Consider the following 280,240-nt stretch of genomic DNA (forward strand, 5'->3'; position numbering starts at 1 on the left):
GAATGTGAGGCTGTAAGGGGCCGGAGGTGTGGCGCTGAGCCCCGCAGTGAAACAGGAGCGGGAGCCAGGTGCGGCCCTACAGCCTCTGGGGTTACGGTCACGTCGCCGCGCTTCTGCCGAGCCGTTCCGAGCCGCTCCGTGTCCCGGCCCGGCGGCCCCGCGCTGCCCTCTGGCGGCACGCGCGGAGAGCGGCCCCGCCGCGCCCCTGCCCCGCCCCGCCCTCTGCCCCGCCCCCGGCCCTGCCCCGCCCCGGCCCCGCCCCCGGCCCTGCCCCGCCCCGCCCCCGGCCCCGCCCTCGGCCCCGGCCCCGCCCCTGCCTCGCCCCGGCCCGGCCCCTGCCCCGCCCTCAGTTCGGCCCCTGCCCCGCCCTCGGCCCCGGCCCCGCCCCTGCCTCGCCCCGCCCCCGGCCCGGCCCCTGCCCCGCCCTCAGCTCGGCCCCGGCTCATCCCGGGCCCCGACTCCACGTCGGCCTCAGTCCTGGCCCCGGCCCCGGTGGAAGCCAGCGAGCGGCGGTTTTTGTATTTAAAACTGCGGCAAGAGCCTTCAGCAGTTCCCAGGCCGTGCGCCGCGGGCTCCAGAACGGCAGCAGCTGGCTGTTAGTTTTGGTTTCTGCACAGGGCTGGCAAACAGCAGTAAGTTCACCCTTGGCCCCGCTACCTGCCGTCCCTTTTCCCAGTGACCGCGCCAGGATCTCGCTCACTCTTTAATCGGTGTGCTCCCCACCCCAACGTGACCCCCGCAGCCCCTGCTGTGTCCCAGCCCCCGCGCCCCAGCATGGGCCTCCGTAGCTCAGCTTGAACGTGATTCCTCTGAACAGGCTCCAGATATGCTGAATATCTCTGTGAACGTAAAGTGTTGGGTTTATTTTTTTAAAAATGCTGCTCCTTTATTTTTTATACAAACTAAAACACCAGAGGTCATTGAATCCTATATTAAATACATAAATTAAAAAATAACCATTCATAAAACTTTACATACAATAAGGATTCTCTCCTACACGTTAATACATATAGTACAGGTACATGTCCAGTGTTTATTAAAGGGTCTTTCTGCCAAGTAATTTACAGTTTTGTTCTGGAATAGACACCAAAAAAATCTGGAACAAAAAGTATATATAAAACCACAGAGGTGCTGATGTGAGAGAGGGCAGGGGAAGAGAAAACCTTTTGGATCACCATCAGTTTGTTCTCTGAGCCCTACTCATGTCAGGAGAGCCTGGCCTGGGCAATCCTCATGGGATACCACAGAACTGAAAGCTTTGCATTTCAAGGATACTTCCCACTGAGATAACAGTAAGCGGTTGGAAGATGAACACCTAAAAAAAATTCCCCACTGTCCTCCAGGCGCATCAGTAAGAGAGGATGGATCTGTGAGCCAGGCTGGTAACACTACAAGTACCATTTCCTTACTGCAACCACAATTGCCTAAATTCATCTCACCTAACCAGGCCCTCATCTGAAGTGATTAAATTCAAAAAATAGTCTTCAAAGTCTCATAATTTGGTCATTGAGGGAAAAAAAAGGCAAGTCAAACTGTGGTCAAGCTGATTTGTACTACCTTCTGTGGCAGGATGGATAGCCTGGAGTGCAGCTACTCCTGAACAGCCTTGAATGGATGCATGGGAGGGATCCAGGGCTGTATTCGCTGTCCTCAAAGGCTGCAGTAAATTGATTTTTTTTTTTCTTGTTGGTTTTGGGGAGGGGAGGTTGGCTGCAGTGACTAATCTGAGGGAGGATTCTCAATCCTTTCCTTCAATGAACATCAGGAACAGCAGAAAGCCCAGGATTAACAGTCCAAGGAGAGTGAAGGGTCCAAAAAAAAAAAAAAATCAAAAATTAGCTGTCCATAAGATGTGAAACTAAACCTGGAAGAACGTACCAGCTGTGGCAGCTAAATAATCTTGATTCAGTTTCCCATGCCTAGATTGAAGTAACTTTCGTAAGCTACAGCAATAATTTCTATATACAATAGGGAATTGCTAAGTATATGCATATATATGTATATATATGTACATATACATATAGATACATGTGTGTATATATATATATATATACACACACAGACATGAAACTCATTTTAATCTAGCTGATAGCAGGAAGTTTGTATTAACTCACATCAGCATGTGTGTTTTAGGCATGGCATGTGTTACGCTGCAAGGACAGTAAAGCAGCGGTCGCTCAGCTCCCTGGAGGGAAGAACAATCTTTGAAAAGTTTGCAGACCCAGGTCTGCTGCAGTCAGACTACCAGCCCCCATTCCACCCTGAACCCTTGGGAATGCAATTACCTGCATGCATATGAAGGAGAAGCTGTTCAAAAAAACTCTTCACAAGCTTTAAAAGCTTCTGATGTGTGTAAGATGTTGGTACATGTGATCCCTGCTTTGAAAGTGTAAGTAATGCACAACCTGCACACTGGCCCTTAATTTTCTAATTTCTAGTACAGAAATCCACTTCTGCCAGTTAAAATTAAGGGTCCATCACAGAAGACAGAGCCTTGCCACAGGAATCCAAAGTCTGAACAGGCAGGACTCCATTCCCCAGGAAATGAAACCAGAGGCAATGAGAAGTGTGATGTCAAGCCCATCAGTGAGAAAGGGAAGGTGGGTGCAGCTGGCTGCACTGCTTCCCTCAGCACAGGACCCTCACAGTGACTGCTGCAGGCATTATGCTTCTCAGGGAGTATGTCACCATGATTTTTAGGATTTTCTAAAACCTTCTGAGTTTACATTCTTGTAGAAAACTTTCTCACACAACTTTCTGTAAACAACCTATTGTTTTACATTCCTTTGTGGAGGCAGAGAAGTTTAACGTACTAGTAGTTCGTTGGAGAGGTGGTATGCTCACCTTCCAATCCACTGTCACCTTTAGAAAAGTACAAATGTTAGAGTCAGAAATAAAACTTCCTCTTTATTACCTTTGGAATAGCAGCGACTCACATCGTGTTTCTTTCATGTGGTATAGTAACAGGAAAACTCTCCTGAAAGAGTACTGGGGTTCGTGGACCTGCATTTCTGATAAAGTACTGGGTGCATGGACCTATGACCTCAGGGAGGCAACACAGCTGGGTTCCAGGCTTCGTGATTACAGAGGTAAGTAATGCTTTCAAATGAAAACAATTTTAGTTACTCTTATCAGTGGAAAATCTAAACAGACTAGCAATATTTCTTATTTGCAATAAGGTTGTGTTCATAATGTTTTTCCCCATTTTTGGTCTGTGTATCATTGATCAGGAAGCCAATTAACAAAGTCAGTTAACAAGCTGAACCAAAACATTTTTTCCAAGCTGGGACAAAACAGTTGGAAGCTGATGCTTTGTCAATCATGTCACATGGATAGGGGATTAGCATTCCTCCCTGCCCTGTCCTCCAACATTTCTTCTCTTTCTCAGAAGCTACTCTGTAGGTCCAATTCAGTGATCCTCAGTGGTTACTTAATAGTGAAACCAAGTATAGTCATTATTACCTCAGTGGCAGTCTTTAAAGAATATGAAAAGTATCTGATAATAGACAGACTGTTCTTCATGGTGGGATGGTGAAGAGAGATATGGCTTCAACTCCACTGGAAACCTTCCTTATGCCATTTACCCTCTTCTTCCATTCCTTGGCCAAGGCAGGTGGTGCTGTGTAACAATCTCAAGCATAAAGAATGGTGACCTGTCCTGCCCATCCTCCAGTAACACAGACTGTTTTTTTTTTACTTTCTTTCTTCCACAATGCAGCTGTCATTTGTTCCTGAGGTTAAAAGCAAAGAGGGAGAGCAGGAGTCCCTGCAGCAAGCCACACACTTCAAATTGAGCACTTTGTTGTCAGCATCTCTTGAGTTTCTCCTACTCTGATCTGCTAATTTCTGATCCATTTGTCAGATGACAGGGTGACATTTAAATGATTGCCCTGCACAGCAGGAATAGATTTTTCTATTGTAGCTTTGGTTCCATGCCCAAGACACACTGACTTGATCAGCTGAAAGTGGTTCCTTCCCTTTACGTTCTTCCTAGGTGATGTAGGTTGTCGGTTTATTTTTCTTCCCCTTTTGTAATTTCACATACAGGATTTCATTAGATGCAGCATATATAATAGTTTTAGACAGAAATTTTCAGGTAACAAATTTTGAGTGATGGCTTTAAAATACAAGATGGTTGCAGTCTTGGCTACAGGCTGTTCATTTTTATACTTTTGAAAATAGGTGTAAACAATATTCTCTTCATCGAGGGGTGGAAGCATTTGCCTTTATAAGGACTTATCTGCATGGTCGGGCACTCTGAAAGTTTAAAAAAAAAAAACAACCTCTGTATCAGATAAGGTGTAAGTTTGTTCCTCTACCCACCTATTCCAGATTTGCCAAGATACAATCAATCTATCAGTCAGGAAGCTGAAAAGGCTAGGTCTTACAGCTATCAGTGTGAAACTTGTTTTGTCTGTATGAAAATCACTGTGAAAATTCAGTGTATTTTGATACATTCATCCATTTAAACGCCACAAAGTTCAACCCTGTGGTGCATAAAAGTCCCCATGGGCATGTTCACATAAGTAGTATGCATAAATTTCAATGACTCTTGAACCAAGGCTGCCTACGTTCACCTGTAACAAGAGCAGCAGGCAATACCCTTGAGGTGTCAGAGCAAGCCTGGAATTTTGGCTAATGCAGCACTGAGGCAAACAGAAACTGCTGCTTTCCTGAGAAAGCCTACCCTACCTATGAAAAATAACTTTAGTTCTCAGGTTTGAGACCAGGGAAAAAAGGGCATATTTGGTTTTTGTTATCTCAGCATTTCAAGCCTACGTAGTAAAATTCACTGGGTGCAAAATCCACACAGACCACACTTCTTTATGTGATCACAAACAAGTGAATATATATGTTCACAAGCACAGAGAAAATGCAGGTAGGAAAATCCCATATAAACAGGAATTAGAGAGCTTCTGGTCTGGATACTGTATCTGCTGCACATGGCTTCCTTCATTTGCACATTCTTGTCCTTTGTTATTTGAGCACAGCAGTGAGTCAAGTGTTCACTCTGGGTGAGAAGGAAACCAGAAGGTATCATCTGTGACCACACTGTGGGTTTCTCTCTCCTGGTTAAAAGATCAGTAAAGGATATATAACTGCACCAAGACTTGAACAAAATCAAAGATTTTCACCATCAAGAGGCTCCCTAGGATGAGCTGGGCTTTTTATTTGTTTTGTCAGGGATCTGTATGAAGTCCCTTATGATAAGGCTAGGATAGTTCACTTGCATCCAGTGGAAGTAAACAATTTTACAAAATATACAGGTGAATAGTTGTAAGAAGAAATGTTGATGGCACACTCTCCATGCCATGCTCACCTTTGCTGAATTAAATCACCTGGGTAGGCAGGTGTTTTTTAACACGAATGGGCAACACAAATCAATGTTAGTTATTCTCTCCAATTCCATGTATTCCAGCCTTGGAAAATATGGCTTTGCTAAAATCCCTCTCTATCTTGCCAACACCATTCCCAAATTGCTTGTGTCTGGAGATTTCCCCTCAGGTGTTGAGGGGATAGGATCCCATAGAGGAAAATGCAGGGGTGAAGGCAGGGGATGAGGAGCTTACCATTACCTTGTTTTTGAGGAACTGCTACAAGACTTGATGCTTTGCACCTGTGGAGTGACTGGCCTTGGTAAAACACTCTACAGGTATCATGCGTGCTGTGATGCTGGGCCTGCTGCAGCTGTCTTTACAGTTCAAGGGAGTTCACAGCAGTGCAGATCCTCTGGAAAAGCATTGAGTTTATATATCCCCCAGACACACCTCACCCATAAGACTTTTCCACCTTCATAGTCAATGTCGAGTCTCTAAATCACTGTATCGCCGCCACTGTCATGGCTCTTTCCTCTGTCACTCAGCTCACCATAATCCGTCTTGTTGATCTCTACCTGATGTTCATAAAGCCAAATTTGTAAAAGCAGGATGGGCAAGGCAAAAGAACCCTTCATCTCCTGGGCGATCATATGAGTGCCACAACTGCCTAGCAAGCTTTGTGGGGCTGTAACCCACATTTCAGTTCCTGCTGATGCTTCTCATCTTCTCTATGGGGAACAAGACCCCTGTGTGCTCCAGGGACCAGCCATTATGGAGCAACAGTGACTTCAATGAATGAAACTCATCTTGGCATTGTAGTGAGAGCAGCAATCCTGGGCTCAACGAAGTGATTTCCAAGGGATTTACACCTGCTAAACCTTAGATGTTATGTAAAACAAGACGAAAACCTATTGAAGGACATTGGGCCAGAATGGGGGGTGGAGGGTGGTGAGAGAAGGGGCATGGCAAGGAAAGTGAATTCTTGACACAGTCCCTAAGGGATCCATGTAAATTCCTCTGCAATGACATCAGTCAGTTGTGCAGCTGGGACAGTCATGTCAGCCCTAAAGACAGCACAGAAATGTTTATGTTGTTTTGACTATTAGTCCAGTTCAATGAACACAACACCAAGGTGTGCATCAGCTCCATGAAGAGCATAGCTGAACAGGACCCAGCAGCCCATGGAAGCAGGATGACTCCAAGTGAAAAATAGCAAGCATACTAGAAATTAGGAAAAATATGGAGTTCTGACCTTAAGCATCTCATTAGCTTTTCTAACCAGCCAATACCTGCCCTCAAATTAGGCCAAAAGAATGTGTTATCAGCAAATGGTATTAGGAGACTGGTACTGGTAATACTATGATGTATAAGCTTCTCACCAATTCTGTAGCTGTACTAGAAGAGGCAAATACTCACTAGAGAACCAATGCCATACCCACACTGGTGGGAAATGTAGGTGCAAACTGTATATATAGAAAACTCTGAACCTCTTATTGCCCAAGTTTTTCTCATATGCTGCACAAGGACATTATTTTAGTTGTGATAGGAATGGAAAAAGGACAACAGTACAGGCAAATGGAAAAAATTCATGCAGGCAGGTTCTCACAACTGTCACTACCAGTTCCTGTAATTTTTCAAGGTGCACCTTAAAATCTGTTTTTTTAATTATTTGGAATCTCCCTCTAGGTTGACTGCTTGTTCTAGACTCATGATTCTGTGGTAAGCAAAAGACACGCTTATATTAAGTTATTTACTACTACTGTGTAATGTGAAAATCTTGGCTTCTTAGAGTTATTCTGTCCATAATTTGGTCACTTCAGAAGAATTTCTGACTTTTTTTCTCCATTATGAATAAGTAAGAAACTGTGAAGTCAAACTTTCACCAGTAAAGCCACCTAAAACATCTCACAGCCATACCATGCTGTTCTCAGAAATCCTGCAGTAGCAACACAATTAAGTATGCAGTCATAACTTAATGTGTGTTTCATAATCACTGGATCAAGGCAGTATATTTTAAACAACAGCAACTTGGTAATGATACTGACTCTTGTTCACAAGAGCTGTGATCACTGATCTGCCACATATCTTCTCTATGGGTTGTTTCCCATTCAAGCCAACCTCCATGTACATTGCTGCCTCAGCCCAAGGAGGCATTCCTCTCGAGGTCTGGCTGAACAAGGACACAGTGGATTCCAGCTGATGTGAATAATTCTGAGAGTTGTCTCTGCATCAGCACAAAACTGCAAATGAAAGCTTTGATCTAACTGAAATGAAAGACAAAGTAGGGGCTTTTCCTTAAAGGGAAAAGGAAGACCTACCAAACTGGACCCATGGCACTTTATTATAATCAATACCTTGAATTGTATCTGGAAACAAAGAATGAGCTGGTATAAACTATGGAAGGGCATGGCAGAACATCTTTCACACAAATGTATCTCAGCTTCTCTCAAGTGGAGAGCAGAGGAATTATTCATTGACAGCTGAAGCCAGAGCCAAGAGAGACTGAGAAATGTAATGGTATGGGTCTGTCCCCAAATCAGAAAATTATGATGTCATTACATGTTCTTGAGACTTTAACATTATGTTTTCTATATTATGTTCTACTTTTGTTATCATGGATCAAAAGAAAAATTGTCGTAGCCCAGCATCCTTGCTCTGGAAGTGGCTAGCCACAGAGAAAAATGGGTCCATTAGAGTTCTCTGATTTATTTCCTCATCTTCACACTAACTTTTGAACTCTGAACTTTCAGCTGCTAAGCATACTGTGACAGGCTTCTTTACAACTTCCACCCTTGACTATGAATTTTTGTTTCTTTAAGCTTATCACATGGTAATTGTTTGTATTAGACAGCGAACAATAGCAAGCTGTCTGTCCATCCATTCTATGACAAATTTTTTAGACTTCTCCAATACCTCCTTTTAGCAGTGTCACTTCCTGAGTCAGAAAATCCTTCCATTTCTCTGTCTCCCCTTCCTGTCTTTCAGCAGCTGAACATTCTTCCTTGTCCTTCTTTGTATTTTTCCTGCTGCTGGACACAGAGCTCTAGCTGTTTTAAAATCCTGATCTCCTTCCTGAGTGTTAGTTCAGATTGTGTTTATGGTTGAGGTTATTTTGAGTGTTTTCCATCTGCATCCCTTTGTAAATATCAACATTAAATTTCCCCTGCAATTCCCTTTGCTTTTTGATACTGTGAAATTCCTTGTTAGCTTTTATTTTTACAATTATGAATAGCACAATATCACCAGCAACTCAGCAGTACAACAACCCCCTACTGTGAACTTTTGCAAATTGACAACAACCTGCTGCATTTGCTGACTCCAAACATCCACAAGAACACACAAGGATGTGATCCTCCGCTCTGTGCAAGAAGTGCTAGCTTTGAGGAAATAAATAAAACAGTCTTACCTTTCAAAGAGGCACATTGACATCAAGGCCAAAGAATAAAGGCAAGAGAGAAGAACAAGAACAGAAATAGAAACTGCAGAAGAAAAACAAGACTGTGTAAGAATGAAAGGTAATGGCATTGTATACATCATATTTTTGCACTCTGTAGAACAGTTAGAATATTTATTCATTCAGAAAACACTGTTATTTCCCTTGTTACTTCTCTAAGTACCACACCACCTCCCAGACTTAGAAAACAGATCCAAATAATTTGGTGATAGATTACAATTGGCACCATATTGAAAGCCTGAGGTGTAATTGCCACATCATGATACCCATGACAAGTCATAAAGCTGGATAACAAAAATAGCATGCGTAGTATTTTTAAGTGTGTTAAAAGACAGTGGCTGCAATCCATGCTAGAAATAGCCTGGATATATAAATGCATAAATATAAATATATAAATATATATGTGTACACATGTATGTTTACAGGTACCTAGACACACCCATATCAAACACACACCATTACATGTTTAATAATGTAATGTACTATTTTAAGATTAAAGTCTGTGTCTACTGACACAAACTGAAAAGGACGGACAGTGGACCACCACCAACAGGTGCAGCTGACTGAGCAGAACAGAAAGGTCATATAGTTCAAGAGAACTGGATCACTACTTTCAAAGCAAAGTTAATCAGTATGCTTCGAAGGATAACAGAACCAACCTTTTCCTCTAGATCCTTAATTTGTCTCTTTTGGATGTCAGTTTTATCTTCTAAATCTCGGATCCTCTGGAAATCAGAAAAGAAAGCATATACACTAAAATCTCAGTAAATCTATCCCGCTGAACAAGTAGCTTAATATTCCAAGTGCCAAAAACCTAGAAATCAACAAATCCATTTCTGTGGCAGGGACAATCTTGTGTCATACTGTGACTCCACCCACTCATCCCGCCAAACCACACCTTTACCATGTGTGCAACTGCTCAAAATATGATCCTGCATATATGTAACTGGATCCCTAAATGCTGGAAATTAGTATCAATGTTGATCTGTTTTCACATTATCTATTTATTAATCCTGTATTAAACAGATCAAAAGTGTAAGATCATGGTTATAATCTTTAAAATTCTATCATGATTCATTAATATTTTTCACAATTTGATGTGCTGAAAGAGCATTAATGTGTTATTATTAGATCCAAAATGATAAATGTATACAATACTATGAATGTACTGATTCTGTGGTGAGTGACATACATGTAACTTATAGACAAGGTGTGTATTTTTAGCAGAGCTAGGTACTTTAAGAAAAATTATGTACCATGACAAACTCTTGCCTGCTTGGTAGGAGAGATCCCCCAGAACAGAACTTCTAAGTATACAAAAATGAAGCCTTGAATCTCAGTATCTTTTTTTAAATTAAGTCAGGTCATAAAACAGCTGTCCAGCACATAGCAGAAATCCAAAGAGGCAAAGCAGGAAACACCTGAAGGCCTGAGCACCTGGGAACAGGTGACCTGTGACTGTCTTCCTCAATGTCTGGAGGTGAGATGACTAGCTTATGGCAGCAAATTCAAATTCTATGGAACCACAAAATCACAGAATGAGTCAGTGGGAAGGGACCACAGCAGTTCACCTGGTCCCACCTCCCTGCTCAAGCACATGGCACAGGATTGCATCCAGATGGCCTTGGAATATCTCCAGGTAGGGGAACTATACATCCTCCCTGGGTAATCTGTTCAGTGCTTGGTTACTTGCACAATGAAGAAATTCTTTTTCATGTTCAGGTGGAACCTCTCGTACAAGTTTCTGCCCACAGCCTCCTGTCCTATTACTTGGCTATCTCCTCCTTCCTTTGCCTCTCAGACACTTCCAACCATGCCTGCAACTGAGCTGGCTCAGAGTTGTTCTGACAAGCCAAAAATGCTGTGGCAGTGTCCCTCAGGGCAGTGTCCCTCGGGGCAGCTGTCATGTTTAAAATCAAGAAGCTTCTTATGCAGCAAAGGCCTGACAACAAAAGGTAAGGATGGACCCAGTCTCAAGTGCCCAACTCAGATCAGGCAAGACTGTGAGAACAGAGCCTTCCTGTGAACCAAATCCCCCTAAACACTGGGGATGTGCTTCTTGTCTTACTCCTATAAACGTCTGAATCAGATCTGTTTCATGGTGCAGCTTTCATGTTATTCAATGAGCTGTGACAGTTTGCCATTTTGCTCTGGGACTTCACAGCTTGCAGAGCAGCAAAATCAGTCTTTTAAGGTGAAATGCAGTACCTTATCTCAGCAGTGAAAAGTACAAATGCCCACTTGGAAGGGACAAGCAGTATCTGGAAAAACAGACAGCTCTTCTGTGCCATATGAGCCAGCAACATTTACTGCGTTTCTCTTGTGCCCAGTCCAGTAACTGGGGATTAGCATTTTTGTTACAAAGATAGAACTATGCAGACAGAATTCGGGGTGAAAACTTTAGGCTAGAATTTTAAAACTCAAAATATGCCAAAACAATCTTGCACAAGCTAGTATCACATTTGCTTGCATGCACAGAAAAGACAAAGTATGAGACAATTCAAAAAGCTAGATGCCAGGCTCCCTCATGGCCTGCAGCTTGCCGAGATTTGAGCTCAGATTGTGTTCTTACACAGAAAGGTTGAGTAGATACCACATGTGTGTGGTTTCTTCTTCTCACCTGATGAGCCTGCTGGAGCAGCTCCATCCTCTCCTGAAGAATCTGGCAGTCATATTCTCTGCTTTTCCTCAGCATCTGACGTCTTAGCTTTTCTACTGCTGTCCTCAGCTCTTCCTGCTGTTTTTCAGTGAGTAGTTCCCCAAACTTTATCACTGTTTCTTGCTGCAAAGCATTGTACAAGGTGGCTTCAAGCTCCTGGATCCTCTGGTTGATGCAATACCAAAAGTCAATTAGAGATGATTGGAAACTGGGGGATTGGTGGCAGATTCAGACCCATGCATGAGAGGCAGTCCCTGTGCTTAAATGTGCAAAAAGGTGAAAAACTGAATTCAGAAAATGGTTCTATGTTCTGAAAAAAGGATAGGAACTTTTATTTTTAAAATATTTTAACTTTCACTGAAATCCTTCACTTCTAATCTTTTTTTATGGAGTTAGAGTTGGATGGAATGTTCCTATCTGAAGTGTAAATTATTTCGCCAATCCTAAAATTTCCACCCGTTGCGCTAAAAAACTCCAACTGGACAAGCCAATATTAATAAGCAATATCTGCCTTAAACTGACAATTATTTCAGACTTCAGGCGATGTACCTTTTTATGACATGAAAAGGTGAGATATTGTGTTGAAGCTGTGCAGATTGCATGCTAGTACATCACAAGAATGAGGAAAGAACAAATTTAAAAAAACCCCAATACTAACAAAAAAGCAAAAATCTCTCCTCCTGATTCAACAAAAGTATGTGTGCTATTGCAGAGTTGGCCAGTATGTGCTGCCGTATTTCCTTTGTACATACCATGTACGCTTGGTCAAGAGCTTGCTTTCTGTAGTCTAATTCTTCCTCCAAATAACCTTTTATTTTGCAAAATTGCTCCTACAATGAAGGATCATTTGGACAGAAAATCAAATTAGTTACTCCAAATGCTTTATGAAGTTTTATCAAATAATTTACAGATATCTAATTCAGCAGGATGAGGAGACTGGTTTTTGACTGATACTCAGCAGAGTTATTAGTATCTGACTCAGCTAGAAAAGAAGGAAGAGCAAATAGCTGTAGATTGCTCTTGTAGGTGAATACATCTGATGGACATAGAACTAAATCCATCCTCTCTGTTGGCTTCAGTGGTATTGCTTGACATTTCAGTAGTGAAATTTAGGGTGTTCTGTGTGATTTTTCTAGAGATACTTGCTCTGGCATCAGGAATTACTCTTTTTGTGCCTTCTCTTATTTTGGAAGAGGTGTAAAAGTGGACTGAACTAAACAGGAGCTAACTATACATTCACATTCCTTGGGGACAGTTGCTGTGCTTTATCTTATCAGTCCACCTTTAGCCGAACAGACTTAAGTACAGACATACCACAGGAACAAAACACAAGCCACTACAGCTGTCTAATTCCTGTAGTTATGTTTGTTCATCTTGTAGGCTACTGACATTAACTAGAATAAGAACAGGGTAAGGTACTAGCCTTACTTCGTATGTAATGAAAGCCAACAGTGTTACTATTCAGTTCAACAATTTCTCACATGCTGGTCTTGACTAAAAGGCAGTACAACAGCTGATGTTTAGTCTGTGAATCTTATGAGACAAATAATGCATGCATCTCTGAAAATTATTGAGAAACTTTTGAACCCTCTCTACTTGTTAATAGTCATCCTCGTAGAAAGAATTTTTTAAACTTTTACTATTTCTGTTACTGTTATTCTGCTGTTGCATGTGATCTGGACTAGGAACAATTTTATGGATTCACCAATTATCAGAGAAATGCTGAACAGTTCATTTGTCAACATAAGTGTGACATAATCAGTGTCTCTAAAACATGTAATAAGGAAAGTTTTCTTACCATATCACTTTCCAGTTCCATCATCTTCTGATGCAGAGCAGCTTCAGCTCCCTCAATCTGCTGGATCCACTGGAAAGAAGACAATGACACCTGTAACCTGCTGTGTTTTCTAGCACACAAGCAGTGGCAAGTGGGATATGTACAGCATCTTGTTAGTCTGTTTTTAGCAGCCAATTGCTGCTGGGCTCATCTTGAGGCCATTTGTGACAGAGGCCATGATGTCTGCAGGTAGTACTTGGCAGGGAAGCAAGAAAGAGGATTACCACTGCCGGGTCACTGGAAGATGGAAAAGCACATACCCTTGGATGGACAAGGAACACATTTTATCCCACGGATAAAGGCCTACAATGGGGCTATAGCATCTCAAAAATAGCTTAGTTGGCTTTATGGCAGTTCTGTTTGAAGAAGAGGCATTGTTACGCAGAGTCCTTGGAAGCTGTCCTGTTGGAAAATCTGTGTGCTGCATTTGAGCCTTAGAAAGCAGTTTTAACCAACCCCCACTTTCTTCTTAATTTTTGAAACAAGCAATGTCGACACATACTTTCAGTGAAATTTTGGCATACAGATGCTTTTGGAAGTTTTAGAATCTCAGGACTGTAAATCCTAAACTTTATCTAATTACATAAAGCTTAAATTTCTAATGATTTCTCATTCAGTTTTCAATTGCAAGTTTTGTTTCATGTTTTTTTTTTTTGTATTTGTAGTTTTTTCTACTGCACAGCTCGGGCTACCTCAGTTTGTTATTTTTGCTGCTTCAGCAAGGTGTTTGGGACTGTGCTGGCACAGTTTATTTTATTTGGGCAATACTCCCAGCAGTAGAAAGTTTAACGATACTGATGACAATAACAGGGCAGAAAATGTGTTAGATGAGGCTTTAGATAACACGTGGGAAAAGCTAGCATGCAATTTACCTTTTCTGCCAAGGACAATACCGTGGAAGCCTGAATTATGGCCACTTGTTCTTCATTCCTTAAATTCTGTGAAGAGAAAGACAGGAAAGAGAAAAACTGGCAGCAGTTTCCTTCATGAACAATCCAGCCTACAAACCAGGTCCACAGTTTTCAGAGGATCTCTGTAGTACTGAGTATTCAGTTTCCACTGAAATATTCAGTCTGTTCACATATTAAGAAGACTACTAGTTTTGCCTTTCCACATGATAGGAATTAACTGTATCATTCATTTCATTACACTGTAAGAGAAATGAAAACTAAAATTAGACCCATTTGTTTGTCTTCATGCTAGTTTTACAAAACTGAATTTCCATTAAAGGTATTGTAAAAATAGTGCTGATCTATATCAGCACATGATCCTTTGTTTTTATTTTTTTATAAACTTTTTAAAGACATATCTAATGTTGGCCAGAGATCCAGCATCTCTTTTACATGAGCAGCTATGCCCCCTTAGAAAGCCACAGGGAATCTGATAATTCTTGCCTATCTATGAAACTGTTAGAAAGAATCCTAGACCTAATGAAGAGCGGTTTATTCAGACTGTCAAACTTCTTCATGTGTTTTCCTGAGTGAATAGGGTGCAGTTGGGCCCAGTCCCAAGTATTGGTGGTCTTTGGACATTCTTCCCAGTCTGCTAAACCATATGTAACAGATGCATAATTTAACAAGCAACTTTGGAAACATCTTTGGAAATCTTTGGAGTCCTAACTATACATAACACTTACTGCACTGTACCAAATGCAGCTTGTAAAGACAAAATTATCTCCCATTTCAACTTACCCCATTATCACCTAGGATGTCTAACTGCTTTATAAGGTCTGGGATGCTGACATCCTGCAAAGAGAGAGTAAGGTAAAGCCATGGCATCCACTATAATTTTATCATGGCTGCAATATCCATCTATCCTATGAACCACATGGAAGTCAGCCACTTTGTTTTATCCTCCGGAAATGCATCACACATTGATTTCAGTTGCTTTTGAACCAGGTTTTATCATTATGGAGAGAATTTTGAGTTTAATTGAACTGTGTCTGTCACCACACTCTTACATTAGACCAAGTTTAAATACCTGAAATCTAATGGAGTTATCTGTAACGGATTATATGGGCAGCACCCACCACTCCTCTAGGGAGAAGCACTGCTTTATACAACTGACTTACCTTAACCCCTTCCTTCATGCAGTAGATCTGTAGAGCACTCACACCATCTGAGAATGGGTGAATCTGGAGATTAAATGGTGGGGACCGTCTCTCTCTTTCCTGCAAATTAATTGAAAATATGCTAGAGAATTTATTAGAATGAAAGAGATGCACATAGACAATGCCATAGCTGCTGTTTATATGATGCTTGGCTTGCAAAGCCAAGCTCTTCATTCTACAAGCCAAGGAAAGAAAATGTAGACTGAGTCTGAAAAAGTGAGCCAAGTGGGACAGGATGCTAAATCCAAGGTAACTGTTTAACAGGAGAGATAAATTATAGATAATAATTAGATAAATTATGTCAATTTGAAAACTGGCTGTAGAAAGGCTGTCACCTAGCTAACATTCAAGTGATTTGCTTTATTAAGTGTTGAACAACTCTACATTGTTGTAAATACTCCCTTTAGAAACAGGAGTTTTACTTCAAACTTTTGGGAGACTCAGATTACACATTTTTCTCATCCTGGTACGCTGTACATTCTAACATCTGTGGAAAATCATGTGTTCAAAAAACTGATCAACTTAGCTATTTATAGACCTTTATTGCTTAAAATTCACAAATCTTTGTCCAGTTTTAAAGGATCAGAGATAAGAAAAAAAATTGAAGATGCTATTTCTCATTCCTTTCAGGTATTCAGGCAAGCACAGAAGTAAAGATTAAACTTCACTTTCACACACATTTTTGGTTTATGAACATGTCATTCACTTGATCAGTTCAGCTCCCTGCCATATGAAAACACAGATGTCAGACAAAATTGTGAGACAGCTCTGTGAGTAAGGGGCAAGCCTGACACAGCATTAAGTTATAAGAACCAGAAAAGGCTCTGTGTGGCAAATTTATTTGCCCTTGGACAGCAACTGAAAAGAACAAATAAAAAATAAACCATCTTATACTGGAGAAGAGAGCAGGTGAAGTGTTGGCTGGCTGGTGCTCCAAAGGAGAGTCTGTAACTAGAGGCAGTCTGGGAGGAGGGAGCTTGAGGTCCTGCAGAGGCTTCTGAAGCTCCTGCATCAATGTCCAGTGTCAGCTGAGAGACTGTTTGCACCCACTGCAGGTCATGGGAGAGCTGCTCAATAGGGAATGTGTCCAGTGCCCACAAAAGGAACAGCACTTGCACATGGACAGACAGGCGTCTCCAAGTATTAGAAAAATCATGCCTACAGGTGTGGCAGCTAAGAAGCACACTCATGTTAATCAGCTAAGCTGACCTGTGCACACTGGGCACCTGGCCCAGGCTGAAGTGAACCAGCTGGGTATGGTGCTTACTATTTCCAGGATATTAGAGGTGATATACTTCAGCTCACAATTAAAAATGCTGGGCCTGATTTGTGACTGTCCTATTGCTACAACACTTGTGTAAATCCTTGATTAAAGCTGGTGTCCAGTGCAAGTGCAGTAGTTTAATTTTCTACCAGCTCTGCTGTAAGAAGCACATCCATCACCTCCAGCTCAAGGTTGCGGAACTCCAGCAGCTCATTCTGGTCTCGCGCATCCTGCAGCTCCTGGTGCAGACGGTTGTTTTCTGCTTCCATTTTCTCTATCTAACAGAAACATGTAAAATCATGACCTGTGTGACTGTTGCAAGAACCATGAAGTATTTGGTGAGTAGTAGCTGAGGTAGCATAGGCTGTGCAAAATCTAAACCCTTAAGATGTTTCACAGGATCCAGATAACCCTTCAGAGTGAACATGCAAACCTTTGGAACGTACCTTGTCTAAAAGCTCTTGGTTCCTCTTAATAAAAAGCTGCTTGTCTTCCACCCAGTGTGAGTCCTGTTGAATGAAGCAGTAGTATTATAGAATAATCAAATTCTATGAGGCTGTGCACATTTATTAAAAAAGCCACGATATTCAGGCTTTAACATCCTACAGGAACAAACTGTCTTTTACAGAACAACAACATTTTAAATTTACCAAGGTGTAGCAAGTCTTCTGAACTTTCCAGATCTGCCTCTTTACTGACTGGCAACATTACATCTCGTGGAAGTTTTTACTGAAATTGTGCTTGGTATTTTGTAAGCAGAGCAGGCAAGATACAAAATAGGAAAAAAAAAAACCACACAAGAATTATTTACCTGCCCTTTCTGAGCCAAAGTTTTCTCCAAATCTTCTATTTTGGCTTTATACCTCTGGACCTCAGCTTGAAGTTGCTCCTGAGCCTGTTGAAGTCAAGCACCACATTAAAAAGTAACAAAACACACAATGTGACTGGTAGTAAAAGGAAAACAAAACCAGCAGAGCTTAGGTTCATGCTGTCAGTTCCACTGAGTGAGCAACCATTAGAAAGATTCTGACTTGGTGATGTTTTGTGCCACCCCTGAGATGGCACACAGACGACCAAGGGAACAGAGCAGTGGATCAGCCCCAACTCCCCACCCAAGCCTATTCCACCATGGTTTGCATTGGAGCAGCAAAGCACAAGCTCAGGTATTTGAGGTGCTTTGCCCCAAGGCCCTCATAAGGGGCAATCCCTAAATTACAAAAAAAGTGCTTAGCAGATCAGTGGCAACAGGTAGTGGGAAGAGGCAAATTTAACTGACAAGGGGTTCTTCAAGAGCTGACTCAACTAAATACTAAACAAACTGATATGATCTCACAGCTAACTGTTTTGAGCAAGAATTTGGGCTGGAGACTGCCTGAGGTTCCTTCCAGCCTGAATGATTCTTTAATTTTATTAGAGGAACATTTTTAGCCTTGGAAGGTTTACTGTAGCCTGCATCACATTAAAATTCGAATGTAATTTGCATTTATCTATTAGAAACATTCAGATGTCCCTGAAGTTAGTGCAATGTGTGCCTTTGTGAAAACCCACAGGCCTTCATTTGTCTTTAAAACCCAATCCCCATCACACCTAGACAAATTATGAGAAAACTCTTGTGATTCTGTGTCAGGCTGCAGAGTTGTCTGCTTTGGCATGCCTGCCTGACTGCAGAGTTTTCAGGTTCAGGTGAAGGACAGTTTCCTGTAAACTGCGTGATTGTGTCCATTCTTAGTGGTCACTGTCTTTCAAAATGTACTCAGTAAATGAGTGAACAGATGTTTCTCAGTGTTGTGGATACTGTATGTAGCACCATTCCATTGTATGTCCCTTTGAGGGGTTTCTTGTCCTGACAACAGTGAAATACTCAAACCAATACTGACCCTGGCTTCTCTTTCAGCATCTATGACCCCTCCTGTCTGTTCCTGCAGCAGTGCATACGCTCTCTGCAGGGCCTGGTACTCCTTTGTCAGCTGTCGAAACCGCAGCTCTGACTCTTCTGCTGCTAAACCCTGAAGAATAAGAAGGGACATGTCTAAGCCATGGAGAGCAAAGCACTGTCAAAGCAAAGAATGCAAAAGTGATTTGTTAAGCACAGTAGTTGGTTCACAGGTCTTGACTCAAATAGCATTTTGGATCACAGTGTGTAAGCTTGCTGTGATCTGAAATAAAAAAAAAATGGGGAGATTATACAGCATTTATATCACAGTATCAGCTGAGTTGTCATCTCATTCACTATATTTTGATATGTCTTTAAGCTACAGGAAATGTGATAGGTGTGTTTCCTTGAAAGAGAAGAGGAAAAAAAAACACCTCAAACTGCAGGGTAGTCATTCCTCTAGACTCTACAGATTATATTGTGGAAGAAACTCTCAGCATTTTAGTATATGAGCTACAAAAATTAAGGTCAAACTTAAAAAGTATTTATCACTCAGTATGCACTATAAAAACCTAAGTGTTCTTGAGAGCCCGACCACTTGTTTTCAAAGTCGTCTCTTGAAAACCTGTAACTTGTCTGTGAAAAGAGTCAGAGCTTACCTCATCCAGATCATCATCTGGGGTTGCTGGTGTCCTGTCTGTTCTATATGAGGCCACAGAGGATGTTTCAGAATCCATAGAATCATCATCATACCCAAAAACTGTATCCACCACATGTCTCTATAGAAGGAAAAGCATGATTTCTGAACCTTCATGTAAACTTGTAGCATGTGTTCTAGAGAGCAGCAGAGGGGGAAATTGCTAGTTACTTAAAAGATGAGGTGTGAAAAGTGAACAGTGGGCTACCCCTGCAATTACCATCTTTAAACAAACTCAAAGGAAATCCACTGAAGATCAGGTCTTGTGCTGGTGGAGAATAAGTTTGTTGAATAATTTTTCTGAGGGTCTGTCTCAGTCTAACTGGAAAACATAATGTGAGCAGCAACATGCCAGAGGAAAAGTCTCTGCCCTTACAGGAAGGCAGGAGAATTGTTTGTTAACCATGAAGCTCTTCGGAAGACAGCTATCAACATGCAAAGTGTAATGTAGTGTGCAAAGGTTACACCGTAAGGAGCTGAAAACACATGTAGAATAGGCAGCCCCCTTTCTTCTCTCACAGACACTGCTGATACTTTTAATGTCTGGGTGCTTCTCTTACTGATATTGCTGTTGGACTATATGAGTGAAAGCTATGCTAATCCAAAACTAATGTGAAGGAACTTTTATTGCATCTTTCTAGGACTACAGTAACTGGCACATGTTATAAACAATTGCTCATGCTCCATAGTTTGGTTGTATGCCTGACACGTCGCTATTGCCTATTTCATAGCTGAATAAAATCAAATTCAAACTGTGAGACATGTCCTGTGAAGACACAGATGCTTGACCCTGCAGGCTTGGTTGCAGGGTACAGATTTGAGTATTTAAATACTCAGCTTATGGGTAATTCTGAAGACAAACTGATCAATGAGGAATTAAGATGCACTTCTTCTTAGCAACGTCGTTCACTTTGTTGACAGGTTAAACCTTCTAAACCTGAAGTTTGAATCACACAAAAAACATATACCAAACATATCAATTAGCTTTTGCATATATTAGAATTTTTGCTCATTGTGTTGTCAAGTGAAAACAATTGCCATATTCTCCAATGTTATAGTCTCTAGTTTGGAAATAAAATTTACTGATGGAAATACTATTTGGCTCTTGTTGTCTGCTATACACCACTTCATGACCCACACAGAAACACTGTGATGACACAGCTAAGATTTACTGAAATTTCCAGTGTGTAGACAGTGCTGTGTGACTTTCTCAGAATGTGGCTGATGCACTAAGGGATGTCCTTGGAGGACTGAGTGCAACCAAGTAACCCATATTTCCACTTTTTGGAGATGGGATGTGAATGCTGCAAACTCATGCTTCACATCTAGCTGATTAAGGAGCTATGTGAACTACTCCTGACTACTCAGCTCTAAAATTGTTGTAAATTATACCAGCTTTGGACTTAACCCAATTCAGGGTGATTCAAAGGTTAGTCAAAGGCATGTGGAACTGAGCAGGAATTACAGTATCTCAGGCAGAAATTTCCACCTGAAGAATAGAGATGCACAAGGATTTGGTTTTAGTCCATATGTTCTGTGAAAAACAGATTTTAGGAAAAAAATTGGGAAAGTCTCTGATAATGTAAATACCTCTCAGCATAACAGACCCTGAGACCAATAGTTATAGAAACCAAATGGAAGGACAATTATTACTACTGAGTGGGGTGGGGGGAGTGGGGCTGAGGCAGGGGAGCCGTGGGAAGGACGACAGGTGGGACAGGAGCCCCATTTTGCTGAAAATAAAATAGCTGCACACCCTTAACAGAATTTCAAAGTGGATTTAAAAAGCTCTCCCAAAGTAACTAAGGAATTTATAAACCTGATCACTAAAGCAGATTGTTATAATCCACAAAGCTCTCTTTAATCAGATTGCTAAAGTGTGTTTTTCTACACAGCCTACTTGAACACTGTAAATAAGAAAAAAATTTTCATCTTACCTTGATTGGTTTTGAGCTCCTTTTATGCTTTCTCCGACGAATGAGTTTCTCCCTGTCCTAGAAATTAAGATTAAAATGTTACTCTCTCTTCTCTTCTTTGCAACTGACAGATGGCCAAATATATGGAGGAAATAAATAACAGAAGTTCCAGTGACTCCCTATATATGTTCAAACAGGAATCTGATTCCAGGTAGAAGGAATGATTCATATCCAAATCTGTATGTGCATCAGATGAAAACCACCTGAAAAAAGCCTTTGTGCATTTGCCTTGAGCAACTGTCAAACAACAGGAGCCGATGGGATTGCCCTCTAAAATCACTGGGAGGCCTGGTGCATGGGTTTGGGCACTGTACAAGGGGCTGTCTGCCTTCCCTGATGAGAAGATGGTGTCTCAAAGTCCTTAAATGATGGGCGTGTTGATCTCACCATTCCTAGCAATGATATCTCAGAAGAGACAACAGCCTGTTTTGGAATCTTTCTCCTCAGTATCATAATGCAAAGTTCACTGACAAAGGAATTGTCAGCATTAAATGACAGTAGAACTGGAAACCCACTGTCTAGCTGTACATGCTCTTCCAGCAAAAGATATGGCACTGTGGGTCAGCCTCTTGTTAAAGGAACTTTTTAAGCACGACTTGGTTAAAATGGTAAAACACCTCGGCACAGCCCTGCCTTGTGAACATGCAGGTACCTTCCCAAGCTCCACAGCTCTTAGACTGCATTCCTTTCTGGAGCTCAATTCACAGTGTTTTGGTTTTAGTTGTAGGGCTGATGCTTCACTACAAATTCAGCAAACTGCACACATGCACACCTACATCTAAACATCTGCAGATCTTAAAAGCAGGTACGGTATTAACGCTCAGACCTCTAGTTATAAGAAGAAATACTGTCAGTGTTAAACTGTACACAGCAATCATTCCCCATTTCCTTGTGCTTTGGACATACCCTTGTTAACTCATCAATTATGTTCTGCTGTTCTATAACCTGAAGCTTTAAAAATTCAGTTTCTTGCTCCTCATTAGCCTGATCCAGGTCATTGAGAGATCTTAATTTCTTTAGAGGAGGATGTGATGTTATTTTTTCTCTCTGTGGTAAGAAGAAAAGATAAAAGAGATAAAATAAGATTCAGCAATTAAAAGACTACCTTTCAGTTAAAAACTAAGCATCACCTTTCATTTAAGATATACAGATCTTTAAATATGCTTCATCTACACCACTTTTTTATTCATGTCCATCAGCACTTCTTAACAATAAAATAGCACAGCAAGGCTGAATTCTTCAACCAGAACAACAAAGCTTTATCTAATTTGTTACCATGTGAAAATACAACCTCTACAGCCCTTAAAGGTCACATACCATAGCTCTTCCTTGGCCATGAATCAAGATGCCCCCACATATGGCAAATAGTTAAACATGTCCAGTGGGTAGGCAAATAGTATCTACTCTCACAACCCCATGTCCTTACTGATATTCAGTGTAGGACCATACACAGTAAGGCAATGGACATGCCTTACTCATGTGAAAGTCACACCAGGAGGAAAGGCAAAAACTGTGGTAGCAGATCTATTTTAACTACAGGTCAACATCCTGCCTGCTCCTGAGCATATGTGGGAAAGGAGATGGCTAAAATGTGTGAGAATTGCTTTAGCCACCGACAGCTTGTCAACTTTTTGTGATTTGGGCATCCATAGTGTGAAGAGCAGATGTCAGGGAGCTAACTGAGCACATGTACACTGTGTCCACAGATATGCACCAGTGGTGCTGCCCACTGATGCCTAATGCATGCAGATTCCCAAGTCCTTTTCCCTTGGCTGTGGGAGACTCCAAGGGACTGTGATCTGCACTACCACAGCTGTGGAAGAATAATTCTGACCCATGACACCGGCAATAAGTTTATCTGTCTTTTAGGATTGGGTAAATTGCAGAGTCTTTAAGTGGATTAACCGTGTAACACTAAAGTCTTTTTTTCTGTGGGACAGGAAAGTGAATCTGATCACCTCTGCCCAATCAGCAGGAAAGCTGTTCCCATTGCAGGGCACTTAGCCTGCTCAGGACAGTGGCTAGTACAGGGCAGGGCAAGGTCCATGAACACTTCTAGCAAGGGAAATCATCTCAGCCTGCCAGCCTACATATAGCAACCCAGAACATCCACCTCCTTTTTCATTAATGCCAAAGCCACAGCAGTGCATGTGTAGGAGCATAAGGCCTGGAAGCAGACTGATAATCAAGGCAATCCCATCTGAAGGGTATACAGACATAACTGTTTTGACCCCACTTCATATGGCCCTGACATGGGAAATGTATTGCCCTAACCAAATTTAAACACCACCATTCTCCCTTTCCCCTATCCACATACCATGTGTATGTTTTATGGAAAGATTCTATGTGCTTAGTGCCTTACCAGCAGTTTACTTTGTCATCATCATCTCCAAAAGGAACGTGTACATGATGCAAGAACATCATTCTGGCTGAAAACATCATTCTTAACAGTTTCCTTTTTGAGTTCCAGATAAAAAATAGCTCAGTAGGACATGCCTCAATGATATATCATTTTCCTCTTCCTTTTTTTTTAAATTATTGAAACTCAATATTCTAACTTTGAAAATACAATTAAAGACTGTGATTATGCATTCATGTAAATATATTGCCCATGTATGCATAATACAATGTTATGGTATATAAATCTATAATAATACAGACCGAACTATGGCTGTATCTTAGCAATAGTATTACACATTATATACAATGCATATTCTCTATTCATATACATCATGCACCATGCAGATGTGGCTACCAATGCACAGATCCTCCAGTAATACCAATTCTGCTCTTCAGCACCAACCATTTCTATATTTTCTTTAGTGACTGCTTTGAGTTTATCTTCCATGCGCTGCAAAGACTGCATAAGTTCATCATTTCTCTTCGTGAGGCACTTGTTCTTTTCCAGAAGAGGTTTACATTGTTTCTCAGCTTCTCGGACACGCTTCAACTGGATTGATAATAGCAATTAATAATTGTCATGAGAGATATGTGAATATACTTGTAATTTGCAATCTTGACATCTATTTTGCAATTATGACATAAAGTACACTAATGCTGGCTAAAGTGATATGAAAGGAGTGCATTAAAACTTCTAGCTCAGGAATAAAAAAGCCCATCAAGAGTTAAATTTATCACTCTCATCCTTAAGCAGAGAAGTAGGAATATAAACAGGTTAAATAGCCAGGATCCTGATTCAACATACAGATATAACCACAAAGTAAACAATCAGATAAAGGAAGCAATTCACAGCTGTCAATTCTTCCTAGACTCAGTACTTCACTATTTTCAACCTGATCAAATACTGGACTACACACCTAACAGACATTATTTCATTTACAAGGTAAGTCTCACTGTGCACAAGGTAAGTCACCAAGCACGTGCTGCTTATAAGGAGAGAACAGAAGCATTCACACAGAATCCTACAAGCCTTTCTGCCTCAACCTCTGCTGTGATTTTCTACTCAGATAATTTCAATGAAATTAACTGTTTTATTCTAGGATAAAAAGTCCTCCTCAGCCTCCTGAGTGATGGGCCTGATGGATGGACAAGGTATATTCACTGCCAGCTTTATCCTTGAATTCTCCCTCTCTCTGCCCTTCCCCATTGCTCTCAACCTCCTCTGTCTGCCAGTGCAAAAGCTCACATACCAGCTCATTTCGCTCATCAACAAGCAACGTGTTCCGGTCTTCCAGCTTCCGGATGGTGGCATTCAGCTCTGCTATCCTCTTCTGGTTTCTGCGCAAGTCCTGTGCACAGGCAGCAATGTCATACAGTTACTGATTCTCTTCAAAATACATGCTTGGAAAGAGAATCCTTAAAAACACACACCAGTCAACCTAAGATGTCATCATCAACAAATTACCTTTAGGGACTTTCACAGTACTGAATATGTTAGCAAATATATATATATATTTAGGAAGAAGTATCTGGTTTGGGGATACTTCAACTGAAAATTTTAAACCATTTTAAAAAAATTAAGAGAAAAACAGATGATAAATTTTTATGACAGAGATAAAAAAGCTGAAATATTCTAATTTTTATTGCCTTTTCCTGTAGATTGCTTCTATTTGCTGAATCACTACCTCAGGTGAAAAAGCCAGGTCAACCCTTTCTGTATCAATTACATTTACTTTCTTATTTCTCATTTGTATACATGTAAACATGCTTTTAAATATGCATTGCTTGTGTAAACATATTCCCTGTAGTCACACAATGGGTGATTTGTGTGCTTTGTGAATGACACCCAAGGGCTGTTTGTGGGAAACAAAGAGGAAGAGCTCCTAAGGGTCTCAAAGATTCTCCACGCCCAGCGTTTTCCTTGCCCCTCTCTGCTCATCCTTGTAATTCTATGTGCTTTTGAGGATCTATGTTACCCAGGTAGTGAGGTTCATCAATGATTCTTTCAAAGAGGCACTGATTATTTAGGATATTTATATCTGTGACTAGAACAACTGATGAAAACCAGTAGTACAAAGTTTTGTCCAACTAGCATGCCCTCTAAAGACTCTGTGGACATTAACTTGTCTGTGATGAATGAGTGGCAATGTTTTCCTAGGGCCTGAGAAGGTATGTCAGCAAGAAACACACATCCATGCTACTGTTTTGCAGGGACCAGTAAAACCTGCATACAGGGCTGCTGCAGTGCTCCGAACCATCGCCAGCTCTTCCTGGGATCTCTCTCTTGGGGCTGCTCATGTTGCACTCTGCCTCCTTCACCAAAAAGAGCTGTTCATCCAGAGCTTCCTTTTGCAGCTGCAGCTTCTGCACATAGCCTGTCTGTGTCTCCAGTTCTTTCTCCAATGAAAATATGATCCTGTCTTTAGCCTTGATCTCATCCATCTGAATGAAAGAAACACCAGAACAATATTACTGTGTGAAGACAACAGCATTCCTCCAGTTCGTACTGTATGATTTACTTAAGAGCAGTGATCACCCCTCAAACCTGCTCTACCATACTGTATCAGGCCTGTAAAGCAACACAGTCTGAGCCATACCCATACCTTGGCACAGAAGCACATTCATTGAGTATTTTGGCAACACGAGAATACACCTCTATAATGGAGACTGTAAACTGGAGGTGGAGAAGGGGGTATCATTCTTGACAGTTTAAATTCCCATTTATTTTACTTAATTGTCAATTCTTGAATTCCAGTTTTCAAGCTAAACTTTCTACCCTTACAAGCAGGTCCAGCTCTCCACATGACATTGTGTCCTGGTTCTGGCCAGGACAAGATTAATTTTTGCAATAGCCAGAGGTTATTCTATATCATCTCATGTCATTTTCTGGGGATGGGGAAAGGGATCCTTCTGCATAAGGGTAGCATGGCTGTGGTCAGGTCACAGGTGCCATGCTGAGCATTTTGCATGTAAGCTGCTCTCCTCTCTCATGTGCATATCTCATTGCTGTTTCCAGTCAAGTGGTCTTACTTCAATTCATGATCTCATCTTTACCTTTTCTGCCTCCAATTCTCCTCTCTAGACCACTGAGGAAATGGGGAGTGAACAAGTGTCAGTATGGTTTGGAAAGTCTAAGTGGGAGCAAAATTGGGACGTTTCTAAACCATGACACAGGGAAACAATGCAACCTGCACCTTTTCTGGTGTGGGCTTCTTTTTGTTCATTTTCCACAGTAATTACTGAAGGCTCCACCAAGGCCAACCCAAAAGATATATCCTCTCCTGCCATGGTTTATTGTGTTTAGGATATCATAACACAGGCTGGAGAAACCAAAACACTGCAAGTGCAGATGCAAATGCTCTTTATCTAACCCTTTGCACTTTTCATGCATTAATAAATCAGAGAGCCAAATCCTTATGGATTAGGCCAATCACTCTCTTAATTTAAGCTGTTAATTGCCGTAACAGTGTTACAGCTGACTCACCATGATCTATTTATTCCTGACAAACAACAGTGAGAAATCTGTAATACTTTTTCAAGGTGAGTTGCATTGCAAAGATCTGTTATGCAGAAAAAGCTAAGAGACACAAAAGGCAAACTCAGTGCAGCCTAAGAGAACACATGAACTGTTTTGATTACTGACCAGGCGTCGAATATCCCTTTCACTCTCCCATTTGATCTTGGAAATGGCCTCTTGGTGGGACTGATGCTCACTCCGAAGATCGCCTGCCTTGATCTTGTCAGCCTGGATCATATTGTTAAGGGCCTCATCTACCTGCTTTTTGGCAGACTTCAGTTCAGTAATTTCCTGCAGAAGCTTAAGGCGCTCAGAGTCAAACTGTTTCCTGGCCTCTTCCCGAGCCTCAATAGTCAGCGCTGTCCGTACTTTATCACTGCTCCCATCCCGCAGTGCGCACAGCGCCGACTTCAGGCGCTGGATTTCACTGTCTCGGACTTTCACCATTCTCGTCATCTCCTGCTCGTGCTGCTTGATGAGGTTCTCCCTCACAGCCTGCAGCTCCTTCATTTTCTCCTCATGGAGTTTGGCTTTTAGCTCTGTGATCTGCACAGTCTGCTTGCGTTGCTCCACTTCGCGGATACGCTTCGTTTCTTGAGTCTTTTCTCTTTCAAGTTTAGCAACCTACATTGAGATAAAATGAAAGTCATCTGCTGCCAATGTAACATTAACAAAACAAGCCCACCCAGACACATCCATGTCAAACTGAGAAAAAACCCCACTGAGACCCCAGACAATCCTCCATGCTCCTAAAACAAAATATAGGCCAGCTCCTGAGGTATTCACGTAGATTACACTGTCTTTACTCAAACAAAAACCCTGTCTTCTCCAGGTGTCCTGCCTCACACAATGATGCTACATGTACTTTTAATATTTCCTTGTGAAATAAGACTCCGTATATATGTGTGCATTTGTCTAAAAGCTTTTTAGCCCAGCAGCCAAATTCACCAGAAAATTGGAGGGCTCAGAAAAAGCAAAATTCCTACAACTTTCACATACTGCCCCATTTGAGGGCCAGAGATTTCTCCAACTTGTAGCTCAGTAAAATGGAGTCTTTTCCACAGAAGCCACAGGACATCAGCAAATGTTATAAGTTGGGAAAGAATCAGACCAATTATTTAGGAGAGTTGTGTGGCCTCTGTTGAATTCTGTGGTACTATTTTTTCCACGTGTTTGTCTTATTTAGCAGACACTTTTATTTAAAATCAAACTCTCTCACCTTAGATTTCTCCTGATGCAGCTCAATTTGAATGTCTGTTAGCTTAGTCCTGAGTTCCTCATTGGCAGCCTGTAGGGCAACAATCAGCGCCTCAGGCTTTTCGCCCTTGCTCCGTCCTTTTTTTGACATTTTTTTTATCAGAGAGTCCACGTGTTTATTTCAAATATGGATTGCCATCTTTTTCTGATCCTTTCAGTGTCAGTTAGTTCAGCAACTATTGTGTGACATTCCTTAAGGTCCTAGACTCAGCTGCTTTGGAAGCCCTGTGAGAAATAAGACATACTATTATCTGTCAGCAGACACTGCATCTGGACCACTCACACGCTTACAGAAGACAACAGAGCGCTCCCATCTCCAAAATACTGCAATTTTTGTCTGAAAACCTACACGGCAGACCCCAGCACAATAATGCTTCTGAACACCAGTCTGGCACACCTGTGGGAATTCCATGTTTGCCCTTTTCTGTTCTCAGAAAGAGGTGCTTTGCATTGAAGACAGGTGTTCATTTACCACAAAGATTAGTGCTACCAAGAATACAAGACTGGAAGGGACGGGTGATTTACTCCAATCCTTGCAGTCTGAGGTAACCACCAACCAGACATTTTAGTCTCAAGGACCTACCAACAATAACATTCTCAACCCCTTCCCAACCCCTGATCCTCTTCAAGATCCTGTGCCAAACTCAAAGACTCACTACAGCACTGCTACCATCTGCCACAAGAGGAAAAGGCAAGTGAAGTCCTCAATCGGCATTCCAGGTCTCTGAGGAAGCAGAAAACTAATAACATGCAAGGGCCTGTTCAGGACTAGAAATTGTCCCCATGGAGTGAGAAATGAGTGCCTATGCCTTTTGGAGGATTAAGATCCTAATTTACAAATGAGGCAAGAAATGACAGTATCACACTGTAATCTACCAATTGGGGCTTTAACATCTGGTTATTAACAAATAAAATAAAATTCTGGATAAACATCATCATTATCCCTGTATTCATTTTAATTTTATAGCATTATTATTCCCATTTGTGGCCACTAGCTGAGAGAATGTTTCGAGATCTGGTGTATCAGTTTGGAGATGGGCAAAGCACTGAAACATTAAGACTGCAAAGAATAAGACAGAGAACAGTGTAGTGGTAGTGGTGAAACCTTCCAGCAATAATGATTAGTTCTCCAGTGCTAGATTTCAGGCAAGCTTTCCACTGTTACTGTCAGGTTGCACATTAATTTTTAAGTAAAGAGACCTCCAAATATGAAAGGCTGTTTATATAAAAAGACTTGCACACATCAGTGGAAGGAAGGACAAGAAAAGTACTTAATGTCCCTGTGTCCCATGAGGGAATTTTGAGGCTGTTTCAACAAGTCCAACCAAACGGTCATCTGAAGGCATTTCCTGCAGCACTTTACTCGCCGCTGTTCTTCTTTACAGCACTACAATGACAGCATCAGGACATTTCTACAGCAGCTTAATACTAAAGCTGAATGAGAAAGATCACTTGCAAGCTGTAGGCCACTTTCCCTGTCATGTTCCAGCTGTGGAGAGCTGTTTGTACAACCGAGAGCATCCACAAACCTTGTTTAGGCAGAACAAGCATATGGGATCTGCCATCAGTATCACAAAGCAGGCAAAGTACAGTAACAAATCTCCTGTTATGTATGGTGATACAGTCAATAGGGAAACTCAGATGCATTTCAGAACAAAAGGTTCTGTTTCAGCAATAGTATTTCCTTTCAAAGTCAGACAAGCAATCTCACACACTAAAAATTTCTCAAAATTAAGGCTGTCCCCCCAGTTAGTTATTACATACCATAGGGGTACGAGCAAAACTCGTAGTCTCTGCCCGACAATCTTACAACTTGTTCAAATATCCAATTCACTTACTGTGAACCAAGTACTTTCCAAAACACAGAGAAACTTGTCCCTTTTCTAACACCAGATGCTGCTGTCCATTTCGACTGCACACCATGATTCTGTACCACAGCCATCACAGTCCTTTACTCTTAATGCATCTCCCAGCAGGACTCATTACAGAAGAGTATGCAAATAGCTGTACATTTATAGCAAGTAGAAAGACTGCTAATTATGCAACAGCTGCCCAATATGAGAACCACCAAATGCAAGAGGCATCTGAAATTGCAAAACTCATAGAAAACACTTGTGTGAAATAACTTTACAGGAGAACCACTGCAAAACTGGTTCCAGCCTCATAATAAGAAGTTCCAATCTTATAGAATAGATAGCAAATTGCCTACCCAAATACAGTTTAAAAAAATCATACTTGAAATATGAAGAAATGCCTGTAGCTGAAAACCACTTTACCAGTCTGTACAGTGCTAAAGTGAAAGGGACCTTCGCCATTGACTGGAACAGGAGCAAAAACAGGAGACCAATATGCCTGACATGATACCCAAATCCATAACATGTACTTAGAGATGAGCCTGGGGATTCAGAAAAAAAGAAGGAAAAAGAATTCCATTAACTCTTAGAATCTTAATCAGCCATACTGCCTTTCATCTTGATGAATGAATAAATTAATGTACGCATGTTTCTTCTTGCTTTTAACAATGCCCTATAATTGTACCAGAATGCTGCAGTGATGGGTATTTAGGATGGGCTGAGAATTCATAGCTCTGATCTAAGAACACTTCAGCAGTGTTAAGCAGTATCCAGACTATTCATAATAACACATCTTAATTTTCTTTCCCGAGAAAGATACAGAGAAGCACCATTTTGCCCAATGAACTTTTAAATATGAAATAAGATTTAAAGTAAAGCATAACTGAACAGTTCCCTTTGTTGCATAGGTGCTATCTGCTCTAGGTGTTTGTTGAAGATGGCATGAGCACCCAACTCTTATCTCTGCTGAGTAACCTCTCTGGTTTGGATGCTTGGGCTCTTTTCAGTGTCTCTCCAGCTCTCTTTACCACAGACTTGGAGGTTAAAAGACACATACTGTAATCATAGGTGTGTGGCATACTAGACTGAGAGTCAAATGGAAATAACTTGGACTACAGTAGACAAGACTCTGCAGGACAAGCTGGAGAGAAGAATAGAAAATATTCACTGACAGATGTTGCATGATGAATGTAATTGCACTACAGTTCAAAGTGGTGATTTATTAAGTCCCAGGCACAGCTCTCTAGAACAACTGTGATTAAAAGCATGAGTTACATTATTTTAGCATTACATCATAATTCAGCATGTCAACATCAACCCAAAAACTCAGCTCAGACTTGACAAACAGCTCTTCAGGACAAATCCTAACCACCCTCTGATTTTGACTGCACAAAAATCACTGTATTGTAGTTAGATTTCTAATCAATACCATAATTTTCATGAATATTAAAATACCTGCTGAACTGAGCTCACAATATGCCTTGGATATGAGGCTCTACACAAGGAATATGGGATGAATCCAGTGCTTCTAGACTGCTCATGCTAAAATTACCACTGGCCCTTGCTCTAAAACATGAACCAAAAAAACCCTATCCAAGCTGGTGACTCCATGGAAACAGTAAAAAGGGTACAGAAGCATTATTGTTACCCGCAGCAAAACGAAGCAGATTAAAACAATATCTAGTATTTTGTGGCTAAAATACCATCTGTCTCTTTCTCACAGTTATTTTCCTAGAAGCTGGCATAATACAATGCACACTGAGAACACTAACAGTGCTAAAAAAAATCCTGCCCTATCCCAAAAGCAAGTGGACACTTTTCAGAATCAGTACTTTTCAGCATAAGATGCAAATGGATACTGAGTGAAGGCTCTACTTAAGAATGGCCGGATTGTCAGAACAAGGAAAAGCTCTAACAACCTGCTCAGCTCACTGCAAGTTGGGGGCCTAACAAAACATTTTAGTGGTTTTGTACTTTGTGCATTATTTCATGCACCATCTAGAAGAGAAACACTGCAATTCATGGAGTTTATCGTATCAAGCTCTCCCTTTATTTGATTTTAACAACCCAACAAAACCCTCTTTTATTTAATTGAAATGCATATAAACAAGAAAACAACAGAAAGGGAAAGTTCATGCCCCAGATCCTTCTCCTGAAAACCCTTCCTTTTACTTCCAAGGCTGTATGAATGATCACTCATCTTACAGATACCAGAGGAAGGTATCTTACATTCACTACTAAAAATTATCAGATATTTAAGTAATTTCTCTACTTAAAGTAGTAAGGTTAACTTTGGAAGTTTTTTCTATTTTTAGCTCAGCTCTTGATACAGCCAATAAATGCAGACATTGGTTTCAGAACAGATTAAAACAAAAAAAAAAAAACCAACTGTACTCTGGCCTCCCACATTCACTTTTAACAACACAGATCTCTACAATGAACTGTCTTCTTTTTTTCAATACCTTACTTCCAACTAGATTACTACCTTCTCGCAGTTTCTTATCAACTTGCAGTTCAACATAGCTTCAAAAAACTTATTTTCTTCTCCCACTCTATTGCCATCAATGCCTTAAAAAACCTCATGTACGCATTGCTCTAATTTCACGTGTCCTGTATCCCTCTTGCATTTTCCTTCCATTTTCTGTGAAAAGAATATGGATGTTCCCATTACTGAGGGAAGTTCCACAAAATCAAAGCTAGCAGTTTATCTCTTCACATTAACTTCCTAGAAGAAATGTAAATATATCTTTTAAATTAGTAATTTCTATACATCTTTTAGACTCAAAATACCTCTAAAAATAAAAACAGTACAAAAAATAAAAAACATTACAGTTTTTTTATTTGCGAATTGTTGTGAATCTTACCCTTCTATCATATGAGGAAAGATAGGTTCCTTTGTCATCTCTACAGGCTGTGAACTCTTTAAGAATAGTCTGAAACAACAGAAATCTTTTCCACCAATGTCACATCTCAGCTGAGAAACAAGTACCTGTTATGCTTGGCCTGTGTCTCCCAACAAAACAATCCAAATGAAAACATACCATGCAGCACCACTCGTGCTGACTTAAGTAGCTCTGCTCATAATGGGAAGAACAGAACTTGACAAATAAACAACTAGAATAAAGTGAAGCTCAAATCTAGAATTTATCCTTACAGTTTACTATTTAAAAAGTACCCCTGAAAACTTACAGGATGATATTTAGCTGAACTCTGCTACTTTATAAATGAAAGCAGCAGCTTCCATTTGTATCATGATGACTCCTCCCTAAAAGGTGCTGAGGTGATTTCTCAGCTGGAAAAGGTGTAAGAATGAAACACCACTCACTAGATGCAGCTGAGATGCTGGTTCATACATGATATGACAAAGCACAAAAAGAATTAAGAGGTTTCAATTATAAGGCATTCTGGAGAATGCCCAGTTTTTCATCAAAGCGGAAATCGGAAAAATATTCTGTGGTAATTTTAGAGAGATTTGAATAAGCAATAAGCTATTGTATATCATTTCATATAAATTTCCAAGGACAATGCTTAAATCCTCATTGAGTTCACCTAACATAGGCTACCATGTGGTCACAGACACTCACCACATATGCTAAGAAAACAGCAACATGGAGGTCACATTGCAACCCACAAAAAGCCATGACATAATGCAGAAGGGATCTGCAGGTAGCCTTTCTGGACATGGCTGGGGCAGTCATCCAACCACAGCAAAGGCAGAGATGTTTGTCAGCTCCCCACTGTGCCTCTGAACAAGTACTAGACACAACTATACTTACAGGTCAGATCTTGAAAGCTCTTCCAAACTAATTACGCAATCTTTCCTTAAGTTATAAGCGACCAAAAGTAACCAGTACAATTGTTCTTTCAGGTGTAAATAATCCAATCTTTTTTCACTGCAACAGTCCCCACATACTCTTTGTTCACCTAAGACTTATTGTTACTGATCACAATTTCCTGTCAGAGAGGCAACATGAAAAGGGGATATTATTAAGAGCTATATTAAACAAGGCAGATTCTCAAAAAATTACTGCAGCTCATTTTGTTCATCATCAATGCACAGAGATGGAATAGAGCATCTTACAGAACCTTAAATATTAAGTACAAATAAATAGAGTGAAAAAAACCCCAAGGACTTACCTACAAATAACAGAACATAAAACAAAAATCACATTCATGTTCATGAAAATCTAAGTATATGTAATGTATCAACATCATTATAAGTATTTTTATAACTTTTGTACACCAAGCCTACCCCAAATACATGTCAAACACTATAGTATTGACTCTAACTAATTTCTATCACTTGTAACATTAAGAGTTCTTAGGATTTTGCTTACATCATAGAAATGAAAAATTAAAAGTATTTCTGCACCCACTAAAAAATCAGCTTAGTGAATATTAGCAAACCAGTGCATATACAGGGGGAAAAAAATCCAAAAGCCCCAACTCCACCATTTATTACAACTTTATATGCTCACTCATTACTGGTTACCCTAAACCACCTAGTACCTCAATGCAATTTTCAATAACTGCTTTTTCTTCTTTTCAGTTTTAATTTCCATGTTATTTAGGCCCTTTGTTTACAGTCCATGCAATGTAAGGTTTAACAGGTCTTTCCCTTAAGCACTTTTAGGAATTTCAAAAAATAAACTAATATCTTGAGAAATGGAGTATGGGGTGAAGATATTACCTCCTGGATGGAGATGGAAGGAATGCATAAAATGAAAATGTGAGCCAACATGCATTTTAGCATCAGCTGCCCTCAATTAATTTAAAAAATTCATTATTTTTTATAAAATAATCTGAGATGCCATTATACTTTGCATTATCATTTTTAATATAAAAGAAGATCTGCCATACCATAATAGCTCTTCTATCCTAACAATTTTCTCAAGTACATCAGTCTGCTTTATTATTCACTAGAGTACATTTCATCCAAAGTTAGAAAAGGAACTGTAGTCTATCTGATCTTCATGTACACTCCTTATTTGTAAAACTGTTAACTAAGAAGGTTTCACTGCGCAGCTGTGTACTAAATTGTGTGCTGCACTTGTGTGCCTCTTTCTTGTGAAATGCCACTGTGCGGATGGTCACATAATATCAGTTCACTTTGCTTCTTTTGTGACCATGTGTGGAAACCCAGGGCAGTGGGAATATTTCTCTGTCTGTTCTGGGGTGTCCTGACCCCCAGGGGAGCACTGACTTTGACCCTCAGTAATGGAGAAAACTTCCAAAGCCTCAAGGTGAACTAGAAACCACAAAAGTGTGAAATAGATTGTAGAGATTGTAGATAGTAGTGTAGTATGTCACATGGGTGAGAAATTTAGGTTTCAGGATTTTTAGTATGTTATAGATGGATACAAGATGGAGGGTACAGGGTGTCTCTTCCTTTCTTCTTTCTTCTTCCTCCTTCTTCTTGGGTTTAGGTGGTATCTTGTAATTGGGTAGAAAAATCCACATTGTGGGTCTTTAGGGGTCAGTTATTGGGTTAGAAAGGAAAATAATTTAGGTGTCACTTCTTAATTGGGTAGCTTAGTTTTTGATTCGACTTTAAAGGCTTTGTAACAAGAGATTGTTGGCCGTTTTTGTGCTGTTTTTCCTGCACACAGTCTGGTGCAGACAGTGTGCTGAAGTTTTGATAAGATAATAATAAACAGAAGCTGAAGACCAAAAAAGTCTAATGTGTCTCTGGTTCATGACACAGAACTGCTCCAGGAGGGTCTCCCCTGCCAGGGGAGCCCACAGGGATTTACCCAACTTGGGGACCACAAACTCACAACCATGGCTGACACACACTGTTCAACATTGGGAAATATGATCTTCTAGAGAAAGCGCAGATCCTAAAGTTTACAGGATGAGTGACAGTTTCTCACCAACCCACCAGGGATACAAATGCATGGCAAACAAATCATACAGCATCATCAGTTCTAGCGAGAAGAATTGAAAGCCCATATTCCTGAAAATACTTGCATGTATTATTTTTCCTTTCTAGTTCATTGGATGTTTCAGAGTCCAAACTGCAGACTATGATCCACACTGTTGCGTCATTTCCAAAGAAACTGTGTTTACGCTCATTTGACCTGACAGTGTTCAGTGTGGCCACACCATAGAGCTTTCCAATGGTTCTTCTAGCATGCTGTTGAATTTTCTATTTAGAGGCCTTCCTCCTAGAGCAAAGATTTCCTCATATTTTAAAGGAGAAATTCAAACAGACTTTAAAAGATACAGAAACTAGAAGTACTACCAAAATTACATTTTTCTACCCTCAGAGATTCTGGATTTTGAGAGCTGATTAAGAGAACTGCACAGATGCTTTGCACAGACCTATATAGAGAAGGTAGCAGAGAATCCATCTCTGAAGATGGGAAGACAAATCCGTTATAATCTGATAAAGACCCAACCTTGAAGGGATATAGATTCAGAGAGGAACTTTGAAGATGTTACCTTCTTGGAGGCTATTGATTTCAAAACACATCATGCAAACATGTAATTACAAATTCAAGTAAATAATATTAACATAAATATTTTCAAATTTTGGTTTTTAAAAAAAGCATTTGGTTTTTAGTCTTGTAGTACAAATATTGCATTGCCATGCACAAAGATTAAAGAGATACCTGATTGACACAGAAGATACAACATCACTGGAAAATGTTTCAAAATTAGGGCATCTGGCAAGGGCTATTTTGCTGCCTCACAACTTCACAAAGCAAACGGAAAGCAAAATATTTACCACTATTAAAAATTACCATGACTAAGTAGTGAAAGCATCTTCAGGCTCACACAGTTTGGTTAAAAAGAAGAGGGGAAAATGCCAGAGGTTATAATTAACAAACTACTTGGATTTCAACTGCTCAAGCTACATCTGAGTAACACCAGTCTTACAGCAGTAGAATCCATCTCCACACCTTTGTTACAATTGGAGGACTATTTTTGTAACTTTCTAAACCACAATATCAACTATTTAATGAATTAATAAAAATCAAAATGGAAAAATATTCTGGGCATTGTTCTACGGTTACATTTCACAGCATTTTCCTGACTGAGGAATATGAATATCCTGAGGTCACTTATGCTATGCAGCATCTTTCCAGCTACATTGAGTCTTGAAAGTAAAAAGTCTACCAGAACCCAGCATATATTTACAAATTAAAATAGCCAATGACCTCCTTAAAATACAACCATACACAAACATACATACATAAGCCCCACCTTATGTTCAATTCTTAATGTGCAGGATACCAAAGTTCTTACACAGATTATTTAGCTGAGAATGGCCTCTGAAAGCAGGATTATCAAAAGCCACTGAAAGGCGAAAGGGCCACAGTGCTCAGAAGGGAGGCTGAGTATCACAGAGCTTGAATTTAGGCTTAGAGAGGATACTGGAAATACCTGGCTCAAAATCATCTCCAAGGTGAGCGCCATATTTCTCTACCTTAGGCACTACCAAAACAGTCAGTCAGAGAGCAGGAAGTTGGAAAGGTTGCAGTATGTCACTGACAGTCTACTCCTTTCTGCTAGGAGTTCTACTGACAAGCAGGGAATCCCAGCAGACCATCAAATTGCCACAGTTCTGGGAAACAGACAAAGTAAAAGGGGATTTTGCTTCCTGTGAAGCAAGGGTGGAACTGGCTCCAATCACATATCTTGATTATAATCACAGAGTATCTCAAGTTGGAAGGTACCCATAAAACCACTGAGTCCAACTCCCTGCTTCTCACAGGACCACTTACTACTAAACCACGTGACTAAGAGCATCATTCAGATAGTCTTTGAACTCTGATAGGTTTAGTGCCCTGACCACTTCCGTGGAACGTCTGCTCCAGTACCCAGCCACCCTCTCAATGAAGATTTTCCTACTGTCCAGTCTGAACCTCCCCTGATGCAGTTTCCTTCCATTTCCATGTGTCCTACTGCTGGTCACCAGAGATAGGAGATCATCACTTCTCCATCTGCTGATTCCCTTGAGGAGGCTGTAGCCTGTGATGAGGTCACCCCTCAGCGTTCTCCAAGCTGAACAAAGCAAATGTCATCAGCTGCTCCTCCTAATCCTTGTCCTCAAGACCTTTCCCCATCTTGGTCACCCTGCTCTGGATCCACTCTCAACAGTTTGATGTCCTTGTATCAAAGTGCCCATGGCATCTTTTGATTGACACAGAACTACTGATAAAAGTACTTGTGTCTTGTGCCCTCTTCAACAATGACTGTCACACCACTCACAGATTTCACCAAAATCATACCCATTCCTAGAAAACCTTTTAAAATTACCAGGTGCTCTGTTTGAGCCAGGTTGACTACCATTTACAGCACAGCAGCCCTGGGTTTAAAATTCCTATGCAGAGCAGTAGGCCAGATCAATAGAAACAAAACCTGAATCAGAGCAGAAGCAATAAACTTCACATTATTGCCTGAAAAGGAACAAAATATTCTCCTGATAGGCTACCTTGATGCTTAGACCAAGCATGGTATCTGCACCACAGCAGAATCTGACCCAGCAAATCAGAGATGTTGAGAATGGGAGTCCAACATGTCACTTTACAGTGAGGTACAAAACACCATCAGAATGCAAATGTTTTTTTTTTAAATGTTTTTTAATTTTTTTTTTCCTTACAAGAGGTCAAATTAAATTTTTAAAATATGTAAGTTTCTATGTTCCCAACCTATAAGGTATGAGCAGCATCTTTTAAATATTTGCATTCTCAGCAAAACCCAGAAACAGCCTATGAATGAGTATACATTGTCATAAGATAACTAAAATGTAGGATCCAGATCTGTCCTAAGTGGCCAAAATAAAACTGAAAAATGGCAATCCAGTAATTTAAGCATAAATTGCACACCAGTCCAAGAGGCAGGTTTCCTCCATCAGTGATTGTGAAAAAGGCATGTGATGCATGTACAAAGAGATGCATTCTGCGGGGTCTGTGTTTGCAAGACAGAATTCCTTCTCACACATAGGCACGCCGGCGCTGACAGCCCAGGACACGTACAGGTGCAATCATGAACATTCTGCTAGGCAGGAAGCCTTGTGTACCGCCGTGGGAGCGGTGGAACGGGCAGAGATGCACCGCGAGTGGAAACGAGCGCAGGGAGCACCCGCAGGGCCGCGCTGGCCTCGCTCCGTCGGGCTCCCCCGCGGCGCCGAGGCCCAGCCCGGGCTCCGCCGAACGCCCCAGCCCCGGAGCATCCCATCCCTTCCCTTCCCTCCCTGCAGCAGCAGCCGCGCCCAGCGCCGCGCCCGCTTCGGGTGGACAATGACCGGCGGGCACACAATGGTGCAGGGCCGGCGGCAGCTGAGGCGGCTGCGGGCTGCGCCTGCCACACCTCTCCCGCCATCTCCCATCTCCTCTCCATCAGCGGCGCCGGCTGCCGCTCGCTCTCCCCTCCCGTCCATCACCTCCATCGCTTCCTCCCCGCCTCGGCGCCGCCGCCCCGGCCCCTCGCAGCCGGCCGGGCATTGTTCTACCGCCGCGGGCACCGGACGACCCTCTCGGCCGCCGCCGCCGCTCACCGTGCCGCCAGGGAAAGACGCCGAGCGGCCAGGGATGAGCACGGCGCATCCATCGTCCTGCCGCCGCGGCGGCTCCAGCGCCCGCACCGGCCCCGCCGTCTCCCGCGCGCCGGCGCTGAGGGCGCGCGCCCGCCCCGCCGCCGCCCCGCGGCCGAGGCTGCGCCGCCGGTGCGGGGCTGCGGCAGCCCCGCCCGCCCCGCCGCAGCTGCGCCCCGGCAGCGCCGGCAGCGCCGCGGGGGCGCGGGCCGATCGCCGGAGTGCTCGCGGCGCCCGGAGCGCGCGGCGCCGCCGGGACTCCCTGCCGGCGTGACCGAGCCGGCCTCTGAGGACGAGAGGCCGCAGCCCGCCGACCACGGTCACTCGGGGCCTCCGGCGTCCCCTCAGGCTGGAGCTCGCCCCAGGCCTCACGACTTCCGAGACCTTAGCACTGCTCTCCAGTTGGACAGCACGTCAATGGCCACAATACTTGGGAGTGTGACCTTCGTCACCCTGGGCTCCACGTAGCCAATCCATGTCTTTCCAGCATAGAGACAAGGACACTGTGAGAAAGCAACAGCACCAAATGCTTTGCACAAGCGCAAGTAAATGACACTCTTCACTTATCCACCACCACATTCAACCCCCATGCAGAGAGCCAGTACCAAGTTTATCAAGCACAATTTGCCCCTAGTGACAAAAATTTTATAAATGGTCTCATTGATATCCTCAGGTTTGCATGGAATTAGGACAGCTCTTGCAAAATATATCAAGATCCAGTTTTACTGTCTAAAACCATCTGCAGTAGAAATGATTGTTGAATGGATACTATGGGACATAAACCAAGTAATTTCTAGAGATGCCCAGAACTAAGAACATGGGTTCCCTCTGTTCCCTGGACATACTGCAGATGCATTGTACAGAGAGCCCAGGGCTGTGACCTGCAGGTTTCCTGATGTGTCCTCCTGTATAATTGGTCTCATGAAACACAGGAAGCTATGGCTAAATGGGAAGGGTTTTCAAAATGCCTTGTCCTTGATTTAAAGTCATGCCACAGACATAGTGATGTGGCTGTAAATTTATAGGGGTGAACAAGAACACCAATTCTGAAACAAAGGCATAATTATCTTCTTGCCTCCTTAACAAAATTATCCATTATAGTTCAATTGATTCCATTGCTACAGTACACATGGAAGCTGCACCATAAAGAAGCCCAAGAACTGTAATTTCATTATTTTTTAATTGTGCTATCCCAACTGCTTTTCTACTGAAAGCCAGAACTATCCATCAGACCTACAGTGATAACTCGGACAGCTGTCACCTGTAGCTACTTGGAATTCCCCTGACATTTGCCAATCCTTTAACATACCCATGGGACCTAAGTACCTATTCTGCTGCTTTAGTAAAATGTCTCCTGTGTAGTTCAAGACAAGCAAAAGTCATTATGTAGACAGGTAGGTAACAGTTTCTGATTATTACAGCAGTGATACCACTAAGAGGTCCTCCAAAGAAGTGCAGTAAAGACCAGAGGTAACTTGGCAGAATCAAACTTAAAATGTATTTTAACTCAAGCAGACAAGCTCTTCCCAATGCCTCCCTTAGGAGTAGTCCTGTGTACTGGGATATGTCTGCCCTCTGACTGGAATGACTTGGTGAGAAGCAGAGCAGGTTCTCACATTGCAGCACTTTCACATCAGGCTCCCCTCTCCCTGTTGAGACCCATCTGTCTTCAGCTGTGGACTCTGCTAACTCCTTCCCTTCATGTGAAGGAAACAACAAAAGGAGGAATTTCCCTAGAAAGAAGTAAGTGGTTGCATGTCCCATCTGCAATGTCACATCCAATGCACAAGTTAGAAGTATCAGAATTGTTCATGGTGTTACAGAAGACAGATTGAGAGGGGAGACACGACGTGTGGGAGTATTGTTGGCTGACAAGGATGCAGGAAGGAAAAAGGGAGCAGCAACATCTGTGGATGATGTTTCTCCTTGGTTGCGAAGCTGTAAGATCTGGCGCAGCAGGGCCTTTCCTTCTTCTCTAGTCTGAAATTAATTTGTAGAAAACAGAACAATACAAGTATGAATGGATGGTTTCTGGGTCAAATTCCGTATGTAAGCAGTGTAACTTAGAGTAGCATGTCATTCTGTAAGGCTAGAAGCTATAAAAGCCATTCTCAATTTTTTTTCTTTGGCTCCTCAGAAATATTAAGGTAAGTCACTTTTTTTCATTTTAGTCTTTCCTCCTTTTACTCCTGATTGGTGTGTCTCTTCGATATTTCAGAGAACAAAAACATCAACCACTGAAGCTGTCTAAATATTCTAGCAGGAAGTAGATCGGGAAAACTTTGAATAAGGTGAATTCAGGTTGTAGAGAGCTCCAGGTAGCTTTGTCAAGGATAGGCCAAACACCCTGCACTCATGGTTACGGTCTACCACTAGGCTGAAATTAAAAATCTCAAACTGCCCACTTGCAGATACATAACATCACAGAGTATGGAGTTGCACACAAAACCCAAGTACTGGTATATTCTCTGCACTGTCCACACACAGAAGATGAGGAAAAAAAAGTTTTAGAAGTACTACCACTACACGTGTGGGAGTTTGTGACCATTCAACGACCTCCTCAACACCAAGCTTTTTAGCAGCCTTACAACTGCCATGTGAAGCTTCAAATTCTTTTACTTAGTGAATACCAGTGAGATATAGTTCAATTTCACTATCTACACCACATTCCACTACTTTTATCAACCATACTCAGCATAACTGAGGTATACATGACAACCACCATTCAGGATGTGACCTGTATGGCAGACAGCCCTCATTCCTTCATAAAAGACTCCTTCTACTCTGAGGGGGAGCCAAGATCAAGGTCATAGATCCCTTAAGAACGAAGAACCAAAGACCGTGCAGGTACTCACATCATTGAAGGCACAGCATTTCTGAGCACATGCTGAAGCTTCATCCCAAAGCTTACATTTGAAGTAGTACTGGGCCAGGTAACGAAATGCAGTGCTGACCTCCAGGTGCTCCACTACCTCCTGCCGTGAGTGGGGTAAAAACATCATTTGTAAGTGCCTTCCAAAGTAGTTCTACAGCATGCTTACTTCTTTTATTCCCAAGCTATCATCTTACCCCACAGGAATAGATATCCTGGATGTATTTGATGTAGCATTGAGCTGCCTGTTCAGATTCATTCAGCTGTTCATGCAACCTACAAAAGGAGAAAAGTGGGTCACTGGAACAAGACTGCACTGTTGAAGACATTCTTGGTCTATGAGAACGTACCTGCTCACCCTAACCTGGACGAAAGCCAGGTCCTTTCTTTCAGAATTTGCAGGGCATGCAACATGTATTGCCCCTCATGGAAAGAGATAATCCAGTTTGCATTCATGCTGACAGACACAGAGGCAGTCAGATAGTGACTAGACAGCTAGAAGCAGTGACAACCAAAGCAGGGACCTTTGTATATTCTGTTGCATTTTAAACCTTTTAACAGACCTTTGCCATTCTACTTACTCGCTATTTCCTCCAGTCCTCCTTCTTCCCCTGCTACAACCCAAATTTGTACAGCAGTCTCACTTTTCATTTGCCCTTTTTCCCCTCTTCGCTTTTCCCACTTTATATTACTTTATCCCCAGCAAAAAAAAAATTAGTACTGATGTCACAGTATTCACATTAGACCTCTTCCAATGTCACAGCTGTAAACTAGAAAGGAAAAGTAAATACTACAATTTTGTACATCATCTACCGTCATGGGCTGCTTTTAAGTTGCAATACAAGAAATACAGTTGCTAGTACTGCATGCTCAAAACACTGCAGGATTCAGAAGTCCTTTGCAACCCACATAATGCTACCATTCTCTTTAATTATCCTGATGGAAACAAAGATAAAGCTCGACACCAAAATTTGCAGTCACTACAGCCCTAAAGATAGCAATTCTTACACAGCTCCAAAAGTAATACTAGCTAACAGCAATTCCACTTGTTTACATTCTGTATTTTATCATCAGGCATTAAAGTGTGACTTGCATTTAACACAACTCTGACAGTTCAGTGAGCGTACATACTCACTTGGCGAGTTTCACAAGTGCCATTTTCTCCACATCTCCCACAGCATAAGCTCTCCAATAGCACTGTCAAGGAAGGAAAGTCAGTCAAGCATATGCCACAAAAATTAGTCCAGCTCATGACTCCAGCATGCAAATCAGAAACAAGAAACTACAGGAACTGTCAGCAAAAGAGGCATGTATCTGTATATAACTCCTTATTTATCAACTACTCTAGTTATATTGCAACAGTGCTTCCCAACTGTAACTGCCAATGAGTTTACGTAGCACTAGCTACATAATTTTGCTTAAATTTCACCCAGTGTTCTGGGAGACACCCTAAAGTCTTACAACATCAGTTCTCACCTTCTTAGCTTCCACCAACTGATTGAGTTTCTCATAGCATTCTCCTAGAGCAACCAGCATACGAGAATCATTTGGTCTGTAAAAGAGCAATTCTTCAGGTAGTCTAATGGACTGCCAGCTGATCTCAGGGTGGGGGGAAAATGGGGGGGTGGTCAAGGGAAAAAAGTAATTTACACCTGACAGTCTGTCATCCTTTTGCATAAAGCACCACTCTTACTCCTGACCAGTCATCCTCAACACTTAACTGACAAAGCTTTTGTTAACAGTTAACTAACACAACTAAAAGAATTTGAACAGTGGGACTGTACACATCGCAAAGCATCAATGTTTTTTTTTCCTTCCCCAACTTAGTTCTTGCATGTAAATTCCTTAGCCAGTATCAACCATATCAGAATGAAGACAAATAAACACGGCTCCATTCTCAACTCTACCTGAGCTGGTGGGCCCGTCGGTAGTAGTAGAGACAGTAAAATGGCATTTTGAGGATTTCATAGGTTTGTCCCAAGCCATACCATGCTCTGTAGTCCCTTTTGTTCACTTCTATTGCATGCCTGTCAATGAAAAGAAGATTAACTAGACAGAAAGTCAGGATCAAAACCAAGTCCAGCAAAACACTAAGAAAAAATAGAAAATACTGCTTCAAAAGCAAACAGCATTTTGTTCAGTACATGAGCGTGAGCGGTACCTATAAGCCTGGATAGCTGCAGATGTGTTCTTCATTTCCATATACTCATGTCCCATTAGTGTCCAGGCTCCTAGATAACGAGGATTCAGTTTCAAAGCCCTCTGGAAATAGAGTGCTGCTTTTTCATGCTGGGAACGCAAGCTATAATAATTTCCTGAAGTAAAAGGCATAATATTTAAATAAATTAAAAAAAACCACAACCAACCAAAAAAAAAAAAAAAGCCAATACCAATAGAGAAGTATAAAAAAGGATGTAATGTGTATTATCTACTACCTCCTAATAAAGAATCCGAATAATGACAACCGATTCAAACCTCAAGAGACCTAATTGCACTCTGTTCACCAGTGTTCTGGTCAATCCTTTTCCAGATGTACCAATCAATTTATGATTCCATCACCTTGGAGTGTCATGATCTAACAAATCAATTTCCTGCTCCTGACACACAACTATTTCCACTGGAGTTTGAAGGCTATATACATGGGTCTACTTTATACCCTACTATTACAGCAGCTTTCAGAGAGAAATGAAGGAAAAGGGTACTCTGTCATTTAGTCTGCTCTTCAGGATACCTGAATCCATATTCACCAAGTGGTGATTTTGATTGCCTTGCCGGTTTATCACTTCCAAAAGTGTTTTCAAGATTCTCTCACAAAGCCTACAGACAGCAAAATAAGATGTAAAAATAACATGTAAAAGAATTGGCTCTCACCAATTACACAGCAGGTCTCAACACGGTACTTGTCTATCTCACAGAGATTATGAGCCAAGTAGCTCAACTCAGGCTTCATGCTCTAGTGGAACAAAAAATTGAAGTGATGAGAAAGAGAGTACATTATGCTTTGAAAGAAACTGCAATAAGCAATTGGCAATGCATACAGTGCCTCTCTTCCATGGAATTGGGAAGAGGAAAACCTGTATTCAGAGGGCCAGAGAGCACCAGCTGCTTTGCCAGTGTTTAACATACCTCCAACAAACACCATCACTATGGAGAGGCCACATGAAGAATGCTTACCCTTACATACAGTAAGTTGGAGAAAGTGTCCATGTTTTCTATCCTGTAAGGATCTTGTTTCCTCAGCTCATTAAAAATGGATAAAGCTTTGTCAATATCTGAAGAAAGAACAGCATATGGGACACCAACAACTATAAATGCCAGCTAACAAGTTTGCATTAAGGGGGTCATTCCTACCTAGTGTCACTGACCTCTTATATTGTGGTAGGCAACTGCAATCTGAGAGATGATATAAGTGCTTTTGGAAAATCCTGCATCAATGAGAGACTGATACTTCTGCAGAGCTTCCTCTATCAGCTGCAGTTCTGTATAAATGTGTGCAAGAAAGAACTCTTTCATCCATGTATCTGGCAAGGACAGGAACTTCAGCTAGCAAAATGAGGAGGAAGAGATGACAATCAGAAGTATTCTACAAGCTACATGTGGCAAAGAATCCATTATCTTCCTTCCCATGACTTAGTAGATGGTCCTGAGGTAGGAGGATACCCTGCAGTTGCTTTCTTAAACCCATTTAGTCAATCAGGGAAGAAATTGTCTTCAAATATGACATCACCTGGTTCTTGTTTCAGCCATTAAATTCAGACTGCATTTTCCTCCTATGTTTGAACATCAATATCATAACACTAGTTTCAATGAACTATGTAATAGACTCAAAATTATATAATAAAAAATGCACTTCCCTTTTTCCACAAATTGGTAACACTCTCTTCTGCATCACTTTTTTAAACTTTTTTTTTTTTTAAGTAGTTTTAAATACTTCATCATCCATAATTTACTGAAGAATTCCAGAACTGAACTCAAACTCCATGCAGAAAGAAAAGTAATCCTTTTTGGTTTTATATCTGAAGTTTGTTTCTCTGATACAATTCATCTCCTGTGTGGCTTTGTACATTACTTTTTCAGTTTTGAAAGTAATGATTCTATATATCCTTTCAAGCTATTCCTCAATAACTGAGAAATTAGAACTAGATTAAGAAAAAATAAAAAAGGGACATCTCTTAGATCTTCCTAAGAGGACATGTGACAAGATGATAACCCTGTGACAACTGCTTCCAAAATGCATGGATTGGAAATTTCTTAAACCATTTTGAGGGGGAATGATAAGAAATTAGCCGTGCCTGTATAAAGATTCTCAAGCTACAATATGGCAAGTAACTGAAGATAAAGAGGATTTTACAATATAATTTACAGTCATGGATTGCCTTGCCTGACAGTATCTCGCGGAATGAACCAGTGGGCAACATCAATCTTGTGCAAACAGAAACACTGGGCACTGAATCAGGCTAAACTCTTGAGATTTGTTATCACATCTTGGTATCTCCAAAGTTTTACCATCTCTTTATCCGTAATCAAGTTGCAAAGTTCCAGCCAGGCTCCCCAGTGCAAAGGCAGGACATGAGCAGCTTCAACAAATACATCTATTGCTTCTTTCACCAGGTCCAGTTTCCGCAGCACAACACCATATCTGTAAAAAAAAGTGTCAGGTTGACAAAAATCACGCAATTCTGCATATCCACACAAATATATAAGAAATACATGCAAACACTTACAGATAAAGGCCAAATCCATCCAGTTCCTGTGCTTTGTGTTTCTTGCTGAGTTCAACTCTCAATTCTCGTAGAGCTTCATTTTTCACCTGTCCTTTTTCCAGAGGTCCTACATGAAGAGAAAGTCACACAGCTAACTTTCAATAAGGAGTCTCACCACAGCAATGCCAAGTCCAGGGTACAATCAGAATTATCACAGACATGACATTATGGATTCCCAGCCTGTGTTTATGTTCCCAATTTTAAAGAAAATCGCTTAGTCTCGTCACCCAGTTTAAAATACGACCTAATTGATAAAAATCTGCAACCTGTAAGTAAGCCAATGAAACAAAAGAGAATGAAAGAAATCATGTTATAGTACCTATTATGCAAAAAATTGAGGGGAAAGCCATGGACCCAAGATGAATTACATGAAGAGTCAACAACAAAAGCTTCATTATCTTATCATGCATTTCTTGACACCAGAGACTTACCCAAACTGTCAACTGTCTCATCATCCTTTTTCTTTTCCCCTGACTGTGGAAAAGAAAGAAAATCCAATATTACATTATAATAGTTTATTTCCTATGTTTGCTGCAGCACTTGCAGCAGCATGCAAACTGAGTTTTCACAGACAACACAGTTCTGAAAAGAACAGCCCTATCTTTCTTTACCCCCACACAGAATTTGGACTTCAAGGTGGTCATTAGGAACCACGAAAAAGAATAAGCAAAAAAATAAAATTTGCCAGGGAGGGGTCGGAAGCAGGAGTTCAGTGCTAGGAGGAAACCTTTTTTTCTACCTTACCAGGTATCTGGAGTACATGTACAAGAAGTAAGCTTTCTGGCTCTTGCAGCCCTGTAGAAAGTAGGCAGCCCTGTCATATTCCTTGAGATCAAAGTAAGACTTGGCCAATGTGTAGGCATCCAGATCACGAGCATCCTCCTGGAGGGATACACAGGAGTTTTAAGACCCAAGAAGCTCTGACATACTTTAGGAAAATCATGGTTACAAATACAGCAATAAAATTGCTCCAGAAGGTCAAAAGGTAGTTTGTCCATCTTTATACATGGTCTGAGTACTATCAGAAAAGTTCCTCTGCTCCCTCACACGATCCAATTCCAGAGTTCTCCAATAATCAGTACAGACTATTTAAGAACATTTTAAATAAAGGGGGAGATTTCAGAAACAAATTGTGGCAAGCTGCCAGAAAGCAAGGCTCAGCTGTCCAATTAGTATGAAAAACCATAAATAAGAAAACTGCTTAGGAATTCCACATAAGAGATATATTAATATTAATCTGCTAACATGCAAGAGAACACTTGGTAATTATAACTTGAAATGCATTTATGACATGTTATACTTCTATAATACACGAGGACAGGCACATACCTATGAGTTCTACTGTATTCCTACAGAGGTGGGGATAGAGACACAACTTCTTTCTCTTGTGTTCTAACAAGCACAAGTTTAGTGGCAAAACATAATTTGTATTAAAATGAATTTTGACCTCAGTAAAGAGGAATAAAAATAAAGTAGCACACGTGTGATTTCAAATTTGGCTTACAGACTGCCTCATTTAGGACACAGCAACAGATAATGCTTTCATCTGGGAAAGCACCTTTGGCTCCCTCGCCCCGTTGAACACACTAGGAAAAGGATGTCCCCAGCCTTCTGGCAGGATTGGAGCCCAGTGCAGACTCCCACCCACGGGATTTGGGAGATTGCAAGCAGTATTTTCCTTCACAGTTTACATTAAACAGCCTACCCACATGAGCTGCAGCACCTTCTCCTGGAGCTCACAGCTGCTTTCCCCCAGGCACAGCCCAGGCGTACCTCGGTGAGCACGGGCGGAGGCGGCAGCTCGCTCAGTGGCAGCGGCTCCAGGGCGAAGGCCAGCTCAGCAGCCCTGAGGGAAAGAGAGCATTAGAGTCATTGAATCAGCGAGGAGACCTGCGAGATCATGAAGTGCAATCGGCAGCCCAGCACTACCGCTGTAACCCCTGAACTGCATCACCTAGCGCCAGATGCAGACTCCTCTTAAGAACCTCCAGGGACAGTGACTCCAGCACCTCCCTGGGAAACCTATTGCAGTGCTTGACCAACTGAACAGTTAAAAAACATTTTCCAGTGTCTTACTGAATCTCCCCGATATCAAGGCCATTTCCTCCGGTCCCCTCCCCGCAGGCACAGCAGAAGAGACTGGCTCCCACCTCACTGAAAACTCCTTTCAGGGAGTTGTAAAAAATGATGAGGTACCCGCGAGCCTCCTGTTCTCCAGAATAAACAAACCCAGTTTCGTCCGATCCTCGCTCCCGGCACAGAACACGTCAGCCCGGGTCCGCCGAGCTGGGGCCCGGCCAGCTGTGCGCAGCCCCGCTCACCACTTCCCGCTGTGCTGCAGCCCGCGCTCGCGGCTCCGCTCCGCCACGCTCAGCAGCTGCTTCTTAATCTCCCGCAGGTCCGAGAAGTCACCGCCGCCCGCCGCCATCGCCGCCATTGCCGCCATCGCCCGGCCCGGCCAATCACCGCCCCGTACACTGCACGCCCGCCCGCCGGCCCGGCCAATCACCGCCCCGTACACTGCACGCCCGCCCGCCGGCCCGGCCAATCACCGCCCCGTACACTGCACGCCCGCCCGCCGGCCCGGCCAATCACCGCCCCGTACACTGCACGCCCGCCCGCCGGCCCGGCCAATCACCGCCCCGTACACTGCACGCCCGCCCGCCGGCCCGGCCAATCACCGCCCCGTACACTGCACGCCCGCCCGCCGGCCCGGCCAATCACCGCCCCGTACACTGCACGCCCGCCCGCCGGCCCGGCCAATCACCGCCCCGTACACTGCACGCCCGCCTGCCGGCCCGGCCAATCACCGCCGCCGGCCCGGCCAATCACAGCCCCGTCTGCCCGGCCAATCACAGCCCCGCCCGCCGGCCGGCCAATCACAGCCCCGTCCGCCCGGCCAATCACAGCCCCGCCCGCCCGGCCCGGCCAATCACAGCCCCGTCCGCCCGGCCAATCACAGCCCCGCCCGCCCGGCCCGGCCAATCACAGCCCCGTCCGCCCGGCCAATCACAGCCCCGTCCGCCCGGCCAATCACAGCCCGGTCCGCCCGGCCAATCACAGCCCCGTCCGCCCGGCCAATCACAGCCCCGTCCGCCCGGCCAATCACAGCCCCGTCCGCCCGGCCAATCACAGCCCCGCCCGCCCGACCCGGCCAATCACAGCCCCGCCCGCCCGGCCAATCACAGCCCCGTCCGCCCGGCCAATCACAGCCCCGTCCGCCCGGCCAATCACAGCCCCGCCCGCCCGGCCAATCACAGCTCCGTCCGCCCGGCCAATCACAGCCCCGCCCGCCCGACCCGGCCAATCACAGCCCTGTCCGCCCGGCCAATCACAGCCCCGCCCGCCCGGCCCGGCCAATCACAGCCCCGCCCGCCCGGCCAATCACAGCCCCGTCCGCCCGGCCAATCACAGCCCCGCCCGCCCGGCCCGGCCAATCACAGCCCCGTCCGCCCGGCCAATCACAGCCCCGTCCGCCCGGCCAATCACAGCCCGGTCCGCCCGGCCAATCACAGCCCCGTCCGCCCGGCCAATCACAGCCCCGCCCGCCCGGCCAATCACAGCCCCGTCCGCCCGGCCAATCACAGCCCCGCCCGCCCGGCCAATCACAGCCCCGCCCGCCCGGCCAATCACAGCCCCGTCCGCCCGGCCAATCACAGCTCCGCCCTCCGCCCCGGCCAATCAAAGCCTCGCGCGCTGCGCTCCCCGCCCCTATATGGAGTCGTCTGCTTTGGCGAATGCGAGAGGTCTTGTGACCAATCCCAGGCGCGCGCCGAAGCCGTGCAGTCTGATTGGCCGGCTGTGGGGCCGCGCCGTCTGATTGGCCGGTTGCGGCGGGCGCGCTCTCGCGAGTGCCCGGCCCTGCTCCCACAGCGAGGTTTCTGAATTTCCCGTTCGGTTCTCATCTGGCAGGGGAAATCCCCATCTTGTGCTGCCCTGCCCTCGGGTTCTATCCTTCAAGGGCCGTTGATTGTTTCTTAAGAAGGTATTTCTGTTTGCCTGTGTATTGATAACACCTCCTCGTGTATTATAATTCAAGATTTTTACTCACACACTGCTGCTTTCTGTGCTAAAAGTCATAATTTAAAAACATTGAGTAAGTCTTTGTTTGATTCTACCAGTACAGAAATTGAAGTACTTTTTTTGTGATGGTTGTGCTCTGCAAATTTTTAAGCTTTTCTGGAAAAGTAACAATATACCTGTGTGCTCATTCTAGGGCCAGAATGTCAACTTTAGTTATCACTTTTAAAACAGAGGTGAAGAAAGAATAGTGTAAAATCTCATTTTTTAATGTCATTTACAAGTTACACTTTTTTTTTTTTTCTTCTTCTGATGGTAACGGCAATAAATATTCTGTATTATGGAAGTGTCCTTCCAAATCTCTCTCATTGCAGAAACTACTTGGGCCAGAGGAGCCGGTGTTTGAACTGTCAGCCAGTTTACTGGTGATGAAAAGAGTGTCACTGCTGAGTCACTGTCATTGTACTTGATTTGTTACTATCCTAAGAAAAGATAAAAACTTGTTTGTTATTGTTGTTACTACACACATGGGTCTATCCAACGCCTAACTCATACTTTTTTCTCTCTCTCTCTTTGCCCCATACCAGAACACATGTGAAAAGAGCCTTAGAAGCTTTTTCTGATTATAAATTTTTGTTGTACTTACCATCTCTTTTATGTTCTCCATATGTAGGGATCAGCTGTTAGTGTTCTATGCTCCTAAACCTTGTATTTAGTATTTGTTTGAGCCCATTACTTGGACTCGATGATCTTATGCAATCTAGATGATTCTGTGATTCTCTGCTGGCTTTAATTTAAGGATGTTCAGTTTTTACATGAATACAAAGAGTGATATTTAAAGAAATTTGTATGTGTGTGTGAGATCTATGAAGTAATTTTATTAAGGTCTGTTTATTTTCAGTTTTGGGCCCACTGGGTATTATGTGCTGTTTTCCCAATGGAAACTGTGCCAGTATGTTTGAAGTGAGATTTCAATACAAAATACTGAACCTGCTGCAAAAATGCACAAAGTGCTCCTTCTCTTCTTTCTGAAATCTTGGCAAAATATCCTTTGTGTCACGTTCCCGTGTGTGAGCCCTGGGCAGCTGTGATCCAGCTTTTCATATGGCTGTTCCTCTGGAAGAACAGCGCTTCTGGCAGCCGTGACATACCGAGCTGTTCAGCGAGAACTTCGCTCTCGGTACCGACCCAGATGGGTTCGGGCCCCTGGAGCAGTTCCCAGCTGCCGGACTCGGTTCCAGCTGCTCAGCGGGAGATGGCGCTTTGCGCCCTCGAAGCAGCAAGAGGAGGGTGAGAGGAAAGTTCGCGTTGGCTGAGTTCAAGAATTCAATTGCGTAAGCCTTGCTTCACAATGAGAACTCGTAATTCTTACTGTCATTCCATTCTTTAATAGGTGGGTCTGAAGTGACACCCGAGGCTGGAATTTAGAGCCAGGTGACTAATTAAATCCTCTGTGCGTGAAAACAGATAGTATCTTGGGGAAATACAGATTAACTGAGCAGTACTGACTGGGTGCTCTGGGAAGAGGGGAACTTGTGTCCCATGTTATTCCACAGCTACTTGGATGAAATTCTCTCTAGTCCGTCAGAGAAACATTGACAAAAACAAGGAAGGTCGGTGATGAAAGGATGAGAATTGTGTCCATAATACCAGTGGGTTGTGTAGGTGTTTTAAAAGGAACTTTTTTTCCAAAGTGGAGATCTTCAAATGTACAGCTAATGTTCAATAAAATCCTATGTAAGTGGTCTTTACCAAGTGAAGTTAGTTTCATCTGTTGACAGAGAATATAACTTCTTTATTATGATGCTGTAAAACTGTGCTTTTTAACTTTTTTAAAGATCAACCATCATTACAGTTTCCTGTATAATTTTACACTGAGAAGTCTGATGTTATATCTGATGTTATTTTATGCTATTGGTTGTATTCTCCATTTAGCATAGTTAATGCAACTCCCACTTTTGTTTTTTGTAGTCTGTTGGGACATCATTGATGTTAAAACTTGGAAACCGTGCAACCCTAAAGTATGAGGGAAACCATTTATACTTGGTTTAAATTGAAAGAATAAATTTGCAACAACTGGAGATAGTTTCAAAGGGTAGGAGACCTGAATTTCAAGAAATCTGCCTATGACTCAGTTAATACACCATTGTGATATCAGAGTAAGCTATTGTTTAGTCAGTAATGTTGTTTCCCCCCCCCACCCCCCTTGTTCAGATCTCAGTTGAGAGGTTAATTGAGATGAAGTGACATAAAATGCCTCTGAGAGCTGTGGACTAATGCAGCAAAAGTGTTTATTGTGCCTGAACCACTTCTCCATATCTGAAAAATTCATTGACTCATGCCATGTATTTTCTAGATTTGAGAGATTTGATTTAATTGCAGCTTTTGATGAGCTTGGAAGTAGTAGCAGTAAGGCGTGCACATCTAGCCCATATGCTCTGAGAAAACCAGCATGCACTATTTGCTTAGCATATTGCCCACTAATACCTCTAGATATCACAGTGAGATTGTAAAGAATCATAGAGATACTTAATATGCTGTTATTCAAGAACCTTCATATTGTTGCTAAACTGCAGTTCCCTATTTAATGGAGCATGGACTTGCTCCCTTTTCAGGAGACCAAGAAATTGGTTTTAAGCAGCTATCAAAATTATGGTTAGGCTGAACATGAAGAACTAGGAATTTGTTTGATTGGGTTGTATTTAGTGTGCTGCTCTGCGTCCTTGAAGTCATGGAGGAGAAGGGAGTCTGGAGACAACACAAGGAGTAGTGATCATTTTGCCATGTGTGCAGCTGGAATCTGCAATTGCTGAGCAGCCTAGGCAGAGCTAACATCCTGCAACCTGTGGCTCCACTGGCACTGCTGTCTGGCACAAGTGTGTGGTGTGTGCTGAAAAGGTTTGTCCTACACCTATCATCCTCCCTTCAGTGCTAATGGCTGTGTACCTAGGCACTAAGGAAAAACTAATTTGGTTTCAAACCTATTGCTGTTTTTTCTTGGGGCCACTGAAGTCAAGAGTGAGGCAAGTGAATTTGGGAAGGCAGAACTGCCCCTTTTGTTATTGGTGAAAACTTATGCTGGAATAAATAGAAGTCGTTTATATGCAATGATTTTTATTTTCCTACCCTCCCTCTAGGAGGGAAGTAAATAATGCTGCTGGTAAGAGAAATATAAAAAAGCTGCTGCTAGTTTCTTTATGTGTGAGCTTTGTTACTAAGTCAGAACAGATTTCTAATGTCAGGAAACTTACATATTCTTTCTACAAATCCTTATTTATATTTGATCTGTCCAGGTACTTCCGGTACTCCCCCTCCCCTCCTCCTTTTTTCATTATACTTACTCTCCATTTGAGAAAAGAGGAGGATGTTTTAGGGTGTACAGCAATCCATTGCTATCTTTTAAGGCAGTATCATTTTATACCATTTTGACCTTGCAAAATAACTAAATGCCTGGTACCCACAGCTCCTCCTAATTGTAGGAGGGGACTTACGGTTGCTCAGTGCAACACAAAATCAGAATGCTTGGTCTCATTTCCATTTAGCATGAGTATTACTGAGAGGATATATATTTAATAGGAAAGATATCATCAACTTGATCCTTTCAAATAAAACAGTGTTTCTTTAATGTTCTTTTGAACCTTAACGTTTAATATTTTCTGCATACTGCATCAGTGAAAAAACAATTCTTTAAATACCGGCTATAAAACCAGTGAATCTCCAGAAAATAATCTTCTGACTGTTTTCTGCATACTAATTCCTGTGAGGCAAATGAAGGCACAGTGCAAAGTAGAACTCTAAGTACTGGAGAACAAAAACAAAACCAAGGTGAATAGTTGTCCAAAGGGTGTGACTAGTATCTTCACTAATATTCTAAGGATGTTGGTACTCTGGATAGCTTTGTAGAATTTACCTTGAAAAATAGCTTGTCATGGCAGCTATGGACAGCTTATGAAAGTTGATGGGCATCAACATAACTGCTCAAGAGCAGAAATCCTAAGTACTGTCTGAGCAAGATGCTGAAGTGAAGAGAGCCACCTAGGTTTGGTTTTTATTTGATTTTGGTTTTTGCTTTGGCTGGTTGCTTTTGTTTGTTTGAGGGTTTTTTTAATAGCCAGAGTAAGTAGAAGTTCAGCAGGTGAGTAGATGAAGGAGAGTTTAAGAGATTATGAAACAGAACTCTTGGGTTGTGTGTTGTCGTTTACTCCTACAGGAAAAAACTAGAATGTGATAGGAAGAAACTTGTATAAAACATGGTACTTTAGAAGGCTTTTTGGACTACTACAAAAACATTATTCATTTGTGAAATATTTCTGGTTCATCATCTTTGTGGCCCTTTGTGGGACTCTTTGCAGTAGGTCTGTGTCCCTGTACTGGGAAGACCAAAACTAGACACAGCACTCCAGGTGTGGCTTCAGCAGTGCTGAGTAGAGGGACAGGATCACGTCCCTCGACCTGCTGACAGTGCTCTTCCTAATGCATCCCACTCCATCTGCAGCAAGGGCACACTCCTGGCTTGTCTGCAGCCTGGTGCCTCCAGGATCGAGGTCCTTTCCTGCAAAGCAGTTTCCTGTTGTAACCAGGCATCCCCAAAGGGGTAATAATTAGCATTGACTCCATGATTCTCAGAAGGCTGATCAATCAATAACTATTATACTATACTTATTAAGAAACCCGTCTTAATAAGTATTAAGACAGTCACAATACAGGTGGACCCAATTGGTCCTTGAATCCAAACGCCATCACCATTGGCCAATTAAGAAAACACTCTTTGGTAAACAAATCTCTGTAACACATTCCATGTGTTCACAACAACAGGTGCAGCAAGTGAAGATAAGAATTGTTTATCATTCTTTTCTCTGATCTTCTCACAGCCTTCCTGAGGACAGTGCCTGGAAAAGTTGTTGCTGTCTGTGGCCAGAGAGCTGCTGCTACAGCTTCCTAGCTGGGTGGTCCCCAGCATAAATTGGTACACGTGTTAAGTAAGTCATTTTCTTTCTGCTTCATAGGTCTGTTGTTAGAATTAAGTTTAAAATGGTTTTTAGCTGGTTATTTTCTACTGTTGTGATGATAAAACGAATTTTAATAAACTTTTCAGTATAGTTGTGATGGTTCCTGGAATTTCACCAGTTCTTTTGGAACATAATGATTTACAAACCTTGCTCAAGTGAAGAATTTTTGAGGACATTGTGAGTATCCAAGTAAACTGCTGTGATAGATTACCAGGCTTTTTTAACCTGTGCTAATTAGATTAAAGTTGCTAGCTTGTTACCTGAGTGTATTAAATTGGATGGAAGACAAAGTAATGCACATGTAGACTTCTACCATGTTGATAAGTTGCTGCAAAAGTATTTTCTGTTGTCACTGGATCTGATACAAGTGCAAAATTTATTTCCTTGGTGTATCAGTGTATCATACAAGGCATCCTGAGGAAAATTACATTAAGTATTTCTAAAGTATGTTCTGCACATAATTGACTTTATTTTCTTTATTTGAGGGTGATGCTGTTCTGAAACATAATTTAGTATATCTAAATTGTCTGGTGCTAGCTGCATTATGATGGATTAGAAAGCGTAAAAAACCCAATAGCCACTTCAGTGACAGCTTTCTTCCTATGACTTTGCCATAAGTCAACAGAAATTGAGGTGATAGAAACTTCCAGTTTGACACTGATATGTTCGGTGCTACCTCTAGCCATCAAATTATTTCTTTTCTGTAATTCATGCTTTTAAACTATTTCTGAGAGAGTTTTGTGAATTTTGTCTAGATGCCCAGGTAGACATGTGTATGGATTATGTCTTTTTCCCTCCCTTTTAAGAGCAGGAAATGTAAAATCCCCACAAAGCTCACTAGACTGCATCTCCATAATGGAGATGCAATATAAGGGAATTTTTAGGGATATTTTTGATAAAAGTAGATTACATTTTTATCACCATTAAAAGTTACGATGAATCCCAGTAACCAAAAGCGTATATCAAAATACAACATTACATCAATTCCTGGAAACTGCTTTGGTTCAGGAAAGAAAAATACCACTTGATGTATGTTTGCTCCCAGTGGCATGTGATCTACTGCTTATCCTCATTCTGTGTTGACATGATCCAGAGTAACTTCTATGGCACTTGAGGCCATCTCTTCCAAGGTTGCATAGTGTCATTTGGTCAGATGACTGACATTATTAAGTTAATAGTGATTTACACTACTAGTAGTAGTAGCACTACTACTGCTACTACATCCTCTCTGAAAGATATCCCTTCATCTGCTGAAGGAAGCCAGCTGAACATAAATTCTTCTCTCATCTGTTATCACTAAAGGCAAAGCAGGCTAGCTTACATCACCATGGTTTTTCAGTGGGCTAGAAATGTATAGAAATGTATAACCATTTGAAGGATACTCATGTTTTAAAATTACTCAATATTTGTCAGAAGTCATCTTCTCAGACTGCCGTTGCACTGTTAAGGGAGATGAGTAAGAAGATTCTGTATTCAAAGGCAAAGAGGAGGCTTTTCATGCTCACTGAATCAATGCTTTCTGCCTAACTGAAAACTGAACCTAAATCAGGTGCTTGTGTTGCTGCTTATAAATTGAATTTCTTCTAGTAGTTTCACTTCAAAAAATGTTGGTGTCCTGTCCTCCTTCAACCTCTTGACCGCTCCAAAGAAGCAAGTTACAGGAGGTATGTTGGTACCTAGCTCGTATGACAATTCAGTTCTACACCCATATCAAATCAGTAACTAGCAAAGAAGGGTCCAAAACGACTGAGTCTGAGAGTCTGGAGTTTTCAGTGAGTGACAGGTACAATAAGCAGGGATGATTGGACTGAATCCAGCCAGTTTATAAATGGAGAACACTGGTAGCATGTCACAAGAGTGTAAGCACAACATTCAAGGAATATTTAATTAAACTGGAAGGTAATGGAAGATACGGTGTATAGCCCTTCCATTACAGAAAGTACTAGATTGCTTAGATGATTTATTACTGGGGAGAAATAATGGCTTCATGTTTTTTACAAGACACAGAATGAAAGTGATATGACATTTTGAAGCTATACAGATTGCATTGATATAAACTTAAGAATTTTTGCTAAGCTAAGTACTATCCTTCTGTAGATCTACTTGTTTCTGATCTTGTTAGATAGAATATTTCAGAGGAATGATTTGACTTTCAAATTTTCAATTTGCTCTACGGTGAAAAATTTGTAATGTAGCTGCTGTATGCTGCCTTTAAAGATAAAATTCAACACAATAAAAATAACTTCTAGGTTAGGGGACCAAGATAGTGTTGCTGCAGAATGGGAAGTGGTTTCAATTTTTGTCATGAGACGTGCATGCTGAAACATGTAATGTTGCCATGTCAAATCTCATGCCAGTTACAGGAATTTTCAGTTGAGTATTTTACATTTGCTGATTTCAATTTAGATTTGTATTCTCTGCAGAGGTGATAAATACAGAATAAAAACTGTCCGTCTGGTATGACTGATGGGCTCTTGAATAACGAAGCCTAGCACTGAAATGGCAAAAAGGGCTGAATCTCCTGTTGCCTGTATAGAGGCTGCTGAGTTTTACAGGATGGAGCAGCTGTATGTAAAGATGCTTTTCAGCCACTCTTAAGGTAGCTGTGAAAATAATACTATTAATACATTTCGGAAAACCAGTGAGGTTTTAATAGAAGTAAATGTGCTTCTCCAGCCTGTGGGCTGCCAGTCCCATTTGGGAAGGCATCTACATTAATCTGACATCTTGTTTAGCACTGATAACGCTAGAGAGTCCAATTAAAATATTTCAAGAAGACATCCCCATGCAAGACTACACAAGACTACACTGATTGTCTGCTAATGTGTATTGAATTTTAGCTAAATACAGCTCCGGGTGCTGTGCTGGAAAGCAGGAAAGCTTGCTTTTCAAGCTCTTAATTCCTTTTATATTGATTTGGCTGCTAATGATACAGCCTTCTACTCTAATTAACTGACATCTGCATTAGGCTGAGTAAGAGCCCCCTGCTTGAAGCTGTCCACTTGTTTGTGTTATGAAATGTGTCCTTCTGTTATATTTTGCCCAGATTAGGTCAGTCTTTGCAAAATATACCATCTAAAGGATTGACTTTCCTTTTAAATAACTTGTAAAGCAAGTTTATCTTTCTGCTGTCACCATTTCTGCCTGTTTTTCCAGGGCATGTGCTGCTGGAAGTCTGTCCAGAGCTGGTTCACTGACTGGGTGCTTTTCTAAACCTTCCTTCCCCATGGACTGTTAGCTCCTTTGACTGATTTGAGGCTGCCAAGAAAGGTGTAAATTGAGATAAAGTTGGGCTATGAAGACCGGGGGATAATGGGTCATTTTTTATGGTGTAGGTTATGAAACAACTGAGATGCCCAGGTAAAAACATTGCTAGGTTGGAATAGGCAATCTGCTTATGAAACCATGTTGCCAAAATTACAAACCACCAGCTCCTTCTCAGTTTGGAAAATTTTGGTATCAACATATGAAAAAAAAATAAAATATATTATTTTTTAGATCTTTTAATAAGTTAAAGACACTAGTTTGCAGAAGTTCATCATGAGCAGCTGTTTGGGTTCATTATGTGTGCTGTTGCCACATATGTGTTTACCCATTTTTCTTTAGGAGAAGGTTGAGAGTCTCAGGTAAAATTATGTGAAGTCAGGATTCTCTCACATTTTTACCTTTGTAGAAGCTGCAAACCCAGTGACAGGTGCTGCAGGAAGCTGCTCTCTCTTGCTATGGGGACTGGAGCATCTCTCTTATGACATCTGAGGAAGAAAAATTAAAACAGGGCATTAGACTCAGTCTTGGAAATACCTTACATAGGCAACTGGAATCTGAATTGAAAAGTTCATCCTTGAAAATCTGAATTAAATACAGACTCGGGTAGCTACCTGAGCAATATTATGCTGTCAGGAGTAATAGCAGGACTCCTGATGACATCTGCTAACTGAGATCAGTCAAAAACAAATGAAAAATAGACTAGTAGATCAATCAACTCATCATCTTGTCCATTTCATTACCATTTTACTGTGTCTGATTTACCAGGTGGAAGATGTAACTCAGTGATGCTTGAGAAGTCAGGCCAACCTTGAGCTCTTAGTGTTAGCATTTCAAGCTTGTAGAGGAACTATTATGTCCTGCATAGTGTGAATAAAACACCTCAGATATTATTCCAAATATTTTAGTAAATTGCTTAATGACAAGTCATAGTCTTTCTCTCAGGGTCTTTCTGTGTTCAAAATGTATATAAAACTGACATTTTCACTGTGATTTGTAGTTCTGTATTAGTTCCATTTACATTGTGATTTGTATTTGCATATTAAAAATGAAGTGTTCATTGCACAACAGAGCTTCTATTGTGATACCTCTGCAGCTCCCAGTTGGGAGCAGAATAGCAATTGGTTGTGTAGTGTATTGGTGGAACTGGATTTTTTGCACTAGAATGGATTGAAATTGAGAAAAAAATTATGGCAAATCTCTTAGCTGATTTCTGCTAGAGCTATCATAACATATCATATCACATACTCTGATTTGGAATGATGGGTGTGAAATCCAAAGAGTTTGTGGCTGGAAGAATTAGCTGCTAATTTCACATTTCTACAGAAAGACTGAGCAATTCCTGTTTTGTAGCCCTGAAGACATAATGGAGCCCTGGGGATCACTGACAAAACAAGCTTCTTAGAGCCACTAGCACTTAGCAAAATTGACTTCAGTTAATCAAAAGATTCTTTAGGCGGCGGGGGCAGGGGGAGGAATAAGATGATGGTTTGGAAAGCTGGAGAACAAGTAACTGTATGCAGATGGTTAAAGAAATTCCAGTTTCTTGTGGTGAAGCTCAGTGACCTATAATATCAATATCTAATGGGCAAACTTATATTGAAAATAAAGTCATTTAAGTACTAGACGGGTGGGGGGGAAAAAGGTGAAAAGGAGGAGAGTACAGTGACACTTTGCTCAGCCTGTGTGGACATGGAGGCATTGACCACAACTCTCTGGTTGCATCCGTCCAGCCAATTCCTTATCCACCAATTTGTCCACCCTTCAAACCTCTCTCTTCATTTTGGAGATAAGGATGTCATGTGATTTACTAATCAATTTTGATTCAGCCATATTATCAGTGGAACACTTATCAGTCTTTTTACAGTTATCTCTGTATATAAATAATCTTCTCTCGTGTTCTCAGGCTCACTAGCAATTTTCCTTACAAAGTGCTTCTAGAGGGTCCAGTCCATACCTCTTAGCTCTTCAAGGGTCTCATGGTGTGTATGCTGTGATTCTGGCCATACTGCAAAGCAAAGGCAAAAGTGATTTTCTCTACATCAGGATAAGTGATTTGAGTGTTGCTTAATACATTTTGTCGTGTGATGGGGCGAGGAACAGCTGAATCACATGCCTTACAGGAAAATAGGTGGGACCAATGGGAAGAAAGATGAGCCAAAAATCACACAATTATTTTGTGCTAGCTTAATGTCTGCTTGTTTTGCCCAAAGGTAAATACATAGTTATCAGAGCCATTTATCAGGTACACCATTTTAGTATAAACTTGTTTAAAAAAGGGTAGAGCCCCTTTGTCATCTTAATTAGACAGTAACTCATTGATTCCAAGCAGGCCTTCATTTTCTAATTATTTAGTATGTAATGTCATTAAACATCTTCTAGTGGACAGGATTGCTCTAAAAGCTTTAGTTCCAGAGCTCTAATATTAGGCTTTTGGCATTCATCCCTGTGTGTGAAAAGCAGTCCGTTTGTTTACCAGGAATTTAGATTCCCATTAGTGGCGGAATTAGCAGTCAGCTATTAGTCTGATTCAAGCACTTAACAATTGCTGATCATCTCCTCCTAGCCTGGGGATAATGGAGGTGATCAGCTGTAAATGGAAAGTATGTGTGGCTATTTTCATGGAGGCACTTGGAGAAAGTGCAGCATCCCCTGACCTCTGCTAACCCTGGGGTTTGCAAGAAACCCAAACACCAAGTCACTTCCTGGAGGAGAGCTAATCACCTATCAGAAGAGCTTCCATTAGAGACTAACCAAGCTCAGGCTCAACCGACCCTGCCTCAAATGAAAAAAGGTTCAGCCACAAGGTCCCTGGGGTAGAAGTGATTAGCCTCTGATTGTATTTACCAGGATCTGTTTCAGTGGGGGAAGCAGCTGTAGAATAGCTGCGAGTTGTGATTCCATAGCAGTGCTGAACAATCCTGTGGAGCTCAGCAGTGCTGATTGGCTTTCTCTTTCTCCACTGTTGTCCCCAAAAGCTTTGCCTGGTTCATGGATACCTTAAAGATTATTTTGACAATTCTCCTTTTTATTATGTGTATTTTATTGTATAAAGTTGCCTACCATTTTGGCAAATTGAGTGATATGATTTTTAAGATGTATAGAAAAAGATACTTTCATTCTTTACAGATGCTGAACCTGTAGCCCTTTCCTATCAATTGAAAGCTACCTTTTACTGTCAGCTGATTTTGAGAGGTGTGCTGGAGCTCTGTAGCCTGGAATCACTGTACAAAACCAACCGTGCTTTAGCTTTTCATCATCTGCAATAACATATTGTTCACCCTTCTACAAGGAGAACTGCAGCCAGTTGATTCTTACTAAAACATAGGCATTTCTTGGAAGCAGTGGGAATTATTTGAATGAGGCAAGGGCACTATTTATGGACTTGCAAAATCAAGGTTTATCTCTGGCATCATCTTGCTTATGACCTCGGGCAAGAAATGTGAGTTGCTTCTCCCACTTGTCACAAGAAACCGCTTATCTAAGAGTTGGCTGAGCTCACTGCTGGAGAACTATATGAATGTCCTTTGTAAATGCTACATTAGATCATGTTAAGAGACTTAAGGCTCTATCAGAATTCTAGAAGCCACATCTGAAGTACCTGACAGTGAGTGATATCTGTAAAAGTTGAGATTGCTTTGTAAGCCATTCTAACTCTGTTCTTTACATTTCTGTTCCATAATGCCTCCAGCAGTGGATATAAGGAGTGTAGCTTCTATAAAATGCAAAGGAAGGCAGGAGACTTCTAGAGTTGCAAGATAAATTTTATTAGTTAGACCTCATATTATTTTACTCTTTAAAAAATAATCTACATTACAGTAATTAGAAGTTTTCCTCCTCCTATATGCTTGCTGGATGCTCATTTTTAAGACTGTCTGAATAGAAAAATTTTATTGGATTATTTTTGTGTTTTGTGGATTATCTTTGTTGAGACCACAGGTGCTCACAGGATGTTGTTTTCCACTCTCTGGGAACAGAAGCTGAAGAGGGGTTCTTAATTGCCCTGTAGTATGGTTACTAAGCTGTTCTGAATGGGTTTAGGAAATGTGCCAGTCTTGGAACATTGATGGTGCTAACAGAACTGAATTGATAGTGATACTGGCATGACATTCTAGTAGCAGTTAAGTTGTGCATGCATATATGCTGTGTAGTTGAAAAATTGTGATATTTAGAGATCAGGTGTTAGAAAAGTGAAAATGGGTTTATACTCACACCAGTGTGAATGAAGGTTAGTTAGAAGTGAATTTTGCTTGCAGTTATTGATGAGTAAGCTAAGAGGCAGCTGTGTATATAAAGGCGCATGAAAAAAGGACACAGGACATTTGAAAAAAAACCCCAACAATCTGACATGTTTTGTTTCAATTTCAGTCTAGAGTATGATTTGTCCAAGTGTCAAGCATTTTCCTGTACAATCCAGGATATGACAGGAGACTGCAATTGCAATCAATAACCTTCTTAGTGGGAATGAACAAGAAAATGCTAATCCTTTTTTCCATATCAATTTGTTTTACAGCACTAAATTTGGGAAAGAGAAAAGATCACAGCACAGATGAGTGGGAGATCAATGCAGTACATTGTGTACCAGTGTGTGTGGTACAGATCACTCAGAAATCTACTCCATTATTCTCACAAGTATTCTCTCTGTTGTGTGGAATAGTGAAAATAATAACATTTTCTTCTTCCCTGTCACTCTCCATTAACTTCCAGAGATGGCAGATGCTATTACATTACAGTCAAGAATCTTGACACATTTCTAAGTCCCACCATATGGAGGATGGTCTAATGTACATACTGTGTTAGGGTTACACGGACTCTATTTTTACTAACTAATGGTGGCAAACAGGTGGAAACAGTGCTGTCTCTTGCTCCAAATAGCCATATTTCAGTAGATAATGAGAAATATTAGCATTAGTATTCCTGTTTATTAAGAAAACATATTAATTCCTACTGCATGTAAATAATACATTGCTTCTCTGTGTGAAAGAGGAGATGATGCTGCTGCATGCATGATTTCTTTGCTCTACCTGCCTAGGAAATAAACAGAAGTCTGGAATTGGAAATGGAACTATTACCACTGCAGAAGGATAATTACCTTCATACACAGGACGATATAAGATTCTGTAGTAACGTGTCTGACAGTGACTGGGAACCACAGCATATTACCTAGCTGGTGCTTCCCTGGCAACAGATAAAACACGGGATAAAAAATTACTCAGCTACTCTGCCTCTGTTCAGGATTATAATCTTGTTTAGATGAGTACAGTATTGTTCAGATCTGTTGCCTCTCTCTAAGTATAAGCAATGGGCTTTACATGTGTGCATGGAGCGGCTGTTTTGAGCTGAGTATCTGGCTATTTGAAAATGCTGGCTGGCTGCTGAGGCAACTCTCACACACAATTGATTGTAGACTGTTAACCTATGCTCAGAAATCAATATTCACTTAACACCACATTTTAACAGACAAACACAGTACAAACTAACAGCAGTTACACAGTGCACACATTTACATTGAGAATAAACAGGTTATGAAATGGTGCTTGGCAGAAGAGGAAGATGGGGCAGGTGGCTGGAAGGCAGCAATGGTAACTTCAATATGTGGGCAGGTACAAGGAGATTCTTGTAACAGTATGTCCCAGGGTTTGTGGTCAATGCACCTTCAAAGAGCCAAATGTATTCTCTAAGGGTTACAGAGAAGGTTTGTCCTGAGGCCAGGCAAGGTCATCTTTTGCTAGATAAGCCTAAATCTACCGGAGTTGAGCATCATTCATCTTGAACAACAAAACCCAAGTGTGTTGCTAGCCGTGATAATGGATTATGTGTGTGTTGAAGGAACAAGAGAATGGAGCATAAACTCAAATACAGTGTTCTTGATCTGGACTGGTATTTTTCATATAGTTAAAATAATGGATTTGAAAGGGCAACTGAAAGTAATCCAGAGATGGTGTTTACCATAGACTTCACATGTGTGTTTATTGAGCTTTACTTGCAACCCACCCTGAAGCACAGGCGTCTAGTCTTTGGGATGATACACTCTATACCTTCATAGGCTTGTGAAATAGATACCAACAAAATTCATTAAGTGCAACAAGTACAAGTGCACGGTCCCACACCTGGTTTGGGACAACCCTCAATATCAGTACTGAGTGGGGGAATGAACGGATTGAGAGTAGCCCTGCAGCAAAGGACTTGGATACATGGCTAGAGGGAAAACTAGATATGACTCTGTAAAATGCACTTGCAGCCCAGAAAGCCATCCTGCAGCCTGGGCCACATAAGAAGAAGTATGGCCAGCAGGCTGAGAGGTGATTCTTCTTCCCCTCTACCCCAGCACACCTTCCCACCTGGAATGCAGTGTTCCAACTCTGGGGTGCCCAGTACATGACAAACATGGACCTGTTCAAGCAGGTTCAGACAAGGCCATGAAAATTATGAGAGGGCTAGAACTCCTCTCCTATGAAGAAAGGCTGGTTTGGCCTGGAAAACAGAATGCTCTGGGGAGACCTTGTTGTGCCTCTTCAGTACATCAGAGGGGATGATAAGCACTTTTTCCAGGGTCTCTAGGGACAGGATATGGAACAACATTCTTAAACTGAAAGAGGGTATGTTAGGAAAAAATTCTTTCCTGTGAGGGTGGTGAGGCACTGGCATAGATTGTCCAGAGAAGCTGTGCTTGCCCCATCCCTTCAAGTGTTCAAGGCCAGGTAGAACGGGGTTTGCAACAACCTGGTCTAGTGGGAGGTGGTCCCTGCCCACAGCATGGGGGCTGGAGCTAAATGATTTTTTAAGGTCCCTTCAAACCCAAACCATTCAATGATTGTATGCCTGAGGAGGAAGTTCAGATGTTAGTGTGGTTGGAGACACTGTTAGATAATTCCTACAGTCAAAAACCAAACCCTGCACAAATTCTGAAAGAAATCAGACCTTTGATTTAACCTATTAAGCTGGAACATTAGCCTGTTACTCAGAATGTGTACACAGCAGAAGCAATGGTGAGAACTGTACCTGCAGAGCTCAGTGCAAACTGACAGGGGGAAAGCGGGGTGCACGTATGTGGGAGGTTTCCAGTGATTGCCATTCTGGGTTAAGGTCATTCCTCTTGTCTGAAAGCCTTCTGTTTCCCAAAGGTAAATCTGTATTGGGACATGCCTGGATATGGAATAATATTAATAATATGGGAAGGAAAGATTCCATTTATGCCACATTAATGTGGGCTAAGCAATAGGGGCAGGAACAGAGCCAGAGAAGGCCAGGAAGTAGCAGCTCCAGAAAATACAGAGGAGGCCATGGGCATACTGCTCTGTTTGGAGCTGTCTCGCTGTGTCTTCCCTTCAGCCACCTAGGAAATAAAAAGGAGGGATGAATCCCAGTTAGACATGCTTATGCTCCAACTTCTGGCTGCAGAACCTCTGGTTCTGAGCACTAATGTGAGACTATTGAAATTCCTGTGGCCAGACATACAGCCTCCTATTTCTGCTTGTCTGTGGAAGGACTAACTTAAGGTAAAGTAGTCCAGTGTTCTGCATGCACATGGCATTCCTTGGTTTGATGCCCAAAGTCACATATTTCCAGATCCAAGGCTTTTCAATGACTGTCTCTAGGCTACTTGACTCACTGTTTTGTGAAGGCAACAAACCATTGCATACCTGGGACATAGCTGAAGAGAGAGATGTGCTGGCACTGTCTCCTTGGAAGCTTAGGGAAGATGAATAAAGTAAGTCTTCCTGTCTTTCTAGAGCCATCTGCTTCAGGTGCATTTGAGACCAAATGGTATTTTCTGCAAACAGATGTAAAGTAAGAGTCTTACTGTGCTTTTCTTGTGCACACCTTGGAGTCTAGTGAGTCTAGAGGTCTAGGGAAGCTATTTTAGCAAAGGCACTCACAGGCTGTGTGGCCTTCATTTAGAAAATATGTATTGTCTGTTTTGTGAATGGCCTATCAGTTTGTGGGTTTACTTGTGAGGTTGAGCAGATTGCAAAAACAGTTTTAACTGTACCTGAAGACTTCTGGGCCTCTTTGTGACTTTCCCAACTCTGCATTTTGTAAGGGATGCGTTTGTAGTATCTCGGATGAGATTATTAAATTGTAGATGTGTCTATAGTGCTGTGTGTAAGGCTTTTATATGCTGCAGGAGGCAGGTTTAAATATTAATCATTTATGTAATTATGCTGTTTTCTTTTATGTCCTTTTAAAGCTTTTACAAACATAAAATATTTAAATCTCATTAAGGTATGTTGCTAAAATTCTAGGGAGATAAAAGAAATACAGACTTAACGATTAAACATTTGCATGTAGCATGACTTTTGCAACTGCTATGCTGAATCTGGTAACAGGCTGCATCAGGAGCTACTTATCTTGACTGAGTAAATGAGAGCCAGGGGTGAGTACAGAAACAGAGGACAAGGAGGGGAATCCTGACCCCATAATCCTGGTGCACCGATGTGGTTACTCGGCAACCTATGGATACAGCATGTCTCACGTCCCCTTGGTGATGTTTTTGCAGTGCCCTTCATTTGAATGATGTTTGGAAATAGCTTCAAGGGTGTTCAAGATGAACAGAAATGTTGCCAAAAGATACAGAAACAGTTCTTAGAGCAGATCCAGGCTGGTCCCATAGGTTGCAGAGGAGATCATGGAGACATTGCAGAAGATAGAACTATACACAAGAGCAGTGCAACACAGAATCTTGAAATCACAGGATTTGAACTGCTCTCTGCTGAGCTGTTTCTCTGAGATGTGACTGATGCTTACCAAGGCATTTGTTGCTCTCAAACATGCCGAGTATCTGGTCACACTTCTCCTTCTGGTTGCCGCTGTTCTCACATGTACACCACAAGGAGACCTCCACACTGGAGTTACTGACATAGTTGGGTGTCATGGGTGTGCCTGTCCCAAACCCCAGACAAAAGAAGCATTATGAATCATGTTATACTGAAGGAAATGCTGCCCTGGAGGCAGAAGCCTTCCACTGTGATAAGCGTGTTATCACCCAGGCGAAGTCAGGAGTGCCAGCGAGGTGGCCCAGGCTTGATGAACCTACCTGAAGTCTGCTGAGCTGTGAGAAAGTGTTGGGATTGCTACCCCTGACACAGGCACTCTGAGATGTATTGAGAACTAAAGCTGGTGCAAGCATTAAATTGTGATGTGTACACAGCAGAAGCAATGGTGAGAACTGTACCTGCAGGGCTCAGCGCAAACTGATGGGCGATAAGCAATTTAATGGTGCAAGCATTAAATTGTGGAGGATTTTTATTTTAGGATGTGAAGGACTTGCATGGACTCTGCTGACATATGGCAGCAAAAGGTACTCTTCTTGTGTAACTGGCAACACTGTGTAGCCAGGTGCCTTTTGACAAATAAATACTGCACACCTGTAGTGTGCCACTCAGGCAGTGTTCATTTAGCTCAAAACTAGTAGAGCTATCTGGAAAAATTGAAAGTATAGTCTAGATTTACAGCTTCTGAGGTACTGCTGTTCTTTACATCCTCTTTTGAGGTACTCTGAAAACGTTTTAGTAGGTTGGTAGATAGTAAATAACTAAAACCAAAGATGCCCTTCCTTCTAAAAGCTGGTAATTTTATGTTCTGGCTGGCTCTGAGAACATAGTGTGCACAATACTAACAAGACATCAGGAGTCTAAAAGTCAGGCAGTGATGGAATGCTGTGTTTAATCACTGCTGTAATGGGATGTAACTCCAGCATTAGGAATGACAATTACTTAGTTCACACAAGCCCACAGAGCACTGTAGCTGAGGCACTTGGAGTGCTTTGCACCAGCTGATGATGCAAAGAGGCATCCAGAAATCTCAGGCAATAATGGGGCAAAGTACAGCAAAAAATTCCATGGAAGAGCTCTCTTTGGACTGTGTTTACCTCCGAGGCAAAGGGGAGCACTAGCATCCATTCATAAGGCATATTCACCAATATGCTGAGTGCTACCTCCTGCAGGAGACCAGGATGGTCCTTCACAGCATCAGAGTGCCTGCAAATTTGTGGCCTGAAAGCATCTACCCTGTATGTTCCTGTGGATATTGCTTACCAATCATCCCCATGTAAGCCTGCAGGCATGCAGCATGGTTGTGCAGAAAGCAGCCATCTGGAGACATGTCTACGGGTTGACAATTTTGTTGAAAGTCAGCCAGTCGGGATCTGCAGGAAGGAAAATGAGACCATCAGTGTCGATGTTGTTCTCTTGGATGGCATCCTCTGCTGCCTGACCTACTTGCAGATATGGTCTTCTAAGCAGGAGTCCAGAAGCCAGAGGCAATTTGGTTTGGTGTTATACTGGAAGGAACAATCAGGAACAATAGTTTTGCGGCGCCTTTCTCCACAAAGTTCATCTTGACATGGACAGAACAGGATCGTTTTGGTGAAATCCTCAGGAACTTTCTCAAAGAAATTCCTTAGCCCTCTATGGCACTTGCGCCGGTCACACACATCCTCACTTCCTGCTCCCTTGGTGCAGATGGAGGCATAGTCTGTGCGCAGACGAAAACACTTCTTGCTCAGATTACAGACATGTGTTGCTCTCAGACATGGATTTGTTGCATCTCCTGCTAACTGTGAGCCTATAAAACCAAAGGAAACACAAAAGACATGAAGCAAGTCTCCAGAAGAGATTCTGTATGGAAGCAGGAGTACTCCTTTCTTGATGGTCAGATTCGAAAAAAATCAAAAACAACACAGCAAACCAGTCCTTCTATGTGCCTGCAGTATGACATTGTAATTATACTAGTTACAAAAGAATATTTTTTTATTGGTTCATAGTAGGGTGCTTGTTTCAGAAAATGGGCCATTGTGGGTTATTACTGGTTTCATGGGTCTGGATTTGTGGTTTTATTTACACTTGGTAGGAGTGACAAATTTAGGCAAGTAACCAGAGCAGGCATTCCTCTGATTAAAGGGGCCATTACCCCAAATTGTTCTTAATAATCTTCAACCCATGAAAAGATAAGAGAGGGCAGCATTAGATCATGTAACCACTACAATCCTTACCTGATACCAGAGCTGCCAGTTTATTATAATCTGTCTTCCAGTGTTCTTCATTTGCTGGATTCTCATAGGGAGAGGTTTCCAAATTGAAATAACCTAGGCAAGATACAAGATATTTAATGCAGTGGGAGATGGGAGAAATGCTTTATTACCAGCTTTATTTATTTGTTTGTTTATTCTTAAATGGATATTTTTCTTATTTATGCCTGGTTCTTTCTTCAGGCTGGAGTTCAGAAATGCTCTGTCTCACTCATAGCCAAATGCCAAGAATGGTTCTTCTGAAAATACAAAGCTATTACTATATAAAACCCTAATTACATTTTGTCCAGCTGGAATTTGGTCTATCTAGTCATTTGGATTTTTCAGTTTCAGTAAGTGTGAGGAGCTCAGCAGCACAGGTTGCTGCAGCTCTAGTGGGAGGTCAAGTAGAAGCATCCCACAAAAGAAAGCAGCAGAACACAGGGATGCTGTGGCAATATGTGTCATAATCACATGTGTTTTCAGTGATGGACAGACAGGACCTTTTTGAAGTATTTTTCACAGCACTAAATCTAAGTATCTCAGTGTAGCTTTCTTTGTCTCTTAGGTTTTCTGGTGTGTTTGAAGGGTTGGTCCCATACCAGATCAGTTTTCTCTGCTTATCAAACAGAGTAGTAATGAATTCTCTTTACTAGGAGATATGGTTACAGAGCAATTACTTACAGTGCTGGGAAATGGACTTTCACAGTTGTTTTCACCTAGGGAGTGGGGGTAAGCCTTACTAGTACCTTGTAAATTTATATAACTTCATCTCACCATCTGTCATGCTGGAGTGAACGGTCCAGAAAATGCGTAAGCAGTGCTCCTGTCTCTTCATGCGCCGGTGACACTTGCAGTGCAGCAAAGAGCTGTTCCCAAGGTCAAGCTCTGCATTCAGACATCTGACCCTGCTGTCATGATCCAGTGAAAGGAGGCGAGTCTTGGCCAGGGCACAGTTTTCCAAGGTCCTGTACGTGGCATTGCAGGTGGAGTCAGAGAGGCATAGCTGCTCTGCCATGACACAGTCACTGCTGGGCAGAGCCATGAGGTCTCCTGATCAAGTAGAGAAAAGACTGTTAGGACCCCAGTAAAGATGAATGCCACACAAGCATCTTGTCATTGTTCTTCAGGGATTCTGTCTTCAACAAGGACTCCTTGCAAGAAATAGAACTTGCTGGAATCTTCCATATGGAGTAGTTAAGGAACAAGAGCTGTTTCCATTTAGAAGAAAAAAGGATGAGTATAAATTAAAGAGGGAACTAAAGGTTAAATAAAAGCCTTCATAATAATTTTGTTCAACTTGGCCAGGATCAGGGATTGCTCTGTATTTTAGGGACTAGTAAATCCCTGTGAAACCTTGGGGTTGCTGAGGCCTGCTTTGAAGAAGCTCTTCTATCTAGGCACTGAAAATCACAGTGCAATAAGCACATAGTAACACCATGCTATGTACTGTGAGTCAGTACTGCTGCAATTACTGAAGTATATGCTGGTCATTAAGAGATGTACTGAGAAAAGCATTTATAGGGTATAAAAACAGCTACTTTAATGAGCCTGGAGAATTAAGAATGTGTATTCTTTGCATAATAAAATGAATCCTTAACAAAGGATGCAAGTAGCTTTATGTGGAAGGACTGATATGCACTCAATTAAAGTACATAGAGTCCAGTCCCTAAAATCCCTGCCAAAAATGCAGATGAAGGCTTGGCCTATAAGAACCTCATGAAGTTCAATCAGTCCAATTACAAATGCTGCACCTGGGTCAGGGCAATTCCAGACCCAAGTCCAGACTGGGAGATGAACCAGCAGCCTTCCAGAGGAGGACTTTGGGGTCCTCAGGGGTGAGCTGGTCATGTGCACTTGCGGCCCAAAAAGCAGGTATGTCCCGAGTTGCATCAAAATCAGCATGGCCAGCAGATCGAGAGAGTAGGTTCTGCCCTCGTGAGACACCACCTAGAGTGCTGCATCCAGCCCTCAGGCCCTCAGCACAGGAAGGACGTGAAGCTGTTAGCATAGGTCCAGAGGAGGCCCAAAGATGCTCTGAGGGCTGGAGCATCTCCTGCTATGAGACAGATTGAGAGAGCTGGTGTTATTCAGCCTGGAGAAGGCTCCAGGGAGACCTCCACTGGATCCCCTTTCAGTACTTAAAGGAGTCTTATAAAAAAGGAGGGATACCAAATTTTTATACAGATAGATAGTGATAAGACAAGGGGGAACAGTTTTAAAATAAAAAGGCAAGATTTAGATTAGATGTTAGGAAGAAGTTATTTACTCAAAGGGTGATAAGGGCCTGGCACAGGTTGCTCAGAGCAGCTGTGGCTGTCCCATCCCTGGAACTGTCTAAGGCCAGGTTAGATGAGACTTAGGGCAACCTGGTCTAGTGAAAGATGTCCCTGTCTATGGCAGGGGGTTAGATCAAGATGATCTTTAAGGTCCCTTCTTGCCCAAGTCTTTCAATAATTTTATGATTATGTTGTCATGGGTAGGTGAATTCAGTCTGTAATCTTTCTTCATTTCTGCAGTATATAAATCTATGTTTACAGTACAAGTACAATGAAGTCTTGAAGCAAGACAGTTTCCTAATAAAATTTATATATAGGCTGGTAGCTTTCTTCCCTTCAGGTCAATATTCCTTGGCTGGCTTTTGGAAATGACTGTGCTGAGCCTTACATCTCATCTAACTTTAGTGTTCTTTGGGTACATCATGTTATTCTCTTGTTCAGCAGGTGCAGTAGTACTATTTCAGTCTGCCATCACTATAAATTAGGGGGAAATCTTGGTACAACTCATATTGTCCACTGTACCATCTTCCCCATGGGATTTGTTCTCCCACTTACTTCACTTTTGCTAGCTTCATCAGTTTATTTGCTGCAAGCAGGAGAATGCCAGCCTGCTTCTCAAAGTTTCTACTTTCCCTACAGCTCAGTAATATTATCTAGGTACCTCTGTCTCACTTGTACAAGTTTCTTTGTTCTTCCAGCAACTTACTGTATTTTGTAATTCATCTGGCTCTTACACAGAGACTTGATGACTTTTCAAACTCCCTGAAAAATCTCTCATCAGGAATCTTTTGTATCCAGGACAGTGGGTTCAGGCGAAGTTGCTGTAAACCTCAACTTTAAAACAGTCCACCTCTACAGACATAATTTACTATCTGTGCAATGTTATAAGCCCTGAAGTTTGGCAAGTTGTTTAATTTTTTTATAAATCTTGTCTTAGTAGTCCAGTAACAATGTGAAAGAATGAGAAAGCTAATTCTTTCCTAGATCTGTGGTCTAAGTTGCAGAACATTAGTTAAAGATGTATATGTATGGAAATCCCATCTGTAAAAAAATTAGTTTTAAAAAAAGAGTTAAAAGGTAATAACCAATTAACACATTATGATTATTTATACCTTAGAAAAAAATGGATAAGTAATACAATACACCTTTATTCTCCCTTTTCAATGTCCTGTCATATAGATATGTCTATCTTGTTTGCCCTGGTGCACCACACCATTTAAAGAGACAACAGTTACAGAAGGAAACCCTTCCTTTATTAAACACAGTTACCAAAGAAGCATTGGCATTTGGACATGGCAAATTGTGGGAAATGTTTTGCAATCGTGTGGCTGCCAGTGGCTACTATGGTGTAAGTGCAGCAGCCCATCTTCTAGCAATCAAAAAACTGCAGCTTTTTTTGAGTTCAAAGCACCCCTAAACAGAAACTAGGAATGCTTCAGAGCAGTTTCTAATTTCCTTATTCCTAGTCACATCAACCCTGAAGACTGAACAAGAGATGAACTGTTTAAAGGAATAATTTCAATCCTCAACTCTTGTCATTTGGCAGTAGTAGGAGGCAGAGTAGAACAATCAACTGCATCTCTGCAGGAGTTCCTTGGATTGGTTTTCGCAAACTCAGCCTAGTCTCGGAAAAGTACGGGCCTTAAGCATTCCAGAGGGCAAAATGCATGCGGCGTAGGGATCAAAAACTGCTTTGGGCTTTGGACGAAGCCAGCGAGAGCGCGGTGCAGCTGGGACCAGCTCAGGCGAATCAATCCGTGCCCATCCAGCCGCATTCAGGGATCGGCTCGCGGCATCTCCTCTCACCTTCTCACACGCCTTGCCTCCAGGGCAGACGGTCCCCTCCCCAGAGCGTCCCTCCAGTTTGACCACAACCACACCAGAGGTTCCCCGCTGGGGCCAAAGCAGCAGCCGCCTTTCCCGGTTTGAATCGCGCATTCCTACCCGTGCGGGGCGGCTGGAGCCAGGAGAGCCGCGCAGCTCTCGGGAGCGCCGCGCTCGGGACGCGCTCCGCGCCCGGCCGGCAGCGGGGGAGCAGCGGTCAGCCCCAGCGACCGCGACCCCTGCGCCGCCCCTGCAACCCGCGGCGGGACCGGGGTGCCAGTGCTGCTGCTGTGTGCCCGCCGGGACAGGGACGGGGTCGTGCCGCCCTGCCCAGCCCGCCCCGCGCCCCGGGCGCTGTTACCGGCTCGGGAGAGAAGCAGCCCCAGGAGCAGCGCCGGCCCCATGCTGGCGGTCAGTGGCTCCGAGCGCCGGGGCTGCGGCTCGCATGCTGCGCGCGGCCCCGCCTCGATGCTGCCGAGCCCGGCCCGCCCCGGCGAGGTGCGGGCGGCGAGCACCGCCCCCGGCCCGACCCGCCGCGGGTCCGGGGCCCGCCCGTGGGACCGCGGCAGGCGGAGGGCGCGGGCAGCCGTCGGGCTGGTGTGAGACGGGGCGAGTGACGGGGGTCATCCAGCAACCTCTGTCCCCAGGGCGACCGGGAAGCCGCTGGGTCTGGGGCCGGGCAGTGTAGGGCCGCTTCAAAAGGGGCGTTTGTTTATTGATTCGTAGCGCGCTTCAGGTCCGAGCGCAGAGCTGTGACTGCGCACCCTCGGGGGCGTATTTGGGTGAAGGACAGTAAGTGTCCAACTTAGGAGAGTCTCCTTCACTCTGGAGGGAGTGTTCTTGGAGGATACAGAGGCAGACTGGCTTTTGAGTAGATTCCCCGAGTGATTCTTGGGTCTGTGGATGGGATGACTGAGCTTGTCGCTTCTTCCTTTTGGCTTTGTTGTGAAGGCTGTTATTTCAGTTTCTTACCTGCTGCTGGCTCTGTCTTGATTGAACTGCTTGTCTGCAGCCACACAAAAGATGGCATTTCTGAGAGCCTGTATGGCATTTAGGCAGCTGTGATTATTTTAAACAGACGCTTCCTTTTAATTGGCATCCTAAAATCAAATTAACCAGTGCAAAATAGTAACAGTCCAACACATGCACATCAAACATTAGCATATGAAAATGTGCCAAACGTTTTGTAAGTCAGTTGTTTGCATAAATAGAGAGACCTACCTCATCTGCCTGAAAACCCAATGGATAGGGTAATAACTGTGTGAATACATTAAGTAATCACAATCTAATTCATGATGTCCTCCTCTTCTTGAGGTTTTTAAGAAAGATTAGGTCCTCCTGCTTACTGCAAGGGAACTGCTGTGAGAATTCTTCTGCATGGAATTTACTGTATATCACCATATTAAAGCAAGTAGCAGTTCCAGTGATACACTAGACATTTCATCTCGACATCCATGACTGCCACAACCAGTGAAGAGTGAGTTTTACCAAAGAAGTATTTTGTTTGCTGTAGGTGCTGAGTTACTTAGTTGTACCTTGTTTTGCATAGTATTAATCTTATGAAGATTACAATTACAGCATGCTGGTGCTTCTGCTGCTTTTTTTCAGGATTTGACCACTACAACCCTTCTTGAGTCAAAACCAGAGCACGTTACTGGGAAGTGCAAAAGATGCTGAGTCTTGGCCATTTGTCAGGAGTACTATCAGAGAACTACTGGGGGAGGTAGCACAGAGGAGGGCTGAGCAAACACTTCTCTGCCTGGGCTAATATTTACAGCACCACACTCTGCTCTTTACAGGGCTAGAGACAGACAGCAGACATTCACAGCTAATAGTAACACCTGTACACTACAGAAATATTAACCTAATGCAAACAACCCAGCAGAAGTTGATGTCTATATTTATGGAAAACCAAATAAAAAACTCCTCCATTTCCTAGCATGAGTGCTAGTGCCCTAAACAGCTCTGGCTGCTCATTGCTGAAGAAGGTTCAGGGGTTTGACACCTATAGCAGCTACCAATAGTTTTAGGTGTGTTTCAGTCCCTGGGATACTTGGCCACTTCTGGCTCAGACAGTTTTATTTTTTTGTTCCTATGAGTAAAGAATTCAAAGCTGCCCTTGTATTTTAACCTCAGTGTGGGTCACAGCAGGAAGGTCAGAGACATCTAGGTGTCTGTCTTATTAAGTACAGTCATACAGCCATGGGTAGACAATATCTTTCATGAGAATAATTGTAAGTCATTCTACAGGAAAATGGAACTAAGAAATTTATGATGATAAAAAATTCGGGGTGAGCAATGGACATGCTGTACACCATAGCTTCAGTCTAGAGGGACTTTGAGAAATGAAAGAACTGGGTCAACAGGTGCCTTATGATGTTTAGGAAGGACCGTTGAATTCTGAAACAGGGCACAGTGACCCCATACATCTTTCCTGGCTGAGGACTGAGTGGATGAGAAGCAGTCCTGCTGGAAGGACCTGGAAGTTGCCATGGATACCAGTAAGATGTGATTGTGAATAAAACAACCCACACACCACACTGTATTAGGAAGAACATGGCCAGAAACTGAAAGAAGTTATTAATGTTTACTAAGCAGTGGAGTGGCCACACCTGGACTGCTGTGCGCAGTATCCTGCCCCTGAAGTTCAAGAGGGATGTGGAGAAACAAGAGAGGGTCCAAGGGAGGGCTACTAAGATGGTAGCACATGACCTACAAATTATTATCAAACCTGGGCTTGTTTGAGAGACCATCTACTATCACCCTACAGCTACTTAAAGGTGAGATGCAAAGGTGATAAACCCAAATGGCAGGTGATACAAGAAATTGTGATGGCCATAAATTCCATCTTGGGTTGTTCAGGCTGAATGCTATGAAAGTTTTTATCACTAAGATGTTGTTGCAGTGCTGGAACAGGTTATCTATAAGACTTTGTATTGACTAGTACAAATATGTTGGATCAGAGACTCTCTAAGTACATTTTCATCAACTAGTTAAGGCAATGGTTAGTGTGCACATGCTTGGATGACAGAATCAATTTAAGGCATGAGCAGCTCAGAAGAAAAATTATTTGTAAAAGGAAAGCAAAAATACTTTTTCAAGAGAAGAAAGGAGGAGTACCTTATAACAGCACTGCTCTACTACCTTAAGACTATATTTTTTCAGAGGAAAGAACATAGACAAAATAAGTAGTTTTAATAGTGCATTACACTATATTTTGATTCAAAGACATTTAAGTGATGCACTGTGAGCCCATTTTTCTGGTCCAGCTATATCCATGATGCATATTGTCTCTCCTTGTCTCAAGTGGAGCTTAAGTAGCTTGCAGAACAGTGGATCTGGCAGTGGCAAGACAGACCCAGGCCTTAGGGGTTGTAGCTGTTCAATATAGTTGGAAAAACAATGGAACTGTCTTGGTTTGGGAAGAGTATTTCCCAGTTTAGTTCTCCCACTAAAACTGCGCTGCTTGCTCCCCTGCCTTCCTTCAATTGGAAGAACAAAAGGCAAAGATCACGGGTGGAGATAAGAAACAGGAATGAGATAAGGAACAGTAAAAGCAACAAATATTAATAATGACAGGTATTATTTGCACTGAAAGCCCGACAATACTGACTGACTCTTCCCTACCATGCTTTCTCCCATCAGAAGGAAGCCCTTCTCCTCAGAAGTGAGAGTTCCTTTCTCTGCCCCTAGTAATGATGTGAGGTGGTATCAAATAATACTGGGGTATTGGTCATGCCCCCTCTCACTGATCTGTGCCAAAAGCAGGATAGGAACCAAATCAAATATTTTACTTTCCTGTAGGAAACTTTTACTTTACTGTAGGAAAGTAAAATACCTGTGGAAAGGTACTTAAACAGGTATTAAAACAATCAAGTTAAAGAACATGGATTATATTATTTCCCCTTGTTTCAGCAGCAGTCCTGCAGCTGCTTTCCACAGTGAAATGCACTGGACTTCTATTCATTCAAGCAATGAGACAGAGGACTCAAAGCCACATTAGGCCACAAAGATCAGTGATCCCACTCTGCTGACACCTTCATTGCTTTTCAGTACTGTGGAACACAGAACACGAGCCAGTAGGTTCTTATTTTAATCACTCCTGTAGGTTCTTATTTTAATCACTTCTTTAAAGTTTCTCCTCTTTGTTCGTGAGAGAGCTGGGTACATGGCAAGGCAGCAGCACTGGGCTGTTTACATCTTATCAGCAGCATTATGTGCTTTAGAGACTACCAGGAAAGACTGAGGTACAAGCTGCTCCTACTGAGTCAACAGTATGCCCTGGCAGCCAGGAGGGCCAACCATGTCCTGGGGTGCATCGAGCAAAACATTGCCAGCCAGTCAAGGGAGGTGATTGTCCTGCTTTACTCTGCACTGGTGCAGCCTCATCTTGAGCACTGTGTGCAGTTTTGGACACCACAATGTTAAGAAGACAGAGGACAGAGTAACTGTATGCAGATAGATAAGGTTTTCTTTACTAATTTTGCCCTTGGCAACAGGATTTCTAGGATTTTCAATTTCTTTGTCTGTCCTCAGGAAAATCCTCTCTTGCCTCCTATTCTTTCTGATTTGTTTTGTTTGTTTTGTTTTTGTTTTTTTTTTAACACCCAACAAAGTACTTGCCTGAAGAGCTATTAGCGAGAGTGTTGACAGGTGAGGAGGATACCTCAGGGAGAGGTGTTGACAGGTGAGGAGGAATGCACTCGGAGATTTTCACTGAGGTTTTTTACGTAGACATGAAGGTCAGCCAGCGTAAATGTAAAGGGAGACTCCCTGGGCCATAGGCAATTGTGCTCCAGAAGACGAGGGCTGCTCCAGTACTGTGTTAGAAGGCTTGCCTCTGAGGTTTGGCATGCAAGCCAAATGGGTAAAACGACCCCATTTTTTTTAGTAGCCACATATAGCACAGACATTGGATTAATTCTTGACAAACTGTTGGAAACAAGTAGTAGTCTCTCTGATTGCCACAAACAATTTATATGCATCAGATTATTTTTTAATTACAGACAAGTTAATTAATTCACATTCCTTAGCCTATCCTCTTGTCTCTTTCCACACAGGTGGGTTTTTGACTCTTCCAGGTTCCTGGTATCAGAGCCACTGTTCATGGTTTTGTCACCATTTCAATCAGTTTATTAAATAATCCAAGATATTTAAGGGTTGTCTAACCCAGTGGGCCTTGCAACACATTTTTCTAAGCACTCTATCTTTGCCAAACATTCTTACCTTGCTGTTATTTAACTGCTCGAGTGAGTGTCAGCACAGGCAGGCAGCAGCCAGGACAGCCACAAACCCATGGTTAAACCCCAAAGAGTAATTTATTTCCCTTCCCATGATAAATGGAGGATCCCCACAGCAACCCCCTGGCAGAGGCACACAAGGGGAGACATAGGCACCATTAAACTGGGGTCATGCCAGAGGATCACTGGAGTGCTCACACCTGTTTAGCAAGGGTTATTCCCAGCTTCCTGTTTACAGTCCTCCTCTACACAGTCATCTACTTTTAGCCCATTCATCCCAACACATAGTTGCCAGCTGGTGGTTCCAATTATCACGTTGCTTTTTGCCCACCTAACTCCAACATAGAGCAAGAGGAATGCACACAGATCTGTTAAAACATACAGTGGTGTATCTGAATGGAATGTGGGAGGTATTTAAGAACAAGGCCGTGTGAAAGTAGATCAACTGTATGAACTTCACATCAGGTACCAGGAACGTTTGTGTAATAAATGGCTTTAATTTTTTTCTTCAATAAACTGTACAGAACTTGCTTAGTGATGTCCTTGTGGTGATTTATGTATTGGATTCTCAGGACAAGCGGGTATTGCAGCACTGCTTCACTCCCAGAAGCACGGGACAGGTGTGGGAGACCCAAGAGTAGCAAAACAGAAGCAGAACCGATCTGAATGACTCCCCGTTTTGTCTCATGCACAGAGAGCTTTCCAGGAAGACCTGCAGCTACGCCCAGGATGCACCTCCCAGCTTTTTGTAAGGGCCCTCCTGGTCTGCTCCGGGAGCCGCTGTGGCCCAGGAGCACCGAGAGAGCTCGGCCCGCCCGGGCCCCGCTGCCCGCCCGGGCCCCGCTGCCCGCCCGGGCCCCGCCGCCCGCCCGGGCCCCGGGCCGCCACCGGAAGCGGAAGCGCGCAGCACCTCAGCGGCGGCGGTGTCGCTCGCGTGGGCCCGGCCGCGCCTTTCCGGTTCCGCGGAGCGGCGCGGGCGGCCGGTGACGGGTCCCGGGTCGTCCCGCGGCGCCGAGGGCGGCGCGGCTCCGCGCGGTTCATGGACCGGCACAAAGTGAAGCGGCAGCGTCTGGACCGGATCTGCGAAGGTGAGGGGGGCGGGCGCCTCTCGGCATCCGTGGCAGCGGCATCTGCCCCCGCGGGACCGTTGGGCTGAGCGTCCGCCCGGCCGGTGGCGAGCAGGGCCCCGCCGCCCGCCGAGGTGCTTCCCGCGGCCTTCTGGAACGGGCTGGATGCTAGTGACTGTCGGAGGCTCTGTGGATGTACAAGTTCTGCTCACTTAAGGGGGAAATATTACCTGGGCATGCTGGGATGGAGGGAGGGCCAGTTACTGGGAAGGAGTTGTGAAGCGACTTCGTCAACTCGTTTCAGGAGCCAGGAGTAAGATGGCATGCTACTGAGCAGATCACTTCTCATATATTATTATTGATAATGCATGCTTTATTTTCCTTCATCTATGTGGTGATAGAGGTGGTTGTGCTTTTTTTCCCAGCGTCTTTTCCCTGTGTTTGTTTCGTATTCATGTCTTTTTCTTTGCCTCATCTGTTCCTAAATACTATTAGCAACTTATTGGACTAGCAGATGAGGGTTCCAGAATTCTTGTCTTTCACGTAATCACTCCTGCTGACTTTCTTAATAGGCATACGGCCTCCTATTGTGAATGGCCCAATGCCAGCACGGCCACTGGTTGCACTCCTGGATGGACGAGATTGCACTGTGGAGATGCCCATCTTGAAGGATGTTGCTACAGTGGCATTTTGTGATGCCCAGTCAACTCAGGAAATCCATGAAAAGGTGGGCAAGAAGATGTGCAAGATTCAGAAGTAGAGCTTTACCTCTTAGGTAACTAAACCAGATATTGATTTGGACTGGTTTTTGTTATAGGTGCTGAATGAGGCAGTAGGAGCTCTGATGTATCACACCATTACCCTTTCTCGTCAGGATCTGGAGAAATTCAAAGCCCTCAGGGTCATTGTGCGTATTGGCAGTGGCTATGACAATGTTGACATCAAATCTGCTGCCGAATTAGGTATGATAATGCCGTTAGGTATCTGTTGTGTTCAGAACTGAATGTGAAATGGAACACTGCACATCTTTTTGTGCTTTATGAGCTGAGTGCATTTAAAAACTTCTATGTAAAAAGATTTGGAGCTGCTCAGTATCAGGTATATTTAGGAAGCTGACCAATAGATGGGCAGTAGATAGCTTAAAATAAAGATTTTCAGTTTTCAGATTGCTCTGCTATTGATGTTGGTGTCTTTGTTGTTGTTTGGGATTCAAGAATCTGAATATGGTGTCTAGGTAACTTTTGGTGAGGTGACTTTGGTCTTTTTGTGACCCCTGAGCAAACTGATGTCTGAAAGCTGCCTGCAAATGCTGGTGCAGGATAAACTCATTGTAAATGCTTCATGAGTTTTCTTCTTAATTTTGTATATGCAAATAGGTTCTGATACAAAACTTTATTAGTTATCCCTTTAGAATCCTAGGCATGTGAAAAGTGTCTGGATCAGGTGACAAGAAGATGCTATTTATTAAACAGATGGCAATGAGACTTCTGGACCTTTTAGTCTCCTAGGTGAGATGGATCACTTAAGTATCCTTCCCCTTCTTTTTTAAGTTTTATAAGTGTGAGGGATTCTAAAGTTTCCTTAATGTAATGCAGGTTTTGTTAAGTTTAAATCAAATACAGGTATTAGTATATACAATTGAAATGGGCAAGCATTGCAATTTTCAGATCTGTAAGAACAGGTGAATTTCTAATAAATGAAGAGTGTGTATTGGGCTAGTGCTTGAATTAGGTCAAAAGAGCCTTTTCATTTGGATGATTCAAAGGAATAGTCTCAAGAGTTCCTGTCAAGGTCCTTGGCTTTCATCCAGCCATATTTGTTCTGAATTTGGAACCTAACGTAGTCTTAATGCTTCTTTACTTAAGGTTACCATCCATATCTTTGATTCATTCATATTCAAAGATTTCCCTTTTCCCCCCACTGCATTCATTAATCCAAGGTGAAATGAGTCAATATTCCTTCACCATCAGACTGTTGCTTGCCACTTTTGCCTTGGAGCGACAGTGTGATGACCCTTACATGTGGCCAGATTTGCTTTTTAATGGGCAAGTAAGAGTTATTTTCATGCTTAGCAAGGCCTTTTAGTTCATTCAGAGGTAAGATATTTTTCCTTGTGTGTTCTGAATCTTCAGGCCAAAGGGCTGTTTTATATTTAGGTATAATACTGTATGTTAACACAAATCTGTGTCTGGCTGTGTAACAGAACTCATGTCATCTGATTGCCTGTGTGGCATTATGGCAAAATTGGAAATAGAGAAAAACAGTCAGATATCTGGGATTGTCTGTGGTCATTGCTCTCCTAATTCTCATGGGAAAATATGGTCTGAGTTTAGCCGAATGTCTCCTCTGACTAGGCTTACAAAACAGTGATGCCTTCAACCATTGCCTGGATTTTATTTCTAGTTTTTAGCTAGGTTGGTGGACTTTTGAGGTAGAAGAGTTGCCTTGGTTTGGCAAGTGACTAGGGTTATGTTTGGGAAGAGACCATTTTTCCATCTAATTATTTTTATTTCTTCGCTGGTTTGTCAAATGAAGGATAGCAGGAATTAAATGGTATGTTTCTAGCCTCCCACCTCCTATTTTTTTTCATAGACTTCTCAGGACTTCAACCATATTTTCATAGAGTGTTCCATCTTTCCCTTTTCTGACAGTAATTTATGCTTCAAGGACTTCAACTCTGTTTGCATTACTAATTTACTTGATAGTTGTAGCCATGGGTTTTATGGTCCTTGTGTTTGTGTGTTATTCTAGCGTGGGAGTGTTATCTGTTGTTATTTTTAAGCTTAACTTCAAATGGATTTAGAGAAGCTCCTGGGACTTCTGTCTGCATTTAATGAGTTAGTTACTTATTGTTGCTCCTGGGGAGGTTGATGCTCGCAATGAGTATCTGGACCACGAGGCATGAGGAGTCAGCCATCTGTCTCAATTCTTCTATAATCTGCCTGTTAATTTGTCAGGAGTATCTGTGGAAGGAGTGCATCTTTTTGACTGCAGGTCTTTTAAAACAGTTGATTGTATCGCTTGTATGGCCCAGTTTTCTCATTTCTGTTTGTTTTTCTGGTGAGTGTGTCAATCAAATAGATATTTATAAGGAAGAAATGGTATTTCCCGCGGGATTGAAAAGATGGCTGGTCATATCTGTGTTGTTGTAGAATGAGGTTCTGAAATTAATCCTGTGTTTCTTGAGTTCTGGAGTACTCAATTATCTTTCAGCATTTGTCCTTAAAGAGCTTTATGTTGGTTTAGGATTGTGAAGCTAAAAATCTTATATGACCTCTATGGCTTTCTAGGCATTGCAGTTTGCAACATCCCTTCCTCCTCAGTAGAGGAGACTGCTGACTCAACCCTCTGCCACATCTTGAACCTCTATCGCCGTGTTACTTGGCTACATCAGGCTCTGCGGGAGGGGAATCGAGCCTCAAGCGTTGAACAGATTCGAGAGGTGGCTGGAGGTGCTGTGCGTATCCGTGGGGAGACTTTGGGCATCATTGGACTAGGTAAGTGATGGGAATTGTTAGACTGAAAAGAGAACTGTGAGCGTTTTTGGGAAGCTAAGAGTCACATACTGAGAAAAGTCATAATTCTACAACTGTTCTTTGTGAAACATACTAACTCCTAAGGAATGCTAGTGCCCTATTCTGGATATCTTCAAGAACTGGGTATATGTCAGGGGATTGGGTACTCTTTTTTTTTTATTTCATATGGTTAGAAGAATTGGAACATTTACACAGCTCTTCTCAGTGACTGTTTCCTTCTATGCTAGGTTCTGTATCAGTAGCAAAGCTGTCTGGAAGGTGGCTACCAATTCCTTCCCCAAGTTCTTGTAGTCAGATTATTATCTCTGTCTCAGAGTCTAGATTTGGTTTGAAAACAGAGCTGCTTCTTGACTACACTCTGGCTATTGCATGAGGAAGAACTAGAATTAGTTACATAGGAGAAACACTGAAAAGCCTCCTCTGGATCCCTATGGCAATCCTAGGAGTTTCCAGGGCTGCAGTACCTTGGGCCCTGGTAGTAAACTTGTAGGTAGGCTCCCAGTCTACCCCATTATCTTGTCTTTAAAGTTTGTTTTGCCTTTCCTTGATGATTGTGGGTTTTCTTTTGTGAAGGCCGAGTTGGACAGGCAGTGGCTCTGCGAGCCAAGTCCTTTGGCTTCAACGTGATTTTCTATGATCCCTATCTGCCGGATGGAGTGGAGCGATCCTTGGGTTTACAACGAGTAGGAACCCTGCAGGATCTACTAATGCACAGCGATTGCATCACATTGCACTGCAGCCTGAATGAACATAACCATCACCTCATCAATGACTTCACTATTAAACAGGTGCAGCAGGAGCTTGATTTCCCCCACAGAGCACTGTGGAAATGAATGCAAACCAAAACTGCTGCTTTCACAGAGGCTGAGAGCGTGTGAATCCTGCTGCCTCTGTTGTGTGCCTCCTGCTGCCTTTGGAGGCTGGGAGCGTGTGGATCCGGGTGCCTGTGCTTTGTGCTGTATAGAATTTTATGTTAAGAGAAGAATAGGATTGGCTCTTCTTGCAAAGTAGTTTCCTTTATAAAGAATATTTTAGGTGATTTTATAATTTTAAATTATCTTTAAAATAATTTATTGCGCTGGTTAGATATAGATGTGGTGTGGCTGGGACTGTGTGCATTGTTTTACACAGCACTGCCAAAGCCTCTCTGCCCAAGCCCACTGCAAAGCCAGTCTCAGACTAAACAGTCTATGAATACTTTCCAGTGCTATTATGAGAGACATTTGGACATTGTAGTCCAGTTTCATGTAGCTGGATACTTGAGCCATGGTTCCTGTCCTCATATTTTTTTTTAATATAGTAGGTTGAATATGGAGTGCAGAACTTGAGAGTCCCACTTTTGCCCTTGTTGTCTTGTGGTTTTGTTTGTTGATTTTTAAAGCAAATTTCTCAAGCATTGCTTGCAGGCATTTCCCCTGTGGTAAGCTTTGCAGTGAAAGCCCTCCTAGTTCCTCCAGACCTCATCTAGTCACTGCAGATTCCTGCTCATTTCCAGTAGACTTCCCAAGATTCACTTAGCTTCCATGAAAAGTCTCATTCTCAATGCATGTACTATTTTTCTTCTTCCAGATGCGTCAGGGCTGCTTCTTGGTGAACACAGCCCGGGGAGGGCTGGTAGATGAGAAAGCCTTAGCACAAGCCTTGAAAGAGGGGAGAATCAGAGGAACAGCATTGGATGTGCATGAGTCTGAGCCTTTCAGGTAATGTACCTGCATGCCTGCTGCTGTCTGGTGGTTCACCTACCCTGGATGGTTCTTTTGGCAGTTTGGTGGGTTTGGGTTTTTTTGTGGTTTTTGTTGTTGTTATTTGGGTTGCAGTGATGTCCAAGAGGACAGATGGTGTTATTACTTCTGGAAAAAAACCTTCTTCTTCCCCCCCAGTTTTGCTCAGGGGCCATTAAAAGATGCACCCAATGTTATCTGCACCCCTCACACTGCCTGGTACAGTGAACAGGCTTCCATCGAATCCAGAGAAGATGCAGCTAAAGAGATCCGCAGAGCTATTACAGGTAATGAAGAAGATTTGCAGCTGCTGCTGAATTAGTGTTTTTTTGTTAGTTCACTGCAAGGATTATGCTGATTATTCTGAAAGACTCATTAAGTGGTTTCTGGCCCTGGAGTGTAAGTTGATAATTGTATCTTTGCCTTCTGAGAATTCTTGTACCTAATGCCAGAGTGGCTCTTTGCCTGGGAAAGCCTTTTTACCTGCATCTTCCAAATCCTTTGCAATAATTCTGTTGACAGTTTTACTGTATGTTTTTTTTCATTGAGTGGTACATGTTGTCTCTTGAAAAAGTTGAGGCTTGGCAGCTGCAGTTTGTGGCAATAATTTTCACATGAACATAGAAGTGGGAGGAAAAGATCAGTTTCTTGCCATCCCCAGACACCAGATGATTAGAGGAGAGTCTCCCATACCCAGTGTTATCTTGTGGAAGTGGATGAAAAGATTTTGCACTTTTCCTTTCTACTTTCCTTTGTGAATGCTGCAGGGAACAAGTCTCTCCTACCTGTTTTCTGGTTTGTTTTTTTTTTTTTTTGTTGTTGGTTTTTTTTTTTTTGTTGTTGTTTGTTTGGTTTTTTTTTTGTTTGGTTTTTTTTTTTGTGTTTTTTTTTTGGTCATTCTTGGTGCCCTTGCAGGTCATATACCTGACGCTTTGAGAAACTGTGTTAATAAGGAGTACTTGCTGTTAGCAGCTCAGTGGTCCAATATTGATCCTGCAACTGTCCACCCAGAACTCAATGGAGCTTCAGCTTACAGGTGAGATACACAGGTTATCCAAGCATATCTTCCTGCTGAAGTAAGAAAGGGATTTGAGAACTGCTTGTACCTGCAAACAGGTATGTCTCTGTTCTTATATACTCTATAGTACTTTCCCAAAACTTAACAGCAGCACTTCTAAAGTTGTACAGGTATTTAACATGTACTTGGTCATATTAAATTCCAGCTGCATACTGGTCAATATTTCCAAATCCTTGGAAGACATTCCCAAGAGATACTTTAATATAAGAAAGCCTGCTGAATGTCCCAAAGAAGGTCTGCAGCTCTACATTAGAAGTTGTGCATAGCATTAGGGATATATAAAAACAAAGCACAGTTCTTACATGTAGCCAGATACAGACTATTACTGAGTCACTGTCCCATGGATTTGTTCAGTAGTCTAAATAGAGTGTATTTGAGTTTATCTGTTACAAACCTGCAAAGTGAATGTGGACAGGTTACTTCCCTTCTGTTTGTCTCCCGTCTGCAAAGTAGGAAATATATTTTCCTTCCTTCTATGAGAGATATAGAGGAGTTGAGATGTATTTATGGAGAGAAAGGGAAGCATAGGGAAGCAGAATGGAAGTGATGGAAGAATAGTTCATTAACAATTCATGACTGTCACGCTCTTATGTTTTGTCCTGCTTCTAGCTGTTTTATTAGTTCAGCTTCTTACTTTTTCTGCCTTGGAGCCCAGTGAAGGATAACTGCAGCTTACAACTTTGCTGCTGATGGGGAGGGAATTCCTAACCCTCCAGGTACCTTCATAGAGTGCCTCACCATCTTTTCAGCTGCAGCTAAACTTTGTATCTGTTTTCAAATGCTTAGTACGTGACCTCAGACTGTCTGGGTCTGTCTGCAAACAGGTGCCATTTGGCATTAGGATACCACTGCTACTCTTCAGCTCTGGAGACTTTTCCTGTATTCTATCTCAGAGTGTTTCTGTTAGAAAGAGGGATTTGTTCTTAGCATGTCTGAGGGCATGGCTCCTTTTCCTTTGAATAAGTCTGTTGGATAAGCTTGTAATTGCTATGTTTTTGTTGGTTTTAGGTTTCCTCCAGGAGTAGTGGGAGTAGCCAACCCTGGGCTAACAGAACCACCAGTAGTGGAAGGGATTGTAGCTCATGGGATCCCTCCTGTTTCTCACTCTGCACCACGTACTCCTTCCCCAGGAGAGACAAGCAAACTGGATGCAGACAGAGAGATTCCTACTGACCAATAGCAGTGTGTTTCTCTCCTCTCCTTTGGCAGCAGAAAAAAGTAGGAGGGCATCTCCTCCTAGGACCTTCTTTAATACCCTACAGACACTGTTTCCTGTTCACATGGGACAGGAGAATGCATTTCATTGCCGACAGACTTTAGCTCTTGCCTTTATTTTGTAACCTTTTAGTTATAATTTCTTAATGAAACTTTCTCCTTCTCTGGGGCATGGCAGCAGTGACCTTGCCTCCTCTTGGCTTAATGTATCAGTTCTCCCATGTATCTGCTTCAGTTTTCTGTGACAGGGAACTGTCTTTGTGTGCTTGAAAATGGAAGTGAAGTCATCTGATCAGGGATGGTCCTTGGTGTTCCAAACTTAAGTGCATACTTTTCAGTTATGACTTGTAGCTGAACCTCTTTTAAGTGTAGCTATGGGGAATATTAGAACAAATATTAGGGAATTTGAGAAGTTGTGACTATTGTCTTCATTACACCCTTGATAGAAGGCAGCCAGGTTAAGCTCTGTATGTTACTTTGCTTGTTTTAATTAACGTTTCCTGTGAGAACAGGCATAGCACAGGCACTGTTAATTCTTGACCATACAAAGTTTTCTCTATGCAGTTCTAGGCCTGAAGTTAAAAGTCACACTGTCAAAGCCAGTCTCTTAAATAGTTTGGAAGTGATTAAAATGTCATCAAATGTATTTTGGTGGCAACCATGCTTGTGAGGCTTCAGAATTTTTCACCCTGGAGTCTGTAACTTGGAGAAGGTAAGAAAATGCTGAAATAGGAAAAGCATGCACTGAGAGACAGCAAGTAGCAATAAAGTGCAGCTGCAGTTGGTGGTTCCTCATACACAAGTACCTCGTAGTCTATGGCAGTGTTTATCCAGAAGGGATCCATCAAACTAGAATTCTAAGCTTTAAGATACAGATTATTTTTTTTCTTTTTGCATAATTGCATCAGCTAGAAATAATGTCCCACTTGTCTATGCTGGTGGAGAAGGCAGCTTTTAATAGTCAGGAAAAAGTTTATCAACCAGAAGGTGGCTAAGCACTGGAATAGATTCCCCCCAGGGAGGCTGGCACAGCACCAAGCCTATCTGAGTTTAAGAAGTGTTTGGACAATGCTTGTGGGTACATGGTGGGATTCTTGGGGTGTCCTGTGCAAGGCCAGGAGTTGGACTCCATGATCCTGATGGGTCCCTTCCAACTAGCACATTCTATGATTTTGTGATATATTGCATCTCTATAGCAGGGCAGGGCAGCAGGGCAATGCAAGACAGCAGTTTTACATGAATAAGCTTTGTGATACTAAAAAGAGAATTAATACTTGCTGTTTTTCACCTGAAGCCAAGGCAGGATTGTTGCTGGCAAGTCTTCTCCATTTCACAAATGATTGAATATGAATTGCTTCTTTGAGGGGTGTGGAGTCTTCAGCAAAGAGGGTCCACAGGAGAAGACTTTTATTTCACATCTTTAATTTCATCTTGTTACACTTCAGTTATAGCCTTTCCATGCACAAGATGTAACAATATCTGATTGATTTGTTCATGTTGTTTGGATATATTAAAGTAGGTGCTATATGGGAGGCATACCCTATGTGTGGGTTTCTCTGCCTCCCTTGATTATTCTCTGTTGTGTGTCTGTTACTGGAAGCTGAACAGATGGGAATAGACTGGAAAAATAACTTGAAGTATGGACAAAATCTTCTGTTTAGGTTGTTTAGTTTAGGAAGGTAAGGAAAGCTTTCAGAATAACTAAGTTCTCAGATTTTTTTTTTTCTGGTTTAAATTTTTTTTCCAATACTGCCTTTTCTATAGTAGCTTACTACTAATACAGTGATTCATTCCTTTCTCCTCCCCTTCTCCACTCCCCCCAGCAATTCAAGAAAGTAAAATAGTCAAGAAGTAAACTTCAGGTGTTTTCTTGAAAATTTTACACTTTAGTTGTTTAGTATTAGTGAGATAATACTAGTTTTCTAGTGCTGTGTGTCTTTTTTTGATAAGGGATTTGTTTCAGTGAAGATTCTTGGCTTCTATGTTTTTGTGGATGATTCTGATTCTACTTCATATACCTCCATGGCTGCTCAGGTCTAGCAGATCTGACAGACTGGTGGTAGGCATGAGTTACAGGAGAACTTTTTCTGAACAAAAGCCTGGAGGTCAGAAGCCCGTTGATTGATGGTGTACCTAAAATAACCATCAGCACTTTCCTGAATTCTCTAATCTCTAGGAAATTCAGATTTCACAAGCTGCTGACTCAGAGAGATCCTCTGACAAGCAGGTGTAGAAAAATTTTCAGAGAGCTCATCTTCTATTACCACATTAGGGAAGCAATCTGTCAATAACTATTCTTTATTTGCTGCTGAAAATTCCTGCCCTGCTTAGGGGTTCAGGTCTGAGATTTTGTGATAAGGGGCTTCTAATTACAAGCTTTGAGGATCAGAGTGCATTGACTTTGTCTTTTCTAGAGCACAATGCAAGATAGAGTTATTTTTTTAGAAGAGGGAATTTATTTTTTTTTTCTTCATTACTGCAAGTATCTCTATAGACAGTCAAATAACCGAGCAGAGGAAGAGTAGAAAAATTTCATTTGGGGGAAACATGAGTTTCTCAGTTCATATTTTTGGTGGCTAGATAGACTAGTGACTAGTAAGCATAGGAATTAAATGATTGATGATGTAAGAAATATTTCCAGTTATGGGTACCAAGGAGTTGAAGCTGACAGCATTGATAGTGTCTCTGTTCTATCCAACACAGTGCACACTTGTTATTGGATATGACAGTAATTTTCCTCTTGATTAAAGCCACAGCAGAAAATGTTGAGGTAAAAATTAACAAACCCTCATCTGGTCCTCAAAGAAGGACTCCCTTTGCATTTATAGGATTACTCTGCTTGTGTGCTGTTTGTACCTCTGCTGACAGCCTGAACCTATTATCACCAGACAAAGGCTGTTTTGAATGGATAGCTCAAAGAAAAATTTACCGGTACTAAAGCATCCCGAGGTCTTCTTTCCCTGAGTGCCAAGTGCTTTGTTAGCGCTCTTTGTTGTGTGATACACTGAACTTACAGCTCCCCCTCCCAAGCTTAGTGCAGTATACAGAAGTGGAGTGACTTTTTTTTAATGCCTTTCTTCAGAACTAGTGCAGAGCTTTAATCCCAAAGAACAGAAGTCTCCCAGGGTGAGGCAGAAGTTCCCTAGCTGCACTAATCTGCTTACAGGAGGTGCTCACACTATCCCAAGGTACATTCTGTTTGTCAGGGTCACTGCTGCTGACCAGCTTTTTTTATAGAGGACTCAGAGTTTCAGAAATATATTTTTGTAGACAATGATTAAACTGTGAAAGATTGAAATAAAGCATGTAAACAAAAATTTACAGCACTGTCTTCTGTACAAATGTTTTCCTGACTTCAGTTCTCTCCTGGCTCATTATAAAATGTTTGATTACTTCTTGGATTTATTTTAATAAAGTTCTCCAAAGAACATGGCTGCTGTTTGTGGAAGGGGTAGCCTTAGATACAGTATTGAAAGAGAGGGTTGAAAACCGGTACAGGTCAGTGTCCACATCTCAAGTAATTTAAATTCCACAAAACCAGTCCCTGGATCAGCCACTCTGGCAAATTACTTTCTTTGTATGCTGTAGTACTGACCATCAGTCAAAGCTGTGCAGGTGGCAGTCTGGAGAAGAAGCCATGTTCAGTGCTTAAGGGACACCTTTGGATGTAGAGTGGTGGTTACTTACCTGATTTCTCACAAGCTGAAATTGTGATGTCTGTTTTGCAGCAATTTAAGTATGTAGTTTAACAGCAGTAGCTGTCTTTACCTTTTCACAGTAAAATAGTATTTGAAATTAACATACAGCATATGAAACTAATTTTTCTAACTTGTAATAGAGGTTGGTTAGCATAGAAAAGTTGTTAGGTATTTTTTAAATTGAATTTAATTCATGCTTTATGACCTATGCTGTCTGGGTCAATTATTAATGACACTTAGGAAACCCCTAATATTGGTGAATTTCATCATTGTTGGCCCACCTGGTGCTGTATGCCATTGGAATGGCATTGGGTTTCTCCCAGCACCATGCCTGGGAGATGGGAAATGCTGGTCTGCTTTATCATGGCAATGGGAGTCTGAGCTGGTGGAACAGGAAGGGGCATAGGAGCACTTGGAATCTTTCACATGGTGGTACTATTTCTGATGCACAGCTGATGATCTTACGGTTTCAGTAAAGAAACTTAAGACATGAGGACAAAGACTGGTCTTCAAATAATGTAGTTCTGATCTTGGATTTACCATGGCACTCACTTAGATGCAAGACATGATGACTCTGCTACCATTCAGTAATGTTTCATGTAGGTATACTGTACTTAAAAAAAAACAGGGTTAGGGGAGTTAGTAAACCTAGTGGTGTGTAGCAAATTGAAACTCAGAGATGCTGTACAGCACAAGAAAACCGAGTGCTGGTGCCATGATACTTCGAAGTTTTGTGTACCAGTTGTTCAACTGGCATTGGGCCTTGCCCATGTTCCAGTCAGTACATTACATCCCTTCAACTAGAAAGTAAAAAAGAGGAAATGTCACCCGCTTAAAACAACTGTGCACAATTATTTGAATAAATGGAAGTGAAAGCAAGCAACTTGCCTTTGCTGTTGCTAATTCAGTGTCAAATGGGACTCTGCTAGAGTAAAGAAACAATACATGCAAAAGAACAACACAACAGTATCCTTGTGCTGGTATGGAGTATAGCATCCGCTCCTCATTCCAATTTCTAGTGCTGCTAGTGTGCCTTTGCTGCACAAGCAGAAACAGATACAAAGTCACACAATTTTTTTAAACTAGAGGATGCTTAAGTATTTTGTGGTTCATGTTGAAAAGGGGCAAGTTTAGGACATTGTGCTGTGCTACATGATAAGTGTTCAGATGTATTAACTAAGCATGACAGCTAAATTCATTCACTTACTGATTTTGTGTCTTAATTACTTCCTAAATGCACCTGCTTTCCAAAATCCGCCTCACTAGAAAGTGAAGTACCCCGCTCTATGAGGCGCTACCGGTCCTCTGGGGCCGGCAGCAGTTCCTCATGCTGTCTGTGGGATCCAGCCTGAGACGAAGGCACTGGTTCCTCTGTGCGTTTACCTCAGAATTTAGGTTAAAACTCCTTCATTTCTGCGATAATTCCAGGTTTTGGACTTGGCGGTCGCGAGCGATTCTGCCTAGGCAAGGCCCGTGCCCGGCGACCGACCCTCCTGCTCCGCGCTGGGCCCTCCCTCCCGCCGGCCCCTCAGAGCGCCAGGTCCCGGCCGTGCCCGGCGACCGACTCTCCTGCTCCGTCCCTCCCGCCGGCCCCTCAGAGCGCCGGGTCCCGCCCGGTCTCGCCGACCGACGCTCCAGCTCCGCCGCCGGACCGTCCCTCTCGCCGGCCCCTCAGACCGCCCGGTCCCGCCCGTCCCGCGCGGGGCCTTGTGGGGCGGGCCGAGCGCGCGGTGCACGCCGGGACGGCGGCGGGCGGTGCTCGGGCCCAGCGCGGGGCAGGAGCCTCTCGGTCCCTCGGGCGGCAGCTGCGGCCGGTGCGCTTGGGCGACGGCGGCGCCTCTGCCCGGCGGAGATGGCGGACGCGGCGGCCTCTCCCGTGGGAAAGCGGCTTTTGCTGCTGCTGGCGGCGGGGCTGGGCGAAGGCGAGACGGCGGGGTCGGAGCCGGGGCCTGCGCTGCCCGCACGGGCCTGGCGGAGCGGCACCGTGAGGGCCATGAGCGGAGCGGTGCCCCAGGACCTGGCGGTGAGGCCCGGGGCGGGAGGGGGGCGCATAGTACCGTGCACGAGGCCGCGGGTCGGCCGGGCTAGACTGAGGGCTGGCGGGGTGCCGCGGCCGAGCTGTGCCGGCCGCCCGAGCCCTCCTGCAGCGCCGGGCCCGCCGGACGCGCTCCGGGGCTGGAAGTGGCGGGTCCGGCCTGCGACGAGCGCAACGGCGGAGCGACCGGGCAGGTATGTGAAGGGTCCGGTGCCGCCCGTGCGGTGGTTTGAAGTAACATACGTGTGAAACAGATACGTCTGGGACATTTCTGGTGCTGATGGATATTTATGTATATAACCTCAAAGCGTTGTTTTGGGGGTTTTTGGGTTGTGTTGTTTTTCCGTCGGGAAGATGTTAAATATTCTCGATCAGCGCCAATTATATATGAAAATATATATTGAGGGCTGAGTTTTGAGTGAGGCTCATTCATTTGATTTTGTCTCAGATTTTGTTTCTAGTTGTAGTAATTTGGGCTTCATGTAATGTATTTAAGCACTCTTCAGCATTTGTCTGGTTTATTTCTAGTATAGCTCAGTGAAACGCATAGGTGGAGATCTTAAAAAGAGCTCTTGAAATGCATTGTTGGAGTGTCTCTTTGCATATATCAGTCCTGCAGGCACTTGTTTAAGTGCTGGCTTGCTTTGGAGGGCTGTGTCTGATTTAGTGTCCCATGGCAGTAGAAATAAGGTTCTGTGTTTGTGAAGAGTTTTAGTTCTCTTTATGATCAGTTTTTTAAAAATTAGTAGTTACCAGAAGTTCTTTGGGCTTGTTTGCAGAGTTCCAAATTTGAGCTGTTTCCTTGACATCCATCCTTTACTGATACTGCTTTCTTGTCTTTGTTCTAGAACTACACCTATGGTTGTCAGCAGAAAGCAGTGTGCTAGGTTTGGCTTTGCAAACCTGGTGGGCCTGGCAGCCTGTGTCTGCAGTTGAGAGCTGTGGTTGTGTACTCTAGCTGCTGCTTAACTTGTTCGAGGAGAAGGAGAGAAAAATCCATGCAGAAAGGGTTTCTTCAAAAGCGAAATGTGTCAAGTGTTTGAGACTGTCTGAATTGTGAAAGTGTGTCAGGGCTAAGATCCAGCTGAAGACCAGCTCTTGTAGCAGACTGCATTGGACATGTGTGCCATCAGTACTCTTGCATTTTCATTCATTACCTTCATTCAGCACTGCAGTTCTCTCCCCAGCTCCTTGCATCAGTACCCTTCCACTTAATACTGTTTCAGGGGTGTAGCTGTCTCTAAACAGTGTATTCTCAAAAATCTATGCAAGAACTGGAAAAGTGAACTGTGTAAAATAGTTGAGGCAAGTATAAAACTTAAAAGCATGGATTTTATTGTTGAGTTGTTTTTTTTTTTCTGGTGGAGTAAAGCCTCTGAAAGATTTTTGGGGTTTTTTTCCCCTGTAAAATTTTGGTTACAGAGAGTAGCTCTTAGACATTCTTACTTTGATACAATGTGGAGTAACCTAATTGTGGTTAGTCCACAAAAGATATATATAAAGGTCAGTTGTAATTGTTTTCCCATCTTCAGAGCATCTAGAAGAAATCCTGAGGAAAAATTATGCTTCTATTAGAAAACAGCTTTGCCTCTACTAAATGGAAACAGGTATTATCCTCTTTCTCAAGAAAGACTGTTTACTAGAACAGGATCATTGAAGACCTGTTGAGCTTTTTTCTGTTCCTAATATTGTAAAAGTACATGGTGCATGCTAGTGGCAAAATAACTCAATGTGTCATATGAAGGACAGTACTGCCTTTCTTATGTGAGATGGAAGTATGAGACATGACTGTTTTAATGGATAGGCAAGCTCTACAATACCATGAAAGTTAGGAGGCCTGGAACACAAAGTGTTTTGAGTAGGGACTACTGGCAAAGTAGCACAAATATAATGTTAAGAAAGCTATAGGCCCACTGAAAACTGAAAGATGTTCAATCTAGTTTCCACTATATTGCTGAAAATTGTTGAATTGGTGGAAGGATATCTTGGAAGGTCTGACACTGTTTCTCGGCAGGGCAGCTTAAGCAGTAATGGAGTTCAAGAATTCATCAAGAGAATTACTTCATATTCTTCCCTTGGGTTTTGAGCTTTTGATTCTGGGGGGAGGAGTGGGGTAGAGGAGTAAGTGGTCTCTAATACTTCTTTTAATACAGTGTATTGGTAAAGCAGAGAGTTATTTGTCTCTGGTTAGTGCCTTGTCTTTTCCCAGTGATCTTGTAATGATTACAAAACCTTGTTTTGATATCCAGCTTAAGGTGTTCCTTAACTGATTAGTAATTTTTTGCTGTTCATCGACATATTTGATTATATTCAGCAAGTGTGTAAGTTCTGTAGATGAGAGACTGGAATGTGACTTTTCTAACATGTAATAGCTCCAGTTGTTAGGACATGGAATGATATTTGTAACCTTAGCATTCTTGCCATGTTATTTCAAATTATTTTAACAGTTGTCCTTTGTGATAGGAAAAAAAAGAGAGGATGATATCTCAGAATAGTGATTGAGATTTGTAGTGTGTGTAGTGTGGTTTATATTGTTACGCTTGTAAATACAATTATTAAATATCTAGCAAGTAGGTAATTCTGGGTAATCTCATGCCATCCAAAATATTTGCATTTGTTCGGGGAGTTTAATAATGTACAAGACAAGACAAAGCCTTTGATATAGAGTGGGTTTTGCAAATGCAAACCTTGCAGGCTGTAGCATTTAGTTCTGTGAGTGTCAGTTAACCATACTGATATAGGCTGTCTGTTGAAATGCCAAGTAAGAGTGTTGAGATTCTCTAAAAAATCTTACTGTGAAAGAGGCTTGCATTGGGTCACCATCTGTATTTTGAGATGAACAATTTTCATGTCTTTAATTTTGTATAGGAAAACACAGCATTTGAAACCAGTGATGTATGTTTGGGGATAAATAATTTTTCATAGGTTAGTAATTGTTAATTTGTTTCCCATAGCTATGTGGATGTATTCTCAGTATTCACATTGCAATACTTAGCCTGATTTTTCATACTAAAATTGCAGTCTTTTTTCCCATAAAGATTGTAAGAATCTTATTTTCTATTAGGTGTCTGAATTTTTTTTTTAATCAGATCTTTGTGGAATTTGATGGCTGTAACTGGAAACAACATGCGTGGGTGAAAGTCCATGCTGAAGAAGTTATAGTGTTGCTGCTGGAAGGATCATTGGTTTGGGCACCTCGAAATGATCCAGTTACACTTCAGGGGACTAGAATCTCACAGGCACAGTGGCCTGCACTGGTGAGTATTTGACCAGAAGCCCTTAGATCCTCAAAGGTTATAATCAGCTCCGCTGTGAAACTCAAGGCTTAGATATTTTACAGAGCACCAATTTGCAGGTTCAAAAATTGCTTGGGGTGTGGACTTTTACTAATAGGAGTTCCTTAACTGGCATTTAATAGTGCCTTTGGGAAGGCATTGGAGAGGCAGTATGCTTCCAGTTCCTACCCCAGAAATGGCTATGACATATTGTAGAGAAAAGTGATATTTACAAGTTAGTATCTGAAGAAATGTGTTATATGTCTGAAGGGATTATTTTTCCCTATTTTAAAACCTTATGTATGTCAGGCTTTTCTGAATTGTGAGAATAAGCCTTTTGGTCTTACAAAGGACTCTAGAGCTCTGATGAGCTGTTGCATCAATTAAATAGGTATACCAGAAGGCATCTTCAGGAAGAGACTAAACTGCATGCTGTGCCGGATATATAAACCATGAATCGGCCACTCCTAATATAAAAAAAAGTCTCAGTTTTGTTGCTAGCATTAACTAACGTGACATCCAAAATTTTCTCATGTTTCTCGATGTGGTTAACCACATTGCTATATACATGTCATGACACTTAAAAACAAAGGCAGTTTATTTTAGCTAGCATATCGGAATATACCCATTCTACAAACATCTTGATGAGTAGTATATAGTGAGGAGCATTCCTTGTATATTTCTTATCTTAGTGACTTCTGAAGAGGAAATATCATTATATGTGGGAATCCTTCCCTCATTTTTATGCTGTTTAATTTTTATTATTTGTCCCTTCTTTTGTTTCTTTTGTCCTCCCACAGGCCTTGGACTGCTTGGTATCCTACTCTCTGCTTTTTAATACATTTTATACATGGATACATTGAAACATTTCTTTCCTGTCAAGGTTCATGTGCCTTGGTAGAATTTGAATTTAGTGTTTCAAATGGTCATTTAGGCTCAAAGCAGTAAGTTCATCACTGTATCTTTCTCTGAGGATTTCTTTATTGCACTTGGCTTAAGGCAGAAGAAAACCAGGTCTTTACAGCAAAGACTCTGTAGAGAGTATTTTTTCCATAAGTGAAGTTTTCCTCTCATTGTATTTCCAGCTTATCTCCAAGAATGAACTCCAGTTAGTTTCATCTGGGAAACTGTTTTTACACAAGATTAGTGTCTTTCAGTTGATTTCCAAATTGGTCAAAATTTGAGTGATTTGGGGGGGTGACTGTGTAATAATTCCAGACTATTTCCATTACAACTCAAGCTTTACCTGTAGGCCTGCTGTAAAAATGTTTTCATCCTCTGTACTCTGGACAGCCAGGTGAGTGAGCATTGAAGCTTTCTCTAGGTACTACAGGCCTACTCAGATAACTGCAGGGGAATGCAGATTGCAGTTAGTCAAAGCACCAGAGTACATATTTGCAATGGGAAACCAACTACTTAGCATTACAAAGGGAATGGCATGTTTCAGGAGTGTGGGGGATGGTGGGTTTTGTTTCTTTTTTGTTTGTTTGCTTAAGATCTATCACTTAAGAATGTGTTTTCATTCTTCATTGTCTCTTTTTTGTAGTCCTGTTTGCTTTCAGGAGATAGTTTTGGATAAACTAAGTAACAAAACTTTTCTATTTATTCTGTTGTGTACCGGAGAATGGAGTATAAACAAACGATGAGAGCTGTTAAGGGAAAAATGTCATGAATACTTGTGTTAAAATCACATAAGTGTGAGCATGAGACAGATAACACATTTCAAAGACTGGTTGGCAACTTCCTCTTCCATCAGCATGTTCTAAGGTTGTCTTGATTCTATTACAAGGTTTCTGAATTCACTAGGTATTTTTAGTGATTTGCTCTGCATCTTGAACATCAATAATACACTTGCTATGAGCTTTAGTTTTTCACAAAACACTAGCCAAAAATGCTCTCATTTAATAATAAGTGTATAAATTCCTTACATCTAACTTCTGTAGAAGAATAAAACCACTCCTTTCATGAGGCTATATCTGAAATATCTTAGATAGCTTGAACTATTAACCAAAGCTTTTTTTTTTACTAAAGCCTTTTTTTAAACTTGAGCATCAGAAGGTGCTTACCTATGAAAAACCAAATACTACCACAGGTGTTTTAATTTCTTCTTTAAGACCTTATGAAAAATGGATCCAGTTGTCTGTAATTCCTGCTTGTAATGCAAGAATTATTAGCTTAGACATAATGACTAATATTTTCCATTAAAACTCAAGCACTGGGCAATACGAGTTGAGAAATGAAAATTTTTAATTTTTTAAAGACCTGAGTGGCATGAAATCAACTGTTGTTGGCCTGTATGTGTGCTCAGTCATTTTGGTAACTTTTTTTTTTTGTTCTTCATCACAGACCTTTACTCCTTTAGTAGATAAGCTGGGGTTGGGCTCTGTGGTCCCAGTGGAGTTTCTTCTGGACAGACATTTACGTTTCCTGTCTGATGCCAGTGGATTGCGTTTATTTCAGGTATTTGAACTGTGTTCAGTTGAAATGTAAATTTAGCCTTGTGCTGTGCTTGTCAGATTAGTTTTGGGGCTTTTTTTACTGTTTCAGCAACATACCCATCTTTTCCTTTCACTGCCCTGTTACATATTTGTGTTTGTTTCCCTGCATTTCCAGGTCCTTACACTGACCTCTATTTGCGTGTGAAAAGTACTGACACTCTCTACATTGTTCATTTGGAGAGCTAGCTGTCATTGTGTAGCTGTTAATTACAGTGGAAGTTTTGTCCTCAGAATTTCTATGAATACACATTTTATATATACAGCTTTTGCATAGTTAATTCATTTATTCTTCCTGGCATGTTCAGTAATACTTTTCTTAATTTTACTGGCTTTTTTCTTTTTTGTCAATCTGACTGCAGTCCAGGAAGAGCTGTCTTGTAAAAGCTAATGTTCCTTTTATCCTAGAAGGCTCTACTTTGTTAAAACTGTTTGTCTTTGGCAGATGGGAACAGAGAGTCAAAATCAGATTCTGCAGGAGCAGCCGTCACTAAGAGAATCTGTCAATGTGCTGATCAGCGACCAGAAGCTTCAGGAGATATTTAGTAGAGGTGAGGTGTGTTTTCTTTCTCAGAGCTACTTTGTTGTGCAACTGCTGTAAGGCTATGCTAGAATTTGTGAAAGGGCATTGCAATAGTTTCTGATACTGTTTCATTTGAATGTCGATTTTCTGTATTTTGCAAGTCCTTTACAAAGTAACATTATTGTATCACAGATACAGGTAAGCAGTTGCTTAGATACAACCAGAAATACCTACTGGGAATGCCACTTAAGGTGTAGTTGACAGTAGGACAATGTCTGTGTATTTAGAACATCCCTATTTCAGTTTTAGTTTTGAATTTTTAAAGTGTTGGTCCTTTTCTCTGGTTCTATTCTGTAACTGTGGAAACTTAAAAGTGAAGTTCCTTTGTAGCTGCTGATCCTCAGAAACTTTCCTTGTAATATCAATTCAAATTTTGATATTTTGATAATTAATACATCAATTATTTAATACATGAATACATGTGTGGGTGTGGCTGGTCAACATAGAGTTAATATCTGTTGTCTGGATTGTGTATTAGGGTTAAGCCTGATTGTGACTTTGGTTGTCAGATTTGGGTCATCTTGGTCAAGTACTAAAACAAATTCTATCCAGAGTTCCTGTGCCAGGGAGCCACCCTACAGACAGACCACTGTCTTACATTTGAAGGAGCATGTAATTCTTCACAGGAATTTGGTGCCTTTTGGTCAAATAAAATGTGTATTCATAGAAATTCTGAGGACAGTACTTCTTTGATGAGAAAGCAGCTTAAGACTTGTCCAGTTTGAAGCCTTCTTCTAACTTCTAACTAAATCAGGCACTTCTTCTAAAGTGCCTGATTCTAGCTGTGTCACATACAGGTTGTTGGATCATGTAGATTTTGATGATCCAAGATAAGCAGAGGTTTTATTTTGTCTAGACTTAGGGCGGGAGGAAAGCTTAGCATGCTGATCTGGCAAGCAAGGGCAGGGTGAGAGGAAACCTTTCTGTAGATGATCTGTTATCTGTGTGAAAGAACTAAGACTGGTCGGTTTAGAGATGTTGGATATCCAAATACATGTTTTCACTCCGAAACGCATAGCTTTTCTTCTGGGATTTGACACATCTGGACTGAGTCAGAATACTGGGACTGTTCACTGGATTGATGGTACATAATTACTAACCTGTAGGTTAGAAAGCAAAATAATTTAGTTAGCAAGGAGCCCCCATGTAGCTTGATTTTGTCAAAGGAGAGACTTAATTTTGGTCTTGCACATTTGGGGTTTTTTTGTGTGTAAAATGTATTCATGAGTTACAGCAATGAGGACTTATTGACTTTTTAGGATAAAATGCCTGGTTACACAGGATTTGCAGCAGGAGCTCTGGTGTTTTAATTTCTTTCCACGTGGAAGATGGCATTTCAAGCCCTAATTAAGTGCACAGAACCATTTTATTGTATGGCTCTTAACTACTATGACACAAAGCTTGTTTGGAAAATGTACTCAAAGTCCTTCTTTTCCAGGTCCTTACAGTGTCCAAGGTCAGCGAGTTAAAGTTTATCAACCAGAGGATGAAAATAGCTGGCTCTGTGGTGTTGTGAGCCACCAAGACCCAATAACTCGTCTTATGGAGGTGTCTGTGACTGAGGTAAAAATATGAAGCGCTGCTTTGGTGTTCCTAAAATACCATTCCTCAATATCTATATGTGGAGAATGACAGCTTCACCAAAACTTGTTATTTTGGGTTGTTTTTTGCTTTAAAAGATGAGTAATTATTTGTGTTGCGATTCGCAGTTTTTTTCCTGTTACGATGACTTTCTAGTATAAATGATGTGACACAGGCCACTTATATTAAAAAAAAAAAAAAGCTGTAAGAGTTTCATTGGAAGTGAGTGCTGTGAGAAAAGTATTGGAAATTACTCTTCAGAAGAAAAAGCATGCTGGTGCATAGAAAGCTACCTTATGGGTCCCTTACAGTGTGGTTTTCCTATGCCTTCTTTTGGTTTCCATCTGACAGACTGTAGAAGTGGTTTGAAAAAATTCTAGCAAAGCAGATGAAGTCTTAGTATAAATAAACTTGATTTATGTATTTTAACTCAGACTATTTACTTTTGCCCTGTCCCTATCAGTAAACCTGTGTACAGCACAGAGAATCTGCGCTGCTAGTTACTGGTTTTTATTATGTGCTTCTGTGCAGTCTGACAGGTAGCTCAGTCTTGTCAGTGGCCTGCTCCTGATAGCTTCCTTTTTCCGGAACAACTAGGAGCAGATCTATGGTGCTGTGTAGCAGCAGCATGCCATCTTGGTTTTCAGGTCTCATCCTGTGCCCACTGCCTCTGTAGTCTCTTCCATGTGCAGATGGAATTCATTGAATGAGCAGTAATCTTGCAGTCTGACTACTTCTATCACTGGCACACAGAGAAAAAAGTATACTTTGTATACTTTTTTGTAGGATAAATCAGCATAGTACTTTGGAGAGGCATAGAAATTGTGGAGTTATGTGCATTCAGCAGATACATGTTAGGAAGTACAGAGTTTCTTTTGTACATGCTGTGAAATATAAAGTAATCTCTAAGAACAGTTACAGAGATTGGGTATTCCTTGCTTATTTTGGGGAGACGCTGATGAGGATACTTAGGCTAAACTGATGTGCTTCTTCCAGTAGTTCTTTCTACATCTAGCAGAGTGAACATGCATGTAACAATGTTAAATCAAATTCAAGAGCTATGTTTAATACAATGCATACCTTTGGAAATGCTCAATAGAACAAATATAAGGGAACAGTGGTAGGAATCAAATCTGAAAGTTGTTGAAATAGAGAAGGAGCAAAAGGATAGAAGGTAAACTAGAAGACTGTAGTATTACTAAGGAAGTGAGATAGTAAGAAAAGGTAAATGGGAGAGGGCCTGCACAGTAGCAGTGTGTTTAGGTCTCTTATGTTGATACGATATACTTTGAATAAAAAATTAACCTCTGCTTTTCTTTCTCCTACTTCCTCATTATCAATCTGTATAAAAATTAGAGTGGTGAGATAAAGTCGGTGGATCCTCGACTGATTCACGTGGTGATGGATAACACTTCTCCAAGCGAGGTAGTACCACAGTTCATTCAGGTCTTGTATATACGGTGTGCAACTTCATAAAATTTTCAATGTGAAATAAGTAAAAATCTGGAAAGGACTAAAAAATGATGCAGTGTTGACTGTGGACATTGGATAATTTTAGTAATTTTCCTCTTAAAGTTTGAACTGGAAAATTTTGTTTACCATTTTGATAGTCCTAGCTTTCTTTGAGCAATTGTCTCTTTGTTCAGGCTAGCATGGGTCTTGGACGGGTCAGCAATGTAACCATGGTGGTTGTACTCAATTTTAAGGTATAGTGTTGCTGCTTTTTTCTAATAGGATCACTCTGTGCTGCTTCACAGACCTTTTAAGGCATTTCTAAAAACTGCCATCTGGCTGCTGTGCCTTGTAAGCAGGCTTACATGTTTGTGGCATTTCCCTGCCTCAGTTGAGAAGTTCCATGATAATGCTTGAACGTGAATTTTTACCCTAGGCTAAAGGGCAAGAGCTATCTCCTGTAGTTAAGTTGTGTACTGGACAGAAAGCAAGCCCTTCAAAAGAATCATGGGGTTTATACTTGGAGCAAAAATTAGTGTGCAGGTATTATTCATACATTACGAAGAGCTTTGTTGGAGTATTGCATATTTCTCAAAATTTGCCAGGATGTAGTTCATGCCACAGCGAGGTAGCTCAGCTAAAAAATTACTTGTGCAGATCTTACTCCAGTACAAAAAAGACAAGACTGTGCTTAATGCTTGTGTTTTCTGCTCACATATCATCTCTGTTTAGATGTCTCAATTTGTGATAGTGTTCCTAAACTTCAGAGCAGTGTAATATATTCTGTTATAACAGAAAAAATTCTTTGTATGGGTATCTGGACTGTTCTGTTTACTGATTGCATGGCTTTGTCTGTTATAGGGAGGGGGCCTAAAAGCAGCTAAATCATCATCTAAAGGGAAAAAGAAGAAGGAAAACCTGGAGGGAAAGGATGGAAGGAGGAGGAAAAATGTATCAGATCCTGGTTGTGATCCTGCAACAAAGAAGCTAAAGGAGAGGGGTGAGGCGGATAGCAATGGTAGTGATGGAGGTGAGGCAAGCAGAGGTGCCTGGAAAGGAGTCTCCAGTAGTGAAACAGGACTGGATCCAAGGGCCAAGCAATTGCCTTCATTTATTCCTCAGATTAATCGCAATATTCGTTTTGCAACTTACACCAAAGAGAATGGCCGAACACTAGTAGTCCAAGATGAGCCAGTTGGTGGTGATGCACCATTGCCTTTCACTCCATTTTCTTCTGTGGCTGGACAGCTGTTACTAGTCGGATCTGGGTGTAAAGAGGCAGGAAAATCACTGGAACAGGTTGGCCAAGGCACAGTGACTTCTGCAACTGCAGATACTACAACTGCTTTGACGCCGACAACTGTGAGAATCTCTGATACCAGTTTGCCAGCTGTTACTGGACAGGAGAAACCAAAAACAGGCCGATCACAAGCCCAGGGAGAGGTGAGTAGCTCATGATCCCATGTGTTCACGTAAAGATTTACATGTTTGCAAAGATGTTCTGCAACATACTCCTGTTAAAATGTGTGTCCTTGAAATTGAAAAATATACTTTTTCTCTCATGAGTTCATCCCCTCCCAAAGAAAACCTGTTACCTGACCTAAGAAATTGCTCAAAACAAAATTGAGATAATTGGTGAAGGAGTAGTAAGAGATAACTGCAGCACTCTTGTGTTTATTCAGCCTTAATCCGAGAAGTGCAGTTTTAAAATAACACTAAGCACTGCACTTAATTAATTTTGTTGTGTCATACAGAAGATAACCGTCTTAAAATTTCTTGCTTTTGTATCAACAATTTATATAAACAAATCTGCATGCAGATGTGCACTGAGTTGAACATTCAGGTTACTTAAAGAAAAAAAAGCCTCAAAACCAGAAAAACAATGAGCCTACATTTATAGAATCTTTAAAAGATGCCTGTCTTATGTGTTAGAGCTGTGTTACCTATATAGTAGAAAAAGGAGACGGTTGCATTGTATACTATCTAGGACCAAAACCAAAGAAATAATTAAAATATTTGAGATGAGAGGTCAGTCTGGAAGCAGCTTGAAGGCCTTTTAGTTATACCTTTGTTTACAAGCAAAAGAGTGGAAAAATAGGAGGGAAACCCTGTTCAAAACAAAATAGAAGACTTCTAAAATAAATCAAATGAAGGTTTGTAAAAACAAAACAAGAATGAAAGCCATCTCAGTAAGTACAACAAAAATAAAGAATCTCGCCATCTACTGTATAAAGAAAGTGAAGAAAATGGGAGATACATAAGAGAGTCCAGTGTGATTGCCAGGAGTTGGAAGGCATTGTTAGCATCCCTGTTTTTTGTATTAGATAATGGAATGGCTGGAAAGGTTAGAGATTTACCTTGGGGTAAAGATTCCTGGATGTTAAGGTGTAAAGGAGAAATAGAATTGTGGCAAACAGGAGTGTTGCGTAATAAGCATAATATAATGTAATATGAACCCTTCTATCCCCCACGCCCCATAAATAAATTCAGAGTTGGGAGCAACTACAGAGAAATTTTGGTACCACCTCTCCTTTCCTTCTCTCCAACCCCACATCACTTTTTAAAAACACTAATAATTCGGCTTCAGAGTTGGCAGGTAGACCATTAGTCCATTTTAAACTATTTTTGTTTTGAGGGAGGGAACCTGACATAAATCAGTAAGAGTTCTGTAGATAGTTCACATATTTTACTGTTTTAGACTGCTATATCATGGTGTGACTTGGTCCTTGTGATCACTTCATAACCTTGGATTCCATTCAAATTCATGTTCTTTTAAAAAATATTAGAACACAGTTTTCTAAAATTATTTTTATCTCTAAAAAGAAATATCTGAAATTCTAATATTTAGGAGAACTGTTAGTAGGTTTTTGAAGTTATTACAGCTGTAGATTGGTAATGATCTAAACATTAGTATGCAATAAAGTAGGTGTGCAGGGACTCTAGTGACCACTAGGATGTGTTGCGCAGAGTCTGTAGTTGTATTTAACATCATCTTGAAATAAAATTGTGCTAATGATGAGCAGATTTCTAAGTGGAAACTCAAAGAAAAGGAGTAGAGCTGATCTAAATGATTCTATGAGGAATTCATCACAATATATAATCAGTTACAGTAAGACTGTCAAAAGTGGAAAATTTGAACAAGTACCAATTGAGAGGAGAGCAAGTGTAGTGTTGCATTTTGGTTAAATGGCATGCTCTGTCTCACCCCTCAAAACTGTATGGTTTATTCCAAGCCTGTAATCCTCCCCTGAAGTATCATCTATCTGTAATCCCATTGGCCCAAACCTTATCCGCTCCCACTTGGAATCTCCCTGTGAAGTGTGCTGGGGGGACTAGGCTCTCTCCCTGAGCAGGTGCTCTCTAGGCCCCTCTCTCCCCCTCCCCTTTCCCCCTCCTTCCTCTTTCCCTCCCTCTGAAACCATGCTGCTTCCCGGGGCTAGGACCCCAAATAAACCCTCATCTAATTGGCACCCTCAGAAGCCGTGTGGAGTCTTCTTGCCTGCCTGCTGCTACCAGTGAACTCGCAGCTTGGGGGGGGGCCCAGGGACACCCTGGGGGCCCCCCAAAACACACTGCAACAAGCAAGTGAATAATCCGTACCACAGTTATGGTTCTAGTAGAAATCGGCCATTCACAAAACTTTCCTGTATTTAGTGGTCATAAAAATGAAGCCTTTTGTGCTTAACCTCTACTGAGTTGTTCCCTGGAAGGCTCCACATCCTAGGCATTTATCTACCTGTCAGCAGATGTGGGTTGTGGGGACCAAGAATAGTTTGTCTGCTAGGGGCTTGCTTTGTTTTGTTAACTTGCAAACTAAGATGCTTATTTCAAGGATGCTACCTAAGTAGGTGAAGCTTATCAAAATGCTCTTGAGGGAGGGTGAAAGATTGGAGGGTATTCAGAAGCAGTTTCAGTTAAGGTTCCCTTTTTGTTGACTTGAATTCAAATGACCAGAAGTTTTACTAACTTGCTTTTCTCTGAATTAGTTTATGTCTGGTGCCTCACCTTTGTTCTGAAGTGTGATGAGACATTAAGTATTAGTTTTCTCTGTGTGTCTTCAATTTCAATAGCTTGTGGGTAGGAATCTTTAAAGAAGTTTCTTCATTGTAAGTCTGCTGGCAATTTTTATTCCTGATGGGTAAGGAGAATGCTAACGGTACAACGAGATGAGCTAAAGTAATCTTGATTCAAGTAACAATCTTATAATAGCCTAATGCTTACTAATTTTGTTTCAGAATTCCCGAAATTCACTTTTGGCTTCTCCTGGATTTGGAGTCTCTCTCCCAAGTGCTTCCCAGTCTTTGGTATTTGGAGCTGGAAGGAGCCAACCAAATGGAGTGATGGCTCCAGAAAGCAAACCTTCTGGATTTCCTTTTAGCTGTGGTGCTGGACAAGAGGCTCAGAAAGATTCTGATTCATCCAAGAACTTGTTTTTTCAGTGCATGTCCCAGAATCTTCCTTCCAGTAGCTATTTCACAGTCATTTCAGAGAGCTTGACTGAAGACGTCTCCAGTCGAGATGCATTCAAGCAGTGTACAGAGAGTGTGGGTACTGGGACTTGTAAAGGTAAAATTCTTTCAGTGGACAGTAAGCCAGGAACCCAGTCTGGTAGCTCTGTAGAGCGGAAGCTACACGTGGAATCCATGCCTACCCTTACTCCAGCCTTTTCACGAAATCTGTTGAATACTCGTCCCCCTGATAGCCATGAAAACCTATTTTTACAGCCCCCAAAGCTATCACGAGAGGAACCCTCAAACCCTTTCCTGGCATTTGCTGAGAAAGCAGAACTCAGTCCTTTCAGTGGCTTTGCATCTTCATCTCAGACAGGGGTTTGTACTCCGTCAACACCTGTGGGTCATAAGGCCACTTCTGGCTGGCCAGAATCACTCACCTGTGCAGACTCTTTAGCTAAGAAGAAAGCCTTGTTTATAACAACTGACGCCTCAAAGATGATCTCTAGTGCTTGTGGTTCAACAGCTGCCGTTGGTGTTCAAAGCCCTTCCACTGTAGGGAATGGCCGTTCCAGCTCACCAAGCAGCAGCCTGACACAGCCTATAGAGATGCCCACGCTGTCCTCCAGTCCAACAGAAGAAAAACCAGCTGTCGGGCCTGGGCAGCAGGACAATCCTCTTCTGAAAACTTTTTCTAATGTGTTTGGCAGACATCCACCTACCCTTTTCTCTTCACAGGCAGAGTTTCCACAAGAGAAGAAAGCCCCTTTTGAAGCTGTGAAAAGGTTCTCGCTAGATGAGCGGAGCTTAACATCCAAACAGGACTCCGACTCCAGTACAAATAGTGATCTCTCAGATCTGAGTGACTCTGAAGACCAGTTGCAGGCTAAGGCTTGTATGAAGGGTATCCCAGATCATTTGATGGCGAAGCTAGGCCCCAGTGTGGAGCGCAATGCAGAATTACTGCTGGGTAAAGGAAAGGGGAAGCAAGCCCCAAAGGGCAGGCCCCGCACAGCTCCCCTAAAAGGTGATGACTTGAATGCAGATGATGTTTTGGAAGCACAAGGAGGTGGGATACTGGGTAATCTCCTGTGTAATGAACTGCATAAACTAACCACAGTTGTAGACCTCATTCATATTCAGTAGACAGCACACAGGATGCTTACAAGGCTGAAGCTTAATGCTTCTTGTATGTGAATTTGGTGTTCACTTTGATAAATGTTTAAGCCGGTGTGTCAGGACAGAAGCGTGGTATGCTGTAGGCTTGAACAGACCTACTGGTTTAACATGGGTATGAACATACAGATCTCTGAAAAGATGATTGTTGCAGTCGGTATCCTTTTGGTGTTGCAATTAACTAATAGATTTTTACTTCTACTTTGCCTCACCCAGTTGGCCAGTCTGTGCTGAAAGATATGAGTAAGGTGAGGAAGCTGAAGCAGTCAGGTGAGCCTTTTCTCCAGGATGGCTCTTGCATCAATGTAGCTCCACATCTGCACAAGTGTCGGGAGTGCCGTCTGGAGCGGTACCGCAAATTTAAGGAGCAAGAGCAGGATGACTCAACTGTGGCATGTCGCTTCTTCCATTTCCGGAGGTGCTTAAATTCTTCCTTTCTTCATATGTAGTCTGTGTACAGAGCTTGGGCCGTGTCTGAGCACAAAGTAATTATGTTTTACTTATTAAATATGCTTGGGTACAGTAATGAAGCTTTTGAGTTTCTTGCATTTCTCTGCATCATCTGAGGGGAATTCCCTCACTGGGCCAGAAAGAGCTGCTTTTCAAAGATAAAATACTGAGTGAGCCTCTGGGTACAGCCTCAGGAAACTGAATTTGCTTTATTGGGTAGAATTTTACTTCTGGGTTGCAATTTGTACACAATAACTCTCCTTGCTTTATAAAGTATTCAGAACAAAGGCAAAATTTTAATCCACTCAACAAGGAACTAAATATTGCCAGCATGAGGCTAATGTTCAGCCATATTCTGTTGAGTTACAGGACTAATTTTTCGGAGTAGAACACTATGTGTTCCCTCTGTGTTATGTATATGTCTTACACTTCTTCGATCTGTTGTGTTTCTCTTCATCTTCCTTAATTGCCTATTCTAGCAGGTACTACTCATCTTTTTCCAAAAGTAGTTAGTTGACTTTCTGACACATAAAGGATGAACTGAATTTTTAGTATGTGTCACCCATCCAGTAAGCATGCTGCTTTTTTTCCTAAACTTGTTACAATTAATCTATCTCAAGGTTAAAGATAAGATAGTGTCTGCTTAAAAATGAAGTTATCTTCTATATTGACAGGAGATGCTTAGGGTTCTGTTATACATTTTTACACCTTTTACCACACAAGGATTAGGAGGGTCAACAGCTACTGGTGAAACAGTAGTGATTAATCTATGTGGAAACCAGTGTGACAAGGATTTTTGCATATATCATCATGTGAGCTATTGGAAGAGTTGCCAAGTGCTGGCACCCCTAGCCAGAACTCAAATACACTTTTCTCAAAAGTTGGGAAAAACTTTCTCATGAATTAAAATTGAGAATGACAGCCATTCAGAATTTTGCAAGCAGCATCATGCACCAGGTCAAATTGAGTTTTGTCATCTTTCTATTAATGAGATAGAAAAGTGGGATTTAGCAAGCTGTAGTAATTTCTTTTAGGTGGAATTTCCCACCAATGTTTACTAGGACCTTGGCATTCATTCTAATGGGTGTTGTAGCTACAGGTTTGTATGCCTTATTCCCTGTCTTACTGGGATTTGCATAATAAGTGTACTGTCTGTAAAATACAGCACTCTGGCTGAAGTCTTTTCTCCCCCTTTCTGGGTTTATGTTTGGATATAGCTGTCATAAGTTAATTAAAGATGGTTGAGCAGTTTCTCAATTACTCCATCCTATTTCCTGCAGGCTGGTATTTACCCGGAAAGGTATACTACGAGTAGAAGGATTCTTGAACCCACAGCAGAGTGATCCTGATGCCATGAGCCTATGGATTCCTTCTTCCTCCCCTGCAGAGGGGATCGATCTGGAAACTTCCAAATATATCCTGGCCAATGTTGGGGACCAGTTCTGCCAGCTTGTTATGTCAGAGAAGGAGGCAATGATGATGGTGGAGCCACATCGTAAGCTGGGCTTTTGTCATGTTTTTTTTCCACCCTTTCTGTATAATGCATGTACAATACAGTGGAATAGAATTGAAAAGGTCTTAAAATTTTTTTGTTGAAATGCTTGTCCTGGTCTTCCAAAGAGAGGCTATATTCACCTCTTGGGTGAGGGGTATAACTGAGGGACCAGAATTTGAGAACTTCTTTTGGATCAGTGCAACATTGCCACCAAGGAAGCTAATGGTAACTTTCCCAAGCATTAAATTATTTTTTCAATAACCTAATGCAGTAATCAGCTGGCTCATGCTCCTAAGAAAATAAGCCCAAGCACCTACCACACTACCTATGTTTTAATGAACAGACCTTCTGATGTATTCCTATCCTTTCTTGCTCCAGGGACCTCATGTGAAAGTTCAGGATTTTCTAGGGTGGGAGAAGTACCTTAATTCAGCCTGCAAGGACATAGCTGAGCATCTAGTTGCCAACTTCCAATTTCAAGGGGAAAGGATTTAGGGGGAAAAAAAAAAGGTAGACAGTTTAGCTTATCACATGGAGATAACTGACTATATAAATTTTTCCCTTTAGCTTCTGGAACATGCAAGGGCCACCGTTTGGTGAACCCCTTTCTTGGCAAATATGTTGGTTTAGAATCTGAATGGTTGACAGAGAACTGATTAGTAAGACTAAATACATATTCTTTATTGTTTTATATATTGATGTCACTTGTTCATAAAACTAGCAGAAGATTTGTGATTTTGCTGTAAGTTCCGTTAGTGCTCCATTAAATTCAGTTATTACAGAACACTGTAGTAAGATGCTGCATTGCCTTGTAGTGTGCATTTTGATACCTAACCTTACCTATTCTTAGAAATGGGATTTTCACTAGTGTCACTGGACTAGCAACTTAGAGAATGGGGTAATGAATGTAAAAAGTATGTGTTTCTGTACTCTGCCTTCAGGTCATGTTGCTATGAATTTATCAACGTTGCTGTGATATTTTCAAATTAGGTGGGAGAAATGCAAAATGTCAAAGCAATAATTTGTAGTATGCCTTCTCTCTATAGAGAAGGTGGCATGGAAGCGAGCAGTACGTGGTGTGAGAGAGATGTGTGATGTATGCGAGACAACACTCTTCAATATTCATTGGGTTTGTCGGAAGTGTGGTTTTGGTGTCTGTCTGGACTGTTACCGGCTGAGGAAGAATCGTCCACGTAGTGGTGAGTACTGGGCATTTTCCCCACTCATCTTTGAACTGAGTATAGTCAGGGAGTAGTTTCTGGGAAGTTGCAGAAGGTTTTGTGGGAGAGTTACTGAATATCATCTTGGAAGGCTGCATTTTTGGAACTCGTCTTACATGCTGCTGTTCCATTCTTCATTTCCTTATGTACTTGTGTTTTATCTATTTGCTTAGGATGGGATTATTAAAATCACAGCATCAACAGGCATAGAGTGTCTACTGAGATAGTTGACTGTATAGTTCTTTTCCTCAGAAGGTATAAAGGAAATATTATGTACTATTTTAACAGTTCAGAAGTATTGTAAAGAGAACTAGTAAGTAAACACTGCAAAGAACTGCTGTCTTTGACAAGGAGTTAGACTTTTTTTTTTTTTTTTAATTTTTTTTTATTCTGTTACATACCAGGAAGAAGTTTAGTAAGTTCAATTTTAAGAAGCAGAGGCATGAGAAAGTAGATTCCTGGCTGGGTTTTTTGGTGTCCTCTACTGTACTGAGGCCACTTTGGAAGCATGGATGCAAACAAATGGCAATCTCAGTGAGATTAATTAGTGACAGTTACATTATTATATTGAACAGATGTATAAAATACTGGATGTTAATAAGTGTGAATACTGCTGTCTATTCATTAGGCTAACTTAGAAAAGCATAATGAAAACAAGAGTATCATATTTTAAAAATTGAGGTTAGAAGCCAAGATTTTTAAGTGATTGAAAATAAGCTGCTAGATGACTGAAGGGAAATAACTGTGGTAGCTGTATAATGTGAAGATGAAGAGGTTGCTGTATATCCAGTCCTAGTGGCCTATATTTATAGTTTATTTCTGAGATCACCATATTAATTTCCTGCACTGTAAAGAATCTGAATAAACAATATTAATGCATAAATATTCTGTATTGTAAAGTTTTAGTACAAAATCTGGGTTTTTTTGCTTTATTCCAGAGACAGAGGAGATTGGTGATGAAGAAGTTTTCTCATGGCTGAAGTGTGCAAAGGGTCAGTCTCATGAACCAGAGAATCTCATGCCAACACAGATCATCCCTGGTACAGGTAATGCTTGAACACAAAAGGAAAAATAGCAAATTTTGTTTTAATTCTGAGCAATCAAATGGAAAAAATATAAACATAGGTGATGTTGTAGCTGATACCTCTTTTAGCATGGATTTAGAGGACAATTCCACTTGCTACAGCAGAAGGGTTGAAGGGAAGGTAACCCAAGTAAGATCAAGCTGTGGATTTGAAGTGTGCATCCTTCTAGTATTAGTTGTGGCTTATTGTGCTTAGCTGTTTTTAAGTTGTATTTTAAGTAAATTTGTTTAACTAGCAAGAGGGAGTTTTTTGGGGATGGTTTGGTGCTGGAGCTCACCTCTAGGTCAGGGGTGGCTCCATGTGGTGGAAAAGTCTCTCCTTCAACTCATGTTTTCAAGGAAAGACTCAGTAGTCTTCTGTTGTTGGGTCTCAAGGTAGTTTTTTGCATGTTATCTAAAAGATTTTCTTCTTGAGCTGCTGTGGTCTGCTCAGCTGCTCAGGCAAAGGCACACACACACCCTGAAATCCTCTCTGACTTCCGTCTTCTTCTCTCTCCCCGCCCAGGGCTGCTGCTATCTTTTATATATACATTGCGTGTTAAATGTTTATAGTTTTTCCCCAATGCCTATTACCTATATTAAATGATGCCCTTCTACTCTAAACCAATCTGTGAGTGCCAACATCACCAAGAACATGGAGGTAAGGAAGAAGAAAAAGGGAGGACAGGGCAGGCCCAAATCCCTCCATCTTAAAACCTCTGACCCCCATGTACAAGACCAAAACCCCCCTGTACAGCACTCAAAAAGTCTTCCCTTTACATTGTGACTACTTCTACTATAATATCTAAAATTTTGTGACTTCTTGTGCTTCCTGCAAGGTTGGTAAATCATTCCATGGTTCAAATCCAAAATCACAGCTGTTTCCAGCTGCCTGCCAGGGTCTCAAATGCTTCTGACCTGGGCCCGGAACATCCAAAAATGTCTGAGGGACATTTTGAGTTCCAACAGTTTTGGGTTTTTATCTTCTCTGGTGACAGGGAGGGAAACTAATGGTCCATGCTGACTATTTACTTGACTATTTACGTAACTGATCCTAAAAATCACAGAATCATAACATGGTTTCAGCTTGTAGCAACCTTTAAAAATCAGCTAGTCCAACCCCCATGCCATGGGCAGGGACCGCCTTCCACTAGACCAGATTGTTGCAAACCCCGTTCTACCTGGCCTTGAACACTTGAAGGGATGGGGCAAGCACAGCTTCTCTGGACAATCTATGCCAGTGCCTCACCACCCTCACAGGAAAGAATTTTTTCCTAACATACCCTCTTTCAGTTTAAGAATGTTGTTCCATATCCTGTCCCTAGAGACCCTGGAAAAAGTGCTTATCATCCCCTCTGATGTACTGAAGAGGCACAACAAGGTCTCCCCAGAGCATTCTGTTTTCCAGGCCAAACCAGCCTTTCTTCATAGGAGAGGAGTTCTAGCCCTCTCATAATTTTCATGGCCTTGTCTGAACCTGCTTGAACAGGTCCATGTTTGTCATGTACTGGGCACCCCAGAGTTGGAACACTGCATTCCAGGTGGGAAGGTGTGCTGGGGTAGAGGGGAAGAAGAATCACCTCTCAGCCTGCTGGCCATACTTCTTCTTATGTGGCCCAGGCTGCAGGATGGCTTTCTGGGCTGCAAGTGCATTTTACAGAGTCATATCTAGTTTTCCCTCTAGCCATGTATCCAAGTCCTTTGCCCAGGGCTACTCTCAATCCGTTCATTCCCCCACTCAGTACTGATATTGAGGGTTGTCCCAAACCAGGTGTGGGACCATGCACTTGTACTTGTTGCGCTTAATGAGGCTTGGTTGGGCCCACTCCTTAGGCTTGTCAAGGATGTTCTGGAATCAGCTGCACACCTTATCTTGGTGTCATCCACAAGTTTATTGCGGGTGTGCTGAATCTCACTGTTAGTGTTACTGATGAAGACACAAAATAGTATTGGTCCCAGTAAGGATCTTTGAGTGGCACCTTCTGTTAGTGTTCTCCACTTGGGCATAGAAACGGTAACTTTAGGATGTGATCATCCAGCCTCTTTCTTACCCACGGAATAGTCCATTCATTAAACTGTATCTCTCCAATTTAATGACAAGAATGTTGTGAGGTACTATATTGAAGGTCTTACAGAAGTATAGCTAGATTGCAACTGTTTGCCTTTCATTGTTTAATGATGCAGTCACTTCACTGAAGAAAGCCACTAGATTAGTCAAGTGTGATTTGCCCTTGCTGAAGCTGTGCTGGCTGTCTCTAATCATCTCTGGCTTCCATATATCTTCTAGAAGAATCTGCTACATGATCTTGCCTGGGTACTGTGATGAGGCTAACGGGTCAGTAATTCTCAGGGTCCTTGTTTTGACCTATTTTAAAAATGGGCATGATGTTTCCCTGTTCCCAGTCCCTAGGGACTTCATCGGACTGCCAGGACTTTCCAAGTGTGACAAAGAGTGACTTGTTCTTCCCTTGCCTTCCTTATTTGATTTTTTACATGAGGAAATTGAGAGTGCTCACACTCCAAGAAGAATGTTCTTAAAGAGCTGCAAGCTCTATTCTGTTTCCTTGTCCCTGGGGGCAGTTTTCCAGAGTGTCCCATACACAAATTCCTGAAGCAAATGAAAGTCTGCTCTCCTAAAATCCATTGTTCTGACTCTAGTCTTGATCTGGCCTACATCCCTCAAGGTTGTGAATTCCACCAGGTCCTGATCACTGCAGCCCAGGGTGCCACCAGTCTTGACACATCTGATTAGTTCTTTCATACTGCACTGTGACAGGTCCAGTAACGCTTCTCTTGTGGTTGGTCTCTCTATATCATGATTTAAGTTATTAAAGCACTCCAGAATTGTCCTTGATTGCTTGCAGCTTGCTATGTTGCTTTTCCATCAGACGTTAAGGTGATTGAATTTCCCTACTCATCATGTGAGCATGATGCTTCCTGTAGTTGAAGTAAGAACACTTTTTCAACAGGGGTAAACCCCAGCAGTGAGGTTTTCTTTATTGGCTTCATCCTTCATTTTTGCCCATTTTTGCCATAAGTTCTTGACCGGTTTATCACTTTTTTTTGTCAAGGATAGCTTTGTGTGGTCACTATGTTGTTCTTTCTACATGGAGAGCACCTCCCCACAGTTTACCAGTTCTACAATTAATTGTATTATGCTTCAGCGATAAAGATTAGATTGTGGCTTTCTAGTTGCACAATGACTTCTGTCTCCTCCTGCTCATCACCCAAGCTGCATGCATTAGTATGAAGAGGCCCTCCAGCTGGGCTATCAACCTTACCCCTCTTGATGGGAACATGCTCAAATTATTTGACAGGTATTTCCCCGTTGGTTCCTGATACGTTGGTAGCCCCTGGCTTTTGCCTGTTGCTCAAATCTGTATCTCCTTTCCCCACTAAATCTAGTTTTAAAGTTCTCCATAAAAGTCTGGTTAACTTGTTAGCAGATACTTTGTTGCTCTGCTTGGGCAGGTGAATCCCATCTGTTCCCAAGAGACCTGACTTCTCGGAAGAAGATTTGTGGTCATAGAAGGCAAAACTATTGAATATGGCACCAGCCACACTGCCAGGTATTCACCTGGTCAATTCATTATATCTGTCTGTATACCAGGAGGATAGAAGTGAGCACCTGTGCTCTCAAGGGTTATATAGCTTCTTGTGGTGGTTCAAAATCACCTCGTTGCAGTATGGTTGAACCCTACATGGAATAGTAGAAGAAGATGATAATCTGTAGGATTTGCCAGGTTTGACAACCTCTCAGTGACGTTGTGAAGGGAGCATTAGCACTGTTTACCACACTCTACTGTTCAGGGACAATGTCTTGTTATATAGCATGTGACCTTAAAGATACATCGCAATAATACTAAAAAAACCCCATCTATTTGAAGATATAGTTTAGGCCTTTTTTTTAGATTTCTTTGCATGTGATATTAAAGACTTAACTTTATTTACAGCGCTTTACAATATTGGAGACATGGTTCATGCAGCACGAGGCAAATGGGGTATTAAAGCCAATTGTCCATGTATTAACAGACAGAATAAATCGGTGTTGAGACCAGCTGTCACTAATGGAATATCACAGGTATGTAATTTGAATCTGAAATTACCGTGTTTGACATTTACATTTTTAAGATCTATTAAGATGTTAGAGCCTTTAAGCTAATCTATTGTGAAACAGGAATTTTGCTTTTTCTATATGTATTCTGAGAGTTTTAGTTTAACAAAAGAGTTCTGGGTCACTTTTTGGAGACATGAACTACATCTGTTGTCCACCACGTTAGATATTATTTGCGTTAATACTCTTACGTGGAAACTGAGGAGGAAGCCATTTATATTGATGCTGCATTTTAAAACAAACCACTATGAGTATCTTGCAACATGTGTTTTTATTTTGTTGTGCTTCCTGAAGGAATCTAGAGCAGTTTGGTAACTATCAACATAAAAAATCCTCCTGTAATTAAAAAAAAAAAAAAAAAAAAAAAAGAAAGAAAAGGAAAGGAAAGAAATAAAAAAGATTTGGCTTATGTTAAAGATGACATGGTAGGAATTCACACCACAGTGCAAAGGTGAATACACGTAGATAAAGAAGCTCTTGAATTCTGCTGCTACCTAAGCATAAATGAAATTTACTGTGTGCTTATAGCAAATGGAAAAAGAAAAACAACAGACAAACCCAAATGAATTTGATATTGAAAATGTCTTCCAAGTTGAACTCTTCCCTTTATTCAACACTTAGCGGGTTTTTTTATATTTTTTGTTTTAGCTTCCGACTGTAAATACTAGTGCATCAGTCTCTGGAAACGAGAACGCCTTTTCCACTGGACCAGGAACAGCAGGAGTGGGGCAAGTAGAAATGGACACTGTACCAAAATCTGAAGCAACTGACAGTAGGATAGAAGAATCTTCAAAAGCAGAGACATTACCAACCAATAACACTGGGGAAGTAAAGACTAACAGACCACTTTGTCCAGAAACAGCTCCATCATCAGCTTTACACTGGCTTGCAGATTTAGCAACGCAAAAAGCGAAAGAGGAAACAAAAGGTGAGCAGTAGAAATGCCCTCTGAGGTTGCAATTAAAAGATAAATGATAACATAATATTTGATTGCTATACTTTGTGAGAGTGTCTAGCCCTAAATAGAAAAGAAAAAGGTAAGTTTTATTCCTTTGCATCTTAGAACCAGTTTTTTTCTACAGGCTTAGAAAAATGCAAAGCTGTAAAGATGGTACAGCTGCAGACATTACTGTCTCACAGTTTATTTCTGTGCGTTTTGTATTTATTTTCTCAGAAGCTGATATCCTGATGTAAAATGATAGTAATTAATTTCAGATGCAGCTTTGCCACTTTATAACTGTTGAAGTAAATACAGCTCTTTTTTGTGCTATGTGAAGAGTGCATTTCCAAGGAACTGAGACTAGAGTCCAATTGGAGAGTTAGATTAAAGTTTAGAGCATCTTTAATACTCAGTAGCTGGAGTGAATACACTTCTAGAGGTCAGAGGTAGTATGACTAACACAGGATTTATTCCTTCCATGTGTCTAGAAGAGACTACTTTACATGTTGATGTTAAATGCTGGTGACTCATTTGCAAGTTTTGCAGGTCTTAGTCACAGTAATATTTTGACTACATTAAAATTTGAAATATTTAATATCAAAATATTAATTCAGAAAATCAGGGAAATGTTTTTTAACTGCATCCATTAAAAAATTGTGTTTATGTGTGTCAGATCTTTTTGGATCAGATCTATTGTGCTGTTCAAAACCCCTAGAAGCATATGAAGGGCAAAATCTGTGTGAAATATCTTTGATGCTCATTGAGGTGCCTCATTCACTGTTACAGTCATAATTTACCATTACTACAAGATTCTGTTAATATCCTATTTAATGCAAGAGCAAATAATTTCAGAAAACTTTGTGATCATTTTAACTTTGCCTCTTGGGGATTTTTTTCTCTCCCCTCCCTGTAATGTTTATATTTATCTTGCAGAATCAGGATCACTGAGATCAGTGCTTAATAAAGAATCCCATTCACCCTTTGGATTAGATTCCTTCAACTCCAGTACAAAGGTTTCCCCGCTAACCCCAAAGCTGTTTAATAGCCTCTTGTTGGGCCCAGTGACATCTAGCAACAAAGCTGAAGGCTCCAGCCTCAGAGATCTGCTACACTCAGGGCCAGGAAAGCTTCCTCAGGTCCCATCAGACACAGGAATCCCCTTTCCTCCAGTCTTTTCTGCAGCTTCTACGGTAAATAATTTTGTATTCCTTCAATAATATCTGTTCTAGGGAAGAATTTTCATCTAAATGTTTTTATAGTATTCTACTCTTGAATGTTGAAACAAATGTAATGCCTTGCCAAAACTCACCACCCCACAAATTTCTACAGAATTTTAATGCTAATTTTTAGTTTCAGTTTACTATTTCTGAGAAGAGGCTATTCTCTTTGAGAGATCAAGAAAGTGGGTTAAATATGGCCTATAATTTGTTTAGTTGATAATCAGCATCCCTGCAAAGTTCACTTCAAATGTCACATCTTTAAAAATACTGTAAGAGCATGCCACAGAAAAAAAGACAAAAACTTAAGAATAAACTAGTTCCTTCAACTTAAGTATACTTGAAAGCCATTTGAGCTAGAGTATACTTAGGCAGGATCTGCTGCTCCAGCCGCATCACTACAAATCTACGGGGCCTAATGGGATTAATCCAAGAATTTTCAGAGAACTGCTGATGTCATCACAAAGCCTCTCTCAATGAGTTTCATGTGGTCTTGGGAATCAGGACTGGCCCCAGCTGACTGGAAGCTGGCAATCATTGTCCTGATTTCCTAAAAGGGCGAAGAGCAGTACCATGGAAACCACAGCCATGTCAGTCTCACTTAAGTGTACAGTAAAATAATGGAAAACCTTATTCTGGGAAGTATTTGAAAACATCTGGAGTACAACATAGTCGTCAGTTACTGCCAGCATGGTGTCGTGTGGGTGAAAGTCCTACTTGTTAAATGTGATTTCCTTCTATGATAGGGCCACCTCATTTATCTGGGAAAGCCAGTAGATGTAATCTTTCCGGAAGTACATTTTTGATGATGTGTCTCTCAATATCCTTCTGCACAAAATGTTCAGCAGACAGCTGAACAGCCACATTTGGACAATGTGCTCAGACAAAGGGTGGGATTCTTGGTGTGTCTGGTGCAAGGCCAGGAGTTGGACTCGATGATTCTGATGGGTTGCTTCCAACTCAGCATAGTTTATGGTTCTGTGATTCTGTGAGTTTAAGGTGTAGTTGCTATTTCTGAATGACTTTTCTAGAATAAGGATGCTTTAATCCATTTTGGAAGAAATAACTTTGAAAAAAACCTGATCAAATCAATGCTATTTGGAGTGGTTAGAAGCATTTAGTTTAAGGAGAAGGATAAATTCTGTGGAATTTATCAATGCTTCGGTCTTTTTAGCGAATACTTTCTCCAAAAGCTTAGGCAGATAAGAGTAAGAAGGAAGATGAAATGGCTTGTTTCATAGCTGATTTTTTTTTAACTTTCTGCCAGGCAAGCTGGCTGGCTGGCACCTTGATAGTAGTTCATGTTTGTTGGTTTTGGGAGAAGGAACTGTACGTGAAAATGTAATGCTGCTACATGAAAATGAATCCAATAATACTTCTGCCTCTCATCACTGAGTACAGGCGAAGAAATTGTGGTCACTTGTTTTCAAGCAACTTATTCCTTCAAGGCTTGAGATAGCCTGTCTGAACTTGTATCCTTGTCCTGGCAATTCTATGCATTGTTTCACCACATCTAATCAGATGTATTGTGTAATGTGTTTTTTCACTTTCCTGACTTCTGATCTTCACTGAGTAATTTAGATTTAAAGAATTTATGGAGAACTCTGGTCCATCTCTTGACTTGAATGTCTGGATGCTTCATATAGAATGAACAAAACATATCTCAGAAACAACAGGTGTGTTACTCAAATTGAGAGAAGCAAGACTGCTGCTCATGGAGAAAATCATCTTGATCTTTCTGGAGCATTGATAGTCTGTTGAAGAATAATAAGCATGGTCTTTAATAATTAAGATAAGCATGGTAATTAATAATTAAGCTGTGTATTATCTATCTTACAGCCTCTAGAGAGTCAGAGTAATGGTGCATTTTTAAGACCATCCAAAGCAGATGATGTTATGATCTAGTCTTATTTGGGTAAGATGGGCTGTAGAAAACTAACATAATTCCAGGCAGCAGTACAGAGTGGAATCTGACTAGCAGTGGGGTACTGTCTCTTAAAGGAGCCCAGGGTCCTGGAGGACAACAAGCTGCACCTGGGCCGGCACTGTACACCTGCAGCTGCAAAGGTAAACAGTCCTGGGCTGTATCAGGAAGCATACTGCTGGAGCACATCAAGGAATGTGGTTATTTCATTCAGCCCCTGTTGGGCTACATCTGGAACACTGTTGCCAGTTTTGATTTCCCTGGGTGAAGAATGACAGTGAAAAATTGCATGGGATCCAGTGAAAATAGAATGATTAAAGCGTTGGAGAGCCTAACACATTTGGAAAGGTTCTAGAAAATGGTTCTCTTCATCCTAGAGAAGAGAATGCTTTGGGGATCTGATCAGTCTTACCATTTCTAAAAGGTGGTTCTGGGGAATATGGAGGTACTTCTTTCATAAAGATGCATGATTAACAGAGCAAGGGGCAATATCAGCTTCTTTCAGGAGAAATTGTCTGGATATAAGGAAAAATTCTCCCTTTGCATTCAAAGAGTGAAATAGGCTGCCCTGAGAAGTGAATTAATCTCCTTCCCTGTGAAGTTAAAGTTTGGCATGACCCATCCCAGGGGAACAAAACGTAATTTCAACAGAAATTTACACCAGATGATCTCTAGAACTTCTATTGGACCTAGACTCTTCTACAATTCCATAAGTATTTTTTACTGAATTAATATATTCAGTAACGAATAATGTTATGTTTTAGATTGATAGCTCTATGTATGGTGAATTTATCTATTGAACCTTAGCTTTTAAGAAGATGGGAGTTTTTGGGAGGGGGAGAGAGTGGTGTTGATTGGTCTGTTTGTTTTGTTTTTCACTTGGATGTGAAAGCTTTTTCTACCAGAAATCTATCACACCCCTGCCCTCTCCCACAAATGTGTGAATACAGGTCGAATAAGTGTTTATCTTCTGTTGAATATGTGAAATCTATTCAGTGTCTTAAGTATTTTGCTATAAACAAGGCCTGTAGGCAGGTTTTTTATTTTTTTAATGTTAAAATGAAATTTAAGATTGTGTTGATAACCTGTTATGAATTATAAACACCCCTTGAGCTTTAAATGTCCCTTGAGGAGCATGGCAACCAGAACCATAGAGTCTATGTACTAGTGGTTCCACTAACATACAGGAAGCACTTTCTCCTCTCCCTGTCGGTGTTTACTTAGTGTTCACATATCCATCAGCTTATGTGTCCCAAGGTTGAATTCACTTTCTTAGTAATGGGATGAGGAAAATATTATTAATATATAAGATATTAATGAAGTTGGGAAAAAGATGGACTATTTTTAATATCAAAAATTATTAAAGTTTTCTATTTTATGTCTACGTAATATTTTTCAAGGTAGCCTTTAGCTGGTTATTTTAACTTCTACCATTGTAAATCGGAGCCATAGCCATTTCTGTTCTTACTTGGATACGTGTCTGTCTCTGAGCCAGTTTGTTTCTGATGCATGTGTTCCTGGTAGCAAGGTGTCTGTGACTAAAGTCTGAAGGAGAGCAGATATGTGTTAATACTTATACTGTTGCAAGGTTAAACTTACCTTTGGATTTACATCTTCTAGGGGGTCAAAGGTAAAGCCAGCCTGCCAAACTTCTTGGACCATATAATTGCTTCTGTGGTGGAAAATAAGAAGACGTCTGATGCTGCAAAACGAGCTAGTAATTTAGCTGACTGTGGCACACAGAGAGAGGTGAAGGAAATGGTAATGGGATTAAATGTGCTGGATCCACACACTTCCCACTCTTGGCTGTGTGATGGTAGACTTCTTTGCCTTCATGATCCCAGCAACAAAAACAACTGGAAGATCTTCAGGGAATGCTGGAAACAAGGCCAGGTAGGTGAAAAGTATCCAGCCCTTGCTGCTTATAAGTGTCCCAAATTGCAGTTTGTATGTTGTTGAAAACAGTCTATTCAAACTTTGGCTCCTGAGTGAATATGGTGAATGAATACTTCAACTGTACCTTTATAAAAGAGGGGACCCAGCAGCCCTGTTCACTCTATGCTGTATTTACTTAGGCCCATGTGCTCTTGCATGTTGAGCTTTTCTCAGCTTACCATCATGAGAGTGTTTGCTGTGACAGCCCTTTTAGTTGTAGTGTGCTTTGTGCTGAACCTCCTCTGCTCTACTACAGCCTGGTAGTGAATCCATTCTGATTTCCTTGAGTGCACCTTAGCATCTACCCCACACTTGATGCTTTATAGCCTCAGGGAAAGATCCATTTTCTTCCAGCTGCAGCATGTACAAGAGCAAAAATGCTGCATGCAGTAGTCTACTGAATTTTGGATGTACTTGATATAGTGTCTCACCCTGAGCCCTATAGCCAGTGGGAACCCAAGTATTGTTCTGGATTCAGCAACTGGTGCATGGAGCACTCTTGTGGATTGTCTGAGGTGCCATCAAGCAGTTAGGCTTTCAGACAACAGACTGTACCTTACACTTGCTCTCAGCATAGCCACTTTTTCAGATGTCAGTCTGTAGTGCTGCTGCTTAGACTTCTCTATAGAGTCAGTAAGATCAGCCTGGTCAGATAACCTGAATCTTAAAAAATGGGTGAGTAATTGCTGCTGCAAAGGAACTGCACCACAGTTCTAGCAGAGGATAATGGTCATTGCTGTTCAAACTGTATTCTTGGCATTTGGTCCTGCAGCTGCCTCTGACACAGTTACCTTCACTAACTACTCAGAATTGTGGCCATTAATGCTAGAACATTAGGTCCCTCATCATCTTTTTTGGAGGAGTGCTTGCTGTCAGTTAGTTTGTTGTTACAGTGCTAATGCGCTTGGCAGTCATATTCCATACTTATTTGTGATTTTTCACAAGATGCTGAGGTGTGGTGGAAGAACAGGGTGCATATACCTCTCTTGGCACTCAGAGTCTACTCCTGACAGAAGTAGAGTACTTTTCATTTAAACATTGTCTGTCCCATGGAACTGCACACTCTCTGGGTTTACCTGGGCACGAGCACAGCTAGCGTATAGCCGTGAGAACTGCAAAGATGGCTGTTGTGCCACCAGCCACATTCCTGTTCATGATTCCTCTGGTCAGCTCCTAAGAGTTGGAGGAAGTTACTGTGCAGCACACCCTTGCTTGTCTGACTAGCAACTTCACTGCCAGCTTCCCACTAAGTGCCTTCCTGTCCTGACTTTTTTGGGATGCATAGGAATCTCTTTTTTTATTTTTCATCCTGTTATATTTTTCTGATTTATAAGGGATTTTAGATCATTCTTTTGCAGTGCTGTGGTGTCCATCATCTGCTTTTCTTTGCTAAGAGCTTCTTAGTTTCTGGTTAGCATACTTCGATAATTTTCTCAACACTTTCTGTCAGGAAATACTACTGCCTCTCCTAGGAGGATCCTAAACATCTTGGGAATGCCTACAAAAAATATGCTTGACAGTTTCGTTGCCAATGAGACTGGTTAATCACCATGTACAAGATGCTGCTTGTGTCTGTGGGGTTCTTGACTGGTGATGAGTCTTGAAAGACTGCTTATGGAGTCAAGAGATGTGATTATGGATCTTGGTGTCCAATGTGTAGTTTGCAGTGTGCAGCACCATCCAAGTTGGTGCACACCCTGAGGCTCTGGCTACAGCTGCCATGCTCATGTACTCTTTGTGACCCACTATTTTAGGCTTTGCCCCAAGGTATGCTATAGATGCTTTTGGATCGTTTTATCATTCAGAGGACCCCTTGAATAGGAACAGACTGGGCATGTCCTTTGCTCATTCAGCCATTCTCAAGGTGGTGTTGCAGTCATTGGAGTTTCCTGTTGAAATGTGAAAAGGAATCAAACAACCTCCCTTGTTCCTGCATAAGAGAGAGCATATGACCCAGCAGGTGTTAATGTCTCAACAAGGTTATTTTAAACAGAATTTCTTCAAGCAGAGACTCTCTGAAGAAACTGTGCTATGTCACTGTTCTTCCTTGGCTTACATCCTCCTGTACATCTCAGCTGTACCTTTAAAAGTGAAGTGAAAGAACATTAATTCTACCACCATTCCCCAAATCCTCTACCTGTTTTGTGTTTTGTAAAAGGTTATTTGGAAAAAAACCCTTATCCACCCTCCCCAGCACAATAAATGCTCACTGGACACTATGTCTGTACTATATTAAGATGTTGGATATGGTGGCACACCAAATTGTTAAGAGAAAATTATTTTCCCTTAATGCTTAGATAATAAATGGCACTCTTTCAGTGTCACTCAAAAGAGCAACATTTTTTGAGTCCTTCATTTTCGAAATTGGCAGAAACAAATTAAACTTTATCTTGTCGCAGGATTCACTGAGACCATAAGAGTAATTCTTGAAGTTGTTTTTAAAGAGCACTTTGCTCTCCTGAAAATGGTTGTTGCTCATCTGGGTATACTGTTAGGATTGTCATCCTATAGCAACTTGATATTTTCTAAGTTTTCATGCTAGGATTTTTCTTTTTTGAGACACTGAAAATATGATATGGTACTGGCTTTTTTTTTTTTTTTTTTTTTTTTTTTTTTTTTTAATATTGTTATCTCCCTGTAGTTTGAGAGCAGATTTGGCAGGAGATGTCTACCAGGCAAGTCCATTGTCATTTTATCTTGGAGCCCTATCTGTGTTATTCATTATTCCATTCACTAGAGAGAATATTTTCTTTCTTCTTTGGCAAATTTTCTGCTTAATAGCCAGAAGAGTTCTACTAAGTTAAGTAGTTTGATTGCTTTGGCGTTTCTTTTAATTGCTATTTACAAGTGGTCAAGTGAATACAACAGGGATCAAAATGTCATTATTTTTCTGTACTGAAGACAGCTGGTTTAGCCATCAGTTTAAAGTCTACCATGCAATGCTTTCTACACATCCTGTGAAAGGTACTGTTATTTTACTCATACATGATCCCTAGAATATGCTTAAACTTTTTTATTGCCTTAATTGTTACCATGTTTGCTGGGATGAGTATATTCAGATTTCAGATTGCTGTATTTGCTTTGTTATCTTAGGGAGGTTTGCTGCTTGCCAGGGTGTCACATTCAGGACACATTGGGAAGACTGACAAAGCTTATTGGTTCCTCAAACATGTGCCCTCTGCTGCTTTTCCATATTGGCACACAGAGTACTACTGGGGAGACCGTGACAGTATGAAAAGTGACTGTATGGCTCTGGAAGTATTAATCAAGGCCATGGAGTCCTCATTGTTTTCTTACTCTTGCCAGTGAAGTGTAGGGGAGTGGACAGATCCTGCATGTCAACCATAGTTTGCACAGCTGATTTTAACCAAGAGGGTTTTGTGATCATGGGAACCTCTTTGAGGATTGAGGATTGCATGGAGGAGATAGGATCCATTTAAGCAAAAAAAAAAAAAAAGCATCTTTGCCAACAGGCTGGCCAACCTTATGAGGAAAGCTATAAGCAGGAACAAGGGAGGGGAGAGTATGACCAGTGATCAAGGAAGGAATTGATTGATTTGGCAAGCAAGCAGTGAGGTGATGTGAACAGGAGTAATCCCGTGCTCAAGAAACCAACGATGAAAGATGTCCACCTCAAGTATATTCATGTAAGTAAGGATCTGTGTGCATCACAGCAATGTGAAGAAAGCTCTCATGCTGTTTCTGGGAAATCAACATGACTTGATGTCTTTCTGAAGTACCTGTACACTAATGCATGCAGCACATTGAAAAAAGAGGAGGAATTAGTGTGCAGTTGCACATTGGTATGATAAAGTGGTGGGATAGCTCATGCAGCTGTAGTATGGGAAGGAATAGGTAGAGACTGTTCAGGAAGGACAACACAGGAATGACAGGCCAGGAAAGTAAGCAGGGAACATTGCTATTTTTGTGAGGAAGAACCTAGAATGCTTGAAATTGTGTAGGAACTGATGATGAGCCCTCCAAGAACTTAGGAGCCAGGATTATTGAGCATCTTAACATGGACAACATTATGGCAAGTATCTGTCATATCACTCTGATACCTGCTGGAGCAACAACACAACAGGTCACAAGTAGTCCTGAAGTTTTCTGAAGTGCATTGATGTCAATGTTCTGAGACAGCTGATCAAGGAAACAGCTGGGGAAGGGGCCTTGTTCTGGACCTCGTGCTTTCACACAAGGAAGAACTGGTGGTTAATGTGGAGATATGGGGCACCTTTGGCTGCAGGGACTATTAGATGGTGGCATTCAGGTCAAGATTCTGAGAGGAGGGAGCAAAGCAAAAAATCATTATCACAAATCTGGGCTTTGGGAGAGCAGGCTTTTGCCTTTTCAGATACTTGCTTGGAAGAATCCCATGGGGATATGGTCATGAAGAAAAGAGGAGCTCAGGAAAACTGGTTCAATCATAACCAGCCTTATAGCCTTCTGTGATTATATGACTGTCTTAGTACCTGAAGGGAAAGTAGCAGATGTTTTTTGTATTAACTTTCATAAAGGCTTTTTACACTGTCATAATGTCATAAAAGTGATGGTAAGTGAGCAGTGTGATAGACTTAAAACTGACTGAAATGCCATGTGTGAGAGCACTGACACTAGTGGTGTATCATCAGGGGTCACTTTTGCACTGAGTAGTACTTGCCATGTCATTAGTGACCTAGATAGGATAGGATTCATACACCCTTAGCAAGTTTACAGGCAATACAAAACTAGGAGGAATGACTCATACAGCAGATGGTTCTGCTGCAATTCAGAGGGTCTGAACAGGCTGGAGAATTGGACTGAGAAGAATCTGGTGATGTTCAGCAAGGGAAAATGTAATGTCCTGTACATCAGGGAAGAGTAACATCCTACTGAGAAGCAACTATTTGGAAGGTAGTTTTGCCTAGAAGGATCTTGGTGTCCCAGTGGGCAAGAGAGTGACCATGAGCCAAGAATGTGTCCTCACTACAAAGAGAGTTGTCAGCAAGTCAAAGGAAGTGATGGTACTCCTTACTGTGTGAACACAGTAAGGAGTACCATCACTTCTTTTGACTTGCTGACAAGTTCTGGGCTCCCCAATTCAAAGGATTTGCAGACTTACTAGAGGAAGCCCAGCAAAGGGTCACAAAGATGATGAAGGGACTAGAACATCACTTAGATGAAGAGAGGCTGAGCAAGCTGGGACTGTTCCGTCTAGAGAAAAGAAGGCTCAGGAGAGTGTGGGGAGAAAATCTTAAGAAGAGGGAGCCAGGCTCTTCTTGTCAGTGCCCACTGACAGGAGAAGTGGGAGTGGGTGCAGGAAGTTCAGCCTCAACACAAGAAAATACTCTTTTTTGGTGTGAGGGTAGTCATTGCCAATCTAAATGTTTCTGTGGGGTTTTTTGCTTTTTTCATTCCCCTGAAATTCACGGGAGTAAAGTAAACAACCCCATTTTGTTTTCTTAAATCTCACTGTTCTGGAGTTGAAGTTTCATTGCTGCCTTCTAGAACATAATGGCTATGCTGTGTTGTATTTGAAAACCAAGGCCATTTCTGTTATCCCCAGACTTGGGATTTTTACATTCATTTCTGAGTCAGTAGTTGTCCTCATTTAGGGACTAAAATCAAAACTAGGCCTTTTAGAGGCCATTGGACAAGACAAAAAAAGCAGCAGTTAGTTACTGGAGTGTGTTTAAGCAGCATAACTTTGAAATTGCTTGTACATAGCTCTTTAGGTATCTTTGCCTAGCACGCTGATATTACATCTAGGGACATGTGTGCTTCTCAGGGTTGTGCTGAGCTCTTAATGGGAACAAACCAAGACCACCATCAGATCATTGTTAATGTATAGGGCACAGCTTGGAATTAATTCAAATTTGCGTAGCCATGGGAACTGCCATATGAACATAGGCAGCAGTTACAAAAGCAGAAGCTCTTCAGGTGGGAATAGTCCATGTGCAAGTTCACTTCATACCCTCTTTGTTTTCTCTCAAGTTTGGTAATTCTCTTTTGAGATGCAGGGTGAGATGAACTGAAAAGGTTTTGGCAGTGTTGGGAGGATTGTCTGATATACCTTTCCCAATTGTTGTCAGTTTAGCAAATGCTTTGAGATTAATTAAAATCATTAATTCAGTTAATTAATTAAAGCATTTTAAATGCTTTTATGGGGAGAGGCCACTGAAATATCTGGACTATATGTACATCATTAGCCTAAGCATCTTAAAACCCCTTTTGCAAGTGAGCAGCCTTTTTTTCCACTACTTGGTTTTGTCCTACAGAGCTAATGTTGGTCTGTGATTATACATAAATAACAAGTGAAATAGTTAAACTATTTATATTAAAATACAAAAATTCCACATGAGAAGGCTTTAGTAGAAATGCTGTTTCTAGTGGTAGTTGCATGTGTGCTTAAGAAAAAGGACAGGTGGTGCCATTCCACACTTACTCTACTGCCACAGGTGGATTGACCCCGTCTGGCTGCCAGACCCTCTACCCAGCTGCTTTCTCACTCCCCCGTCTCAGCAGAACACGGGAAGAAAATCAGGTGAAGAAGTTTCTGGGTCAAGATAAAGCCAGGGAGATCCCTTAGGGATTGCTGTCATGGGCAAAACAGGTTTAACTTGTGATAAAGGATTTGAATGTATTGCCAATTAAAAATAGAGTAGTCTGGGAGAGAAGAAAGACAAATCAGTAAACACCTTACCTCTCCCTGCCCACTTCAACTTTTTCCTAAAGGCTCAAGTTTACTCTCTCATCTCTGACTATTCTACCTCCTTCCTGATGCAACTCCTGGAGTGACACGGGGGATTATGTGGGTTGTGGTCAGTTCATAACACAGTGTCTGTTGCCCTTTCCTCCTCACACTTGCCTGCTGCTTCCTCTGCCTGGTGTATCCTCCTCTCACAGGATACTATCCTTCATGGATTGCTCCAGCATTAGTTGTCTGTATGGGCTGCTCCAGTGTGTGTCCCCAGTGGGCAGTTTTTGCCAGAAAGTTTGCTTATTAGTGGGATTCTCCCTACAGCTTCTGCCAGAGCCTGCTCCAGCATGGGCTCTCCATGGACTACCTCCAGCAAGTATCCCTGTGCTGCAGTGGATCCTCTGGGGACTGCAGGTGGATCTCTACTTCACTGTGGTCCTCCATAGGTTGCAGGGGACAGCCTGCCTCACCATGCTCTTCAATGGGCTCCAAGCACCTCCTCCATCACTGACCTTGGTGTATGCAAAGCTGTTTCTCTCCCTTCTCCTTGCCTGCCGTCCATTTGTTGTGTGTCCCCCTGTCTGTCTGTCTGTCTCTCTCACACACAGACGCATGCAGCAGCTATGGAGGACTTTTTACCCTTTCTCATTATCACAGAGATTCTACCAGCATCAATTATGGGCTCAGCTTTGTCCAGTGGTGGGTCTGTTGAGCCAGGTGGAGTCATTGGTGTCCACCACAGGGCAGCTCCCAGCCTCCTCTTACAGAGCCTATACCGGCTGCTGACACCTTGCCATGGAGACCTAATGTACTTGCCTTGGCAAGTCTAACCCAACGCCACTTCTAAGGCAGCTGCACATGGCGTGGAACTAAAGTTTGCTTTGACTCTGGTTATTTGCTTGATGCACAAAAGCCAGACATGATGAAAATAGATTTGTGGTGTCTTTTGTATTGTGGTAGCCAGAAGTCTTGGCTATCCTAAGAAAGTTTGGCTGCATATGTAAGATAATTGGTTATGGTGGAGTAAGCATTCATCTTTGTATTCTCAGCCCGTGCTGGTATCTGGTGTCCATAAGAAGTTGAAGTCAGAGCTTTGGAAACCAGAAGCTTTCAGCCTGGAATTTGGAGATCAAGATGTAGATTTGGTGAACTGCAGGAACTGTGCCATAATTTCAGACGTGAAAGTGCGTGACTTCTGGGATGGCTTTGAGATAATATCTAGTAAGTAATATTTATGGCTGACTAGTTTAACTGAGCAGTCTGTCTTGCTATCTTCAACTCTTCATTTTCCACCTATTTTCCTAAAAAATAAATTAAGAAAAAATCCAAATAACTATCAGTCTCATCCAAAGAAGCCATTGCTCTTTACATATAGCACACCCTGGAAAATGCTTTATTTGTGAAGATTAGGGTAGGACCGTCCAAGAGAACTGTCTGTACTGCAGTGTGTTGGTGTGTATAATTTCATGTGTCAAAAAATGCTTCATTTCATGGGAAACTGCTTGTTTGGTTTTTTTTTAACTTTTACCAGTGAAATTGATCCTCAGTTACCATTTTTAAGAAAGTAAGTAATGTGAAGGTAGCTTCACTCTCCTTTCAACCTCAATTTTTATTGCAAAACTAAAGGGAGCCTGCTGAGCTAAAACAGACAGAAACTTTTGATACTAAAATTTGGGTTTGGTAAATTTGACATACAAATGCAAATTTATATATATTATGAATGGCAATGCTATATGCGTGACTCACATGATAACACATTATTTAATGCTCAAGTTCTTCTTTGAGAAAAAACCTTCTGTCAAGTGTAGATGGGGAAACTAACTAATTAAAATTTCTGGGGACATAACGGGTCAGGTTAAAGAGCTTCTAAAAAACAGAGTGCTCCATTTTAGATTGTATATACCTAGACCTGAGTGGTTTTATAGTTACAGGTGTTAAGAGCTTTAAAAGTTCATTGCAATGTTGCTGATTTTAGAGTTGTGTATAAAATGTTTTCTGTGTTTATTTCTGTGTGTATATTGCAGAAATGGTGAACTGTTGGATGACGTAATGGAATGTTCATTCAACAGTCAATGAAATTATATATTTGCAGACAAAGAATATTCCCTTCCTAGTAATTTTCTAATCCATAAACTCCCTGATTTTGACTTATTTGGTTTTTTTTTGTTTGTTTGTTTTATGGTTAGTACAGAATGTTGTATTTTGTTCTGTTAAATTTCGTACTGTTTTTGTTATTAATCAGAAATAAATGGCCTTGAAGGGGGATATAATGGTGTGGTCTTTGTGTATTGACAATAATTGGGAAAGTTCACAAACTCTTCACTTTTGTGCTGGGGTCATTAATGAAAATAGTGAATTTGTATGAGTCAGTTTATCTTTGAGAAATGTTACTTGTAGTTTGTCTCCAGACACAGGCACACTTTGCTTCTTTCAGCAAAATCAGCTTTGGCTTTTCTTTTAGACAAAGCATTTACCACACTATACATGAGAAATATTAGTGACCTAGACTGGAAAACCTTATTACTCTTGATAATTTCTTTTAAATACATTTTATGTAGAGTTTCTTCAGTTATGTTCAAGTCCTAGTACAGAGGAATATTATTTACTGCTAATCCAGATATTTCACATTCTAATTCTTATGAAAACTGTTGGCAAATAACCTAATGTCTCTGACTTCCCTGAATTACATGAATTCTAATTTTTTTTAAGTACGTGGCTGGCTCCCACCCTCACATTAAGTTACCAAAGAGATGCAGAACAGCCACTGACTTTGGAGGTGTTATTGAGATTACTCTATATGATACATTAATTAATTTCAATCTTTTGCTGTTTCTTGTAATATTTTCGGGCTCAAAGTGGACTTTTGAGAGGTCTGACTTTGTTTTGATCCTTCTTACACCTGCTTTTCTTTGCTGATATTTTCTGGGGTTTGTTCAGTTTCACGTAATTTGTTGGATCTATATACTATCATCCAGGTAGTTCCTCACTCTGCCCTTTCTGAATAGCCTCCCTACAGGCTGCTTCTTGTTTAGAACAAAGATACTTGATGAATTCAAAGTTTTGAATATGGGAAGTTGTGAAACATCTTTAAATTCAAGTCCTTGAGCTTTTTCGCCTCTCTAAAATCTGTAGCTTATCAAAGTTTATCTTCTTCAGTTTACGTATCTGCAGTCCTTAATTCCTTTTAATTTCAATAAAATATTTTTTTTATATTGCAAACTCAGGCAGTCTTCTGTAGCCTGTTGATATGTAATGCAGATGTAATTCACAGGTCTCCAAGTCCTAATTTCTTAGATATGCTTTCTCTTCCAGTGCTGTCAGGATCTCTGCTAGATCAGGTTGGCTGAAAATTCTCAGTAAGGTAGGAAGCAGTGAAGGGTGTTTCTCGCTAGGGAAATCGGGATGTTAAAGTCTTTAAGACTGCTAGTTTTTTTAATTTGTGGCTTTGTGTAGATTTGTGAAAAATCTTCTAGAAGAGTGAACTTTGTTTTTCTCCAAATGTTACAGTGAGGTCTAAGCTACTTGTGTACCACTTCAAGATAGACTCTCTTCACCCTAAATTCTGAGGTAGGAAAGCAGTTGATATGGTCAGTGCTGTCATAGCATACATCCACTGTTGCATGTGTAATGCCATCTTTCTGTGCTGCTCACTTTCTTTTTCCAGTCAGGACTTGTGTAAAACTCTTAAAGCGAAGAACAAATGTTTGGTTTTGGCACTCTGCTAATTTGAGTTCCTTCAGCAAAGAAGAATTAAAAAAACCTAAAGGCAGTCTTCCTTTGTGACCACCTGCCCTTTAGCATTTTTTAATTTAGTGTACCACGGTTTCTTGCTTTACACTGATGTTAGGATTGATTTCAGAACAAGAACCAATAACTTTAACTTTATAGAAGTACCGGTTCTCTTGAAATTAATGATAAAACTCCCTTGGACTAAGGAAGAATGATTTTGGAAAGGCTTGGTTTTGACCTGAATAAAAACTATTCTAAAACTTGGCAGCTGTGCAAGATCTGTCAAACTTCTGCTGTCGGTGATTATATCTGTGTATGTATACTTATATAGTTGTTAAATTGTTGTTGGTCATATTATGGTATTGCTTGGAAGCCGAAAACAAAACCAGGATCCATTTTACTGTGCATTTTAAGAGGTACAAAAACCCTTACAGCTTTAACAAGGTATGGGCTGTGGTAAAAAGATAGTACACAAAGAAATCTTAATTTGTTTCTTGCAGAACGGCTCAGGTCAGATGATGGTCAGCCAATGGTACTAAAGTTAAAGGACTGGCCTCCAGGGGAGGACTTCAGAGATATGATGCCTACAAGGTAAGTAACCTTTAGTATCAGTGCTGACAGAACTGTTGTAGGTGCTACAGGAGGATAATTCGCCTTTGTCTGTCTTTGTTCTCTAGGTTTGAGGACTTGATGGAAAATCTTCCTCTTCCTGAATATACCAAGAGAGATGGAAGACTGAATTTGGCTTCTAGGCTGCCAAGCTACTTTGTCCGTCCTGACTTGGGTCCCAAAATGTACAATGCATATGGTATGTGAGTATAGGTCTGCAGATACTGGTTTTTGTGACTCTTTATTACAGTTAGGGCAAATACAAGGCTGTGGCATAACACAAGGCTGTGGCTGTGGCAAAACTCAGTGCTTATCCTAGAGCCTGCTGTTACTTTCTTTTCATTTAGTCCTGCAGATCTATTCTTACATTAGCCCTCTCTCTGTCAGATGTGCCCTTTTCTCTAGAGATGTACATACAGTAAGTTAAGTGTGCAAACAATTATTAATATATATAACAGGCATAATACCAATACAGGGTTCAAGGAAAAGTTAGTATGTTTTTAGAGCAACATAAATAGTTAAGAGGAAAATTACCCACCTTCTGGGCACTGGTCTGTTATGATAGGTTCAGTGAATTGAATTCCTAACTTCAGAAGCTTTTACTTTAAACAGAAAATAGATAAATATGATGGTGATCCTGAAAACTCTTGTGGGCAGACACTTCTGTTACTGTTTGCTGATAGAAAATATATATTTTTTAAAATATTCTGGTTCTCTGCCATGTTACTTGCTAGAGATGGTTAAGCAGAGGTAGAAAGAGAGGGTGCTATTGAAAGGCCAGAGGGGAAAAAAGGGAACATACTAATAAGAAAGTCAAAGAATTAAGAAGCAAACATTTGAAATCTTTCTCCATTACTTAAAGTCACTTGAGGGATGTAAGTTCCTTCAACATGCAAAGATACAAGCACTTGAGTCTGCAGGTGTTTTTCCTTACTGAATTGTAATCTGAATCATTAATGATGAGCTAATCACTAACTGCTATGAATTCAACTGGTCCTGGATTTTACAGCTACTATGAGAAAATAAAAAACAGCTGGAGGCTTATACTTCTAACAGTCCATTGACTTGCTGCACACAGTAGGATCCTAATGCCACTTAAAGCAGTTCTCTCATGCTTCCAAGCAAAGGAAGACTTGCTTTGTGCTTATGATAACTAAGTTCTCTAGTACAGGTTGTATAAAATACTCTCAGAGAGACAAAATTGTAAAGTACAAGTTCTGGCTTTGGTGTTTAAATGCTTGTTTTCTCATGACTTGGGTAAACTATGTTTGCTGCTTCTGTTTCCTGTAAAATTAAAATACTGGTTATCAGTAAACTTTTTACTTACACTACACATGACATGAATATACATGCTTCAGTTGCTGTTTGCCTTCAGTGTGTGCTCTCACTGCTATACAAAGTTAGATTTCCAGACAGATTTTTCAGTTAGATTATAAGAGATTAGTCACAGAATTTAATTTTATTTTGCACTCTGTTATAGGCTTAATTACTGCAGAAGACAGACGAGTTGGTACCACAAACCTGCACTTGGATGTGTCTGATGCTGTTAACGTCATGGTGTATGTTGGGATTCCCATTGGGGAAGGGACCCATGATGATGGTAATGCTTAAGGAAAGCTGTTTTCTGTACACTAAAAATCAATTGTGTATGTAAGAAGCCTGTATATTTTATTGTTTAAGCTTGTCATTTCTATAATACATAATTCAAGTATACCAGGCAGTTTGCTACATTTGCAGCACATAATTAAAAGTGCAGTAACGTTTCATTAGTTTCCAACTGTGCCAGCAGCAGAGTTTTGCTAGAAATTAGGTACATTCCTGAAGAAATGTATCCTTGTATTTGAACAATTGTAGCTCAGTTTAAATTCAAGACTGAGTTTTGTGATTAGCCCTCAATTGACACATTCCCTGAATTCTGTTAAATTGAAACTTGATGGACTTAGAAAGGGCACTATATGATGCAACAGTTGCAGTGTGACTGAATTTAGTAGCTCAAAATGCTCTTTTCTCTATGTCAAAAGATGAGCAGCTTTTACATGGATTCCTCTTTCAGAGGTTCTGAAAACAATTGATGAGGGAGATGCTGATGATGTAACAAAGCAGCGAATCCATGAAGGAAGAGAGAAACCTGGAGCATTGTGGCACATCTATGCTGCCAAGGATGCTGAAAAGATACGGGAACTTCTCCGGAAGGTATGCTGGTTGCAAAGAAAGCTTGAGCTTACAGGGTTCCTTGACTAGCTTGCTTTTAGCAGTTGATGTATACAAATTGCTATCAATATCAAGTGCATAGGTATTGCACTTCTGTCTTTGAGGGCATTGATAGTTACTGTGTTCACAGGTTTTCAGCCTGGTCTGGAATCTTCATACTAACGCATGTTGCTGTTTAAGACCTAAATGACCTTAATGAAAATAATGTTCTACGTTGAAATAATTTGTTAGGTTTTTAGGTACAGACCATTTTGTGAGCCAGCAATATCAAGGTGCTGTGTCATGGTTTCCTTCCACCCCATATCTTGGCTCTAGGTTGGAGAAGAACAAGGCCAAGAAAATCCTCCAGATCATGACCCCATTCATGACCAAAGTTGGTACTTGGACCAGACCTTACGTAAGAGACTATATGATGAGTATGGTGTGCAAGGCTGGGCAATAGTGCAGTTCCTTGGCGATGCTGTGTTCATTCCTGCGGGTGCTCCCCATCAGGTAACTATACCAACTCTAGGCCCTATTGACAGATAGAATTTAATTGGAGGCACAGTTTTCAAATATATATTTTGAAAGGTCTGACTGAAAGGTAATTAATATCGCACACTTAAGGTTTCTTTTACTACATATGCAGTTCTTACATTACTAAAAGTTACGTAAATATCTGAATGATGTGTACATGAAATTGCAGGGGAAAAAAAAAGCTGGGGTGAATGGAGGGAAAGCATTTCTGTGTAGTGAAAGTTAAGCCAAGGAAACCAAATTCAAAGGTTAAAAGAACTTGCTTTAGGGAATGCTAATATATATGGGAGAACAGGAAACCTGTTAGATGTCATGTATTTTGTCCTCATTTTACTATTAGATGCAACTCTGTTAGTTTCTGGTTTCGATGAGTAAATGTGGCAGAGCCTTAATATGTGGGGTGGTATTGAGGGTTTTTGGGTGTTTGGTATTTGTTGTTGTTGATGTTTCTTTCGGGTTTTGGGGGTTTATTTGTTTTGTTTTGTATGGTTCATTGTCTTTATATTCAGTCATTTGATATGGATTTTTAGGTCCATAATTTGTACAGCTGCATTAAAGTGGCAGAAGATTTTGTATCTCCCGAACATGTGAAGCACTGCTTCCGTCTGACCCAGGAGTTCAGGCATCTGTCTAATACTCATACAAACCATGAGGATAAACTGCAGGTAACCATTTTATGTCAGTAAACACTAAATACATCCTGTGTATTGCCAGCTTACTTCAGTACTAGGAATGTATGTCTAAGGAAAGAGTAACGACTTCCCACAAATATGGAGGTTCTCATTTGATAGGGTACGTTACTTAAAAATTAAGTACTTCTGTCTACAGTACTATGTAAACAAAAATTAGCAGTAGACTTCTGCATTTCCAGAAAACTTTCCCCCATGAGACTAATGGACACATTGGTATTAATAAGTTTTTGAATGGCTGCATCCTAATGACAGCAGAGCAGACCAGAAAAAAAAAATCTTAAAAAGGAAGGAGCAGTGCTTTGTTTTGAAGAGAGATGTTTATTTGACCAAGTACACTTACGTTTGTTTCTTTATTGCCTAAAGGAATATTCTCTGAAAGTGAAGGCTGGCTTATTTAAGTCAGGGATATGGTTTAGTGATGGACTTGGCAGTGTTAGGTGTGTGGTTGGATTCGATGATCTTAATGGTCTTAGCCAACATATATTAGTCCTAAAATTGTGTGTTTTTGTTTGAGGAACTGTGCCTGCTTTAACTATTAATTATGCACAGAATATAATAGGATGTTCTATTGTTCTAACACAAGGACACTGGATGTAAGACAGTAAGTTCTACAGAGAGAAGACCATTGGAGATCTTGTTGGATTTTGTCTAAGACTTTTGAAGCATTAGTAACTGCTCACTTTGCAGATTTTGTGGTCAGCATTTTTTGTGTATCAGTAATTACACATGTATGTGAAAGGAAGGAGGGTGGAGATCTGCAGAATGGCTGTCCTCATCGAAGTACACAGTATATGGTCACTCTCCAGAATGTCACCCAAGGATGTCAGAATCTACAATGTTAATTCTTTCATACCAATTCAATGAAAGTTTGCTGTAAATTTCTGTGTGAATCTTCATGGGATTATAAAGGAAAGCAGAAGTAGAATCAACTCATTCTGGTATATAACACTGTACCTTTTCAGCTGTGATGATACAAATGCAGAAGTGTTTCTGCAAATTAAGAGGTTGCAAATGAATAATGCTTATTATTTAAAAAAAGAACCAAGAAATAAAAACCCACAAGATGCAACTCAGTAATACTGTGAAAAGGAATACCAGCTGTATTTGTCTCAGTATTTTTTTTAATTTGTCATTTTAAATTATATTTTTATATATTAAAATACACAGAGAAAATAATATCTCCATAAATTATACCAAAAATGATGTCACATGTACATCAGGAAAAGATGATGGTGCTTGGCAGTTAGTTGAGCAAGTGCAATTGAGCCACTCACTTAGGAGGTGAAACTGTTCTGTTCAACACCTGAAAACAGATTTCAAATAAACTTAGATCAGAAAAAATCAGGAACTAGACAGAACTTTGATTCTTAAATAGGTAACTGTGAAAAAGATAGCAGTGAGTACTAATGGATTTCTCATCTTGTGCTTGTCTTTCTGCAAGATTCACAAATTTGAAGAATTTCTAGCCTCTATGCAAAGAAAACAGGATGATTTGTTGCATCATCTTAATTTTCATAGGATTAAACCTTATGATTTTCTTACATCTTTTAGATGTGATTCATGTGAGTCTCTAAGTGACTTGGATCAAAAGGACTTTTTCAAAGTAAACTCATATATATGTAACTTTGTAGTGCACTTCCTCCTAGCTCTCACAAGAGAAGGAATTATCCTAAAACCACACGAGTAAATATAAGTTGCTGAGTGATGAGAAAATGAGTTAATAAATCAGTGCAGGTGTCTAAGATACTTGCAATCTGTGACAGTTGAAATATGTGCTGTTGGTATCCTGAAGCAAAAAGAGTATAAATTTTATGTATACTCACCAACTATTATAAATTCAGCTGTCAAAATTGATCGAATAGCTGTGTAAGACTCTCCTTGTTACTCCGTAGAAGTTGATTTTTTTTTTTCCTATTGCAGGTGAAGAACATTATCTACCATGCAGTGAAAGATGCTGTTGGCACACTGAAAGCTCATGAATCTAAACTAGCTAGATCGTAGGAATTGCTAATTCCAAATGCCCTGTCAAGTAGGCCTTTTGCTCATGGTATATACAGGGACTGCACATGACTGCCTCTGCAGGAGCTTCTTACTGGGAGCTGGTGTGGTCAGTATTACACTCTTCAGCCACTGTTTTCTACGCTGCCTCAACACAGAAGGTCTAATGGAAGGTCGCACTGTTTAAATGCAGAATTCCAGATTCTCAAAGGTGCCATATCCCTTTCCTGTGGCCTTTTGCAAATTGAAAGAACATGGAAACCACTTGGTGTTCCTTCATATTATGATCAAAAATGATATAAAGAGTGTGGATGGTTTTTTCCCTCATGACTAGTTAGACTCACAAAGTTAGACAGAACGTGCTGGAAGTGGGTTGTCCTACTGCAGACTTGGTTGATAACTGCTGAAAGAATGTGACCAACAGTAGCCCAACTGCAGAAATTCAAACAGACTCCTCGTGTGAGATACAGGCCAAGGAAAAGGATAAAGCTATTCTCTGCACTCCCCTTCTTCTAGCCATTTCTCTATACACTGTAGAGTTGCAGAACTAAAGGGAGAACCCACTTTTTTTTCCCCAGGGAGACTCCAGAATTAAGAGAATTGTGTATTTAGTGAAAAAATAGGTTTGTAGTGAAACAGTTAATATTTCATGAAAGTAGATATTTTTAGTATTTTTGAAGTACCACAGTTGTTCCTGGATTTTCAAGGAAAGGTGTATTACATTTAGTCTTCCTTTCAGTAAAATCAATAAGTGATTTTTAGAAAGCAGTCCAAAATAGCACAAAAACAGCCAAAGGAGAATTGAGTAGAAATTGACATCCCGCCTCCCTTGCCCATATTACCTCACCTATCTTCCTCCCTCTCTCTATGCCACCCTGCTTCCTCAGAATGAAAAGTAAAAAGGAGTATAAACTCTGTTCTCACAAGGAGATGTTGTACATCTCTCCCTGCACTGGTGACTGCAGGCAATATTCACCCAATACCAGTGCTACCTGAAAACATCTATAAAGCATATATCCTTTCCAAAGTGAAGGAAAAGTTAACTTTTGGTGTCAACTTTGTCCAGAACTATTTTAAGTAAAATGTTCCTGCTTGATAGAACTGTATTCAGAATTTACTAATGTCAGCATTGATGCAATGGATTTCATTGTCCGGGTACATGGGGAAATGTATCGACCTTATCTCCAGCTGTACTGTAGTGCCACTTGCAGGCCTGTTAATATGTTCACGGTTATTTCATTTTTTAAAAAATAAAAGTCATTTACTGTAACAGGCTGGGCAGTTTTTTTTCATACCTGTACACTGATCTTCCTGCCTTGAGGTTGTTTCAGCCTCTGCCTCTGGTGTAGTGTAGGCTGCCTGCTAATTTTGACCTGCTGTTTTTGACCAGAGGGCTCATCTGGTTTAACCTGGCATCCCAAGTATCTGCTGGGAGCACACCAAACTGCCTGCCATTTCTTGATTCTTCAAGGTAGTTTGGGTAGAGGATCTGTCTTGTCATAAAAAACATCTCTTGTACTGTGCTTCCCATCTCTGTCTTCCTAGCAGGTCCAGAGATGGCCTCTCCACTGGACATATGGATGGGGTGGTAAAAGTTCTGTGGTTTCTGACCTTGGAGGTTGTGATGGCAGCAGCAGTTCTGTTCACTGACATGTGGCATTCTAGCAGCTTCTCAGTTTGATTATTAGGTGCAAAGTCCAGTCACAGGCTTTTGCTGCCTCATACCTTTGCAGCTATCCTGTGAATATGAGCCAGTTTATGTTCTAGAGATTAAAAGGGTTATTCCAGACCCATGAATCATTCAGCTTTGCTGTATTCTCTTGTGTACAATTTCTTGTGCACATCTGTTGTACTCTGTGCGTAAAAATTAATTATAACTGAGATGTTTCCCTCATTTGTGTGTGTATGTATGTGTATAAGCACTAGACTTGGATAAAGATCAAAAAGGCAGACTATATCTAATACAGTTCCATGAGTAATTTTGAATGCAGTGATCTACAATAAGAATTTTGTCTTATTCTAAACCTTTGTTTAGTTTGAGTCTGTCAAGTACTGCTTCTGTTTCTTGAATTTCCTTTTTTACTAATCATTGAGTACAACCAATCTGAAGCAATATTCAGCCAAAATCAGAGGGATTACTAAAATTAAGAAATACCATAGAATCATAAAATGGCCTATGTTGGAAGATGTCTTAAAGATCATCAAATTGTTCTGACATACAGAGCTTATACCACAAGTAGCCAGCCAAAGTGGTTATAAAATTGACTTAAGATATATAATCAGTAGTTTTTACCACTGTATTTTCTAGATCAAGATTTTAATGGGCAGCTGGTATGTTACATAGAATGTAAACAGATTAAAACAGACATCATAAATCTTAGGGGTTTTAGCAGAGGGAGAACAAAAACTTGAGTTACATGACTTAATATAATTTGCTGTAGTCATCACACTTGTTCTACCTAATGCTCTCTTGCCGTTACTAAATGGAGGTGCATGAGACAGTGGGCAGCACCATTTTTGAATACGGGCTTTAAACTCTGATGTCTTTTAGCCAATGTGCTGTGTAACTACAGACAAGATGAAGCAAGAATTCAGGAATATATGGCTGTTGGCCTGCCCAAGTGAATTTAGATTGCATTCACAATACTGAAGATTGGTGTGTACTCAGCCATGTAAAGGTGTAATGTCCCCAGTCTGAAGATTTCACTTCTTTTCAACCAAAAAACTTCCTTTTCTTGATACTGAATAAAAATGTAACAGCATTCAAAGTTTAATTTTACAAAACCTAAATCTTTACTCTGATGCAACTGTACCAGACAACATAAATATAGGAAAAAAATAAGTACCTAATACATCTAAAGTTATGTTCTATGTACCATTTCTGTGAAGATTCTTAGATGGCCTTTTGTAAAACCTGAGGATGTGGAATCAGAATTGCAACAGTGAAGTTAGATGCTAAGCAGTAACTTGAATTTACAATCCAAATAAGATTAAAAAAGTTTTGAGGCATGGATATTATTTAAAACTATTGCTCCCCTGTATGTATAATTTCCTTCTTCTTCACTCCTGATAGCCCTTTGATAGCTCTGAGCTTCTACAGTTGAGATACTGGTTGAGGTGTATGACACACTAAGTGATTTATGCATGCCTCAACCACACCTTGTAAGCATTGATCCAGTGGAAAATGATTGTGAAACTACACAGCATGTGAGTGAAGCATAGCATAGAAGGAGCTGTTGACAATACATCTTCCCAGTTCTGGTTACTGGAATCTTACCTTCTGATTTTCAACTTCAGTGTTTCCCCAAACTTACCCCGATAGCTGGTATGCATGCCAATGCCTGCTTGTGGTTACTATTTTCCAGTGCAACTCAGAATCTAAAATCAGCCCACAGCTTCTTTCCTCTCAATTGGCAGTGTCTTAAAGATTCCTATTCTCAGCTTTGGAAAAAGAACTGCACATTCCAACCAGACATTTGAAAAATAACCAGGCAGAAATCATCTTACTTTTCTCTCTTATCTCCCTCATTCCCCTGCCGTGCATGAGCTTTTTATTTATCTCTGCCTGTATATAGTCTATTAGGAAAATGGTAATGTAAGTTGCAAGAGCTGGATACAAAGAGCTGAACAAAATACAGCTGCTTCCTCTAGGAAGGTATCTTCTAAGTGAATAGCTTTCAGTCACAAAACTGTTAAAGAAATGTTCTCAGAACAATTACAGTGTCATTTTTGGCTGTCTGCTTGCACTTCTTCTGTTTCCCTTACTTCTTTCACCTTTTGATACTCTTCCACTACAATCTGCACTTTTGTGCTTCAGAGAGGGTTCCCATTGTGCTCTTCCACTTCACCTGTATTCTTAAGACCCATATTTAGTCTGTTAAACTTTTCCAGAGGGCATCCTATATTTTTGAGCCCTGATGAATTGCTGTTCCTTCTTCAACATAGCAGCTTCTGCCTGAACCTCAGCTTCAGCAGGGTCTCTGAATCTGACCTGGCTTTTTTCTCACTGTAGCTTTGCTTAAGCTGCTCTATTTGAGGAACAGCTTGTTTGATTTCCATGCTTTATTGTCTAGCCACAGCAGATTGATAGATATTTGGTGACCTATTTGGATTATTTGTAGAACACAGGTTTATCATGAGTTGTTTCAGCAGTAGCATAACTGCAAAAAAACCCATACAGCCTTAATTTGAAAATGAGTGATGAATTGCTTTCCTGGGTAGGTCTTAATTACACAGCATTATACTATATTACTAATAACTTGATTAAAAAATACTAATAAATACTTTAATTTTCACTTAACCTGCAGCTGACTTTTGTTGCAAAAATAGCCCTTTAAACTACCAGTAGTTTCTTCTTGTGGAAAGGTAAGTTAATTAATTAATCTGTCATTTTTATTTATGATATGGAAAAAAATTGAACAACTTACTGCTAAATGTAAATCGCTAACTTAAAATACCTTCTCTGAAGTTGTTCTAAAGCTTAAAATCCTATTTAACAGTGAGCTGGCACTACATTTACTACCTTCTCTACTGATGTTGAGATTCTGTTGTTTTTACCACCATTTCTGTCTAATGCACTGTAGATTTTCATACTGCCCCTTGGCACATTAAATAGCTTAAAACACTAAGGCACATTTTATTTAGGTGTTAACTTACCCATGCTGCAAGTATTTAGCTCTCACACTGTCATATGTGTTACTCACCAGATCTCTGCATTTTCCCTCTTCTGTTTGTTTCTCCCACTCACCCAAGCATGAGCAAACTACTCAAGGAACAGACCTGTTGCTGCGTTGGTCACTGATAGGAAACTGATGCAGTCAGAAATGTAGTCATTTTATTGAAGGTTTTGCGTGTTATTTGGTGGTGAAAGCAGATTCCTTTTATCCTATTAGTAGGTCAGTTATGCCATCAGTGGTGTAAATTGTGCAGTCCCTTATGTAATAATTTTGTGGCCATTCATATCCAAAAGCAGACTGTGACAAAATGTTCTTTGTCATGGTCTGTAGAGACATTTGTGTTTTCATCTCTTGCATGTAATGGGAAGTTGTCAATGTTTTGTATTTGTCATCATTGCTCATTACACTGAACTTCATGCATTCGTGAGAAAATTCTTCCCAAACAGTTCTTTGCTTTTGTTCTGACTCTTTCCTTGGTCTCATTCCTTTTCATAAACGCTCTTCAGCAACTATCGGCAACTAATGAGACTTTGCCATAGTGCCTTCCTTCGGGTTTTGTTTTGGTTGGTTGGTTGGGATTTTTGTGGGATTTTTTTTTTTTTTTTTTGTGGGGGGGGAGGGGAGGGTGGGGTTTATTTTTTTCTGGTTTTTAGTGGTGGGTTTTTTTGTGGGGGTTTTTTGGGGTTTGTTTGGTTGAGGTTTGGGGTTTGGTTGGTTGAGTTCTTTTTGGGTTTTTTTGATTCGGTTTTTTGTTTTGGTTTTGGTTTTTTGTTAGCTGAAGAAGCATGGTATATTTCTAGCAACGATTTTTTTTTTTCATTAAAAACCAACTTATGTAATGATTATCTCAGTGTGATTCAGAGATCTGTGTACAGGGCCTAATCAATCCTTGACTGTAATATACATACAGGCTTCCAGGTACCCAGTAATGAACTCTGGCATTGACTGAGGAAGAAGATTCTTTTAACAGTATTCCTTGGTGAGCTGTTAAAATACAACAGTTTCCGGTACTCCAGTATGCTTAAGTATACACATTTATACACATTTCCCACCCTGCATTAAGGATATCCTCACACGTATACAGTTCAGCCTTGTTTCTGTAGTTAACAAAGGAATCCTAGACTTCTCAGCTTTCGAGAAAGAGTATCTGGCAACACTGAAATTACCTGGAAACTAGAAGTAACAGCCTTTATTCTTCTGGTTTGATAACGCAAATGTCAGTATCAGCTAGTTGAGTTTTGTTTTGGGTGAAACTCGGAATGGTGGAACTCTGAAACGCTTTTACACTTAACTACCCTGTTTGCAGCATGTAATAGATGTTGCCTTGATTTCTCTGGAGGAGGCAACTGGAGGGAAGGTGGCTTTTTCTGTGGTCTCTCTTACTCTCTCCTCCCAAGTGCCAGTGACCTCAATTCAGCACTCTCCTGTAATTTTCCTCACATTGCGCATGTTGCTTCTCTGCCATCGTTCCAGCAACGCCACTTGTCTACTTCGCTGCTGCCGTTCCGCTGGCGCGGCTCCGTTCCCGGCTTCTCGCCGCACCTCCTGACTCGGTGCGGGGGGACGTGGGGCTTTCCCCCCGCGGGGCCGAGCAGCGCGACTCGCGGGGCTCCGCAGCGCGGCTGGGATGCTCGGGGCCTTGCGGCCCCTCCCTCCGCCGCGTCGGCTCCTCCCATGCGAGCACGCGGGGCGGAGCTGCGCTTGCTGCAGGAACCTGCCCTGTAAGAGCCGCCTCTCGCCGCTGCTCGGCCCTGAGCCGCACCCGGTGCCGACATGGTCTCCTGGATAATCTCCCGCCTCGTGGTGTGAGTGCGTGCGGCCGGGGCGCGGGGCCCTTCCCCGGTGGTCCCTCGGGGGCCGCGGCGCAGAGCGGGGCTCTGCCGGTGGAGTCAGTGCTGCCCCGTGGGGCCCCACGCCCGGGCAGGGTCGGCTGCGGCCGCAGGCGGGCGGGTTGGCGCGGGCTGCTGCGGCCCAGGGCGGTGCCGCGGTGCTGAGCCCCGCCCGGAGACCGGCATCACGCCGGCACCGGCATCCCGGGGGGAGCGCCCGCCTCTGCGGCCGGGGACGGTGCGGGGCGTCGCAAGGCGCTGAGGGATCTGTTCTTCTTGTAGGCTGATTTTCGGCACCCTCTACCCCGCGTACTCCTCCTACAAGGCCGTGAAGACGAAAAACGTAAAGGAATATGTGAGTACGGGCTCGCTGTGCCGACGCAGCGCCCGCCTCGTCCTTCGCGGCCGCCTCGCAAGCCCCCGGCCTGCCCCCGGGACGATGGCACTCTGGCTCGGCAAGGGGCTCGGGTCAGCCAGGCCGCCCGAGCAGCAGCTCCAGTCGTCTCTGGAAAAGCTGCCAAGGATGGGTGCTTACTGAAATGGGAGGTTTCAACCCGTAAATGTGGGCTGTATTTTCTCAGGAGATGCTGAGTGAGGAAGGCAAAGTGGGGGAAACACTGCAGTCTGGAAGCATATGAAACTCCAGAACAAGCTCTTTCTTGTAACTTTATCCTTACTTTTTGTCATTTACTGCTTTTTCAGTGCTACTTTTGTTTTCTTCCAAAGGGTTGAATAATCCTGCTTGGTTTGTGGCTTCCTATCAACTTTGCTTGCAGTCAGTGTTTTATATTGGTCAAAACCTCATTCTCCTTTCTTTCTGGAACTGTTTCCCTCTCGCTGTCCACACCGTTGCTGCAATTACCATATTTAAAATACCAGAGTTTTTTGTAAGGTAGTGTGTTGCCTTCTTACAGAAGTGATGTTCTAAGTGGATCAGTTGAGACAAGACCTATGATGTGGAAAAGCATGGCATTAATTTTTGGGTTTTGTTTGCATTAATTTTTGGGTTTTGTTTAGCGATTCAATGGTATAGGTTTCCTGAAGTAGTTAGTCTGGATTGCTGCAGCAAAGCAGTTCAAGAAAATGTATTTGAACTGCTAAAACTTACATATTAATTATTTTGCTTTGAGAGGACTGCATCAGAAATAAGCAGTTAGATGCTGGACTGCCATCTGTCTAATTCACTTACATTTGAAGCGCTTCTTCCTTCTCAACACAAGTGGAAAACCAGGAGAAAACAGCAGAAGGGGCAATATATCTGTTCAAACTGTTCTTCATGTGGAAAGTCAGCAGAAAACTTGAATGCTGTACTGCCCATTTTCAAATCTAGCTCTTTTATGTACTACTGCTTGCTCATAGTGCTTAAGAACCAACATTGGTTAGGGTTTGTTGGTAGAGAAAGGTCTTAGAGGTCTATTAGTGCTAAAATGGTGTATTGAAGCTTGACTTGACACAGACAAAGCTACCACAAACAGTTTGTCAGTGGCATCAGAGTACAGTGCAAATTTACTGTTCTATACTACCATGAAAAAAAAAATCAGGATAAATCTTTGAGCAGTTGTGGTGAACTACTTCTAGTAACTCAGATTGTCCTAAAAGCAATTTCTTTCTTTTTACATGTCATCTTCAGCGTTGGTCAAGTCTGTATTTCAGTTATGCTTTTGCATTTGCTGAATTCATTTAGGTTCTTGGTGCAAGTTAGGGAGACTATATATGTACCTGAAGCTGGTCATCATCAGGGTGAGCAGCAAATAACTCCTGACTCCTTTTAGTGAATTGAAAAAAAAAAAAATGCAGCCTCATTCAACACACAGTTTTGTAAGGTGTTTGTACAATCTGTCATAAGAAAAAAAACAGGGCTTCTTCCCATCTGCTTTCTGCTCTTTAAGCTTTTGGACATCTGCAGGGACTTCTGAAACTAACAGTAGGATCCTTCTAGTTTGTTCAGGAGCCATGCTTCTTTTTTTTCTTTGGCTTTAGAGCATAGGTTGAAGGGTGCCAGAAGGAGACAGAGACAAGAGACCTGTGTCCAATATCAAAGATGTGAACGTGAAGTTTATTTAAACAGTAACAAAAAAATGTTTTCTGTTCTCAGTTTATACTCCCAAGTATTCTGTTAGCAGAGTGAAAAATAAGCACTAAGCTTACACTAAGGCTGCCTACAGTGACCCCTTTTGAGTGACATCTACTAATATACGTAAATACAATAGTTTTCACCAAGAAAAAGCAGACACTGTAAGTTCATTACTTGGTATTTAATCCCATTTAGAGACAAAATGTCAGCCAGAGATCAGTCAGGATCCTTTTTTGAATTCTTTCATCAAGTCCTACCTAATCTCTTGCATAGAAAAGTATCTTCTGAACAGTTGATCATCTTACTATTCACAACCTTTTCCAGATGTTTCATGAAGATGAGCAGCACAGATCTCAACACTGATTCCTGTGGGATTCCACTGGTAACTTTCCTCATTGTGAAAAGTGGCCATTTACTTTTATCCTTTGTTTCCTTTTTTTTTAACCAAATGTTAATCCTCAATAGTCCCTTCATTTTTATCCCTGATAATTTTGTTTCTTTAAGTGTTTGTATAGACCTGTTAGAAACTATTTAGGAACTTCATATACCCTTGCCCTGTAAGGATAGCACTCTAGCTAGCACAGTCTTAGGGAAACCTAAGAGTTCTGCTACACTTGGTGAATTTTTTTTTCTGGAAAAAACCCTTAATCTTCATTTTGTTCCATATATGTAGTTATTTGCTAATTGCTTTTATTACTATTGCCTTCATTTTGCCTAATGCTGAAGTAAGATTTACTGATGCATAGGTTTTCTGAACTCTCTCACTCTTTTGGATCCCTTTTTGCAAACTTAGATTTATCGTTATTCATACACTTCTTCGTACAAGAGCTGATTCATGTTGCTGCACCAAGGACTTAATCATTCTTTTTGAAAACTTGCTTTAGATCAGCTGAACAACACCTAGTCTTGTCCAAACTGATGATACAAGAAAAAAAAAAAAGGCAGGAGAGAGCCATACAAGTTTTTGCTGTTTTCTGTTGTGAAAGAGAGAGTTTGGAGTGAAGTGGAAATAATTTGGATTACTAACCATTATCTTCTAAACCAGTCGCTGTGTTAGAGCAGCTGAAGGCAGATTAATTTTCTTTTATAAGAACCTTGTGGAGGGTCTTTCAAGAGCAAACCACCAAGTTTTCCAACACATGCAAGGTTGAGGAAATACCCGTTTTTATAGTATTTGCTGTAACAAGGATTGTCAACATGTCATTATTATATGAACATAATTGTTCATGTAATTTTAATAGATTGATTAATGTATGGATTTAATAGGTGTCATTTCCTTGATTCAGTTTAGTTCTTTTTTCCCATTCTTGATGACACTAAGAGTGTTAAATTGCTTTTAATTAAAATGTCCTCTTCATTTATTTTCTACTTACATTCTTTTTAAATTCTCAACAGGATAGAAAACTAGCAATTTCCCTTATAATTCAGCTGACTCCTCTTGAGGAGTAAGCTGAATGAATTCTTAGCTTGTAGCTGAGAAACCAGTTATCAGAACAGAAGTGTGCATCTGTGTTTGTTACAGAGGAATTATTTTGTGCCTTGAAAGAAATACTGCCCCAGGTAAGAGTATGAGGAAGTAGAGCGATAGATAAAAGGCATCCAAATGTGTCATAATAATACATACATCTACTCTAAACCTTAAACAAGAAGATGATTAGGTTGATGTGGCATGTTCTTTGCTTTTTTTACCTCTCTCAATGAGCCTTTATTTAAAAAGAATAATTAATTGCTTGTGTGATTTCTGGGAGTAATGATTAAGGCAAAGAATGCTTACTAATGAGTTAGCACAAAATAATATGTTTCTTGGCTTGCTGTTTTTCTTTTTTCCTAAGGAAAAAATGTACATCAGGAAAATAAAGGACTGCAGCTGAAACTTAAACTTTTGCATATGTGCGTGTATATATATTTTTTATAGCATTCACGATATAAGGAAGAGTGTAACTTCTTAAAGTGAATGGATAAATCCTTTTGGATAGGTCATTTGGGACCTTAACGCTGTTGCACCATAATGTTGCTCCAGGGCATGCATTCATCAATGTATCTGTATGTGTTTATTTAGAACACAGTAATCCTACATGTTTTCTCAGACCAAAATGTACCATTTAGTATGTGTCCATTACAGATTATATATGCCTTCTTTTTGAATCTGTCTTAATGTGTGGAGATGAGTAATTTATACTGAGAAGACCTTTTCCCTTTTTTTCTGGGTTCTGATGTATGTCCATTGAGTGACTGCTCTTTTGCAGGTGAAGTGGATGATGTACTGGATTGTGTTTGCCTTTTTCACCACTGCAGAAACACTCACAGACATTATTCTTTCTTGGTGAGTTCCTTAGTGGCACATTGTGGTTTTTTTTGGTTTTTTTGGGTTTTTTTTTTTGTTATTGCTGTGTTTTGTTTTGGTTTTTTGCCTTTTTTAAGCAGATAGGAGAAGTGTTAGAATGCTGAGGAAATAAACTGTGTCTCCTTTATGAGTTTTCAATCCCTGTGAAGAGTTAGCAGGTTTCTAGATACTGTGTGTAGTGGCTGCCATCTTAGCTGTTTCAACTCCTTTGCTTGCAAAGTTAGGATAAATGCACAATATCTGTAAAAGGCACTTCATCCTTTCATAACTTGAAATATTGTTGAGAAGCTGTTAGTGTGGTACAGTTTGAAAAATGATAGTCTAAGAGACACCTTAAAATGGTAGAAGGAAGGGAGCTGTTTTGCTTTTTATGTGGAAGAACAGATCACATGCATTTGGTGCTGTGAGTGGTTTGCATGATGAACTTCACTTTCACTAGGAAGGGTGGGACAGGCTGTAATAGAAGGAAGCAGATTCATACTCCATTCAGTGTTCTGTGTCGTGCTTGGGAATTACAATTCATTGTTACAGGGCTTCACAACTGAACCTTTGAAACAGGGTATCTTCAGTTGCCTTGTTGCTTTAGTATTTGACCTTGGCATACATCTCTGAAACAATGTTAGTCAAGAGTTTCATCTTCTGAAGAGTCATGAGGTACTATACATGCCTTACCAAAGTGCTCAGCAGCTTTGTTTCTATCTGCATAAAATCTGAAAAGCAGACAAAGATCGAAACAGTATAAGCACTTCAGCTTATTCACATAAAGGACTTCTGAAAACTTCAGAAGTTTCTTCCTACTGAGTCAGTAGAGAATTTGCATTTACTTGTTTCAATCTCTGCTGCTGTATATTTACAGACTTTATTAGTTAAGGGTTAGAGAGGACAGGCATACCTTCTGCCTGCTCTTTTTCATTTACACTGGCCTCGCTTTTTTGTCTTGTCTGAGGAGTACCTGTTGGAAGTTTCAGAAACAGCCGTCAGCTTTAGCAGGAATGTGACATTATTGAGGTACATAGTTGAAAATTTTGGAAATTGAGAAGTGAAACTAATGTAATATTAACATCCAGTGGGTGCTGTCTGAAGAAACTTCAAAATTATGAGAGTAGCTATCAGATTGTAATTTGGTGTGTTTGCAGGGCTGAGAGATGCCCTGTTTATGGAGTTTTCATGGCTATGGATGAAAGACTAAATGATACTCGAAGAAGGTATGTCCTAGGATTCTAAAAAGGGTTCTCCTTTTCCGACCTGAATAATTGATTCTCTTGTTTCTGAGCCTTTACCTTGCCTACATTCTTTCTGCCTGTGCTGCTTTCTGCTAGTTATCTCCATCTGTCTCTGTGCTGATCTTGATTCCAGTTCTCCATCTTTCTCTCCTTTCTTCTTTTTTTTTTTTTTCTTTCCTCTTTCTCTCAGGTTTCCCTTTTATTTCGAGCTGAAAATCGCATTTGTGATTTGGCTGCTCTCCCCTTACACCAAGGGCTCCAGTGTCCTCTACAGGAAGTTTGTGCACCCAACGCTTTCCAATAAGGAGAAGGTACTTCCTTGTTGTTGTAAGATACTGACCTGTCTGGGAACTGACTGATTTCTAATTCAGTTATGCCACAATAAAAATTGAAATCAGTGAATCTTGCTTGTGCTGACCTTAGTGAATGTAGAGTGATTGTGTGTCCGACAGTGATGTCATACTGCAGCTTACTGAAGATTGCAGTATAGCCAATAGTTTGCCTAATGCTTAGAAAGCATGTTTGGCTAACCCAGTACATGAGCCATGTCATGAGCCCTTACAGTCACGTGTCAGTAGTTAAGCCTTTTCAATCACAATAGGAGGAGCATGTTTTGTAGCCAGTCTGTTTTTTCACTTTGTTGGTATAAGCAACTGCTTTGTTTCAGTTGTTATAATTTGGAAATAGCATACGGTATTTTAAAGCTGCATTTACATGCTTTCTGTAATTAGCAGAGAAACTCAAGTTACATGATCAATGACATCTGATGATAGTAGCCTTGAAAGAAAGAATATCCAGATGAGCTTTGTGTTTTTAAGGGTGATGATGGGGAAACTTTGATCACGTTTATAAGAGCAACTAAATGCCATGTTCCATGTTGCATTCCTAGGAAATTGATGAATACATTACTCAGGCTTGTGACAAGAGCTACGAAACCATGATGCGAGTTGGCAAGAGAGGGTTAAACCTTGCTGCCAATGCAGCAGTTACTGCAGCTGCAAAGGTAATGCAATGCCTTCTGTAACATTCATTAATTCTTCAGCAGTTTATTTTTGTGTACCGGCAGTTAAGTGCTGTGGGTCTGTTAGGGATACTAGTACTTGTTTGGCAGACATGTACTTTTCCTTCCTTCCAGTTTGCCCTGCAGTTAATCCTATCCTTTGACGTAGAAAAAGTAGAGGGGGAGCGGAGTGGATTTTGCCTTAACCTCTTGCTTGTTGTTTTCCCTTCTCTGTTTTTGTCAGAGTACCCTAGTGGGGGATAGGGCACCTTTGCTCTTCTTCTGAATGAATGATTCCATGTGAGATGATCTTGGTGAGGTGCCTTTCACCCTAATTTTATGTCCTCTTAGGGCCAGGGAGTTCTGTCTGAGAAGCTTCGAAGTTTCAGCATGCAGGATCTCACTATGATTCGAGATGAAGATACTGTGCATATGCGAAGCCGTGATCCACAGCTGCACCCCTCTGGTGCAAGTCTTCTGGAAACTATTGAAGACTCAGGTACAGACCACCTGCTGGGCCATTGTATGAGACCTCTGATGATGAGCCAGGAGAGCTTCCCTGAGCCTTGGGTCGCAGAAAGGAGTACAAGATTGTAAATTATCTGGGAGAAGTTGCATTGTCTTCCCTAGAGCCTTTTCATTTAATGTACATCTCTGTATTTATCCCATAATCATTATTCAGGATGGTCTCTCTGTTATGTATGTGTTCCTTGAGGATGGGCCATTTTAAGCCTCATGAGATTCTTTAAAAGCATTTGCTAAAACTTCTGCTCTTGTTCCTTAGCTTCCTGTTACTCCTCAGGAGAGGAGAGCAGTGTGGCACATCGGTCTAATGGAACCCCATCAGATACCAGAACAGACCCATCAGATGAAGATGCAGGAGACAAACTTCCTAAACGTACCCAGAGTCTCAAAACTCCTAAAAAGGTGATGAAAGCTGAAGTGAGTTGTATAGATAATTTCCAGCACTGACATTGATTTGTGAGCTTGGTTGCAAGGCTCTAGCTTTATAGTCTCAGCATTTAGAAGTTGTATATATAAATTTTGTTGGACTGTCTTTTCTAGTTGAATCCTACATCAGAGGACTTGTTGTCTACTTGTCTCTAGCTTTTACATTTTTATCATGCCTGTAAGCCTCCGTCATAAGCCAGAACCCAGCTTTTCTTTCATTTGGGTTTTGTATTGAAGGGTGGAGCATTAGATATTTTTAATGTGTTTTCTAGACAATATCCTCTCTCCTTTCTACTACAGTCTGAATACATAATAGTGACATTTATCCCTGGGACAGCCACTTTCTCTTAATCTAAATGCAGCAGTTGTGTACCCTCTTAGGCCTCCCTTGACTTTTACACATTAGGTATGGGAAATTACACCAGTCCCCACCTACCCCATTCCTGGAATTTTTTTTCAAAGTTTGAGTAACTAATGATTGTTCAGTTGTTTCCTTAAGTTAATGTGATGATCCAAGCTATTTACAGCCATTCATTCAGATGGGACATGAGATGCCTGAGTTCTTATTATTAAAATAAACTATACAGAAAAGTAAATGCAGCTGTGTCCAAGAATCACTTGAGCTTAGCAATTTTTTTTTCAGGTGTTTTCAGTTGTGTTTTATAGAAAATTCTTTTTGAGGTGCTGCTTTCCAGATCTTCATGCTTGCTTGAGTGTTTCTTATGGTTTGATTTGTACATGATAAAATGCTTCTCCCTTTTTATGAAGTTGGGGTCCTATTTGCTTGATTCAACTTGGACTTCTAATGTTATTATTTTTATCTAAGATAAAGAATGCTATTTAACTGACTCATATTGTCAAGCTAGTCAGGCTAAATATGAAACAGTCTGAAGGAAAGTAATTGCTAAGGGCATGATTTTAAGTTGTACTGTTAACTTGGTTTTACAGAGTATGGGCAACCTTTGCATGTGCTTAAGTGCTCCTTGTAAAAAAAAAATCACAGAATAATTGAGGTTGGAGGGGTTTCTTGAATTCACCTGGTTCAAACCTAATGCTCATGTAGACCCAGTTCCCAGGACCAGGTCCAGGTGGCTTTTGATTTTCTTCAAGAATGGATAGCTGTGTCCAAAGATGCATTTTAATTTAACTAGGATCTTTCTATGGCTTATTTCTGAGTTGACCCCTCTTCTTTCTTGTCTTCTGTATTAGGCAGGAGCAGGGAAACAAGAGGCTTAAATTTTGAGTGGAAGCTTCCTAGTGAGCACTTCTCAAAGTGAAATTGTAAAAAGACAGAAAGAACTCTTCTATGCTGTTTCTTCTGAATACAGAAGTACTGATAAAGCCCTTTGCAGGTGTACTGGCATTTATGCTCAGATTGTTGGATCTTTGCCTCGGATGGCGGACTTGTAGGAGGTCTTTGAGATCTCTGAAATTGCCAGCCAGGGCTGAATGCATCATGGATTAATAAATTTGCTCTTCTTACCAATATCTAGAAGGAAAGACACCAAAGTAAAGCATGCAAATTAGTTCACGGTGTTTCTACAGCTTTCAGAGAACTGCACTGGTGATGGAAGTTAGGAAGCAGAAAAGTTAGAAGAGTGAAATGTTATGTGAATGTTACCAGTCAGAAATATCTCTGTTTAACCTTTTGTTTGGACAGCTGGCTTTGATTTTACTACTGTACATACCTTGTTTTAGAATGCCTTTTCCTGGTTGCTATTTTATGGATATGTTGAGTGATTTGTTTATTGGCAAAATAAAAAGAATGGTTAAATATCCTTTTGAGACAATAGATGGCATTAATAGGGTCATGTTGTAGTTGTTTTGTCCTGTTTTCACTCTGCATTCATGCATCTTTCTGTTACACATTTAGATGTTAAAATAAACTAGCCTAAGATGCCTCTTTTTATTTCTTCTCAGCTTCCGGTAAGAAGTGTAAAAGCCCGCCCTAAGAAGAAAGCTGCTGGCTCTCTTGCTTCTGGCGAGTCATCCTAAGGCGACCTCCCCCACCGCAGCACCTGTCTCTGTCCTGGGATTTGCCTTTCGCTTTTATGGGGAAACTCTCCAAAGGAAGGGAGCTGAGATTCTTGTACATAACCGATACTGCTTTACAGAGCTCATTCCAAGGCAAGGGGGAGGCTTGGATTCAGAAAGCAGAGTAGAGGATACAAATCCTCAGGAATTTTCTCCTTTTCATCTCTCTGTTGGAGGGAATGCTGATATGTCTGTACATAGCCAGTTGCTTTGGAATTCCCACTGTATAACTCTAGTTGAGAATCTTTGCTGGGAAAACTGACTAGGGTTGGAGACATCCATTGCACAGAAGCTGGAAAAATACTAGGCACTGGAGTTCCACAGGGTGGGTGGCTCTCTAAAATATCTTATCTTGCTCTGTGTATTCTTCTGCAGCTGTGTGTTGTTAAGAAGTGCCCACCATGAGTTGTATTCCTTAAGAATGGACCGTACCTGATATGTCCATCACCTTTGAGAAAGTAACTGAAGTGATGTATGCTGAGTGCTTTTGAACATAAAGGACTGGCTCATGGGGGGGCTAATGCTAGACTCCCACTACTCATACTGGAAGATGAAGAGATTGGTTTTGTATTTGATTTTTTCTGGAAGGTGATAATTTTTTCTGGAAGGGAGATAATAAGAAACTAATTAAGGAAATGTGCTATTACATGCACATTATATGATGGAGTAGGTAGGAGTTACTGTTGAGAAGGAAAGTTTGGCGTCTCTTAAAATTTTGGCTCTTTTTGAAACTGCTTGAATTTTATTTCAGGTCCTAAGCTCACTTTGACTCCTATGAGAGCATAGAATGAGATGAGTCCCATGCCGTAGGTCTCATGCAGGTCATGGCAAGCATACTCGCTTTGCATTTAGTGGTCAAACTCATGTAATTGTGTTGCTTGTCACTTCAGACAAATTCTAGCAGATGTCTGGGGAAAATCTTGTCTCAAAAAAGACATACGTGAGAATTTCATAAGCCCTCACCTCTCAGCTTTAGGAGAGTCAATCCTTAGGACATGAGAACTGAAACAGTTAATTTATTAACAGTTGAGTTCCTTTAACTCCAGAATTTCATTTATGGGGGATAAAAAACAGGCACTAGGGCTCGGTGCTGGTTAATACTGATTAATCTGTCCTCTTCATGTGTCCTGCTGCAACCGTTGCACAGATTTTCTGTCTGACATGTGCCAAGCTTATCAGTGTCCCGAGACTCAAGCAATACTTAACGCTTGGGAAAGAAAACTACAAGGAATGTAGAGTATGTATTGTGGGAGGGAAATTGTAGTGCTGCAGAGAAAATCTGCATAATGCCAAGCCATACTAGTCTCTTGAACATTGTTAAGGAGAGATCCTCTGTACACATGCCAGCTGAGCCAATGAAAATTTATGAGTAGGGTTCTTGTTATCAAGATCTATAGTGAAGGTGCACCATTATAGACATGGGTGGCTGAATGAATACTTGATGGTCTTAATTTTCACTGAAATTAGTTATCAAAGGAACCTGGCTCCTACATACAGGTGTTTGCATCCCATACTTTTGCTGTCACATTTCTGAAATGACACTGAATTATTCACAGAGCCCAATATTTTGCTGTTGACAAGGTATAAAAACACTTCTGCTGCTAATGCTCTATAAGTATCTCTGTCCTAGAGAATAGCCTTTCAAAAGTTTATAAAGTTGAAGATTAGGACTGAATTTTTTTCTTGTTTTCCATTGTCTTGGTGGCAAATTGTTTGCTGTTGAATTGACCAGTTATTTCAGGAAGCAAATTAAGTTTGGTTTACTATTTTTTGTAGTTCTTAAAAATTTAAACTTTACAGTCCGTGTTAGAGACTTGAATCTTGTCAGAAATATTTGTCCAGAATTATCCACAAGGCCTTATCCAGAAGCCAGTTGAAAATCCTTGATTTGGGTCTGTGTTTCATTAAAAAAACCCACTTATTTTGTTCTTTTTTAGTTTATTAGCAAACTTCTTGTCTTACTAGCACATGCAAATGCGTGTCCTGAAGCAGGAATACTTTCTGTTTCCAGAGAAAATTCCTCTCTCCAGAAAACAGATTAAATCTTTCATGGTTATGTGGAAGATCCACTTGTGCGGAATTGCTGTCCTAGACTTTACTGTACTGAGCAAGAGAGAACCATTGTTCTCTATGTACCAAGTATATCTATGACTGTGTTTCTTGATTTTTTTTTATATTAGAATTGTGCATAGCAAATTATTTATGTAAATCATTGTGAGGGACTTGATTTGGAAGCCAAGTCTCCCTTTGTGCTGATTTTCGCACTCTGATAGTCTATGATTACTGGGTTCCCACAGAGCGACTTTCCAGAATCTTCTCTAGAATCCTTTTATTTGTAGTAGCTTTTCTGCTTTGAAGCACAGGAAGAATTTCTGAAGATTCAGTTCAGGTATTTGGATTTATCTTTGTCTTCCTGAGCTGGGGCCTGTGCTAAGTAGCTTTTACATTGATGCTTGATGTCATTAGCTTGGGTAAATATGGTTCAGTTTTACTCTGACTTTTGTTTATACAGGGGAATTGGCTTTTGATTGCAAGAGGGAGTCTGCAGTAGAGTCAGGGACTATCTAATATGTGATATGAAGCTGATGCTGTCAAGCAGCACAACTTACCCAGAGCAAGACCAATGTCTTAGCATGAATACTGTTTTCTTCTTCTAGTACAAATGCCACTGCTAGATTGTGCTTTGCTTGATCAAAGCCACTGCAGATCTACCACCACCCATGTGACCTCTTAGTGAGTTTCTAGATAAAGTTCTGCATTGGATGCACTGTCTTGCATAGAAATTCTCTTGTTAATGAGAATGCTGAATGTGCCGTTTTGATAAAATGCTTTTATCAGCTGCTGTTCGGTGTTTTCAGCAGGAAATGCTGGAATGTAGTTTCTCTTCAGTATCATATGTGGGCTTCATCATGCAATTAAGCAAATATTTAAATTTTCACCTAGCAGTAGAACCCTGTTGTGTTTGGTAAATGTTTAGAGCCTTTTCCTAATATACTTGGCCATAGAGAGAAGTGCAGTAACAGAAAATGAACATGAGGGCTGAAGAGGGTGGTATGTGTATGTCAAACTTCGTGTGCCTAAAAGTTATCCTAAAATACCTGTATCATGACATACAAAGTTGAAGCCATGACTGCCTTTTGAAAAGAAATGTTTTACTTTCATGCTTTGTAGTAGTACAAGTCAGTGTTCTACTGTTGGAAAAGAAAATTCTGAAATTTGGTTTCCTGTGTGAGAAACTTAATGATTTGTTGCATAAACGGGAAAAATATTCTCTTGTTTGGCAGTAATCCTCCATAATGGGTAAGAAATGTGAAAATACAGGGAAGACAGCTGTCAGGTTTTAAACCTTTACACTTTACCTAAGCATCATTGTTACCTAGTTTTTTAAAATTGAGTTTGTGGTTCTCCAGTTTTACATTTATGGGACTGATTTCCTTTAGACTAGAATGATTTCCTTGGTAGTTCGGGCATATATATAGAGAGGGGTGCTGGTGTTCTTAAAATTGCAAAGCTTGTTCTGGGGAGCTTTCACCTTCTCTCATTTTAGTGAATTTATTTCTATTCATTGTGTTTTTCAGTGCAAAGCTTTCTTTTATACATCCCTGTTAGGAGTATGACTCCCTCACAATATACTTCCTTGGAAAGCAAGATTTCTAGAGAATCACAACTTTCCAGAAATGGCTATTTATTCTGTGCCGTCTTAATCAGCAGGAAATTTGGTGCCTTAGGAAAAAAGTAAGATATCGATGGAGAACTCTGCTGGTTCTCTGATCTACACATACCATTGTATTAAGGTAGCTCACAAACTTAACTGTTAAGTGTCATTGTGTGTTTGAGAGCAGCTGTTGAATTGAGCTAATGTTTCCTTTCTGTTTTCCAAAGTTGCATATAATGCCGGAAAGTGTGGATTGTTCCCTAAGAGAGAAATCTGAGGAAAAAAAAAGTTGTATTCTAATGGGGACACTGTATTGTCACATTCCTGCTTGCTGGAGAGATGCTGAATCACATCTCTATGTAACTGGTTTGTACTATAGCTTTTCTTGGTTTAGCTACTAGGAGTTTGTAATGTGCTGTCTGGCTGAAGCATCTTGTGGTGCTGGTTTGTGAGTTATCTTGCAAAGTCAGAGATGTGAAAAACCAGGAAAGCACTGCAAAATTACACAAGTTTCTAGAACCATAGAGGCGTCAGAGTTGGAAGGGGCCTCTGGGGGTCATCTTCTTCAATATCGCAACTCAGTCAGGACCAGTTCTAGTGTGCTATTTCTTGTCTGGAGTCTGCTGAGTTTAATGTTTAAGAGCTGATAACATATGCAGAAATGCATATGCTGTATGGGAATGTGCTTTAGTCTTACTGAGGAGAAATATTTCCTGGTCACTTTTCATCTGGAATTTGGCTCAGTTGCAAGACACTATAAACATAACTCATTCTTATGTTCTTATAGGTATTGTTAAAAAGCCTAGAGGCCTCAAAAAAGATCTTGAGGTATGCAGAGTAAATTGTGAAAATAGTTGGTTTTAACAGTAAATGGAGACAATAACTGCATGGCAGCTAAGAACCTGTCCTGTGAGATAGATAGCATTAGAGTAGAAAATGAGCTGTGTATGGTACAGAGTTGTCCAGTAAATGCTGCTAACTTTCTGAGCCTCAAGCAACACTTAAACTGTACATTCTACAGATGAGAGGTTGATTTATTTTTTGAGCCAGATTCCTCGCTTGGAGTCAGTCTCTGTCTCCCTCCCTCCCTCCCCGCTTTGCTTCCCCCCGCCCCCCTCATCCCTTTCAGACTGGACTTGAGCTACATACACTGAGATTCTTCAAACTTTCATCCCTTCAGAACAATAAAGATTTACCTCAGCAGGCAACTGATCTGAAGGGAGGACCAGATGAATATCAAGTATCTCTCATCACTTGTGTAGATGTGTTATGCTGGAGAAGCACTAGCAGGAAGCTTCAGGGGATACATTTGCCTGGGAAATTCTACCCTCTGCCCCCTGCCAAAGCCTTCATTTCTGGGTGAACCAAATGCTGGACTTAGTTACTCTCATATATACACAGTTATCTGTAGAATCCCACAATTCAATGTAAGAATTTCCAGTGCTCTATTTCTGATGATTACAGGAGTTAAACTAATACGAAGTGAAAAGAAGCAGTGGCAAATCGGTAGGGTTTTTGGGTTTGGTTTTTTTTTGCAACTTTGCAGATAAATTTAGGTCATTGCTATTTATATGCCTAAAATCTTTGCCTAAAGGTCCTTGCAAGCTGTTACTTTCTTACTCTCTTTCTGAGCTCCTGTTCTGTGAACTGGTTGTGGTTTTTATGTTTACTCTTCCTAAGCAAGGTCTGTCTTCCATTTTCCTGACTGTGGAGACTTGAAATATACTATAGTAGAGCTGTAATTTAGCCTTTTTTTGTTATTCAAACCAATGACCTAGATTGATACATGTAACTGGTACAAGGCCTAAGGCTAGATTCGCAGGTGGAATGTAAGCAACTATTGCAAATAGCATAGTTTGACATATTTCCCTTTTCTTGCAGTGGATCCTGGCTAAAATGTACTTACTGCAGATCCTTTGGATAAGGGCATTCTGTCAGGATTTGACCAAATAATGTTAGAAGTAACATTTATGGGAATAATGCAAAAATAAGTGAACACTAAAGGAGTAAAAGCTCAAGTCTTCTGTAATATATAACTGTCTGAGACTACTTAAAACACTAAAGCGTTTCTGGCAGCAGTGGAAATGCATTGCTATACTGGCTTAAAGAGGTATGGCATTCAGTCATGGTCTTTGTAGTAGGTTTGGGAGTAAAGTTGTCTGGATGGCAAGCATATAAAGTTTTACATACCAGGGAACTAAGTTTTTATCACAAGTAATGCTTAGTAACTTACCAAAAAGCAAGAAGTCAAAAAATTTGACTAAAATTATAGAATGGAAAGAAATTTTCCTGATCGTCAAACCTTGCATCGAATTGTAAACTTCCTGTATTCATGTTGCTGCCTTATTTGGGAAAGCACTGCATTAATGAACTCCTTATTTTTGACTCCTCTCTTACTTTATTTCTGAAATGAATATCAAATTGGAGATGCTTGGGTTTGACTCAGCAGTTTAACGTCCATGTGCCCGTTAGCACGGTGCTGACCTAGAGGCAGTACGGCACTGGGAGGGTTGTGAATTATATTTTGTCCACTAGAGGGCATAAGCAGAGAGCAGAGACGCGTCTCGTTTATTCATTTATGAACGTTGAACAGCAATATTTCCTAGGTATGACTGAAGGTCCTCCTTGGAGGTGAGGGGGAAAACAAGTTGGGGCTCTAATGGAGAACTATGAAATAATACTGCTGCTAACATCTGACTGAAAAGGCTATTCTGGGCATTCTAATTGAGCCACTATCCTGTGAGGCTTGCTGAGACAATACTGTTACAGAATAACTGTCCTCACTTTTGTTGTTGTTGTTGTACATTCAAACCATTTTCTAGTTGTAGGAAGCAGCTCTGAAAATGGCAATATTTGTGATTCCCCCCACCTCCCCACAGCCCTCTTTCCCCCTGCCGGCTTTTGCAATTAACCAATTTGTGTGTGTTGCTCTACCTTATACTCTGAATTTTAGTAGTATTTTCTGGTGAGGATATTTTCTTTCAGTTGAATCTTTTTTCTGTGGAAGAGAAGCCATTTTAATCTAAAAATACAGATGTATCTAATGTTACTATGGTAATTTGTAACCATGGCAACAGAGAGTTAGCATTCTGAAGAACAGACAGATTTGGTTGGATTTTTGGTTGTGTTTTTTATTTTTTAAAGTCAATGACCTAATTCATGGTGCACATATTTCACAAAATGAATTTGACTTTTCATATTTGTTAACCATGCGGGATAATAGGGGTCCAAGGGATTTTGATATTTTTACAAGGAAAAGCTGATGTTAGAACATAATGTAACAACGTTTGAGAAATGTTTCCATTGTTGAAAAATTCTTTTATTTGCAACAGCACATATGGAGATTTGCAGACTGAAGGAGGATCCAAGACATACCAGGAGGTTTCTGTAGGAAAGGGAAATATAATCTAGAATAGTCCTGGGGATTCTTCAATGTCAGACTTCGGGGGAAGAAACGAGAAGAATAAAATATATTGAATATGATTCTATTTTACCATCATATGATCAGTATTAGGTAAACCAACACAGTGCTTTTGGGCAGGTGCTAAATTTCAAGTACGAGTTGTGGATTGCCCTGACATTCCCCATCCTAAGAGCATGTAGTGCATTCTACAAAACATTAGTAATGAATCAAACAGTTATTAGAAATTAACTTATTATTGAGGGTGGTAGGAATGGGCTTTTGTGGCTATGCTTTGTATGTAGTGTATTTATCTCTGCCAGTATAGAGCTAACAAAGGTTCTCTACTGTCAACACTCAATGTTGGTTTCATAGGAAGTGTACTGATATAAGTTTAGCCAAAACCAAACCACAGGTTTTTTTCCAAGCTTTTCCTTTTTTATAGGCTCTGTTGGGGAAACTAGCAACTGAATGGAAAGTATAACATTGCTGCTATCGCTTGCTTATTTGGGGCAATGATTATATTGAATTAAATAAAATTAAGCACCATTTAATAGCTTAGTTTTTGTAAAAGCCAGCTGTTATGACCATTTTGTATTTACCACAAGAATACGGTAACTGATGCATGCAGCCATTGTAGTGCAGGAAGGCTGTTACCTCTGAAAAGGGAAAGCAGAGAAAAGGCCAACGCAAATGGAATTGGTTCAGATAGTGCAGTCTCCTGTCTCTGATACTGCTTAGTCTGTTTGATGACCAGAGGGTAGTTTGGAATTAAACACACATTGAAAAATGCCTCATCATGATACTGTCACGTTTTTACCCATGTGCTGAAGCACAATGGTGTTAAATGATTGGGTTAATGAAGTTTTCCTAAGAGGAGAAGGAGTTAGAATTCTGTCACTAATTTTTGTACTCTTTAAGTTTGGTCACTTGCTACACTATAATGACTTAAATGTACAAGACCTAAGTCTTGTGTTGTTCTTTCTTTAATACCCAGACTCTTCTTAGGTATCTTTTAACATTCTGTTTTTTGAAGTGCCTATTTTAAAGGCCCCACTGCTTATCTTCCATTTCTATCCAGAATATAATACAAAAGGTTTTATCAATGCAGATGTGCTCTCATTCCACAGGGTGGCAACTAGTCCTTATTTCTCTTCTCAATTGTTTTGACATTTCCACTAGAAGTGGCTTTCCTGGCTAAATTCCCTAAGTCAGGGTCATACACATGGGAAGACAGCCCTTCTGTTGGGGTTAAAGAGTATTTGGAAAAGCTCATTTTACTATATTTATTCAGGCTGTATCAAGTTGCTGAAGATGGGACCAAAAAGGCATAATCTAAGGACAAAATTAAGAACACTACTTCTTACTACTGTCTCATGTGGGTCTCTCTGGTAAGTGGTACTCCCAGGGACAATTGATCACAGGTCTATGATGGCACCTCTAAAGAAAAAGTTGCTGTGATAAGGTTTAGTTATTGATGTGGGTGGGGGGAGAAAGGTTCTGGAGGTTATTTATTCACTTTTTATTTCCAGTTTATTTTGACAGCTAAATGTCTCAGATACTTTGAATTTATATCTACATGTGTCATCAGAATAGGCTTGTAGATTTATTAGTTGAAGGTAGGGCTTTTTGTTCTTTGTTAGTGAGTTTACATACCTTTCTCCCCGCTCATGTCCCAATAGCAAGAAATTGGTGCCTGTGGATATTATTTTTTAAAATGCTGTTTTGTTATCTTTTCAAATTTTGCTCCTAAATCATTTTAGTTTATCTTCATGTCTTATGTGTTTAGTCTTCTGCCTTTCCCCCTCTTCATTGTTGAATGAATAAATATATGAAAATGAACACAGAGTCCTGCTATTTCTGCTATAAGGCAAATTTTGGGAATCTGGTTTGTCCTGGCATTATACAGGAACATAAATGTTCCTCACTCTCAGGTTGTGTCCGCTTCCCAGCTGTTAACTGAGTACTTGGATTCATATCACAAGTGTATTTGTTAGGTGGCCTTTTTGTTCCTGCAGAATAAAATACTGTTGCTGTTAAGCATCTAGGAGACCTACCTGAACTGTAATTGTAAATAACTTTTGGGGAGGACAGAGGTTGGAAAGCATTCATATGTGCAAAGTTAGAGAATGGTGAATATCTTTTTCTCGGTCCATGTGCAGAAGTACAAATGTTTAATCTGTACTACGTAGTTCTATACCTAGGCATGAAATATTAGAATGGTCAAGAAATAATAATTGTCTTGCAGAGCGGGTAGCAAGAACTCAGCTTGCTTACTAGAAAACCCGTGATACATACAACAAGCAGAGAGTATGTGAAATTAAAAGGTAAAAATGGGCTGTGAGAGGAATTTTCTGTAGCTATCAGTAACGGTTGGTCTTCCACAGACCCAGCTGGCAGATAAAGTGGGTAGTTGGGAGCTAGCAGTTGTAGTGGCTGGGATAAGAGAGGAAGTCAGCTAGCAGTGTTCTAGTGGCATCTCTATACTTGGTATTTTGGATAACATAAGTTCTGAGGCTGATGAACTGTGGTCTCTAGCTGGAACTTCATAACAGTAGTAATGGACTGAGTTGAGTCTCTGTTTTGGATTGAGTCGAAATCCTTTTTGGCTTTGAAATTCAGGTTAGCTTTTTTTTTCCTCCCCAAAGTAGACTTTCGTGTAGGTGGAGCCTTTCTCTTTTTACTGCTATGCTGTCAGTTTTTCCTGCCAATGAAATGAATCAAAGAGTTATAGATTGGATATAGTTGGAAGGACCCGTAAAGATCACCTAGCTTAATCCCTACTGCCATCCTTCCAACTCTGTGGATGTCCTCATGAAGGCAGCAGATTTTCTTCTGTTTCAGCCAGCTCAGATTGGCCATTCCTAAACTCAGAAACCTGAAATGTTTGTATAGTAAATAGAAAGTGTGTGACTATATTTCTGGGCATATGCAAAAATGATGTGGTTATTTTCCTCTTTGTATATATCTATGACATTTCATATCCCCACTTGGTTCCAACAGCAGTTGACCTGTGCAGAATGATTACAGGAGCAGTTATTGAGCTGCACTGGGTTTGGACTCTGAGTTTGTCTGTTTATTAGAATCATTGGCAGCTGTTGAGGATAAGCCTCCTCTTCTCCTGGGCTAGAAGGCTCCAGTGGAAATGACCACTGAATTTGTGAGTTGCTAGCCCTAAACAGTTTTTACCTTATATTTCGTGAAGATCTGATAAGCAAGGATCACTTTTCGTCAAATTGACCTCACAGAAATCTTAATTGTATCCTCCTTTAGTTTGAATATTACTATGCCCCTTAAAATTTTAGCATAAGCATAGTTTGTTTTTCTAACTGCAGAAAAAAAAAAAAAGAATTAAACATGGGACATATATTTTCCACTGCTTTTGAAAATGCAGCTTCTGCTTTCTAATGAGTTACCTATACACTGTGCAGTAAAATTTTCATCCTTCCCCTTGTAATTGCACACAAAGTCATTATGTTTAGTTTTACTCAACGGATTGGTAAAATGAAGCTGTTTGAGAAGGGAGGAGGGCTGAACTTTTGTAGAAATTCCAAACAGCTCTGCACTGAATCATCAGTCCCAAGAGCACAGACATTCCACAGAAATGTCAGACAGTCCTTCTGGCATATTAATGAGGAAGCAGCAATGGGTTTTCAGTCATGCTTATTTTAAAGTTCTTGCTCAGCTTCCAATAAAAATTCTTAGCATTCAATAATAGAACAGTTTAAGCAAATCCAAATTCAGGATAAGGATACAGTCCAGATTTGGGCTATTTCAGTCATGAAATAGTGGGGGGAACCTTGCCTCTAGTGATGTGTTTGTGTGTTACTACAATCACACTCCTTTCCTCAGCTTTTACAACCAAGACAAAGAAAATCCTGTAAGTCTACAACTATTCTAACTACTATGAGACTTCTCCTATTGGAAGATTGTGAATTTTAGCTTACTGTATAGTTATGCACTGGTTTATCTTTCAATACTTGGAAGTAAATTTTGCCTTCAAATTTTCTTTGAAGTAAGATTTGTGCTTTAGTTTGAAATTTTTGTCACAGATCAACCTTGAGAAATAAAAGGAACAAAATATATATTCAGGAACAATAACTTACTGAAGAGGTAGAATGGGAGATTAGGTAGTTAGTGTGTTGGTGATTTTTTTTTTTTTTTTTTTTTTTTTTTTTTTGTCAAAGGATTTTTTTTTAAATTGAATGCAATGCAAAAAAAACTCCCATTCAGGTATCACTGAAGTTGAATGTCTAGAAATAATAGGAAGTGCAAATGGGAATGTTAACAGAGTGAGTTCAATATAGGCAAATTGTGTTTCCTTTTATTTAACAAGTACAAGAGGTGGTGTTGTCAAAGTCTTGTATTCTATGAAAATCAATTCCTTGGGCTTCCTTAATCTGGGAATAAGAAAAAGTGAATTGACCTGTTTTCGTTGCAAGAGCTGAAGGTTTGTCTCCAAGACATGAGTCTGTAACACCATAATTGCTAGCTTGTGGGATTAGTTGTTGCGACATGTCTGAAATTAATGTTTTTATTAAATTTCAGTTCACGTATTTGATTTGTTTCATAGCATACATGGTAACTGAAAATACTGTGATAAAACAAAAACAAAATCCAAGACAACAGAAACTACTGCTCTTCCCTCCCTTCTCTATTCACCTGCAAAATCCAAAAATTCTAGAAGCAACATTACCTGGTCTGAGCTACAGACATGGTCCAGCGTGCATGTAGTACCCTATGGATGCATTGCTGGATATTTGTACTCTATGTAATGCAGCATTATATAGAACTGTTACTGTGATTAACCACAGATGGATTTCTCAGTCTTGGTAGTGAGTAACAATACAACAAAACATGTAATTTGTAAGTTCAGCTAGAAGGGGAAATTATTTCCTTTAAGAATACTGGTGTCCTTGTACTTCAGCAGTCTTCCACTGGTCTATGGTATTTCTTCATCCTCTTAACTATTTATCTAGTATGTCCTGAGTTACCACCAAGTAAGTTCAAAATACTACTTTCACTTTTCCCCTGCCAGCATTTGCCATTCAGAGAAAACAGTGGTGTTTAGCTATGTCCACAAATCCAAAATAGTGCTGTAACAAGCATATGCAGTGTTTGCAGCACTTGGAGTTAACAGTTTGAGACCAATTGCTTATAAACTGTCAGTGTTGGAGATGTAACAGAGCAATACAACATAACTTCTTTGATCTAATCCAAAGACTTTATGCTTAGTCTATGATAACATCCTCGCCATCTTTCCTGTGATAACATTCCTTCAGTGGTCACATTTGTGGGAGAGTCAGTGTGTCATCAATGGAAACGAAAGATGGAGGACAATTGTGTGAAGGATACCAGTTAACATAAGAAATTGGCCTTTCCTGACTCACATATAAAATACAGAAAACTCTAAACAAAACTTGTCCCCTGGGTACAGGTCACTAAACATCAGTTCAAACTGGCATTTAATGAGCTCAGGCTCCTCAGATAATAGTGAGATCCTTTGCTGATATGATGATGTAGTTGTCATGGTTACAAAAGGACCAGGTGCTAAATACAAAGTATCAGAAAGATGAAAATGGAGAAAATCAGTGTCCTAACAGAAAACATTGCAGAGCAGATAAGATGATTTGGAGATCGGGAAAAAATAAAGGGAATGGTGGCAGCAACTAGGGAATTCAACAGCAGATTAGAGGAAAGAAAGTTCAAAGGTAGATAATCAGAGACATTTGATTCAGAAGCAGACCTGGAGGGAACTTGACATGCTTGTGTTTGTAATCAATGAAGAGTCTTCAAAGAGGAGTCTGGAAACAATATTCCCTAGCAAAAGTCTCTTTTGGCTTATTCTCTTTGAAGCTTTGCACGGTATACATTAATAACGTATTGTGGAAGACAAAGTTATGTTCTGATACTGAAGTATGGACAGTGAATTTTTCCCACAAGATAATACAGCTACTGGCATAGGTGAAACATAGAGGTAACTATGTGATGTTGGACATGAGATTTGCATAGAGCATTCCTGACTCTGCCCTCTCCTGTTGTTCATGTTTTTGGCAAGTTCCATCTGAAAGATGTAGATCTCAAAGATGCAGCTGTAGATGTAGCTCTGTGTTCTCTGCCCTGGTTTTGAGGCAGTAAATATTTAGATGCCCTTTTTTTTTTCTTTTTTTTTTTAAGTTGGTGAAAGCTAAATGTACCTTTTGTTCTGATGAAAAGAATAGCTAAGATGTTCATGTGAGCTTTATAGCAGGATGTGAGTTAATATCACACTGATTCCCTGAGCAAGTGGGTTGGGATCTTCAATTAATTCCTGCAGCAGGATGGGAAATCAAGTTTCCATGGATACTGAGCCAGCAGCAGCACTGACACTCACAGCAACTGCAAGCTTAGTTTCCTTAAAGCTTGCTTCCTAAGGAGGATTTGCCCCCTTGCCCCTGGCCCCCCTGCTCTCTATTCTGTATTTGAAAATAAAAAAATTGAAGACAGATGGACAGTTGAGGAATGCTTAGAGACAAAAATACTGTCCCCTTACCTAGAAAATTGTGTACAAGAAATGCAAGTGACTTGCATAATTTAAAGTACAAGTTGGAAAATCCTGGAAGTCAGCCCAGCATGAAAGCAGCAGTTAACAAAAAGTAACAGAGATAAAGCTGTAATCGTGTGCAAACATATTTCATGAAGGCACAGCAATTCTTTTATTGGCACAATATCACAACAGATTAGTTTGAATCAAAAAAACAGTGAAAAATTAAACATTGAAAGGTATGCTGAGGCTGAATATAAAATAATTCATACCAGCCTCTGCTAATAAAGGAAGCAAAACAAGTCCAAGGATTTGTCTCAGGTAATTTTTAGCTTTGAATTAGCATTTTGCACTCCATGTCCTTGCAATAGGATTCTTCTTACTGGAAGAATCCTTTCAGGCAGACCCAGTGCATCACACATGTTTATTCACTAGACAATCAGAGCCAAAACTGTTAAATTTTCAAATAAAATTGTGACTGATCCAGTGGCACTGTCTTATTACATTTCTGGGCTTTCACTAGGAACATTAAGAGAAGTGTTACAAATTTATTAGAATACAGCCATTTTGGAAAGACATTTCAAATACTGGTCTATAGTAGCAAATTCTTTGGACATTCAAATCATGTTGCCCAGAAAAAAACCCAGATGTCCAGCTACATGACCTAAACAGATCTTGAATCTCAATAGTAAAACTGTAACACCTTTAATGTAATTCCTACATACCTAATGTTTCTGAATACATTCAGAAAAATAAAATTGAGCACAGGAGTTTGGAAAACTCGTAAAAACAGGCAATTTCCTCGCTCAGTGCACAGGTTGTAAGTCATCCACGGCCTCTCCAGTAATTCCCTGAAGCCAGCAAGCCTCACCAGAACAGTGCAATGTTGCAAAACAGTCTTTATTACTATAACTTACGTGCAGCTCAAGATAGTTACACTGCTCTGTCTGCAGCTCTTAAAGCAGGTCTCATTTTATCTTATACAAATTGATAAATTAGAATTACATTGATAAAAATGAAGGTAGCTGAAAACAAAAATAGGGTTAGATTTTTTCCATCTGTGATTTCAGATTTTGACAAAAAACCAAATTTGTCTGAATGATGCACTTCAATATCTGTAAAGGAATATTGGGCCTAACATACAGAGTGTATGAATTAAATTCTCTAGGAATCGGGCACCTCCTGATCTTGAAAAGGAATAGAATAAAAAGAGGACAAGGAAGATGTGATGTCAGTAAGACGTTCAGAAGCCAAAAGAAACTGCAGTGTTTGTAGAAAAAGTCAAGGTCTGTTACTCAGCCCTTTCTAAAAGAGCTCCAAACTGTGACATGCCGATGAAAATCAGACTAGTTGAAATCATTATGTATGGGACATCACAAAACCTGCAGCGGGTATCTCTTAAAAAAGAAAAAGCTCCAAAACACATTTTCAAAATAGAAGTTTGGCCTGGTGCACTGAAAACTAGTATGATATCTCTCCACAAAAAGTACCAAAGAACAGATGTGTAGTAGCTGTCATTGAGTAATAGCAGCTCCAGATAAGCAGGAACTATCCTCCAAAGCCTGGAGGCATTGTGTTGCTACAGCCTATCACTGATTTTAAGGTGGAAATGCATTGGGTGTGGGAGGCACTGCAGTGTTACTGGCAAGGCACGGTCCTAAATATAGCAACTCGGTTAACAAAAGTACACATGGCAAAAGTCTAAATATTTTTAAAAAGCGGGCAGACAGAGGCCTGCCGTGTGCCAACTTGAATATAAATCACAAAGGCGGTAGAGGCTAGCGGTTTATGCAGCTGCCTTCCCACAGCAAAAGAAGGCCGCCTGGCACACACAGAAGCGCTGTGTGGCCCGGCCAGGCTCGGCGCCAGGATTTCCGTGGGGAAGAGCCAGCTCTGCAACCGACCTCGAGTGGCGCTGCGGGACGTGCCCGGAGGCGGGCGGTACCTCTGGCGAGTGGGGCTAGACCAGAAGAGGAACCAAGTCGCCTGCCTTTACGCTCCATCTCTGCGGCACAGGGAGCGCCGTCCCCGGCAGATCATGGAGCCGTAGACAGCGGGCAGCCGGCCGTTCCGGCAAGTCCCGCGCTGCACCCGACGATGGGACGACCGTGCGCCGCGGAGCTTCGGGCGCAGCCACCGGCATCGGGCCCGCCTAGCGCGGGGCCGCAGGCGGCAGCTCCGGCCCCGCCCCCGGAGCCCCGCGCACTGCGGGGAAGCCCTCGCCGCGATGGCCGCGCACGCGCACTGCGGCCTCACTGCGTCGCCGGAGCTGCCTGGCCCGGCGCCAGGGGAGCCCCGCGCGCCGGCAGCGGGGCTGCCCGGGCGGGGCGGGGCGGCGGCCGCGGCGAGCCGCTATTTATAGCGCGGGAGGCTCCCCCGGCCCGGGCAGTGCTCTTCCGCGGCTCCTCGGCGTGCGGGGTGCGTCGAGCAGACGGCCGAGGGTTCCATGCGAAGTCGGTGCAGGGCGCAGCCAGCGCTTGGCAGGGAGGGCACGAAAGAGCTGTAACCGCGTCAGGGGACAATCCTAAGGCCGCGAGAGCAGAGTCCCGAGCGCGGTCACTTTTCATCGCGCTGAAGTCAGTGCTGGCTGCGGCCATGTAGTACCTGGGGCTCTCTGTTTATTAGTGCCCTGTTCTCAGCTACATGAAGGAGGCGCACGGAGCCGGGATCCATCCCGGTCTGGTGCTACGGGCTGACCTCCGCCGCTCTCGTCGGGAGCGGGCGGAGCAGGGCGATCCCGGCAGGCCGTTAGAATCCCGGAGATTCCTCTTTTCCGGGAGCGGGCAGTTCCTGCCTTGGGCGCGCTGCCAGCACCCAGAAAACGCCACATCGAGGCTGCCGCGGGAGCTGCCGTGAGCCCGTGGCGCCTCCGCGGAGACAGAGCGAAGGCGAGTAGTGCGAGCTGAGCAAACGGGGTGGGGGCGAAGGGGAGCTCTGCCCCCGAAAACACGGCGGCGACGCCAGGTTCTGCCGGGTGCTCCCCGAGGCTCCTGTGCCCACCCGCCCGGGCAGCAGCCTCGCTCTTCCGCGGCCCGGGGCTTCCGCGCGCTCCTGTTGCCAGGGGGAGGGCGCGCGCCCGTCTGGAGACGGGCTCTGCGCCCCCCCAACCCGGGGCCGGAATCGCCATATAAGGAGCGGGAAGCCTCCGCCGGAATCGAGACTTATAAGGTTGTTTCCTAATATGGAAAGTACGGTGGGGGCTTCCGGCGGGCTGGCGAGGGCCGGCGGGGGCCGGGGACCCCGTCTCCCGGGACCGGCGACGCTGCGGCAGTGCTGCGGCGGTGCTGCCCATGGCGGGGGTCAGACATGCACCGGGCGTGGGGCCCTCAGCCCGGTGCGGGCGGGTCCCCCCGGCCCGGCTTTCCCCGGTGCCAGGCTCTGACGCCAGGAGGGGTCCTCCGGCCCGCATCCATATTAGGGCTTCCTGCTTTCCATATATGGCCATGTACGTCAGGGCTGGGGCGGGCTGCGGCCGGTGAGATCCGATATATAGAGGCGGTGTCGGAGCGGGCGGGGAGCCGAGTGCTTCCTGCAGGCAGAGCTGGGGCAGCCCGGGCGGGCGGGGAGCCGGGAGCCGAGCGCTTTCAGCGGGTAGCGCCGGGCCGACAGCGGCGCAGGGCGCAGAGCAGGCGACGGCCGCCTTGCCGCAGCCGGCCCGTCCGCCGGCCCCGCGGCGGCAGCGCCATCACCCGTCAGAGTCGGAGCCCGGCGCTCTCATGGCCGCGGCCAAGGCAGAGATGCAGCTCCTGCCCCCGCTGCAGATCTCCGACCCCTTTGGCGCCTTCCCGCACTCGCCCCCTGCCATGGACACTCACTATCCCAAGCTGGAGGAGATGATGCTGCTTAGCGGCGGGGGCCCGCAGTTCCTTGCCCCGCCCGGAGCATCCGAGAGTGCGGGCTTCGGCGCGGCCGGGGAGCCCGGAGAGCAGCACTTCGAGCACCTCGGGGCAGGTAAGCGCGTTGACCTCGTCCAGGCGGGCGGGGAGTCCCGGTCTGCAGCGGGGTCAGCGACGCGTGCGGGAATTCCGCCCTGCAGCGTCGCCTCTGTCCCGGCGGCCGCGCGGGGGGATTCTCCTGTGTGCGTCAGCGGCTCCGGACTAGCTGCGGCTGGAGACCTGCCAGCGACGCTGCAATATGTTACGCTCAATTAGTAATTAACCAGAATCTGGGGGTGCGGTGCGAGAGAGATGGCTCGCGGAGCACCGGCAGCAACTGCAGCGGCTGCTGGAATTAATCGCTATTCCTCTCTTTGCAGACACTTTTCCCGAAATCTCCCTGAACAACGAGAAAACCCTGCCAGAAACCAGCTATTCCAACCAAACGACGAGACTGCCACCGATAACCTACACGGGGCGCTTCTCCTTAGAGCCAGCCCCCAACAGCAGCAACCCCCTATGGCCAGAGCCCCTCTTCAGCCTCGTCAGTGGACTGGTGGGCATGGCTAATGCACCTCCCACATCTACGCCTACTTCATCATCGCCATCCTCCTCCTCGCAGAGCTCCCCACTGAGCTGTTCGGTCCAAGCCAGCGAGAATAATCCAATTTATTCAGCTGCACCAACATTTCCCAATTCCAGCTCTGACATTTTTCCTGAATCCCAGACCCAGTCTTTTCCCAACCCCTCTGGAGCTCCCATCCAGTATCCACCTCCAGCTTATCCGACTGCTAAAACCAACTTTCAGGTGCCAATGATCCCGGATTACTTGTTCCCTCAGCAACAGGCTGAGCTCAGTCTTGTTCCAGCTGATCAGAAGCCTTTTCCAGCTCTTGAGACCAGATCACAGCAGCCTTCCCTCACACCACTGTCCACTATTAAGGCATTTGCTACGCAGACTGGCTCCCAAGAACTGAAGACACTCAATGCTAATTATCAGTCCCAGCTGATCAAGCCCAGCAGGATGAGGAAATACCCAAACCGTCCCAGCAAGACACCTCCTCATGAGCGTCCCTATGCCTGCCCAGTGGAGTCCTGTGACCGGAGGTTTTCACGATCTGATGAGCTAACACGGCACATACGCATCCACACGGGACAGAAACCTTTCCAGTGCCGCATTTGCATGCGGAATTTCAGCAGGAGTGACCACTTGACTACGCACATCCGCACACACACAGGAGAGAAGCCATTTGCTTGTGACATTTGTGGCAGAAAGTTTGCCAGAAGTGATGAGAGGAAGAGGCACACTAAAATCCACCTTAGGCAGAAGGACAAGAAAGTGGAAAAGGCAGCTCCAGCCTCAACTGCTTCCCCAATTCCTGCCTATTCATCCTCTGTAACTACATCCTACCCTTCCTCCATCACCACCACTTATCCCTCCCCAGTGCGCACAGCGTATTCTTCTCCTGCTCCCTCTTCCTATCCCTCCCCGGTGCACACCACATTCCCATCCCCTTCTATAGCAACCACTTACCCCTCTGGCACCGCCACTTTTCAAACCCAAGTGGCTACTTCCTTCTCATCTCCAGGAGTCACCAACAATTTCAGCTCACAGGTAACCTCAGCACTTTCAGACATAAACTCAGCCTTTTCTCCAAGGACAATTGAGATCTGCTGATCCAGATCTTCTGGAACAGGAGAATTCAACTTTTCCATTTGTATTATCAGACATGGAGTCTTCAATTACTCCCACAACACCATACGTTGCAAGGCTATTTAGTTTAAACTTCAGCTGCCTGAATCAACTGCTGCTTAAGTTTGCCACCTCTGTTGAATGACTTAATTTGCATGGACTGTGGGTATAAGTTCAATATAATTTTCCCCGTAAACAATAGTCTTTTATTAGGAAGAAAGGACTTTTGATTAAATATCTAGCTGATGTAAATTGTACATGTGCCATGGTTTTGCTTTCCTTTAGGTACTATTGATGTGGAAAAAAATCTTTGCCTATTCAGATTGTATAATTTGGAGTTTGCAGGGCCATATTTTGTCAGTGTTAATTCTATTTCAGTGACAATGCTATAATGCGTTTCAAACTTCTTTGGGAACAGCACTTAATGTATTTGAGTATGTTGGAGTGATGCTATGTAATTATCACCTGATGAGACACTCACATGTGGCAGAAGTTTTGTTTTAAAAGTTACAAGTCTTGGTGCCTTTTCGTGAAGCCTTGCTGACGTCATGCGTTTGTGTGAGTGGATGCTTTGCATCTTGCCTTAACGTGGAAGGGATGTTACTCAAAGAATGTAAGGAAGAGCAGGGAATGGGTGGGGAGAGGAGCAAGAGAAAGGGCCAGGGGATGGAATGTAAGCAAAAAAAAAAAAAACAAAAAAAAAAACCAAAACAACCAAAAAAAAACCAAACCCAACAAAAAACCAAGAACTAACAATCAGAAAAAAAGCCCAAACAAAAAGAAATCCCCACACCCTCTCCCCCTCCACCTCTCAAAGTCTATTTTTGTTACAAAAATGTAAATTTATATATATATATATATATTCAGGAGTTGGAATGTTGTAGTTACCTACTGAGTAGGCAGCAATTTTTGTATGTTATGAACATGCAGTTCATTATTTTGTGGTTTATTTTTACTTTGTAATTGTGTTTGTTAAAATGAAAGTGACTGTTCGGCTTCTAAACACATTGAATGCGCTTACCTGCCATTGGGATATTTGGTGTACAATACCCTTCAGAAAAAAATAAATAAAACATCAAATTGTGCAGACTTACACTTTCCTTGAAACCGACTCCTTTAGTTGCTTCAAAGCCAACACGTAACCACTTATCTCCTGGAAAAAAATACCTGTTTAAAGAAATGAGATTAAATCAATCTTATGTTCAGTTGCTTGCAAAAAGCATGGATGGTGAACTCATATCTTTACATTAGGTGCATTACCACCTCATTTGAAGTAGCCACAACTGCTGTCTTCTGGCTTCTCCAGAGCTAAACTTAGACAGACAATTCTTACAGCGCTGAAATTGAAGTTAGAAAATTAGAATCTCAGCTGTGTTCATAGGTAGGCAGAAATCTTACTAGATGTCAAAATAATAGAGCAGTTTCTAGGCTGGAAATACAGTAAGGTCAGTCATAAGGGCGAGTTGACAGAAGACAGCCTTGGTTAGCTGAGGGCTGCCATAAGTTCCTCCTTGACACAACCAAGGGCATATACAGGTGTTTCAGTATTTATAGGAGAAAACACTTCCTTCCCTGGTGGCTTGAAATGCATTTCAGGAGTTATGTGACCAGAGCAGACTGAATTCAGAGGAAATTGGATCCATGAGAGCTGGTGGTGCAGGTGCAGAAGAGGGTTCTGATGTTTCTCGTTTTGGGTAGGCTCTCTACAAGATACTTATGTTTAAGGTTGTGACTAGCTGGAAGAAACAGGACTTGATTAATGTACCTAGCACAGTGTAAACTGCCTAGCAACCTCTGCCAGACACAGTGTTCCCTACTCTTACCAAAATTGACTGTACTGGCTAGGAAGTCCCAATTCTAGTCCTTCTCCTCAGGTATGAAGACCACCTCTGGCAAAAGATACCCAAGATCTTACCACTTGATTTACTGCAGACTGGTATATCCCAGTCTGTCATCAATCAGGCAGGACTGTTCTCAGAGGACAGGGACAAGATGTCCCTGTGGGCAGAGCTGTGGGGAGAGGCCTGTGCAGCTTTGTCTCTGTTCTGGCCTATGCCTGCAGTGCTGTATGTATTTCTGCAAGCTGCTAACAGGGATTTTGCAGCTGGCCCTGCTGGGCTTTTTCAGAAAAACTTGATAACTCTTTTCAACCCAAGGGGCTCTGGCCTCTGTTCAAGACAGGTTGATTGGCAAATGGAATATGTGGCTTCAGACTATCTGAGCATATAAGGCATGTCAGAAGTCACAGAATTCCCCCTATGGGAGACAAGACAATGAAGAGTTTCCAAATGGGATCATTCAAAGAAGGCAAATAACATTGCGTACAGGTAACAATAAAATTTTTGCCTACATCCATATCCCAAAGTCAAGAACAAAATAACATTTGGAGTCAGGTTATTCTGATCTGTGAGTACTGCTCTGTTCATATGTATAGAATAGAATAGCTAAGTTGAAAGGGACCCAAGGCCTACAATAGACATCTAGTCCAACTGCTATTACGGATACGTATATTACAATGTACAAATGTCACTTCAATACTGATAGGCTTGAGGCACTGCACACCTCTTTAGGAACCCTGTTCCCCCTCAGTAAAGAAATTTTTCCTAATGTGAAGTTTGAACTTCTCCTAATGCAGCTTTGAGATTCTCCTGTGTGTGGTGTCCTGTCACTGGATACCACAGGGAAGATCAGCACACCCTCCTCTCCACTTCTCCTACTCAAAAAAAAAAAAGTAGATGTTGGTGTCTTTTCAAGCTCATATCTGTTAATTCATGGTCTAGCCTTCTGGGATTTTGATTGTGCTAAAAACCAACTATGTAGGCTCTCAAGCAATGCTTAATGAGCCCGAGGGTGCCTCAGGCTCTCCAGAGCATTTTGAAATGAGTAATTTCCATGCCTAAAGAGTTAAAAACAAGATAGGTTCTCTTTTGTGCATTGTGTGAAAAGAGGTCCAAGTCAGGCAGTAGTGCTTAGCTATACAGGAATGAAGGCTAGTGCACTCTTGCTAGCATAACATAAAGGAAATAAATGCATGAGCTTTCTGCATCCGCTTTTGTCCCATAAAACTAAAACTGATTTCAGGGAAGAAACATGCGTTATGAGAAAGCATTGCCCGTATATCTTCTGCAAGATCTTTCGTTTGCTGTTGGCCTGAACACAGGATTTCTGGTTCTTAAAAAGTTTGTTTCTAGTCCAATTCGTAGGATGAGTCGGTTTCAAGGAGTTTGTTCCCAAGGAAACAGCAGGTGTTATCAGTGGCCAGGAAAACCCTCCCCCTGTAGGAAGTGCAGCGGCGAGGAAGGAAGCGAAGACCTCTCGCTTTTGCGTTTAGCCGCAGAAGACCCATTTGCTCGGAACTAAACCTCAGCTGTTTGTGATTTAAAGCCCAGTTGAGATCTGACCGCTAGCGACAGGAACGGCCGCCCGGCGTGGCTCGGAGGAGACACCCCCCCCCCCCCCGCCGCGCCAGGCTCCAGCGCTCGCGGAGCCGCGCCAGCGCCGGGAGCGCTCTGGGGGCGGTCCTGGCTGAACACAAGCACCGTCCCCGCTGTTCCCCGTCCGGAACCGCACCGACCATATTTGGAATTTCCTGCACGCCTTTTATGGAACTTCCGAGGTCCAAAAAAGGAGTTTCCTGCTCCGGCATTCCGGGGTTGCGCCGCGCAGCCGCCGTGATACGGCCGCGCACTCGCCCGCCCCCTCCCCTCGGGAGGCCCCCGCCGGTGGGGGCGGGCCCGCGCCGGCCGCGGGTCACGCGCCTCCGGGGGGCGGAGCTCCGCGCGCGGCGGGCTGAGCGGCGGGCCGCGGCTCTCCGTGGGGCTGGTAAAGGCCGCTGGAGCACAGGCACACCATCGGATACCGTCTAACCAGAGGCCGGTGACCTTGTCCACCCAGGCTTTTGCTCTGCAGACCCTTTCCGTAAGTGACTGTTTACGTGGGGAAGTGTAGACAGTCCTCGACTATGTGGCTGATTTGCGCTTTAATTGTACTAGAGAAAAATGATTGTTCGGTTTTCTTTTCCCTTAGAAAGAAGGAGCTGAAAATTAGTTCGAGCGTACTCGGAGCCCAGTATCGGCTATGGTATGCTGTGTGGCCTATTGCATTATGTCCTTTTGTTTTCTAATAATGCCACTGGAGACTTTCTGTAAAGCTGGTAAAATGAACTGTTACAGATATTTCTGCTGTGACTGTGAACTGCTCTTACGAAGTAAAGCCCTGACTGAAGAGACGAGACAACACGGAGAAAAGAGAGATCTAGGCAGAGACTTCGTAGTGAAGAGGTATGTGGGATCGTCGGCCTTGTTTTCCTTTAGGGCTTTCACTCGTACGTGTCCGGACTTCGTGCATCTGAACAAGACCTCAGTAGCCCCAAGAAAAATAACTTTGTAGACTCTAAACTGGTAGCTGGCAGATTGCTGGCAGATGCTCTTAGAAGGGCAGTCCCCAAGTAGGTGCTCAGCACTGTCGGATTGGACTAAAGCTGAGTGCATTGACTGAAGGCTGGCTCATGAAGAGTGTCTTTGACCCATTCTAAACCAAACTATTAACTAGAACTGACCCCTTCTAAGGCAATCTGCACTGTTAACTAGGGCTAGCATATTTGGTGACTTTTTGGTATAAGTGACTATTTATTTCAAATGTGTTCTGTTTGTGACTCAGTAGTCTTTAGAATTCTTAAGAGTTTTGAGTGTAGATAATAAATTTATGAAGAGGGCTTGGTGGTGTGATCGTTGAACTAAACATCCCATGTTTTTACCTGTGTACATTACCTTAATGTAGCCTTAATAAGTACTGTTTAAACTTAGAAAAGAGATTGCATGTTTTAAAGTGCACAGAGACTCTAGGACGAAATGTGAGATGTAGCTAAAGAACAAGAACTTCAAAAATAGTTAAGTTTTTCTGCTATAATCAAAGATCAGCCTTGACCAATAGCCTAATGATTTAGGGTCTTGAATGAAACTCTTCTATATAACTGAGGCTGATGCTTATACGTGATCTCTAGCACTTTCCAGGTTTCAATTTGTGATAATTTTTCATCATTGTCATAACAAAAATGGTGATTACACAGAAGTATTTTCAGTGTATATATTTCACTTCCATAAATACAAAAAGCATTATCAAAATATCCTTTTTGATCCTTTTTTTTTTTTAACAATCCTTTTCTTTTATGATCTTTTCATAGCCCATTTTTATATCTCTGAACAGGAATAACGTTACACAATAATACTACCAGTAAGTGTTGATAGTTGAAAGTTCTGCTATTTGTGTCCTCTGTTAGGTTGACCTACCTGGCTAATATGGTGTGACTTCTCTTATCCCAGCTGCTATGATAGTGGGCTTCTGTAGCAGTACAACTGTTGATCAGTAAGAGATCTGCGAACGTCGGAGTTGGAGAGATGGGGAGAAAGAGTTTCAATATGATCGTTAAAAGGCACAGAATACTTTCATCCTTTTGGTAAGATGCAGTTAAAACTTTAAAACAGACTGAGCGTTATGTTTTATGTCCGTGGCTGTTTTTCAATCTGACCAGGTTAGTTGGGGATGGCTTTATAAGCCCATGAAAACATGTTATATAATGAATATCTAAAATATGTTTATCCTAATTGCTGCACTTGTTTGGCTGCACCAATGGGTGTAGCTCTCAGGTTATCAATCAGAATGTGCCCAGCTACGTAGCGAGTCACTGAACTGCCTGGCGCATTCTGACCTGTGACATTCTGTGTGCTTAGTGTGTGAGCTGGACCTAGGTGCCTAGGTTTGCCTGGATTTAAAGGAATTCTAGTTGCAGCTGCCTTGAAACACTTTTAAACACGGCGTAGCAAAATCTAAACATTAGTCAAAGAAGTGTGATTAAGCTATGGAGTGAATGAGTTTGGTTTTACCATTTTTAATGCTTTTGACTATATTTTTCTTTAGAATACTTGAAAGAATACTTGAGCATAAGGAAATGAAGGGACAGGCTCGATTTAGTGAATCTTCTTACCAATTTCTTTGAACAAAATGTCAACAGTGGATCTTAGAATACTGTCTAAAAACTTTCTTCCTAATTAGCCAGAGAATTGGAGTTGGAAATGGGACAAAAAGTTGAAGGGAATGTACAGCAGCATCAGCATTTCGTTCCGAAGATACTTTTGGTTAAAGCTTTTGGATGTGAATCTTAGGTTCTGTTTGTGGAAATAAGCTTGAGAATTATGTGAAGCTGCATTCAAATGAACTGGAATACATCCGTGAGGCACTGAATTTAATGGCAGAAGGTATCCATACATCTCATGTCTTTCTTAAGGAGGAGGTTTTTTTGCGCACAAAACAAGCCACCTGAGGTGTTTTAATGGTAGTTATAATGTGCCACAGATCTCTAGGGTCATAAAATGAAGACATTATGATTTTTTTAAAAAAGCAAGCCTACATTAAAATACAGTAGCTAATAAACAAAGAAACACTGATGGTGTTTGTTAAAAGAATTGTTGTAGTCAAAAGGAGTTCAGTGACTGGTCCATTGTTCAAGACAGCCCAGGAATATTTTTCTGGTGATTGTGACCTGTGGCTGATAAATTTTATGAGCCAGAGGTCATATCTTTGCACATTTCATCTATTGTTGTCCAAGTGGTTTTTTTAATCTCTACAAGGTTTTAGCATTCACAATATCTTGATGGAAAAGTGAATTTTACAATGTCCAGGTGCTGCATAAAGAAAGAGAGAGAGATGTGTGTTCAAACCTGGTACTTCCTAATGTCATTTGATACCTTTTAAGACTTATATTATAGAAAATTATGAATAGTACCACTTCCATGATAACTGCTGAACTTTGTCATGCTTTTCCCAATTTGCTTTCTGATTGAAGAAGCAGAGTCTATTTTGTACAGCAGCTGATCTGTATCTTATTTCATACATGCATATCTTTTAGTACCTTTTGTCATATTGTGACCTCATTTCAGAGAGGCAGAGATGCGTTATACACCATATTCAAGATGGAGGAGCAATGTGGATTAATTGTAACATGATTTTTATCCCCCCTCCTATGTTTCCTATTCTTTCACAAGTATTTCCAAGTTTTCTATCTGACTTTTGATCAATGAGCTTTTAAACCTAGTAATTATCAAGATCCCGTTTTGGTTGTAACAGGTCTCAGTTATGACGATGTGTAGTGTTCATTATTCAGTGTTTAACGTTCAAACCTTGAACATCTATCCCCTGTGTGTCTTGGTTTATTTTTTGCGTTATTCACACTGAAATGCATCAGAACCTTTACTGTTCATTCCCACAATATTGTTAGTCCCTGCAGCAATGCTGTAGGGGCATTTTTTTAATTACTTCAGGAAGACATTGCTAGAAATCTCTTGCCTTGCTATCCACCTGACTTTTTCAAATCCTCTGTAAATATGGTTTCCTAGGGCTAATCAGAGATCTCTGACTGAACCCAGTAGCAATTTTTACTCATCTATGAACTAGCCATTTATTCAGTTTCTTTTAGCTTTTTAATGAATTGCTTCTCTAGGGGAGAACTGTTCCTGTTGTCCCACACAAGTCTTTGAGTGTTTGTACTGGGCAGGTTCTGGAAATCCAAATACAGTACATCAGGTGATGTCTGTATGTTCACCCATAATTCCAAATAGTTCTAAAGGATTTGTCAGGCATGAATTTCCTTCGCAAAAACTGTGCTGATGTTTATGTACATTTACTACTTACTACTACTCATGCGTGTGCAAATTCTTCTAGCTTGCTCTACTAGTATAGTTCTACTAGCGTGCTTAGAGTGGACATAAGATTTATAAACCTGGAACTCTGAAAATTTTAATTAAAAAATCATGTTGTGTATGGTACCATCCAATCTCCTAGTACAGAGATAAAACATCACAGGTACTCTGCTTGTTATTTCATCCTCAAGTTGAGCATTTAAGGGAAATACCTTATGGCCTAATGACTTGTTGTTTTGATGGCTTAATCCCTTCTGTAATCTGTTCTACAGACATTACAGTTTTAAATAGTCTGTAACACCTGTAAAGGAAATGTATGGCACATAAACTTTTCAAAGTTTGTCTGTAATAAAATGGGTGTGACAGTCACTTCTGGTGCCTCCCTTGAGTTTTGACCATCTGCTTGCCTTATGAATACTTCGATAGACCTTACAGTCCCTGATGTGTATGGGAAGGGAGTCACCAGTTTTTTTCCTGTCTGCAAGCGGTTTTCTCCAAGCCATATTTCTGGCCTGCCGTATTGTGTTTTAATATGACAGTTTTGCGACCGTGTCTTGTTCTTCTGCATCTCATAATAATTTCCACATTTTGAGGGATGTTGTCCTCTCCCTTTGTCAGAAAAATTATTTTGGATTGGTTCTTAGCCTTTTCTAGTAGGTAATAAAGGATGATTGCTGATATGATTTATTAAAAATATTTTTCTCTTACTGGAAAATATTTTTACTTTTCAAGCTACACTACTACTTTATTCAAAATAAAAGGTTAAATGTCCCATTGTAGCAGATACCTGGATTTTGTTGCTCTTGTAAGGATGTCGAACTGGTCTTGTGTTTTGATGAATGCCGTTTATACTTAGGAAAATACAAAAGTTTGTTTATATGACCAAAACTGTGTGCTTTTCAACACTTCTTGGCTTTTCTGTTGTTCTTAGGTTAAACTCTCCTGCCCCTTTTTCTTTTTTTTTATTGTCAATTTCAGTATCCTGATGGTGTGTGGCTTCTGCTGAAGGACATACCTCCTATAGGGTCCATCTGTTTTTGAAGATTTCTGTAGTTCCTAATGATTCTGAATCCCTCTTCCTTGCACCTTTTTTTTTTTTTTTTTCCTAGCCATAAATGGCCATTTGCATTTCTGGTCCACTGTTTGGTAGCGAGAGCATAAAAAAGAATCTCACACAAACAAGACCCAACAAAACAAAATCTGTCAGGAAGACCTTATCCAAAACATGAAATTGAAGACTAAGGCCTCCCTGACAGGGATGAAGAGCCCAAGTAATTTGTATTAATGTGCTAAACATTCTTTTCAGAAACTTTCCCTTTTTTTCCCGCAGCTGTTTGTATCCTTGCAGATAAAGACTAATAGAGTTAAACTAGCATATCCAAAATGTCTGCCCAAACTCCTCATCTGTTCCTATCATCTGTGCTTGTCTGACAATCTTAGGCAGCCGTTTTGATAATAATCATGTTGCATGTCACTACAGCCTGTGTCTCCTTTATGCATCCCTGACTTCAGGTGTGATGCTCAGTGACAAAGCCTTTGCCTTCTGTGAAGAGTCTGCCCCAGAATTGTTCTCCATTATCAGGAATGCACTTTTTTTTACCACTGGACTTTCTTCCTCTTTCATAATGCAGGTGTTGCCAGCTGTCACCGGGGATGTCCTTGAAAGGTCTTCTGGAGTTCCTTAGCATTGTGATCTAGACTTTTTCCATGTGGATCCTTCATTGCCTATATTTTGTGCCCCTGGACCTGGTAAGTCAATGGCTGGTGCAATGGATTTTGAATCCATTTGATTGATGTGATGTCATGGAGGTAAGAGAGGGGATCATAGTCACTGTTCATTTCCCCCTTGCACAGGTCCTGCATCAAAGCCTCATCTCGTGTGTATTGTTACACTCAGAAGAAGAACGGGGTGGAAGAAGAAGACCCTGCTGTGGACGTGGAAGTGCCTGAGCTGGAGATATGCAGAGAACATCTGAATTCCATCCTTGCCCACTGGAACCCTGTTTTCCCATCAGCACCCTCCACACAGGGAGGGGAGACCCTCAGAGCTGGTGAGCGGGGCGGGGGGTGAGGCAGTGCTGTCACCCGTGCATCCGTTCTCGTTGTCACTGAGTGGCTGGTGAGGTCTCTGGCTGGGCAGAGCCCCCTCGGGGAGCAGGACATGTCACCAGTGCCGAGGTGGCTACGGAACCGCGTCCCGCCACAGCCGGCGGCCATGCAGGAGATGCTCAGGGATGAGACGCTGAGGAACAGCCTCTTCAAACCTTGCACCCAGCTCTGCCGGGCCAGCAGCACCTCAGCTGGGCTCTCCAGGCAGCTCAGTGGGCTCAGTTCCATCGTGCTGCAGCTGATGGAGGAGCAGGGCCTGTCCAGCACCTTCCACGAGCTTGTGAAATCTCTGCGCCTACCACCAACGGTGGAAGAGGATGCGGACAGGACAGGTGACTTGTCTTGTTCTTATCACTCATGTTACGAGGCAGTGGTGGGAGAAACTAGGAAATTCCGTGGCTTTTTAAATCCATTCCATCAGCTCTCCCGTATCCACCCAGGCTCGTGGCTTCCCAAAGCAGAAGCTGTGTCTTTGGTGGGATGGGGCCTGGGGTGGGCAGCACAGTGCGTCGTCACACTGTGAGGTTTTCTGACACTACAACATTCCCACTCCCTCTAAGAAACTTCACTTTCAGGGTCTGAAATGGAATAAAAGGTGTAAAAGAAATATAAATCCAAGAGGGAGAATAGTCTGCAAAAAAACCCAGCTCCACATGGGCCTGGATGCTGATCCCTATTGCTGGTCAGTGAGAGCATCTGACAGCTCATATTTCCAACTGCTTTATTTAACAGGAAACTGGTTTGTTCCTTCTTGTGAGTAGGATTGTTGGCTTTGCATGGGCAAAGTCACTCCAGATTTTCCAGCTAGGAAAAGACTTGGGGAACTCTTTTAAAACATAGTCCTGGATGAAGCAAGCAGCTTGGCCTGGTAATCCTGTGGGGAAATAGAAGAATATCTGTTCTGATTTTTGTCTTCTCTTTTTTCCACAGCTGTTTCTGTATTCCTGACTTCCATTTACATTGGAAACATGTGGCTTGGAGCACAGGAGCCGGATACGTTACTTACCAATGTCAGATTGATCCTCACTAGTGCAGATTATGAGTTACAGGATGACTGAGACACTCGGAAACAAGGGGAAGAAACTCATGTCTCTTTGCAAAAAAAATTGGCTCCATCAGGGCATTAATTCAGGGGATTAAGGCTTCACCTTTAACATTCTGCTCTGCTCTGTCCTCATCGCCATGAACCGTGAGAGCCTCCTGAGCTGTTCTCATATAGACCTACATTGTTTGGTCAAAAAAAATCAGTATTTTATTACTGGGTGCAAACTCAGGGGAAAGATTTGATTCAACATCTCTCAGTGGTACATTAAAGCTCCAGTTTCCCGTTTCTTGAACAGTTTGGGGGGCAATATGTAATGTAGGTACAATTATGTTATTTTTAATACAGGCATTTTTATATTTTTCAAGAACCTGAAGGACTGTTTGTGTATGTGTGTGCCCTTCATATCCATCCTTTCTCTAATACAGGATGGGGAAAAAAGGCTGCAGAGCTTCCTACGCTGGGGTGTAATTGCAAAGAACCAGGAGACAGAGGTTTAGTCACCATGATGTACTGTTTCTTGGAGAGCCTGGTTGGTTTCCTGGTACCAAAACCAGTATGAATAGAAGACTGGACTTGGGAATAAGGATGGTCCTCTTGGGTTTAAAAAGCTTGAATGGCACTTAAAGACATTTATGTTAGATCTGGTTTATTTTTATTGTATTTATTTTATTAAAAAAAAAAAAAAAAAAAAAAAAAAAAAAAAAAACTGGTCCGCGTCGCTGCTGCTGCGATGTAAAACCCACTTTCCCTCCGCTTGGAACAGGTGAGAGATGGAACTAAAGCCCAAAGGATTTTCTGCTCAGTGATTATACCTGAGTTTTATTGGGAACTCTCCGGGCAATCTGACACATTGTTCTGGGATGTGGCCATGAAGGTAGTTGAGCACAGCGTGCAGTGCCAGAGGGAGAACCTTTGAAATGTAAACCGGGCTTTATTCAATCGAATCCCGACTGTGTACTGCGCTCAGGTCCTCTGTACAAATAGCGTACGGGGGTGGGGGAACCGGAACTGCACATTCCTTGTGATATGTATGTGATTTTGGGGGGGGGGATTAAATAAAAAGGAGATGCAGTTTGTGTGCCCTGGAATGAGGTGCCCTGAGGAAACGTGTGAGCCGGAGGGAGCCGAGCTGTGGGAATCGGCGAATGGAGGTGGGTGCGGCCGGGAATAGCCGAGCGTGGCCGAAAGCAGCCGAAAGGGCCCGAGGAGGCGAGCGGAGCCGAGCTTTGCCGAGTCCAGCCGAGGCGAGCCGAGCTTTGCCGAAGAGGCGAATGGAGGCGAATGCGGCCGGGAATAGCCGAGCTTAGCCGAAAGTAGCCGAAGCTGGCCGAGGAGCCGAGTCCAGCCGAACGGAGCCGAGCTCTGCCGAGCGCTGCAGCCCGGGCGGGGCTGAGCCGGGGCGGAGCCGGGGCGCCGGGAGGATCCCCTCCTGTCCCTCTCTCTCCCGCTCCATCCTCCTGCCCGTATTCCCCTCAGTTATCTCTCTTTCCTCAGTTATCTCTCTTTCCGTGTCCCCTCCAAACCCGGCTCCTTCCTGTCCTGTACCTGTCCCGCTCCTCCGTTCCATTCCCCCTCTCTCCCTCCTCTGTTCACCGTCCCTCTTGCTGCCCTGCCGGCCTTTCCCTTCCCCGCCCGCTTTCCTCCGCAGCCCGACCTCCCTCCCCGCCCTTTCGCATGTCCCGCTCTCCCTCCTCTCTTCCCGTCGCCCCTTCGCTTCTTTCCCCCGCAGCCGCGGGGCTCGGGGCGCCGGAGAATAAAGCCCCGAGGGCCGGAGCCCGGCGCCCCCCGGGCCTTGCGGGAGTCCCCGCACGGGGCCGGGGCTCTCGGCGGATCCCCCGCGCCGCTCGGACCCCGCCCCGGCGCTGCCGGACCTGCGGCTCCGCCGGCATCGCGCTGCGAGCGGCCCCCGCTCCGTGCCGTGCCGGCCGTGCCGCGTCCCCGCCGCCTCTGCCGCTCCCTGTTTCTGCCCCTGGCCCGCGACAGCGAGGCGGGGCGGGAGCTTCGAGCCTTCTGGGGGCTGCCCCCCCCTTTCTTGTTTCGGCGGAGTCCCTTTCTGGGGGATGGAGGTGTGGGAAGGGCTGGAAGGGAGTGCTGGGCTGCTGTTCGGGGCAGTTGGACTCGTCCTGTGCCTTCTTCGGGGGTCAGGAAAAGGGGCTAAAGACTCGGGGCTCTGATGGCATTTGGGGCACCCCAAGGTCGCTAGGAGAGGGACGCACACTGCGGTGGAGGAGCGGGTTGGTGGCAGAAGGGGGGGGGGGGGGGGCACGCTGGGTGCCGTCCCGCAGAGGGACCCAAAGCTGCCCCAAAATTCCCAGGGAGGGGTGTGTGTAGAATACTAAAACCTGGCAAGTGTTTAGTTTTTATAGCTATTGGTAAAGAATAGGTATCTATGGCTAAACTCATTTGGAAAGAAGCCCTCTCTCGATCCACTCATTTGTACCCAGGAATGTAGGAAACTCCGACTGGGGATGGGCAGTAGTTCTGAAAATCATGCCCTAGCGTTTTTCTCTAGGAACGAACCAAGCAAGTGCCCTGAAACCAGCGGAGCAGCTGCAGGGGCTGAAGGGAACTGAAAGGGCTCCCCGGCACCTTTTGCCTCCGTTCTCTGCCATTCCCCAAAAGGCGTCGCATTGCTCAAAGGAGGTGCCGAGGGACAAACCTTTGTGCCGAGAAGCAGCAGCCAAACAGGTGTGCCGGTGCGCCTTTGTAGTGGGGACTTTTCTCCTTTCCCTTTTGAATTTCTTCTTGCTAGTCACTCCCCAGTGCTCCCAGGGAAAAAAAAATAAATAAAAAAATTGAGGGTATTGCGGCCAAAATAAATTCAAAATGAGTGAAGCAACTCCTCTTCCATTATTTTCCATGATTGAACTGGGGGGGGATCTCCCTTCCCTTGAGGTTTTAAGGGTATTGATTGATGAAAATCCTGCTTTTTCCAGGGTGTTAGGGATGTCACAGGGGAGATAGGGAATCCCTGTGTTCTCTTTTGAATGGAACGGGAAAAATATTGTCGTATGATGGATTTGACTTCAGGGTAGCCCCCACCTTTTCATCGTCCTGAGGTTGAAATGGAGGGGGCTGCTCGTTGTCCCTCCTTTTAAAGGGTTTGGATTGAGGTAAAAACCCCCCTTTGCCATAATTTGAGGAAGGCCCTTTCTTTTCTGCTCTTCTAGGGGACGCGATTGAAGGGAAGCCCACATTTCTTTTCCCTTCTTGGAGGGAGGTGAGCGCCGCAGCGTGGCGTCAGTGTCGGGGCTTCAGAGGAAGGGAGCTGCAGCCGTGGCAGCGCTGGCAGGGCGGGGATCGGGCTGTGCCGCTGCATTCGGGGCGCTTCTTCTGCCCCCGGCCCGGCAGCGAAGGGTGCGGCGCGGAGCCCTGCCGGCAGTGCCGGGGCTGGCCGGGGCGGAAGGGGAGCTGGGCGCGGCTGGGCTGCCGCGGGCCCGCCGGAGCCGCGCCGGTGCGAGCCGTGCGGAGCCGAGCGGAGCTTTGGCCGGGCCGGCGGGCGGGGGAGGCGGCGCGGGCGGGGCCGGTGCCGGCCGGTGCCGCCGCTCCGTCCGCTCCGGGCGCGGGGCTCGGGCGCCGCCGGGGCCCCCCGGGCCCGGTGCCGGCCCCGCCGGGCCGGGGGCAGCGGGCGGGGGTCTGCCGGCGCGGCGCCGCCTCTGCCTGCCGGAGGAGCCGCTTTCCTGCCGGAGCCGCGCTGCGCCCGGGGCCGGGAGCGCGGCTCCGCATCTTCCAGCCTCCCTCGCTGCGGTGCTTCCGAGGCGCTTCTGAGGAGCTCCTGGGATCGGTTGCTTTTGTTCGGAGTCGCTGTAGGAGAAGGGCCCTGGGGACTTCTTGGTTTTTATGGTTCTTGCTTCGGGTGCTCGTGACAAGGGTTTTTTTTTTTTGGGGTTGACTGTTGTTGTTGGATTTCTTTTTGATCGGTTCGTATGTTTTTATGGGATGGGTTTTTAAAGGTTTCCAATGGTTTTCATGGGTCGTAGCATGAAGTTAGAGGGTAGGTTTTTAATTCGGTTGTGGAGCCTTTATTAGCGCGAGTGCGTAGTGTTTGTTTTGGTGGGCTTGAGGGAGTGTCCTGGAGTTAATCGGTGAGGTTTTTTTAATATTGAAGATTGCATTCTTGTTTATTATATTATAGGGGTTTCATTCATTTGGCTTATTTGATTGCCGTGTATGTTTTATTGTCGGAGAGAATTTGGGAGATATTGTTTGTGGTTGCACTTCTCTTTTGGCGACATGTTTTTTTTCTAGGTGGTATTTGTGTTTTGATGGTTTGAGGCAATTTTTGTTTCTTGAGTTAGGAATACTTATTTTGTTGTTGTTAATTTAATTTTTTTTTTTTTTTAGTTCGATGTATTTGGTTGTTGTTTTTTTATTAGTTTTATTTTTGGGAACATGGGCATTTCCATGGTAGAACTCTTAAGGTATTTATTTTATTTGGGTGGTGATTTTTTTGTTTCTTACTAGTTCCGATTTTTTTTATATTTGTAATTATTTGGTGGGGTTTTTTAGTTAATTTTCTAGAGCAATGGGTTCGCTTTATGAGTCAGTGTAGTGGTAGAGTTTTGGGTATTATTTTTTTTAGAAACGTTGGGGGTCTATTGTATGGTTTAGAGTACGGTAAGTTAGTTGGCTTTTTTTTTTCTTTTTAATGTTTTTTTGTAATTTGCTGTGTGGGATTCTATCGGTCTTTTTTAAAATGTTTGTTTCGTTTTTGTGACGTGATAAGAGCTGCTAGTGAAAGGAGTGTAGTGAGGGTATTTTTGTTGGTAGTTGGTTGGCTGGTGGAGCCTTTCTGAATTGTTTGGACGGTATTGGTGGGAATTTGATGCTGTTTGTTTTGGCATTTTATTTTTAGGAATTAGATTATAACTGCAGTTTTTAAACTATAACTCTAATGAAACAAAACAAATGCATAAACATGAAAATGGGAATATAAACTTCAATTTTAAATATAAACGGAAAACATATAAATTAAACATGCAACATAAATAATGCTATCCATTACTATTAGGTATTATATTGTTTGATATAGAGTATTTTATATGTTTATATACATATAAATATTGTTTATATACATAAATATCCGTATAGAAATGTTTAATTAATATACGTGGATATATGAATATTACAAAACAATAGGAATCAATACAGTACATAATGCACATTTTACTGCATGTGTCTTATTATAACACATTACATGTCATAAATATTATATATCGAAATATAGTACCTCAATATGTTGTGATAGAATAGATAAGTACTTGAAAAAAATAAAAATAGAAATATAGAAATATTAAAAATCCCCTTTACTTTAAACTATATTTAATTTTCTATTTGGTAGTAGTAGGGGTTTTATTATAAAAATAGAAAAATTAGAAATAAAATAAAATTAGAAATCTTTGTATAGGAATATATCCTAAATACGTTAAGATCTATATGAAAACTCAAAGGTAAGTAAATATAAGTATTAACAGTATGTACGAAATAGAACTTAAAAAACAATTTATCTATCTCGCTACCTTATAATATATATAATATATATTTAGAAATACATCAATATAAAGTAGAAGTTCAAATGTGGCTATAATGATGAAAAAAAAAATAAATATTCAAGTATCGTTTAAAGAAAGGGCTTTTTTTTGTTTTTATTTGGTTAGAGGCAGGGTTTTAATGGAAAAAAATATGAATATACATTTTAGTTTGATATCACTCTAAATATGGAAATATATAATCAATGTATACAGGTGTATATATAAAAATATAAAATAGAAATAAAAATGAATATTAGGAAGAGATAGACTATAAATAACACCATACATCAATCTACATTAAAAATATAAATTTGAATATAAATGCGAAAAATAGAGATGCATTTAAACGGAGTTTAAACAAAGGGTTTTTTAAAAACGTTTTTACTTGGATCGAGGCAGGGGTTTATTTTAAGCAATATAAAACTTTTAGAAATAGAAATCTAACTATAGAAATATGTAAGCAATGTATTAAGCAATGTATAAAAATATAAAATGTAATAAAATAGAATAGGAATACATGTAAGAAATTATAAAAATACAATTATACATCAATATCCATTACAAACCCGAATGTGAATATAAATATGAAAAATATAAAAATAAAATCGATTGAAATGCAGTTTAAGAGGAAAGGCTTTTTCTTTCGGTTCCTATCGGGTCAGAGGCAGGGTTTTTTTTTGTTGGCGTTCTTGTCCACGCGGGATGTTTCGGGGAATTCGCTGCCGAGGCTTTTCCGGCGGGGACGGCGCAGTGCTGCCTCCTTGTGGGCATAGAGCGGTACTGCAGCCCGCCGCCCGCGGCCGCCATCTTGGGAGTGGCTTGGCGCGGACTCGCTTGACCTTCTCGAGAGGGCGCGAAAACGAGGACATTGAAATTCGAGGACCCGTGTCTGTTTTTTACACTGCCTGAATTGTCCGCACGGCCGGCGCCCCCCGTCGGGATTTTTCGCGGCGGTTCCGGTGCCGTGAACATGGGCTGTGGGGTCAGCAGCACTGCGAGAGTGCGGTTTTTGGCGGGAGCCGACAGGCATCAGCAAAAACACCTCTCTCCCTCAAGGTCCCCACGGGCCGCCATCGTGTCGCGGACTCTCTTGACAAGTGCTGCCGCCTTGTGGACACAGGGCGGTACTGCAGCCCCCCAACCAGCGCCCGGCAAAACCACCGAGACGGGGCGGGAAGGGGCCAGAGCGGCCCCAAAACCACCGAGACGGGCGGAAAGGGCGAGGGGCGGCAGCGAGCGGGGCGGTGTCTGTGAGTAGAGGGGAGGGCTGAAGGCGGCTCAGCGGCGGCGCCGGGAAGGATGGCGGCGGCGAGGGCGGATTTCTGTCCCTCGCCGGCCGCCGTCCCCCACGTGACGCGAGCCCGGCGCCGTCGTTATGGCGGCGGTCGGTGGGACCGGGTCCGGGCGGGCCTTGGAGGCGCTGATGGAGGTGGGATTCGTGGCCCGGCGCGCGTGAGGGCGGCGGCACCGGTGGGATACTGGTGGAGGGCTGGGGACAGCGGGGGAGGGCGGGCGGGAGCAGCCGGAGGGGACCCGGCAACGGCACCGGGACCGGGAATGGGATTATTGGGGGGGGGGGAATCACACGGACAGGCCTCGGAGCCCTCGGGACCCCCAAAGAAACATCCCGGGACCCCTCAGAACCCTCCCGGGACCCCCCCAAAAATAAGCGGGAGCCCCCCGGTCCCGCAGGGCGAAGGCGCTGGCGCTGACCGGGAACCGGGGAGTGGAACCGCCTATGGACTGGTGAGGGGGGGACCCCAAAAACACTCCCGGGACCCCCAAAAATACGCAGCGGGATCCCCCAAAAACAGCTCCGGGACCACGAAAAACAGCCTTGGGAACCCAAAAATTCCCTTCAGGAGCCCCAAAAATCCCCTTGGGACCCCCAGAATTCCCTTCGGAACCTCAAACCCCCCCCCCGGTGCCCCCAAAATTCCCCTCAGGACCCCAACCCCCCCCCCCCCCCCCGGGATGCCCAAAATTCCCTTTGGGACCCCAAAACACCCCCTGGGACCTCCAAATTTCCCTTTAGGACCCCTGAAATTCCTTCTGGGACCCCAAAAACCCCTGAGACCCCCAAAAATTCTCCCCAGGACTCCAAAACTCCCCCCTGGGACGCCCAAAATTCCCTTTGGGACCCCAAATACCCCCTGACACCCCAAAATTCCTCCTGGGATGCCCTAAAAACCTTCCAGAACCCCCCAGGACCCCATCCCAATTTTTGGCCCCCCCCCCGATTCAGGGTTCCCCCCGATTTTTGGGTCCCCAGGCTGGTGGCTCATGACGACGACCCCGACTCGGACCCCGAACTCTCCCCGGGTTTGGGGGTGCCGCCCTTGGGCCTGGGGGGGCCCCGGCAGGCGCCGGTCCCCAAGGACGAGACCCAGAAGTGAATTTTGGGGGTCAGGGGGGGATTTTGGGGTTTGGGGAGGAAATTTTGTGGTATGGGGAGCTCAGGGATATTTTGGGGTTCAGAGTGGTTAATTTGGGGTTTCAGGGTGTTTTTGGGCAGGGTTTTCGGGTATTCTTGAGAGGGCTTTGGGATATTTTTTGGTGGGTTTTAGGGTATTTTTGGGTGGATTTTTTTGGGTATTCTTGGGAGTGTTTTGGGCTGGTTTTGGGGCATTTTATGGTGGTTTTTTTGGGTATTTTTGGGTGGTTTTTTTGGGGGTATTTTTAGGATGATTTTGGCGTATTTTTGGGTGGGTTTTGGCTGAAGGCAGCTCAGCGGCGGTGCCGGAGAAGGATGGCGGTGGCGAGGGGGGCCCAGCGGGGCCCTGCCTTTGCCAGCCCCTCTTGCCACCCTCCTTGGAATGGTTTGGGCCATTATGGGGTTATTGAGGTAGGAATAATTATTTTGTTGTTGTTAATTTAATGTGGTTTTTGTTTGTTGTTGTCGTTTGATGTATTTGGTTTGTAGAGCAGGAACTGTAGACAGAATCCTGCAGAAGTAATATAGAACTTGTCCTCCCAAAACCCACCCGGCTTCCAACCACTTTCAGCACGTGGTCTTCCTTAGCAGCACATGGTTCCCCCACACTTGGGAGCTGGTGCACTCTACTTTTCTTTCCACCTTTGCTGACAGATCCTGCTGAGGCTGAGGACAAAGCCCTACCCCTACACGGACAAGGCAGCAGACCTGGTTCGGGAAGCCAGCATGCTCCAGGTTGCTACAGGACTCTGATCAAACATCAGCATCCCCATCTCTCACATTGATGGTATGTGGTAACCCCTTAAGAACAGAATTCCACCTTTTCTAACCCTAAGCAGCAAACTGGGGATGGATAACTCTAGAAATCCTGTCATTTAAGAACCTCCAGGATTCAGCCTTCCATGTGTCCTTGGTATCAGAGGCTGGAATTGCAGAGTTGCCACTTTACCCCCATATGTAATTTTTGATGTGGTTGTGCCACTTTAACAGTATTTGAAATCTCTCTTCGTGCTCTTGCAGCAGCATTTTCGAACCACAATGGAAATCTAGTCCTTCTGCCTGGAGCTGTTCACAGAATCATGGAATCCCAGAAGGGTTTGGATGGGAAGGCACCTTTTTTTAAAGCTCATCCCATTCCACCCCCTGCCATGGGCAGGGGCACCTTCCACCGTCCCAGGGTGCTCCAAGCCCTGTCCAGCCTGGCCTTGGACACTTCCAGGGATCCGGGGGCAGCCACAGCTTCTCTGGGCAACCTGTGCTGGACAGCAGCTTTGAAAGGCAGACTGAAGTACAGCTGTGATTTTTGTGCTGCCCTTAACATTGTATTATCTGGCAAATGTGCCTTTGGTTTTTTTTTGTGGTTTTTTTTTTTTTTGGTGGTTTTTTTTTTGTGTTTTTTTTTTTTTTTTTTTTTTTTTTTTTTTTTTGGAACTAGAAAGATACCTTGTGTTCCTGGAATGTTGCATTCTACCTCTGTTGTTTTCCCAGTTAGTCTGGATCCTCTGCTTACATTTTTTCCTTCACTTATTAGATGTCGTGGATATGCTGGCTGTTCTGATGGAAGGCAGTGATGGCTTAGATGAAGGAATTGGGTCTCTTTAAATGAAGACATGATTATCCAAACATTTCCCTGCAGTGCTGTTGTCCCTGCTGCATGAGCAGCCAGGAATATGCTGTTGCTTCAGTCTGAAAATGGAACAGGTACAGGGGTTTTTTTTGTGTTTTATGTGTAATTTCTAGCAGTGGAGTGAAAGTGGCATCATTTCTACCCTCTTGTAATAATTTTTTACCATTTATCATTTTTTACCTTGAGGCATTTTATTATCTTCCCTGCAAGCAGAAGGAGGTGCAGATTCACGGTGCTTTGTGCTCAAGAGGGGCATTGAATCTCTGTAGGTGCTTCTGCCCTTTTTCCCTGACCCTGGAGAGAAGGGACACTGTCCCTGCATGGACAGTCTTGGCCTGGAAATAGCTGGCCTCAGTAACACAGCGTTTTAAGGGCAGAGCGTGGCGATCAGGAGAGGAAGGTGGTTCCCGTGCCTGTGGGCAGCTCTTCCCGAGATCAGGGAGAGGGGACTGCATTGCTAAGTAGGAAGTGGATGCATTTCCCAAGGAAAACTTTAGAAATTAAGCTCCAAAGGCATATATTGCGAGGTTCTACCACTTCCTTGAGGACAGCGTTAAAACCACAGGGGCATCAGCAGGGCTTGGTGCAGGATTAGCCAACCCCAGAGCACCTCACAAAGCCCTCTGTGTGTATGTGGCAGTCGAGTAGCACCTGGGGGGTACTGAAAGTCCCAGTTCTGACAGAAAATTCTGTTTAATTTGTACACGTTGGCTGGGTGTGTCCCCCCAGTACAGCTCAGTTCTTCTCTGAGGCGGTGCCTGGCAGGGTCTCTCCCTGTTAAGGGCCGGGTGTGTTTTTGGCACAACACAGTGAAAGTGGATTATTTGCTTCAGCAAGAGCTGATGATGTCTGGAGGGTTTTTCAGGTACCTCAGCGGCCAGGAGCATGTGTCTAGGTCACTAGGAACACTTTTTGATCTCGTTCAGTTCTTTTCTGCATGAGGCTCTGTGGGCTGCTGGCAAGGCCCAAAGTAAGGAAGGTTGCCCCAGTGTCTGTGCTCATGTTAATAGTTCAATTTATTTGGCTTTTCTAGGAGCAGACGTCGTGGAGGACCTTGGTGCTGTTTTCACTGACCTCCTGCGCCCTCCGAGAGAACCCCTTGCTCCCTGCTTGACGTTCCAGCTCTGTGACAAAGATCCCGAGTCCCTGAAAGCTGCTAAGTATCCTCAGCTCTACCAGTTTAACCGATACTATAGACTCTGGATGCCCAAGCAGTCCCAGGAACCTGTGGTATGGAATCCCTGAAGTCACTGAATTCTTGAGCCAGTATTCCTGTAAAATCCTCGCAGTCGACAGAGGCTACATTTCCATCAGAAACAGCGTTTTTATTGAGGAGGTAATTCTGCATCTCTTGTTGATCGTGCTGGGGACACACGTTTGCTCCAGGGCTTTTCTCTGATGGCACAAGAGGTCTCTGTGGTGTTTGGGAGGCGATACCAGGGCTCAGGGCTCATACAGAGACTCCTCACCGGGCACAGCAGAGCCTGGTGTGCGCTGTGGCCTCTGTTTACAGCGCCCGGAGTTCCCCCGGGTGGGTGGAGGATCACAGGCCCCTGGGCTGGGTTTGGTGAGTTTTTCTCAGCTCAGCAGTGTGAACACTCCAGATGCCCCTGGGGACACTGCTGGGCAGCTCTGTTCTAGCAGGACTGCACGCCTGTGCTCCCAGAGCTTCAGTTCAGAGCTCATCTCAAACCAAAGGTGGCTAAAGAGATTTTTGTTTCATACTCATCGCTGTTTTTCTCTTATGCTTTTTGTTTCGCTTTAAACAGTTTGAAAACCACAAGGAGGTAAGCCAAGAGCCTCCTGTGGCACCGGATTCTGTATTTGCCACTTTGCTGAAGGGAGCCTGGGAGAGAGGAAGCAGTACCTTCCTGGAAGATGGTGTTCAGACAAAGTGGAGAGACTTGGCTTCCCGGCTCCCCCCACCTGAGCAGCTTTTGTTGGGAGTAAAGCACGTGCTGCTGTACCCGAAATCCACAGTGGAGAACTTCAGCAGATAATACTGTAGTTATGCTTGTTTTACTTTGTGGCACAAGTTACAAATGACTTGGCTGCTAAAACTTAGGTTCCAGTTCTTTTTCCTCGACTCAGCTCCAAGGGTACGCAGCACCGTACAAAACTGCACCTAATTTGTAAACAAACGTCATTTGTTCTGATTATTGAAGCCGGGCTTTATTCGGTTGAATCCCGAGTGTGTGCTGCCCCAGGTCCTTTGTACAAATAGCATACGGGGGGTGGGGGAACCAGAACTGCACATTCCTTGTGATATGTATGGGATTTTGGGGGGGTTAAATAAAAAGGAGATGCAAAATGAGGGAATTGCTTTTAGATGTAACTATTCTTGTCCTAAAGGAGCAAGTGTGTGTGTGTTGAAAGAGCCGCAAGCCTTTTAGGGGCTGCAATTTGTGCGCAGTGGAATGAGGTGCCCTGAGGAAATGTGTGAGCCGGAGGGAGCCGAGGCCGGGCGGAGGGAGCCGAGGTGTGGGAATGGGCGAATGGAGGCGGGTACGGGCGGGAATAGCCGAGCGTGGCCGAAAGCAGCCGAAAGGGCCCGAGGAGGCGAGCGGAGCCGAGCTTTGCCGAGTCCAGCCGAGGCGAGCCGAGCTTTGCCGAAGAGGCGAATGGAGGCGAATGCGGCCGGAAATAACCGAGCGTGGTCGAAAGTAGCCGAAGCTGGCCGAGGAGCCGAGTCCAGCCGAACGGAGCCGAGCTCTGCCGAGCGCAGCATCCCGGGCAGGGCTGAGCCGGGGCGGAGCCGGGGCGCCGGGAGGATCCCCTCCTGTCCCTCTCTCTACCGCTCCATCCTCCTGCCCGTGTTCAGTTACCTCTCTTTCCCCCGTTTCCGTATACCCTCCAAACCCGGCTCCTTCCTATCCTGTCCCTGCCCCGCTACTCCGTTCCATTCCCCCTCTCTCCCTCCTCTGTGCCCCGTCCCTCTTCCCTCCCCTGCCGGCCTTTAAATCCGAATTATAAATCCGAATGTGAATATAAATATGAAAAATACAAAAATAAAATACATTGAAATGCAGTTTAAAAGAAAAGGTTTTTTCTTTTGGTTCTTGTTGGGTTAGAGGCAGGGTTTTTTTTTTTTGTTGGCGTTCTTTTCCGCGCGAGATGTTTCGGGGCATTTGCTACCGAGGACGTTCCGCAGGGGACGGCGCCCGTTCTTTTTTGCCGCCTGCCCCGCCCGCGGCCCCGAGGCGAACGGCGGCCCCCGGCGGTGGCGTGCGGCAGTGCTGCCGCCTTGTGGACAGAAAGGGGTACTGCAGCACCCCAGCCAGCGCCCTGCAAAACCCGCCGAGACGGGGCGGGAGGGGCGAGGGGAGGGAGCGAGCGGCGAGCGGGGCGGTGTCTGTGAGTGAGGGGAGGGCTGGAGGCGACTCCGCGGCGCCGGGGATGGCGGCGGCGCGAGCGGCTTCCTGTCCCTCTCCGGCCGACGTCCGTTACAAAACGCTTTGTGTCTTTCTGTCCCTCTCCAGACGCCGTCCGTACCATAACTATTTTGATACTTTCTGCCCCTGTACGGCCGCCGTCCGTACCATAACGAATTTGATACTTTTTGTCTCTGTACGGCCGCCTCCCGTACGAGAACGCAGTTTAGGCTTTTTGTTCCTATACGGCCGCCGTCCGTACCACAACGCATTTGATACTTTCTGTCCCTGTACGGCCGCCGTCCGTACCATAACGCATTTGATACTTTCTGTCCCTGTACGGCCGCCGTCCGTACCAGAACGCAGTTTAGGCTTTTGGTTCCTATACGGCCGCCGTCCGTACCACAACGCATTTGATACTTTCTGTCCCTGTACGGCCGCCGTCCGTACCAGAACGCATTTTAGGATTTTTGTCCCTGTACGGCCGCCGTCCGTACGAGAACGCAGTTTAGACTTTTTGTCCATATACGGCCACCGTCCGCACCACAACGCATTTGATACTTTCTGTCCCTGTACGGCCGCCGTCCGTACGAGAACGAATTTGAGACTTTCTGTCCCTCCACGGCCGCCGTCCGTACGAGAACGCAGTTTAGACTTTTTGTCCATATACAGCCGCCGTCCGTACCACAACGCATTTGATATTTTCTGTCCCTATACGGCCGCCGTCCGTACCATAACGAATTTGACAATTTTTGTCCCTGTACGGCCGCCTTCGGTACGAGAACGCAGTTTAGACTTTTTGTTCCTATACGGCCGCCGTCCGTACCACAACGCATTTGATACTTTCTGTCCCTATACGGCCGCCGTCCGTACCATAACGCATTTGATACTTTCTGTCCGTCTACGGCCGCCGTCCGTACGAGAACGCATTTTAGGATTTTTGGCCCTATGCGGCCGCCGTCCGTACGAGAACTCATTTAACACTTTCTGTCCCTGTACGGCCGCCGTCCGTACCATAACGCATTTGAGGATTTTTGTCCATATTCGGCCGCCGTCCGTACCACAACGCAATTTAGTATTTTGGCCATATACGGCCGCCGTCCCTACCACAACGCATTTGATACTTTCTGTCCCTGTACGGCCGCCGTCCGTACCACAACGCATTTTAGGATTTCTCTCCCTCTCTAGACGCCGTCCGTTCGAGAACGCAGTTGAGGCTTTTTATCCCTCGGAGGCCGCCGTCCGTACCGTAACGCTTTCTGCATTTCTGTCTCGCGCCGGCCGTCGTCCTCCACGCGTCGCGAGCCCGGCGCCGCCGTGATGGCGGAGGGCGGTGGGACCGGGCCCGGGCTCGCCCTGGAGGCGCTGGCACCGTTGGGACACCGGGGGAGGGCCGGGGACAACGGGGGAGGGCGGGCGGGAGCATCCGGAGTGGACCCGGTAACGGCACCGGGACCGGGAATGGGATTATTGGAGGGGGGGGGCGGGGATAGACACGGAAAGGCCCCGGAGACCCCGGGACTCCCGGGACGCCTCAGGACTGTGAGAAACTGCATTGACTTGTTTGTTCATCAAAAGTATGAAATTAGGATAAAAGGGGGGGAAGTCGGGACGTGGAATTTGCAGGCTTGGCTGGTAACCACAAACAAAGATTGTGAAAGATTTTGCAGGACTGGCTGGAACTGATAACCGCAGTGGAAACCCATTGTTGCTGAAAACTGATAAACCGAAGTGGAAGAAGACACACCACCCCACTTGTGAAATCCATTGTTTTTGGGACTGATAACCACGGTGGAACGAGACTCACCACCCCCACTCATGCAAGATAAAAAGGGACTGAAGAGAAGGAAAGGTTGTCAGCTTTTGGCGGAGCCAGGCTCCCAGCTGAACCCAGCGCTGTTTTGCTTGCTATCGCTTGCTGTAATTAATAAAATTATTAATTGATCTTAAAAGGCTGAATCAAATTATTCGCCTCAACTTATAACAGGACCCTCCCGGGAACCCCGCAAAAATAACCAGGAGCCCCCCGGTCCCGCAGGGCGAAGGCGCTGGCGCTGACCGGGAACCGGGGAGTGGAAGCGTCCATGGACTGGTGAGAGGGGGACCCCAAAACCACCCCCGGGACCCCCAAAACAACCCAGCGGAATCCCCCAAAAACAGCCCCGGTACCACCAAAGAAACCCAGCGGGATCCCCGAAAAACAGCCCTGGGAATCCAAAAATTCCCTTCAGGAGCCCCAAAAATCCCCCTGGGACCCCCAAAATTCCATATAGAACCACAGAACCCCCCCGGGATCCCCAGAAACCTCCTGAGACCCCCAAAATTCCCTTCAGGACACCAAAACCCCCAAAAGACCCCCAAAATTCTATTTGGGACCCCCAAAATTTCTCCCAAAAATCTGAGGTCCCCAAAATTCTCCCCAGGATTCAGAAACCTCCCCTGGGATACCCAAAATTCCCTTTGGGACCCCAAAAACTACCCTGGGACCCCAAAATTCTCATCAGGGTCCCCAAAATTCCTCCTGGGACCCCCAGAAGCCCCCTGAAACCCCCAGAATTCTTTTCAGGACCTCAAAACCTACCCCAGGACCCCCAAAATTCTACTCGGGACCCCCAAAATTCCTCCCAAAAACCCCCTGAGACCCCCAAAATTGTCTCCAGGAGTCCAAAACCCCACCTAGGATGCCCAAAATTCCCATTGGGACCCCAAAACACCCCCCAGGACCTCCAAATTTCTCTTTAGGACCCATTAAATTCCTCCTGGGACGCCCAAAAGCCCCCTGAAACCCCCAGAATTCTATTCAGGAACACAAAACCCCACCCAGGACCCCCAAAATTTTACTCGGCACCCCCAAAATTCCTCCCAAAAAACCCCTGAGACCCCCAAAATTCTCCCAAGTACTCCAAAACCCCCCTGGGATGCCCAAAATTCCCTTTGGGACTCCAAAAACCACCCTGGGACCCCCAAAATTCTCATCAGGGTCCCCAAAATTGCTCCTGGGACCCCCAAAAGCCCCCTGAGATCCCCAGAATTCTTTTCAGGACCCCAAAACCCCCCCCAGAACTCCCAAAATTCTATTTGGGACCCCCAGAATTTCTCCCGAAACTACCTGAGACCCCCAAAATTCTCCCCAGGACTCCAAAACCCCCCCTGGGACACCCAAAATTCCCTTTGGGACCCCAAAAACCACCCTGGGAACCCTAAAATTCCCATCAGGGTCCCGAAAATTCCTCCTGGGACCCTCAAAACCCCCTGAGACCCCCAGAATTCTTTTCAGGACCTCAAAACCTATCCCAGGACCCCCAAAATTTTACTCGGGACCCCCAAAATTCCTCCCAAAAACCCCCTGAGACCCCCAAAATTGTCTCCAGGAGTCCAAAACCCCACCTAGGATGCCCAAAATTCCCTTTCGGACCCCAAAACACCCCCCTGGACCTGCAAATTTCCCTTTAGGACCCCTGAAATTCCTCCTGGGACCCCCAAAAGCCACCTGAGACCCCCAGAATTGTTTTCAGGAACCCAAAACCCCATCCAGGACCCCCAAAATTTTACTCGGGACCCCCAAAATTCCTCCCAAAACCCCTTTGAGACCCCCAAAATTCTCCCCAGGACTCCAAAACCCCTCCTGGGACGCCCAAAATTCCCTTTTGGACCCTAAAAACCCCCCTGGGAGGCCCAGAATTCCCATCAGGGTCCCCAAAATTCCTCCTAGGACCCCCAAAAGGCCTCCTGAGAGCCCCAGAATTATTTTCAGGACCCCAAAATCCCCGCAGGACCTTCAAAATTCTATTCGGGACCCCCAAAATTCCTCCCAAAAAACCCCTGAGATCCCCAAAATTCTCCCCGGGACTCCAAAACCCCCCCTGGGATGCCCAAAATTCCTTTTGGGACCCCAAAAATCCCCTTGAGACCCCCAAAATTCCCATTAGGGTCCCCAAAATTCCTCCTGGGACCCCCCAAAAACTTTGTGAGACCTCAAAATTCCCTTCAGGACCCCAAACCCACCCCCAGGACCCTCAAAATTCTGGTCGGGACCCACAAAATTCCTCCCAAAACCCCCCTGAGACCATCAAAATTCCCTTTGGGACCCCAAAACCCCTCCCGGAACGCCCAAACTTCCATTTGGGAACCCAAAAACCCCCGCTGGGACCCCCAAAATTCCTATCAGGGTCCCTGAAATTCCTCCTGGGACCCCCCAAAACCCCCTGAGACCCCCAAAATTCTACTTCAGGACCCAAACCCTCCCCAGGACCCACAAAATTCTCTTTGGGACCCCAAAATTCCTCCCAAAAACCTCTTGAGATACCCAAAATTCTCCCCAGGACTCCAAAACCCCCCCTGGGACGCCCAAAATTCCTTTCAGGACCCCCAAAACCCCACTGGGGTTAGGGGTTAGGGTGTGACTTAAAATGACATTTATCACACTACTTAGAAAAATTGACAGTATGACTTTCTAACATTACACATACAATATTTATTATAACATTTGCAAAAAACCAATCACAGAATAAGCATTTTTCACAGTGGGGAAAATGGGAAAAATACGGGGGAAAGGGGAAGAAAAAGTGGGAACAAAGCGAGGGAAAATGTATGAAAAAGAGAGGAAAAATATGGGGGGGGAAATGAGGAAAAATGTGGGAAAAGGGAAAAATGTGGGGGGAAAAGCGGTGAAAAGTGGGAGAAAACCCAAGGAAACATCTTTTCCTCCTCCGAGTAATTTCTTCCCCATTATGGAGCTTTTTTCCTATTTTCCCCCCGTTTTTCCTCTTTTCCGGCTCTTATTCCCCTTTTTTCCCCTCCTTTTCCCCACTCTAAATCCTATTTCCCCCTCCACCTTTTCCACATCCCCCTTTCCCTCCCCAAATCCCAGCAGCCGCACCCCAGACCTTTAATTTAAAATTAAACTTTATAAATCCGTGATCGCCCCCCCCTCCCCGCGCTCCCAGCCCCACTTCCCCCCTTTCCCGGCCTTCACCGCCCAAATTCCCACCCCGCTGCCTTCCCCATCCCCATTCCCCCTCCCAAACCCCATTTCTCCCCTCACAATGCTCGTTTTTCCCAGGAAATTCCCTCTTTTCTCTGGAAATTCCCGCTTTTCCCGCGCCCCCCCCATCGCCTCACATGGCGGCCGCTTCTCCTCCGACCCAGCAAAAGAGCGCTACGGGGCTTCCCGGCAGCTTATATACCGGGACGCCTCCGTTTACGTAACGCATGCGCAGTTTCACTGTACGGCACCGAACACGCTTCCACCCTCCGTGCGTGTGTGGCGCATGCGCCGTGGCGATGTTACGGCGCAGCCGCCATGTTGGTTACGGGAATCCGCCTCAAAGGCCGCCGGGGTTGGTTTTAAGGGGCTAAAAATGCGCGCGGAGGTGACAAAGAGGGGACAAAAAGGGGGAAATGAGGGGACAAAAAGAGACACGCAGGCCTGGAGGGACACGCGGAGGGGAAATGGCCACTTACGCGTGGACGAAGAAGGGGAGAGCACTCATTGGACGAGGGCGAGGCACACTGACAAATCACAGCTCGCAGTGCGCGTGACGTCAGGGGTTTCTAGGCAGATTTACGGGGGACCACCTTTTCGGCTATTTAGGGGACCCCAAAAGTCCCAAGTCCCCCCAAGTCCCCTCCGCACCCCAAATCCCCCAAAATTCGTCCCAAAAATCCCACTAAAAAAAAATCCTCCCAAAAATCCACCCCAAAGTCCCTAAAAAATGCCCTAAAAATCAACCAAAAATCGCCCCAAACCTCCCCAAATCCCATAAAAATAAAATTACTTCCCAAGAATTTTCCGAATCTCCCAAAGAATCCATCCCAAATTCCTGAAATCTCAATTAAAAATCCCCCAAAATTAAAAAAAATTCTCAGGACAGACTAAAAACACCCCCAAAATCCCAAATAATCCCTAAAATCCCCTAAACCTGCCCGAATGTTAAAAAAAAAAAAAAAAAAAAAAATCTGAAAAATCCCCTCCCCAGAAATCCCCAAATTTTCCCAAAAATTCGCAAAAAAACCCCAAACAAACAAAAAAACAAAATTACCAAAGAACCCACAATATTATTTATATAGTTTATAGAAACGGCTTTTTTATTGTTTTTATTTGGTTAGACGGAGGACTTTAGTGGAAAAAGTATGAATATACATTTTATTTTGATATCATTCTAAATACGGAAATATAAATTCAGTGTATACATATATATATAAAAATATAAAATAGAAATAAAAATAGTATTAGGCAGAGATAGACTATGAATAACACCATACATCAATCTACATTTAAAATGTAAATTTGACTATAAATGCGAAAAATAGAAATAAATTTAAACGGAGTTTAAATAAAGATTTTTTTATTTAAAAGGCGGCAGCGAGCGGCGAGCGGGGCGGTGTCTGTGAGTGAGGGGAGGGCTGGAGGCGGCTCCGCGGCGGCGCCGGCGAAGGATGCCGGCGCCGACGGCGGCTTTCTGTCCCGCGCCGGCCGTCGTCCATGCCACGACGCGTTGCGAATTTCTGTCCCGCGCCGGCCGCCGTCCGTACCACAATGGTTAATCTCTCTCGTTTCTGGCGAATTTCTGGTTCATCTCTATGGTTGTACAGAACTTCCGGCTCATCTCTATGGTTTCTGGAAAACGTCCGGTTCGTCTCTATGTATTATGGAACTTCCGGCTCATCTCTATGGTTTCTGGAGGACTACCGATTCGTCTCTATGGTACTGTGGAACTTCCGGCTCTTCTCTATGGTTTTTGGAGGACTTCCGGTTCGTCTCTATGGTATTATGGAACTTCCGGCTCATCTCTATGGTTTTTGGAGGACTTCCGTTTCGTCTCTATGGTTTTATAGAACTTTCGGCTCGTCTCTATGCTCCTGGAGGACCTCCCATTCATCTCTATGGACCGTCTCTGTGGTCGCTCCTGCGCGTGCGCGGCCGCCATGAGGGATCGGATGCGGGAAATGTGCCAGGCGAGAGCCCCGAAAAATGGGGAAAAAAAGGGAAAAAACGGGAAAAACAGGCCAAAAAGCGGGAAAAGGTGCCCGGAAACGGGATGGGAGAACGCGGAAATGGCGGGAAAGTGGCCAAAAATGGGAAAAGAGACCAAAAATTGGGGAAGGGCGAAAATGGGTTCGGGGAGCTCGGAAATGGGGGGGAAGTGACCAAAGTCGGCGAAAGAGCCGAAAAGTGGGAAAAAGATCTGAAAATGTGGGAAAATCGCACAAAGAAACGGTTTAGGAGCCCAAAAATGCGGGAAAGGGAAAAAATGGGGAAAAGGCAAAAAAAAAAAAAATGGGAATAGAGCCAAAAAATTCGGATCGGTGTGTGGAGAGTTTTGTGGATGAGTGGCTTCGGGACAGAGGCCATGACTACGTGCAGTTAGTGAAGCAGTAGCTGAAAACTGCAGAGTGCAGCAATAGCGGATGTAGCAACAATATCACACGTCCTTGGGTGAGCTGGTTCCCAGCAGCAGAAGGTCAGCAAAGAGATAAGTGTAAGGGAAAACAAAGCAAGCGTAAAAAGCCCCTAAGGCGGGCTTGACCTGTTCTAGAGACACCAATGAGGAGCCTAAGTTTTGCAATATGCATGATCTTCATTATAACGGGTATAACTGTACATGCGTGCTTAGAATAAACTGAAACTTATTAACATTATAAAATAGGCTTGTCTCCCGTCATTTTTCCACAGAAATGGTGATCTCGATGTGATGGGCGCCACGTTGGAGTGAGGAAAAAGAGTTCAGGTCCTGAATTGAAATAGAGTGCACCGTGCCCCAGGTGACTGCAGAGGCAAGCCTGGCCGATACGTGCTGCCGACGACCTCGGAGGGCTGCAACAGCGCTGACAATATAGGTATGGAGAGGCAAGCAGCATATGATTTATTTACTGCATTCTTGCAGAAAAGGCAGATTAAAAACATTGATTTACATAAAGATCTGCCAAGGTTATTAACATATAGGTATGCTAAGGGGTTCTTTATAAATCCTCATACAGTACATAAGTTGTCTAAGTAGCGTAAGTTTAAAGATAAACTATAGTAAGACATTTTGGATGATGATAAGACAGCCAAAAAGCTAAAAAAGTTGTAAAAGGTAGTTCACAATGAGTTATTACAACATCAGGCAGAAAAAAAAGCTGCTGCACAAGCAACTTCTACACTAGAGAAGAATGAAAGTTATAGCAGAAAAAATTAATTACCTAGTATTTCCATGCCACCTGCTGTGTCTACAGTGGAGTTACCTCCATTGCGACCCGTGCCTGAGGACATGGAAACAGAGTCGCGTTGTGAGCCCACGGCTCCTCCAGCCCCCCCAAACAGAGATCACTGGTTTGTCACAGTTTGTCTGTCAGTAAATCAACCCCTAAGGCAAAGTCTGACCTAACAAAGGCTCTGGCCAGAGAGCAAAAAGAAGTTTAGGCAATTCTAACAAAAGAAAAACTAAACAAAGAAAATAAGCAAACTTTAGAACTAGCAGCAGAACTAGCTTATCCTATAATTTTTCAGCAGCAAGCGAGCAAAAGGTTAACAGCTCAAATTACACCGTTAGATTAAAAATTGTTGTCACAGTTGCAAGCTACAGTGAGTCAATTTAGAGTAACTAATAAACCAACTAAGCAAATATTAAATTATATTTAGAGTACTAATATATTGCTACCAAAAAATTATAAAAGTCTTGCTAAACTTATTTTGTCACCGCATCAGAAACTTTTATTTAGTGCACACTAGCAAGCAGAAGCTAATAAAGCTGTAGCTATGCAAAAGCAGCCTAAAGATCCTCTTCACAAAGTAACTATAGATAAATTGATAAGCTTAAGACCATATTTTCTCACTAAGGCACAAGCTATGCTAAAACCTAAAAAATGTCAAAAGGCAATGCAACTAACTCAACGAACTATAGATCAAGTAAAAGACCCAAGAAGTTTACCAGCATATATAAAAATTAAGCAAAAAAAACCAAACCAACTTTTAAAGCATTTATTAATAAAGCAACAACAGCAATAAAAAAAACTAGAGTGCCTAAGTTTATACGTAAATCATTATTAAAGCATTATGCTTTACAAAAATGTAATACTTCTACAAGAAGTATATTAAATACATTAAAAACTAATTAAACTATAAAAAATACACTAAGAAAGATAACTAGTTACCAACAAAGCAACAAACATTTTTAGTTAAAACTATTAAAGTACTAAAGGAAAAGTTACAAAAGCAAGCAAAAGCATCACAAACACAAGTGTTAACTGCTCTTACACGCCTCCAAACATCAGTAACAACCCAAGAAAGTCCTCACGGCAGCCGTATAAAATGTTTCCATTCTGGTGGAGTTTTTTGTTTGTTTTGTTTGTTTTGTGTTTTTTTGGGGAATTAAAAAGATACCTTGTGTTCCTGGAATGTTGCATTCTACCTCTATTGTTTTCCCAGTTAGTCTGGATCCTCTGCTTACATTTTTTCCTTCACTTATTAGATGTCGTGGATATGCTGGCTGTTCTGATGGAAGGCAGTGATGGCTTAGATGAAGAAATCGGGTTCTTTTTAAATGAAGATGTGATTATCCAAACATTTCCTTTCAGTGCTGTTGTCCCTGCTGCATTAGGAGCCAGGAATATACTGTTGCTTCAGTCTGAAAATGGAACAGGTACAGGTTTTTTTTATGTTTTATGTGTAATTTCTAGCAGTGGAGTGAAAGTGGCATCATTTCTACCCTCTTGCAATAATTTTTTACCATTTATCATTTTTTACCTTGAGGCACTTTATTATCTTCCCTGCAAGCAGAAGGAGGTGCAGATTCACGGTGTTTTGTGCTCAAGAGGGGCATTGAAGCTCTGTAGGTACTTCTGCCCTTTTTCCCTGACCCTAAAGAGAAGGGACACTGTGCCTGCATGGACAGTCTTGGTCTGGAAGTAGTTGGCTTCAGTAACACAGTGTTTTAAGGGCAGAGTGTGGCGATCAGGAGAGGAAGGTGGTTCCCGTGCCTGTAGGCAGCTCTTCCCGAGATCAGGGAGAGGGGACTGCATTCTTAAGTAGGAAATGGATGCGTTTCCCAAAGAAAACTTCAGAAATTAAGCTCCAGGGGCAAATACTGTGAGGTTCTACCACCTCCTTGAGGACAGCGTTAAAATCACAGGGGCATCAGCAGGGCTTGGAGCAGGACTGGCCAACCCCAGAGCACCTCACGAAGCCCTCTGTGTATATGTGGCAGTCGAGTAGCACCTGGGGGGTGCTGAAAGTCCCAGTTCTGACAGAAAATTCTGTTTAATTTGTACACGTTGGCTGGGTGTGCCCCCCCAGTACAGCCGGGGTCTTCTCTGAGGTGGTGCCTGGCAGGGTCTCTCCCTGTTAAGGGCCGGGCGTGTTTTTGGCACAACACAGTGAAGGTGGATTATTTGCTTCAGCAAGAGCTGATGATGTCTGGAGGGTTTTTCAGGTACCTCAGCGGCCAGGAGCATGTGTCTAGGTCACTAGGAACACTTTTTGATCTCGTTCAGTTCTTTTCTGCATGAGGCTCTGTGGGCTGCTGGCAAGGCCCAAAGTAAGGAAGGTTGCCCCAGTGTCCGTGCTCATGTCAATAGTTTAATTTATTTGGCTTTTCTAGGAGCAGACGTTGTGGAGGACCTTGGTGCTGTTTTCACTGGCCTCCTGCACTCTCCGAGAGAACCCCTTGCTCCCTGCGTGACGTTCCAGCTCTGTGACAAAGATACCGAGTCCCTGAAAGCTGCTAAGTATCCTCAGCTCTACCAGTTTAACCGATACTATAGACTCTGGATGCCCAAGCAGTCCCAGGAACCTGTGGTATGGAATCCCTGAAGTCACTGAATTCTTGAGCCAGTATTCCTGTAAAATCCTCGTAGTCGACAGAGGTTACATTTCCATCAGAAACAGCGTTTTTATTGAGGAGGTAATTCTGCATCTCTTGTTGATCGTGCTGGGGACACACGTTTGCTCCAGGGCTTTTCTCTGATGGCACAAGAGGTCTCTGTGGTGTTTGGGAGGCGATGCCAGGGCTCAGGGCTCATACAGAGACTCCTCACCGGGCACAGCAGAGCCTGGTGTGCGCTGTGGCCTCTGTTTACAGCACCTGGAGTTCCCCCAGGTGGGTGGAGGATCACAGGCCCCTGGGCTGGGTTTGGTGAGTTTTTCTCAGCTCAGCAGTGTGAACACTCCAGATGCCCCTGGGGACACTGCTGGGCAGCTCTGTTCTAGCAGGACTGCACGCCTGTGCTCCCAGAGCTTCAGTTCAGAGCTCATCTCAAACCAAAGGTGGCTAAAGAGATTTTTGTTTCATACTCATCGCTGTTTTTCTCTTATGCTTTTTGTTTCGCTTTAAACAGTTTGAAAACCACAAGGAGGTAAGCCAAGAGCCTCCTGTGGCACCGGATTCTGTATTTGCCACTTTGCTGAAGGGAGCCTGGGAGAGAGGAAGCAGTACCTTCCTGGAAGATGGTGTTCAGACAAAGTGGAGAGACTTGGCTTCCCGGCTCCCCCCACCTGAGCAGCTTTTGTTGGGAGTAAAGCACGTGCTGCTGTACCCGAAATCCACAGTGGAGAACTTCAGCAGATAATACTGTAGTTATGCTTGTTTTACTTTGTGGCACAAGTTACAAATGACTTGGCTGCTAAAACTTAGGTTCCAGTGCTGTAGCTCTTTTTCCTCAACTCGGCTCCGAGGGTACGCAGCACTGTACAAAACTGCACCTAATTTGTAAAGAAATGTCAGTTCTGATTATTGAAGCCGGGCTTTATTCGGTTGAATCCCGAGTGTGTGCTGCCCCAGGTCCTTTGTACAAATAGCATACGGGGGGTGGGGGAACCAGAACTGCACATTCCTTGTGGTATGTATGGGGTTTTGAGGGGCGTTAAATAAAAAGGAGATGCAAAATGAGGGAATTGCTTTTAGATGTAACTATTCTTGTCCTAAAGGAGCAAGTGTGTGTGTGTTGAAAGAGCCGCAAGCCTTTTAGGGGCTGCAATTTGTGCGCAGTGGAATGAGGTGCCCTGAGGAAATGTGTGAGCCGGAGGGAGCCGAGGCCGGGCGGAGAGAGCCGAGGTGTGGGAATGGGCGAATGGAGGCGGGTACGGGCGGGAATAGCCGAGCGTGGCCGAAAGCAGCCGAAAGGGCCCGAGGAGGCGAGCGGAGCCGAGCTTTGCCGAGTCCAGCCGAGGCGAGCCGAGCTTTGCCGAAGAGGCGAATGGAGGCGAATGCGGCCGGAAATAACCGAGCGTGGCCGAAAGTAGCCGAAGCTGGCCGAGGAGCCGAGTCCAGCCGAACGGAGCCGAGCTCTGCCGAGCGCAGCATCCCGGGCAGGGCGGGGCTGAGCCGGAGCGGAGCCGGGGCGCCGGGAGGATCCCCTCCTGTCCCTCTCTCTACCGCTCCATCCTCCTGCCCGTGTTCAGTTACCTCTCTTTCCCCCGTTTCCGTGTCCCCCCCAAACCCGGCTCCTTCCTATCCTGTCTCTGCCCCGCTACTCCGTTCCATTCCCCCTCTCTCCCTCCTCTGCGCCCCGTCCCTCTTCCCTCCCCTGCCGGCCTTTAAATCCGAATTATAAATCCGAATGTGAATATAAATATGAAAAATACAAAAATAAAATACATTGAAATGCAGTTTAAAAGAAAAGGTTTTTTCTTTTGGTTCTTGTTGGGTTAGAGGCAGGGTTTTTTTTTTTTGTTGGCGTTCTTTTCCGCGCGAGATGTTTCGGGGCATTTGCTACCGAGGACGTTCCGCAGGGGACGGCGCCCGTGCTTTTTTGCCGCCTGCCCCGCCCGCGGCCCCGAGGCGAGCGGCGGCCCCCGGCGGTGGCGTGCGGCAGTGCTGCCGCCTTGTGGACAGAAAGGGGTACTGCAGCCCCCCAGCCAGCGCCCTGCAAAACCCGCCGAGACGGGGCGGGAGGGGCGAGGGGAGGGAGCGAGCGGCGAGCGGGGCGGTGTCTGTGAGTGAGGGGAGGGCTGGAGGCGACTCCGCGGCGCCGGGGATGGCGGCGGCGCGAGCGGCTTCCTGTCCCTCTCCGGCCGACGTCCGTTACAAAACGCTTTGTGTCTTACTGTCCTTCTCCAGACGCCGTCCGTACCATAACTATTTTGATACTTTCTGCCCCTGTACGGCCGCCGTCCGTACCATAACGAATTTGATACTTTTTGTCCCTGTACGGCCGCCTCCCGTACGAGAACGCAGTTTAGGCTTTTTGTTCCTATACGGCCGCCGTCCGTACCACAACGCATTTGATACTTTCTGTCCCTGTACGGCCGCCGTCCGTACCATAACGGATTTGATAATTTCTGTCCCTATACGGCCGCCGTCCGTACCATAACGCATTTGATACTTTCTGTCCCTGTACGGCCGCCGTCCGTACCAGAACGCATTTGATACTTTCTGTCCCTCTACAGCCGCCGTCCGTACGAGAACGCAGTTTAGCATTTTTGTCCCTATACGGCCGCCGTCCGTACGAGAACGCAGTTTAGACTTTTTGTCCAGATACGGCCGCCGTCCGTACCACAACGCAGTTGATATTTTCTGTCCCTGTACGGCCGCCGTCCGTACCATAACGAAATTGATACTTTCTGTCCCTGTACGGCCGCCGTCCGTACGAGAACGCAGTTTAGGATTTTGGCCATATACGGCCGCCGTCCGTACCACAACGCATTCGATACTTTCTGTCCCTGTACGGCCGCCGTCCGTACCACAACGCATTTTAGGATATCTCTCCCTCTCTAGACGCCGTCCGTCCGAGAACGCAGTTGAGGCTTTTTATCCCTCGGAGGCCGCCGTCCGTACCGTAACGCTTTCTGCATTTCTGTCTCGCGCCGGCCGTCGTCCTCCACGCGTCGCGAGCCCGGCGCCGCCGTGATGGCGGAGGGCGGTGGGACCGGGCCCGGGCTCGCCCTGGAGGCGCTGGCACCGTTGGGACACCGGGGGAGGGCCGGGGACAACGGGGGAGGGCGGGCGGGAGCATCCGGAGTGGACCCGGTAACGGCACCGGGACCGGGAATGGGATTATTGGAGGGGGGGGGCGGGGATAGACACGGAAAGGCCCCGGAGACCCCGGGACTCCCGGGACGCCTCAGGACTGTGAGAAACTGCATTGACTTGTTTGTTCATCAAAAGTATGAAATTAGGATAAAAGGGGGGGAAGTCGGGACGTGGAATTTGCAGGCTTGGCTGGTAACCACAAACAAAGATTGTGAAAGATTTTGCAGGACTGGCTGGAACTGATAACCGCAGTGGAAACCCATTGTTGCTGAAAACTGATAAACCGAAGTGGAAGAAGACACACCACCCCACTTGTGAAATCCATTGTTTTTGGGACTGATAACCACGGTGGAACGAGACTCACCACCCCCACTCATGCAAGATAAAAAGGGACTGAAGAGAAGGAAAGGTTGTCAGCTTTTGGCGGAGCCAGGCTCCCAGCTGAACCCAGCGCTGTTTTGCTTGCTATCGCTTGCTGTAATTAATAAAATTATTAATTGATCTTAAAAGGCTGAATCAAATTATTCGCCTCAACTTATAACAGGACCCTCCCGGGAACCCCGCAAAAATAACCAGGAGCCCCCCGGTCCCGCAGGGCGAAGGCGCTGGCGCTGACCGGGAACCAGGGAGTGGAAGCGTCCATGGACTGGTGAGAGGGGGACCCCAAAACCACCCCCGGGACCCCCAAAACAACCCAGCGGAATCCCCCAAAAACAGCCCCGGTACCACCAAAGAAACCCAGCGGGATCCCCGAAAAACAGCCCTGGGAATCCAAAAATTCCCTTCAGGAGCCCCAAAAATCCCCCTGGGACCCCCAAAATTCCATATAGAACCACAGAACCCCCCCGGGATCCCCAGAAACCTCCTGAGACCCCCAAAATTCCCTTCAGGACACCAAAACCCCCAAAAGACCCCCAAAATTCTATTTGGGACCCCCAAAATTTCTCCCAAAAATCTGAGGTCCCCAAAATTCTCCCCAGGATTCAGAAACCTCCCCTGGGATACCCAAAATTCCCTTTGGGACCCCAAACCCACCCTGAGACCCGCAAAATTCCCATCAGGGTCCCCAGAATTCCTCCTGGGACCCCCAAAAACTTTGTGAGACCCCCAGAATTCTCTTCAGGAACCCAAAATCCCCACCCAGGACCCCCAAAATTCTACTCGGGACCCCCAAAATTCCTCCTAAAAACCCCCTTAGACTCCCAATATTCTCCCCAGGACTCTAAAACCCCCCCTGGGATGCCCAAAATTCCCTTTCGGACCCCAAAACACCCCCCAGGACCTGCAAATTTCCCTTTAGGACCCCTGAAATTCCTCCTGGGACCCCCAAAAGCCACCTGAGACTCCCAGAATTGTTTTCAGGAACCCAAAACCCCATCCAGGACCCCCAAAATTTTACTCGGGACCCCCAAAATTCCTCCCAAAACCCCTTTGAGACCCCCAAAATTCTCCCCAGGACTCCAAAACCCCTCCTGGGACGCCCAAAATTCCCTTTTGGACCCTAAAAACCCCCCTGGGAGGCCCAGAATTCCCATCAGGGTCCCCAAAATTCCTCCTAGGACCCCCAAAAGGCCTCCTGAGAGCCCCAGAATTATTTTCAGGACCCCAAAATCCCCGCAGGACCTTCAAAATTCTATTCGGGACCCCCAAAATTCCTCCCAAAAAACCCCTGAGATCCCCAAAATTCTCCCCAGGACTCCAAAACCCCCCCTGGGATGCCCAAAATTCCTTTTGGGACCCCAAAAATCCCCTTGGGACCCCCAAAATTCCCATTAGGGTCCCCAAAATTCCTCCTGGGACCCCGAAAAGCCTCCTGAGACCCCCAGAATGCTCTTCAGGACCCCAAAAACCCCCCAGGACCCCCAAAATTTTACTCAGGACGCCAAAAATTCCTCCTAAAAACCCCCTGAGACCCACAAAATTCCCATCAGGGTCACCAAAATTCTTCCTGGGACCCCCAAAAACTTTGTGAGGCCCCCAGAATTCTCTTCAGGAACTCAAAATCCCCACCCAGGACCCCCAAAATTCTACTCGGGACCCCCAAAATTCCTCCTAAAAACCCTCTGAGACTCCCAAAATTCTCCCCAGGACTCTAAAACCCCCTCTGGGATGCCCAAAATTCCCTTTCGGACCCCAAAACACACCCCAGGACCTGCAAATTTCCCTTTAGGACCCCTGAAATTCCTCCTGGGACCCCCAAAAGCCACCTGAGACCCCCAGAATTGTTTTCAGGAACCCAAAACCCCATCCAGGACCCCCAAAATTTTACTCGGGACCCCCAAAATTCCTCCCAAAACCCCTTTGAGACCCCCAAAATTCTCCCCAGGACTCCAAAACCCCTCCTGGGACGCCCAAAATTCCCTTTTGGACCCTAAAAACCCCCCTGGGAGGCCCAGAATTCCCATCAGGGTTCCCAAAATTCCTCCTAGGACCCCCAAAAGGCCTCCTGAGACCCCCAGAATTATTTTCAGGACCCCAAAATCCCCGCAGGACCTTCAAAATTCTATTCGGGACCCCCAAAATTCCTCCCAAAAAACCCCTGAGATCCCCAAAATTCTCCCCAGGACTCCAAAACCACCCCGGGGATGCCCAAATTTCCTTTTGGGACCCCAAAAATCCCCTTGAGACCCCCAAAATTCCCATTAGGGTCCCCAAAATTCCTCCTGGGACCCCGAAAAGCCTCCTGAGACCCCCAGAATTCTCTTCAGGACCCCAAAAACCCCCCAGGACCCCCAAAATTCTACTCGGGACCCCAAAAATTCCTCCTAAAAACCCCCTGAGACCCACAAAATTCCCATCAGGGTCCCCAAAATTCTTCCTGGGACCCCCAAAAGCCCCCGGAGACCCCCAGAATTCTCTTCAGGAACCCAAAACCCCCCCCAGGACCCCCAAAATTCTACTCGGGATCCCCTAAATTCCTCCCAAAAACCCCCTGAGACCCCCAAAATTCTCCCCAGTACTCTAGAACCCCCTCTGGGACGCCCAAAATTACCTTCAGGACCCCAAAACATCACACAGGAACTCCAAATATCCCTTTAGTACCCCTGAAATTCCTCCTGGGACCCCAAAAACTTCCTGAGAGCCCCCCAAAAACCTCTCCAGGACATCAAAATCTCCCCTGGGACCCCCAAAATTCCCATCAGGGTCCCCGAAATTCCTCCTGGGACGCCCAAAAGCCCCCTGAAACCCCCAGAATTCTCTTCAGGAACCCAAAATCCCCCCCAGGACCCCCAGAATTTTACTCGGGATCCCCATAATTCCTCCCAAAAACCCCCTGAGACCCCCAAAATTCTCCCCAGGACTCCAAAACCCCCCCTGGGACACCCAAAATTCCCTTTGGGACCCCAAACCCACCCTGAGACCCGCAAAATTCCCATCAGGGTCCCCAAAATTCCTCCTAGGACCCCCAAAAACTTTGTGAGACCCCCAGAATTCTCTTCAGGAACTCAAAGTCTCCACCCAGGACCCCCAAAATTCTACTCGGGACCCCCAAAATTCCTCCTAAAAACCCCCTGAGACTCCCAAAATTCTCCCCAGGACTCTAAAACCCCCCCTGATACCATCAAAATTCCCTTTCGGACCCCAAAACACCCCCCAGGACCTGCAAATCTCCCTTTAGGACCCCTGAAATTCCTCCTGGGACCCCCAAAAGCCACCTGAGACCCCCAGAATTGTTTTCAGGAACCCAAAACCCCCCCAGGACCCCCAAAATTCTACTTGGGACGCCCAAAATTCCTCCCCAAGACCCCCTGAGACCCCCAAAATTCTCTCCAGGACATCACAGGGCCACCTGGGACACCCAAAAACCTCTCCAGGACCGCAAAATCCCCCCTGGGACTTCCAAAATTCCCTTTGGGACCCCAAAACCCCCCCTGGGACCCCCAAATTTCCCTTCAGGACCCCAAAATTCCTACTGGAACCCCCCAAAAACTCCCCCTGGGTTGGCCAAAATTCCCTTTGGGACTCCAAAACCCCCGCTGGGACCCCCAAAATTCCTATCAGGGTCCCTGAAATTCCTCCTGGGACCCCCCAAAACCCCCTGAGACCCCCAAAATTCTACTTCAGGACCCAAACCCTCCCCAGGACCCACAAAATTCTCTTTGGGACCCCAAAATTCCTCCCAAAAACCTCTTGAGATACCCAAAATTCTCCCCAGGACTCCAAAACCCCCCCTGGGACGCCCAAAATTCCCTTCAGGACCCCCAAAACCCCACTGGGACCCCCAAAATTCTATTCGTCACCCCAAAACACCTTCTGGGACCTCCAAATTTCTCTTTAGGACCCCTGAAATTCCTCCTGGGACCCCCCACAAACTCCCAGAGGTCCCCAAAATTCCCGTCAGAACCCCAAACCCTCCCCAGGACACACAAAATTCCACTCGGGACCCCCAAAATTCCTCCCAAAAAACCCCCGAGACCCCTAAAATTCTCCCCAGGACACCACAAGCCCCCCTGGGACACCCCAAATTCCCATCAGGGTCCCTGAAATTCCTCCTGGGAGACCCAAAACCCCACTGAGACCCCCAAAATTCTCTTCGGGACCCCAAACCCCCCCCCCAGGAGCCCCAAAATTCCCATCAGGGTCCCCGAAATTCTTTCTGGGACCCCCCAAAAACTTCGTGAGACCTCAAAATTCCCTTCAGGACCCCAAACCCACCCCCAGGACCCTCAAAATTCTGGTCGGGACCCACAAAATTCCTCCCCAAACCCCCCTGAGACCATCAAAATTCCCTTTGGGACCCCAAAACCCCTCCCGGAACGCCCAAACTTCCATTTGGGAACCCAAAAACCCCCGCTGGGACCCCCAAAATTCCTATCAGGGTCCCTGAAATTCCTCCTGGGACCCCCCAAAACCCCCTGAGACCCCCAAAATTCTACTTCAGGACCCAAACCCTCCCCAGGACCCACAAAATTCTCTTTGGGACCCCAAAATTCCTCCCAAAAACCTCTTGAGATACCCAAAATTCTCCCCAGGACTCCAAAACCCCCCCTGGGACGCCCAAAATTCCCTTCAGGACCCCCAAAACCCCACTGGGGTTAGGGGTTAGGGTTAGGGTGTGACTTAAAATGACATTTATCACACTACTTAGAAAAATTGACAGTATGACTTTCTAACATTACACATACAATATTTATTATAACATTTGCAAAAAACCAATCACAGAATAAGCATTTTTCACAGTGGGGAAAATGGGAAAAATACGGGGGAAAGGGGAAGAAAAAGTGGGAACAAAGCGAGGGAAAATGTATGAAAAAGAGAGGAAAAATATGGGGGGGGAAATGAGGAAAAATGTGGGAAAAGGGAAAAATGTGGGGGGAAAAGCGGTGAAAAGTGGGAAAAAACCCAAGGAAACATCTTTTCCTCCTCCGAGTAATTTCTTCCCCATTATGGAGCTTTTTTCCTATTTTCCCGCCGTTTTTCCTCTTTTCCGGCTCTTATTCCCCTTTTTTCCCTCCTTTTCCCCACTCTAAATCCTATTTCCCCCTCCACCTTTTCCACATCCCCCTTTCCCTCCCCAAATCCCAGCAGCCGCACCCCAGACCTTTAATTTAAAATTAAACATTATAAATCCGTGATCGCCCCCCCCTCCCCGCGCTCCCAGCCCCACTTCCCCCCTTTCCCGGCCTTCACCGCCCAAATTCCCACCCCGCTGCCTTCCCCATCCCCATTCCCCCTCCCAAACCCCATTTCTCCCCTCACAATGCTCGTTTTTCCCAGGAAATTCCCTCTTTTCTCTGGAAATTCCCGCTTTTCCCGCGCCCCCCCCATCGCCTCACATGGCGGCCGCTTCTCCTCCGACCCAGCAAAAGAGCGCCGCGGGCCTTCCCGGCCGCTTATATACCGGGACGCCTCCGTTTACGTAACGCATGCGCAGTTTCACTGTACGGCACCGAACACGCTTCCACCCTCGGTGCGTGTGTGGCGCATGCGCCGTGGCGATGTTACGGCGCAGCCGCCATGTTGGTTACGGGAATCCGCCTCAAAGGCCGCCGGGGTTGGTTTTAAGGGGCTAAAAATGCGCGCGGAGGTGACAAAGAGGGGACAAAAAGGGGGAAATGAGGGGACAAAAAGAGACACGCAGGCCTGGAGGGACACGCGGAGGGGAAATGGCCACTTACGCGTGGACGAAGAAGGGGAGAGCACTCATTGGACGAGGGCGAGGCACACTGACAAATCACAGCTCGCAGTGCGCGTGACGTCAGGGGTTTCTAGGCAGATTTACGGGGGATCACCTTTTCGGCTATTTAGGGGACCCCAAAAGTCCCAAGTCCCCCCAAGTCCCCTCCGCACCCCAAATCCCCCAAAATTCGTCCCAAAAATCCCACTAAAAAAAAATCCTCCCAAAAATCCACCCCAAAGTCCCTAAAAAATGCCCTAAAAATCAACCAAAAATCGCCCCAAACCTCCCCAAATCCCATAAAAATAAAATTACTTCCCAAGAATTTTCCGAATCTCCCAAAGAATCCATCCCAAATTCCTGAAATCTCAATTAAAAATCCCCCAAAATTAAAAAAAATTCTCAGGACAGACTAAAAACACCCCCAAAATCCCAAATAATCCCTAAAATCCCCTAAACCTGCCCGAATATTAAAAAAAAAAAAAAAAAAAAAATCTGAAAAATCCCCTCCCCAGAAATCCCCAAATTTTCCCAAAAATTCGCAAAAAACCCCCAAACAAACAAAAAAACAAAATTACCAAAGAACCCACAATATTATTTATATAGTTTATAGAAACGGCTTTTTTATTGTTTTTATTTGGTTAGACGGAGGACTTTAGTGGAAAAAGTATGAATATACATTTTATTTTGATATCATTCTAAATACGGAAATATAAATTCAGTGTATACATATATATATAAAAATATAAAATAGAAATAAAAATAGTATTAGGCAGAGATAGACTATGAATAACACCATACATCAATCTACATTTAAAATGTAAATTTGACTATAAATGCGAAAAATAGAAATAAATTTAAACGGAGTTTAAATAAAGATTTTTTTTTTAAGATTTTTACTTGGATAGAGGCAGGGTTTTATTTTAAGCAATATAAACCTTTTAGAACTCTAAATCTAACTATAGAAATATGTAAGCAATCTATTAAGATATGTATAAAAATATAAAATATAATAAAATATAATAAATGGAATAAATGTAAGGAATTATGAAAATACAATTATATATCAATATACATTATAAATCCGAATGTGAATATAAATGTGAAAAATGTAAAAATAAACTCTATTGAAATGCAGTTTAAGAGGAAAGGTTTTTTCTTTCGGTTCCTATCGGGTCCGAGTCAGGTTTTTTTGTTCCGTTCTTTCCCGCGCGGATCTTTGGGGCATTCGCTGCTGACGGCGCAGTGCTGCCGCCGTGTGGGCAGAGAGCGGCACTGCAGCCCGCCGCCCGCGGCCGCCATCTTGGGAGTGGCGTGGCGCGGACTCGCTTGACCTTCTCGAGAGGGCGCGAAAACGAGGACGTTGAAATTCGAGGACCCGTGTCTGTTTTTTACACCGCCTGAATTGCCCGCACCGCCGGCGCCCCCCGACGGGATTTTCCGCGGCGGTTACGATGCCGTGAACACGGGCTGTGGGGTCAGGAGCGCCGCGAGCGTGCGGGTTTTTGGTGGGAGCCGACAGGCATCGGCAAAAAACGCCTGTCACCATCAAGGTCCCCACGGACCGCCATCTTGTCGCGGACTCACTTGACAAGTGCTGCCACCTTGTGGACACAGGGCGGTACTGCAGCCCCGCAGCCAGCGCGACCCCAAAACCACCGGGACGGCCCCGGGACCCCCAAAATTCCCTTACGGACCCCAAAAACCCCCCTGGGACCCACAAAATTCCCTTCGGGACCCAGAACACCCCCCTGGGACCCTCAAAATTCCCTTCAGAACCCCGAAAACCCCCGTGGGACACCCAAAATTCCCATCAGGGTCCCCAAAATTCCTCCTGGGAAGCCCCCAAAACTCTTTGAGACCCCAAAATTCCCTTCAAGACGCCAAAATTCCTCATGGGACCCCCCAAAACCCCCTGAGACCCCCAAAATTCCCATCAGGGTCACCAAAATTATTTCTGGGACCCCCAAAAACTTCGTGAGACCCCCAAAATTCTTTTCAGGACCCCAAAACCTCCCCCAGGACCCTAAAAATTCTACTCGGGACCTCCAAAATTCCCCCCAAAAACCCCCGGAGACCCTCAAAATTCTCCCCAGGACTCCAAACCTCTCCCTGGAATGCCTAAAATTCCATTTGGGACCCCAAAACCCCCCTGGGAGCCCTAAAAATTCCCTTCAGGACCCCAAAATTCCTCCTGGGACCCCCAAAAACCCCCTGGGATGCCCAAAATTCCCTTCAGGACCCCAAACCCCCCCTAAGATCCACAAAATTCTACCCGGGACCCCCAAAATTCCTCCCAAAACCCCCTGAGACCCCCAAAATCCTCTGCAGGACTACAAAACTATCCCTAGGACCCCCAAAATTCCCATCAGGGACCCCAAAAGTCCTCATGGGACCCTCCAAAAACTCCCAGAGACCCCCAAAATTCTCTTCAGAAACCCAACTCCCCCCTGGGACTCCCAAAATTCTACACGGGACCCCCAAAATTCCTCCCAAAAACCCCCTGGGACACCCAAAATTATCCCCAGGACTCCAAAACCCCCCTGGGACCCAAAAAAAACCTATCAGGGTCCCCGAAATTCTTCCTGGGACCCCCAAAAACCCCCTGAGACCCCTAAAATTCCCTTCAGGACCCCAACCCACCCCCGTGGGATCCCTAAAATTCTACCCGGGACACCCGAAATTCCTCCCAAAAACCCCCTGGGAGGCCCAAAATTTCCTTTCAGGACCCCAAAACTTCCCTTGTGCCTCCCAAAATTCCCATTGGGACCCCAAAACCCCCCCTGGGACCCCCAAAATTCCCTTCAGAACCCCAAACCCTCCCCAGAACCCACAAAATTCTACTCGGGACCCCCAAAATTCCTCCCAAAAAAACCCTGAGACCCTGAAAATTCCCCCCCCAGGACTCCAACCCCCCCCCGGGACTCCCAAAATTCCCTTTGCGACCCCAAAACCCCCCCTGGGACCCACAATATTATACCCGGGACTCCCAAAATTCCTCCCAAAAACCCCCTGGGACGCTCAAAATTCCCTTCGGGACCCCAAAACCCCCCCCGGGACCCCCAAAATTCCCTTCAGGACCCCAAAATTCCTCCTGGGACCCCCCAAATACTTCCAGAGACCCCCAAAATTCCCTTCAGAACCCCAAACCCTCCCCAGGACCCACAAAATTCTACTCGGGACCCCCAAAATTCCTCCCAAAAAAACCCTGAGACCCTCAAAATTCTCCCCAGGACTCCAAAACCCCCCCTGGCACCCCTCAAAATTCCCATCAGGGTCCCTGAAATTCCTCCTGGGACCCCCCAAAACTCCTTGACACCCCAAAATTCCCTTCAGGACCCCAAAAGTCCTCATGGGACCCCCCAAAACCCCCTGAGACCCCCAAAATTCCCATCAGGGTCCCCGAAATTCCTCCTGGGACCCCCCAAAAACTTTGTGAGACCCCAAAATTCCCTTCAGAACCCCAAACGCACCCCCAGGACCCTCAAAATTCCACCCAGGACTCCAAAACCCCCCCTGGAACGCCCAAAATTCCCTTCGGGACTCCAAAACCCCCCCTGGGACCCCTAAAAATTCCCATCAGAGTCCCCGAAATTCCTCCTGGGACCCCCCAAAACTCCTTGAGACCCCCAAAGTTTCCTTCAGGACCCCAAACCCACCCCCAGAACCCCCAAAATTCTACTCAGGACCCCCGAAATTCCTCCCAAAAAAACCCTGAGACCATCAAAATTCTCCCCAGGACTCCAAAACCCCCCCTGGGACTCCCAAAATTCCCTTCGGGACACCAAAACCCTCCTGGGACCCCCAAAATTCCCATCGGGGTCCCCAAAATTCCTCTTGGGACCCCCCAAAAACTCCCAGAGACCCCAAAATTCACTTCAGGACCATAAAACCTCCCCAGGACCCCCAAAATTCTACCCGGGACCCCCAAAATTCTCCCCAGGACTCCAAAACTCCCCCTGGAACGCCCAAAATTCCCTTCAGGACCCCAAAGCTTTTCCTGGGACCCCCCAAAAACTCCAGAGACCAAAAAATTCCCTTTGGGACCCTCAAAACCCCGCCTGGGACCCCCAAAATTCTATTCGGGACTCCAAAAACCCCCCTGGGACCCCCAAAATTCCCATCATGGTCCCCAAAATTCCTCCTGGGACACCCCCAAAAACTCCCTGAGACCCAAAAATTCCCTTCAGGACCCCAAACCCTCCCCAGGACCCACAAAATTCCACTCGGGACCCCCAAAATTCCTCCCGAAAACCCCCTGAGACCCCCAAAATTCTCCCCAGGACTCCAAAACTCCCCCTGGGACGCCCAAAATTCCCTTCAGGACCCCAAAACCCCCCCTGGGACTCCCAAAATTCCCATCAGGGTCCCCGAAATTCCTCCAGGTACCCCCAAAAACCCCCTGAGACCCCTAAAATCCACTTGAGGACCCCAAACCCCCCCAGGACCCACAAAATTCTACTTGGGACGCCCAAAATTCCTCCCCAAGACCCCCTGAGACCCCCAAAATTCTCTCCAGGACATCACAAGGCCCCCTGGGACACCCAAAAACCTCTCCAGGACCGCAAAATCCCCCCTGGGACTTCCAAAATTCCCTTTGGGACCCCAAAACCCCCCCTGGGACCCCCAAATTTCCCTTCAGGACCTCAAAATTCCTACTGGAACCCCCCAAAAACTCCCAGAAACCCCCAAAATTCCCTTCAGAACCCCAAACCCTCCCCAGGACCCACAAAATTCCACTCGGGACCCACAAAATTCCACCCAAAAACCCCCTGAGATACCCAAAATTCTCCCCAGGACTCCAAAACCCCCCCTGGGACGCCCAAAATTCCCTTTGGGACTCCAAAACCCCCGCTGGGACCCCCAAAATTCCTATCAGGGTCCCTGAAATTCCTCCTGGGACCCCCCAAAACCCCCTGAGACCCCCAAAATTCTACTTCAGGACCCAAACCCTCCCCAGGACCCACAAAATTCTCTTTGGGACCCCAAAATTCCTCCCAAAAACCTCTTGAGATACCCAAAATTCTCCCCAGGACTCCAAAACCCCCCCTGGGACGCCCAAAATTCCCTTCAGCACCCCCAAAACCCCACTGGGGTTAGGGGTTAGGGGTTAGGGTTAGGGTGTGACTTAAAATGACATTTATCACACTACTTAGAAAAATTGACAGTATGACTTTCTAACATTACACATACAATATTTATTATAACATTTGCAAAAAACCAGTCACAGAATAAGCATTTTTCACAGTGGGGAAAATGGGAAAAATACGGGGGAAAGGGGAAGAAAAAGTGGGAACAAAGCGAGGGAAAATGTATGAAAAAGAGAGGAAAAATATGGGGGGGGAAATGAGGAAAAATGTGGGAAAAGGGAAAAATGTGGGGGGAAAAGCGGTGAAAAGTGGGAAAAAACCCAAGGAAACATCTTTTCCTCCTCCGAGTAATTTCTTCCCCATTATGGAGCTTTTTTCCTATTTTCCCCCCGTTTTTCCTCTTTTCCGGCTCTTATTCCCCTTTTTTCCCTCCTTTTCCCCACTCTAAATCCTATTTCCCCCTCCACCTTTTCCACATCCCCCTTTCCCTCCCCAAATCCCAGCAGCCGCACCCCAGACCTTTAATTTAAAATTAAACTTTATAAATCCGTGATCGCCCCCCCCTCCCCGCGCTCCCAGCCCCACTTCCCCCCTTTCCCGGCCTTCACCGCCCAAATTCCCACCCCGCTGCCTTCCCCATCCCCATTCCCCCCCTCACAATGCTCGTTTTTCCCAGGAAATTCCCTCTTTTCTCTGGAAATTCCCGCTTTTCCCGCGCCCCCCCCCATCGCCTCACATGGCGGCCGCTTCTCCTCCGACCCAGCAAAAGAGCGCCGCGGGCCTTCCCGGCCGCTTATATACCGGGACGCCTCCGTTTACGTAACGCATGCGCAGTTTCACTGTACGGCACCGAACACGCTTCCACCCTCGGTGCGTGTGTGGCGCATGCGCCGTGGCGATGTTACGGCGCAGCCGCCATGTTGGTTACGGGAATCCGCCTCAAAGGCCGCCGGGGTTGGTTTTAAGGGGCTAAAAATGCGCGCGGAGGTGACAAAGAGGGGACAAAAAGGGGGAAATGAGGGGACAAAAAGAGACACGCAGGCCTGGAGGGACACGCGGAGGGGAAATGGCCACTTACGCGTGGACGAAGAAGGGGAGAGCACTCATTGGACGAGGGCGAGGCACACTGACAAATCACAGCTCGCAGTGCGCGTGACGTCAGGGGTTTCTAGGCAGATTTACGGGGGACCACCTTTTCGGCTATTTAGGGGACCCCAAAAGTCCCAAGTCCCCCCAAGTCCCCTCCGCACCCCAAATCCCCCAAAATTCGTCCCAAAAATCCCACTAAAAAAAAATCCTCCCAAAAATCCACCCCAAAGTCCCTAAAAAATGCCCTAAAAATCAACCAAAAATCGCCCCAAACCTCCCCAAATCCCATAAAAATAAAATTACTTCCCAAGAATTTTCCGAATCTCCCAAAGAATCCATCCCAAATTCCTGAAATCTCAATTAAAAATCCCCCAAAATTAAAAAAAATTCTCAGGACAGACTAAAAACACCCCCAAAATCCCAAATAATCCCTAAAATCCCCTAAACCTGCCCGAATGTTAAAAAAAAAAAAAAAAAAAAAATCTGAAAAATCCCCTCCCCAGAAATCCCCAAATTTTCCCAAAAATTCGCAAAAAAACCCCAAACAAACAAAAAAACAAAATTACCAAAGAACCCACAATATTATTTATATAGTTTATAGAAACGGCTTTTTTATTGTTTTTATTTGGTTAGACGGAGGACTTTAGTGGAAAAAGTATGAATATACATTTTATTTTGATATCATTCTAAATACGGAAATATAAATTCAGTGTATACATATATATATAAAAATATAAAATAGAAATAAAAATAGTATTAGGCAGAGATAGACTATGAATAACACCATACATCAATCTACATTTAAAATGTAAATTTGACTATAAATGCGAAAAATAGAAATAAATTTAAACGGAGTTTAAATAAAGATTTTTTTTTAAGATTTTTACTTGGATAGAGGCAGGGTTTTATTTTAAGCAATATAAACCTTTTAGAACTCTAAATCTAACTATAGAAATATGTAAGCAATCTATTAAGATATGTATAAAAATATAAAATATAATAAAATATAATAAATTGAATAAATGTAAGGAATTATGAAAATACAATTATATATCAATATACATTATAAATCCGAATGTGAATATAAATGTGAAAAATGTAAAAATAAACTCTATTGAAATGCAGAAATTCCCTTTGGGACCCCAAAACCCCCCCTGGGACCCCCAAATTTCCCTTCAGGACCCCAAAATTCCTACTGGAACCCCCCAAAAACTCCCAGAAACCCCCAAAATTCCCTTCAGAACCCCAAACCCTCCCCAGGACCCACAAAATTCCACTCGGGACCCACAAAATTCCACCCAAAAACCCCCTGAGATACCCAAAATTCTCCCCAGGACTCCAAAACCCCCCCTGGGACGCCCAAAATTCCCTTCAGGACCCCCAAAACCCCACTGGGACCCCCAAAATTCTATTCGTCACCCCAAAACACCTTCTGGGACCTCCAAATTTCTCTTTAGGACCCCTGAAACTCCTCCTGGGACCCCCCACAAACTCCCAGAGGTCCCCAAAATTCCCATCAGAACCCCAAACCCTCCCCAGGACACACAAAATTCCACTTGGGACCCCCAAAATTCCTCCCAAAAAACCCCCGAGACCCCTAAAATTCTCCCCAGGACACCACAAGCCCCCCTGGGACACCCCAAATTCCCATCAGGGTCCCTGAAATTCCTCCTGGGAGACCCAAAACCCCACTGAGACCCCCAAAATTCTCTTCGGGACCCCAAACCCCCCCCCCCCAGGAGCCCCAAAATTCCCATCAGGGTCCCCGAAATTCTTTCTGGGACCCCCCAAAAACTTCGTGAGACCTCAAAATTCCCTTCAGGACCCCAAACCCACCCCCAGGACCCTCAAAATTCTGGTCGGGACCCACAAAATTCCTCCCCAAACCCCCCTGAGACCATCAAAATTCCCTTTGGGACCCCAAAACCCCTCCCGGAACGCCCAAACTTCCATTTGGGAACCCAAAAACCCCCGCTGGGACCCCCAAAATTCCTATCAGGGTCCCTGAAATTCCTCCTGGGACCCCCCAAAACCCCCTGAGACCCCCAAAATTCTACTTCAGGACCCAAACCCTCCCCAGGACCCACAAAATTCTCTTTTGGACCCCAAAATTCCTCCCAAAAACCTCTTGAGATACCCAAAATTCTCCCCAGGACTCCAAAACCCCCCCTGGGACGCCCAAAATTCCCTTCAGGACCCCCAAAACCCCACTGGGGTTAGGGGTTAGGGTTAGGGGTTAGGGTTAGGGTGTGACTTAAAATGACATTTATCACACTACTTAGAAAAATTGACAGTATGACTTTCTAACATTACACATACAATATTTATTATAACATTTGCAAAAAACCAGTCACAGAATAAGCATTTTTCACAGTGGGGAAAATGGGAAAAATACGGGGGAAAGGGGAAGAAAAAGTGGGAACAAAGCGAGGGAAAATGTATGAAAAAGAGAGGAAAAATATGGGGGGGGAAATGAGGAAAAATGTGGGAAAAGGGAAAAATGTGGGGGGAAAAGCGGTGAAAAGTGGGAAAAAACCCAAGGAAACATCTTTTCCTCCTCCGAGTAATTTCTTCCCCATTATGGAGCTTTTTTCCTATTTTCCCCCCGTTTTTCCTCTTTTCCGGCTCTTATTCCCCTTTTTTCCCTCCTTTTCCCCACTCTAAATCCTATTTCCCCCTCCACCTTTTCCACATCCCCCTTTCCCTCCCCAAATCCCAGCAGCCGCACCCCAGACCTTTAATTTAAAATTAAACTTTATAAATCCGTGATCGCCCCCCCCTCCCCGCGCTCCCAGCCCCACTTCCCCCCTTTCCCGGCCTTCACCGCCCAAATTCCCACCCCGCTGCCTTCCCCATCCCCATTCCCCCTCCCAAACCCCATTTCTCCCCTCACAATGCTCGTTTTTCCCAGGAAATTCCCTCTTTTCTCTGGAAATTCCCGCTTTTCCCGCGCCCCCCCCCATCGCCTCACATGGCGGCCGCTTCTCCTCCGACCCAGCAAAAGAGCGCCGCGGGCCTTCCCGGCCGCTTATATACCGGGACGCCTCCGTTTACGTAACGCATGCGCAGTTTCACTGTACGGCACCGAACACGCTTCCACCCTCGGTGCGTGTGTGGCGCATGCGCCGTGGCGATGTTACGGCGCAGCCGCCATGTTGGTTACGGGAATCCGCCTCAAAGGCCGCCGGGGTTGGTTTTAAGGGGCTAAAAATGCGCGCGGAGGTGACAAAGAGGGGACAAAAAGGGGGAAATGAGGGGACAAAAAGAGACACGCAGGCCTGGAGGGACACGCGGAGGGGAAATGGCCACTTACGCGTGGACGAAGAAGGGGAGAGCACTCATTGGACGAGGGCGAGGCACACTGACAAATCACAGCTCGCAGTGCGCGTGACGTCAGGGGTTTCTAGGCAGATTTACGGGGGACCACCTTTTCGGCTATTTAGGGGACCCCAAAAGTCCCAAGTCCCCCCAAGTCCCCTCCGCACCCCAAATCCCCCAAAATTCGTCCCAAAAATCCCACTAAAAAAAAATCCTCCCAAAAATCCACCCCAAAGTCCCTAAAAAATGCCCTAAAAATCAACCAAAAATCGCCCCAAACCTCCCCAAATCCCATAAAAATAAAATTACTTCCCAAGAATTTTCCGAATCTCCCAAAGAATCCATCCCAAATTCCTGAAATCTCAATTAAAAATCCCCCAAAATTAAAAAAAATTCTCAGGACAGACTAAAAACACCCCCAAAATCCCAAATAATCCCTAAAATCCCCTAAACCTGCCCGAATGTTAAAAAAAAAAAAAAAAAAAAAATCTGAAAAATCCCCTCCCCAGAAATCCCCAAATTTTCCCAAAAATTCGCAAAAAAACCCCAAACAAACAAAAAAACAAAATTACCAAAGAACCCACAATATTATTTATATAGTTTATAGAAACGGCTTTTTTATTGTTTTTATTTGGTTAGACGGAGGACTTTAGTGGAAAAAGTATGAATATACATTTTATTTTGATATCATTCTAAATACGGAAATATAAATTCAGTGTATACATATATATATAAAAATATAAAATAGAAATAAAAATAGTATTAGGCAGAGATAGACTATGAATAACACCATACATCAATCTACATTTAAAATGTAAATTTGACTATAAATGCGAAAAATAGAAATAAATTTAAACTGAGTTTAAATAAAGATTTTTTTTTAAGATTTTTACTTGGATAGAGGCAGGGTTTTATTTTAAGCAATATAAACCTTTTAGAACTCTAAATCTAACTATAGAAATATGTAAGCAATCTATTAAGATATGTATAAAAATATAAAATATAATAAAATATAATAAATTGAATAAATGTAAGGAATTATGAAAATACAATTATATATCAATATACATTATAAATCCGAATGTGAATATAAATGTGAAAAATGTAAAAATAAACTCTATTGAAATGCAGAAATTCCCTTTGGGACCCCAAAACCCCCCCTGCGACCCCCAAATTTCCCTTCAGGACCCCAAAATTCCTACTGGAACCCCCCAAAAACTCCCAGAAACCCCCAAAATTCCCTTCAGAACCCCAAACCCTCCCCAGGACCCACAAAATTCCACTCGGGACCCACAAAATTCCACCCAAAAACCCCCTGAGATACCCAAAATTCTCCCCAGGACTCCAAAACCCCCCCTGGGACGCCCAAAATTCCCTTCAGGACCCCCAAAACCCCACTGGGACCCCCAAAATTCTATTCGTCACCCCAAAACACCTTCTGGGACCTCCAAATTTCTCTTTAGGACCCCTGAAATTCCTCCTGGGACCCCCCACAAACTCCCAGAGGTCCCCAAAATTCCCATCAGAACCCCAAACCCTCCCCAGGACACACAAAATTCCACTTGGGACCCCCAAAATTCCTCCCAAAAAACCCCCGAGACCCCTAAAATTCTCCCCAGGACACCACAAGCCCCCCTGGGACACCCCAAATTCCCATCAGGGTCCCTGAAATTCCTCCTGGGAGACCCAAAACCCCACTGAGACCCCCAAAATTCTCTTCGGGACCCCAAACCCCCCCCCCCAGGAGCCCCAAAATTCCCATCAGGGTCCCCGAAATTCTTTCTGGGACCCCCCAAAAACTTCGTGAGACCTCAAAATTCCCTTCAGGACCCCAAACCCACCCCCAGGACCCTCAAAATTCTGGTCGGGACCCACAAAATTCCTCCCCAAACCCCCCTGAGACCATCAAAATTCCCTTTGGGACCCCAAAACCCCTCCCGGAACGCCCAAACTTCCATTTGGGAACCCAAAAACCCCCGCTGGGACCCCCAAAATTCCTATCAGGGTCCCTGAAATTCCTCCTGGGACCCCCCAAAACCCCCTGAGACCCCCAAAATTCTACTTCAGGACCCAAACCCTCCCCAGGACCCACAAAATTCTCTTTGGGACCCCAAAATTCCTCCCAAAAACCTCCTGAGATACCCAAAATTCTCCCCAGGACTCCAAAACCCCCCCTGGGACGCCCAAAATTCCCTTCAGCACCCCCAAAACCCCACTGGGGTTAGGGGTTAGGGGTTAGGGTTAGGGTGTGACTTAAAATGACATTTATCACACTACTTAGAAAAATTGACAGCATGACTTTCTAACATTACACATACAATATTTATTATAACATTTGCAAAAAACCAATCACAGAATAAGCATTTTTCACAGTGGGGAAAATGGGAAAAATACGGGGGAAAGGGGAAGAAAAAGTGGGAAAAAAGCGAGGGAAAATGTATGAAAAAGAGAGGAAAAATATGGGGGGGGAAATGAGGAGAAATGTGGGAAAAGGGAAAAATGTGGGGGGAAAAGCGGTGAAAAGTGGGAAAAAACCCAAGGAAACATCTTTTCCTCCTCCGAGTAATTTCTTCCCCATTATGGAGCTTTTTTCCTATTTTCCCCCCGTTTTTCCTCTTTTCCGGCTCTTATTCCCCTTTTTTCCCTCCTTTTCCCCACTCTAAATCCTATTTCCCCCTCCACCTTTTCCACATCCCCCTTTCCCTCCCCAAATCCCAGCAGCCGCACCCCAGACCTTTAATTTAAAATTAAACTTTATAAATCCGTGATCGCCCCCCCCTCCCCGCGCTCCCAGCCCCACTTCCCCCCTTTCCCGGCCTTCACCGCCCAAATTCCCACCCCGCTGCCTTCCCCATTCCCCCTCCCAAACCCCATTTCTCCCCTCACAATGCTCGTTTTTCCCAGGAAATTCCCTCTTTTCTCTGGAAATTCCCGCTTTTCCCGCGCCCCCCCCCATCGCCTCACATGGCGGCCGCTTCTCCTCCGACCCAGCAAAAGAGCGCCGCGGGCCTTCCCGGCCGCTTATATACCGGGACGCCTCCGTTTACGTAACGCATGCGCAGTTTCACTGTACGGCACCGAACACGCTTCCACCCTCGGTGCGTGTGTGGCGCATGCGCCGTGGCGATGTTACGGCGCAGCCGCCATGTTGGTTACGGGAATCCGCCTCAAAGGCCGCCGGGGTTGGTTTTAAGGGGCTAAAAATGCGCGCGGAGGTGACAAAGAGGGGACAAAAAGGGGGAAATGAGGGGACAAAAAGAGACACGCAGGCCTGGAGGGACACGCGGAGGGGAAATGGCCACTTACGCGTGGACGAAGAAGGGGAGAGCACTCATTGGACGAGGGCGAGGCACACTGACAAATCACAGCTCGCAGTGCGCGTGACGTCAGGGGTTTCTAGGCAGATTTACGGGGGACCACCTTTTCGGCTATTTAGGGGACCCCAAAAGTCCCAAGTCCCCCCAAGTCCCCTCCGCACCCCAAATCCCCCAAAATTCGTCCCAAAAATCCCACTAAAAAAAAATCCTCCCAAAAATCCACCCCAAAGTCCCTAAAAAATGCCCTAAAAATCAACCAAAAATCGCCCCAAACCTCCCCAAATCCCATAAAAATAAAATTACTTCCCAAGAATTTTCCGAATCTCCCAAAGAATCCATCCCAAATTCCTGAAATCTCAATTAAAAATCCCCCAAAATTAAAAAAAATTCTCAGGACAGACTAAAAACACCCCCAAAATCCCAAATAATCCCTAAAATCCCCTAAACCTGCCCGAATGTTAAAAAAAAAAAAAAAAAAAAAAATCTGAAAAATCCCCTCCCCAGAAATCCCCAAATTTTCCCAAAAATTCGCAAAAAAACCCCAAACAAACAAAAAAACAAAATTACCAAAGAACCCACAATATTATTTATATAGTTTATAGAAACGGCTTTTTTATTGTTTTTATTTGGTTAGACGGAGGACTTTAGTGGAAAAAGTATGAATATACATTTTATTTTGATATCATTCTAAATACGGAAATATAAATTCAGTGTATACATATATATATAAAAATATAAAATAGAAATAAAAATAGTATTAGGCAGAGATAGACTATGAATAACACCATACATCAATCTACATTTAAAATGTAAATTTGACTATAAATGCGAAAAATAGAAATAAATTTAAACGGAGTTTAAATAAAGATTTTTTTTTAAGATTTTTACTTGGATAGAGGCAGGGTTTTATTTTAAGCAATATAAACCTTTTAGAACTCTAAATCTAACTATAGAAATATGTAAGCAATCTATTAAGATATGTATAAAAATATAAAATATAATAAAATATAATAAATTGAATAAATGTAAGGAATTATGAAAATACAATTATATATCAATATACATTATAAATCCGAATGTGAATATAAATGTGAAAAATGTAAAAATAAACTCTATTGAAATGCAGAAATTCCCTTTGGGACCCCAAAACCCCCCCTGGGACCCCCAAATTTCCCTTCAGGACCCCAAAATTCCTACTGGAACCCCCCAAAAACTCCCAGAAACCCCCAAAATTCCCTTCAGAACCCCAAACCCTCCCCAGGACCCACAAAATTCCACTCGGGACCCACAAAATTCCACCCAAAAACCCCCTGAGATACCCAAAATTCTCCCCAGGACTCCAAAACCCCCCCTGGGACGCCCAAAATTCCCTTCAGGACCCCCAAAACCCCACTGGGACCCCCAAAATTCTATTCGTCACCCCAAAACACCTTCTGGGACCTCCAAATTTCTCTTTAGGACCCCTGAAATTCCTCCTGGGACCCCCCACAAACTCCCAGAGGTCCCCAAAATTCCCATCAGAACCCCAAACCCTCCCCAGGACACACAAAATTCCACTTGGGACCCCCAAAATTCCTCCCAAAAAACCCCCGAGACCCCTAAAATTCTCCCCAGGACACCACAAGCCCCCCTGGGACACCCCAAATTCCCATCAGGGTCCCTGAAATTCCTCCTGGGAGACCCAAAACCCCACTGAGACCCCCAAAATTCTCTTCGGGACCCCAAACCCCCCCCCCCAGGAGCCCCAAAATTCCCATCAGGGTCCCCGAAATTCTTTCTGGGACCCCCCAAAAACTTCGTGAGACCTCAAAATTCCCTTCAGGACCCCAAACCCACCCCCAGGACCCTCAAAATTCTGGTCGGGACCCACAAAATTCCTCCCCAAACCCCCCTGAGACCATCAAAATTCCCTTTGGGACCCCAAAACCCCTCCCGGAACGCCCAAACTTCCATTTGGGAACCCAAAAACCCCCGCTGGGACCCCCAAAATTCCTATCAGGGTCCCTGAAATTCCTCCTGGGACCCCCCAAAACCCCCTGAGACCCCCAAAATTCTACTTCAGGACCCAAACCCTCCCCAGGACCCACAAAATTCTCTTTCGGACCCCAAAATTCCTCCCAAAAACCTCTTGAGATACCCAAAATTCTCCCCAGGACTCCAAAACCCCCCCTGGGACGCCCAAAATTCCCTTCAGGACCCCCAAAACCCCACTGGGGTTAGGGGTTAGGGTTAGGGTGTGACTTAAAATGACATTTATCACACTACTTAGAAAAATTGACAGTATGACTTTCTAACATTACACATACAATATTTATTATAACATTTGCAAAAAACCAGTCACAGAATAAGCATTTTTCACAGTGGGGAAAATGGGAAAAATACGGGGGAAAGGGGAAGAAAAAGTGGGAACAAAGCGAGGGAAAATGTATGAAAAAGAGAGGAAAAATATGGGGGGGGAAATGAGGAAAAATGTGGGAAAAGGGAAAAATGTGGGGGGAAAAGCGGTGAAAAGTGGGAAAAAACCCAAGGAAACATCTTTTCCTCCTCCGAGTAATTTCTTCCCCATTATGGAGCTTTTTTCCTATTTTCCCCCCGTTTTTCCTCTTTTCCGGCTCTTATTCCCCTTTTTTCCCTCCTTTTCCCCACTCTAAATCCTATTTCCCCCTCCACCTTTTCCACATCCCCCTTTCCCTCCCCAAATCCCAGCAGCCGCACCCCAGACCTTTAATTTAAAATTAAACTTTATAAATCCGTGATCGCCCCCCCCTCCCCGCGCTCCCAGCCCCACTTCCCCCCTTTCCCGGCCTTCACCGCCCAAATTCCCACCCCGCTGCCTTCCCCATCCCCATTCCCCCTCCCAAACCCCATTTCTCCCCTCACAATGCTCGTTTTTCCCAGGAAATTCCCTCTTTTCTCTGGAAATTCCCGCTTTTCCCGCGCCCCCCCCCATCGCCTCACATGGCGGCCGCTTCTCCTCCGACCCAGCAAAAGAGCGCTACGGGGCTTCCCGGCCGCTTATATACCGGGACGCCTCCGTTTACGTAACGCATGCGCAGTTTCACTGTACGGCACCGAACACGCTTCCACCCTCGGTGCGTGTGTGGCGCATGCGCCGTGGCGATGTTACGGCGCAGCCGCCATGTTGGTTACGGGAATCCGCCTCAAAGGCCGCCGGGGTTGGTTTTAAGGGGCTAAAAATGCGCGCGGAGGTGACAAAGAGGGGACAAAAAGGGGGAAATGAGGGGACAAAAAGAGACACGCAGGCCTGGAGGGACACGCGGAGGGGAAATGGCCACTTACGCGTGGACGAAGAAGGGGAGAGCACTCATTGGACGAGGGCGAGGCACACTGACAAATCACAGCTCGCAGTGCGCGTGACGTCAGGGGTTTCTAGGCAGATTTACGGGGGACCACCTTTTCGGCTATTTAGGGGACCCCAAAAGTCCCAAGTCCCCCCAAGTCCCCTCCGCACCCCAAATCCCCCAAAATTCGTCCCAAAAATCCCACTAAAAAAAAATCCTCCCAAAAATCCACCCCAAAGTCCCTAAAAAATGCCCTAAAAATCAACCAAAAATCGCCCCAAACCTCCCCAAATCCCATAAAAATAAAATTACTTCCCAAGAATTTTCCGAATCTCCCAAAGAATCCATCCCAAATTCCTGAAATCTCAATTAAAAATCCCCCAAAATTAAAAAAAATTCTCAGGACAGACTAAAAACACCCCCAAAATCCCAAATAATCCCTAAAATCCCCTAAACCTGCCCGAATGTTAAAAAAAAAAAAAAAAAAAAAATCTGAAAAATCCCCTCCCCAGAAATCCCCAAATTTTCCCAAAAATTCGCAAAAAAACCCCAAACAAACAAAAAAACAAAATTACCAAAGAACCCACAATATTATTTATATAGTTTATAGAAACGGCTTTTTTATTGTTTTTATTTGGTTAGACGGAGGACTTTAGTGGAAAAAGTATGAATATACATTTTATTTTGATATCATTCTAAATACGGAAATATAAATTCAGTGTATACATATATATATAAAAATATAAAATAGAAATAAAAATAGTATTAGGCAGAGATAGACTATGAATAACACCATACATCAATCTACATTTAAAATGTAAATTTGACTATAAATGCGAAAAATAGAAATAAATTTAAACGGAGTTTAAATAAAGATTTTTTTTTAAGATTTTTACTTGGATAGAGGCAGGGTTTTATTTTAAGCAATATAAACCTTTTAGAACTCTAAATCTAACTATAGAAATATGTAAGCAATCTATTAAGATATGTATAAAAATATAAAATATAATAAAATATAATAAATTGAATAAATGTAAGGAATTATGAAAATACAATTATATATCAATATACATTATAAATCCGAATGTGAATATAAATGTGAAAAATGTAAAAATAAACTCTATTGAAATGCAGAAATTCCCTTTGGGACCCCAAAACCCCCCCTGGGACCCCCAAATTTCCCTTCAGGACCCCAAAATTCCTACTGGAACCCCCCAAAAACTCCCAGAAACCCCCAAAATTCCCTTCAGAACCCCAAACCCTCCCCGGGACCCACAAAATTCCACTCGGGACCCACAAAATTCCACCCAAAAACCCCCTGAGATACCCAAAATTCTCCCCAGGACTCCAAAACCCCCCCTGGGACGCCCAAAATTCCCTTCAGGACCCCCAAAACCCCACTGGGACCCCCAAAATTCTATTCGTCACCCCAAAACACCTTCTGGGACCTCCAAATTTCTCTTTAGGACCCCTGAAATTCCTCCTGGGACCCCCCACAAACTCCCAGAGGTCCCCAAAATTCCCATCAGAACCCCAAACCCTCCCCAGGACACACAAAATTCCACTTGGGACCCCCAAAATTCCTCCCAAAAAACCCCCGAGACCCCTAAAATTCTCCCCAGGACACCACAAGCCCCCCTGGGACACCCCAAATTCCCATCAGGGTCCCTGAAATTCCTCCTGGGAGACCCAAAACCCCACTGAGACCCCCAAAATTCTCTTCGGGACCCCAAACCCCCCCCCCCAGGAGCCCCAAAATTCCCATCAGGGTCCCCGAAATTCTTTCTGGGACCCCCCAAAAACTTCGTGAGACCTCAAAATTCCCTTCAGGACCCCAAACCCACCCCCAGGACCCTCAAAATTCTGGTCGGGACCCACAAAATTCCTCCCCAAACCCCCCTGAGACCATCAAAATTCCCTTTGGGACCCCAAAACCCCTCCCGGAACGCCCAAACTTCCATTTGGGAACCCAAAAACCCCCGCTGGGACCCCCAAAATTCCTATCAGGGTCCCTGAAATTCCTCCTGGGACCCCCCAAAACCCCCTGAGACCCCCAAAATTCTACTTCAGGACCCAAACCCTCCCCAGGACCCACAAAATTCTCTTTGGGACCCCAAAATTCCTCCCAAAAACCTCCTGAGATACCCAAAATTCTCCCCAGGACTCCAAAACCCCCCCTGGGACGCCCAAAATTCCCTTCAGCACCCCCAAAACCCCACTGGGGTTAGGGGTTAGGGGTTAGGGTTAGGGTGTGACTTAAAATGACATTTATCACACTACTTAGAAAAATTGACAGCATGACTTTCTAACATTACACATACAATATTTATTATAACATTTGCAAAAAACCAATCACAGAATAAGCATTTTTCACAGTGGGGAAAATGGGAAAAATACGGGGGAAAGGGGAAGAAAAAGTGGGAAAAAAGCGAGGGAAAATGTATGAAAAAGAGAGGAAAAATATGGGGGGGGAAATGAGGAGAAATGTGGGAAAAGGGAAAAATGTGGGGGGAAAAGCGGTGAAAAGTGGGAAAAAACCCAAGGAAACATCTTTTCCTCCTCCGAGTAATTTCTTCCCCATTATGGAGCTTTTTTCCTATTTTCCCCCCGTTTTTCCTCTTTTCCGGCTCTTATTCCCCTTTTTTCCCTCCTTTTCCCCACTCTAAATCCTATTTCCCCCTCCACCTTTTCCACATCCCCCTTTCCCTCCCCAAATCCCAGCAGCCGCACCCCAGACCTTTAATTTAAAATTAAACTTTATAAATCCGTGATCGCCCCCCCCTCCCCGCGCTCCCAGCCCCACTTCCCCCCTTTCCCGGCCTTCACCGCCCAAATTCCCACCCCGCTGCCTTCCCCATCCCCATTCCCCCTCCCAAACCCCATTTCTCCCCTCACAATGCTCGTTTTTCCCAGGAAATTCCCTCTTTTCTCTGGAAATTCCCGCTTTTCCCGCGCCCCCCCCCATCGCCTCACATGGCGGCCGCTTCTCCTCCGACCCAGCAAAAGAGCGCTACGGGGCTTCCCGGCCGCTTATATACCGGGACGCCTCCGTTTACGTAACGCATGCGCAGTTTCACTGTACGGCACCGAACACGCTTCCACCCTCGGTGCGTGTGTGGCGCATGCGCCGTGGCGATGTTACGGCGCAGCCGCCATGTTGGTTACGGGAATCCGCCTCAAAGGCCGCCGGGGTTGGTTTTAAGGGGCTAAAAATGCGCGCGGAGGTGACAAAGAGGGGACAAAAAGGGGGAAATGAGGGGACAAAAAGAGACACGCAGGCCTGGAGGGACACGCGGAGGGGAAATGGCCACTTACGCGTGGACGAAGAAGGGGAGAGCACTCATTGGACGAGGGCGAGGCACACTGACAAATCACAGCTCGCAGTGCGCGTGACGTCAGGGGTTTCTAGGCAGATTTACGGGGGACCACCTTTTCGGCTATTTAGGGGACCCCAAAAGTCCCAAGTCCCCCCAAGTCCCCTCCGCACCCCAAATCCCCCAAAATTCGTCCCAAAAATCCCACTAAAAAAAAATCCTCCCAAAAATCCACCCCAAAGTCCCTAAAAAATGCCCTAAAAATCAACCAAAAATCGCCCCAAACCTCCCCAAATCCCATAAAAATAAAATTACTTCCCAAGAATTTTCCGAATCTCCCAAAGAATCCATCCCAAATTCCTGAAATCTCAATTAAAAATCCCCCAAAATTAAAAAAAATTCTCAGGACAGACTAAAAACACCCCCAAAATCCCAAATAATCCCTAAAATCCCCTAAACCTGCCCGAATGTTAAAAAAAAAAAAAAAAAAAAAATCTGAAAAATCCCCTCCCCAGAAATCCCCAAATTTTCCCAAAAATTCGCAAAAAAACCCCAAACAAACAAAAAAACAAAATTACCAAAGAACCCACAATATTATTTATATAGTTTATAGAAACGGCTTTTTTATTGTTTTTATTTGGTTAGACGGAGGACTTTAGTGGAAAAAGTATGAATATACATTTTATTTTGATATCATTCTAAATACGGAAATATAAATTCAGTGTATACATATATATATAAAAATATAAAATAGAAATAAAAATAGTATTAGGCAGAGATAGACTATGAATAACACCATACATCAATCTACATTTAAAATGTAAATTTGACTATAAATGCGAAAAATAGAAATAAATTTAAACGGAGTTTAAATAAAGATTTTTTTTTAAGATTTTTACTTGGATAGAGGCAGGGTTTTATTTTAAGCAATATAAACCTTTTAGAACTCTAAATCTAACTATAGAAATATGTAAGCAATCTATTAAGATATGTATAAAAATATAAAATATAATAAAATATAATAAATTGAATAAATGTAAGGAATTATGAAAATACAATTATATATCAATATACATTATAAATCCGAATGTGAATATAAATGTGAAAAATGTAAAAATAAACTCTATTGAAATGCAGAAATTCCCTTTGGGACCCCAAAACCCCCCCTGGGACCCCCAAATTTCCCTTCAGGACCCCAAAATTCCTACTGGAACCCCCCAAAAACTCCCAGAAACCCCCAAAATTCCCTTCAGAACCCCAAACCCTCCCCAGGACCCACAAAATTCCACTCGGGACCCACAAAATTCCACCCAAAAACCCCCTGAGATACCCAAAATTCTCCCCAGGACTCCAAAACCCCCCCTGGGACGCCCAAAATTCCCTTCAGGACCCCCAAAACCCCACTGGGACCCCCAAAATTCTATTCGTCACCCCAAAACACCTTCTGGGACCTCCAAATTTCTCTTTAGGACCCCTGAAATTCCTCCTGGGACCCCCCACAAACTCCCAGAGGTCCCCAAAATTCCCATCAGAACCCCAAACCCTCCCCAGGACACACAAAATTCCACTTGGGACCCCCAAAATTCCTCCCAAAAAACCCCCGAGACCCCTAAAATTCTCCCCAGGACACCACAAGCCCCCCTGGGACACCCCAAATTCCCATCAGGGTCCCTGAAATTCCTCCTGGGAGACCCAAAACCCCACTGAGACCCCCAAAATTCTCTTCGGGACCCCAAACCCCCCCCCCCCAGGAGCCCCAAAATTCCCATCAGGGTCCCCGAAATTCTTTCTGGGACCCCCCAAAAACTTCGTGAGACCTCAAAATTCCCTTCAGGACCCCAAACCCACCCCCAGGACCCTCAAAATTCTGGTCGGGACCCACAAAATTCCTCCCCAAACCCCCCTGAGACCATCAAAATTCCCTTTGGGACCCCAAAACCCCTCCCGGAACGCCCAAACTTCCATTTGGGAACCCAAAAACCCCCGCTGGGACCCCCAAAATTCCTATCAGGGTCCCTGAAATTCCTCCTGGGACCCCCCAAAACCCCCTGAGACCCCCAAAATTCTACTTCAGGACCCAAACCCTCCCCAGGACCCACAAAATTCTCTTTGGGACCCCAAAATTCCTCCCAAAAACCTCCTGAGATACCCAAAATTCTCCCCAGGACTCCAAAACCCCCCCTGGGACGCCCAAAATTCCCTTCAGCACCCCCAAAACCCCACTGGGGTTAGGGGTTAGGGGTTAGGGTTAGGGTGTGACTTAAAATGACATTTATCACACTACTTAGAAAAATTGACAGCATGACTTTCTAACATTACACATACAATATTTATTATAACATTTGCAAAAAACCAATCACAGAATAAGCATTTTTCACAGTGGGGAAAATGGGAAAAATACGGGGGAAAGGGGAAGAAAAAGTGGGAAAAAAGCGAGGGAAAATGTATGAAAAAGAGAGGAAAAATATGGGGGGGGAAATGAGGAGAAATGTGGGAAAAGGGAAAAATGTGGGGGGAAAAGCGGTGAAAAGTGGGAAAAAACCCAAGGAAACATCTTTTCCTCCTCCGAGTAATTTCTTCCCCATTATGGAGCTTTTTTCCTATTTTCCCCCCGTTTTTCCTCTTTTCCGGCTCTTATTCCCCTTTTTTCCCTCCTTTTCCCCACTCTAAATCCTATTTCCCCCTCCACCTTTTCCACATCCCCCTTTCCCTCCCCAAATCCCAGCAGCCGCACCCCAGACCTTTAATTTAAAATTAAACTTTATAAATCCGTGATCGCCCCCCCCTCCCCGCGCTCCCAGCCCCACTTCCCCCCTTTCCCGGCCTTCACCGCCCAAATTCCCACCCCGCTGCCTTCCCCATCCCCATTCCCCCTCCCAAACCCCATTTCTCCCCTCACAATGCTCGTTTTTCCCAGGAAATTCCCTCTTTTCTCTGGAAATTCCCGCTTTTCCCGCGCCCCCCCCCATCGCCTCACATGGCGGCCGCTTCTCCTCCGACCCAGCAAAAGAGCGCTACGGGGCTTCCCGGCCGCTTATATACCGGGACGCCTCCGTTTACGTAACGCATGCGCAGTTTCACTGTACGGCACCGAACACGCTTCCACCCTCGGTGCGTGTGTGGCGCATGCGCCGTGGCGATGTTACGGCGCAGCCGCCATGTTGGTTACGGGAATCCGCCTCAAAGGCCGCCGGGGTTGGTTTTAAGGGGCTAAAAATGCGCGCGGAGGTGACAAAGAGGGGACAAAAAGGGGGAAATGAGGGGACAAAAAGAGACACGCAGGCCTGGAGGGACACGCGGAGGGGAAATGGCCACTTACGCGTGGACGAAGAAGGGGAGAGCACTCATTGGACGAGGGCGAGGCACACTGACAAATCACAGCTCGCAGTGCGCGTGACGTCAGGGGTTTCTAGGCAGATTTACGGGGGACCACCTTTTCGGCTATTTAGGGGACCCCAAAAGTCCCAAGTCCCCCCAAGTCCCCTCCGCACCCCAAATCCCCCAAAATTCGTCCCAAAAATCCCACTAAAAAAAAATCCTCCCAAAAATCCACCCCAAAGTCCCTAAAAAATGCCCTAAAAATCAACCAAAAATCGCCCCAAACCTCCCCAAATCCCATAAAAATAAAATTACTTCCCAAGAATTTTCCGAATCTCCCAAAGAATCCATCCCAAATTCCTGAAATCTCAATTAAAAATCCCCCAAAATTAAAAAAAATTCTCAGGACAGACTAAAAACACCCCCAAAATCCCAAATAATCCCTAAAATCCCCTAAACCTGCCCGAATGTTAAAAAAAAAAAAAAAAAAAAATCTGAAAAATCCCCTCCCCAGAAATCCCCAAATTTTCCCAAAAATTCGCAAAAAAACCCCAAACAAACAAAAAAACAAAATTACCAAAGAACCCACAATATTATTTATATAGTTTATAGAAACGGCTTTTTTATTGTTTTTATTTGGTTAGACGGAGGACTTTAGTGGAAAAAGTATGAATATACATTTTATTTTGATATCATTCTAAATACGGAAATATAAATTCAGTGTATACATATATATATAAAAATATAAAATAGAAATAAAAATAGTATTAGGCAGAGATAGACTATGAATAACACCATACATCAATCTACATTTAAAATGTAAATTTGACTATAAATGCGAAAAATAGAAATAAATTTAAACGGAGTTTAAATAAAGATTTTTTTTTAAGATTTTTACTTGGATAGAGGCAGGGTTTTATTTTAAGCAATATAAACCTTTTAGAACTCTAAATCTAACTATAGAAATATGTAAGCAATCTATTAAGATATGTATAAAAATATAAAATATAATAAAATATAATAAATTGAATAAATGTAAGGAATTATGAAAATACAATTATATATCAATATACATTATAAATCCGAATGTGAATATAAATGTGAAAAATGTAAAAATAAACTCTATTGAAATGCAGAAATTCCCTTTGGGACCCCAAAACCCCCCCTGCGACCCCCAAATTTCCCTTCAGGACCCCAAAATTCCTACTGGAACCCCCCAAAAACTCCCAGAAACCCCCAAAATTCCCTTCAGAACCCCAAACCCTCCCCGGGACCCACAAAATTCCACTCGGGACCCACAAAATTCCACCCAAAAACCCCCTGAGATACCCAAAATTCTCCCCAGGACTCCAAAACCCCCCCTGGGACGCCCAAAATTCCCTTCAGGACCCCCAAAACCCCACTGGGACCCCCAAAATTCTATTCGTCACCCCAAAACACCTTCTGGGACCTCCAAATTTCTCTTTAGGACCCCTGAAATTCCTCCTGGGACCCCCCACAAACTCCCAGAGGTCCCCAAAATTCCCATCAGAACCCCAAACCCTCCCCAGGACACACAAAATTCCACTTGGGACCCCCAAAATTCCTCCCAAAAAACCCCCGAGACCCCTAAAATTCTCCCCAGGACACCACAAGCCCCCCTGGGACACCCCAAATTCCCATCAGGGTCCCTGAAATTCCTCCTGGGAGACCCAAAACCCCACTGAGACCCCCAAAATTCTCTTCGGGACCCCAAACCCCCCCCCCCAGGAGCCCCAAAATTCCCATCAGGGTCCCCGAAATTCTTTCTGGGACCCCCCAAAAACTTCGTGAGACCTCAAAATTCCCTTCAGGACCCCAAACCCACCCCCAGGACCCTCAAAATTCTGGTCGGGACCCACAAAATTCCTCCCCAAACCCCCCTGAGACCATCAAAATTCCCTTTGGGACCCCAAAACCCCTCCCGGAACGCCCAAACTTCCATTTGGGAACCCAAAAACCCCCGCTGGGACCCCCAAAATTCCTATCAGGGTCCCTGAAATTCCTCCTGGGACCCCCCAAAACCCCCTGAGACCCCCAAAATTCTACTTCAGGACCCAAACCCTCCCCAGGACCCACAAAATTCTCTTTGGGACCCCAAAATTCCTCCCAAAAACCTCCTGAGATACCCAAAATTCTCCCCAGGACTCCAAAACCCCCCCTGGGACGCCCAAAATTCCCTTCAGCACCCCCAAAACCCCACTGGGGTTAGGGGTTAGGGGTTAGGGTTAGGGTGTGACTTAAAATGACATTTATCACACTACTTAGAAAAATTGACAGCATGACTTTCTAACATTACACATACAATATTTATTATAACATTTGCAAAAAACCAATCACAGAATAAGCATTTTTCACAGTGGGGAAAATGGGAAAAATACGGGGGAAAGGGGAAGAAAAAGTGGGAAAAAAGCGAGGGAAAATGTATGAAAAAGAGAGGAAAAATATGGGGGGGGAAATGAGGAGAAATGTGGGAAAAGGGAAAAATGTGGGGGGAAAAGCGGTGAAAAGTGGGAAAAAACCCAAGGAAACATCTTTTCCTCCTCCGAGTAATTTCTTCCCCATTATGGAGCTTTTTTCCTATTTTCCCCCCGTTTTTCCTCTTTTCCGGCTCTTATTCCCCTTTTTTCCCTCCTTTTCCCCACTCTAAATCCTATTTCCCCCTCCACCTTTTCCACATCCCCCTTTCCCTCCCCAAATCCCAGCAGCCGCACCCCAGACCTTTAATTTAAAATTAAACTTTATAAATCCGTGATCGCCCCCCCCTCCCCGCGCTCCCAGCCCCACTTCCCCCCTTTCCCGGCCTTCACCGCCCAAATTCCCACCCCGCTGCCTTCCCCATCCCCATTCCCCCTCCCAAACCCCATTTCTCCCCTCACAATGCTCGTTTTTCCCAGGAAATTCCCTCTTTTCTCTGGAAATTCCCGCTTTTCCCGCGCCCCCCCCCATCGCCTCACATGGCGGCCGCTTCTCCTCCGACCCAGCAAAAGAGCGCTACGGGGCTTCCCGGCCGCTTATATACCGGGACGCCTCCGTTTACGTAACGCATGCGCAGTTTCACTGTACGGCACCGAACACGCTTCCACCCTCGGTGCGTGTGTGGCGCATGCGCCGTGGCGATGTTACGGCGCAGCCGCCATGTTGGTTACGGGAATCCGCCTCAAAGGCCGCCGGGGTTGGTTTTAAGGGGCTAAAAATGCGCGCGGAGGTGACAAAGAGGGGACAAAAAGGGGGAAATGAGGGGACAAAAAGAGACACGCAGGCCTGGAGGGACACGCGGAGGGGAAATGGCCACTTACGCGTGGACGAAGAAGGGGAGAGCACTCATTGGACGAGGGCGAGGCACACTGACAAATCACAGCTCGCAGTGCGCGTGACGTCAGGGGTTTCTAGGCAGATTTACGGGGGACCACCTTTTCGGCTATTTAGGGGACCCCAAAAGTCCCAAGTCCCCCCAAGTCCCCTCCGCACCCCAAATCCCCCAAAATTCGTCCCAAAAATCCCACTAAAAAAAAATCCTCCCAAAAATCCACCCCAAAGTCCCTAAAAAATGCCCTAAAAATCAACCAAAAATCGCCCCAAACCTCCCCAAATCCCATAAAAATAAAATTACTTCCCAAGAATTTTCCGAATCTCCCAAAGAATCCATCCCAAATTCCTGAAATCTCAATTAAAAATCCCCCAAAATTAAAAAAAATTCTCAGGACAGACTAAAAACACCCCCAAAATCCCAAATAATCCCTAAAATCCCCTAAACCTGCCCGAATGTTAAAAAAAAAAAAAAAAAAAAAATCTGAAAAATCCCCTCCCCAGAAATCCCCAAATTTTCCCAAAAATTCGCAAAAAAACCCCAAACAAACAAAAAAACAAAATTACCAAAGAACCCACAATATTATTTATATAGTTTATAGAAACGGCTTTTTTATTGTTTTTATTTGGTTAGACGGAGGACTTTAGTGGAAAAAGTATGAATATACATTTTATTTTGATATCATTCTAAATACGGAAATATAAATTCAGTGTATACATATATATATAAAAATATAAAATAGAAATAAAAATAGTATTAGGCAGAGATAGACTATGAATAACACCATACATCAATCTACATTTAAAATGTAAATTTGACTATAAATGCGAAAAATAGAAATAAATTTAAACGGAGTTTAAATAAAGATTTTTTTTTAAGATTTTTACTTGGATAGAGGCAGGGTTTTATTTTAAGCAATATAAACCTTTTAGAACTCTAAATCTAACTATAGAAATATGTAAGCAATCTATTAAGATATGTATAAAAATATAAAATATAATAAAATATAATAAATTGAATAAATGTAAGGAATTATGAAAATACAATTATATATCAATATACATTATAAATCCGAATGTGAATATAAATGTGAAAAATGTAAAAATAAACTCTATTGAAATGCAGAAATTCCCTTTGGGACCCCAAAACCCCCCCTGCGACCCCCAAATTTCCCTTCAGGACCCCAAAATTCCTACTGGAACCCCCCAAAAACTCCCAGAAACCCCCAAAATTCCCTTCAGAACCCCAAACCCTCCCCAGGACCCACAAAATTCCACTCGGGACCCACAAAATTCCACCCAAAAACCCCCTGAGATACCCAAAATTCTCCCCAGGACTCCAAAACCCCCCCTGGGACGCCCAAAATTCCCTTCAGGACCCCCAAAACCCCACTGGGACCCCCAAAATTCTATTCGTCACCCCAAAACACCTTCTGGGACCTCCAAATTTCTCTTTAGGACCCCTGAAATTCCTCCTGGGACCCCCCACAAACTCCCAGAGGTCCCCAAAATTCCCATCAGAACCCCAAACCCTCCCCAGGACACACAAAATTCCACTTGTGACCCCCAAAATTCCTCCCAAAAAACCCCCGAGACCCCTAAAATTCTCCCCAGGACACCACAAGCCCCCCTGGGACACCCCAAATTCCCATCAGGGTCCCTGAAATTCCTCCTGGGAGACCCAAAACCCCACTGAGACCCCCAAAATTCTCTTCGGGACCCCAAACCCCCCCCCCCAGGAGCCCCAAAATTCCCATCAGGGTCCCCGAAATTCTTTCTGGGACCCCCCAAAAACTTCGTGAGACCTCAAAATTCCCTTCAGGACCCCAAACCCACCCCCAGGACCCTCAAAATTCTGGTCGGGACCCACAAAATTCCTCCCCAAACCCCCCTGAGACCATCAAAATTCCCTTTGGGACCCCAAAACCCCTCCCGGAACGCCCAAACTTCCATTTGGGAACCCAAAAACCCCCGCTGGGACCCCCAAAATTCCTATCAGGGTCCCTGAAATTCCTCCTGGGACCCCCCAAAACCCCCTGAGACCCCCAAAATTCTACTTCAGGACCCAAACCCTCCCCAGGACCCACAAAATTCTCTTTGGGACCCCAAAATTCCTCCCAAAAACCTCCTGAGATACCCAAAATTCTCCCCAGGACTCCAAAACCCCCCCTGGGACGCCCAAAATTCCCTTCAGCACCCCCAAAACCCCACTGGGGTTAGGGGTTAGGGGTTAGGGTTAGGGTGTGACTTAAAATGACATTTATCACACTACTTAGAAAAATTGACAGCATGACTTTCTAACATTACACATACAATATTTATTATAACATTTGCAAAAAACCAATCACAGAATAAGCATTTTTCACAGTGGGGAAAATGGGAAAAATACGGGGGAAAGGGGAAGAAAAAGTGGGAAAAAAGCGAGGGAAAATGTATGAAAAAGAGAGGAAAAATATGGGGGGGGAAATGAGGAGAAATGTGGGAAAAGGGAAAAATGTGGGGGGAAAAGCGGTGAAAAGTGGGAAAAAACCCAAGGAAACATCTTTTCCTCCTCCGAGTAATTTCTTCCCCATTATGGAGCTTTTTTCCTATTTTCCCCCCGTTTTTCCTCTTTTCCGGCTCTTATTCCCCTTTTTTCCCTCCTTTTCCCCACTCTAAATCCTATTTCCCCCTCCACCTTTTCCACATCCCCCTTTCCCTCCCCAAATCCCAGCAGCCGCACCCCAGACCTTTAATTTAAAATTAAACTTTATAAATCCGTGATCGCCCCCCCCTCCCCGCGCTCCCAGCCCCACTTCCCCCCTTTCCCGGCCTTCACCGCCCAAATTCCCACCCCGCTGCCTTCCCCATCCCCATTCCCCCTCCCAAACCCCATTTCTCCCCTCACAATGCTCGTTTTTCCCAGGAAATTCCCTCTTTTCTCTGGAAATTCCCGCTTTTCCCGCGCCCCCCCCCATCGCCTCACATGGCGGCCGCTTCTCCTCCGACCCAGCAAAAGAGCGCTACGGGGCTTCCCGGCCGCTTATATACCGGGACGCCTCCGTTTACGTAACGCATGCGCAGTTTCACTGTACGGCACCGAACACGCTTCCACCCTCGGTGCGTGTGTGGCGCATGCGCCGTGGCGATGTTACGGCGCAGCCGCCATGTTGGTTACGGGAATCCGCCTCAAAGGCCGCCGGGGTTGGTTTTAAGGGGCTAAAAATGCGCGCGGAGGTGACAAAGAGGGGACAAAAAGGGGGAAATGAGGGGACAAAAAGAGACACGCAGGCCTGGAGGGACACGCGGAGGGGAAATGGCCACTTACGCGTGGACGAAGAAGGGGAGAGCACTCATTGGACGAGGGCGAGGCACACTGACAAATCACAGCTCGCAGTGCGCGTGACGTCAGGGGTTTCTAGGCAGATTTACGGGGGACCACCTTTTCGGCTATTTAGGGGACCCCAAAAGTCCCAAGTCCCCCCAAGTCCCCTCCGCACCCCAAATCCCCCAAAATTCGTCCCAAAAATCCCACTAAAAAAAAATCCTCCCAAAAATCCACCCCAAAGTCCCTAAAAAATGCCCTAAAAATCAACCAAAAATCGCCCCAAACCTCCCCAAATCCCATAAAAATAAAATTACTTCCCAAGAATTTTCCGAATCTCCCAAAGAATCCATCCCAAATTCCTGAAATCTCAATTAAAAATCCCCCAAAATTAAAAAAAATTCTCAGGACAGACTAAAAACACCCCCAAAATCCCAAATAATCCCTAAAATCCCCTAAACCTGCCCGAATGTTAAAAAAAAAAAAAAAAAAAAAATCTGAAAAATCCCCTCCCCAGAAATCCCCAAATTTTCCCAAAAATTCGCAAAAAAACCCCAAACAAACAAAAAAACAAAATTACCAAAGAACCCACAATATTATTTATATAGTTTATAGAAACGGCTTTTTTATTGTTTTTATTTGGTTAGACGGAGGACTTTAGTGGAAAAAGTATGAATATACATTTTATTTTGATATCATTCTAAATACGGAAATATAAATTCAGTGTATACATATATATATAAAAATATAAAATAGAAATAAAAATAGTATTAGGCAGAGATAGACTATGAATAACACCATACATCAATCTACATTTAAAATGTAAATTTGACTATAAATGCGAAAAATAGAAATAAATTTAAACGGAGTTTAAATAAAGATTTTTTTTTAAGATTTTTACTTGGATAGAGGCAGGGTTTTATTTTAAGCAATATAAACCTTTTAGAACTCTAAATCTAACTATAGAAATATGTAAGCAATCTATTAAGATATGTATAAAAATATAAAATATAATAAAATATAATAAATTGAATAAATGTAAGGAATTATGAAAATACAATTATATATCAATATACATTATAAATCCGAATGTGAATATAAATGTGAAAAATGTAAAAATAAACTCTATTGAAATGCAGAAATTCCCTTTGGGACCCCAAAACCCCCCCTGCGACCCCCAAATTTCCCTTCAGGACCCCAAAATTCCTACTGGAACCCCCCAAAAACTCCCAGAAACCCCCAAAATTCCCTTCAGAACCCCAAACCCTCCCCAGGACCCACAAAATTCCACTCGGGACCCACAAAATTCCACCCAAAAACCCCCTGAGATACCCAAAATTCTCCCCAGGACTCCAAAACCCCCCCTGGGACGCCCAAAATTCCCTTCAGGACCCCCAAAACCCCACTGGGACCCCCAAAATTCTATTCGTCACCCCAAAACACCTTCTGGGACCTCCAAATTTCTCTTTAGGACCCCTGAAATTCCTCCTGGGACCCCCCACAAACTCCCAGAGGTCCCCAAAATTCCCATCAGAACCCCAAACCCTCCCCAGGACACACAAAATTCCACTTGGGACCCCCAAAATTCCTCCCAAAAAACCCCCGAGACCCCTAAAATTCTCCCCAGGACACCACAAGCCCCCCTGGGACACCCCAAATTCCCATCAGGGTCCCTGAAATTCCTCCTGGGAGACCCAAAACCCCACTGAGACCCCCAAAATTCTCTTCGGGACCCCAAACCCCCCCCCCCCCAGGAGCCCCAAAATTCCCATCAGGGTCCCCGAAATTCTTTCTGGGACCCCCCAAAAACTTCGTGAGACCTCAAAATTCCCTTCAGGACCCCAAACCCACCCCCAGGACCCTCAAAATTCTGGTCGGGACCCACAAAATTCCTCCCCAAACCCCCCTGAGACCATCAAAATTCCCTTTGGGACCCCAAAACCCCTCCCGGAACGCCCAAACTTCCATTTGGGAACCCAAAAACCCCCGCTGGGACCCCCAAAATTCCTATCAGGGTCCCTGAAATTCCTCCTGGGACCCCCCAAAACCCCCTGAGACCCCCAAAATTCTACTTCAGGACCCAAACCCTCCCCAGGACCCACAAAATTCTCTTTGGGACCCCAAAATTCCTCCCAAAAACCTCCTGAGATACCCAAAATTCTCCCCAGGACTCCAAAACCCCCCCTGGGACGCCCAAAATTCCCTTCAGCACCCCCAAAACCCCACTGGGGTTAGGGGTTAGGGGTTAGGGTTAGGGTGTGACTTAAAATGACATTTATCACACTACTTAGAAAAATTGACAGCATGACTTTCTAACATTACACATACAATATTTATTATAACATTTGCAAAAAACCAATCACAGAATAAGCATTTTTCACAGTGGGGAAAATGGGAAAAATACGGGGGAAAGGGGAAGAAAAAGTGGGAAAAAAGCGAGGGAAAATGTATGAAAAAGAGAGGAAAAATATGGGGGGGGAAATGAGGAGAAATGTGGGAAAAGGGAAAAATGTGGGGGGAAAAGCGGTGAAAAGTGGGAAAAAACCCAAGGAAACATCTTTTCCTCCTCCGAGTAATTTCTTCCCCATTATGGAGCTTTTTTCCTATTTTCCCCCCGTTTTTCCTCTTTTCCGGCTCTTATTCCCCTTTTTTCCCTCCTTTTCCCCACTCTAAATCCTATTTCCCCCTCCACCTTTTCCACATCCCCCTTTCCCTCCCCAAATCCCAGCAGCCGCACCCCAGACCTTTAATTTAAAATTAAACTTTATAAATCCGTGATCGCCCCCCCCTCCCCGCGCTCCCAGCCCCACTTCCCCCCTTTCCCGGCCTTCACCGCCCAAATTCCCACCCCGCTGCCTTCCCCATCCCCATTCCCCCTCCCAAACCCCATTTCTCCCCTCACAATGCTCGTTTTTCCCAGGAAATTCCCTCTTTTCTCTGGAAATTCCCGCTTTTCCCGCGCCCCCCCCCATCGCCTCACATGGCGGCCGCTTCTCCTCCGACCCAGCAAAAGAGCGCTACGGGGCTTCCCGGCCGCTTATATACCGGGACGCCTCCGTTTACGTAACGCATGCGCAGTTTCACTGTACGGCACCGAACACGCTTCCACCCTCGGTGCGTGTGTGGCGCATGCGCCGTGGCGATGTTACGGCGCAGCCGCCATGTTGGTTACGGGAATCCGCCTCAAAGGCCGCCGGGGTTGGTTTTAAGGGGCTAAAAATGCGCGCGGAGGTGACAAAGAGGGGACAAAAAGGGGGAAATGAGGGGACAAAAAGAGACACGCAGGCCTGGAGGGACACGCGGAGGGGAAATGGCCACTTACGCGTGGACGAAGAAGGGGAGAGCACTCATTGGACGAGGGCGAGGCACACTGACAAATCACAGCTCGCAGTGCGCGTGACGTCAGGGGTTTCTAGGCAGATTTACGGGGGACCACCTTTTCGGCTATTTAGGGGACCCCAAAAGTCCCAAGTCCCCCCAAGTCCCCTCCGCACCCCAAATCCCCCAAAATTCGTCCCAAAAATCCCACTAAAAAAAAATCCTCCCAAAAATCCACCCCAAAGTCCCTAAAAAATGCCCTAAAAATCAACCAAAAATCGCCCCAAACCTCCCCAAATCCCATAAAAATAAAATTACTTCCCAAGAATTTTCCGAATCTCCCAAAGAATCCATCCCAAATTCCTGAAATCTCAATTAAAAATCCCCCAAAATTAAAAAAAATTCTCAGGACAGACTAAAAACACCCCCAAAATCCCAAATAATCCCTAAAATCCCCTAAACCTGCCCGAATGTTAAAAAAAAAAAAAAAAAAAAAAATCTGAAAAATCCCCTCCCCAGAAATCCCCAAATTTTCCCAAAAATTCGCAAAAAAACCCCAAACAAACAAAAAAACAAAATTACCAAAGAACCCACAATATTATTTATATAGTTTATAGAAACGGCTTTTTTATTGTTTTTATTTGGTTAGACGGAGGACTTTAGTGGAAAAAGTATGAATATACATTTTATTTTGATATCATTCTAAATACGGAAATATAAATTCAGTGTATACATATATATATAAAAATATAAAATAGAAATAAAAATAGTATTAGGCAGAGATAGACTATGAATAACACCATACATCAATCTACATTTAAAATGTAAATTTGACTATAAATGCGAAAAATAGAAATAAATTTAAACGGAGTTTAAATAAAGATTTTTTTTTAAGATTTTTACTTGGATAGAGGCAGGGTTTTATTTTAAGCAATATAAACCTTTTAGAACTCTAAATCTAACTATAGAAATATGTAAGCAATCTATTAAGATATGTATAAAAATATAAAATATAATAAAATATAATAAATTGAATAAATGTAAGGAATTATGAAAATACAATTATATATCAATATACATTATAAATCCGAATGTGAATATAAATGTGAAAAATGTAAAAATAAACTCTATTGAAATGCAGAAATTCCCTTTGGGACCCCAAAACCCCCCCTGGGACCCCCAAATTTCCCTTCAGGACCCCAAAATTCCTACTGGAACCCCCCAAAAACTCCCAGAAACCCCCAAAATTCCCTTCAGAACCCCAAACCCTCCCCAGGACCCACAAAATTCCACTCGGGACCCACAAAATTCCACCCAAAAACCCCCTGAGATACCCAAAATTCTCCCCAGGACTCCAAAACCCCCCCTGGGACGCCCAAAATTCCCTTCAGGACCCCCAAAACCCCACTGGGACCCCCAAAATTCTATTCGTCACCCCAAAACACCTTCTGGGACCTCCAAATTTCTCTTTAGGACCCCTGAAATTCCTCCTGGGACCCCCCACAAACTCCCAGAGGTCCCCAAAATTCCCATCAGAACCCCAAACCCTCCCCAGGACACACAAAATTCCACTTGGGACCCCCAAAATTCCTCCCAAAAAACCCCCGAGACCCCTAAAATTCTCCCCAGGACACCACAAGCCCCCCTGGGACACCCCAAATTCCCATCAGGGTCCCTGAAATTCCTCCTGGGAGACCCAAAACCCCACTGAGACCCCCAAAATTCTCTTCGGGACCCCAAACCCCCCCCCCCCAGGAGCCCCAAAATTCCCATCAGGGTCCCCGAAATTCTTTCTGGGACCCCCCAAAAACTTCGTGAGACCTCAAAATTCCCTTCAGGACCCCAAACCCACCCCCAGGACCCTCAAAATTCTGGTCGGGACCCACAAAATTCCTCCCCAAACCCCCCTGAGACCATCAAAATTCCCTTTGGGACCCCAAAACCCCTCCCGGAACGCCCAAACTTCCATTTGGGAACCCAAAAACCCCCGCTGGGACCCCCAAAATTCCTATCAGGGTCCCTGAAATTCCTCCTGGGACCCCCCAAAACCCCCTGAGACCCCCAAAATTCTACTTCAGGACCCAAACCCTCCCCAGGACCCACAAAATTCTCTTTGGGACCCCAAAATTCCTCCCAAAAACCTCCTGAGATACCCAAAATTCTCCCCAGGACTCCAAAACCCCCCCTGGGACGCCCAAAATTCCCTTCAGCACCCCCAAAACCCCACTGGGGTTAGGGGTTAGGGGTTAGGGTTAGGGTGTGACTTAAAATGACATTTATCACACTACTTAGAAAAATTGACAGCATGACTTTCTAACATTACACATACAATATTTATTATAACATTTGCAAAAAACCAATCACAGAATAAGCATTTTTCACAGTGGGGAAAATGGGAAAAATACGGGGGAAAGGGGAAGAAAAAGTGGGAAAAAAGCGAGGGAAAATGTATGAAAAAGAGAGGAAAAATATGGGGGGGGAAATGAGGAGAAATGTGGGAAAAGGGAAAAATGTGGGGGGAAAAGCGGTGAAAAGTGGGAAAAAACCCAAGGAAACATCTTTTCCTCCTCCGAGTAATTTCTTCCCCATTATGGAGCTTTTTTCCTATTTTCCCCCCGTTTTTCCTCTTTTCCGGCTCTTATTCCCCTTTTTTCCCTCCTTTTCCCCACTCTAAATCCTATTTCCCCCTCCACCTTTTCCACATCCCCCTTTCCCTCCCCAAATCCCAGCAGCCGCACCCCAGACCTTTAATTTAAAATTAAACTTTATAAATCCGTGATCGCCCCCCCCTCCCCGCGCTCCCAGCCCCACTTCCCCCCTTTCCCGGCCTTCACCGCCCAAATTCCCACCCCGCTGCCTTCCCCATCCCCATTCCCCCTCCCAAACCCCATTTCTCCCCTCACAATGCTCGTTTTTCCCAGGAAATTCCCTCTTTTCTCTGGAAATTCCCGCTTTTCCCGCGCCCCCCCCCATCGCCTCACATGGCGGCCGCTTCTCCTCCGACCCAGCAAAAGAGCGCTACGGGGCTTCCCGGCCGCTTATATACCGGGACGCCTCCGTTTACGTAACGCATGCGCAGTTTCACTGTACGGCACCGAACACGCTTCCACCCTCGGTGCGTGTGTGGCGCATGCGCCGTGGCGATGTTACGGCGCAGCCGCCATGTTGGTTACGGGAATCCGCCTCAAAGGCCGCCGGGGTTGGTTTTAAGGGGCTAAAAATGCGCGCGGAGGTGACAAAGAGGGGACAAAAAGGGGGAAATGAGGGGACAAAAAGAGACACGCAGGCCTGGAGGGACACGCGGAGGGGAAATGGCCACTTACGCGTGGACGAAGAAGGGGAGAGCACTCATTGGACGAGGGCGAGGCACACTGACAAATCACAGCTCGCAGTGCGCGTGACGTCAGGGGTTTCTAGGCAGATTTACGGGGGACCACCTTTTCGGCTATTTAGGGGACCCCAAAAGTCCCAAGTCCCCCCAAGTCCCCTCCGCACCCCAAATCCCCCAAAATTCGTCCCAAAAATCCCACTAAAAAAAAATCCTCCCAAAAATCCACCCCAAAGTCCCTAAAAAATGCCCTAAAAATCAACCAAAAATCGCCCCAAACCTCCCCAAATCCCATAAAAATAAAATTACTTCCCAAGAATTTTCCGAATCTCCCAAAGAATCCATCCCAAATTCCTGAAATCTCAATTAAAAATCCCCCAAAATTAAAAAAAATTCTCAGGACAGACTAAAAACACCCCCAAAATCCCAAATAATCCCTAAAATCCCCTAAACCTGCCCGAATGTTAAAAAAAAAAAAAAAAAAAAAAAATCTGAAAAATCCCCTCCCCAGAAATCCCCAAATTTTCCCAAAAATTCGCAAAAAAACCCCAAACAAACAAAAAAACAAAATTACCAAAGAACCCACAATATTATTTATATAGTTTATAGAAACGGCTTTTTTATTGTTTTTATTTGGTTAGACGGAGGACTTTAGTGGAAAAAGTATGAATATACATTTTATTTTGATATCATTCTAAATACGGAAATATAAATTCAGTGTATACATATATATATAAAAATATAAAATAGAAATAAAAATAGTATTAGGCAGAGATAGACTATGAATAACACCATACATCAATCTACATTTAAAATGTAAATTTGACTATAAATGCGAAAAATAGAAATAAATTTAAACGGAGTTTAAATAAAGATTTTTTTTTAAGATTTTTACTTGGATAGAGGCAGGGTTTTATTTTAAGCAATATAAACCTTTTAGAACTCTAAATCTAACTATAGAAATATGTAAGCAATCTATTAAGATATGTATAAAAATATAAAATATAATAAAATATAATAAATTGAATAAATGTAAGGAATTATGAAAATACAATTATATATCAATATACATTATAAATCCGAATGTGAATATAAATGTGAAAAATGTAAAAATAAACTCTATTGAAATGCAGAAATTCCCTTTGGGACCCCAAAACCCCCCCTGCGACCCCCAAATTTCCCTTCAGGACCCCAAAATTCCTACTGGAACCCCCCAAAAACTCCCAGAAACCCCCAAAATTCCCTTCAGAACCCCAAACCCTCCCCAGGACCCACAAAATTCCACTCGGGACCCACAAAATTCCACCCAAAAACCCCCTGAGATACCCAAAATTCTCCCCAGGACTCCAAAACCCCCCCTGGGACGCCCAAAATTCCCTTCAGGACCCCCAAAACCCCACTGGGACCCCCAAAATTCTATTCGTCACCCCAAAACACCTTCTGGGACCTCCAAATTTCTCTTTAGGACCCCTGAAATTCCTCCTGGGACCCCCCACAAACTCCCAGAGGTCCCCAAAATTCCCATCAGAACCCCAAACCCTCCCCAGGACACACAAAATTCCACTTGGGACCCCCAAAATTCCTCCCAAAAAACCCCCGAGACCCCTAAAATTCTCCCCAGGACACCACAAGCCCCCCTGGGACACCCCAAATTCCCATCAGGGTCCCTGAAATTCCTCCTGGGAGACCCAAAACCCCACTGAGACCCCCAAAATTCTCTTCGGGACCCCAAACCCCCCCCCCCAGGAGCCCCAAAATTCCCATCAGGGTCCCCGAAATTCTTTCTGGGACCCCCCAAAAACTTCGTGAGACCTCAAAATTCCCTTCAGGACCCCAAACCCACCCCCAGGACCCTCAAAATTCTGGTCGGGACCCACAAAATTCCTCCCCAAACCCCCCTGAGACCATCAAAATTCCCTTTGGGACCCCAAAACCCCTCCCGGAACGCCCAAACTTCCATTTGGGAACCCAAAAACCCCCGCTGGGACCCCCAAAATTCCTATCAGGGTCCCTGAAATTCCTCCTGGGACCCCCCAAAACCCCCTGAGACCCCCAAAATTCTACTTCAGGACCCAAACCCTCCCCAGGACCCACAAAATTCTCTTTGGGACCCCAAAATTCCTCCCAAAAACCTCCTGAGATACCCAAAATTCTCCCCAGGACTCCAAAACCCCCCCTGGGACGCCCAAAATTCCCTTCAGCACCCCCAAAACCCCACTGGGGTTAGGGGTTAGGGGTTAGGGTTAGGGTGTGACTTAAAATGACATTTATCACACTACTTAGAAAAATTGACAGCATGACTTTCTAACATTACACATACAATATTTATTATAACATTTGCAAAAAACCAATCACAGAATAAGCATTTTTCACAGTGGGGAAAATGGGAAAAATACGGGGGAAAGGGGAAGAAAAAGTGGGAAAAAAGCGAGGGAAAATGTATGAAAAAGAGAGGAAAAATATGGGGGGGGAAATGAGGAGAAATGTGGGAAAAGGGAAAAATGTGGGGGGAAAAGCGGTGAAAAGTGGGAAAAAACCCAAGGAAACATCTTTTCCTCCTCCGAGTAATTTCTTCCCCATTATGGAGCTTTTTTCCTATTTTCCCCCCGTTTTTCCTCTTTTCCGGCTCTTATTCCCCTTTTTTCCCTCCTTTTCCCCACTCTAAATCCTATTTCCCCCTCCACCTTTTCCACATCCCCCTTTCCCTCCCCAAATCCCAGCAGCCGCACCCCAGACCTTTAATTTAAAATTAAACTTTATAAATCCGTGATCGCCCCCCCCTCCCCGCGCTCCCAGCCCCACTTCCCCCCTTTCCCGGCCTTCACCGCCCAAATTCCCACCCCGCTGCCTTCCCCATCCCCATTCCCCCTCCCAAACCCCATTTCTCCCCTCACAATGCTCGTTTTTCCCAGGAAATTCCCTCTTTTCTCTGGAAATTCCCGCTTTTCCCGCGCCCCCCCCCATCGCCTCACATGGCGGCCGCTTCTCCTCCGACCCAGCAAAAGAGCGCTACGGGGCTTCCCGGCCGCTTATATACCGGGACGCCTCCGTTTACGTAACGCATGCGCAGTTTCACTGTACGGCACCGAACACGCTTCCACCCTCGGTGCGTGTGTGGCGCATGCGCCGTGGCGATGTTACGGCGCAGCCGCCATGTTGGTTACGGGAATCCGCCTCAAAGGCCGCCGGGGTTGGTTTTAAGGGGCTAAAAATGCGCGCGGAGGTGACAAAGAGGGGACAAAAAGGGGGAAATGAGGGGACAAAAAGAGACACGCAGGCCTGGAGGGACACGCGGAGGGGAAATGGCCACTTACGCGTGGACGAAGAAGGGGAGAGCACTCATTGGACGAGGGCGAGGCACACTGACAAATCACAGCTCGCAGTGCGCGTGACGTCAGGGGTTTCTAGGCAGATTTACGGGGGACCACCTTTTCGGCTATTTAGGGGACCCCAAAAGTCCCAAGTCCCCCCAAGTCCCCTCCGCACCCCAAATCCCCCAAAATTCGTCCCAAAAATCCCACTAAAAAAAAATCCTCCCAAAAATCCACCCCAAAGTCCCTAAAAAATGCCCTAAAAATCAACCAAAAATCGCCCCAAACCTCCCCAAATCCCATAAAAATAAAATTACTTCCCAAGAATTTTCCGAATCTCCCAAAGAATCCATCCCAAATTCCTGAAATCTCAATTAAAAATCCCCCAAAATTAAAAAAAATTCTCAGGACAGACTAAAAACACCCCCAAAATCCCAAATAATCCCTAAAATCCCCTAAACCTGCCCGAATGTTAAAAAAAAAAAAAAAAAAAAATCTGAAAAATCCCCTCCCCAGAAATCCCCAAATTTTCCCAAAAATTCGCAAAAAAACCCCAAACAAACAAAAAAACAAAATTACCAAAGAACCCACAATATTATTTATATAGTTTATAGAAACGGCTTTTTTATTGTTTTTATTTGGTTAGACGGAGGACTTTAGTGGAAAAAGTATGAATATACATTTTATTTTGATATCATTCTAAATACGGAAATATAAATTCAGTGTATACATATATATATAAAAATATAAAATAGAAATAAAAATAGTATTAGGCAGAGATAGACTATGAATAACACCATACATCAATCTACATTTAAAATGTAAATTTGACTATAAATGCGAAAAATAGAAATAAATTTAAACGGAGTTTAAATAAAGATTTTTTTTTAAGATTTTTACTTGGATAGAGGCAGGGTTTTATTTTAAGCAATATAAACCTTTTAGAACTCTAAATCTAACTATAGAAATATGTAAGCAATCTATTAAGATATGTATAAAAATATAAAATATAATAAAATATAATAAATTGAATAAATGTAAGGAATTATGAAAATACAATTATATATCAATATACATTATAAATCCGAATGTGAATATAAATGTGAAAAATGTAAAAATAAACTCTATTGAAATGCAGAAATTCCCTTTGGGACCCCAAAACCCCCCCTGGGACCCCCAAATTTCCCTTCAGGACCCCAAAATTCCTACTGGAACCCCCCAAAAACTCCCAGAAACCCCCAAAATTCCCTTCAGAACCCCAAACCCTCCCCAGGACCCACAAAATTCCACTCGGGACCCACAAAATTCCACCCAAAAACCCCCTGAGATACCCAAAATTCTCCCCAGGACTCCAAAACCCCCCCTGGGACGCCCAAAATTCCCTTCAGGACCCCCAAAACCCCACTGGGACCCCCAAAATTCTATTCGTCACCCCAAAACACCTTCTGGGACCTCCAAATTTCTCTTTAGGACCCCTGAAATTCCTCCTGGGACCCCCCACAAACTCCCAGAGGTCCCCAAAATTCCCATCAGAACCCCAAACCCTCCCCAGGACACACAAAATTCCACTTGGGACCCCCAAAATTCCTCCCAAAAAACCCCCGAGACCCCTAAAATTCTCCCCAGGACACCACAAGCCCCCCTGGGACACCCCAAATTCCCATCAGGGTCCCTGAAATTCCTCCTGGGAGACCCAAAACCCCACTGAGACCCCCAAAATTCTCTTCGGGACCCCAAACCCCCCCCCCCAGGAGCCCCAAAATTCCCATCAGGGTCCCCGAAATTCTTTCTGGGACCCCCCAAAAACTTCGTGAGACCTCAAAATTCCCTTCAGGACCCCAAACCCACCCCCAGGACCCTCAAAATTCTGGTCGGGACCCACAAAATTCCTCCCCAAACCCCCCTGAGACCATCAAAATTCCCTTTGGGACCCCAAAACCCCTCCCGGAACGCCCAAACTTCCATTTGGGAACCCAAAAACCCCCGCTGGGACCCCCAAAATTCCTATCAGGGTCCCTGAAATTCCTCCTGGGACCCCCCAAAACCCCCTGAGACCCCCAAAATTCTACTTCAGGACCCAAACCCTCCCCAGGACCCACAAAATTCTCTTTGGGACCCCAAAATTCCTCCCAAAAACCTCCTGAGATACCCAAAATTCTCCCCAGGACTCCAAAACCCCCCCTGGGACGCCCAAAATTCCCTTCAGCACCCCCAAAACCCCACTGGGGTTAGGGGTTAGGGGTTAGGGTTAGGGTGTGACTTAAAATGACATTTATCACACTACTTAGAAAAATTGACAGCATGACTTTCTAACATTACACATACAATATTTATTATAACATTTGCAAAAAACCAATCACAGAATAAGCATTTTTCACAGTGGGGAAAATGGGAAAAATACGGGGGAAAGGGGAAGAAAAAGTGGGAAAAAAGCGAGGGAAAATGTATGAAAAAGAGAGGAAAAATATGGGGGGGGAAATGAGGAGAAATGTGGGAAAAGGGAAAAATGTGGGGGGAAAAGCGGTGAAAAGTGGGAAAAAACCCAAGGAAACATCTTTTCCTCCTCCGAGTAATTTCTTCCCCATTATGGAGCTTTTTTCCTATTTTCCCCCCGTTTTTCCTCTTTTCCGGCTCTTATTCCCCTTTTTTCCCTCCTTTTCCCCACTCTAAATCCTATTTCCCCCTCCACCTTTTCCACATCCCCCTTTCCCTCCCCAAATCCCAGCAGCCGCACCCCAGACCTTTAATTTAAAATTAAACTTTATAAATCCGTGATCGCCCCCCCCTCCCCGCGCTCCCAGCCCCACTTCCCCCCTTTCCCGGCCTTCACCGCCCAAATTCCCACCCCGCTGCCTTCCCCATCCCCATTCCCCCTCCCAAACCCCATTTCTCCCCTCACAATGCTCGTTTTTCCCAGGAAATTCCCTCTTTTCTCTGGAAATTCCCGCTTTTCCCGCGCCCCCCCCCATCGCCTCACATGGCGGCCGCTTCTCCTCCGACCCAGCAAAAGAGCGCTACGGGGCTTCCCGGCCGCTTATATACCGGGACGCCTCCGTTTACGTAACGCATGCGCAGTTTCACTGTACGGCACCGAACACGCTTCCACCCTCGGTGCGTGTGTGGCGCATGCGCCGTGGCGATGTTACGGCGCAGCCGCCATGTTGGTTACGGGAATCCGCCTCAAAGGCCGCCGGGGTTGGTTTTAAGGGGCTAAAAATGCGCGCGGAGGTGACAAAGAGGGGACAAAAAGGGGGAAATGAGGGGACAAAAAGAGACACGCAGGCCTGGAGGGACACGCGGAGGGGAAATGGCCACTTACGCGTGGACGAAGAAGGGGAGAGCACTCATTGGACGAGGGCGAGGCACACTGACAAATCACAGCTCGCAGTGCGCGTGACGTCAGGGGTTTCTAGGCAGATTTACGGGGGACCACCTTTTCGGCTATTTAGGGGACCCCAAAAGTCCCAAGTCCCCCCAAGTCCCCTCCGCACCCCAAATCCCCCAAAATTCGTCCCAAAAATCCCACTAAAAAAAAATCCTCCCAAAAATCCACCCCAAAGTCCCTAAAAAATGCCCTAAAAATCAACCAAAAATCGCCCCAAACCTCCCCAAATCCCATAAAAATAAAATTACTTCCCAAGAATTTTCCGAATCTCCCAAAGAATCCATCCCAAATTCCTGAAATCTCAATTAAAAATCCCCCAAAATTAAAAAAAATTCTCAGGACAGACTAAAAACACCCCCAAAATCCCAAATAATCCCTAAAATCCCCTAAACCTGCCCGAATGTTAAAAAAAAAAAAAAAAAAAAAATCTGAAAAATCCCCTCCCCAGAAATCCCCAAATTTTCCCAAAAATTCGCAAAAAAACCCCAAACAAACAAAAAAACAAAATTACCAAAGAACCCACAATATTATTTATATAGTTTATAGAAACGGCTTTTTTATTGTTTTTATTTGGTTAGACGGAGGACTTTAGTGGAAAAAGTATGAATATACATTTTATTTTGATATCATTCTAAATACGGAAATATAAATTCAGTGTATACATATATATATAAAAATATAAAATAGAAATAAAAATAGTATTAGGCAGAGATAGACTATGAATAACACCATACATCAATCTACATTTAAAATGTAAATTTGACTATAAATGCGAAAAATAGAAATAAATTTAAACGGAGTTTAAATAAAGATTTTTTTTTAAGATTTTTACTTGGATAGAGGCAGGGTTTTATTTTAAGCAATATAAACCTTTTAGAACTCTAAATCTAACTATAGAAATATGTAAGCAATCTATTAAGATATGTATAAAAATATAAAATATAATAAAATATAATAAATTGAATAAATGTAAGGAATTATGAAAATACAATTATATATCAATATACATTATAAATCCGAATGTGAATATAAATGTGAAAAATGTAAAAATAAACTCTATTGAAATGCAGAAATTCCCTTTGGGACCCCAAAACCCCCCCTGCGACCCCCAAATTTCCCTTCAGGACCCCAAAATTCCTACTGGAACCCCCCAAAAACTCCCAGAAACCCCCAAAATTCCCTTCAGAACCCCAAACCCTCCCCGGGACCCACAAAATTCCACTCGGGACCCACAAAATTCCACCCAAAAACCCCCTGAGATACCCAAAATTCTCCCCAGGACTCCAAAACCCCCCCTGGGACGCCCAAAATTCCCTTCAGGACCCCCAAAACCCCACTGGGACCCCCAAAATTCTATTCGTCACCCCAAAACACCTTCTGGGACCTCCAAATTTCTCTTTAGGACCCCTGAAATTCCTCCTGGGACCCCCCACAAACTCCCAGAGGTCCCCAAAATTCCCATCAGAACCCCAAACCCTCCCCAGGACACACAAAATTCCACTTGGGACCCCCAAAATTCCTCCCAAAAAACCCCCGAGACCCCTAAAATTCTCCCCAGGACACCACAAGCCCCCCTGGGACACCCCAAATTCCCATCAGGGTCCCTGAAATTCCTCCTGGGAGACCCAAAACCCCACTGAGACCCCCAAAATTCTCTTCGGGACCCCAAACCCCCCCCCCCAGGAGCCCCAAAATTCCCATCAGGGTCCCCGAAATTCTTTCTGGGACCCCCCAAAAACTTCGTGAGACCTCAAAATTCCCTTCAGGACCCCAAACCCACCCCCAGGACCCTCAAAATTCTGGTCGGGACCCACAAAATTCCTCCCCAAACCCCCCTGAGACCATCAAAATTCCCTTTGGGACCCCAAAACCCCTCCCGGAACGCCCAAACTTCCATTTGGGAACCCAAAAACCCCCGCTGGGACCCCCAAAATTCCTATCAGGGTCCCTGAAATTCCTCCTGGGACCCCCCAAAACCCCCTGAGACCCCCAAAATTCTACTTCAGGACCCAAACCCTCCCCAGGACCCACAAAATTCTCTTTGGGACCCCAAAATTCCTCCCAAAAACCTCCTGAGATACCCAAAATTCTCCCCAGGACTCCAAAACCCCCCCTGGGACGCCCAAAATTCCCTTCAGCACCCCCAAAACCCCACTGGGGTTAGGGGTTAGGGGTTAGGGTTAGGGTGTGACTTAAAATGACATTTATCACACTACTTAGAAAAATTGACAGCATGACTTTCTAACATTACACATACAATATTTATTATAACATTTGCAAAAAACCAATCACAGAATAAGCATTTTTCACAGTGGGGAAAATGGGAAAAATACGGGGGAAAGGGGAAGAAAAAGTGGGAAAAAAGCGAGGGAAAATGTATGAAAAAGAGAGGAAAAATATGGGGGGGGAAATGAGGAGAAATGTGGGAAAAGGGAAAAATGTGGGGGGAAAAGCGGTGAAAAGTGGGAAAAAACCCAAGGAAACATCTTTTCCTCCTCCGAGTAATTTCTTCCCCATTATGGAGCTTTTTTCCTATTTTCCCCCCGTTTTTCCTCTTTTCCGGCTCTTATTCCCCTTTTTTCCCTCCTTTTCCCCACTCTAAATCCTATTTCCCCCTCCACCTTTTCCACATCCCCCTTTCCCTCCCCAAATCCCAGCAGCCGCACCCCAGACCTTTAATTTAAAATTAAACTTTATAAATCCGTGATCGCCCCCCCCTCCCCGCGCTCCCAGCCCCACTTCCCCCCTTTCCCGGCCTTCACCGCCCAAATTCCCACCCCGCTGCCTTCCCCATCCCCATTCCCCCTCCCAAACCCCATTTCTCCCCTCACAATGCTCGTTTTTCCCAGGAAATTCCCTCTTTTCTCTGGAAATTCCCGCTTTTCCCGCGCCCCCCCCCATCGCCTCACATGGCGGCCGCTTCTCCTCCGACCCAGCAAAAGAGCGCTACGGGGCTTCCCGGCCGCTTATATACCGGGACGCCTCCGTTTACGTAACGCATGCGCAGTTTCACTGTACGGCACCGAACACGCTTCCACCCTCGGTGCGTGTGTGGCGCATGCGCCGTGGCGATGTTACGGCGCAGCCGCCATGTTGGTTACGGGAATCCGCCTCAAAGGCCGCCGGGGTTGGTTTTAAGGGGCTAAAAATGCGCGCGGAGGTGACAAAGAGGGGACAAAAAGGGGGAAATGAGGGGACAAAAAGAGACACGCAGGCCTGGAGGGACACGCGGAGGGGAAATGGCCACTTACGCGTGGACGAAGAAGGGGAGAGCACTCATTGGACGAGGGCGAGGCACACTGACAAATCACAGCTCGCAGTGCGCGTGACGTCAGGGGTTTCTAGGCAGATTTACGGGGGACCACCTTTTCGGCTATTTAGGGGACCCCAAAAGTCCCAAGTCCCCCCAAGTCCCCTCCGCACCCCAAATCCCCCAAAATTCGTCCCAAAAATCCCACTAAAAAAAAATCCTCCCAAAAATCCACCCCAAAGTCCCTAAAAAATGCCCTAAAAATCAACCAAAAATCGCCCCAAACCTCCCCAAATCCCATAAAAATAAAATTACTTCCCAAGAATTTTCCGAATCTCCCAAAGAATCCATCCCAAATTCCTGAAATCTCAATTAAAAATCCCCCAAAATTAAAAAAAATTCTCAGGACAGACTAAAAACACCCCCAAAATCCCAAATAATCCCTAAAATCCCCTAAACCTGCCCGAATGTTAAAAAAAAAAAAAAAAAAAAAAATCTGAAAAATCCCCTCCCCAGAAATCCCCAAATTTTCCCAAAAATTCGCAAAAAAACCCCAAACAAACAAAAAAACAAAATTACCAAAGAACCCACAATATTATTTATATAGTTTATAGAAACGGCTTTTTTATTGTTTTTATTTGGTTAGACGGAGGACTTTAGTGGAAAAAGTATGAATATACATTTTATTTTGATATCATTCTAAATACGGAAATATAAATTCAGTGTATACATATATATATAAAAATATAAAATAGAAATAAAAATAGTATTAGGCAGAGATAGACTATGAATAACACCATACATCAATCTACATTTAAAATGTAAATTTGACTATAAATGCGAAAAATAGAAATAAATTTAAACGGAGTTTAAATAAAGATTTTTTTTTAAGATTTTTACTTGGATAGAGGCAGGGTTTTATTTTAAGCAATATAAACCTTTTAGAACTCTAAATCTAACTATAGAAATATGTAAGCAATCTATTAAGATATGTATAAAAATATAAAATATAATAAAATATAATAAATTGAATAAATGTAAGGAATTATGAAAATACAATTATATATCAATATACATTATAAATCCGAATGTGAATATAAATGTGAAAAATGTAAAAATAAACTCTATTGAAATGCAGAAATTCCCTTTGGGACCCCAAAACCCCCCCTGGGACCCCCAAATTTCCCTTCAGGACCCCAAAATTCCTACTGGAACCCCCCAAAAACTCCCAGAAACCCCCAAAATTCCCTTCAGAACCCCAAACCCTCCCCAGGACCCACAAAATTCCACTCGGGACCCACAAAATTCCACCCAAAAACCCCCTGAGATACCCAAAATTCTCCCCAGGACTCCAAAACCCCCCCTGGGACGCCCAAAATTCCCTTCAGGACCCCCAAAACCCCACTGGGACCCCCAAAATTCTATTCGTCACCCCAAAACACCTTCTGGGACCTCCAAATTTCTCTTTAGGACCCCTGAAATTCCTCCTGGGACCCCCCACAAACTCCCAGAGGTCCCCAAAATTCCCATCAGAACCCCAAACCCTCCCCAGGACACACAAAATTCCACTTGTGACCCCCAAAATTCCTCCCAAAAAACCCCCGAGACCCCTAAAATTCTCCCCAGGACACCACAAGCCCCCCTGGGACACCCCAAATTCCCATCAGGGTCCCTGAAATTCCTCCTGGGAGACCCAAAACCCCACTGAGACCCCCAAAATTCTCTTCGGGACCCCAAACCCCCCCCCCCCAGGAGCCCCAAAATTCCCATCAGGGTCCCCGAAATTCTTTCTGGGACCCCCCAAAAACTTCGTGAGACCTCAAAATTCCCTTCAGGACCCCAAACCCACCCCCAGGACCCTCAAAATTCTGGTCGGGACCCACAAAATTCCTCCCCAAACCCCCCTGAGACCATCAAAATTCCCTTTGGGACCCCAAAACCCCTCCCGGAACGCCCAAACTTCCATTTGGGAACCCAAAAACCCCCGCTGGGACCCCCAAAATTCCTATCAGGGTCCCTGAAATTCCTCCTGGGACCCCCCAAAACCCCCTGAGACCCCCAAAATTCTACTTCAGGACCCAAACCCTCCCCAGGACCCACAAAATTCTCTTTGGGACCCCAAAATTCCTCCCAAAAACCTCCTGAGATACCCAAAATTCTCCCCAGGACTCCAAAACCCCCCCTGGGACGCCCAAAATTCCCTTCAGCACCCCCAAAACCCCACTGGGGTTAGGGGTTAGGGGTTAGGGTTAGGGTGTGACTTAAAATGACATTTATCACACTACTTAGAAAAATTGACAGCATGACTTTCTAACATTACACATACAATATTTATTATAACATTTGCAAAAAACCAATCACAGAATAAGCATTTTTCACAGTGGGGAAAATGGGAAAAATACGGGGGAAAGGGGAAGAAAAAGTGGGAAAAAAGCGAGGGAAAATGTATGAAAAAGAGAGGAAAAATATGGGGGGGGAAATGAGGAGAAATGTGGGAAAAGGGAAAAATGTGGGGGGAAAAGCGGTGAAAAGTGGGAAAAAACCCAAGGAAACATCTTTTCCTCCTCCGAGTAATTTCTTCCCCATTATGGAGCTTTTTTCCTATTTTCCCCCCGTTTTTCCTCTTTTCCGGCTCTTATTCCCCTTTTTTCCCTCCTTTTCCCCACTCTAAATCCTATTTCCCCCTCCACCTTTTCCACATCCCCCTTTCCCTCCCCAAATCCCAGCAGCCGCACCCCAGACCTTTAATTTAAAATTAAACTTTATAAATCCGTGATCGCCCCCCCCTCCCCGCGCTCCCAGCCCCACTTCCCCCCTTTCCCGGCCTTCACCGCCCAAATTCCCACCCCGCTGCCTTCCCCATCCCCATTCCCCCTCCCAAACCCCATTTCTCCCCTCACAATGCTCGTTTTTCCCAGGAAATTCCCTCTTTTCTCTGGAAATTCCCGCTTTTCCCGCGCCCCCCCCCATCGCCTCACATGGCGGCCGCTTCTCCTCCGACCCAGCAAAAGAGCGCTACGGGGCTTCCCGGCCGCTTATATACCGGGACGCCTCCGTTTACGTAACGCATGCGCAGTTTCACTGTACGGCACCGAACACGCTTCCACCCTCGGTGCGTGTGTGGCGCATGCGCCGTGGCGATGTTACGGCGCAGCCGCCATGTTGGTTACGGGAATCCGCCTCAAAGGCCGCCGGGGTTGGTTTTAAGGGGCTAAAAATGCGCGCGGAGGTGACAAAGAGGGGACAAAAAGGGGGAAATGAGGGGACAAAAAGAGACACGCAGGCCTGGAGGGACACGCGGAGGGGAAATGGCCACTTACGCGTGGACGAAGAAGGGGAGAGCACTCATTGGACGAGGGCGAGGCACACTGACAAATCACAGCTCGCAGTGCGCGTGACGTCAGGGGTTTCTAGGCAGATTTACGGGGGACCACCTTTTCGGCTATTTAGGGGACCCCAAAAGTCCCAAGTCCCCCCAAGTCCCCTCCGCACCCCAAATCCCCCAAAATTCGTCCCAAAAATCCCACTAAAAAAAAATCCTCCCAAAAATCCACCCCAAAGTCCCTAAAAAATGCCCTAAAAATCAACCAAAAATCGCCCCAAACCTCCCCAAATCCCATAAAAATAAAATTACTTCCCAAGAATTTTCCGAATCTCCCAAAGAATCCATCCCAAATTCCTGAAATCTCAATTAAAAATCCCCCAAAATTAAAAAAAATTCTCAGGACAGACTAAAAACACCCCCAAAATCCCAAATAATCCCTAAAATCCCCTAAACCTGCCCGAATGTTAAAAAAAAAAAAAAAAAAAAAAAATCTGAAAAATCCCCTCCCCAGAAATCCCCAAATTTTCCCAAAAATTCGCAAAAAAACCCCAAACAAACAAAAAAACAAAATTACCAAAGAACCCACAATATTATTTATATAGTTTATAGAAACGGCTTTTTTATTGTTTTTATTTGGTTAGACGGAGGACTTTAGTGGAAAAAGTATGAATATACATTTTATTTTGATATCATTCTAAATACGGAAATATAAATTCAGTGTATACATATATATATAAAAATATAAAATAGAAATAAAAATAGTATTAGGCAGAGATAGACTATGAATAACACCATACATCAATCTACATTTAAAATGTAAATTTGACTATAAATGCGAAAAATAGAAATAAATTTAAACGGAGTTTAAATAAAGATTTTTTTTTAAGATTTTTACTTGGATAGAGGCAGGGTTTTATTTTAAGCAATATAAACCTTTTAGAACTCTAAATCTAACTATAGAAATATGTAAGCAATCTATTAAGATATGTATAAAAATATAAAATATAATAAAATATAATAAATTGAATAAATGTAAGGAATTATGAAAATACAATTATATATCAATATACATTATAAATCCGAATGTGAATATAAATGTGAAAAATGTAAAAATAAACTCTATTGAAATGCAGAAATTCCCTTTGGGACCCCAAAACCCCCCCTGCGACCCCCAAATTTCCCTTCAGGACCCCAAAATTCCTACTGGAACCCCCCAAAAACTCCCAGAAACCCCCAAAATTCCCTTCAGAACCCCAAACCCTCCCCAGGACCCACAAAATTCCACTCGGGACCCACAAAATTCCACCCAAAAACCCCCTGAGATACCCAAAATTCTCCCCAGGACTCCAAAACCCCCCCTGGGACGCCCAAAATTCCCTTCAGGACCCCCAAAACCCCACTGGGACCCCCAAAATTCTATTCGTCACCCCAAAACACCTTCTGGGACCTCCAAATTTCTCTTTAGGACCCCTGAAATTCCTCCTGGGACCCCCCACAAACTCCCAGAGGTCCCCAAAATTCCCATCAGAACCCCAAACCCTCCCCAGGACACACAAAATTCCACTTGGGACCCCCAAAATTCCTCCCAAAAAACCCCCGAGACCCCTAAAATTCTCCCCAGGACACCACAAGCCCCCCTGGGACACCCCAAATTCCCATCAGGGTCCCTGAAATTCCTCCTGGGAGACCCAAAACCCCACTGAGACCCCCAAAATTCTCTTCGGGACCCCAAACCCCCCCCCCCCAGGAGCCCCAAAATTCCCATCAGGGTCCCCGAAATTCTTTCTGGGACCCCCCAAAAACTTCGTGAGACCTCAAAATTCCCTTCAGGACCCCAAACCCACCCCCAGGACCCTCAAAATTCTGGTCGGGACCCACAAAATTCCTCCCCAAACCCCCCTGAGACCATCAAAATTCCCTTTGGGACCCCAAAACCCCTCCCGGAACGCCCAAACTTCCATTTGGGAACCCAAAAACCCCCGCTGGGACCCCCAAAATTCCTATCAGGGTCCCTGAAATTCCTCCTGGGACCCCCCAAAACCCCCTGAGACCCCCAAAATTCTACTTCAGGACCCAAACCCTCCCCAGGACCCACAAAATTCTCTTTGGGACCCCAAAATTCCTCCCAAAAACCTCCTGAGATACCCAAAATTCTCCCCAGGACTCCAAAACCCCCCCTGGGACGCCCAAAATTCCCTTCAGCACCCCCAAAACCCCACTGGGGTTAGGGGTTAGGGGTTAGGGTTAGGGTGTGACTTAAAATGACATTTATCACACTACTTAGAAAAATTGACAGCATGACTTTCTAACATTACACATACAATATTTATTATAACATTTGCAAAAAACCAATCACAGAATAAGCATTTTTCACAGTGGGGAAAATGGGAAAAATACGGGGGAAAGGGGAAGAAAAAGTGGGAAAAAAGCGAGGGAAAATGTATGAAAAAGAGAGGAAAAATATGGGGGGGGAAATGAGGAGAAATGTGGGAAAAGGGAAAAATGTGGGGGGAAAAGCGGTGAAAAGTGGGAAAAAACCCAAGGAAACATCTTTTCCTCCTCCGAGTAATTTCTTCCCCATTATGGAGCTTTTTTCCTATTTTCCCCCCGTTTTTCCTCTTTTCCGGCTCTTATTCCCCTTTTTTCCCTCCTTTTCCCCACTCTAAATCCTATTTCCCCCTCCACCTTTTCCACATCCCCCTTTCCCTCCCCAAATCCCAGCAGCCGCACCCCAGACCTTTAATTTAAAATTAAACTTTATAAATCCGTGATCGCCCCCCCCTCCCCGCGCTCCCAGCCCCACTTCCCCCCTTTCCCGGCCTTCACCGCCCAAATTCCCACCCCGCTGCCTTCCCCATCCCCATTCCCCCTCCCAAACCCCATTTCTCCCCTCACAATGCTCGTTTTTCCCAGGAAATTCCCTCTTTTCTCTGGAAATTCCCGCTTTTCCCGCGCCCCCCCCCATCGCCTCACATGGCGGCCGCTTCTCCTCCGACCCAGCAAAAGAGCGCTACGGGGCTTCCCGGCCGCTTATATACCGGGACGCCTCCGTTTACGTAACGCATGCGCAGTTTCACTGTACGGCACCGAACACGCTTCCACCCTCGGTGCGTGTGTGGCGCATGCGCCGTGGCGATGTTACGGCGCAGCCGCCATGTTGGTTACGGGAATCCGCCTCAAAGGCCGCCGGGGTTGGTTTTAAGGGGCTAAAAATGCGCGCGGAGGTGACAAAGAGGGGACAAAAAGGGGGAAATGAGGGGACAAAAAGAGACACGCAGGCCTGGAGGGACACGCGGAGGGGAAATGGCCACTTACGCGTGGACGAAGAAGGGGAGAGCACTCATTGGACGAGGGCGAGGCACACTGACAAATCACAGCTCGCAGTGCGCGTGACGTCAGGGGTTTCTAGGCAGATTTACGGGGGACCACCTTTTCGGCTATTTAGGGGACCCCAAAAGTCCCAAGTCCCCCCAAGTCCCCTCCGCACCCCAAATCCCCCAAAATTCGTCCCAAAAATCCCACTAAAAAAAAATCCTCCCAAAAATCCACCCCAAAGTCCCTAAAAAATGCCCTAAAAATCAACCAAAAATCGCCCCAAACCTCCCCAAATCCCATAAAAATAAAATTACTTCCCAAGAATTTTCCGAATCTCCCAAAGAATCCATCCCAAATTCCTGAAATCTCAATTAAAAATCCCCCAAAATTAAAAAAAATTCTCAGGACAGACTAAAAACACCCCCAAAATCCCAAATAATCCCTAAAATCCCCTAAACCTGCCCGAATGTTAAAAAAAAAAAAAAAAAAAAAAAATCTGAAAAATCCCCTCCCCAGAAATCCCCAAATTTTCCCAAAAATTCGCAAAAAAACCCCAAACAAACAAAAAAACAAAATTACCAAAGAACCCACAATATTATTTATATAGTTTATAGAAACGGCTTTTTTATTGTTTTTATTTGGTTAGACGGAGGACTTTAGTGGAAAAAGTATGAATATACATTTTATTTTGATATCATTCTAAATACGGAAATATAAATTCAGTGTATACATATATATATAAAAATATAAAATAGAAATAAAAATAGTATTAGGCAGAGATAGACTATGAATAACACCATACATCAATCTACATTTAAAATGTAAATTTGACTATAAATGCGAAAAATAGAAATAAATTTAAACGGAGTTTAAATAAAGATTTTTTTTTAAGATTTTTACTTGGATAGAGGCAGGGTTTTATTTTAAGCAATATAAACCTTTTAGAACTCTAAATCTAACTATAGAAATATGTAAGCAATCTATTAAGATATGTATAAAAATATAAAATATAATAAAATATAATAAATTGAATAAATGTAAGGAATTATGAAAATACAATTATATATCAATATACATTATAAATCCGAATGTGAATATAAATGTGAAAAATGTAAAAATAAACTCTATTGAAATGCAGAAATTCCCTTTGGGACCCCAAAACCCCCCCTGCGACCCCCAAATTTCCCTTCAGGACCCCAAAATTCCTACTGGAACCCCCCAAAAACTCCCAGAAACCCCCAAAATTCCCTTCAGAACCCCAAACCCTCCCCAGGACCCACAAAATTCCACTCGGGACCCACAAAATTCCACCCAAAAACCCCCTGAGATACCCAAAATTCTCCCCAGGACTCCAAAACCCCCCCTGGGACGCCCAAAATTCCCTTCAGGACCCCCAAAACCCCACTGGGACCCCCAAAATTCTATTCGTCACCCCAAAACACCTTCTGGGACCTCCAAATTTCTCTTTAGGACCCCTGAAATTCCTCCTGGGACCCCCCACAAACTCCCAGAGGTCCCCAAAATTCCCATCAGAACCCCAAACCCTCCCCAGGACACACAAAATTCCACTTGTGACCCCCAAAATTCCTCCCAAAAAACCCCCGAGACCCCTAAAATTCTCCCCAGGACACCACAAGCCCCCCTGGGACACCCCAAATTCCCATCAGGGTCCCTGAAATTCCTCCTGGGAGACCCAAAACCCCACTGAGACCCCCAAAATTCTCTTCGGGACCCCAAACCCCCCCCCCCCAGGAGCCCCAAAATTCCCATCAGGGTCCCCGAAATTCTTTCTGGGACCCCCCAAAAACTTCGTGAGACCTCAAAATTCCCTTCAGGACCCCAAACCCACCCCCAAGACCCTCAAAATTCTGGTCGGGACCCACAAAATTCCTCCCCAAACCCCCCTGAGACCATCAAAATTCCCTTTGGGACCCCAAAACCCCTCCCGGAACGCCCAAACTTCCATTTGGGAACCCAAAAACCCCCGCTGGGACCCCCAAAATTCCTATCAGGGTCCCTGAAATTCCTCCTGGGACCCCCCAAAACCCCCTGAGACCCCCAAAATTCTACTTCAGGACCCAAACCCTCCCCAGGACCCACAAAATTCTCTTTGGGACCCCAAAATTCCTCCCAAAAACCTCCTGAGATACCCAAAATTCTCCCCAGGACTCCAAAACCCCCCCTGGGACGCCCAAAATTCCCTTCAGCACCCCCAAAACCCCACTGGGGTTAGGGGTTAGGGGTTAGGGTTAGGGTGTGACTTAAAATGACATTTATCACACTACTTAGAAAAATTGACAGCATGACTTTCTAACATTACACATACAATATTTATTATAACATTTGCAAAAAACCAATCACAGAATAAGCATTTTTCACAGTGGGGAAAATGGGAAAAATACGGGGGAAAGGGGAAGAAAAAGTGGGAAAAAAGCGAGGGAAAATGTATGAAAAAGAGAGGAAAAATATGGGGGGGGAAATGAGGAGAAATGTGGGAAAAGGGAAAAATGTGGGGGGAAAAGCGGTGAAAAGTGGGAAAAAACCCAAGGAAACATCTTTTCCTCCTCCGAGTAATTTCTTCCCCATTATGGAGCTTTTTTCCTATTTTCCCCCCGTTTTTCCTCTTTTCCGGCTCTTATTCCCCTTTTTTCCCTCCTTTTCCCCACTCTAAATCCTATTTCCCCCTCCACCTTTTCCACATCCCCCTTTCCCTCCCCAAATCCCAGCAGCCGCACCCCAGACCTTTAATTTAAAATTAAACTTTATAAATCCGTGATCGCCCCCCCCTCCCCGCGCTCCCAGCCCCACTTCCCCCCTTTCCCGGCCTTCACCGCCCAAATTCCCACCCCGCTGCCTTCCCCATCCCCATTCCCCCTCCCAAACCCCATTTCTCCCCTCACAATGCTCGTTTTTCCCAGGAAATTCCCTCTTTTCTCTGGAAATTCCCGCTTTTCCCGCGCCCCCCCCCATCGCCTCACATGGCGGCCGCTTCTCCTCCGACCCAGCAAAAGAGCGCTACGGGGCTTCCCGGCCGCTTATATACCGGGACGCCTCCGTTTACGTAACGCATGCGCAGTTTCACTGTACGGCACCGAACACGCTTCCACCCTCGGTGCGTGTGTGGCGCATGCGCCGTGGCGATGTTACGGCGCAGCCGCCATGTTGGTTACGGGAATCCGCCTCAAAGGCCGCCGGGGTTGGTTTTAAGGGGCTAAAAATGCGCGCGGAGGTGACAAAGAGGGGACAAAAAGGGGGAAATGAGGGGACAAAAAGAGACACGCAGGCCTGGAGGGACACGCGGAGGGGAAATGGCCACTTACGCGTGGACGAAGAAGGGGAGAGCACTCATTGGACGAGGGCGAGGCACACTGACAAATCACAGCTCGCAGTGCGCGTGACGTCAGGGGTTTCTAGGCAGATTTACGGGGGACCACCTTTTCGGCTATTTAGGGGACCCCAAAAGTCCCAAGTCCCCCCAAGTCCCCTCCGCACCCCAAATCCCCCAAAATTCGTCCCAAAAATCCCACTAAAAAAAAATCCTCCCAAAAATCCACCCCAAAGTCCCTAAAAAATGCCCTAAAAATCAACCAAAAATCGCCCCAAACCTCCCCAAATCCCATAAAAATAAAATTACTTCCCAAGAATTTTCCGAATCTCCCAAAGAATCCATCCCAAATTCCTGAAATCTCAATTAAAAATCCCCCAAAATTAAAAAAAATTCTCAGGACAGACTAAAAACACCCCCAAAATCCCAAATAATCCCTAAAATCCCCTAAACCTGCCCGAATGTTAAAAAAAAAAAAAAAAAAAAAAAATCTGAAAAATCCCCTCCCCAGAAATCCCCAAATTTTCCCAAAAATTCGCAAAAAAACCCCAAACAAACAAAAAAACAAAATTACCAAAGAACCCACAATATTATTTATATAGTTTATAGAAACGGCTTTTTTATTGTTTTTATTTGGTTAGACGGAGGACTTTAGTGGAAAAAGTATGAATATACATTTTATTTTGATATCATTCTAAATACGGAAATATAAATTCAGTGTATACATATATATATAAAAATATAAAATAGAAATAAAAATAGTATTAGGCAGAGATAGACTATGAATAACACCATACATCAATCTACATTTAAAATGTAAATTTGACTATAAATGCGAAAAATAGAAATAAATTTAAACTGAGTTTAAATAAAGATTTTTTTTTAAGATTTTTACTTGGATAGAGGCAGGGTTTTATTTTAAGCAATATAAACCTTTTAGAACTCTAAATCTAACTATAGAAATATGTAAGCAATCTATTAAGATATGTATAAAAATATAAAATATAATAAAATATAATAAATTGAATAAATGTAAGGAATTATGAAAATACAATTATATATCAATATACATTATAAATCCGAATGTGAATATAAATGTGAAAAATGTAAAAATAAACTCTATTGAAATGCAGTTTAAGAGGAAAGGTTTTTTCTTTCGGTTCCTATCGGGTCCGAGGCAGGTTTTTTGTTCCGTTCTTTCCCGCGCGGATCTTTGGGGCATTCGCTGCTGACGGCGCAGTGCTGCCGCCGTGTGGGCAGAGAGCGGCACTGCAGCCCGCCGCCCGCGGCCGCCATCTTGGGAGTGGCGTGGCGCGGACTCGCTTGACCTTCTCGAGAGGGCGCGAAAACGAGGACGTTGAAATTCGAGGACCCGTGTCTGTTTTTTACACCGCCTGAATTGCCCGCACCGCCGGCGCCCCCCGACGGGATTTTCCGCGGCGGTTACGATGCCGTGAACACGGGCTGTGGGGTCAGGAGCGCCGCGAGCGTGCGGGTTTTTGGTGGGAGCCGACAGGCATCGGCAAAAAACGCCTGTCACCATCAAGGTCCCCACGGACCGCCATCTTGTCGCGGACTCACTTGACAAGTGCTGCCACCTTGTGGACACAGGGCGGTACTGCAGCCCCGCAGCCAGCGCGACCCCAAAACCACCGGGACGGCCCCGGGACCCCCAAAATTCCCTTACGGACCCCCAAAACCCCCCTGGGACCCACAAAATTCCCTTCGGGACCCAGAACACCCCCCTGGGACCCTCAAAATTCCCTTCAGAACCCCGAAAACCCCCGTGGGACACCCAAAATTCCCATCAGGGTCCCCAAAATTCCTCCTGGGAAGCCCCCAAAACTCTTTGAGACCCCAAAATTCCCTTCAAGACGCCAAAATTCCTCATGGGACCCCCCAAAACCCCCTGAGACCCCCAAAATTCCCATCAGGGTCACCAAAATTATTTCTGGGACCCCCAAAAACTTCGTGAGACCCCCAAAATTCTTTTCAGGACCCCAAAACCTCCCCCAGGACCCTAAAAATTCTACTCGGGACCTCCAAAATTCCCCCCAAAAACCCCCGGAGACCCTCAAAATTCTCCCCAGGACTCCAAACCTCTCCCTGGAATGCCTAAAATTCCATTTGGGACCCCAAAACCCCCCTGGGAGCCCCAGAATTCCCTTCAGGACCCGGAAATTCCTCCTGGGACCCCCAAAAACCCCCTGGGATGCCCAAAATTCCCTTCAGGACCCCAAACCCCCCCTAAGATCCACAAAATTCTACCCGGGACCCCCAAAATTCCTCCCAAAAACCCCCTGAGACCCCCAAAATCCTCTGCAGGACTACAAAACTCCCCCTAGGACCCCCAAAATTCCCATCAGGGACCCCAAAAGTCCTCATGGGACCCTCCAAAAACTCCCAGAGACCCCCAACATTCTCTTCAGAAACCCAACTCCCCCCTGGGACTCCCAAAATTCTACACGGGACCCCCAAAATTCCTCCCAAAAACCCCCTGGGACACCCAAAATTATCCCCAGGACTCCAAAACCCCCCTGGGACCCAAAAAAAACCTATCAGGGTCCCCGAAATTCTTCCTGGGACCCCCAAAAACCCCCTGAGACCCCTAAAATTCCCTTCAGGACCCCAACCCACCCCCGTGGGATCCCTAAAATTCTACCCGGGACCCCCGAAATTCCTCCCAAAAACCCCCTGGGAGGCCCAAAATTTCCTTTCAGGACCCCAAAACTTCCCTTGTGCCTCCCAAAATTCCCATTGGGACCCCAAAACCCCCCCTGGGACCCCCAAAATTCCCTTCAGAACCCCAAACCCTCCCCAGAACCCACAAAATTCTACTCGGGACCCCCAAAATTCCTCCCAAAAAAACCCTGAGACCCTGAAAATTCCCCCCCCAGGACTCCAACCCCCCCCCGGGACTCCCAAAATTCCCTTTGCGACCCCAAAACCCCCCCTGGGACCCACAATATTATACCCGGGACTCCCAAAATTCCTCCCAAAAACCCCCTGGGACGCTCAAAATTCCCTTCGGGACCCCAAACCCCCCCCCGGGACCCCCAAAATTCCCTTCAGGACCCCAAAATTCCTCCTGGGACCCCCCAAATACTTCCAGAGACCCCCAAAATTCCCTTCAGAACCCCAAACCCTCCCCAGGACCCACAAAATTCTACTCGGGACCCCCAAAATTCCTCCCAAAAAAACCCTGAGACCCTCAAAATTCTCCCCAGGACTCCAAAACCCCCCCCTGGGACCCCTCAAAATTCCCATCAGGGTCCCTGAAATTCCTCCTGGGACCCCCCAAAACTCCTTGACACCCCAAAATTCCCTTCAGGACCCCGAAAGTCCTCATGGGACCCCCCAAAACCCCCTGAGACCCCCAAAATTCCCATCAGGGTCCCCGAAATTTTTCCTGGGACCCCCAAAAAACTTTGTGAGACCCCAAAATTCCCTTCAGAACCCCAAACGCACCCCCAGGACCCTCAAAATTCCACCCAGGACTCCAAAACCCCCCCTGGAACGCCCAAAATTCCCTTCGGGACTCCAAAACCCCCCCTGGGACGCCTAAAAATTCCCATCAGAGTCCCCGAAATTCCTCCTGGGACCCCCCAAAACTCCTTGAGACCCCCAAAGTTTCCTTCAGGACCCCAAACCCACCCCCAGAATCCCCAAAATTCTACTCAGGACCCCCGAAATTCCTCCCAAAAAAACCCTGAGACCATCAAAATTCTCCCCAGGACTCCAAAACCCCCCCTGGGACTCCCAAAATTCCCTTCGGGACACCAAAACCCTCCTGGGACCCCCAAAATTCCCATCGGGGTCCCCAAAATTCCTCTTGGGACCCCCCAAAATCTCTCAGAGACCCCAAAATTCACTTCAGGACCATAAAACCTCCCCAGGACCCCCAAAATTCTACCCGGGACCCCCAAAATTCTCCCCAGGACTCCAAAACTCCCCCTGGGACGCCCAAAATTCCCTTCAGGACCCCAAAGCTTTTCCTGGGACCCCCCAAAAACTCCAGAGACCAAAAAATTCCCTTTGGGACCCTCAAAACCCCGCCTGGGACCCCCAAAATTCCCTTCGGGACTCCAAAAACCCCCCTGGGACCCCCAAAATTCCCATCATGGTCCCCAAAATTCCTCCTGGGACACCCCCAAAAACTCCCTGAGACCCAAAAATTCCCTTCAGGACCCCAAACCCTCCCCAGGACCCACAAAATTCCACTCGGGACCCCCAAAATTCCTCCCGAAAACCCCCTGAGACCCCCAAAATTCTCCCCAGGACTCCAAAACTCCCCCTGGGACGCCCAAAATTCCCTTCAGGACCCCAAAACCCCCCCTGGGACTCCCAAAATTCCCATCAGGGTCCCCGAAATTCCTCCAGGTACCCCCAAAAACTCCCTGAGACCCCTAAAATCCACTTGAGGACCCCAAACCCCCCCAGGACCCACAAAATTCTACTTGGGACGCCCAAAATTCCTCCCCAAGACCCCCTGAGACCCCCAAAATTCTCTCCAGGACATCACAAGGCCCCCTGGGACACCCATAAACCTCTCCAGGACCGCAAAATCCCCCCTGGGACTTCCAAAATTCCCTTTGGGACCCCAAAACCCCCCCTGGGACCCCCAAATTTCCCTTCAGGACCCCAAAATTCCTACTGGAACCCCCCAAAAACTCCCAGAAACCCCCAAAATTCCCTTCAGAACCCCAAACCCTCCCCAGGACCCACAAAATTCCACTCGGGACCCACAAAATTCCACCCAAAAACCCCCTGAGATACCCAAAATTCTCCCCAGGACTCCAAAACCCCCCCTGGGACGCCCAAAATTCCCTTTGGGACTCCAAAACCCCCGCTGGGACCCCCAAAATTCCTATCAGGGTCCCTGAAATTCCTCCTGGGACCCCCCAAAACCCCCTGAGACCCCCAAAATTCTACTTCAGGACCCAAACCCTCCCCAGAACC

At 43.8% G+C, this 280,240-nt stretch overlaps 9 protein-coding genes and 3 long non-coding RNA genes across 47 annotated transcripts; 9 read left to right on the forward strand and 3 right to left on the reverse strand.

Moving 5' to 3' along the window:
• Nucleotides 1-410: 410 nt before the first annotated feature.
• Nucleotides 411-17,462, forward strand: LOC146766214 (uncharacterized). The gene is made up of 3 exons (XR_014958368.1): nucleotides 411-632; nucleotides 2,962-3,089; nucleotides 13,245-17,462. It is a non-coding gene; the product is annotated as an uncharacterized LOC146766214 (long non-coding RNA).
• Nucleotides 839-39,872, reverse strand: JAKMIP2 (janus kinase and microtubule interacting protein 2). 3 transcript variants are annotated; one of them, XR_014958367.1, is made up of 23 exons: nucleotides 39,721-39,872; nucleotides 28,325-28,587; nucleotides 27,232-27,729; nucleotides 25,821-26,030; nucleotides 24,839-24,937; nucleotides 23,992-24,138; nucleotides 22,095-22,235; nucleotides 21,150-21,206; nucleotides 19,175-19,294; nucleotides 18,520-18,648; nucleotides 17,454-17,537; nucleotides 17,089-17,151; nucleotides 16,822-16,920; nucleotides 15,340-15,438; nucleotides 14,960-15,013; nucleotides 14,141-14,206; nucleotides 13,230-13,298; nucleotides 12,184-12,261; nucleotides 11,393-11,596; nucleotides 9,432-9,497; nucleotides 8,725-8,797; nucleotides 5,577-5,730; nucleotides 839-4,257 (listed from the first exon to the last, which is right to left on the reverse strand). XR_014958367.1 is itself a non-coding variant. In XM_021543080.3 (22 exons), exons 2-21 carry the CDS (start codon nucleotides 28,451-28,453, stop codon nucleotides 8,747-8,749), a joined length of 2,463 nt encoding a protein of 820 aa, XP_021398755.2. In that variant the 5' UTR covers nucleotides 28,454-28,587; nucleotides 39,721-39,872; the 3' UTR covers nucleotides 839-4,257; nucleotides 8,725-8,746. The 3 variants fall into 3 exon arrangements, 2 of the variants coding, with proteins under 2 accessions (XP_021398755.2, XP_021398756.2); XM_021543080.3 differs by lacking the exon at nucleotides 5,577-5,730; XM_021543081.3 differs by lacking the exon at nucleotides 5,577-5,730 and having other exon boundaries at nucleotides 39,607-39,853.
• A 1,045-nt stretch (nucleotides 39,873-40,917) lies between these two features.
• CDC23 (cell division cycle 23) lies at nucleotides 40,918-49,842 on the reverse strand. 7 transcript variants are annotated; one of them, XM_021543079.4, is made up of 16 exons: nucleotides 49,713-49,842; nucleotides 49,165-49,237; nucleotides 48,136-48,273; nucleotides 47,823-47,865; nucleotides 47,353-47,458; nucleotides 47,135-47,267; nucleotides 45,994-46,171; nucleotides 45,803-45,900; nucleotides 45,500-45,581; nucleotides 44,790-44,943; nucleotides 44,536-44,655; nucleotides 44,105-44,180; nucleotides 43,764-43,825; nucleotides 42,826-42,904; nucleotides 42,612-42,731; nucleotides 40,918-41,736 (listed from the first exon to the last, which is right to left on the reverse strand). In XM_021543079.4, the coding sequence occupies exons 1-16, from the start codon at nucleotides 49,835-49,837 to the stop codon at nucleotides 41,566-41,568; spliced, it is 1,758 nt and encodes a 585-aa protein (XP_021398754.1). In that variant the 5' UTR covers nucleotides 49,838-49,842; the 3' UTR covers nucleotides 40,918-41,565. The 7 variants fall into 7 exon arrangements, with proteins under 7 accessions (XP_021398754.1, XP_085447771.1, XP_085447770.1 ...); XM_085591645.1 differs by having other exon boundaries at nucleotides 49,115-49,237; XM_085591644.1 differs by having other exon boundaries at nucleotides 49,101-49,237.
• A 13,585-nt stretch (nucleotides 49,843-63,427) lies between these two features.
• Nucleotides 63,428-75,303, reverse strand: GFRA3 (GDNF family receptor alpha 3). Its single transcript, XM_021543093.3, has 8 exons — nucleotides 75,157-75,303; nucleotides 71,470-71,745; nucleotides 70,678-70,770; nucleotides 69,905-70,250; nucleotides 69,722-69,831; nucleotides 68,433-68,567; nucleotides 67,328-67,458; nucleotides 63,428-67,020 (listed from the first exon to the last, which is right to left on the reverse strand). The coding sequence occupies exons 1-8, from the start codon at nucleotides 75,197-75,199 to the stop codon at nucleotides 66,886-66,888; spliced, it is 1,269 nt and encodes a 422-aa protein (XP_021398768.2). The 5' UTR covers nucleotides 75,200-75,303; the 3' UTR covers nucleotides 63,428-66,885.
• A 5,678-nt stretch (nucleotides 75,304-80,981) lies between these two features.
• Nucleotides 80,982-92,084, forward strand: LOC110477357 (C-terminal-binding protein 2). Its single transcript, XM_021543078.4, has 9 exons — nucleotides 80,982-81,123; nucleotides 81,675-81,829; nucleotides 81,920-82,064; nucleotides 84,393-84,599; nucleotides 85,212-85,426; nucleotides 86,208-86,338; nucleotides 86,519-86,646; nucleotides 87,275-87,395; nucleotides 88,446-92,084. Exons 1-9 carry the CDS (start codon nucleotides 81,075-81,077, stop codon nucleotides 88,615-88,617), a joined length of 1,323 nt encoding a protein of 440 aa, XP_021398753.1. The 5' UTR covers nucleotides 80,982-81,074; the 3' UTR covers nucleotides 88,618-92,084.
• A 2,000-nt stretch (nucleotides 92,085-94,084) lies between these two features.
• KDM3B (lysine demethylase 3B) lies at nucleotides 94,085-141,460 on the forward strand. 7 transcript variants are annotated; one of them, XM_085591650.1, is made up of 24 exons: nucleotides 94,085-94,373; nucleotides 97,450-97,642; nucleotides 100,007-100,120; nucleotides 100,601-100,706; nucleotides 102,177-102,301; nucleotides 103,676-103,744; nucleotides 104,633-105,214; nucleotides 108,007-109,291; nucleotides 109,615-109,816; nucleotides 111,129-111,343; nucleotides 112,372-112,542; nucleotides 113,502-113,609; nucleotides 117,580-117,707; nucleotides 118,389-118,668; nucleotides 119,614-119,870; nucleotides 123,442-123,714; nucleotides 131,485-131,656; nucleotides 134,665-134,755; nucleotides 134,842-134,972; nucleotides 136,254-136,373; nucleotides 136,827-136,966; nucleotides 137,300-137,476; nucleotides 138,031-138,165; nucleotides 140,113-141,460. In XM_085591650.1, exons 4-24 carry the CDS (start codon nucleotides 100,601-100,603, stop codon nucleotides 140,191-140,193), a joined length of 4,848 nt encoding a protein of 1,615 aa, XP_085447776.1. In that variant the 5' UTR covers nucleotides 94,085-94,373; nucleotides 97,450-97,642; nucleotides 100,007-100,120; the 3' UTR covers nucleotides 140,194-141,460. The 7 variants fall into 7 exon arrangements, 6 of the variants coding, with proteins under 6 accessions (XP_085447776.1, XP_085447778.1, XP_085447773.1 ...); XM_085591652.1 differs by having other exon boundaries at nucleotides 108,007-109,249; nucleotides 112,390-112,542; XM_085591647.1 differs by having other exon boundaries at nucleotides 97,475-97,642.
• A 5,064-nt stretch (nucleotides 141,461-146,524) lies between these two features.
• REEP2 (receptor accessory protein 2) lies at nucleotides 146,525-159,540 on the forward strand. 9 transcript variants are annotated; one of them, XM_085591659.1, is made up of 10 exons: nucleotides 146,604-146,671; nucleotides 146,978-147,050; nucleotides 149,094-149,151; nucleotides 151,016-151,092; nucleotides 152,250-152,318; nucleotides 152,527-152,647; nucleotides 153,226-153,339; nucleotides 153,688-153,835; nucleotides 154,121-154,278; nucleotides 156,208-156,418. In XM_085591659.1, the coding sequence occupies exons 3-10, from the start codon at nucleotides 149,101-149,103 to the stop codon at nucleotides 156,280-156,282; spliced, it is 813 nt and encodes a 270-aa protein (XP_085447785.1). In that variant the 5' UTR covers nucleotides 146,604-146,671; nucleotides 146,978-147,050; nucleotides 149,094-149,100; the 3' UTR covers nucleotides 156,283-156,418. The 9 variants fall into 9 exon arrangements, with proteins under 9 accessions (XP_085447784.1, XP_085447782.1, XP_077642761.1 ...); XM_085591658.1 differs by lacking the exon at nucleotides 149,094-149,151 and having other exon boundaries at nucleotides 146,525-146,671; nucleotides 154,121-154,263; nucleotides 156,208-159,540; XM_085591656.1 differs by lacking the exon at nucleotides 149,094-149,151 and having other exon boundaries at nucleotides 146,525-146,671.
• Nucleotides 159,541-173,417: 13,877 nt separating this feature from the next.
• On the forward strand, nucleotides 173,418-176,088 carry EGR1 (early growth response 1). The gene is made up of 2 exons (XM_021543071.3): nucleotides 173,418-173,850; nucleotides 174,155-176,088. Exons 1-2 carry the CDS (start codon nucleotides 173,616-173,618, stop codon nucleotides 175,450-175,452), a joined length of 1,533 nt encoding a protein of 510 aa, XP_021398746.1. The 5' UTR covers nucleotides 173,418-173,615; the 3' UTR covers nucleotides 175,453-176,088.
• A 3,135-nt stretch (nucleotides 176,089-179,223) lies between these two features.
• LOC110477366 (nucleolar pre-ribosomal-associated protein 1-like) lies at nucleotides 179,224-186,955 on the forward strand. Of its 8 annotated transcripts, none has more exons than XR_014958372.1 (8): nucleotides 179,224-179,385; nucleotides 179,494-179,547; nucleotides 179,640-179,747; nucleotides 180,650-180,699; nucleotides 180,789-180,922; nucleotides 184,793-184,910; nucleotides 185,016-185,212; nucleotides 186,201-186,682. XR_014958372.1 is itself a non-coding variant. In XM_077786634.2 (8 exons), the coding sequence occupies exons 7-8, from the start codon at nucleotides 185,323-185,325 to the stop codon at nucleotides 186,326-186,328; spliced, it is 408 nt and encodes a 135-aa protein (XP_077642760.1). In that variant the 5' UTR covers nucleotides 179,224-179,385; nucleotides 179,494-179,547; nucleotides 179,640-179,747; nucleotides 180,650-180,699; nucleotides 180,789-180,922; nucleotides 184,793-184,910; nucleotides 185,016-185,322; the 3' UTR covers nucleotides 186,329-186,955. The 8 variants fall into 8 exon arrangements, 5 of the variants coding, with proteins under 5 accessions (XP_077642760.1, XP_077642758.1, XP_077642759.1 ...); XM_077786634.2 differs by having other exon boundaries at nucleotides 185,016-185,602; nucleotides 186,201-186,955; XR_014958370.1 differs by lacking the exon at nucleotides 180,650-180,699 and having other exon boundaries at nucleotides 180,746-180,922; nucleotides 186,201-186,955.
• Nucleotides 186,956-192,947: 5,992 nt separating this feature from the next.
• LOC144247126 (uncharacterized) lies at nucleotides 192,948-198,935 on the forward strand. Of its 6 annotated transcripts, none has more exons than XR_014958374.1 (5): nucleotides 192,948-193,096; nucleotides 194,935-195,067; nucleotides 195,812-195,981; nucleotides 196,941-197,243; nucleotides 197,677-198,935. It is a non-coding gene; the product is annotated as an uncharacterized LOC144247126 (long non-coding RNA). The 6 variants fall into 6 exon arrangements; XR_013340823.2 differs by lacking the exon at nucleotides 192,948-193,096 and adding an exon at nucleotides 193,204-193,316; XR_013340822.2 differs by lacking the exon at nucleotides 192,948-193,096 and adding an exon at nucleotides 193,204-193,275.
• An 86-nt stretch (nucleotides 198,936-199,021) lies between these two features.
• LOC144248661 (uncharacterized) lies at nucleotides 199,022-201,230 on the forward strand. The gene is made up of 4 exons (XM_085591675.1): nucleotides 199,022-199,167; nucleotides 199,387-199,442; nucleotides 199,638-200,522; nucleotides 200,940-201,230. The coding sequence occupies exons 1-4, from the start codon at nucleotides 199,022-199,024 to the stop codon at nucleotides 201,059-201,061; spliced, it is 1,209 nt and encodes a 402-aa protein (XP_085447801.1). The 3' UTR covers nucleotides 201,062-201,230.
• Nucleotides 201,231-204,589: 3,359 nt separating this feature from the next.
• On the forward strand, nucleotides 204,590-211,145 carry LOC144248735 (uncharacterized). Of its 2 annotated transcripts, none has more exons than XR_013342041.2 (5): nucleotides 204,590-206,303; nucleotides 206,954-207,117; nucleotides 208,731-208,901; nucleotides 209,859-210,161; nucleotides 210,595-211,145. It is a non-coding gene; the product is annotated as an uncharacterized LOC144248735 (long non-coding RNA). The 2 variants fall into 2 exon arrangements; XR_014958373.1 differs by having other exon boundaries at nucleotides 204,590-206,235.
• Nucleotides 211,146-280,240: the final 69,095 nt, after the last annotated feature.

Source organism: Lonchura striata, chromosome 13, assembly GCF_050655825.1.
Source record: "Lonchura striata isolate lonStrDom1 chromosome 13, ASM5065582v1, whole genome shotgun sequence".
In the NCBI taxonomy this organism is placed as follows: Eukaryota; Metazoa; Chordata; class Aves; order Passeriformes; family Estrildidae; genus Lonchura; species Lonchura striata.

Excerpts from the sequence above, each read along its gene's own strand:
- LOC144248661 (XM_085591675.1), top strand. The coding sequence starts at position 199,022 with ATGTTTCGGGGCATTTGCTACCGAGGACGTTCCGCAGGGGACGGCGCC. Across the intron at positions 199,168-199,386 it reads CGCCTTGTGGACAGAAAGGG|ACGCCGTCCGTACCATAACT; the intron begins GTACTGCAGCAC and ends GTCCCTCTCCAG. Across the intron at positions 199,443-199,637 it reads CCCCTGTACGGCCGCCGTCC|AACGCAGTTTAGGCTTTTGG; the intron begins GTACCATAACGA and ends CGTCCGTACCAG.
- REEP2 (XM_085591653.1), top strand. The coding sequence starts at position 148,972 with ATGTCAGCCAGAGATCAGTCAGGATCCTTTTTTGAATTCTTTCATCAA. Across the intron at positions 153,340-153,687 it reads CAGTTACTGCAGCTGCAAAG|GGCCAGGGAGTTCTGTCTGA; the intron begins GTAATGCAATGC and ends ATGTCCTCTTAG. Across the intron at positions 153,836-154,120 it reads GGAAACTATTGAAGACTCAG|CTTCCTGTTACTCCTCAGGA; the intron begins GTACAGACCACC and ends CTTGTTCCTTAG.
- LOC110477366 (XM_085591662.1), top strand. The coding sequence starts at position 185,323 with ATGTCACCAGTGCCGAGGTGGCTACGGAACCGCGTCCCGCCACAGCCG. Across the intron at positions 185,603-186,200 it reads AGAGGATGCGGACAGGACAG|CTGTTTCTGTATTCCTGACT; the intron begins GTGACTTGTCTT and ends TTTTTTCCACAG.
- EGR1 (XM_021543071.3), top strand. The coding sequence starts at position 173,616 with ATGGCCGCGGCCAAGGCAGAGATGCAGCTCCTGCCCCCGCTGCAGATC. Across the intron at positions 173,851-174,154 it reads CTTCGAGCACCTCGGGGCAG|ACACTTTTCCCGAAATCTCC; the intron begins GTAAGCGCGTTG and ends CTCTCTTTGCAG.
- KDM3B (XM_085591647.1), top strand. The coding sequence starts at position 94,203 with ATGGCGGACGCGGCGGCCTCTCCCGTGGGAAAGCGGCTTTTGCTGCTG. Across the intron at positions 105,215-108,006 it reads GATCACAAGCCCAGGGAGAG|AATTCCCGAAATTCACTTTT; the intron begins GTGAGTAGCTCA and ends ATTTTGTTTCAG. Across the intron at positions 109,817-111,128 it reads CGCTTCTTCCATTTCCGGAG|GCTGGTATTTACCCGGAAAG; the intron begins GTGCTTAAATTC and ends TATTTCCTGCAG.
- GFRA3 (XM_021543093.3), bottom strand. The coding sequence starts at position 75,199 with ATGGGGCCGGCGCTGCTCCTGGGGCTGCTTCTCTCCCGAGCCG. Across the intron at positions 69,832-69,904 it reads TTAGAAGACCATATCTGCAA|ATCCCGACTGGCTGACTTTC; the intron begins GTAGGTCAGGCA and ends TCCTTCCTGCAG. Across the intron at positions 67,459-68,432 it reads TGAGAGCAACAAATGCCTTG|AAAATACCATTTGGTCTCAA; the intron begins GTAAGCATCAGT and ends ATCTGTTTGCAG.
- LOC110477357 (XM_021543078.4), top strand. The coding sequence starts at position 81,075 with ATGGACCGGCACAAAGTGAAGCGGCAGCGTCTGGACCGGATCTGCGAA. Across the intron at positions 85,427-86,207 it reads ATGACTTCACTATTAAACAG|ATGCGTCAGGGCTGCTTCTT; the intron begins GTGCAGCAGGAG and ends TTCTTCTTCCAG. Across the intron at positions 87,396-88,445 it reads AATGGAGCTTCAGCTTACAG|GTTTCCTCCAGGAGTAGTGG; the intron begins GTGAGATACACA and ends TGTTGGTTTTAG.
- CDC23 (XM_021543079.4), bottom strand. The coding sequence starts at position 49,837 with ATGGCGGCAATGGCGGCGATGGCGGCGGGCGGCGGTGACTTCTCGGAC. Across the intron at positions 47,866-48,135 it reads ACATGTACTCCAGATACCTG|TCAGGGGAAAAGAAAAAGGA; the intron begins GTAAGGTAGAAA and ends TCTTTTCCACAG. Across the intron at positions 41,737-42,611 it reads AATGCTGTGCCTTCAATGAT|ACTAGAGAAGAAGGAAAGGC; the intron begins GTGAGTACCTGC and ends AATTAATTTCAG.
- JAKMIP2 (XM_021543080.3), bottom strand. The coding sequence starts at position 28,453 with ATGTCAAAAAAAGGACGGAGCAAGGGCGAAAAGCCTGAGGCGCTGATT. Across the intron at positions 22,236-23,991 it reads CTAAAGAAAATATAGAAATG|AGAGAAAAAATAACATCACA; the intron begins GTTGGTGCTGAA and ends TTCTTACCACAG. Across the intron at positions 15,014-15,339 it reads GCATGAAGGAAGGGGTTAAG|GATGTCAGCATCCCAGACCT; the intron begins GTAAGTCAGTTG and ends CTCTCTTTGCAG.